Genomic DNA, 235,296 nt, shown 5'->3' with positions numbered 1-235,296 from the left:
GACAAGAAGAAAAGCATATGTCAGGGAAGATAAAGTCTCAACAACAATGAACAAATTATGAAAATAATAAACACAAAGGGACATGATGGAAAACCCCCAACAAGCTCACTTCACAGAATGAGTCATCCCCAAAAGAATCTGGAGTAAGATTAGAAAATGGATAGGCTTTACGTGAGGATAAAGTGTGTCTGAGGGGGAAAAAAAATGGATAGGTGTTGGAATCCTTGCTCATCTGAACTCTTTACTGGAAGGCAGAGCCCTGCCAGAGGCTTTGTATTTAGCATCCAGCTGCCTGGGGGAGGTAGGAGGGTTCTTTTTTTTTCTTCAAATTTTACATTTGTTGATTTTTTAAAAATTTGTTGTTTGTTTGAGACAGAGTCTCACTCTGATGCCCAGGCTGGAGTGCAGTGTTGGGATCACAGCTTACTGCAGCCTCAACCTCCTGGACTCAAGCCATCCTCCCGCCTCAGCCTTCTGAGTAGCTAGGACTATAGGCACGTGCCATTATGCCTGGCTAATTTTTTTTAAAAATTATTTTATAGGTTGGACGTGGTGGCTCATGCCTATAATCCCAGCACTTTGAGAGGCCAAGATGGGTGGATCGCTTGAGGCCAGAAGTTTGAGACCAGCCTGGTCAACATAGTGAGATGCCATCTCTTTTTTTAAAAAAAATTTTATAAAAAATAATTTTTCTTTTGGTAGAGATAGAGTCTCACTATGTTGCTCAGGCTGATCTCAAACTCCTGGGCTCAAGCAATCAGGAGGGTTCTCCTGGGACTTTTAGTTAAAGCCAACCAAATGATGCCCTTAGCTCCAGGGTGAGGAAGAGGAACCCTCTAGTTCCCTGCATCTCAGCCTGGGTACCTCTACCACGGGATTATTGGCAGGCCAGAGGGCATAAGAAGCCACAGAAAAAAGAAGATAGGTTTTTAAGGCATATCCATTTTACTTAAAAATTTGGGCAAAGCCAATGACATTATTTCATTAACATTAATGCATTATGAAAGAGACAGCAGCTATACATGACATTTTAAAATAAACACAAGTCTTCCATTTTGATGAAGACTGTTACCAGACTCCCAAAGACCTGGGGTAACTATTGAGACACTCCATACAGCTAATTTCATACTTGTGTCAAATGAACTACTCACTTCCACACCCCAATCAAGGGCTAGTTTTGTTTTTGTTTTTGTTTTTGAGAGTCTTGCTCTGTTGTCTAGACTGGAGTGCAGTGGTGTGATCTCAGCTCACTGCAACCTCTGCCTTCCAGGCTCAAGTGATCCTCCCACCTCAGCCTCCTGAGTAGGTGGGACCACAGACACGTGCCACCACACCCGGATAATTTTTGGATTTTTGGTAGAGATGGGGTTTCACCATGTTGCCCAGGCTGGTCTCAAACTCCTGAGCTCAAGTGATTTGCCCGCCTTGGCCTCCCAGTACTGGGATTACAGGCGTGAGCCACCGTGCCCCGCCAAGTCTTGGGCTAGGTATTCTGCCCTATCCTATTTAAGATGAATAAAATATTGCTCATGTCGTAGGCCCTAATATATGTTCACAATAACTATACTAGAATGTGTACACTAGAGTAGAGGCGTGTGGGAAGAGTTATGGGAGCTCAGAGGAGGAGTGATTAATTCTGTCTGGGATAGGGGCTCTCGGGGAACTTTGAAAACCATTTCAGCTGAAGGAAGGACTTTGCCATGGAGGCCTCACTCACTGCAGGCAGAGGGGGCAGAGAGCCGCTGAAATGCAAAGTGCATGGTACATGCAGGGAAGCAGGACTTTTGCTGTGACTGGAATGTAGGGAACATGGGAGGCACTGCTCAGAGGTTAGTAAGTGCATGGTAAACTCACCTGATGGCAATAACGTCAGCAAACCCTGAGAATGACTCTGTATAGCAGATGCACCTGAATGCAGTTTGGAGTTCTGAGCCAAGGAATCCAGGGGTGGCCAACCCGAAGATTCATTCCTTATCTCTAAGGAACATCTGAGCCCTGGCCCATCCCATGGATCTGGGATGTACAGGGGTCAAAGCCCTTTGTTTTGGGAATATGTGAAGGTTGCCAGGTGGAGGTTGTTGAGGGAGGGTGCCGAGTGAAAATGATACATAAGCCATGTGCTTTCCATAAGTGATTGATGGTTCTCCTGTCCAGCCCACCACCACTGGGCTCTCTTCCCTGTATGTAAGGCCCCAGTAAAGACCCATGTCTCATTTGCTGGCTCGAGGTCTCTTCTTTGGTCTCTTGAGCCTGGGGCTATCCCCATTGGAGTGGATAGGAGTTCGGCACAACAGTAAGGTAAATTATTGGGTTCAAGTCACATGGGCCTTGAATGTCATCTTGGACACCCTACACTTCCTATCAGGGACAATGGCTGGCAGGCATAGACAGACTTAGAATTGGTGAGAAACACAAAGTTGTTTTAGAAAGTTAATGAAGGTGAGGCTGGGCGCAGTGGCTCATGCCTGTAATCCCAGCACTTTGGGAGGCTGAGGTGGGCGGATCACTTGAGGTCAGGAATTCGAGGTCAGCCTGGCCAACATGGCAAAACCCTGTCTCTACTAAAAATGCAAAAATTAGCCATGTGTTTTGGCAGGTGCCTGTTATCCCAGCTACTTGGGAGGCTGAGGCAAGAGAATCACTTGAACCCGGGAGGCGGAGGTTGCAGTGAGCCCAGATGGCGCCACTGCACTCCAGCCTGGGCAACAGAGCAAGTGTTGGGGTGATCAGACCCAACACCAGTTCGTGGGGGTGACAAAGTCCGGTGGAGTCAAAGGATTGAGAAACGACAGTTTGAGAGAGATAAGTGGGACCAGGGGACCATCGCGATTGTGGAGGCTGCAAAGGCCCCATGCTCTGGGAGCCCACACTATTTATTGGTAATCCAACAAAGAAACAGGTGGTGAGAATGTGGAGGTCAAAAGGGTGCGTTGCATTAAGCACATGATTTACAGCTGTGATGGTTTAGCATTTGCTCTGCTACTTGAGATAATGGAGAGCAGGTTCTTTTAACTCAAGATACAATCGATCCTGGGAGAGCAACGAGCAAGGAGCCAGCAAGTCTAGACACATTCCAGAGCCACGAGCCCTGGAGTCTATCCAAGCCATGAGGGATTTTATGCCCTGGGCTTAGATTATGTTGTGCCAGGGTAGCCTTCCACCCTTTAGCACAGAGCTTGGTGTTCCAAAGGCCACAAGGGGTTTTAGACCATGGACCCTGGACATGTTCCAAGACTCTTTTACATTATGTCAGACATGCAAGCTCTGCCTCAGCTTCTCCCAACACTCAGCTTTTCCCAACAGCAAGACTCCATCTCAAAAGAAAAAAAAAGAAACAGAAAGTTAATGAAGGTGGAGGTTGCCTCTGATGTCTATCTTGAAAGCATCCAGCCATTTGGTCAACTCAGCCTATTCCTGTCAGTGTCTAATGACGGAGAATTGACACTTTTATGGAGCCCATTCTCACGTGTAATCACTCCCATAGAATGGATGCATATACAGTTGGATATTTGGATAACAGCTCTGAATTGCACAGGTCTACTTAACCGTGGAGTTTTTACAACCCATTGTGGATGGAAAATACAGCGTTCATGAGATGCAAACCTCTGTAAATGGAGGCCTGTTTGTATATGCAGGTTCTGCAGATCTGACTGCAGAGCTTGAGTATGCCCAGATTTAGGTATTTTGGTGTACTCAGGGGTCCTGGAACCAGTTCCCTGTGTATACCAAAGGAGCACTGTATTGCTGTGTCACAGTTTGGGGGAACATTTTGATAAGTGCATTTCAATATAATTGGTTTCCTTTGTAATCCTATGTGTTTTCTTTTATGCACTTAAAAATACTATTCTGGCTGGGCATGGTGGTTCATGCCTGTAATCCCAACACTTTAAGGGGCCAAAGCAGGAGGACTGCCTGAGCCCAGGAGTTTGAGACTAGCCTGGGCAACACAGTAAGACCTTGTCTCTACTAAAAATAATAATAATGAAAAAATTAGCTAGTTGTGGTGGTGCGTGCCTGTGATCCCAGCTACTCAGGAGTCTGCGGTGGGAGGACTGTTTGAGCTTGGGAGGTCGAGGCTGCACTGAGCTGTGTTTATACCACTGCACTCCAGCCTGGGTGACAGAGCCAAGAAGTTGTCTCAAAAAAAAAAAAAAAGTACTATTCTGGGAAAGAATCCACTCATTATAGAATTCTTCACCCAACCACCAAGGAGGTTCATTGCTCAAAGCCTTCAAGCATTTGAAGATATTACATAGACCATCTTCTTTCCTTTCTCTACACATGGTAACCCCCAAATCAAGCAGGCAGCTCTCAGATACCCTCACATGCTCAGGGCTGTGTCCTTGAATCTGGAACCAGGCTGCCTGGGCTGGAATCCTGATTCCAGCGTTCTAGCCCTTGGATTAGAAAGGGCTAGAAAGCATTGGGATGTTCTTAAACACCACCTTTCTAGCCCTATGCCCTTGGTCAAATTAGTTTAAATGCTCGGTTTCTCCTCTGTAAAATGAGGACAGTAACAGCACTCATCTCACGTGGTTGTTGTGAGAATGAAATCAGTTACCGCATGTAAACCTTCAGCAGTGCCCTGCTCTCTGCCATGGCGTGTTTATGGAATGTTAATAGCATGAGGCGGGAGGTGGACAACCTCAGGCGAACCTGCTAGAGGGCACCCCCTTGTGTATGACTCTGATCACTGTGGTTTCTTTTCTCTGGGTCTGAGTCAGACGCAGAGATTTCTGTTAAAAAGTAGCAATAGGAGGCTGGGCACAGTGGCTCACACCTGTAATCCCAGCACTTTGGGAGGCCAAGGCGGGCGGATCACCTGAGGTCAGGAGTTCAAGACCAACCTGGCCAACATGGAGAAACCCTGTCTCTACTAAAAATACAAAAATTAGTCGGGTGTGATGTCAGGCGCGTGGAATCTCAGCTACTCGGGAGGCTGAGGCAGGAGAATTGCTTGAACCTGGGAGGCGGAGGTTACAGTGAGCTAAGATCATGCCACTGCATTCCAGCCTGGGTGACAGAGTGAGATGCTGTTTCAAAAAAAAAAAAGTCAAAGGATCCCTTTAAAGTCTATTCCTATCTAAAATTTTGTAGATGTCTTAGTTCGGTTAGCCCAAAAGTGGACCCTGAGGCAAAGGATTTCGGGCAAATCATCTATTTAAGAAATGATTCCAGGAGGCAGAGTAAGGAAGTGAGATAGGGAAGAGAGAAAAGCCACATAGGGCACATTGCCGAGCAGGATACCTCAGAGGACAACTGGGCCGCAGTCCTGTGAAGGCCCCTCTGAGAGACTGTGCAGCGGTGAGGAGGCTGGCGGGTGGACTCACCAGCTCCTAGCCCTCATCTGTTGAGGCTGTCCTGGGGTGTTACCTCCCAGCAATTCTGGCCAGTCCTGTGTGTGGGAAGAAGCCAGCAGGGACAGCAATTGTCTTCCAAAGCTGCATCTGACAGTGCACTGACACAGTTCGCTTCAGTGGGGGATGGCTGAGCTAAACACGGCTGTCAATAATAAGCAAAAGAGACATGAAACGTTAGTTTTGACTTAATTTGATTAAAAATGTAACTGAAAGAGGTTTGACCCCAGGCTGGGTCTTTCAACTTCTCCTTCCTCCCCATACCTACTAATCACAGTCTGACTTTCACCGGGTGATTCCTTTAGCAATTTATATGTGGTTTAATCTTTAAGGGTGTGCTTATGAGAAACTCCAGCCACCCACTCTTCAAAGTTCACATATTATTAATGGGTAAACTTTTCAGTGGTTTGAGGAAGGTAGTCAGAAGATACTCATTATTTTAGTATCTGCTCATTAGCAAGGAAAATTGGCTTCCTAAAGTGTTTCTGTCTTTTTTTTTTCCTGTTATTTAAACAAATAGCATGACTTGTAATGCAAAATCTTAGGACCGTGGGATGTTAGATTCATCTGGTTAGAGTTCAGTATAAAGTAGAGCTGTAAGAGCTTGCACTTTGTTAAATAAATGAATGACTGTCTTGTTGTTAAATTCCATAAAAAGCAGTTACCTCTGTTCAGTTTTCCAGGTGAGAGTGTGCATGCTGGTCAGCAAGTTTATGATCATTATTTTTAAAAACATTTTATGGTAAAGAAAATGAAATACAGAATGCCACATTTGTATCTACACTATGAGTACATAATGTATAAATTATGTAAGTTTATAGACAAGAACAGGAAGGTAAAATGAGGAAATGAGTACTTTTGCCAACACAGTCAATTTTCTTTTAAAAACAAGGAGGAAAGAGAGATGAGCAGTATCCTTAAAATCAATCCCAGTGTGACATGGAACTTTCAGGGTGTTTTTTATTAACCTTGGCAACTTTTCTAGGCTCAGATCAAGTTACTGAGGAATTTCCCCAAATTTTCTACCACTCATTTTTGTTTTCTCTAAAAGTAGGCTGAAAAATTGAGACTGCCAAGAGAAGCACAGTGCATAAGAATGAACCTCAAAAACAATATGCTAAAGTGAAAGAAGCCACAAAAGACCACATATTGTATGATCTAATTTATATGAAATTTCTAGAAAAGACAAAACTATAGATATAGAAAGCAGATCGGGAGTTACCTAGTGGTTGCTGAGAGCAGGGATAGAATACAAATGGCACAAGGAAAGTTTTTAGGGCAATGAAATTGTCTTAAACAGAAATGTGGTGATGGTTGCATGACAATGAATTTAGTAAAACTCACCAAACTGGATTTTATGATATATACATTATACAATAAATCTGTTTAAAAGAGAGACTGAGGCTGCGTGTGGTGGCTGACACCTGTAATCCCAGCACTTTGGGAGGCTGAGGCGGGCGGATCACTTGAGATTAGGAGTTTGAGACCAGCCTGGCCAACATGGTGAAACCCTATCTCTACTAAAATACAAAAATTAGCTGGGCATGGTGTTGCGTACCTGTAACCCCAGCTACTCAGGAGGCTGAGGCACGAGAATTGCTTGAACCAAGGAGGCGGAGGTTGCAGTGAGCTGAGATCACGCCATCGCACTCCAGCCTGGTGACAGAGTGAGACTCCATCTAAAAAAAAAAAAAAAAAAGGGCCGGGCACGGTGACTCATGCCTGTAATCCCAGCACTTCGGGATTACAAAAAAAAAAAAAATGGCCTCCTGATGTCTCTTCCAACAAATTGTCTTCCTGAGTACTTACTATATAGACAAATAGCAGCACTGTCCAACAGAAATACAATGGGAGCCACAGATACACTTTTTTCTTTCCAGAGATGAGGTCTTGCTCTATTGCCCAGGCTGGAGTGCAGTGGTGTGATCATAGCTTACCATAACCTCAAACTCCTGGGCTTAAGGGGTCTTCCCATTTAGCCTCCTAAGTAACTGGGACTCAGGTGCATGCCATCATGCCCCTAAATTTTTTATTTATTTTTATTTTGTAGAGACAGGGTCTTGCTGTGTTGCCCAGGCTGAAGTGCAGCTTGCACCATCACGGCTCATTGCAGTGTTGACCTCCCAGGATCAAGTGATCCTTCTGGCTCAGCCTCCCGAAGTGCTCATATTACAGGTGGCCACTGTGCCCAGCCAAAACAAATTTTTTTTAATTAAAAAAATTGTAGACCGGGTGTGTGGCTCACACCTGTAATCTCAGCACTTTGGGAGGCTGAGGCAGGTGGATCACTTGAGGTCAGGTGTTTGAGACCAGCCTGGCCATTGTGGTGAAACCCCATCTCTACTAAAAATACAGATATTAGGTAGGTGTGGTGGCATGCGCCTGTAATCCCAGCACTTTGGGAGGCTGAGGCTTGAGGATCACTTGAGGCCAGGAATTCTGAGACCCACCTGGCCAATGTGGTGAAACCCTGTCTCTACCAAAAAATACAAAAAGTAGCTGAGCGTGGTGGCACGCGCCTGTAGTCCCAGCTGCTCGAGAGGCTGAGGCAGGAGAATCACTTGAACTTGGAGGTTGCAGTGAGCTGAGATCGCGCCACTGCACTCCAGCCTGGGTGAGAGAGTGAGACTCTCTCAAAAAAAAGAAAGAAAGAAAAAGAAAAAAAGAAACAAAAGTATCTGTTGAATTCTGTTCTGTAAATGCACACTCAACGCTGATCCTTACCTTTTTTAAGAATTAATTTTTCACGGCTGGGCGTGGTGGCTCATGCTTGTAATTGCAGCACTTTGGGAGGCAGACGGATCACTTGAGCCCAGGAGTTTGAGACCAGCCTGGGCAACATGGCGAAACTTCGTCTCTGTAAATTTTTTTTTAAAAAAATTAGCTTGGTGTGGTGGGACATTCCTGTAGTCTCAGCTACTTGGGAGGCTGAGGCGGGAGGATACCTGAGCCTGGGAGGCCGAGGCTGCAGTGAGCCATGATTGTGTCACTGCACTCCAGTCTGGATGATAGAGTGATAGCGTGAGACTGTGTCTCAAAAAAAAAAAAAATTAGTTTTTCATGTGATCCTGATAATTTTTTTTTAATGTACTCGGTGAGTTTCATTTTCAGGTCTTGGGAGTTAAATTGCTATGGTCAGCTCATAAAGCAGGTGTTGGAAATTAACATTGCAGAAAAGCATTTTGAGACTCAGAATTATGAAGAAAGGATTTTAACTAAGATGAAAGGTTATATCCTTTATCAGGAAACTGCATCCCATCCTTGCAAAAAGACAGCTGTGATAGTCTACAGCAATTGACCTGATTATTATTTTTTGAGACGGAGTCTTACTCTGTTGGTCAGGCTGGAGTGCAGTAGCATGATCTCAGCTCACTACAACCTCTGCCTCCCGGGTTCAAGCAATCCTCCCACCTCAGCCTCCCCAGCAGCTGAGATTGCAGTCACCCACCATCATGCCCAGCTGATTTTTGTATTTTTGTAGATATGGGGTTTCACCACGTTGGCCAGGCTTGAACTCCTGACCTCAGTTGATTTGCCCTCCTTGGCTCCCAAAGTGCTGGGATTACAGGTGTGAGCCAGCATGCCCAGCCTGATCTGATTATTATAATTATTGAACTAAAGCTACTAGTATTAGATGGTAGAAATTACAATGTCACAGATAAAGACCTACAGTTTGGGAGAATCTTGGGGTCTTTGATGGGCTTTTTTGATTTGGTTTGCTTGGGAGTGGGATAGAGGTTGTCTACTTTTGGATAATGTGACCATTTGAAGTACAGTCAGGATTCTTTTTTTAAAATTATTTTTATGTTGAGACAGGGTCTTACTCTGACACCCAGGCTGAAGTATAGGTGTGTGTGTCATCATAGCTTTCTGAAACCTCCAACTCCTGGGCTCACATGATCCTCTTTCCTCGGCCTCCCAAGTAGCTGGGACTGCAGACACGCACCACCACACGTGGCTAATTTTTGTATTTTTTGTAAAGATGGGGTCTCTGTATGTTGCCCAAGCTAGTCTTGAACTCCTGGGCTCAAGTGATCGTCCCACCTCAGCCTCCCAAAATGTTGGAATTGCAGACGTGAGCCACCACACCCAGTCCCAGTCAGGATTCTTATTCTGCAGCTATATTGGTGGGTTCCAATCTGCTATCAATTCCAGGAGAGTCTGATATATGCTATAAATTATTTACCATCCAATTTTGACAATTGTACTTGTAGCTGACCGCCCAGCTTTCTTGTGGAATTAAAATTACTCTGCAGGAGAACAGAGGATTTTTAAAGTGGCAAAACTATTCTGTATGACACTATAATGGTGGATATGTAACAGTCATTTGTCAAAACCCATAGAACATACAGCACCGGGAGTGACCTCTAAGGTACTATGGACTTCAGGTGATAGTGATGTGTCAGTGTAGGTGCATGGATTGTAACAAAGGCACCACTGTGCTGCAGGATGTTGATGGAGTGGAGGCTGTCCATGTTTGGGGACAGGGGTACATCTCTATACCCTAAGCCTCTATACTTGGAATGCTCTATGCTTTCCACTCAAGTTTGCTGTGAACCTAAAACTGCTCCATAAAATAAAGTTTATTATAAAAATTGGTCTGTGGCTGTAGCATCTGGAAAAATATTACTTCCCCAGAAACACTATAACTACACCTCCTCTGTAGACCCACATATCTAAGTAAAATGGTAAAAAACAGCCTTATAAAATCAGCAGGAGGCTGGGCGCGGTGGCTCACGCTTGTAATCCCAGCACTTTGGGAAGCCAAGGTGGGCAGATCACCTGAGGTTGGGAGTTCGAGACCAGCCTGACTGACATGGAGAAACCTTGTCTCTACTGAAAATACAAAATTAGCTGGGCATGGTGGTGCATGCCTGTAATCCCAGCTACTTGGGAGGCTGAGGCAGGAGAATCACTTGAACCTGAGAGGCAGAGTTTGCAGTGAGCTGAGATCGCGCCATTGCACTCCAGCCTGGGCAACAAGAGCAAAACTCTGTCTCAAAAAAAAAAAAAAAAAGTCAGCAGGAAGGAAGGCAAGTGATTGATTTCTCAGTTATTGTTGGTTGTTTTTGTTCTTGGAAATCCCCTTTGGTAACGGTGAGTCTTTGTTTTATTGTTCCTTTCCCTGGGTTACAATTATGCCCTTGGAAAGCAGGTGTTCTTACTGGGCGCAAATGCTTGTTTTCCCTATCTCCCTATCTCCTCCTCTTCATCCCCTTGTTTTCCCTCTCTCATACAAATAGATCCACAGTTGGGGGAAGTGTTGTTATTAGGTCTACTGGGATTATTAGGGGCATTGTTCCATGGCAGGACCCTCGCACAAATGTCAGGAAGGGGGAGAAGGCCTTCCCTTGGCCTTCACCCTTGGTCCCTGAAATGAATCCAGACCACCTCCCACTTCATAAGCCTGTCTTGCCTGTTTTTTTCTCTTACTCTGTAACCTCAGTTCAGGTTTCCCAGGTCTCTATGATCTGTTTTCAACATCTGTCTCAGTCTCAACCCACAGCCTTTTCCCATTACACATTCCACCTCCAGCCTCCAGCGCTAGGACCGGGAAGAAGAAATACCTCCACACCACAATCAGCCAGGCTGCTCCTCTCCAGCCCAGGCCCTGGCCTAGATTAACAGTCAGCCTGAAGGCTTAACTTTGTTACCAATAGTCAGAACTGAATTCCCACTTCTTCCACATGAAGGACAGCTCTTCTTAATAGTGACAGGTTCCCTTTTCCAGGAGCAACTTTATTTCTGAATGTTAAAAAAAAACCTCAAACACTTCCTTTTTAATTCAGAAACAAAGACTCCAGTGAGTCTCCCATGGTTGAAAAAGAAAAAAAAAAAGAGGAAAAAAGTAAAAAAAAGAAAAAAAATTTTTTTTAAACTCACCTCCTAACATGTGCATTGATGCATATCTTAGCTTAGGTTATCCCAAAGACGAAATCTCAGAAAGACCTGGGTCTTGGGTATAGATAGCTTTTTGAAAGGGGACCCTAGGAAGTAGGAGTTAAGGAGTAGGGAGAGTAAGAGGAGAAATAGGCCAGGCAAGGATGTAGGATTCCACTGGTTCCTGTTGCGGGCAGCCAGGGCTCACTGTTGCTGGAGACCTGTGGAGAATACACCTCAGAATTGTGCCTCTGAAGGGCCAGAGGCTGGGGCCTTCCCCCACTGGTTTCTTATTCCTCCAATGATTGGGAGTGTTGACATGCCCGGGCACTTAGGGCTGCTCTGTGTATGGACTAAGTGAACTACTGAAGCTTCCAATAAAACCTGAGTTGGAAAAGTTGAGGGACTCCACAGCTGCCTGAGGTGGGCGCTGCCAGCGTGCATGGAGAATGTCCACTCTGGCTGCAGCTGAAACCCTAGTCAGGCTGAGGGGAAGTGGTCTACACTCCAAACAGCATCTGCTGCTATTCATGAATAGGAATTTAAAGCTATCTTCTTTACCCAACTCAAAAAAACCTCAAACATTTAAAAATGGAAACAGCCCCTTGACCTGATAGAGCTTCTGCTGTTGTTTCTTCACATCAAGAAGATGGGATGCTCAAAGCCAGCTTGTGCATCAGGGCCAATGGAAAGACCCTTTCCACTGGAGTTCCTCCTCTTCCAGCTCTTGCATTTCTATGTACAGTGAATTTCACCAGCTAAAGTCAGACCAAAAAGATGGTCATTCCTAGCCCTGTTGTCACTCTTCGTCAGAGTCTTTAAGGAAGTTGAGGTGGGCAAGGCTTGGAGACAGAATTTTTTCCTCTTGTCTAAGCTGAGGTTTTGAAAACATTCAAAGCCAAGCTGCAAATTGGTCCAAATTGGGACTGTAGTTATTTCTACAGTAGAGCAGTTCCCAATGTCTTCAAAGATAGAGAAGATGAGAGTAGAAGTTCTTCCTAATCAGAAATAACTCACTGGGAAGGACTTATAGGGCAACCAAAGCAAGTCTGGATGACTGCTGCGAGGTTTGGGACTGGGTAGAGGAGAGGTTGGGGTTGCTTAGCAGGAAGGCCTTGTGATGCCATTTATGGGAGACACTTTACTATGCCGACAGATGACCTTCTGAAGCCTGTGACTCTCAGCTGGGCGTGGTGATTCACACCTGGTCATCCTAGTACTTTGAAAGGCCAAGGCAGAAGGATTGCTTGAAGCCAGGGGTTTGAGATCAGCCTGGGTAACATAGTGAAACTCTGTCTCTACAAAAAATTTTTTAAATGGCTGGACACGGTGGTATGCGCCTGTAATGCCAACTACTTAAGAGGCTGAGGTGGAAGGATTGCTTGATCCATAAGTTCAAAGCTGCAGTGAGCTATGATCACACCACTGCGGTCCAGCCTGGGCGACAGAGCAAGATCCTTTCTTAACAATAAATAAATAACAAAATAACTAAAGTCTGTGACCTCCAAGGGTACTTGCTTAAAATTATACTGCCTACTATAGGATTCCCCAGACAGCAAGATCATTTTTTCTTTGTTTTGAAATAGGATTTTGTTCTGTAACCCAGGCTAGAGTGCAGCGGCATGATCATAGCTCACTTCAGCCTCGATCTCCTAGGCTCAAGTGATCCTCCCACCTCAGCCTCCCAAGTAGCTGGGACTGCAGGTATGTGCCACCATGCCTGGCTTTTTTTTTTTTTTTTTTTTTTTTGAGACGGAGTCTTGCTCTGTCACTCAGGCTGGAGTGCAGTGGCATGATCTCTGCTCACTGCAAGCTCCGCCTCCTGGGTTCATGCCATTCTCCTGCCTCAGCCTCCCACGTAGCTAGGACTACAGTCACCCGCCACCACACCCGGCTAATTTTTTGTATTTTTAGTAGAGACGGGGTTTCACCGTGTTAGTCAGGATGGTCTCGATCTCCTGACCTCGTGATCTGCCACCTCAGCCTCCCGAAGTGCTGGGATTACAGGCGTGAGCCACTACTCCCGGCGCTATTTTTTTATTAAAGTTTTTAGCAAGAAATGAGGTCTTGCTATATTGCCCAGGCTGGTCTTGAACTCCTGAACTCAAGTGATTCTCCCATCTTAGCCTCCCAAACTGCTGGGATTACAGACATAAACGGCTACACCCAGCCAAGATTATTCTTTTGTTTTGTTTTTTTGAGAGGGAGTCTCACTCTGTCACCCAGGCTGGAGTGCAGTGGTGCAATCTTGGCTCACTGCAACCGCCGCCTCCCAGGTTCAAGCAATTCTCCTGCCTCAGCCTCCCGAGTAGCTGGGACTACAGGCACCTGCCACCACACTTGGCTAATTTTTGTATTTTTAGTAGAGATGGGGTTTCACCATATTGGCCAGGCTGATCTCAAACTCCTGACCTTGTTATCTACCCGCCTTGGCCTCCCAAAGTTCTGGGATTACAGGTGTGAGCCACTGCACCCAGCCAAGATTATTCTTAAAATGGATAGACCGGCAATCCTGACTATGAGGTAGGATAACTCAGGAGATCTGGGACCCTTCTTGTTTTTCTTTCTTTTTTTTTTTTTTTGAGACCCTTCTTAACAGTAGATAACATAGCTTTATCTTTTTGAGAAAGGCTGGGTGTACTCATAGATATTGTTATTTATGATAACTATCATGTATTGTACTCAGAGCATGAACACAGACCTTTATCTACATTTGCTAATTTAATACACAAATGTAAAGTAGATCTATTATCACTGGTTGACAAATGAGGCAACTGTGGCTCACTCAGATTAAGTGATTTAGAGTCATAGCTTCATAAAGAGCAGAGCTGGTGTATTAGGCCATTCTTGCATTCCTATAAAGAAATACCTGGCCAGGTGACATGGCTCACGCCTGTAATCTCAGCACTTTGGAAGGCTGAGGTGGGTGGATCATGAGGTCAGGAGTTCGAGACCAGCCTGGCCAACATGATGAAACTCCGTCTCTACTAAAAATACAAAAATTAGCTAGGCGTGGTGGTGCACACCTGTAATCCCAGCTACTCAGAAGGCTGAGGCAGGACAATCGCTTGAACCCAGGAGGCAGAGGTTGCAGTGCCCTGAGATCACGCCATTGCACTCTAGCTTGGGTGACAGAGCGAGACTCCATCTCAAAAAAAAAAAAAAAAAAAATACCGGAGACTGGGTAATTTATATTTTTTTTAAAAAGAGGTTTAATTGGCTCATGGTTCTGTAGGCTGTACAGTGAGCATAGAGGCATCTGCTTTGGGGGTGGCCTCAGGGAGCTTTCAATCATGGTAGAAGGCAAAGGGGTAGCAGGTGTCACATGGTGAAAGCAGGAGCAAGAGAGAGAGAGAATTGGGGAGGCGGGGGTGCCATACACTTTTAAATGACCAGATTTCACAAGCACTCACTATCACAAAGACAGCACCAAGCCATTAGGGATCTGTCTCCATGATCCAAACACTTCCCACCAGGTCTTACCTTCAGCATTGGAGATTACAATTCAACATGAGATTTGGGTGGGGACAAATATCCAAACTATATCATTCTGCCCTTGGTTCCTCCCAAATCTCATATCCTTCTCACATTGCAAAATATAATCATGCCTTCCCAGCAGTCCCCCAAAGTCTTAACTCGTTCTAGCATTAACTCAAAAGTCCAAAGTCTCATCGAGACAAGGCAAATCCCTCCCACCTATATGCCTGTAAAATAAAAAACAAGTTAGTTACTTGCAAGATATAGTGGGGGTATTGGGTAAGCCTTCCTGTTCCAAAAGGGAGAAATTGGCCAAAAGAAAGGGGCTACAGTTTTCACACAAGTTGGAAACCCAGCAGGGCAGTCATTAAATCTTAAAGCTCCAAAATAATCTCCTTTGACTCCATGTTCACCATCCAGGGCATACTGGTATGAGGAGTGGGCTGCCAAGGCTTTGGGCAGCTCTGCCCCCATGGCTTTGCAGGGTGCAACCTCTGAGACTGCTCTCGTGGGCTGGAGTTGAGTACCTGTGGCTTTTCCAGGTACAGGGTGCAAGCTGCCAGTGCATCCACCATTCTGGGGTCTGGAGGATGGTGGCCTCTTCTCACAGCTCCACTAGGCAGTGTCCTGGTTGGAACTCTGTTTGGGGCCTGCAACCCCACATTTTCTCTCCAAATTGCCCTAGCAGAAGTTCTCTGTGAGGGCTCTGCCCCTGCAGAAGTTCTCTGTGAGGGCTCTGCCCCTGAAGCAGGCTTTAGCCTGGACATCCAACATTTTCCCATACATTCTCTGAAATCTAGGCAGAGGCTGCCAAGAAACCACCATTCTTGCACTCTGTGCACCTGCAGGCTTAACAACACATGAAAGCCACTAAGGCTTACAGTTTGCATTCTCTGGAGCAGTGGCCTGAGCTGTATGTGGGCCACTTTGAACCACAGCTGGAGCTGGAGCACCTGGATGTGGAAAGAGTGTCCCAAAGCTGTGCAGGGCTGTGGGGCCCAGACCCATGACACTATTCTTCTCAGGCCTCTGGACTCTGGGCCTGTGATAGGAGGGGCTGCCAAGAAGGTCTCTGAAATACCTTTGAGGCCTTTTCCCCACTGTCTTGGATATTAGCACTTGGCTCCCTTTTAGTTATGCAGATTTCTCTAGCAAGCAGTTGCTCCAAAGGCTGCTTGAATTCCTTTTCTGAAAAAGCTTTTTCTTTCTCTGCCACATGGCCAGGCTGCAAATTTTCCAAACTTTTACACTCCATTTCCTGTTTAAATATAAATTCCAACTTTAGGTCATTTATTTGCTCCCTCATCTGAGCCTAGGTTGTTAGAAGCAGCCAAGCCACTTCTTGAATACTTTGCTGCTTAGAAATTTCTTCTGCCAGATGCCCTAGGTCATTACTCTTTTTTTTTTTTTTTTTTTTTTTGAGACAGAGTCTCGCTCTGTTGCCCAGGCTGGAGTGCAGTGGAGTGATCTTGGCTTACTGCAACCTCTGCATCCCAGGTTCAAGCTATTCTCCTGCCTCAGCCTCCCCAGTAGCTGAGATTACAGGCACCCACTACTACACCCAGCTAATTTTTTGTATTTTTAGCAGATACAGGGTTTCACCATGTTGGCCAGGCTGGTCTCGAACTCCTGACCTTGTGATTCGCCTGCCTCAGCCTCCCAAAGTGCTGGGATTACAGGCGTGAGCCACCGCACCCAGCTTCCGTCATCACTCTTTAGTTCAAACTTCCACAGATCCCTAGGACATGAACAGACTGCAGCCATGCACATTGCTAAGGCATAACACATGTGACCTTTGCTCCAGTTCCCAATAAGTTCCTCATTTCCATCTGAGACCTTGTCAGCCTGGTCTCCACGTCCATATCCCTATCGGTATTTTGGTTACAACTATTTAACCAGTCTCTAAGAAATTCCAAAATTTCTCTATTTTTCTGTTTTCTTCTGAGCACTCCAAACTCTTCCAACCTCTGCCTGTTAGCCAGTTCCAAAGTCTCTTCCACATTTTCAGGTACCTATATAGCAATCACTTACTCTTCAGTACCAATTTCCTGTATTAGGCCATTCTTTCATTGCTATGAAGAAATACCTGAGACTCGGTAATTTATTTTAAAAATAGAAGAGGTTGAATTGGCTCATGGTTCTGCAGGTTCTACAGGAAGCATAGTGGCATCTGCTTCTGGGGAGGCCTCGTGGAGCTTCGAATCATGGTGGAAAGCAAAGAGGGAGCAGGCATGTCACATGGTGAAAGCAGGAGCAAGAGAGAGAAAGCATGTGTGGGGGAGGTGCCATGCACTTTTAAATGACTAGATCTTGTGAGAAGTCACTGTCATGAAGACAACACCAAGCCATGAAACATCTGCCCCTATGATCCAAACACCTCCCATCAGGCCCCATCTCCAGCATTGGGTGTTATCATTCAACATATGATTTGTGCAGGGACAAATATCTAAACTATATTAGCTGGGATTCTAAATAAATTCATGGGCAAAGACAGAAATATGGCTCCTGTTATGATTCCATATATGCCTTTTTAAAAAAAAAAGTTGGCTGCTCTATGGAGTAGTCATTCTTCTGTTTCTTTACTACTCTGAAAAACTTAAAAAAAAAACTTTTATTTTACATTCAGGGGTACGTGTGCGGGTTTGTTACATATGTAAATTTCCTGTCACAGGGGTTTGGTGTACAGATTATTTCATCAGGTAGTAAACACAGTACCTGATAGGTACTTTTTCGAGTCTCACCTTCCTCCCAACTTCCACCCTCAAGTAGGCCCCTGTGTCTGTTGTTGCGTTTTTTGTGTTCATGTGTACTCAATGTTTAGCTCCTACATATAAGTGAGAATATGTGATATTTGGTTTTCTGTCCCTGTGTTAGTTCACTTAGGATAATGGCCTCCAGCTCCAACCATGTTGCTGCAAAGGACATGATCTCATTCTTTTTCATGGCTGCATAGAATTCCATGGTGTATATGTACAACATTTTCTTTTCTTTCTCTTTTTTTTTTTTTTGGAGACAGAGTCTGACTCTGTCACCCAGGCTGGAGTGCAATGGTGTGATCTCGGCTCACTGCAACCTCTGCCTCCTGGGTTCAAGTGATTCTTGTGCCTCAGCCTCCTGAGTAGCTGGGATTACAGGCGTCCACCACCATGCCTGGCTAATTTTTGTATTTTTAGTAGACACAGGATTTCACTACATTGGCCAGGCTGCTCTCGAACTCCTGACCTCAGGTGATCCACCCGCCTCATCCTCCCAAACTGTTGGGATTACAGGCATGAGCCACCGAACCTGGACATTTTCTTTATCCACTCTACTGTTGATGGGCATTTAGGCTGATTCCATGTCTTTGCTGATTACATATTTTATAGACCCAGGAAGACAGGCAACCTAATGAGTCAGCTTGCACCTCTATAAAATAGTATAGCAAATGGTTCAGAGCTCAGACTTTGGGGTCAGGTGATCTCTTTTTTTTTTTTTAATTTTAATTTTTTGAGACAGGGTCTCACTCTGTTGCCCAGGCTGGAGTGCAGTGGCATGATCTCAGCTCCCTGCAGCCTTGACCTCCCGGGATTAGATGATCCTCTCACCACAGCCTCCCAAGTAGCTGGGACCACAGGCATGCACCACCATACCCGCCTAATTTTTGTATTCTTTATAGAGGCACGGTTTCGCCATGTTGCCCAGGCTGGTCTCAAACTCCTGGGCTCAATCGATCTGCCTGCCTAGGCCTCCCAAGGTGTGATAATCTCCACCCGAAGATTATACGTAGAGATTCAGATTCAGATCACCTGAATCTTCCTGAAGATTACCAGGAAGTGAAATTAGATACAAAATTGTCTCCATGTCTTTCTTACAGTCTGTACTTATTCTGTGTGTATGAGTGTGCGCTTTTGTCCTGGAAGTTTATCAGGAGAAACTAAATGTTTTCCAGAAACAAATAACAAAATGTTAAAGCAAAAATAATACTTTGTATCCTTCTACAAGATGCATTTTGTTCTGATTACAAAAATCTGCTTATTCATTGGGTTGCACATTTATATTTGGTAGCAAATTTCAGAAGTTTGCTTGAACAAGCTTCCTTGAGAAAGTGTGGAAGGAAGAGCTTGAGTGCATACCCAGCAGAAACGAAACTGCTGGTTTTATGGGTTTGCAGGTCTCCCTACAATGTGGAGAAACCTGTTTGAAAATCTTCACTTGCCTCTCAAGGGCTGAAATTTTCTTCTCTTTTTTTTTTTTTTGGAAGCTATAGGTATGTATTTCTGTTGTGTTTCATCCAATTTCCCAATAAGCCATTAGAAAGAAATTCCTCTTTGGGATCCTTGACAAGCAATGAGCTGGTACATAGTAGGTGCTCCATGGAGTCAATGCTCTTTAGTAGTGAAAGAGACTTTAAAGCTCATGAGCCTGCAGTGAACATCTGTGATTCTGACCTGTTCATTTTATAGCAAAACTTCTCAGAATAGGTCTCTCTATATTTGCTGTCTCCATTTGTCCACATTTCATGGTTTTCTTAAACTCTGTCAATCAGGGTGTGGTCCTGTCCTCTGAAATCGCTCTGGTCAAGGTTTCAGAAAGGCCTGTGTCACAGAGTTCTGTGGTCACTTCTCTGTCCACCCGTTCTTCCACTACCCAGTAGCATTAGACACAGTGGACCACTCCCTCCAGCTTGAAATGTTTTTTCCAGGACTTTCATGAAACCACAGTCTCCTGGTTCTCTCCTCTCCACTCCTACTGCTTCTCTTTTGCTGACTTTCTGCTGCTGTTGGCTTCTAATTTTCCCAGGTCTTAGGCTATCTCCATTTTTTTCTCTGGAAATATTCCTTCCAGGCGTCTGGCTTTCAATACTGTATACTAATGATTCTCAAACTTATGCCTTGATCTCCAGTCTCAAGTGTTCAGCTGCTTTTGAACATATTAACTTTGAGGTTTTTGTCAGGTCTCTTGGATATCTGACAAAAACCTCAAAGTTAGTATGTTCGAAAAAGAACTCTTGGCTGGGTGTGGTAGCTCACACCTGTAACCACAGCACTTTGGCAGGCAGAGGTAGGGGGATCACTTGAGGCCAGGAGTTTGAGACCAGTCTGGCCAACATGGTGAAACCTGGTCTCTACTAAAAATACAAAAATTAACTGAGTGTGGTGGCACATACCTGTAATCCCAGCTACTCGGGAGGCTGTGGCATGAGAATTGCTTGAACCCGGGAGACAGAGGCTTCAATGAGCCAAGATCGCACCACTGCACGCCAGCCTGGATGACAAAGTGAGACTCGGTCTTCAAAAAAAAAAGGAACTCTTGGTGCTTTTTCTCCCAATAAGCTCCTCCCCTGATCGTCATCTTCTTAGTTAATAATACCACCCTTTACCCAGTTGCTCAAGCCAAAAATGTAAGTCATCCTTGCTTCCTCTCTTTTTCTCATCCCCATATCCAATGGCTCAGTAAGTCCTGCAGGCTGCTTCTCCTGAATACATGTGCAAAATTCACACACTTGTGTTTTTGACTCTATCATCTCTCATCTGGATTATTGTCATAGTCTGCTAACTGGTTTCCCGGCTTTCATGTTTATCCTCCAGTAATCCATTCCCAGAGAGGATCTTTTAAATATGTAGGTGGGATATTGTGGCTCACTGGTTTAAAACCCTCTGGTGGCTTCCCATCACACTTAGAATAAAATTCAAACTCCTCAACAATTCTTATAAGGCACTCCATGACTTAGCCCAGGCATCAGTAGATTTTTCTGTAAAGGACCAGATAGAACATATTTCAGGCTTTGTGAGCCATATGGTCTCTGTTGCAACTGCTCGATTCTGCTATTAGATTCTACCATAGACAATATAGTAAACAAATGAATGTGGCTACGTTCCAATAAAACTTTATTTACAAAAACAGGCAGTGGGCTGGGTTTGGCCTCTGGATTATAGTTTCCATACCCCTGATCCAGCCCCTTCCTACCTTTCCAATTCCATTGCATACCACTCTGCCCTTCACTATGGCCCAGCCTCCTACTCCCCAAGGCTGGAGCCAAGATGGTGGCCACCAGTTTCTTTCCTTCCTATATGCTAATGTAATGGCCTTTGAATATGCTGGCTCCATGATTGTGTGTGATTAAATTAATGTTTCAGGACTTCTGAGCTGAAGCTTTAAGATTAGCAGCTTCTGCCAGGCGCGGTAGCTCACGCCTGTAATCCCAGCACTTTGGGAGGCTGAGGCGGGCAGATCACGAGGTCAGGAGATCGAGACCATCCTGGCTAACACGGTGAAACCCTGTCTCTACTAAAAATACAAAAAATTAGCTGGGCTTGGTGGTGGGCGCCCATAGTCCAGCTACTCAGGAGACTGAGGCAGGAGAATGGCGTGAACCCGGGAGGCAGAGCTTGCAGTGAGCCGACAGCATGCCACTGCAATCCAGCCTGGGCGACAGAGCAAGACATTGTCTCAAAACAAACAAACAAACAAAAAAGATTAGCAGCTTTTGCTATCTTTCTTGGAATCTAGCTACCATGCTGTAAGAAACGAAAAGCTTCACAGAGAAGACACATGGAGGAGAACTGAGGAGCCCTGGGCCATACATAACCCCAGATGAGCCCCCAGCCAGCAGCATTGACTGCTGGCCATGTGACTAAGCCATCTTGGATGTTCCAGCCTAGTCAACCTTCCACGTGACGGCAGCCAGCTAACATCACACGGAGCAGAACTTTCTAGCTGAGTCTAGTCATTTTACAGAATTGAAGAGAGAAAACAGTTATTACTTTTAGCCATTAAGTTTTGATGTTTTGTTTTGCAGCAACAGATAATGGAACACTGACCTTGTTTCTGTTCCTCAAACCTACCTAGCTCATTCCCCCATGAGCACCAGCTGCTCTCTCTGCTTAGAACATATTTTCACCCGGTGATTCACTTGGTTGGTTCACTTCATCTTTCTATTACTTATTTATTTTTCAAATAGATTCAGAACCAACACACCATTTCATTTTCAGGTCAACCTGTAGCACCTCAGTTTTCCATTGGAAAGCCACGCTTTCTTTACTTTCAGCCCATGTGGCTGAACATCCTCTTTTCTCACCCCACTCTCCTCTGGACTCCAGGGCAACTTGTAATTGAGGCGAAGCCAATTAGTAATTTTACTCCCTGCCCCTGAGTCAATAACTGAGGGCTTAGTTATTGATTCAGAGAGGAGTGTATGAGCCAATTCAGTTCAATAAGAGTTAGTCCCAGGAATTATTGGTGAGGAGAGACTCTTAGCTGGGGTTGTTAAGCTGCTTTAACATAAGCCTGGAGCCGCTAGTGCCCAGCTGCTTAGCACAAGGGGCAGGTGTGTCTGGGAAGGGAGCCAACACAGAGGAGGACAGGGCAGAGACAGAGAGAGACTGCTGGATGTAACCATACCCGAAGCTAAATTTACTTGAGCTTTTCAGTTACACGAGCCAATATGCTTTCCACTCCACTAATAAATACCTCTCCTTCCCTTTGGTGAAGTCAGTTTGAGATGTGCGTCTGTCACTTGCTCTTAAAATATCAATTGCTTGACTCATCCTCTACCTTTTCCACCAAATATTAGGTTGAACCATATGAAATTGCCATTCTTGTAGATTAAAATGACTGAATAACAGTAATTTTATATGCAAATTTATTCAAACACTTCCAGAGATGGGGCATTCACTGCTTATTGAGGCAGCCCAATTAACAATTGAACAGATTTACCCAATAGAATGTTTTAAAAAATTTGTCCAGGTGCAGTGGCTCACGTCTGTAAGCCCAATGCTTTGGGAGGCTGAAACAGGTGGATCATTTGAAGCCAAGAGTTCAAGACCAGTCTAGGCAACATAGGAAGACCCTTGTCACTACAAAAAAAATTGGTGGCGCATTCCCATAGTCCTACCTACTCAGGAGGCCGAGGCAGGAGGATCGCTTGAGTCCAAGAATTAGAGTTTACAGTGAATTGTGATCACATCACTGGACTCCAGCCTGAGTAACAGAGTAAGACCCTGTCTCTATTAAAACACACAGACATACACACACACACACACACACACACCCCAAATCCATCTTCCTGAGGCTTCTCAGTTCTGAGCACTCTCCTCTGAGCACATTTCATGTATTGTGTAGCATTTGACAACAAAATATCAAGAGGGAAGTCCCCCCCCCACAAGCAGAAAAACACGAGATTATCACCTTTTTATTATAGGCACAATGCTTGTAGAAATGCGTTCTAAAATGTCTAACTTTTAAAAAATGTGCTGCTTTAAGCCATGTCTTCTCTATCTTGTTCTAATTTATTTCAAACTAAGCTCAGGACCTTACAGTTTACTCCAGTGATTTTTACCATCTTCAGTTTAGTGCACCACCTTTCCCTTTTTTTTGAGACGGAGTCTTGCTCTGTCGCCCAGGCTGGAGTGCAGTGGCGCAATCACCTTTCCCTTTTAAAGCCAAGCTTCTGCCCCCTGCCCATTGGGTCAAAGTTTTTATTCATTATTCTCTCCATAGTTGTTAGGATACAACAACACAATGCAAATAAAACGCCAAGATATTTGTGAATCATGATTGTCCAATCCAGGGTGGATTTTGCAAGCTTGGGAAGTGAGCATTCTTTATTTTCATCCAAGTCACTACTACAAATGTTGAAAAGGACAGAACTGATAATAAAGCCCAAAGGAATATATATGGTTGGACAGTGATTCATTAACCTTTGGTTTGGTTTTTCAGTCAGTACTACTTCTCTGACCTAGGTCAGCAAACATCCTTGTTTCTCAGCCTTGTCTACACAAAGTAATAGTGTAGTCTACATGAAGTAATAAATATCTTGCTGAAATATATAAGGGGATCCTCATTATTGAGTATTCATTATCCCGTTCCTGAAGTTAAGTAGAGCAGTGTGTCCTTTAGGATAGACCGAGCCACCGTAACAAATAGACTCAAATGTTTAATGACTCTACATGATGGAATGTTATTTCTAGCACAGGTAACAAGAAATCAGGGTACTCAAGTTGGTGGGGGTGCTATCCTCCATGCAGTCACTCAGGGATCTAGGTTGTCTCCATCTTGTAAATCTGTCATTCTCCAGGGCCCTCACTGTCATCTGCATCCAGTCAAAGAAGAGGAAAACACACAAAGGAGCACATGTGGGCAATTTTTGTCAGACAGGCATGAAAGTGGCATGTCACTGCTGTTCACTTTGTCACAAAGCCACACCTAGCCAAATGGTAGGTAGGGAAATGCTGTTGATTTTATTGCTTAAGGAAGGGGAGAATGGATTTGGTGGACAGCTAGTTATCTCCACTATAGACAGCTAACATCATTATGACACAAAATTAATCACTCATAAACTGACTACATATCCATTCCTTTCAAAACCAAGCTTCCACCGCTGCCCATTGTGTCACAGTCTTTGTCCATTATTTTCTCTATAGTTGTCAGGTTACAACAGCACAATGCCAACATAAATTACATAAAAATTGATGGCAAAGTGAAACTGTCAGTCTTGCAAAATAAGGTTTTAAAAAGATTAGGAAAGCAATTTTGGGGAACTGCCCTAATCATTTGCTAAGCCATTGACATATGAGGAAACAGCAGCATTAGATGAGAGAAAAATCTATGAGGATAAGGACCAAAAAGATACTTCAAATGAGAATGATTTGAATATCAAAGAGGTAAGAGAGACACCTGGGAAAATTAACAAAGACCTCAGCTATTTTTGCCAAAATTACACTGTTTATGATTGTGCTGTGAAAGTCAAATCTGAATCGACCAACTTTTTATTATATGATCATATAATTTTACCAGAAAAACATATGCAAAAAATTCCTCAACAGTTGATTGATTCATTTTTGTGATTATTGTTATTTTAAGAATCAGCTGGCTGGTGTCCTCTTGCCTGGCTTCCCCTCCAAGTCTCAATCTCTAAATGTTGGGACGCCCCAGAGCTGTGTCCTGGTCCTCTTTTCCTCCACATCTCCCCTATTCTAAGTGATTTCAGTCCCTTGATCTCATTCAGTCCCTTGGCTTTAAATATCATCTACATGCAGTCGACTCTTAAATTTATATCTGCAGTCTTGGCCTGTCCCCTGAGCTTCAGACGTCTATCCTACTGTCTACTTCACATCTCCACTTGAGTGTTTAATAGCCTGTCAGACTTGGGTGCCTGAAAACAGGCTTCTTGATTGCAAAACTGTTTCTTAAGTCTCCCCTACCTCACTCTGTAAATGGCAGCTTCAGTCAGCTGCTTGCTCAAGTCAAAATTTTGAGTTATTCTTGATGTCTCTGCCTCTGCCCCCCCTGCCCCCACATCGGATGGAATTGCAAGTTTTGTTGGAGCTAATTTCCAAATATAACCTAAATCAACTCCAGTCCATCTCCCCACTACCATCGGACCCCAAGCCCAGGCAGCCACGTCTCTCACTAGGGCCCCTGGGACAGCCTCCTGACCTGTATCCCTGCTCCTGCTCTTGCCTTCATGGCCATTTCATGTCCACACAGCAGCCCCAGTGATCACTGAAGCAAATATACTGACTGTGTCATTCTTTGAATTCAGTCCCTTCAGTGCTTCCCATCACTTTTATAATAACTGTAAAAACTTATTATAAAACCTATTATAAAGGCTGGACATGGTGGCTCATGCCTATAATCCCAGCACGTTGGGAGGCCAAGGTGGGTGGATCACTTGAGCCCAGGAGTTCAAGACCAGTCTGGGCAAGGTAGTAAGACCCCATCTCTATTTTTTAAAAATAAAAAATAAAAATTAAAAAGCAAAATAGACTAGCTAGTGATAAAGATAATTGCTATGAAGAAAACAAAACAGGGTAATGAGATAGAGAGGAATATTAATCCATTCTCACACTGTTATGAAGAAATACCTGAACCTGGGTAATTAAAGGAAAGAAGTTGAATTGACTGACAGTTCTGCATTGCTGGGGAGGCCTCAGGAGACTTACAATCATGCTGGAAGGCAAAGGAGAAGCAGGCACCTTCTTCACAGGGTGGCAGGACAGAGTGAGTGCAAGCAGGGGAAATGCCAGACACTTATGAACTATCAGATCTTGTGAGAACTCATTCATTATCACGAGAACAGGATGGAGGAAACTACCCCCATGATCCAATCACTTCCCACCAGGTCCCTCCCATGACACAATTCAAGATGAGATTTGGGTGGGGATACAGCCAAACTATATACAGAGGGCTGGAGGACAAACTGTTCCAGATGGGAGTTGGAGAAGGCCTTGCTATGGATGTGACATTTGGGCTGAGATGTGGATGATGAGAAGGAGTCAGGCAGCCGTGCCCTGGAGGAGATAGCGATGCAGACAGCAGAAGCCCTGAGGACAGAGCCAGCTGACAGCCCATGTGGTGCCAGAGGGCGAGCGAGGAGGAGGGGCGGTGAGAGGAGGTGTGAGATGTGGGCACAAGTCAGATGAGGTGGGGCCTGGGAGGCCACAGGGAAGAGTTTAGGTTTATAAAAGTGCTTTTATAGCAGCCTTTTTATAATAGGTTTTATTTTATTGTTTATTTATTTATTTATTATTTTTTGAGGCGGACTTTCGCTCTTGTTGCCCAGGCTGGAGCACAGTGGTGTGCTCTCGGCTCATCGCAACCTCCGCCTCCTGGGTTCCAGTGATTCTCCTGCCTCAGCCTGCCGAATAGCTGGGATTACAGACATGCGCCACCATGCCCAGCTGATTTTGTATTTTTAGTAAAGATGAGGTTTCTCCATGTTGGCCAGGCTGGTTTTGAACTCCCAACCTCAGGTGATCCGCCCGCCTCAGCTTCCCAAAGTGCTAGGATTACAGGTGTGAGCCACTGCACCTGGCCTATTTTTTTTTTATTTTTTGAGACAGGGTTTCTCTCCTGTCACCCAGGCTGCAGTACAGTGGCGCGATCTTGGCTTACTGCAACCTCCGCCTATGGAGTTCAAGTGATTCTCCCAATTCGGCCTCCTGAGTAGCTGGGATTACAGGTGCCTGCCACCACGCCTGGCTAATTTTTGTATTTTTAGTAGAGACGGGGTTTTGCCATGTTGGCCAGGTTGGTCTCAAACTCCTGATCTCAGGTGATCCCAAAGTGTTGGGATTACAGGTGTGAGCCACCATGCCGGCCTATGTTGCTTTTTTATGTATTTAACCATTTGTCTGTCTTCCCTTGGACTATAAGCTCCACTAGAGCAGATGCTTTGTCTCCTTTGTTCACTGTCATATTTTCACTTGCCAGAGGCTGTCACATAATAGATGGCCAATAAATACTTGTCAGATAAATAAATATTTCTTGTATTTTTAAAATACAAGAAAAATTTCTTAACATTATTTTAAGTTTTATCTTCCAGAGTAAAGTCCTAATAAATACCTTTCTTCACCATTTTAATATGGAATTTTGGCTTCCTTTATAAGTGGATTTATTTAAGTGGCCTTTTCCTGTACCATTTATCTTTGTCTATCTTGCCTATTTCCTTCCTTAGATTTCCTAGACTAATAAGCCATGGATAAGGAAGTGAGGGCTGTGCTGAGATGATTTGTTCTTGGTTAACCCAAGCTGGGTCATGGTGATGAGTCATTTTTCTTCTCGGGACACAGAAGTACTCTCTCCTCCTTAAAATCCCATTCTAGAATAGTGTCTGCAAAATGTTATGCTCATTGATTTGCAGGGTATAGAACTTTCTTTCTTCTTTTTCCCCCCTTTTCTTAGCAAAGGCCGTCACTTCAATAGGATCTTTCTTCTTCTTTTTTTTTTTTTAATTTTTAATGGAACACTTCACAAATTTGCATGTCATGGTTGTGCAGGGGCCATGCTAGTCTTCTCTGTATCATTCCAATTTTAGTATATGTGCTGCTGAAGCAAGCACTCTTTCTTCTTTTTATTATTTATTTATTTATTTATTTATTTTTGAGATAGAGTCTTGCTCTGTCACCCAGGCTGGAGTGCAGTGGCGCCGTCTTGGCTCACTGCAACCTCCGCCTCCTGGGTTCAAGCAATTCTCCTGTCTCAGCCTCCCTAGTAGCTGGGACTACAGTCGCACGCCACAGTGCCAGGCTAATTTTTGTATTTTTAGTAGAGATGGTTTTACCATATTGGTCAGGCTGGTCTCAAACTCCTGACCTCAGGTGATCCACCTGCCTCAGCCTCCCAAAGTGCTGGGATTACAGGTGTGAGCCACCGCACCTGGGCTCTTCTTTTTAGTGGAACACTTTCCATCTCCAGGATTCCAGCACCATCCTAAATATCTGTAGGTCCTGTAAGACTACAGATATACACTGAAAATCTCTTTCCTGGATTCTCTAGGTGCTGTGGCCTGTAATTCATCTGGGTCAAGAGACAAGTTTGATTCAATTTAGACACAAATAAAGGTTCTCATTAGAGGGGAGTGGCCACATTGGAAGACAATTTGGCAACACACTGATGTCACTGAATCGCTAAATTAAACAGACGCCTCTTTAATGTGGAGGCTCTGATCCCTTTCAAAGAACTGACTTCTATAGACTCTTGAATTCTTAGAACCAGTCATTTGGGGTTAAAAAATATTGTTGAAGGGTTTATGGTCTACCTTAAAATTCTCTTCCTTAGGGGTTGCTGGGAAGAGAAGAGAGATTTGGCAGGAAGACCTACGAGCCAGCTTTCCTGCAACACCTTACCATGAGGGCTCTGGGGAGAGGTCAGACATTTACCTGTGTGTGGCCTGCCAGGTGTAAGTGGTCTGCCAATAGGGTTCTGAGGTTAATTTGAGACTACATGCCATCCTAAAGGGGCCAGCCAACCACTCCTCACATCTTCTCCACACTCTTGCCAATCAGAGATGTCTGCATTTTCATATTAGGTCACTGTTTTCATGTTTAGGTTTTTTTTTTTTTTTCGGGGGACCTTGCTAGTGCAAGGGATGGGGGTGGGGTGTGGTGGCTGCGCACCCATGCACGAGTCCCTCCCCACCCCACACTGCTGCAAGCCTCCTTCATGTTAGTTTTAACTGTTGGCTCAAATTTATAAAGGCTGTGTCAGCCAGGCAGCACATACCCCAGGCCTGATCCCACCAGTCGCTTCCAGTTTGCAACCTCTGACCTAAAGTGCCACGTAAATATCACTGGTGGAGAAAGAGGGGATGCTAGTTGTCAGTTTCTTCTGATATTGACACCAGAGTGTGATGTGAATGCAGATTCATTCTTAGTCCAGACAGCAGTTTCTGTTCTAGGAGTTAACAGGTAGTTACGAAGCATTTAATTTAATTTAATGTATTTATTTAGAAACAGGGTCCCTATCTGTTGTCCAGGCTGGAATGCAGTAGTGTAGTCTTGGTTCCCTTCAGCCTCAACCTCCTGGGTGCAAGCAATCCTCCCATCTCAGCCTCTGGAGTAGTTAGGACTACAGGTGCAAACCACCACACCTAGCTAGTTTTTGTATTTTTTGGTAGAGATGGGGTCTTGCTATGTTGCCCAGGCTGGTGTTGAACTCCTGGCTTCAAGCAGTCCTCCCACATTGGCCTCCCAAAGTGCTGGGATTACAGATGTGGGCCAGCACGCCTAGCTCACAAAGCATTAAAAAAAAAAATTGGCATTGCAAGGAATCTTAATTTAAATGGTATTGAAATTTGACAGAAAGAGTCTTAACTTCACAATGAGGGATTGACTTGGCTGCTGCTTTGGGGCACTTTTTTTTTTTTTTTTTTTTTTGAGTCAGGGTCTCACTCTGTCACCCAGGCTATAGTGCCATGGCACTTCCTTAGTTCACTGCAGCCTCGAGCTCCTGGGCTCAGGGGATCCTCCTGCCTCACCCTCCTGGGTAGTTAGGACTATAGGTACACACCACCACACTCCGCTAATTAAACATTTTTTTTTGGTAGAGATGTGGGGAGGCTCTTACTATGTTGCCCAGGCTGGTCTTGAACTCCTGGCCTCAAGCAATCCTCCTCCCTTGGCCTCTCAAAGTGCTGGGATTATAGGTGTGAGACCTGGCCTGGGGCCCAGGTTTCATGAGGGCCTGTCTCCCCAAGTAAAGGACTAGGAATTTGTCATCTACATGTTTGGGACCCTCAAACTGGCCCCAGAAATAGTGTATGCATATAGTAGGGGCTGAAAAGTGTACTGAATTAATGTTGCTTTCTGCAGATCTAGATCTAAAAACAAAAAACAAAACAAAAATACAAATGAATTAATGTTGTTGATCACTTTCACTTGCAAACTTCACTTTAAAAACATTAAATAAAAACTCTTGGCCGGGCACAGTGGCTCTTGCCTATAATCCCAGCACTTTGGGAGGCTGAGGTGGGTGGATCAGGAGTTCAAGACCAGCCTGGCCAACATGGTGAAACTTCATCTCTACTAAAAATATAAATATTAGCTGGGTGTGGTGGCAGGCGCCTATAATCCCAGCTACACAGGAGGCTGAGGCAGGAGAATAGCTTGAACCCAGGAGGCGGAGGTTGCAGTGAGCTAACACCACCGCACTCCAGCCTGGGTGACATAGCGCGACTCTGTCCCCCCCCAAAAAAAAAAAAAAAAAACTAAACTAAAAAAAAACCCCAACTCTTTGGCTGAGTGTGGTGGCTCACGCCTATACTTCCAGCACTTTAGCTTAGCTACTAAGTACAGGTAAAAAGTAGTAAGACTGTGGGATTGAACCAGGGTTGGGATTATGCCAAGGGCTTACAGTGGTCAGGGAGAAGCGTGAGGGAGTTGTGGTTGACTGTAGTGTGGTGATTTTAATGATGGACAATGGAATCTAAGCTAGATCAAATGGGAAGTGTGGACATAAGAGGGTGAGGGACTGTAAAAGAGTCTAGGGAGCCATGATGAAGCCCTGAATCAAGGGTTAGAAAGATGGGAATGATTTGGAGACTATACTATAGGAAAATCCACTCGTCCTTGCTGACTGGGTTCACTGGGACTCTCAAACCATAGGTGGGTCCTTAGCGCAACCTGGCGATTATAATATATGCCCATGGTCAACTCAGTCACCAACTCTCCCTGCAAGCTCTTTCACAAAGACTCTCTCCTCCAACCTCCAATGCCCTCTGCCCCACATCCCCTCATTCTCAGCTGATGATGTGGCTCATTACTTTGCTGAAAAAACAGAAGCAATCAGAAGAGGCTGATCATCAGGCTAATGGATCTCCTTTGTCTCCTCTGACCCTAGCTCCTCAATGTCCACCGAGTCAATTTCTCACACACTAGCCAGAGTTATTACAGGAGCACTCACTCAGAACAAAATCCAAATTCCTTACCATGACCTAAAGCATCTCCGTGGTCTACCCACATGCTTGCCTCTGATTTCATCTCCCTCCCTCTCTCCCTGGCTGTCTCTGTCCTACCCACATGGATCTCCTTGCTTTTTTCCCAACACCCAAGGCATATTCCCACCTCAGGACCTTTGCACATGCTGCTGCAGTCTCTGGAGTGCTTTTCCCCCAAAAGTATATGTGGTATGCTTTCTCATTTCTTTCTTTCTTTTTTTTGAGACGGAGTTTCACTTTTATCGCCCACGCTGGAGTGCAATGGTGCCATCTCGGCTCACTACAACCTCTGCCTCCTGGGTTCAGGTGTTTCTCCTGCCTCAGCCTCCAGAGTAGCGGGGATTACAGGCATAAGCCACCACACCTGACCAGTATGCATTATTTTAAATTTATCTTTAAATTCCACAAAACAATCATAAACATATCCTCCTTGTGAAAAATAAAACATTACTGAGAAACTAACTTTCCTTTGATCCCCTGCCCCCATCCCAGACAATCCTAGGCCACGCCCTGCTCCCTTTTTCCCAGAGGTAGCCACTCTTTACTGGGTACAAATCCTTCCAGGCCTTTTGCTATGCATTTATGTGCACTACATATGTGCCAATAGGGAATATATACAGTTGTCCCTTGATATCCCTGGGGGATTGGTTTCTGGACCCCTGCAATGCTAAAATCTGAGATGCTTATGTCCCCTGTAGAAAATGGCAGTGTTTACATATAACCTACATACAACCTCCTGTATACATTATTTAATTTATTTTTTCATTAAAAACATTTTTTTTTTTTTGAGATAGGGTCTCCCTCTGTCACCCGGGCTGGAGTACAGTGGCATGATCAGGGGTCACTGCAGCTTTGACTTCCTGGGCTCAAGTGATCTACCTCAGCCTCCAGAGTAGCTGGAACTACAGGCATGTGCTACCATGCCTTGCTAATTTAAAACAATTTTTATTAGAGATGAGGTGTTTCTTTTTTCTTTTTTTTGAGAGAAAGTCTTACTCTGTCGTCCAGGCTGGAGTGCAGTGGCATCATCTCGGTTCACTGCAACCTCTGCCTCCTGGGTTCAAGCGATTCTTCTGCCTCAGCCTCTCCAGTAGCTGGGATTACAGGCATGTGCCACCATGCCCAGCTAATTTTTGTATTTTTACCATGTTGTCCTGGCTGGTCTCAAACTCCTGACCTCAGGTGATCCACCTGCCTCGGCCTCCCAAAGTGCTAGGATTACAGATATGAGCCACCATGCCTGGCCTAGAGACCAGGTCTTGCTTTGTTGTCCAGGCTGGTCTCAAACACCTGGCCTCAAGTGATCGTCTCTCCTGCCTCGGCCTCCCAAAGGACTGAGATTACAGGCATGGGCCACCACGTCTGGCCCCTCCTGTATACTTTATTATTTATATATATATATTTATTTTGAGACAGGGTCTTGCTGTCACCTAAGCTGGGGGACAGTGGTGCAATCTCAGCTCACTGCAACCTCTGCCTCCTGGGCTTAAGCAATCTTCCCATCTCAGCCTCCCAAATAGCTGTGACTACAGGCATGAGCCACCACACTTGGCGAATTTTTTGTATTTTTTGTAGAGATGGTGTTTCACCATGTTGTCCAGGCTGGTCTTGAACTCCTGAGCTCAAGCAACCCACCCACCTTGGCTTTCCAAAGTATTGAGATTACAGGCATGAACCACCATGAGCAGCCCCTCCTGTATACTTTAAGTCAGCTCTAGATTTCTTAACTGCAATACCTAATACAATGCAAATATGTACATAGTTGTCATATACTGTATTTTTTTTTTTTTCTAGAGAGCGAGGCAGTCTCGCTTTGTTGCCCAGGCTGGTCTGGAACTCCCGGCCTCCAGTGATCCTCCTTGCCTCAGCCTCCCAAAATGCTAGGATTACAGGTGTTAGCCACCACTCCTGGCCATGTATTTTTAAATATGCATTTTTTTAATTGTTGTTTTTTTTTCCCCCAAATATTTTCTATCTGTGGTTAGTTGAATTTACACATGTGGAACCTGAGAGGCTATGGAGGGTTGACTGTATGTAGTACTGCCTGTGGTTTATTTATTTTTCTCATTTTATCTTTAGAAAGACTATTAGGATGGCCGGGCGCGGTGGCTCACGCCTGTAATCCCAGCACTTTGGGAGGCCGAGGCGGGCGGATCACGAGGTCAGGAGATCGAGACCATCCTGGCTAACACGGTGAAACCCCGTCTCTACTAAAAATACAAAAAATTAGCCGGGCGTGGTAGCGGGCGCCTGTAGTCCCAGCTACTCGGGAGGCTGAGGCAGGAGAATGGCGTGAACCCGGGAGGCGGAGCTTGCAGTGAGCCGAGATCGCGCCACTGCACTCCAGCCTGGGCGACAGAGCGAGACTCCGTCTCAAAAAAAAAAAAAAAAAAAAAAAAAAAAGAAGGACTATTAGGATTAACACTATAGCTGGCCCAGATCTCCAAAAAATAAGACAACAAAAGTCTGGACTGATGTTCTTGAGCAGTTGGCCTATGTCTCATAGATGTATTTTGCTCTTGACCTAAGCTTAAGCAGGAATGTAGTTTGGAGTTTGCCATTTAGAATGGAGAGGATGGGGTTCTGCTAGCTGAGAAGCATTTATCATAGTCAGGGCTGACCCCAGAGTTCTGTTTATTTCAAACTCTGTCTCTCAGTTTATTCAGAGCTAGGATGTACCTGCAAAGTTGGAGGCTCAATTCCAAGCCACCAGAGAACGTTGGTGGCTCCTGTGTTCCAAAGTGACCCCTATGGCTATCTTGTTCCTGGCTTCATCTGTCATTGGAAAACCAAAAGCAACTATGTCTTTAGCAAGGAGCTTTGAAACACCTCTCACAGAATTGCTGACTCATCCTTGATTTAAAGAGCAATGAACAGGTCTGACCTTTTTAGAAATAAACCATGGCACTACCTCCAGGAGACAGGACAAATTTCCTTTGACAGTGGACTACAGTGCCAGTGTGTATGGGGTGGTGCCTTGTCCAAGGAGTAACCCTCTAGCCTAGTTTCTGATAAAACCACCAGGAGCAGGACTATTTATTCATTTGAGAAGGGGTCTGGCTGTATTGTCCAGGCTGGTGTTGAACTCCTGGCCTCAAGTGATCCTTGTGTCCTGGCATCTCAAAGAGCTGGGATTACAGATACGAGCCACCACGTTGTGCCAGACCCAGGTTTTGTAAGGTGGCTTTGATGATAGGTTCTCAGAAAGAAGCTCCTTTCTCAAGCAAATTTGTCCTCCAAACTCAGAGCCGATGGGCTACAGGCCTCCGTGTAGAACATGTGCACGTTCTGCATTTCTCAAGGGAAGGAGACGTGAGCAGCCATGTGCTCATCTGCTTTGCCAAGGTCATCCTTTGCGTTCCCCTGACATCACAGTGGCCCTGACATTTCATAAAAGCACACACACATGCCTCTTCAGTTTGGCCTTTTCGGATGCTGTGTCTGCCAGGCCAACTCTGTCTCCCTACTTGTTGATGGTGGGCAGGAAGTCTCACTAATTCATAAATTCTTGGCCAGAGTGTGCCCATCAACAGGGGTTACACTTGCCACCTCCTTAAATCCCAGCTCAATGCATTCTCCATGCTCCTGGCTATTCAGGTAGGACCGCCGCACCTCTGTGTTTCGGTATGGGGCTCGCCCAGAGAGGCCGCAGCCTTCGGCAATGCATCAGTGCACGGAACCTCCGCCATTCCCAAGGTTCGCTCAAGGGGAGGAGTGTGCTTTGGGTACAGGGTTTCGGCAAGTCTTGGTCCTGAGGGCCAGGGTCACTGAGCGTAGGCTTCAGAAGGCGACTTCAGCGTGAAAACACCCACGCCTCCCTACCACACACACGAGCCTCGGAGGAGGGCTGGAGAAGGGGACTCCCGAAAGCGGGAGGCTTGCGTTACGTAGTTGAGATATATCCGAGCTGCTACGTTACAAGGGGGTGGCGGCTGTCCTATTTTGCCACCTTGGAGATGTGGAGGGAGCTGGGGTTTTGCGACGGAGACCTCGATAGCTGGGACTGGCCGCGGAACGCGAGGCCGGGGCGGGACGGGGGCGGAGCGGGCGCTGCGCTGACTGCCGCGGCAGAAAGGGGGCGGCCGCGCCCATTTCCTCTGCTCAGCCGCGGCCGGAGGTATCCGCATCGGCGAGCTGCGTCTCCCGGGTGTCGGCCCCGGCGGCTCCCCGACCGTGCCCGGCTGTGGCGAGGCGGCTCCAGCCCAGCTTGTGGCAGCCGCGACCCCCGGGGCGCTCCGGAGCCCACTGCGCGGCGCGCGTGCCGGCTGCATGGACGCGGCACTGAAGCGGAGCCGCTCGGAGGAGCCAGCCGAAATCCTGCCGCCTGCCCGGGACGAGGAGGAGGAGGAGGAAGAGGGGATGGAGCAGGGGCTGGAGGAGGAAGAAGAGGTGGATCCCCGGATCCAGGTAGGGCGCGCGGGGTCGCCCCGCATCCGGGCTTCGCCAGGGCTGCTACGGAGGTCGGTGTCTACGCGTACAGCCACTTCGCAGCCCCCAGTAACTGTGGTCCGGGGACTGGCGGCCACATAGGGTGGCAGGAGACGGTCTGCATGCTCCGTTTCATCGTCTCCACAATGAGGAGGCTACAGTGCCCGCGTGGATGCGGCCTGACTCTATTGCGGGGAGCCCCCCGCCGACCCGTAGCAGGATCGGGGTCGGTGCAGCGTGCCTGGTGGTTCGGGCGGATGTGCAACAAAGGGAAAAAGGGGGCGGGGGCGCCATGGTATCCTCGGGGGTACCCCTGCCCGGCCGCGGCACCGCGGGCATGGCACGGCGTCCAGGCTCTGCGAGGAGGTGTCGCCCGCGTGGGCGCCGGGCACCGTGGGCGGGTGGGCGTTGCCCGCCCCTGCAGCGCGGGCTGGCACCGGTGCCCCGGGTGCAGAGTCCTCACTTGCCAAGGTGCCCGGCTTGAGCCGTTTTCCTTCTCTGATTGATTGTTAGCGAACTGAGCGGCTTATTGTCATCACTGGCTCAACGTTCTGCCTGGCTTGAAATTGCTTAAAACCCTGCTTTTCCTTGTTGTGAGGTTGGGCATGAAAAGAAATCGGGGACAACTGATGCGCAAAGCTGACGCGTGGAGGCGGCGAGGGGATATTGGGCTGGCTGGCTGTGCCTCCATTTCCAAGAGAGATGATTAAAAAACAATTTCCAAGCCGAGATCTAGGAGTGACAGTTTCACCTCTTCACCCCTAAGCAAAAAGCAGAGCAAATCCCTTTCTAAGGCCCGTTTTTTTCTACCTTTTCAATAAATCATTTTTTAAAAAAAATTGCTTTTAAGCATGCTCTGTAATTTCTGGATACCTAATTGGTTTTTTGGTGCACAGATCAATTTAAAAGCTCACTTAACTCAGTGGTTGGGGTTTAAATGAATTGTTTTGTCAGGTTAGCAAGATAAAGATCAGGTGGGAAAAAAATCCTTGCATTAGGAATGCTATTAATTAAAGTAATTGGTTTGGAATAAATCGTGTGTTACTGGTATGGGATTATGTTAGCAAGATCCTTTGTTTGCATAGTAATGATGAGTTAAGTTCATGTTGGATACTTTTTTACAAAATGTCAGTTTGTAAATGTTTATTGAAAGGGATGGGATTAAAGCTAGTTTAAAACGTCCAGCTAAGTAGGTTGAATAATTGGCAGTGTGAAAAGATTTTCACCCTTTACAGAAAAATAATTCTGGTGAGTTAATACCAGAATTCTGCCCTTGATGATTTCACTGGGTTTATATTTTTGGCTTGGCCTTGCTTATTGTCTTTTATTGTTTTCTAAGCAAAGTTCTTGCTCAAGGCAGATGGTACTGTTTTGATTAGGCCATTAAACCATTTGTAACAGGTGGGGTTTACCTGAAGGCATGTACCTGGAATAGTTGACCTCTGACAAATTCCAAATGTCTCTGAAGACATTGTCAAAAGGGACACCCTCAAGAAAATGGTTTCAGAAATGCCGACATTCATTTGCTTTTCTAGTCAAGCCTCAACTGTTTGCCGTAAGAATTAATTCTGATTCTTCCTTTTCCTGCAAATTGGGCTGGGGTCATTTTTCAGGTTATGGACTGAGTTATATTGGAAACAAAAGACGGATCCCTTAAGTCTTTTTTTCTCCCTCTTTTCTTCACCAGGGAGAACTGGAGAAGTTAAATCAGTCCACGGATGATATCAACAGACGGGAGACTGAACTTGAGGTACAGAGAGCTGAGTTCCTGTTCTTGGTGAAGTGATGTCACTCACACCGGCACAAGGCTGGTTAATTTTGTCTTCATAGCTGGAGTGTTATTGCTGGACCCCCCTCCTTGGGAGTTGAGCAACAGCTCCCTGACAGAATAAAATACACCACTGAGCTCAACCTGTGGGCGGAACGCATGTGGATCCAATTTCACATGTTGTTTTTCATTATGGAAGCTCCATGGGGCCTAAACCAAGTCTGTGCAGAGCGTTACACAACGCTTAAGCCCCAAGTTTTAATGTGACTGAAAGGACAGAGGGGAAAATTAGCCGAACTCTTTAATGGAGAATAATGAATGAGCTCACAAAATCTCTTACATATTCAGGGCAGTTCCTACCATTTGTCCTGGAAAGTGTTGTGTTGTTTCCTCTGACTTCGACCATTTCTTGACTTTCCTGTCCTAATAACTCACCCCCCGCCCCCCTTCTGCTTCCCTGCTCATTTCTTTATTGTCTGCTTGTGCATAGAATATAATTATAATGGTAACAAAAAGCTGTTTAGACTGGGAAGGCCTTTCCTGCTGGGAAAAATCTTGGGAGACTAAAACTTGATTTGGGTTTCATGTGCATTTTCCAACGGGAGTGTAAACAAGTTAGCATTCATCACAGCCTCCGATTAGTTCCCACCCCTTTCCAGTAGTGGTTGCTTTTACCACCCATCAGCAAATTTGAACAACCACTATATGTATTCAGGAGACTGTGAATTGACTGTCAGAGCCCCAAAGGGACTCTCAGCGCAGTTTCCCAATGCAGGGAGCTGTTGGCAAAGTCTGTTTCTGTAGCAGGAGAAATAGCAAAAGTCAGTGGAAGGGACAAGAAGCACATGGTCCCTAAGAGTGAGGGTGTGGGAGATAGGAATATAATCTACCAGGATTCACTGGCAGCCTTGATTTCTGCTGCATGCGTAGGCCCTGGAGTTACCAAATCTGGATGTAGCAATGTGGATTAAAAAGCCTGTTGCTCTGAGTTGTGTGAAGGGTTATCGCTAACCACCTCCATTTCCATCGTAGGTATACAAGAGCATGGGCTGTCCTTCTCCCCAAGTAAAGTAAAATCTGTGTTTATTTACATTTCTTGCACTTATGAATTGAGTCTGTCTGTGATGTGGGGTAACTGAAACCTCTCAGGATCTCAGATTTCTAATGCATTAAACAACAAAACTCTTACCATTCCTATAGGGCTTTAGCATTTACAGAGTGTTTTTTACACGTTTTATCTCATTCCATCCTGTCACACCAGCCTAGAGCTATGCTGTCCCATATGGTAGCCATGTGCAACGTATGGCTATTTGAATTTAATTAAAATTTTGTTTTTTTTTTGAGACAGAGTCTTACTCTGTCGCCCAGGCTGGGGTGCAGTGGTGCAATGTCTGCTCACTGCAACCTCCACCTCCTGGGCTCAAGTGATTCTCATTCCTCAGCTTCCTGAGTAGCTGGGATTACAGGTGTGCACCACCATGCCTGGCTAATGAGTTTAATTAAAATTAAGTAAGACTAAAAATTCCATGTCTCAGTCACAATAGCCACGTTTCAAGAGCCCAGTTGCCACTATATTAAACAGTCCAGTTGCCACTGTATTAAACTGCTGTCATCATAGAATGTTCTGACCTGGAGAGCTAGGAGGGTAGGGACTATTTACTTTCCAGATCAGGACTCAGAGGCTCAGCATCTTCTGGTACTATGACGCCTCAGAGGCAGGGCTCCCATCTTATAGTCCCAGGCATTTTCCAGATCTCCTCCAGTTCCTGCATCCTATTATCCCAGTGCAGTGGTGCAATCACAGCTCACTGCAACCTCGAACTCCTGGGTTCAGGCAACCCTCCTGCATCATCCTCCCCAGTAGCTGAGACTACAGGTGCATGCCACCATACCCGGCTAATTTTTCATATCTTTAAGCTTTTTTGTAAAGATGGGATCTAGCTCTGTTGACCAGGCTGGTCTTGAACTCCAGGCTTCAAAGTGATCCTCCCACCTTGGCCTCCCAAAGTGCTGGGATCACAGGCATGAGTTACCATACCCATCCTGGAAATAGTCTTTTTTTTTTTTAAAGCATTGATTGATTCTAATTGCTCGCCTACTACGTGCCGGCCACTGTTCTGGGTAATGAACAACATGGCCCACATCTCAGCCCCAAGCGTGCTTACTTTCTTGGGGTGAAATTGGTTAATCTGTTAAACTCTTTTTAGCCCTTACTTCTGAATCCCATTTCTGAATACACTTAGGTATTTGTGTGTCACAGGAAGCCACCGGACAGGTGTTTCCTGCCTGGCTCTGGAGAGCATTTGGAACCGTGTGAGAGGCGAACTGGAGGGTGTGAGGGGGGTGGCCAGGGCTGGGCTGGGGTGCTGGCTGGCCTTTTCACGGTATTATAACCAAGACTGACTCATAGAAATATAATACAGGCTACATAAGCAATTAAAAACTCCCTAGTAGACGCATTAAAAACGAAAAAGAAACAGCTGAAATGAATTTAAATATTTTGTTTAACCCGGAATATCCAAGACAGTACAATTTCAACGTGGACTTGCTATTAAAAAATTACTGACATTTTACATATATTTTTGTACTAAGTCTTTAAGATCTTTGGCATATTTTACACTTAGGGCACATTTCAGTTGAGACTAGACACGTTTCAAGTGTTAGCTACATTTGGCACTGGGAGGCATAGGTTTAATAGGTGTTTTCTGTCACAAAGGAGCCAGGTGGGATTTCACCCTTCATGCTGGCCACCAACTGCTTGTCAGACACTGTTGGCCACTGCATTTATGTGGGTGAACAAGACAAAGACCTTGCCCTCCAGGAGTTTACGTTTTTGGTTGGGGTGAGTAGCAGAGCGGGGGTAATAATTACTGGTGGTAATAGCTACAGTAAGAAGTGTGACAGAGACACTGGAGGGGCGCTGCTGGAGGACGCCTGAGCAGATGCCTGCAGGGGAGCCTCTGTTTGCAGAAGAACAGGGGGAGTGAGCCACTGGGGTGGTCAAGGGGAGTATGCCCAAGGATGGGGGGCAGGAAAATGAGCCATTTTAATATACAGTCAAGTCTTTTTTTTTTTTTTTTTTTTCCTGAGACGGAGTCTCACTCTGTCGCCCAGGCTGGAGTGCAATGGCGTGATCTCGGCTCACTGCAACCTCTGCCTCCTGGGTTCAAGCCAGTCTCCTGCCTCAGCCTCCCGAGTAGCTGGGATTACAGGCGTGCGCCACCATGCCCAGCTAATTTTTGTATTTTTAGTAGAGATGGGGTTTCACCATGTTGGCCAGGCTGGTCTCGAACTAGCTGGTCTTGAACTCCGGATCTCGTGTTGTCGCTACCCACCCCCGCCCCCCACCGCTATCTCAGCCTCCCAAAGTGCTGGGATTACAGGTGTGAGCCACCGTGCACAGTCTTGTTTTTGTGGTACTTGTATTCCATAAAGTTGTGAACACTGAATTAGTGAATACGGAACCATTGTTGTAGGGAAAATGCAGGGCTTGGAGCAAGCCTGTGGTCACATTTTCATCAACTGATCAATATTAATCTTTTCAGTTTCCATTAAAAGACACTATATTTACTATATACTATTGATTCATTAGCATTGAACTCAGGGCCACTTACCTAACATGTATTTTCTCTGTAAGCCACATCACAGCCTGCTCGTGCTCAGGAAAGCTCACTAGACAGCACTTCTGCACTTCCCTTATGGGCCATTTTTAACAGCAAAATCACCAAAGAAAGCACAAAAGTGTGAAAGACATGGCACTAAGTAGACCATGAAAAGGACACTTGTTTACAGGATGGGCACTGAAAGCAGGAGGCAGAACGTCGCTCCTGTGTATGTCGGTGAATGAACCTGAAAGGGCTGCGTGTATTGATTTTGGGGTTACATATAAATTTTAGCGAGTAGACGAATTCACAAGTATGGAATTGGCAAATAATGAGATAGTCTACTTTCAGGGCCCCCAGGGGAAGGTATTCTGCTGTCCCCATTTCCTTTCCCATTGCCTTTTGATTGCGATCTGGGGCGTTCAGCACCTCTCGTGATTTTTGTCTGATGAACCTGCATTGGTGACCAGGCTTGTGGTAGCTGCTAATGCGCTCTCACGCTGTGGTGCAGTTGTCTGTGGGTAGCTGGAGACTGAGATGTTGCTCCTGAGGCCCACATTTAACATCCCATTTCTTGTCTTGGCCATTTAAATTCCAGATTGCAAAAGGGCCTCTGGATGCCAGCCATCTGCTGTGTCACTTGGATGTCTGTCTCTTCCTGCAACCTGGGTTTGCCTCTGACCTTATGTGAACAGTGCTGGGTCCCCTTTGCACGCTGATTTATATCAGCGAAAGCCAACCTTTTCAAGCTGTTAAAAGAGGAACCTTTTAACCAGAGAGCCCTTGGATATAAGCCTGATGTTTTAAGTTAGGAAAATAAACATTTTCCCACAGATCCATTGATCAGTCAGCTTTATTTATTTATTGAGACAGGGTCTTGCTCTGTCACTCAGGCTGGAGTGCAGTGTCACAATCTCGGCTCACTGCAGCCTCAGCCTCCCGGGTTCAAGCGATTCTCCAGCTTCAGCCCCCCAAGTAGCCAGGACCAAAGGCTCACACCACCACGCTGGCTAATTTTTGTATTTTTAGTAAAGATGGGTTTTGCAATGTTGGCCAGGCTGGTTTCAAACTCCAGAGCTGAAAGCGATCTGCCTCCCTTGGCCTCACAAAATGCTGGGATTACAGGTGTGAGCCACTGCGCCTGACCAGCTTTTTAATTCACTAAGTATTTATTGAGCACCTACTACGTGATGGGGGCAATTTTCGGTGATGGGGACAGAGCAGTGAAGAGAATGGACAGAAGTCCCTGCTTTTCTGAGGCTTACATTGCAGAGGGGGTGGAAAACGCAATAAAAAGTTAAAATACACATGGTAGGTTATCTGATGTATACAAAGGAGGCAAAGAGCTGGAAGGGGACTCAGCTGGTGGGTGTTTGGAGGCAAGGGGAGGGAGAGGAATGCAGTATTGTCTGGAGAGAGTGAGCAAGCCTCAGACCATGTGGGGGAAGAACATTCCAGCTGGAGGGCGCATCAGGGCTAAGCCTGGCTTAGCTGAGGACCAGCAAGGGGGCCTTGTGCCAGGCATGGGTGAGTAATGGATGGAAGAGGAGGCAGTGAGTCAGAGATAAATGGGTCATTCAGGTGTGCGACAGCCCTGCTAGGTGAGGTAGTAAAACTCAATATGCTGATGTAATTTTTAAATGCCTATTTTATAGGTCTGTCTCTTTTCAAATGTTTGTTAAAACAGAAGCCACACTGAGAATTTCTAAGTCTAATCAGAATAAAGATTTGTAATATTTTATGCCCATGTATATGTGGTTTTAAGCACAATTTGTAATGTTTTCATCATTTCCCGTGCTTGCTCTGAAAGTGGGCTGTTCCAGGGCTGTGAAGGGGTCCTTTCTTTTCCTCATTGCTCAGGTCAGGTGGGAATAGTTTCTGCTTATACTTGCAGGGTGGTTTGAAAAATCTTTGTTTCTGAGTATCTGTGTTCCTCAAACATGCTTAAGCCAGCACTCATTATCTCTGCCTTTCCTCCCTCTGAAAACCAGCAAATGTTTTCTCTTAAAATTTTTTTTTTTTTTTGGACCCAAAGAGCAATGGTACAACCAAAAACTCTGTTTTGAGCTTAGAAACTTGGAGGTGAGAGTAAACTGGAAGCTGCCTGGCCCCTCCCTCATGAATTATTAGCACAAATCAGGAGAAAAATTCCTCTATCAAAGGACAGTGATACGTCCCAGCACTTTCTCCATTAAAATGTGTGGGTGGAATGCTCTAGGGACTAGGTCCTGTAAGACTCAGTTGTGCTTTGAAGAAACTGCTAGGGAATGTTTGAAGCAATAGATAGACCGGGGGAGGGAGGAGTAACTGTTTCTTGAAGCTGCACCAGATTCCAGGCCTGGTGGCAGGCTGCCCGGTCTAAGCTGGCAGAGCCCCTACACGCCTGACCTTCTTGTACGCAGGTGAGATCTGGTTGAAGTAAACATTGGCCTGGAGGCCTTCCTGCAGCAAATACTGTGTGGGGCACTGGGGACCAGGGTGGTCAACAAGTAATCAGGCACGTCCGTGCCTCATGGAGCTTGCCGTCTCCTGGATCCAAGCAAGCAATTGTAGTGGGGTGAGGGGGATTCTAGGAGAGTCACTCAGGGCCCTTTGAGAGGCCAAAGCTTTGTTGAAATAGGGGGCATCAGAGTTGAGGCCTGCAGACCGCAAATAGTCTGAAGAGATAACATCAGCCTTAAAGTGGAGGAGGAAGAGAGCTGACGTACAGACATCGTCTGCAGGTTGAGGAAGGTTGGGGTGGGGGAGGTGGATTGTTAACAGGACCTTTGGTGATTGGCTGATTATAAAGAAAAAACATGTGTGGTCTTTGCGTCTCTTCAGGGTAGCCTGAGCCAGGGCTGCTGCACTGCCCCCATAGCTCTGACTTGAAGTTTGGCCATCAGAATGGTGGTACTGAAGGCCTTGGGCTTCAGTGGTCCCCCCATACTGCTTATTTCCCTTTGGGGAAGTAGGTGAGTGGAGAAACATTTGAAACTTGTAGAGTGACTTAGCTATAGGACAGCCGGCAAAGCTTGGCCTCTGGAGCCAGACCGCCTGGCATTGAATCCCAGCTCCCTCTTCATAGCTGTGGGACCTCTGGCAGATTATGTAATTTCTGTGCCTCAATTTCTTCTTTAAAATGGGATTGTGTCTCAGTTTTTGCTGTGAAATAAGCAAAACCCAAAGCCGTGGGGAAGGGCAGGTGGAGGGAAGACAGCTGTCTTGACATCAGGTGATACAGGCTGAAATCAGAGGTCTGCTGACTTCTAGGGATACTTGGCACATGGAAGCCTCAGTCTCTTTGTCTTTGAATCTGGGGGCTGCAATTCTTGCCTACATCCCTGGGTAGCCTGGAGGATGGTAAGGGATGCTGTGTGAGAGAGTGCTTTGAGAGCTGCCCAGCCTGAGTGGACAAGAGGGCCCCCTGTGTGCTTGGCTGGCAGGGAGGGCTGAGACCCGCTGGGCGCTGCAAACAGAGAAGGTTCCAATGAGATGTCCACTGGGGCCAAACTGGCCATGGGGCCTGGCAGTGGCTCTGTTGTTCTCTTCCCCCAGGTCCTGCCATGACCTTTCTTTGTCAGGTTGGCACTGGGAAAGGGGTCAGAGGGAGGGCTCGTACAGGCCAGGATTACAGCAGGATGGACGTTGTAGTCACTGGATCAGCAGGGCGTTGCGCTGTGGCCTGCCTGCTGTAATGTGAAAATTAGTTTCCCTGAGTGAGCCCTGCTTTATTTGTTTATTTATTTATTTATTTATTTATTTGAGACAGGGTCTCAAAAACTGGAGTGCAATGATGTGATCTCTGCCACTGCAACCACTGCTTCCCGGGTTCAAGCGATTTTCGTGCCTTAGCCTCCCGAGTAGCTGGGATTACAGGCATGTGCCACCACACCTGGCTAATTTTTGTGTTTTTGGTAGAGATGGGGTTTTGCCATGTTGGCCAGGCTGGTCAACTCCTGACCTCAAATGATTCGCCTACTGCAGCCTCCCAAAGTGCTGGTATTACAGGCGTGAGCTACTGCGCCCGGCCTCCCACTTTGTTTTTGTTTTTTCCTGAGACAGTGTTGGTCTCTGTTGCCCAGGGTAGGGTGCAGTGGCACAATCATAGCTCGCTGGAGCCTCGAACTCCTGGGCTCAAGTGATCCTCCCACCTCAGTCTCCCAAGTAGCTGGGACTACAGGAGTGCGCCACCACGCCTGGCTAATTTTTGTTTTTGTAGAGATGGGGTCTCTCCTTGTTGCCCAGGCTGGTCTCAAACTCCTGGGCTCAAGCAGTCCTCCTGCCTCGGCTTCCCAAAGTGTTGGGATTACAGGCATGAGCTGCCACACCCGGCCTCCCAGTCTGTTCTTGGACAGACTGACCGTGAGGACAGTTGTGACACTGGTAAAACACAACCTTGTGTTCTCCTTTCCCTCCCCAGAACCTGTCCACTTAGGCACATGTTGGCTCATGAACATGTAAGATTCTGCCTTGCTTGGGGGCGTTAGCATTTTAAGAGTGGCCTTTCACTTTAAAAAAAGATGATGTGTGGATATGGACAAATGGCCATGGTCTACTTAGTGGGGGGAAAAAAAACTATACATAAAATATATATAAAACTATATAGAGCATATATAAAACCATATATATAGTAAAAGAATATATGCATATGAGAAGACAGGCCTAACATAGTTATTACTTTTTTTTGAGATGGAGTCTCACTGTGTTGCCCAGGCTGGACTGCAGTGGCATGATCTTGGCTCATTGCAACCTCCGCCTCCCAGGTTCAAGCGATTCTCCTGCCTCAGCCTCCCAAGTAGCTGGATTACAGGAGCCCACCACCATGCCTGGCTAATTTTTGTATTTTAGTAGAGACGGGGTTTCACTATGTAGGTCAAGCTGATCTCGAACTCCCGACCTCAAATGATCCGCCTGCCTTGGCCTCCCAAAGTGCTGGGATTATAGGCATGAGCCACCGTGCCTGGCCCTAACATAGTTATTCTTGTGTGGGCCAAAGAATGTGAACTGCTTGTTACCAATTATGGTGAAGTAAATACAGAAATTGAGAGTAAGACTTTTTTTTTTTTTTGGCAATTTGATGTTGTGACATCCAGGTGGCATTTTACTTTCCTAGTTTGTTTTTATTCTACAGAAGTATTGATTTACGGTGGATTGGATGGGAGAAGATCCATCACCACATTGTTTGAGAAGCCTGGCTCTAGAAAAATGTACCCTCAGATGTTACCAGTTGTTGTTGCTAGCTGCTGAGGATGCTGGTGATTTTTAGTTTTCATTTCTTGGTGTTTTCTGAAATATTTACAATGACCATCTGTTATAATTTTCATGGGATGGGGGTGGGGAATGAAGTCTGTTGTAAAAAAAAAAAAAAAAAGTCTTTATAAGCCAAATAAATGAATTTCTCTGGAAGGAATTTTAGGAACTATGAAGGCTGATGGGAAGAACCTTGGATTGGTTGTTCCTGCCTTAATTGTAGATAAAACCTGATGTTGTGGGTTTGCTTGATGAATTAGTGTATTGTTAAGCTACTCTAGTTGTAATTCATGGAAGGATGAAAAGTGCTATAAAGGCACTCTAGGATCTTCTACAGCCAAGAAACCGTCATATATATGCTTATTTAGAAAATACAATAAATCAAGATATAATGGAAAACATTCCAAATATTAAGAATATTTAGATATTCGAACTTAGTTACTCTGTGTATTTGACTGTTAGCATCATTTCTAAATCAATAAATGTGGGCACGTATAGGTTCTTGCACAACTTCATTCATGGTAACCACATTAGCAAAATGCTGTTAGTGGCCAAAACATGTTCTGGCCATTGGCTAGAACATAGAAATAGCTGTCTAATATTGACATGGACTGTATTGCCTTAAAAAATCCTAGGCGTTTCTTCCTTTTAAGCTACAAATATCAACAAGATAATACACAAACTCTCCTGGCCCCTCAGCTGAAACCCATGGCAGGATCATAAGCGCTTGCTATTGCAGTACACGCCGACTTTCCTACAAATCATGTGACTGTATCCCCAGCTGTATTCAAGGTGCCTACCCTGTGACTCTGAGGTGTCATCTCAAAAGAAGACAGGCTATGGGGGTTGATGGATTCATTGCTATCCCTGTGGTTAATGAGAATCTTCAAATCCCCAAGTTGACAAGAGATGTGGTCCCTGTGGACTGTAGCCTTTTAATTTTGAGCTGTGATTTTTCTTTGTCAGCATTTGTTGTAGGGACTTTAACGTAGTGGGGTGTGTGTGTGTGTGTGTGTGTGTGTGTGTGTGTGTCTGTGTGTTTTGGCTGGATGAATTAAACATCTATTGAACCTCATCCTTTGGCAGGCAGCCCAGGTAACTTTGCCCAGCCCTTCTCTTTGAGAGTTACTTAGTCTGCCGATTGCCACATAGATGTTTCCAACATTAAAGACTATACTGCTTTTTTGTAGTGCATTTTAACCAAGAGTATCACAGAATTTGCAAAGCAGCTCTTGGAGAGCTCAGCAAGTCAGCCTCTTTCATTTCCTTAAAGGAAGATGGAAAAAATTTTGTTCTATTCTTGCCTGATTTTTTTTTCCTTTGCTGTGTTTTGCTGGATTATCTAAGAGATGTTAATGTTTGCTCTAACAGAAAGAAACTGCTATCAGGGAGACAATGAGAGGAATATCCGCTGTTTATTATAACTGCAGCCCAGCCCTCTTAATATAAATCTTTTATTGTTTGGCATTAAACCCAACCAAAGCATGATGAATGGGATTTGGTTGTCTTCATTCACCACACCCTTTTGTTTCCAGCATGCAAAGGGATTCAGCTTCATTTTGCTAGATTTGAAGTGCACAGATTTAATGTTCTCTTACTTGATTTTTGGCTTTATTGGAAGAAGAAAGGGGGTGTTTTTCTTCTTCATTGTTCTGGTTACTGTTTCTCCCTAACAAATTATCCCAAGCCGTAATAGCTTAAAACAACTGTTCTATTTTGCCTATGATTTGTGGGTCAGGAATTTGGAGAGGGTTTTGAGAGGGCTCAGCTGGGCGGTCCTTGCTTGAGGAGTTTTATGCAGTCAGATGTCAGCCTGGTTGTAGTCCTTGAGGGCTTGGTTGGACGTCAGAGATGGCCTACTCTTGTGTCTGACAGAGGATGCTGGCTCTGAAAGCTTATGCTGGGAGCTCAGCTGGAGTTGCAACCAGAGTGCCTACGTGTGACCTTTCTAGTGTGGTACTTTTGCTTCCTTTTGGTTTCTGGCTCCTTCCATAGTGAGTGTCCTAAGATGACCAGGTGGAAGCTTCCTGGCTTTTTCTGACTAAGCCTTGAAACCTTCAGAGCAGCTCTTCTATTATAATCTGTTGGTCCAAGCAGTCATGAGCCCACCTGCATTCTAATTCTTCTTGATCCTGGGGCAGTGCCAAAGAATTGTAGGCCATATTTGAAAACTGCAACCCTCATGGTGATGTAGAGACAGTGGCTTATTTTGAGGCCCGTAGGACATATACTTTCTTCCTTTCCTCCCTTCCTTTCTGTGGGGAGACTTCATAAACAACCACATTTCAGTGTCTTCTTGAGGTGCTTTAATGGTTAACCAGCCAGCAAAGCAAGGACTTTGGTTAGTATTCCCAGTGACCTTAAATAAACCAGCAACGATAAAGGCAAGATGGACAGTTTTTAGCAATGCTGTGGGCCTTGCCATAGGGAATTCTTCGCCACTTTGCCCATTTCTTAAAAATTTTGTCTGAGAAAAAAATTATGGCATGGCTTCAATGCCTATTAGAAAAAATTAGTGGAGCCTAGAGCCAGAGGTACTACAATAATTAGACTGTTGCTTTGTAATTCAGGGTGGTAGGGTTCTAAAGCTCCTTGGGCTACTCCAGATAGATGTGCTGTTTTCTTTCCCTGCTACTGGTTTTGCTGGGTCTTCTCTGGGGAAAGAGAGTCCTGGTATTGCATTTATTTGATAGAAATTAAATCTGCTTCCCCACTTGGAACTTGTTAAAACCACAGTTCAATGTTATGAAACTTCGGGTCAAAAAAGCATAGGAGGCTGGGCGCAGTGGCTCACGCCCATAATCCCAGTAGTTTGGGAGGCCGAGGCCAGCAGATGGCTTGAGGCTAGGAATTTGGGACCAGCTTGGCTAACGTGGCGAAACCCTATCTCTACTAAAATACAAAAAAGAAAAAGTAGTAGCCAGGTATTGCAGTGCATGCCTGTAATCCCAGCTACTTGGGAGGCTGAGGCACAAGAATCGTTTGAACCTGGGAGGTGGAGGTTGTAGTGAGCCAAGGTCATGCCACTGCGCTCCAGCCTGGGTGACAAAGCGAGACTCTTGTCTTAAAAAAAACAAAAACAAAAACATAGGAAAGCTTTTTTTTTTTTTTGGAGCTGACAGAAACTAAACTACATAGCTGCATAGCATATGATGGTGGAAAGTGTGGGCTTTGGAGCTCAGAGCTGGATTTGAATTCTCTCTCTGCCTCTTAATGTGCCGTACAGTCTTGGTAAGTTATATCAGCTTATCTGGGTTTAATTTCCTTCTAAAATGTGAAGGGCAATACCTGTCTTACCAGGGCTGTTAAGGGTTAAATATGGTGATGTTCGTTAAGTGTCTGGCATGGTACCTGGCATATATGTCCAACAAATGTTGATCCTTTCCTCCTCCAGCCCCTTAGCCAGTTATTAAATAATGGCACCTAAGTAAAAATAACCACTATTTTGTGAAAGGTTATTATATGCTAAGTTTTGTGCTCAGTGGCTACTATAGTTTATCCTATTCATTCTCACAACAGTCCTTCAGAATGTTGATGAGAAAGGGAGGCACTGAGTGAATCAGTCAGTTCTCTCAGGTCACACAGCCAGGGAGTGGTAGAGCCAGGATGTATAATGAATCCAGAAATCTGAGGCTGGAGCCCATACCCTTAAATAGTTTGTGTTCGGAGGCATAGCAGATGCATATTCTGAGACCCCCACTGAGGCTGCTTAGATGAAAGAATGCTGTCTAGGACTTAGGGGACCAGGTTTTCAATCTTTGCCCTGATATTAATCAGGTATAGATCCTTGGGAGAGGATCTTTATCTCCCGAGATTTCAGTCACTTCATCAGTGAAATGGGAGCATCTAAACTAAAAGATGGGCACACTTTTTTCCAGCCCTGATATTGTTTGACTGGGATCTGCATTCTGATCTAGCCACATGTTGAATAAATTTTGAACCACCTTTGTTCTTGACAGCTGGAGAAATACAAAAGCTCTGTAGTCAATCTATGCTGTAATAGACTTAAAATTTTATTTTTGTTGAAACAATACTTGAATATAGTTTTTTTAAAAGAGCCCCTGATAAGTTATAATGAAAAATGAAAGTCCTCTACCTCACTCCCCCGCACCCCTAGTTCTATTCCGATGAAATGATGTTTTTAGTTGTTCCTTCTGGTCACATCTCCTGTGTCTCTAAAGTTACAGCCATTGACTTTGACTTTGGCTCTTTTGCATCCTGTGCTCTCCTTTCTTAACATTTTGATTAGCTGAAGGCAGGAGGGAGGTTATCCAAAAGCCAGCAGAAGTCAGCCAGCCAGCCTGCCTGGAATGCTGTGGTGGGTGGATGTGTGATTCCTGTGCAGGCTACACTAACTGATCTCTAGAGCTTTCTGAGGCTAGGCCATGAACTCGCCATATCGCCCTGATTCTAAGACTTGTGCTAATTATAAAGTGGACCTTATATTTCATAACAGCTTGGGTGGTGGTTGAAACATCAGCCCAAATAAACATGCACATCAGTGGTGTAATCTGTCTGAAATCTAATGATTGTGAATTTTTGAAGAAAATCGTAGGTCTTGCAGTTGAGGAAATATGTGAAGCCTCCTGGCATAAACATGGAAATAGTGCTTTTGTGGTTGAATTCAGTAAAACACAGCTGTTTCAGCATTTCTATATCCTCTTACACAAAGAATCCTGTGGATTTAAGAACATGTGTTTGGCCATAAATGAAAAAGCACTGGGTCCCCCAGTCTTTCTAGCTGTGTGCATGAGCACGTTCTTGCTTATGTGCATGCAGGGTTGTTATGTAACTTCAGTCCATCCTCTCGGGCCTTGTAGGACTGACCCCTGTGCTTGCTGTCACGTTTAAAGGGCTCATGAGGTTTTTCTTTTGTTCATGGTGCTTTGTATCTTGGGCTTTTTTTTTTTCCATTTCATAGCAGATGAGTAATGTGTCCACATCATATCATAAAAAAATTCGAGGATGGCATATCTCACACATGCACTTGAATACCCAGTCATCACACTTACGAACTACAAAAGAATCTACCTTGGGCTATTTTAAACATTTTTTTGTAATTGGTTCAATTCCATTCTGTTGCCTATGTAACATCAACAAAAAAGATGAACTGAAAGCAAGTCTTGGCTGGGCATGTGGTTCACACCTGTAATCCCAGCACTTTGGGAGGCCGAGGCCAGCGGATCACGAGGTCAAGAGTTCGAGACCAGCCTGACCAACATGGTGAAACCCCGTCTCTGCTAAAAATACAAAAATTAGCTGAGTGTGGTCATGGGCGCCTGTAATCCCAGCTACTCAGGAGGCTGAGGCAGGAGAATCACTTGAACCCAGGAGGCGGAGGTTGCAGTGAGCCAAGATCGTGCCACTGTACTCCAGCCTGGGTGACAAAGCGAGACTCCGTCTCAAAAAAAAAAAAAAAAAAGCGAGTCTTTTCCAAATAACATTCTACAAAATAACTGGCTCATATTGTTTAAAAATTGAGGCTATGAAAGACAAAGACAAAGTTCCAGATGAAAGAGTGTTAGATAACAAAATGCCAAGTATGACTGTTAGATTGGATCTTGGACCAGGAAAACCATTTTTGCCCTTTATTATAAAAGAAATTAGTGGGACAATTGATGCAATTTGGAGAAAGTTGTAGACCAGATTAATGGCATTGTACCAATGTTAATTTTCTGACTTTGATTATTATACTCTGGTTATATAAGTGGATGGCCTCATCTTTAGGAAATATGCACCTGAAATATTTCAGGGTAAAGGGGCATGGTGTCTGCATCTTTCCCTCATTTTTTCCAAGTTTGAAATTATTTTAAACTAAAAAGTTAAAGAGCCTTTTGCCCTAACTCAGCCTCCAAATAGCAGCACTTCCCTTTGGTTATGGAATCTTGACACAGGCCAAGGATTGAAAGGAGGGCTGCAATGTTCTAGGAGGTGGAACTGGGTGCTCACCTGCTTGTTTGGAAACACTTCATAGTTAGATCAGAGTTCTAAACCAGACCCTTTCTGTCTAGGAGGGAATTCGTTCTACTTAGGCCTTAAAAGGGTCCAAGACCCTTGTTAACCTCAGAGGAGGGAAACTTGAAGGAGAAAACCATGATGACCCTTATATTTTCTTACTTTGTCTCTGTCCTCTTAGTGAAAGGAACCTCTTGGTGGTTCAGATAAGGACAGGCAGTGTGATGCCTTGGAAAGGGTTGGAGTGAAGAAATAGGATCTGGCCTAAAAGCTGTTGAATGCACAGGGCTTGCCCAGAGGGTCTGGAGCTGCGCGATGCCCAAGCTGGGATTAGACTATTCTGCATTTTGTCCCACAACCCACTCAAATAGCTTAAATTAAAGGGAGGATTTTCTGAAAGGTTGTAGGAGTCTCATGGAACTCAAGGGAGGGGAAGTGTCACTGGCTCTGATGTGTATGGAAACCACATGTTTCAGTTGGCCCTGGCAGTCTTGGTGGATGCCTGTGGTCCCAGCACAGTTATTAATAGTGCCTCTCCTTATTCTCAAAAGTGTCCTGTTTGATTGATACATCATATGACTGTGTTGTGACAGGATTAGAATCAGGAACCCGGGCCATCTCTCACTGCCCCTCCCATGCCACCTCATGGTTCTCTCCACATTTGCTTCTTTCTGTCTCTCACCTCTGTTTTTGTCTGTCTCTCCCTCCTCTGGTTTCCTCTGTTCTGATTCCTAAGAGAGGGAGTCTTGTATTGGAAACACGGTGGCAAGTCCTCACAGAAGGAAGTAGCAGGTCTGGCTGACACTCTGAGGGGCCCCTACTCCTGAAGTTGGTCAGGGCCTGAGATGGGAAAAGAAAAGGACTCAGGGGAAGGGGAATTAGGTCCCTGGTTTCCAGCAGTGATCTTGAAGTTCTCCCCAACTTGAAGATCCTAGTATATTCTTCCTATTCCATTCCTTTCCATTTGTATTTGTCACCTTGGGGCTGTTTCACCTGGGTCTTCTAGTTGGATGACACCAACTGCTGTGGAATTGGGCCTATGCCATGAGCAGGAGTGTTGTGGCTGGCTCCAGCTCCCTGGTGGTCTTCATCCATACCCCTGCTGTCTACCTCTGCTTCTTCCTGGCTCCTACACCCTCCTGCCTCGGCCTTTCTGGTTTGGCTCCCTTGGTCCCTGACTCTGCCCTGGTGTACTCTTTGTGCTTCTATCTCTGCTGCAGAATTCTTAAGGTAGAATCAGCTTGCTCTGGCCCTCAGGGCTATGAAAGCCCCTCCCAGCAGGAGCTGGGACTGAGAAGAAAAACCAGACAGAGGCAGGAGGGAAGGCATCCCGAGGCCCCCAAAAAGCATGGCAGGATCTCTCAAAGCAGAGAAGGATCTAGGGCTAGGCCTGTGCTGTGCAATAGGGCAGCCACTAGCCACACGCAGCTATTTAAATTATCATTAAGTCTTTTGAACCTGGGAGGCAGAGGTTGCAGTGAGCCGAGATCGCGCCACTGCACTCCAGCCCTGGCGACAGAGTGAGACTCCATCCCAAAAAACAATTTAAAAAAATCACTAAGTTAATTAAGTTTTAATTTTTTGAGACAGAGTCTCGCTCTGTCACCCAGGCTGGAGTGCAGTGGGACGATCCTGGCTCACTGCAGCCTTGACCGCCTAGGCTCAAGCAATCCCCCTGCCTCAGCCTCCCATGTAGTTGGGACTATAGGCATGCACTGCCACACCAGGTTAATTTTTGTGTTTTTAGCAGAGATGGGGTTTCATTATGTTGCCCAGCCTGGTCTCAAACTCTTGAACTCAGGAGATCCTCCCACCGTGGCCTCCCAAAGTGCTGGGATTACAGGTGTAAGCCACCGTGCCTGGCCCCTTGAAGTTAAGTAAAATACAAAACTCAGTTGCACCAGCCACATTTCCAGTGTTTGCTTGGCCACAAGTGGCTGTGGCTTCTGTGTTGGATAGCACAGATGTAGCACATGTCATCGTCACAGAAGTTCCGTCAGCCAGCACTGGAGAGCACTTGCTCCCTTTTCACCCAAGCGCTATTTAAAGTGGTTTCTTTGTGTGTTCTAGTAGCTGCCACAAGTGCTCTTAGAGAATAGATTGGATGGGTGAAAAGAAAGCATGATTTGTATTAGGTTGGTGCAAAAGTAATTGTGGTTTTTGCCATTAAAAGTGTTAGTGAATGGAACATTTCAGGTGCCTTTACCACTGGCCAGTAAGTCGGGATGTTTTTATAGTGCCTTTTATCATAGAATTCTAGTATGTTCCTGCTAATGGAGACTTTCCTATCATTCTAGGGCTGGATTTCCCTAACTCCAGTTATTCTGCTGCTGCCGCCATCATTTTTGCCACATCCTAGGACTGCATGTGCTATTTATTCCACGTTGTCTTTTAAATTGGTTCATGTTTTTACTTCAGGTTTTTTTTGAGACATTTCGCTCTTGTTGCCCAGGCTGGAGTGCAATGGCATGATCTCGGCTTATGCAACCTCTGCCTCCCAGGTTCAAATGATTCTCCTGCTTCAGCCTCACAAGTAGCTGGGATTACAGGTGCCTGCTACCATGCCCGGCTATTTTTTTATTTTTTTATTTTTATTATTTTTTAGTAGAGACTGGGTTTCACTATGTTGGCCAGCCTGGTCTTAAACTCCTGACCTCAGGTGATCCACCCGCCTTGGCCTCCCAAAGTGCTGGGATTACAGGCGTGAGCCACTGTGCCCAGCCTTACTTCAGTTTGAAAAGGAAATAGCCTTATTATAAATGGAAAACCATCAAAGGAAAATACATTTTTTAAGCAGGTGTTTTTTAAAGAATAATATATATATATAGGAAGTGCCCACCTTGTCAGGGTACAGCTTATGACTTTCAGAGTAATGTTATGTTGTTTCTGGTGGATTGTTTTCCTTATCAAATTCTAGCAGATTCCCCTCTTTATGGAAGGCTCTGAGCCTGGATTAGCTTCCCTTTTCTTTAAGAAAGAGATTAACAAACGTATACAGGTGCTGAAGACATTGTGGTACCAAATGGAGTCTTTCTCCCTGACAAAATCAGAAGCATTTAAAAAAGATCTGAGAAGCAACAACTGCTTCATTCTTATTGAAAGTACACTCTTGTCTTTGGTTCAAGAGGGGTCTATGTAGAGCAGGCCTGAGGGCAGGTGGCATGCAGCACACTGGAGATTTTTTGGCTGCAGATCCCCCTTCACATTCTTGGTAATCACTGAGTACCCCAGAGAGCTTTGTTTTTGTGGATAATATTAATATTTGCCATATAAAAATCAAAAGACATTTATTTCTAAGGTCTATATTCATTAAAATGACAATCAGCCTATTACATGTTAACAAAAATAATATATTTTATGGAAAAGGACTATTTTTCCAAACAGAAAATTCAATGAAAGAGTAATTGTCATACATGCTTTCGCAAGTCTTTTTAATGTCTGACTTAATAGAAGAGCTGGATTCTCTCACCTACTTCTGCATTTCATGTCATTTCTTGCCGTGTCACCTGTCAGGTAGCTTCTGGAAAACTCTACTGAACACTCAGAATGAGAGTGAAAATGGCAAGTCTTTATTAATGAAAATGGCTTCCATCTTGCAGACTCCTTGAAAAGGTTTCCAGGTGCCCCACCCCCACCCCCACCAGTGGTTTCGCCAGACCACACTCTGAGAACCACTGGTGAAGTGACTGGCACACTGGACTAGAAGACTGAAGATGGCTGGTTGCAGTGGCTCACGCCTGTAATCACAACAGTTTGGGAGGCCGAGGCAGGAGAATCGCTTGAGCCCAGGAGTTTGAGACCAGCCTGGGCAACACAGACCTCATCTCTACAAAAAATTTAAAAATTAGCTGGGTGTGGTCATACGTGCCTCTAGTCCCGGCTACTTGGGAGGCTGAGGTAGGGGCATTGCTTGAGCCCAGGAGGTGGAGGCTGCAGTGAGCCATGATTGCGACACTGCATCCAGCTTGGGTAACAGAGAGAGATCCTGTCTCAAAAAACAAAAAACAAAAAATACTGAAGATGTCTGCTTTCATCTAACACTTGACACTTGATAGTCCTGTGACTTTATGCAAAGACATTAGGTCACCTGGAACTCCAAGGCTCCAGTTTTCTTTTGTTTTTCTTTTTTTGAGACAGAGTATCTGTCACCCAGGCTGGAGTGCAGTGGCGTGATCTCAGCTCACTGCAACCTCCACTTCCTGGGTTCAGGCAATTCTCCTGCCTCAGCCTCCCGAGTAGCTGGGATTACAGGCACCTACCATGCCCGACTAATTTTTGTGTTTTTAGTAGAGATGGGGTTTTGCCATGTTGGCCAGGCTGGTCTCGAACTCCTGACCTCAGGTGATCTGCCTGTAGCCTCCCAAAGTGCTGGGATTACAGGAGTGAGCCACCGCACCTGGCCTCCAGTTTTCTTATCTGTAAACTCGGGATGGAAATTCTGGCTGAGCCTGTTTTACAGGGTTGTTGTGTGTCTCAGATAATGCCTGCGAAACCTCTTTCTGCCAACTGAAAGTGGTATACTTGTAAATGGCATTAGTAAGGATCTTTTGAAGTTTGGTGTCGTCTCTAACATGTAGGACAGTTATTTTTAAAACATCACCATCCCATCTTTATCTCACTTAATTCTGGGGACACCTGTGAAGAGGAAAAGCCAGGATTCTCAGTTTCCAGGCAAGGTAATTGAGGTGAGCAGGTGAGCGATTGGCCAGAAAACAGGGACTCATCCTGTGTGCTGCATGTTCAACCTGCATGCTGCTTCCACTGTATACTGGTGCTGGCTGGTGTGGTTTAGCTTGAGCTCTTATCTGACACAAGGCTGTTTGACACACTGACACAGTCAAACAGGGAGACTCTACCACCCCCAGCAATTCTTTGCTTGAATAAATTACCTTCAGTCTGAGTCACCTAATGGATGAAACACAATTTTCACATTTGAAGAGCTGAGGCCTCCTCCAAGCAGAGGGAACTGTTTAAGAACTCTTTCAAGTGCTGATCTAAAAACTCCCTTGGTAAACAGCCCTGGGATGGTAAACGGATTCTTTTTCTTGACTGGTGGAAGATCTGCTTGCTCTCTCAGATAAGTTTGTACTTTTGAGCCACTCCCCTCCATGGCTCATTTTCTGCAGGGAAAGCAGTCAGCTTACTCTCCTCCCTGGACATTCCTGAAGCCACCCCCACTCTGATCTTGGAAAACACATTTGCTTGTAATTGCAGGAGACAAAGAATCACAGTCAAGTCTTTTCTTTAAGAAACAAGACAGAAAGTCTAAGTTCAATTGTGGCAAGGTGGTTTTAAGATGTATTTAAAGAAATGCTTTATAAAAGCTAGGTTGAACTAAATTCCACAGACTCTGCTCCTTATACACATGGCTTTATTGTCAGGCTCTCCCCTCATGATGCCAGGATGGCTGCTGTCTGCTGCAGGCTTTCATTCCATCCTCTTAAACATCTCAAGTGGAAGAAATTTCCTCTAACAGTTGCAGAAAGTTCCCAAAATGAAGTCTCATTGGTTATGATGGGTCATGTCTATCGCCCCTGCTCATAGAACAATCACTGTGGCTAGGAGTATGACTGTGGCCAGAGCCTGTCACATCACTAGGGACTGAGAGGTGGGGGTGAGGACCAAGGAATATTAGGGCTGTAACGCTGGGGAGACAGGAAAGATTTTGATTTGTGGCCTCTCATACCTCAATACTTTTGGGAACTGTTACCCAAGTAGCTGTGATCCTCAGTGGAATGGAAACAACTGGGTGGGCTTTTTCTTATGGGGGGGGTGGAGCAGGGAAGACTGGCTTTGTGTTCAGTTTCAATGCATCTTTGATGAATAGGCTTGTTGGTGGTTGGAAGTCAGCCAGTCATGCATCATTCCTGGCAGCACAGCCTCATTTATAGAAGGAAACGCTGATGTCAAATCAAGTCTTCTGGGTTTAATACCCTTTGATGGTCACACACTTAGTACAGATAGTCACAAAAAGGGCATCAAGTCAGACTGGCAGGCCCTGAACCTGCCCATCAGAATCACCTGAGGAGTCTTTTAACATACTCTGCACCCAGGTAACAATTTTGTAAAACCTAAATTTGATCAGGTCATGCCCCTGCTTAGAAAAATCTATGATATTTTACAGTTGAAAACAAAAAAGCAGGCATGGTGTTGTACACCTGTAGTCCCAGCTACTTGGAAAGGGCAGGAGGATCCCTTGAGCCCAGGAGTTTGAGGCCACAGTGTGATATGATCATGCCTGTGAATAGCCACCATACTCCAGCCTGGGCATCATAGCAAGACTCTGTCTCTTAAGAAAACAAAAACCCCATCGATTCTCGGCCTTTTGGCTAAGATCAAGTGAAAACAAAAACCCAAAAAACCCCCAAAAACAAAAACACAAAATCAAACAAAAAGCCCTATACTATCCCATTCTCCCACCCTACCCCTGTTTTTTTCTCCCCTAGACAGTTAACTATATTAGTTTAATGTATTTTAGCTGATGGAGGTATTTATTTCTATGACCAAGTAGTATGTATTGTGTGACTACTTCTTGATTTTTTTCATTTGAGTGACTATCTGTGGACATCCTGCTATGGAAGATGAGGTTTTGTCTCTTTTCACCCTCTGTCCTGTACTTTTCCCATCTGCTGTCTTCTCAGCAGAATCCATTGTGGTCAGTATTTGATTACTTTATTGCAGCTAGGTAAGTGCTATTCACAGTTGAGCCATCTAGTAAACTATGATTATGTTTCCTTTTTGTGGTAGAATGCATTCTTTAATTATTTCTGACAAAGGGTGCATTGGAAATAAATTACTTGAGACTTAAGGAACCCTATGGGAAGAAAACCCACCACATAGAACTAGGTTAAAAGGTTTGATTTTGAGATGTGATTTATGGCCAAAGGAAGAGAAATGGCAAGTAGAGAATAGCAGAGGGAGACAGAATTTCAGTGATAAACTAGCACCAGAAAATCTTCTGCAAAGAAAGAAACAAGAAATAATCTCCCCTTCTCCCCACCGTGCCATGCCCTCCCATTGTTCATGGGATTGAGTTCAGATGCCTTTATAATGGCCCAGGAGGCGTCCTTGCTCCAGCCCCTACCAGGCCAGCCCGTCCGTCCATTCTCTATCTGGTGGAATCCTCTTTCTTCATGTCTGACTTGGGTTGGGTGGCCTTCTCAGCCGTGTGTCTGTTGCTCAATGTGTGTAAGTAGTCTTAGCACTGCTTGAGTTTAATTGTTGGCTCTGCCATTTCCCAGCTCTGTGACCATGGGCAAGTTACCTTTCTTTTCCTTGCCTCTATTTCCTCCTTTATAAAATGTGAATAACAACAATAGCACCTACCTGTTAGGATTGTTAGCGATTGCACAAATTGGTGGGGTTAAAGCACTGACAGTAGTGCCTGCCACATAGCAGTCAGTCAGTCTGTGCCCTGTATCCATCCTTCTTTCTCCACAAAGGCAGCGTTGGTGGGTTGTATTCACCAGTGCCCCAGAGAGCTCTCAGCAAATCAGATATCTTTAGCAGCTGGGCAGGGAACCTGAATGAGTGATTCAGACACCAGAGTGATAGGGACTGGAGAGGAGGGTAACCCCTGCCTAAGGGTGCACCTTCTGCTCTGCTTCTAGCTATTTTTTTTCTTTAAATGAAAAGTTTGAGAATTCATTTTTTTTTTAATGTGAATTTTCCCTGACGTTTACTACATAGCATACCAGCCAAATGTACTAAGCTTATTGGCCCGTAGGCCACTGCTTTGGGGCTCAATTCTCATTTAACAGAGTAGGCCTGGGGGATGATGTGACCGGCTGTAGGCCACACGCTAACCGATCTGGCCCTCCGTTTTCTCACTGGTGTGAATGTGGACAGCACTGGCACTGGCCACCACCAGGGAGGTGACCGTGAGGATGTGGTCATGCATGCGAGTGCATCTTGCAGAGCGGCTGCCTGCACAGTGTGTTATTATGTCCACCGTGTCAGCTGCCCTCGCCTCTGGGAAACTCCCTGGGTGGTTTTTAATAGGGTCTCAGGGTCTCTTTTTATACCAGGAGGAAAAAAATTGTATGCATTTATTGAGCACTGACTGTGTGCCCAGAAATTGTTAAATGTTTTACATTTGTATTCTCCTTGATTCCTTCTAAGAGCCCTCCCTATGGGATGGAAAGTAACAATTTTATAGGTAATACAAATGGTTCATAGAGAGGGCCCTGATTAGGGCCTTGCAGAAAGAGCTTTAGTCAGCAGTGAATCTGTGTTTCTGATTAAAATCCTGGGCTTTGACAGCATGCTGCTTCCCTCTTATTGGAAGCCAAGTCCTGTAGAAGCTCTGTGGGGCTTCTCTATTCCCTGGGCCCTTCCCCTGGAGAACAAGTCTAGTCTTGTCTTCTGCCTGTAGAAGCTGCAGCAGATGACCCTAAGCCTGGTCTGATAAGGGAGAAGGCAGAGGAAATCAGGATGGTGATGATGGCACAGAACCAGGGGAAAGGGGGCAAAGCCTGTGTTGGACATGGGATCCAGGCTCGGGAGCTGAGGTGCTCCCATGGGAGGTAAAGCTTTTATCCTCATATTTTGGAATGCTGGCGGCGTTTTCAAACCCACTAGCAAGCCCACAGCTTGGGATGATGGAATGAATTAGAACTGATCAGAGCCTCCTTTGCCCCCATGAAACCCCTGCAATTGCATGTTTAGAAATAAAATTTCGGCTGGGTGCCGTGGCTCACACCTGTAATCCCAGCGCTTTGGGAGGCCTAGGCGGGTAGATTACTTAAGGCCAGGAGTTTGAGACCAGGCTGGACAACATGTGAAACCCCATCTCTACTGAAAATACGAAAAAAAATTAGCTTGGCGTGGTGGTGCACACCTGTAATTCCTGCTACTTGGGAGGCTGAGGGACGAGAATTGCTTGAACCCGGGAGGCAGAGGTTACAGTGAGCTGAGATCATGCCACTGCACTCCAGCCTGGATGACAGAGTGAGACTCTGTCTCAAAATAACATAAAATTTTTCTGATAGTTACTTGTGAGGCAGGCCCCTCTAGCCAATGAAACACGTGTTTTACCAGCAGGTGGGTGTTGAGTCTCCAGGCCCATAGCTCATGATCATGTGTTGTTCTTTTGGAGTATCCACTTCCCCTTTCTTTTCTTTTCTTTTGTTTGTGTTTTGAGACAGGGCAGGGTCTATCGTCCAGGCTGGAGTGCAGTGGTGTGATCTTGGCTCACTGCGGCCTCAACCTTCTGGGCTTAAGCGATCTTTCCGCCCTGGCCATAGGCACACGGCACCATGCCCAGCTAGTTTTTTGTTTGTTTGTTTGAGATGGAGTCTCGCTCTGTCTCCCAGGCTGGAGTGCAGTGGCGCGATCTCAGCTCACTGCAAGCTCCGCCTCCCGGGTTCACGCCATTCTCCTGCCTCAGCCTCCCAAGTAGCTGGGACTACAGGTGCCCACCACCACACCTGGCTAATTTTTTTTTGTATTTTTAGTAGAGACGGGGTTTCACCTTGTTAGCCAAGATGGTCTCGATCTCCTGACCTCGTGATCCACCCGTCTCGGCCTCCCAAAGTGCTGGGATTACAGGCATGAGCCACCGTGCCCGGCTGCCATTTCTCTTTTTTTTTTTTTTTTTTTTTTTAAAAAAACTCATGCATGTGTCCTTCCTTCCCCTAGGTGTGGCTTTGTCAGGCAGATGCCTGAGGGAGAGGTAGAGGGGATGTGGGGTTTGAATCACTGACCTGATCCCTTCCAATAGGTCCTCCTAGACCTGGGACTAACTTATTTAATTTTTTTTTTCTCTCCTTATACCTCTTGGATCTGGTTTCTTGACTTTTACAACATGATTAAGCCTTGCACAGTCCTTCTTTGCCTTCCTAACTCCTATCAAGGTCCAAGTTGCTAGTTGCTGTCGCCGGGATGGATGGCCACCCTTATCTCTTGCCATTCTCCACATTCCAGACCTCCGGCCTCTTTCAGTTTCTTGCAAACACCATGCTGTTCCCATTCCTCTCTTATCTGGACACAGGCTCTGCTGCCTGCTTGGGACTCAGTATTTTCCTCCCCTCCCCCAATTTCCTATTCATGCTTTGGACTTCTGTTTAGATAGTACTCCTCTGGAAGTTTCCTGTGACTCTCCCTCTAATACATGGTCTGGCGCCATTCTTCCCTGCTGAGTTCCATGGCGACTGGACCATTCCCACCCTGGCACTGACTTTTCTGGAACGGGCTGTAATACCTACCTCACCCACCAGGCTGTAAGTGCCCTGGAGACAGGGCCATGCCCAAGGCCCAGCACCAGGTCTGGCATGTGGTAAATAAATAAATAAATTTGCACTCAGTGTTTAACATTGACAGCATCATTTGGACTGAAGCTGTCAGAGATGGCTGGACATTCTTCCCCAGAGAGAGGTTTGGTCAGTGTTGAATCCATGTCTCTGATTAAAATCCTGAGCTTTGACAACATGCTGTCCAGAGGTCCTGGACAAAGCTTTTTAATCTATACCATGCTATGCAATATAGTAGTTGCTAGCCATGTTAATTAAAAAATTTTAAATATAATGAATTAATTTTTTTTTTTTTTTGAGACAGTGTCTCACTCTGTCACCCAGGCTGCAGTGCAGTGGCACGATCTCGGCTCACTGCAACCTCTGCCTCCTGATTCAAATGATTGTCCTGCCTCAGCCTCCTGAGTAGCTGGGATTACAGGTGCCCCCCACTATGCCCGGCTAATTTTTGTATTTTCAGTAGAGACGGGCTTAATTTCCAAAGGGTCCATCCTACCGATATCTCCCCCACAGTGCACAACATGTTCTGCACATACACAGTAGGTGCTCAGAAACTTTGCGTTGTTGTTGCTTACTAAGCATTTTTTTTTTTTTTTTTTTTGAGACAGAGTCGTGCTCTGTCACCCAGGCTGGAGTGCAGTGGCATGATCTTGGCTCACCACAAGCTCTGTCTCCTGGGTTCAAGAGATTCTTGTGCCCCAGCCTCCTGAGTGGCTGGGACTGCAGGTACCTGCTACCACGCCTGGCTAATTTTTGTATTTTTAGTAGAGATGGGGTTTTGCCATGTTGGCCAGGCTGGTCTCCAACTCCTGACCTCAAGTGATCGGCCTGCCTCGGCCTCCCAAAGTGCTGGGATTACAGGCGTGAGCTACCACACCCGATCTGATTAAAATTAAATAAACTAAAAACTCCTTTCCTCAGTCACACCGGCCAGTTTTAAGTGCTCAGTAGCCACACGTGGCTGGTGGCCGCCACACTGCACTGTGCAGAGCACAGGACGTTTCCGCCGTGGCAGGAAGCTGTTTTGGGCGGTGCTGCTCTAGACACTGTCTTGTAAAGGTGCTACTTTAGGGGTCTGTATGTTGGGTAAAGTCCTTTGTTGATGTTTCTGTCTAGGTCCAGTAGGTGTTTGCAGATCCCTTCTTAAGCCTCAACTGTGTTTCCTCGGTTTCCCCTGGCTGCAGGATGCTCGTCAGAAGTTCCGCTCTGTTCTGGTTGAAGCAACGGTGAAACTGGATGAACTGGTGAAGAAAATTGGCAAAGCTGTGGAAGACTCCAAGCCGTACTGGGAGGCACGGAGGGTGGCGAGGCAGGTAAGATAGCCCCAGAGATGTCTAGCCTACCTCGAGCCTCACTACCCCTCAGTTTTAAGGGTGCCTTTGACTGTATCACCTGCTGAAGGTTAGAAGCTCGAGTCCAATATGTCTTATCTGCAGTGACCCACCTCCCCGCAATCTGCTTCATTCCAGTGCTCGACACTATTAATAGGGTGTGAGTGCTGGCATTTGGATGACCCTGCAAGTGGGTGCTCCCTGAGTTGGTGCTGAGTGCACTTACGGGGACGTGTCCAGAGGGTGTTCCTCCTCCGCTCCTAATGACAACCTGTCAGACAGCAGTAGGAAGATTCGCTTACTCCCTTGCGTTCGCCTCACTCTTGGGAGTGTTTAGCCTTCTGCTTCTCTTGAAACATCGGTTCTTCTTCTTTTTCTCTCTTTTTTTTTTTTTTCCTTTTTAAGATTTGGCAGGTGAGTTGTTATACACTCCTTAGCGGATTCTGACTTCCGTGGCCATCGTCCTGCTGAAACTTTGGTTCTTTGTCCTGAGAGCCCAAATAAGAAGCAGTGAAACGGAGACCAGAAGGGGAGTGGCGGAGGGGACTGTGATCAGGCGATTGCTGGGGGCTGCGTGGAAATGGGTTCTGGTTTAGGAGTTGGTCTTCCTTTGGCTGCTGTGTGATGTGATGTGCCACCTGTGTCACCTGCAGCCTCTGATAGCCAGGCCCTGTGAATGGGGAAGGTAAAGAGCCCCCAACAGTTACTAGTACCTGCTGTGTGGCAGGCTCTGGGCTGGGGGCTTTATTCACCTTCCTCAGCCTGCTTCGGCTTCCCGATTAGAGAGCTAATGTGAATCACCAACCCTGTGATGCCTCTTGAGATGAGAGTTCAGATTTCCCAAGAAGATCTAAGCAGTTGGTCCAAATTGTAGTTCACTAGCAAATGACCCAGTGCTGTCCCTGTGGTGTGTTTATGACATGATGGAAGATGCTGCCTTCAAAAGTGTCCACTTGTAAGAAGATGTTTAGTGAGGCTGGGCATGGTGGCTCACACCTGTAATCCCAGCACTCTGGGAGGCCGATCACTTGGTGGGCAGATCACTTGAGGTCAGGAGTTCGAGACCAGCCTGGCCAACATGTTGAAACCCCTCTCTTCTAAACATACAAAAATTAGCCGGGTATGGTGGTGGGCGCCTGTAATCCCAGTCACTAGGGAGGCAGAGGCATGAGAATCGCTTGAACCTGGGAGGTGGAGGTTGCAGTGAGCCGAGATCATGCCACTGCACTCCAGCCTGGGCGACAGAGCACAGCTGTGTCTCAGAAAAAAAAAAAAAGAAAAGAAAAGAAAAAATGAGTGAGCAACAACAATGCAAAGTTTCTGAGCACCTACTGTGTATGTGCACAGCGTGTTGTGCACTGTGGGGGAGATATCAGTAGGATGGACCCTTTGGAAATTAAGTCCCAGAAATCTAGGAATATATTAAGATAGACCCATAGAGAATGAGGGCCAGGACTTAACCATTCCTCTTCTTTTTCCTATTTCCATGCACCTCTCATTTCTCTTCAAGGGAGCCCCTTGCTGCTTTGGGAGTTCTACCAAGATCCTACCTGTGTGTTTGGGTTTTATGCTCTGAACCCTGAGCTGAAGTTCCTGGTTGGACCTTGCCAGATATGTTGCCTTTATTCCTAGACAGAGTGGCTGCCTGAAACCCTTCTTTCTTCCCTGGCCTGGTGCATTGGGCTGTATACTTCAAAGTTCTGATTGCTCGTTGGTCTGCACAAGCCCTGAGCAGCAGCCACTCCCTTTCTCCACCTCCAGCTGGGCCCTGCCCAGGCCTCTAGAATTCCCGGGAGAAGAAACCCTTCTCCAAAAAGCACTTTCCAATTCCCACAGATTCCAGCACCCTGAGGCATTCCCCCTCCAAAGTGTCCACGTTGCATTAATCTTTGAGATGCCCCCCAAGTTGAGGATGTGTCCTACCCACTGTAGGCCAAGGTTGTATCATTCTTGACCTGAAACGGAAGTATGGAGGGTTCAGGTTAGGTTTGAGGAGAAGCTTCTGAGGATTTAATTTAAACATTGGATAAATATCGAGGAATTCAGAAAACCTCCTTTCCTGAAAGTCTTTAACACGGGGATTTATGGTTCTGTGATGCCATTTAGCCCACACGTATCTATTAAAAGCAGCCCATGTGCCCATGCTGCAGAGTGATTGAAGGATGGTCTGTTGAAGCATCCCACTGGAGTCGCGGCAGTGGCTTCTCTACCTGAAGTTTTCCTTGTCTGGTCCCTGAGCTCAGGTTTGGGGGCAGAGATGGCTCTAGGGGGCTTTGTGTTGGGGTTTCTCAAGGCTGGTCCTCTGATTCAGGTCACTCCCTTGGCTGTGCTGATGTGAAACGTGCTCCTGCCTCAGGTCTTTGGACTTGCCTTTCCCTCTGTTTGGTGGTGTCCTAACCCTGGTATTTTCATAGCCCGATTTCCTCATCTTCAGGTTTCTGCTCAAATGTCTGTCCCTTTATCCATGAGGCCTTCTCAGGCTAACATTTAAAATGGTTAACTCCCAGCCCACCATCCCTGCCAGCCCCAGCCCCCATGCCTTGCTTTCCTTTCTCCCTGTGGGACTTCTCCCCATATGACCTGTTATAATTTACTTGTTTACAGTAAGTGAAGCTCCGCAAGGGCAGAGAGTTTCATTCGTTTGGCTCCTTGCTGGGTCTGCAATGCCAGCATACAGAAGGTGCTCAAATATTGTATAAATCAATAAATGAACAAACTAGCGAATGATGTTGGGGAGCCGCCAACAGACCAGAGGTTCCTCCCCTGCCCTCCCTTGAAGTCATGAGCATTTCCTCTCCGTTGCTCCTTTACTCACAGCTTCTTTCCCACCTGGTAGCTAGGTAAGCAGATGGAGAGTGGCATGACTGGCAAATCCAGCCTCGTCTGGGTTGAGTTCATTCAAATCCCATTTAGCAGGTGGGTCCCCAGCTGGCTGTGACACATCCTGGAGCAGATTTCACACCACTCCCTGCTCTTCTGCACCCCAAATCATCTTTTTTGGGAAAAGAGGTAGGAGGGAGCTGGCTGGGAGGCTCCTAGTCTGTTGGGAAGCAGTGGATGGTGGCTCGTCTCCATCTCTTCATCCCTTCTCTTGGCCAGTGAGGACAATAGGGCAATTACTGAGTCCCGTGGGCAAGGCACTGAGTCATCGGTCGAATCAGATGATGCCCAGGTCCTGGGGATGAGTGAGTCACTCTTAATGGGCAGCTCCCAAGATGAATGTTGAGAGCATCCTGCCTGGCTTTATGCCTGCAAGCCCTCCCCATAATCTCCTTCCTTCTTGCAGGTGGGCAGGAAGAAGCAGGGTAGAAAAGGTTAGATTCCTAATCTAACTCCTACCCCTCAACCCCAAGGGACCTTGTTGGTCAATAGCGAAGGAACTGGAAGGATGTTCAAAGGCTGAGGCAGGGCACAGATGTCACATTTCATCTCTGTGGAGGGCGGGCTGCTCAGGCCAGATGGATGAGCTTGTTTGTGTGTGAATGTTCCTCTCACCTTCCTGATGGTGAGGGGGGCAATGTCCACTTCCAGATGCTGCCAAGTAGGACTTCCTGTTTTCTTCCTCTTGTCCCCCCCCCTTCCTTTTTATATTTACAAAGTTCTCTGGTTATGTACAGCAGGGAAATGGTGCCTGAGAGACTCCTTCAGATAGCAGTTCCTTCTAGTTTGAGTCAGGAGGCACTGCGTCCTCAGAGTCCCTGCATCCTCATTCATGAAATGCTGGCAGTCAAGCGAACAACCCTGGCTATCTCATGAGGTTGGCCTTAGGATTTAAGTGAGATAATGTGTTTGACAATGGAATCCCAGCATGAGCTTGGGTTTCGGCTTCATTAAAAAATTAGAATTTATTGTAGAAAATTTAGAAAATAGACAGAAGAAAATAATCCTAGTACCTTCTCTTACTATTTGATGTATATCCCATATTTTTTCAAAAAAAGAAATCATGATAATTACATGATAGTCATGTATCAATGCATTTTCTACTTTTGATGGTTACATTATTATTATGTGAGAGAAGGTCCTTATTTGTAGGAAATAACAACTACAAAAAGTATTTGGGGGGGTGATGGAGCATCAGGTACTCACTCAAATGGTTGAGAGCAAAAAGTTATTTGTACTGTACTTTTTCTTAACTTTGTGAATATTTTGAAATAAAAGTACGTATGCCATTTGGAGAAAAAGAAGATAGCATAGTGGTGGTTTTTTATGTCTGGAATATCCATGTCTGTCTATTCCAGTGTCTGGAATATCCATGTCTGTCTATTCCAGTGTCTGGAATATCCATGTCTGTCTATTCCAGTGTCTGGAATATCCATGTCTGTCTATTCCAGTGTCTGGAATATCCATGTCTATCTATCCACTGGAATATCCAGTGTCTCAGTTGAGGGTACTTAAAAGGGAAAAACCTCCCACACTTGATTTTCTGTGAAGAGTTTACAAAGATTTGTAATTTCAGCCTGGGCAACATGGTGAGATCTTGTTTCTATATGAAATAAAAAAATTTAAAATTAGCTGGATGTAGTGATATGTGCCTGTGGTCCTAGCCCTTAGGAGGCTGAAGCAGGAGGATTGCTTGAGCACAGAAGTTCAAGGCTGCAGTGAGCCATGATGTCTCTCTTGTATTCCAGCCTGGGTGACAGAGCAAGACCCTGACTCAAAAAAAAAAAAAAAAAAATCTAATTGTTGAGCTGGTGGAAATTGTATTGGTTCATTAAAAATTTGCATCGATTTTATTTTTCCTGATATGAGCTCATTTTTCAGCCAGTGAGTCAGATCCAGTTCTGTGATCTTGAAAACCAAGTCCAAATTCTGCCAAGCAGAGGTAGAACATGATGTGTGTTTTCTGTGCCAGGTTGGGGGCAGGGCACTGGCTTTGATTTGAGAGTTTTTGTCCTTGAGCCCAAGCTTGTTTTTAAGGCTGCTTTGACATATCTGCCAGTCCATCTGGCCTTCAGCATATGGTGGGGGAGCAGTCTGATGAGGGCGGAGCCCATGTGAATCAGTGACGCTGAAAAGCAGGGTGTGTCTTGCTTACCTGGCTCCCTGGGTGCTGACTGGTCTAACAGTGGCTTTGGACCTGTCATTTTATCACTATCAGTCCCAACCCTTATTTTTCTCCTCTTTAAGAAAATTGTGGTAAGGTACATACAACACAAAATGTACCATTTTTACCATCTTTTTTTTCTTTTTTGCCTCTCCCCCATTTTAACCGTTCTTTAAGGATGGCATTAAGGCATTCACATTGTGAATGCACATTCACTTGCTGTGCAACTCTTACCACCATCCACCTCTAGAACCCTTGCATCTTCCCAGACTGAAACTGTACCCATTCAACACTAACTCCCCAATCCTCCCCTCTCCCAAGCTCAGGCAACCATCACTTCTGTTTTCTATTTCTATGAATTTGACTACCCTAGGTACCTCATGTAAGTACTGAGGAATCATACAATATTTGTCATTTCGTTACTGGCTTATTTCACTTAGCATAATGTCCTCAACATTCATCCATGTTATAGCATGTGTCAGAATTTCCTTTCACTGAATGTATATACCACGTTTTATTTATCCATTCATCCATGGACATTGGGCAACCCTTGTTATTTTTGAATGGTTGGAATGCGTCAGAAGAGAGCAGAGCACTTTGCAAACTTGATGGGCAGCACAAATGCAAAATAGTGCGGATTATTTAGTGCTGAAAGTTGCCTGTTTCGTGTCTGTGGGGCTATATAAGGCCATGTCTTACATATAACCTCCTTTAGGAAAGGAGATGAGTGGGAAAACATTTGAAACTTGAAGAGTGACTTGTAGGCTCACCTCTTAAAAGCTGTGGGACCTTTGGCAGGTTACCTAATCTCTGTGCCTCATTTTTTTTCATCCATAAAATGGAGTTGGCTAATTGAGGGATCTCAGGCCTGTAATCCCAGCACTTTGGGAGGCCAAGGCGGGAGGACTGCTTGAAGCCAAGAGTTCGAGGCCAGCCTAGGCAATGTAGTGAGACCCAGTCTCTACAAAAAGTAGCCAGGCATGATGGTGCATGCCTGTGGTCCCAGCTACTCAGGAGGCAGAGGCAGGAGGATTGCCTGAGCCCAGGAGTTCCAGAGTGCAGTGAGTTATGATTGTGCTACTGCATTCCATCCTGGAGGACAGGGTGAGACCTTGGCTCTTTAAAAAAAAAAGAAAGAAAAGTTGTATATCAGTTAGCTTTTGCTATGAAGCAAACCACCCTAAAACTTAATGGCTTGAAACATTTATTTAGCTCATGGTTTTGTTGGCCAGTTTTTCTGATCTCAGGCTTAGAGCTGATCTCTCACATATACAATCAGTTGATGGATTAGCTGGGGGCTGGCTGACCTTGGCCTTATCTGTCAAGCAGTTGGTTGGTGGTCAGCTAGGGTAGCAGGGGTGACTAGGCCATGTGTATCTTTCATTCACCAGGCTAGCCTGGTCATTTTCATACAGTGTTGAGATTCCAGCAACAAAAAGGGTGAGCCCTTTTCAAGCCTCTGCTTGTTTCATGTTTATTAACATCTTATGGGCTAAAGTCAGTCATGGGGCCAGTCCAAATTCAAGAATTGGGAACGATAAAGTCTACCTGCAAATTATTCTAGCTACTTTTGCAATTTACTACAGCGATTGAATTAGTACATGTAAAGCATTTGGATCCAATAAATGTAAGATTATCCTAGATGTATTTTTCTATCAAATGTTGAGTATCTGGTGAATCTGCTGCCTTGTAATAAAAAAAAGATCACCACCACAAAGAACCTGTGGGTAGAAGAGGAAACAGGCCTCTCCTGGCTGGGAGGGGGCTATGGAAGATAGAGAGATTGTGCCAGGTGGAAGAGTGAGCCCAGGTAGGTTGAGTACATAGTGAGTTATTTGTGAGGGCAGAATGTGCTGGAGGATCGAAAATGATGAGGGAGGGAGTAGCTGACTTACCGTTTGACTGATCAAAAGCACTCTGTGCCCAAAGGGATAGTGTGGCATGGGCCTTGAATGGATGGAGAATCGTGTTTTGAATGAAATGAAATGTGTCGAGCATATCAATTAATCTCCTGAACTATTATGCTAATCCTAGAGGAACAGAGTATTATAGTGATCCTTTGTTGGGAAATTCTAGGCATTGATTTTGTTTGTAGAAAGGCTGCCATGGCCAGGAGTGGTGGCTCATGCCTGTAATCCTGGCATTTTGGGAGATTGAGGTGGGAGGATTGCTTGAGCCCAGGAGTTCAATACCACCCTGGGCAACATGGTAAGACACCATTTCTTTTTTTTTTTTTTTTTTTTTTTAAAAAAGCCAGACATGGTGGTGCTTGCTTATGGTCCTAGCTACTTAGGAGGCTGAGGTAGAAGGATTGCGTGAGCCTGAGAAGTCAAGGCTGCGTGGAGCTGTGATCGCACCACTGCGCTCTAGTCTGGGTGAAAGAGTGAGACCCTGTCTCAAAAAAAAAAAAAAAAAAAAGGAAAAACACTTCGTAAGTGGAGAATGAGAGGATGAGAGGCTGATGTTCTGCAAAGGTAGGATATAAACTCAAGGATATGTCAAATGTAGGTTATTACTTTACGTGTCTGTGTGGGGATTTAAAACAATTTATTATTTTCTTTTCTTCGGTAGCTATTGACTGAGCACCTACTATATGCCAGGTATTGTTCTAGCCACTTGTTGACCTATCAAACATAGAACAGAGATCCTGTCCTTGTGGAGCTGACATTCCCCTCATGGCAGTCTTATAAAAGGGTGTGGGATGGGCTGTTTTGAGCAAAAGTAGAATCTTTGTTACTGACCTGGATAGGGGTGTGTGTGTGTGTGTGTGTATATATATATATATATATATATATATATATATATATATATATATATGATTTCCCCATTTGAGGTATGGAGTGAGACTGTGGGAGGATTATAGCAGGTCAGGGGATTGGCAAAGAAAAGCATCTCCCCTTTGTCTGCAGTGGCCACTGTGGAGTATACAGTTGGTCTGTATCCTCCAGGAGCCCCATCTTCATGAAGGTGGTGCTATGGCAGAGGTAAACACAATCAGTTCTCATTATCTGTGGTAGTCATATTCTATAAAGTTGCCACAGACACTGAATTAGCAAGTACCAAGGCTTTACTCCTAGGGGAAATAGAGGTTAGGTTCCTGAGAGCCTCTGGTCACAACATTTTTGTCAGCTGATCAATACATAACCTTGTTATATGTGTGTTTCTGTTTAAAGACCCCTTATTTAGTATGTTTCTTACAATCAATTATATGCAATATTTCTTGATAATAAAACACTAGCTGCAAAGGGTTGAATGTTCTCCTGACTCTGGGTGATGTGACTGTAAACTTCTTTGGCTCTTAGCCTCATGATGATGCTGTCCACTCTGCTTTTTTAATCTGTCATGACCTCTCAGGCTTAGTGCCAGATGGAATCCACAAATCCAGCCGTGTTTTCATCTTTTCCATAGCTTCGTCATGCACAGCGGATGTTACTTTAGCACTTACTTGAGTGAACTCATGTTCAGATTGGCAAATTTCCTCTTCCTTTTTCTGCATGTGTCGTTTTGTTGACTCATTAACACTGAACTCACAGCCAACAGTGGTATAACTTCTGCCTGAACGAAGCTCATCTAACGCAAGTATTTTCTCCATAAGGCATATCACAGCCTTCTTATACTTAGGAGCACTAGAAAGCACTTAATTGCTATACTTGGAGGCCAATTTATAGAGAAAAATCATCAACAAAAAGCACAAAAATGTCAAAAACACAGCACTAAAAGGACCGAGGAAAGGACACTTGTGTACAGTATGAGAGCCAAAACAAGAAGGCAGGGTGGCTTCTTGTTGGACATCAGCTAGAAACGTATGTATCAGGTAGCTCATTTTTTCACCACTCTGTGCATGTCGATGGATGGCCCCAAGAACACTGCAAGTGTTGATTTTGGGGTTACAAATAAAGCTTAGTAAGTAGGCAAATTCACAAATATGGAAGCTGTGAATAATGAGGACTGACTGTATTTGCCAAGAGCCACATGGAGAGGCTTATTTGTTAGTGCGCTGAACCATGTGGCTCTGATGTAGATGGCAAAGGGAAGAAGCTAGGGAGTGTGTCACTGTGTGTGTGTGTTGGCGGGAGATGCTGCCCATCAGGAAGGCTTGAGGGGAAAGGCTTGAGGGGAAAGACACACTGTGCACACTCCGAAGCACAAGAGGGAGGCTGGCTGGTAAAGACAGAAGAGCAGAGATCTGAGGGGAGGGGTCAGTGCAGATATGAACTTGGGTAAGGAAGCCAGAGCCTTGGAAAGAGAGGCTTAGGGGAGCTAAAGGACCAGTCAGGAAAGGAACAGCATGGACAGCTGAGTTTGCCGTACGCCTCAGCCTACCCTTCAGACTTGGTTGAGAAGCTGCAAAGTAGCCATGGTAGGCTCTTGAGTTAGGGGGCTTAGGTTGTGTTTGAGAAATTGATGTCCTTACATTAATAGCAGCTCCATTTTTTGCCATTTTTTTAGCGCTAATGATGTATTAGGTGCCACACACACTGCTCTGTGCGGGGGCTGTCATTGTTTCCCTTTTGGCCTTATAGTACGAATGAGGAAACTAGTCTTGGAGCCCAAAGACTGGGCCTTTACATAAACCTTTCCGGTGTTGTGGGCTAATCTAAGAGAATGTGAAGGGAGACTGTAACAGACTTGGTTAATTATCTATCCAGAATGCAGGGAAAATGGGAGTCAGTGGTATGGCGGTGACAGTTTACTGGATGGAAGGGAGGAAGGGAGGAGGAAGAAGAGTAATTTCAACACTCTTTGTATACCAGGCACTTTCTAAGTGTTTTACATGCATGAGGGGGAGTTATGTACACATGCACACGCACACACACACACACACACACACACTTTTGCAGAAGAAGAAACTGGGGCTTAGAGTCTGTGTTCTCTTAAGGGGCTATCTACAGCCCTGATTTGTTGAGGCTCTGCTAGGGGCCTGGGTTTGTGGTCATAGGTCTTTTATGTACATTATCTCATTTAATCCTTACAGCAAGTACTTTTTGCAAAGTGGTACTCTTTTCTTTTTCTTGTTTCTTTTCTTTTTTTTTTTTTTTTGAGATGGAGACTTGCTCTATCGCCCAGGCTGGAGTGCAGTGGCGTAATCTCGGCTCACTGTAACCTCTGCCTCCCAGGTTGAAGCGATTCTTCTGTCTCAGCCTCCCGAGTAGCTGAGACTACAGGTGCACACCACCACACCAGGCTAATTTTTGTATTTTTAGTAGAGACAGGATTTCGTCATGTTGGCCAGGCTGGTCTCTAACTCCTGACCTCAGATGATCCGCCTGCCTCGGCCTCCCAAAGTGCTGGGATTACAGGTGTGAGCCACTGCGTCCGGCCTGCAAGACGATATTATTTTCATCATACTGAGGGGGAGTAATCACTGAGGCTTGGGGACTTTAACATCACAGACCTTGCGAGGACAGGAGTGAAGGTTTAAGCCAAGTCTACCTGGTTCTGGCTGGTGCCTGGCACATAGGAGGCATTTATGAGTATTTGCAAATCTGAAAGACACTCTGGCACATCTGAGGAGAATGGGCTTTTAGGACTAAAGGCAGTTTTTGAGCTCATTGGTGCAGTTATTTCCCTGCACGCCCCTGCCTCTTCTTGGCTAGGGTAACTGAGAAGCTCTTGTTCCAAGAATCTGGAGTCCTTGGGAACTTTCCCCTCACGGTGCCCTGTTCCTGCTAGGACTTCAGTGTGGCTTTGTCATGCCTTCCTTCTTCCCCGTCACTTTATCTCTGCAGAGCCACTTGCCTGCCTGGGGGCAGTTCTTGCCACAGGACTTTGGGTGAGGAGGTCTGGCTCAGTGACGTTCTTCCCTGTGGCCCTGGTCACATTCCCCCTGGGTGGCCACAGGCCAGTTCCTGGGAACTGCGTCATTCCTGCTGCCCAAAGTAAGGGCACGTAGTGGAATGACAGGGCATCTGTCTCAAAGCAGAGTTCCTGGAGATTTATGGCAAGAACTGAGCATGGACTCTTAACTCTCCTTCGCCTGAAAGATCACATCCTGCCTGACAGTCTTGGTTGAAGATTCTGGGAAAGAAGCAGCTGCGCTTTGGAAACTTGGAATCTTGAATTAGGATGGGGTCAGGAAGGAGATGTGTGGCAGCTTTTGACCCAGGTCAAAGGCTCCTGACACACAGAAGTAGATTTTTGGGCTTCTGCCAGAAGGGTTGCACCTCCTGCTTGGCTGGCTCTGCCTCGGGCGTCTGGGGCTGGAGCAGGGAGAGTGTTGCTGATCTTGAGGTTTTCTTTTCTTTTTTCTTTTTAGACGGAATTTCGCTTTTGTTGCCCAGGCTGGGGTGCAATGGTGTGATCTCGGCTCACCACAACCTCCGCCTCCCGGATTCAAGCAATTCTCCTGCTTCAGCCTCCCGAGTAGCTGGGATTACAGGCATGCGCCACCACGCCCAGCTAATTTTGTATTTTTGGTAGAGATGGGGTTTCTCCATGTTGGTCAGGCTGGTCTCAAACTCTTGACCTCAGGTTATCCACCCACCTCGGCCTCCCAAAGTACTGGGATTACAGGCATGAGCCACCGCGCCTGGCTTAGGTTTTCTTTTCTGGTGATGCCATGAACCATTTGCATTCAACCCCATTCTGTCTGGCAGGTGGCAGGAAGTCCGCATGGGGGACTGGTTGCAGGCAGGTCTTAACCAGGAAGCACTGGGCTGGAGGAGCTGCCCTCCATCACCTTGTTAGTTGGGAGGTTTGTCATGGGCAACTCCCTTTTTCTTGTCTGCTTTGCTATTCACAGAGGCATGGCTGAGCCCCCCTTGGCGCTGCTGGGCAGGCAGTGTGCTCTGTGAAGCTAACAGGTGTGGTTTGTCACCGCAGCTTAGTGGTTAGAGGGGAAACAGGGTGTGGAGTTTGGTTCCCTGAAACCATGATGCTCTTCAGATGTTTCCTTCCTTCTCAACTGTACTCTGCTTTCAGTAAAGTGATTGCATGGACATGGATAGCCCCTTCCCCTCTGTAAACCACAGGCATTCCCTGGCAAGAGTGGCAGAGTGATTAATTTTTCAGTGAAAGGAAATCAGAGCATAGGCTGTGTTTCTGCTACGAGTTTCGCCGACACAGGCTGGCCTTTTTATGTTGCCTGGTGACGAGGTTTGGGCCTCGGCTGTGCACTCTTGGTGCACCTTCTGTTCCTTTCCTGACTCAGAGGATGCCCCTGCTTTCCTTCCTTTCTTTTCTACTTCTTCCCCAGCCCTTCCAGTTGTGACTTCTATGAAAATCTACCCTGAAGAATCTGATGAAATTATTCATGCTGAGAAGTAAATGACTGATAAGACTTAGAGATTTATGGTCTCTGGGGCTTCAAGTGGTTCTGACTTACAAACATTCCCATAGCTTGGAATACCCTGCTTCCAACCTGGTGGGACTGCATATTCCCAACTCAGGGTTCATCATGCTGCAGGAACCTCTGCACATGTGAGAGACAGAACCACACCCTTTACACTAAGTGGGAAATGCTTAGAAGTGCAGGCTGTAGGTAGACTTTTCATTTCTACACAGTGGGATGTCCTTGTGGAGTTTAAGCCAGAAGTAAGATTGGCAGATAGAACATGGGAATACAGAACACCCAGTTAAATTTCAGATTTTTTTTTTTTAGGTATAAATTTGTTCTATGCCATATTTGGTACATAAGCTAAAAAAATTGTTTACCTGAAATTCAGATTTAACTGGAAGGCCTATATTTTTATTTGCTAAATCTGGCAGCCCTACCAAAAGGGAATTTGTAGTGTTGATCAGCCAGAGGGAGAAAGTAGTTTTGGGGTCAGCTGCCCTGTCCTGGGGTTCCTGAATCCACAGCATGTGGAGCTGTGGAGGAACCCTGGCTCCCACTTTGTCATTCCTTAGCCTGTAGCCTTGAGTGGGCACAAGTGAACACAGACAGGAGAGTTGAGTGATACTAAAAAGCATGCGAATGCTCATGCTGCTGTTCTAGCTACTCCCAAGCCTGGTGTTTCTGGGACGAAATTGAGTTTCTAAGATAAGGAGCTGGGTCTAGTATTTTTTTCTGTCCACCCCAACCCTCACTAGCTTGGTTTTGCTGAGAGCTGGTCAGCTCCCGGTAGAATTCCGAAGGGCTTCATGGGAGGCCACATCAACTGGGTCTCTTCTGAAGAATCTTCTGGAATGTGGGTTCCTCAGCTGTGTCTTCCCCTGTCTTCTCCAGCCACTTCCTGTTTCTACCTCCCACCAGTTCTTTCCCCTTCTCCATTCTCGATGGCCTTTATTAGTTTGATATTTATTAGTTTCTTCCATTTAAAACTTTCATGGGCATGGGGGGAGTTTACCTTCTCATAGAGGATGGAGCACCTGTTTGCTTCAGTTAAGGCAATGATGGGCTCTGGTTAGGAAGCCTCACTTTGTAGGTTTCATTTTGGGTAAGTGGTTTATTTTTATTTTTGAGACGGAGTCTTGCTCTGTCACCCAGGCTGGAGCGCAGTGGCATGATCTCAGTTCACTGCAAGCTCCACCTCCTAGGTTCAAGAGATTCTCCTGCCTCAGCCTCCCAAGTAGCTGGGATTATGAGTGTGTGCCACCATACCCGGCTAATTTTTTTTTTTTTTTTTTTTTTGGGACGGAGTCTCACTCTGTTGCCCAGGCTGGAGTGCAGTGGTGCAATCTCGGCTCACTGCAACCTCCACCTCCCAGGTTTAAGCAATTCTCCTGCCTCAGCCTCCCAAGTAGCTGGGATTACAGACGTGAGCCACCATGCCCAGCTAATTTTTTGTATTTTTAGTAGAGATGGGATTTCACTGTGTTAGCCAGGGTGGTCTCCATCTCCTGACCTTGTGATCTGCCCGCCTTGGCCTCTCAAAGTGCTGGGATTACAGACGTGAGCCACCGCGCCCAGCCTAATTTTTGTATTTTTAGAAGAGACGGGGTTTTGTCATGTTGGCCAGGCTGGTCTCAAACTCCTGACCTCAACTGCCTTGGCCTCCCAAAGTGCTGGGATTACAGGTGTGAGCCACCGTGCCCGGCCTGAGGAAGTGGTTTAAATGGAAGTAAAAAAAGATGCCCTGTGCTCATCAATTCACTGTCAGCCCCAAGTGTATGCCCCAGCCCTTTGTCAAAGCACCACACCCCAGAGAAAGTGCTTGGTGTTATTTCTAAAAGCAGTGGCATATCAAAATCTGAGGTTTTTGCATTCTTTGAGTTTAAGTCTCTTGATCTCAGGGTAAGGCCAGTTTAGTGAAGGTTCTCCTTATGTAGAGAAGGGGGGGTGTCTGTTTTCACACTGACCTGGGCACTCATCCAAGGTGGTAGAAGGTATCTACAGTGGGCCCTTTATTGAGAGCAGCTGTTGGAAGGAAATCATGAGGTGTAAGATGCCGTATTAGTTTATGTAGGCTCCTCTTCTGCCTAGCCCCATATCAACACCCAAGGCCATAGGAAAATATATGGGTGAAGGTATGTGGCCTGAAATTTTGAAATCTACATTGTTTGTGCACAAAATAATAGCTGTATCATCCATCAGTTAGGAATTATGTTTGATCGTAAGCAACAGAACTCAAAAATATGGCCTAAACACACAAGGATTCCGTCTCTCAACTAACAGAGGACCTAAATTAGGCAGTCCGGAATTAGTGCTGTGATTTCATGGTCATCTGAAACCGAGTGTTCTGTTTGCTGCTCACATCCTAGTATTTGAGTCCAATCTTCCACGTCACCTTGTGGTTGAAGATGGCTCCAGGAACTCCAGCCATCACATCTGCATTTCAGGACAGAAGGAGGAAATGAGGAAGGGATATATGTCCCTTCTATTTTAAAGAGTCTACTTGGGAGTCCCAGACAACACATTTTCCATTCATTGCTAGAACTTGGTCAGGTAGTCAAAGGTAGCTGCAAGGGAGGCCTGACTTGGAGTCTTTTAGCTAGCCAGGCAAGGTTGTTTTAAGGATGAAGGGGGGAATGGATATTGGGAGCAGCTAACAGACTGCCACGTTGGTACTATAGTTTATCTTCTAGAAAGGCTGTGAGTTAAAAGGAGTTAAAGGTGGGCATATGTTACCCACAGAGCAGGCATAAGACTCTTTTGAGCATGGAAATATAGTAACTGCCTGTATCTCTGTATCTACCTGTATCTCCGTATGTATGGTAACTACCTGTATCTCTCTGCTACATCACTTCCCTCCCTTTATGTTGTATGGAAAACCTCCTTTCCCATTCTACATTGTGTTGGAGATTTGTGAGGAAATGCTAGCTTCTCATAAAGTGAGTGTTTTGTAAAGTCACAGAATCCATTCATTCATACTTTAACAAATACGAAATGAGTCATTTCTCATTGTCACTTTTTTGGTGCAATCCCTCATGTCTTACCCAGAGCATTGAAATAGCCTTTTTTTGTTTGTTTGTTTTTTTGAGAGAGGGTCTCTCATTCTGTCACCCAGGCTGGAGTGCAGTGGTGCAATCCCGGCTCACTGCAACCTCTGCCTCCCAGACTCAAACAGTCCTCCCACCTCACCTTACAGGTGCATACCACCATGTCTGGCTAATTTTGTATTTTTAGTAGAGACGGGTTTTCACCATGTTCCACAGGCTGGTCTTGAACTCCTGAGCTGGAGCGATCCACTCACTTCAGCCTCCCAAAGTGTTGGGATTACAGGCGTTAGCCACTGCCCCCGGCCTGAAATAGCCTTCAACCGGTCTTCCTGCCTCCTGAAACCTCCATTCCTCCCTACTGCCTCCCAGCTGAATTATCTTACCAAAGTGAGTTCTACTGATCGTCTTGCTCAAAAACTGTAGTACGTGTGATGGTTAATTTTATGTGTCAGCTTGACTGGGCTGCAGTGTCCAGATATGTGGTCAAATATAATTCTGGTTGTTAACTGCGAGGGTGTTTTTGCATGACGTTAACATTTAAATCAGTGGACTTAGAGTAAAGCCGATTGCCCTCCCCAGTGTGGGTGGTCCTCATCCAGTTAAAGGTCTGAATAGAGCAAAAGAGGGACCTCCCATGAGCAAGAGGGAATTCTGCAGCAGACGGCCTTTGGTCTTGAACTGCAATGTAAGTTCTTTCCTGGGTCTCCAGCCTACTTGGAGATTTTGAGCTCTGCAGATTTTGAACTTGCCAGCCTCCATAATTGCACGAGCCAGTTCCTTATAATAAATGTTTATATAAACATCCTATCAGTTCTGTTTCTTTGGAGAACCCTGGCTAGTACAGAACATTTCTTCTGTCTCCAGTGTCAAGCCCAAATCTGACCACAGCGCACAAAGCTTTTCACGGCCTGGCCTGGCCCCTCTTGTCTTTCGGCATCTGGACTTCTCTGTGCTGTGGTTCAGTGTACACGCACGTCACTACTCACAATTGCAGGGTACGTTGTGGTGTTCTACTCATGATTTCTGATTGCATCAGGGAATGTTTTGCATCATTGCATAATCTTGTCTTTGCCTGTGACTTCTTTCTTCCCAGACTGACTAGCTCTGTGATGTTCAAAATAGTAGCCATTAGCCACACATAGCTGCTTAAATGTAAATTAATTAAAATTAAACCAAAAATTCATTGGTTCACCCTGGCTGGCCATATTTCAAGTGCTCAATAGCCACACGTGGAGGCTGGCTACTATTTTGGGACGGTGCAGATAGAGAACATTTCCATTATTGCAGAAAGTTCTGTTGGACAGCACTGCTTAGCTTTTACCCTTTGCTGGATTAAAATGAAGTCACAAGTCAATGTAACTTTTATGAACTCTTCCTGTAGCCCCGCTCCCTCAGCTTTTTGTCTGCTCTGCTTCTTTGAGAACTTGAGCGTTATGGTTGTCATCCTTTGAAAACGCACATGTGCATGGGTGCATAAATTATAACTTCATGGTATATGTTGCGTCCCTTTAAATATCATGCATGTCATGTGGGTTAATACCCACAAGCTAATGCTACATAATGCTTGCTTATGTGACAGCTGACACTCTGTACTGCTTACTGCATGCCTTTTCTCAGCACTTTATATGTATTAACTCACTTATTCCTTGCAGCAACTCTATGAACTACGTTCTGTTATTATCTGTGTTTTGCAGGTGAGGTAACTGAGGCACAGAGAAGTAAGAAAGTACTCAGGGTCACACAGCTAATGAGTCTAGAAGCCTGAGTCTTGATCTGTGTTCCCAACCTCTAAACCATGGGTTAAGAAGCCTGCCCTGGAACCGTGAGCTCCTTGAGAGCAGAAATTGCATCTTATCCTTTCCGCATCTTCATGTTGCGTGGTGCAAAGTAAAGATGAAAAATGAGTACTTGCTTTAAAGAGGAATGCTTGCAGCCCGGCATGGTGGCTCATGCCTGTGATCTCAGCACTTTGGGAAGCTGAGGCGGGTGGATCGCTTGAGCCTAGGAGTTCAAGACCAGCCTGGGCAACGTGGCAAAACCCCATCTATACAAAAAATTAACTGGGCATGTTGGTGTGCTCCTGTAGTCCCAGCTACCTAGGAGGCTAAGGTGGTGGGATCTCTGGAGCCCAGGAGGTTGAGGCTGCACTGAGCCGTGATTGTGCCACTGCCACTGCACTGTAGCCTGGGCGACAGAGTGAGACCTTGTCTCAAAAACAAAAGAAATAAAAAAGGAGTGTTTGGAATTGACAGAATTACAAAGGCTTAAGGTGTAGTCATTTCAACCCTGAGACATTTGGATTTCTCTGTGTGGATATCTTGTCCTTTTTCATTCTCAGTTCCATTGGCTGCAGTTTGTTCCCAGCCATTTAGAGCTGGGAGAAGGCCCCTGAGTTCCTCAGACCTGCTTTGCTTGGCAATACCAGGTGGAAAGGAGATCTGCCAGGAACCTGGGCTCACATGGAGAGCCCCTGCCACACCAGTTTGTGCCGATTCTGCCTCCCCAGGCAGGGGCGGAGCTGCTGCCCTGGCCCTGTCACTAGGCCACTCCCATCCTTCCACAGATCCCCGGGTGGCCTGAAGTGGTATGGCCTCCGGCAGCCAGAGGGGCCCCTAGCTGTGTATGCCCTTGTGCTCTGTTGCTGTTTCTGACAGCCTGCTCTGGCCAGGGCCCGCCGGCTGCAGCCATGCCGAGCGTCTTCCCACTTACATGATAATAGATCCCTCAGATTTTTCATATGCTGTGCTTACCAGAAAGATATGTTTTGCTAATTCATGTTTATATTAGGCCCTCATTTTCATCTGTGTCCCTCTGACCTTGAATTCCTTTGCAGATCTTCTTGCAGGTGATAGTTAAAATTAAGCCAAGTTATGCTGATCCAGAAGCAAAGTTAGATTGGAGGTAGGGGTTTGACGTTTCAGTGAACCAGTTGCTCCTTTGGCTGTGTTTAAGTGTACCAGGCAACAAACAGTGCTGAGTGACCCAGGGAAGTCTGAAACGTGGAGGAGGTGGGAAGAGAAGAGCCAATGTTCCTGGCTACTGGAGGGCTTGGCGGAGCACCTGTTTCTAAGTGCAGCTTCTCTACCATGTTAGTGGTGAGGACTCACGGTGCCTTCAAAGAGTTTGCAGTCTTGTTCAGAAGACCAAGTGAATGGTGAAATAATTCGTGAGATGTATTCCTGATATGTTCATAGCGTTGGGCAGTTTTCAAAGTATTTTTTCACATATACTATTTTATAACGTGGCAAACTGACAAAAGAAGTACAGAAACTTGGTCCTATGAAGTCAGAGAGGGTAAATTCTTTTCCCAGGCTTAATTTCCTGAAGCCCCATTGGGATCTGGGTTATGTATCGCCCAGCTTGGAAGGGGTGAGGTTGAGCGGAGGGGGGAATGAGTTAGATCTTGAGAGAATGGCGTTCATATGACATGACTTTCTGTATACAGTTTGATTATTCAGGTGAGCTTTTACATCACCCTAAGTGGCCATTTTCAAGGATAAACCTGTCCAGATAGACATTTATCTAATTGCAGGAGTCACAGGAGAAAAAAATAGCAAATGCATGAATAACGATTGATCATAAGGGAGTTGTTTGTGGATTATCATTTCCACCATAGCTAGGTACCTTAATTATACAAATATTTCTTAAACATTTGCAGTGTACCAGCCACTATGCTAGAATATGGGGATTAAATTCAGTAACACAGTTTTGGCTCTCATAAGACTTTCCAGGACACAAGGGGCAATACTGCTGTGACGAGATCCTAGAAATCCTATGTACTATGCATAAAGGAGAGGGCTGTGGGTTGCCAGACTTTTTGGCTGTAGCATCTTAACTCCAAAGGTCCTGGGTCTGGGGCACTCACCAGGCATTCGGTCGTCCAGTGTGTGCTGGTGTCCCTGGGTTTGAGTTGTCCTTCTCTCCTCTCCCTTCACATACCTTTTATGGGTCTCTCCCAGGCTCATAGGCCAAGAGTAGAAAGCTCTGGGCTTCCGAGTTGCAGAGTGAGTTGGTGTTAACTGAAGTCACTTTGTCTAGAGTGGGTGTGTCCTCTGCCTCTGTTAAATGGCATCCCCTGGGACTGAGGCCAAGCTGTTGTGTGAGGTACTGGCTGGCAAAAGACCAATCCTGGCCAATATGGAGAAGCTCTCCAATTGAGAGGCTCCTTTTGTTGATCCCAGCTGGCAGGGAAGGGGCCATTGACAGATAACTCCCCTCCATCATTTATTTTGAGTATTTTCATCTGAGGCACGAGGAATGTTAATGACTTTGAACCCATTTATTTCAAGTGTGTTGGAAAGCAGTCTCCAAATAGAGACTAGTAGCACCCAGATTAGCTTATGAAAGTTTGACATTGGCGCTTCCAGCCAAGTGGGCAAGTGGTGAGAAAGCTTTACAAATAATCCAGGAAAGAACCCATGCTGGATACATGTGCAGAGGCTTCCAGAACTAGGCGGTAAGGAGGGGTTGAACAGGGATTGTGAGGCCTTTGGATGCCCTGTAGAGAGAGGGCTTGGCAAAATGGGTGTGCAGATGGTGGCATGGAGAGAGTTTATCAAACTGTGGGTTCCCATCAGGATCTACAATCTAGAGAGTCAGTCTTGTAAGCTTCAGTGAAGCTTACTTAAGTACGGCCAGAGGAGCAGCTGGTTCACTGAAACGTCAAACTTAATAGATAATATACCACTGGAGAGGGGGGATAATATGGGGCCCTGCATTGGTGCTTCTTCTCTCCAGGTGGTCAGAGTTGGAGACCTGGGTATGAGTCCCAGTCTCCTTCCTTTCTAGCCCTGTGACCTTGGACCAGTGCCTTCACCAGTTTCTTTGGGTGTAAAATGGGTCTGACAATATTCTAGCAGGGCTATGGGCTGGACTCTGTGGCTTCACACCTGGCATATAGTAGAGGTTTCATAAACACCCCTGTCCTGGCTCCTTTATCCTCCCTCCATCAGGGCAGTAGAGGTGGAGTTGTGGGGAGGGACAGGGCTTATCCAGGTGCCTGCAGTTTGGTTTTGGCTCTCCTTGGAAGTGCTCTATCCTGATTTAGTGCTTTGTAATTATAAGTGGGTATGTTTTGTTGTTTTTCTGTCTCTGCTAGGGACAGAGAAAGAGCTGAGAGCTTTAAATCATCGCAGAAGAGACTGAAGTTAGAGATGAGAACTTTTGGACAACTGGAGTGATGTGGCCACTAACAGGCTATTGGGGCCATTGCTGGGCCCCTTCATTTCCCGTACATCTTAAAAGATTGCATGTGGGTAGTATGGGCTTTGAGGGACCATGAGCAGCTCAGCCTTGTAAACCTGTCTCTTGTTTGGGTAACATTTTGACTGTTTACCTCCCCTCATTGGCAATCTTAGATATTTCTTTTTCTTTTTTTGAGACAGGGTCTCGCTCTGTTGCTCAGGCTGGAGTGCAGTGGTGCAACCTCGACTTACTGCAGCCTCCCTTTCCTGGGTTCAAGGGATCGTCGTGCCTCAGTCACCTGAGTAGCTCGGACTACAGGCGCCTGCCACCACACTCAGCTAATTTTTGTACTTTTAGTAGAGACGGGGTTTTGCCATGTTGGCCGGGCTGGTCTTGAACTTCTGGCCTCATGTGATCCACCCGCCTTGGCCTCCCAAAGTGCTGAGATTACAGGCGTGAGCCACTGCACCTGGTGGTGTTTTACTTTTGTTTGCTTATTTATTTGAAATGTTGCCTTTAATGAGGACAACCATTGACAAATATTTTTGGTTTTCCCTATTCTTTTAGTAAGCGTTTTCTTGAGTTTTGTGATTATGTGGAAGGTAAAGAACAAAAGCGATAACTGATGAACCAACGCCTTCAAAAAATATTTCTTTACAACTTTTTATTATGGAATTTCTGCAAAAGTAGAATAATCAGTGGACCACACGTGCCCATCACCAGCGTCAACAATTGTTAACCTCTTGCCAATCAGGTTTCGTCCACCCTCCCCCTCTAGCTTTTTCCTTGATTATTTTAAAGCTGTTCATAGATTTATCACTGCACACCTAAATATTTAGATATTTATCTCTAACAGATAAGAACCTTTAAAAGGTCACATTTTTACACCTAACAAAATTAGTTTTTAAATATCATCTAGTATCCAGGCCTTTTTCAAATTTCCCCAGCTGTTTAAAAAAAGTTTTGTTGTGATTGGTTTAAAACATTTGACTAGAAACCGTGGTTATTTTTTGTCTTGATAAATAGTATGGACCTCCCTTTTCCCCTCAAATTATGCTATTGCTTAACCCAGTGACATAATTTCGAGTTTAAAGAAAGAACTGTGTGGTAGATAAATAGCAAAGCAACAGCTGATTAAGAAATGTATTGAGAAGCAATTTTGTAAACTTTTTTATTATGGAAAATTTGCAAACTTGCACAGCAATAAATAAGATAGCAAAAGCAACATAGCTTGTGGTTAACTAGTCTGCTGCTCACAATTTGCATATGTTGTTTAAGCCAGATACTGCATTACAGAACTTTCCTCATGGGTCCCTGCTGTAATTATGTATTTTCAGTACTATAACTGAGGCTTCCTTGGAGTTAGCAGAGGCCTTGGCATTCCAATCTGAAAAGTTTAGTGACTTGTTCAAGGTTGTAGACCCAAGACAATGGTTATTGTTGGTGCTAGGGATATACTCTGTTCTTCCTGGTTCTCTTGACACAGAATACGGCCTCATAGTGGCTCAATTGTCCTGGTCAAATCAATGCCAGTTTTGTGCAAGGCATCAAAATGTGCTTTTTTGGGGGGAGGGGACTGTGTTTCGCTCTTGTCACCTCATGGAGTGCAATGGTGCAATCTCGGCTCACCACTGCAACCTCCGCCTCCCAGGTTCAAGCAATTCTCCTGCCTCAGCCTCCTGAGTAGCTGGGATTATAGGCATGCACCACCACGCCCGGCTAATTTTTTGTATTTTTAGTAGAAAAAGGGTTTCACCATGTTGGCCAGGCTGATCTCGACCTCCTGATCTCGTGTAATCCACCTGCCTCAGCCTCCCAAGGTGCTGGGATTACAGGCTTGAGCCACTGCACCCGGCCCAAAATGTTTCTTTTGTTGCCATTATGGTGTGTTAAGATTGGAGAGCTACAGGGGGCTTGTTTGTCCACATGGTGCAGGTGGAACCATGCACTTGGGGAGCAGTTACTGGAGGAGTGGGTGTTATGCTCGCAACCCCCAGGCAGAGAAGTGTGTACCTGTAGAGAGGCAGGACTGGGGGAGGGAGCAACTGGCCACCTGGTTCTTCCGCTGGAGAGGAAGGAGAGAGGTAGGAGTCGGGGGATCAGAGCTCTGCCAAGGGAATCTGATGCCTTCAGGTCCTTGTTCAAGGTTGTAGACCCAAGACAATGGTTATTGTTGGTGCCAGGGATATACTCTGCTCTTCCTGGTTCTCTTGACACAGACCATGGCCTCACAGTGGCCCAGTTGTCACTGGTCCAATTGTCCTGGTCAAATCAATGCCAGTTTTGTGCACGGCATCAAAATGTGTTTTTTGTTGTTGGGGGACTGTGTTTCACTCTTGACCAGCCTGGCCAACATGGTGAAACCCTGTTTCTACTAAAAATAGAAAAATTAGCTATAGCTATAGCTTAGGGGAGGGAGATGCTCTTTCCTCTTCTGGCATCCCAGTTCTTTATACATCCACCTCTCCACTCCTATGCTCCACCCTTGTGACTGGAAATCGGCAGCTACTCATTAACTGCAAAGGAATGTCATGAGGCATAATTACAGAATACATGGACTTTCCCGGCGTGCAATATTCCAGTTCTCCGCCACCGTGCGGCATAAAGCAGGGCTCTCCACTCCCTCACAATGTCAGGCAATGACCAGGTTCGTGGCCTGGGTCTGCATCGTGCATCCCAGTGGAGGATGAAATAGCTTCCCTGATTGGCGTGTGTGTGTGTCTTAAGAGATGCTGGTGTTTTGTGGGTCCTGGGAATGACAGTATAGGTGGGGGACAAAGGCAGAGATGGAAGAGAATTGTGAGTGGACGTGCAGGGAGGAAGATACAGCCCTGCTGAGCTCAGGGAAACCCACCGCAGTGGAGGAGCTCTGTGAGTTTGCACACATTTGAAGAATTAAGAGGTGGGGCATGTTGCGTGTGTGTTTTGGGGACAGAGAGAGTGCGAGAGTGTGATGTCGGGGATGGCTGTGTGGCTGGCTGGCAGGGAAGGCAGCTTGGATTGGGGCTGATAGAATACCCAGGCTTGATGCTTTGAGCAGGCCAATTTATTTGTTAGGCTCTGAAGTTTTCTCCTAGAAAATAAAACAATTGGTCTACATTGTCTCCGTCTCCCTGAGTGCAAAGACCCTGTTATTTGGTTCTGTGGGTGAGGAGTCTAGGTTTGGTGGTGGTACCCTGGGGTGCTGTTGTGGGGTTTTTTTCCTTTTGGGTACTGCTGTCTACCCCCAGCTCAGGCCCCTGCCTCGCACCTGGCCAGTCGATTCTCTAGCCGGTGGCACACTGCTAGAGCATGAAGGTGAGAGCGGGAGGAGGATGAGGAGGAATGTGGGCGCACCCTTCTGGCTAGGGTGGGCAGGAAGAGCCTGGCATCTATGGGGTTGCTGCAGCAACAGGAAGGATTTGATTTGGGATGCGTCATTCCCGGAGGCCTGCTGTGTGTAGCTGGCAGGCCCTGTAAGCTGCTTGTAATTGTGAAAGGATGGAATTGTGGGGACAGGTCATAGACATCAGTCGGCTGACTAGCCTAGGCACACTGACTCACGCTAAGTAGTGCCCTGTGAAAACATAAGGCCCAAGACCATCCTCCTGCCAGCTTTTACATGAATTAGGGAGATTCTATAGGGTGACAAATAGTGCCAGCTTAAGGCAGAGGAACCGGTCCTTCCTGAGTGCAATGGGAAGCCCTCTGGGCGGTGTGTCTGAACATGCTGTGTCCAGAGGTGAACTGCAGGCTGGTGTCTAGTACTGAAGATAAGCAGAGGTGGGCTCAGTGCTTGATGAACCTTCCCTGATGCCCCCAACCGAAACCCTTGAGTCAGACTCACCCCTGGTTAGTCTGGATGACTGTTGGCAGTAGGGATTGTCTTGCCAGAAACTGGGGTCAAAACTTTCAAATATATGCAAAATAGACAACAGTGTAATGGAACCTTGGATGTTTGTCATCCAGCTTCTATTACCAACCTTGGGGCAATCCTGTTTCATCTTTACCCTCACCCCCAGCTCTCCCTTCTTACTCCTAGCTGTATTTTGAAGCAAGTAGTAGCTTTTACATTTTTATTTTTAAAAAGTTCACCTTTAAGCTCAGGCTGGAACAAAACCGTTTGACCTTGATGTTTCTAACCCTGCAAAGCTCTCTTGCTGCTCTGACATATTAAAGGGCTCTGTAGTCTGTCTATGGTACAGCTGCAGGCGCTGTCTCTCTTAAGACTGCCCATGGTTTTCTCATTTCTCTAAGGGTAGATACATACCATAGATTTCTTATTTACTTTGTAATATACATTGTTGGGAGAAATAACACTATTAAACTGATAATGGCTCAGACTGTACATGGTAACCTTTGGGACCGAGAAAAAATGATGTCCCCTATGTTTGACAAATTTTTAGATCTTTTTTTTTTGTTTCTTTTCCCAAGACAGAGTTTCGCTCTTGTTGCCTAGGCTGGAATGCAGTGGTGCGATCTCGGCTCACTGCAACCTCCACCTCCCAGGTTCAAATGATTCTACTGCCTCAGCCCCCTGAGTAGCTGGGATTGTAGGTGCCTGCCACCAGGCCCAGCTAATTTTTGTATTTTTATTAGAGATGGGGTTTCGCCATGTTGGCCAAGCTGGTCTTGAACTCCTGACCTCAGGTGATCTGCCCGCCTCAGCCTCCCAAAGTGCTAGGATTACAGGCATGAGTTACCACGCCTCACCAAATTTTTAGATCTTTAAGAAACTGATTCAGGAAAATTTTGATAGAAATAATGAAAAACTCCATGCCACAAGCTACGTTTAGTAAAATTTGATATGGATGAAACTGTTCATTCAATCAAATCTATTTGAAATAGAAAGGAATCAATCCTCAGGAGAATAATTTTGACTAAATAAAAATGAAAAATTAGAAGCACCTCGGTGTGAAAAATAATCAAGGAATTAAATGGGCTTAATGGAATTCTCTCCAGAAGATGTTTTCAAATGAAACTTTGTTCTGAGATAATTTGGATTAAAATATATGCCAGACATCCTCAGGGGTAAAACGGTGCTATCAGAATGGCCAGTTTCTATCTCTGGTCCTCTTCAATGAAGCATCATTCAGGAGTTGAAGGGGGAGTGCAGGATGGGCAGCTTGCAGGTTGGAAGGACTCAGGCAGTCCATGAACTGCCGGTCCCTGGGATTCCTCAGAATATAGGCAGAAAACCACGGCTTTAATAAATCTGAGAACAGACATCCTTGTCTCTTGTCCATTTTGATGTTGGTCCTGCCCATCCCTCCCTCACTGAGACCCCCCCAGGGGTTATTGACCATGTTTTCAAAGGTTTTTGATCTTCCTCGGTTGGGTTGGAAAGGCCTCTGATGCTTTTCTTCATGAGCTTCTAGCCGGGGGAGGGGTTCTTTCCAGCAGTGCCTGTGACATTCACTGTAAAGAGGCAAGGACAAAACAGTATCAAGTTAAAAAGGACAGAGGCTTCCTACCAAGTGGTTGCCCCCATCCAGCAGGGGCCTTGCCCCGGGCCCTGTGGGGGTGAGATTCCTCCAGCGAAGCACGAGGGGTAGAAGCTGGCCCACCTGTCATTTGGTTGGGGCTTCTCTCTCCTCTGGGTCCTGCCACCCCATGCCTGCAGGGTCACTGCTCACCTCACGCAGAGCCTGCTTCGCCCTGGGCTGGTATCTTTCCAACTTTCTCTAGAAGAAAGTGGGGCATTCCTTCCTCCCAATCCATGTCCAGGCATCCAGGGGGTTCCGGAAGCTTCTTTTGCTCCATCATTGCTTTGGCCAAGTGCTGGGGGGTGTATGCATACTGAGCCCAACCATTCCCAAGTAAACCCCAGAGTCCTTTTGGATTTTAAGTACTAAAGACATTTAGAAAGGGGAGTGGGGAAGGCAGTAGGAGGCCTGTGCCTCTAGGTGGGGAAATTTTGCCTGCCCCGTGCCTCTCTGCATCTCATTCATGCTCCTGGCTGCCCTGTGAGTGGGGTCCAAGTTGTTCCTCAGAGCAGGTGAGACTGTGTGGTCGGGGGTAGGAGGCTAAGCTCAGGCAGGCATGAGGGCTTTCAGGATCAGCCTCTCTAGACCCCATTTTCGGGACTCTGGTAGGGGATGAGCTCAGCTCCTACGGCAGCAGGCCTTCTCCCCACTTCTCCTCTGCTCCTCGTTGGCGGTCTCTGCAAATCTTATACCCTCCAAACCTCCCTGTCCATCCCGACCTGTGTGACGGTGGCCACTGTGCCCTTGATTTGTGTGGAGAGCTAAGGCTGTGCTGCCTTGACTAGTACTTTTTTGTCAGGATTTTGCAGCACCGGCAAGTGGTGTTTAATAGAAGTTTAGAATGAGGCTGGGTGTGGTGGCTTACCCCTGTAATCCCAGCACTTTGGGAGGCTGAGGCGGGCGGATCACCTAAGGTCAGGAGTTCAGCCTGGCCAACATGGTGAAACCCCGTTGTATCTACTAAAAAACCCTGTTTTGTATCTACTAAAAATACAAAAATTAGCTGGGCATGGTGGCGGGCACCTGTAATCCCAGCTACTTGGGAGGCTGAGGCAGGAGAATCATTTGAACCCAGGAGGTGGAGATTGCAGTGAGCCGATATCGCACCATTGCACTCCAGCCTGGGTGGCAAGAGCAAAACTCCTTCTCAAGAAAAAAAAAAAAAAATTTAGAATGAAAGCTCTGGGTTAGGCCTGTAGGGTTATTTTGAGACTTAAATGATGTACTATATCTATATACTATATAGTATAAGTGTACTATATTCAGAACACTTTATACACATTATCTGAAACAGAATAAATGCTAAAGCAGTAACTGCTATGATTATTTTCTCCTTTGTAATCATCTGTATCCAGACCTGTAGGTTTGTGAGTAGTCAGATACTAGGTTGGTCTGGTCTTGAGAGCTCTCTTCCTGACTTGGAGCTACCACCTGCTAGAGTATGACTTTGGGCAGCCACCTCCTTTGCAGTTGCTGGAGCTAACCACGGGCCTGTCAGCTGGACCCGCGTAAGGCTTCAGGACGGGAGCCGCAGGCAGGAGGTAGCAATCCTGTGCATAGTGGGGTTTCCATCTTGTCTTTGGTGCCCTAGCAGCTGTTCTTGCCATGTATTGCTGGCAGGGAGACTGTCCAATTGTCCGGTGACTGTGTTAATGAGTTACTCCGGGGGGTACACACTGCATGGTTGAGCTGAAATAGCTCCAGACTAGGGGTCAGGGGCTGTGGCTTCCTGGCTCTGGGGGGCCACTAAACAGCTATGTGACATCACCTATTCTGGGCTCTCCTTTGAAAAATGAGGGGCTTGAACTGGGAGGTCTGTAAACTCCCTCCTGTCTTGGACCTTTGTTGTAGCCAATGCAAATGTGCAGATGCTCTTGTTCCTCCCCAAGAGCCATTGTGGGCAACAGTGGAAGTTGAGTCGGAGGGGCATGACTGCAGCCTCAACAATGCCAGGCTTCTCTACCCGCCTCCTCCTTTGCCGATGACCCTTCGTGGAATGCTCTACATTTCCACATTTCCAAGGGCTTCACAGTCACAGTGTCTAATGAAGGTCACTTATCACATTCATTTATGAGCAGGCTTTTTTTTTTTTTTTTTTTTTGAGACAGAGTCTCACTTTGTTGCCCAGGCTGGAGTGCAGTGGCACGATCTTGGCTTGCTGCAACCTCCACCTCCTGGATTCAAGTGATTCTCCTGCCTCAGCCTCCCGAGTAGCTGGGAGTACAGGCTCCCACAACCATGCCCAGCTAATTTTTGTATTTAGGTAGAGGTGGGGTTTCACCATGTTGGCCAAGCTGGTCTTGAACTCCTGGCCTCAAGTGATCCACCCGCCTTGGCCTTCCAAAGTGCTGGGATTACAGGTGTGTTACTGCGCCCAGCCCATAAGCTGCCTTTTAAAATTTTCTCCATGGAGCTCTTCCCATGAAAGCTGTTGGTGTCTGTAAGTCATGAAGGTATTTAACATTTTTTCTGTGTTGCATCTTATACCTCAAACCAAGCTCTGCTAACATTTTCCTCTTTAGTACTATTATAAGCAGGGCCTCACTTCTTCCGCTGGCTCATTGGGTTTGTCTGCTATGAGTGAATCACTGCATGACTTGTGCACACCACAGGACCTGAGAGCATAGAGCCCTATTCAAATAATGTATTAAATACCAGGACCTGGGGCCTTTATTATGATGTGAAGGTAAAATGTTATCGGTTGTACCAAAGATTTCTAGGTGTCATCTTTCATATGATGGTGAGAACCAGATAGCCAGCTCTCTCCGGGATTGTGAAATTGATTGGTTTCTGACTTTGGAAGTCCTGTGTTTTGTGATGACACTGAGAAGCAATGTTGCAGTTAAACTTTCCTCAGTTAGATAAGTGTGTAAACTCTTTGGTGCTTCCTGTCTTGGCCTGGCCTGCTGCCTGATACCCTCCTGCTTTGCAGAATCTTCCCTAGGAGACCTTTTGACAGCATGGTGCTTCCTCAGTGCACCAGAGGGAGAGATCTCTCTCTCTTCCCCTTCTTACAAGGGCACTGATCTCCTCATGAGGGTCCCACCCTCAGGACCTCATCTAACCCTAATTACCTCCTGATAAGGTTTGGGTCTGTGCTCCCTCCCAAATCTCATGTCGAATTGTAATCAACGATGTTGGAGGTGGGGCTTGGTGGGAGATGATTTAATCATGGAGGCTGTTTCTCATGAATGGTTTAGCACCACCCCCCAAGTACTGTTGTTTCGACAATGAGTTCTCATGAGATCTGGTTTAAAAGTGTGTAGCGACTGGGTGTGGTGGCTCACACCTGCAATCCTGTAATCCCAGCACTTTGGGAGGCCGAGGCAGGTAGATCATCTGAGGTCAGGAGTTTGAGACCAGCTTGGCCAACATGGCGAAACCCTGTCTCTACTAAAAATACAAAAATTATTATTGGTGTCTTAGCAGCTACTCTTGCCATGCATTGCTGGCAGGGAGACTGTCCAATGGTGGTGGCATGGACCTGTAGTCCCAGCTACTCAGGAGGCTGAGGCAGGAGAATTACTTGAACCCTGGGAGGCAAAGGTTGCATTGAGCCAAGATTGCACCACTATACTCCAGCCTGGGCGATAGAGTGAGATTCAGTCTCAGACAACCAACCAACCAACAAAAAAAAAGTGTGTAGCACTTTCCCCGCACCCAGGATCCAAGTCCAGGCACTTTGTGAGATGCCTTGCTCCCCCTTTGCCTTCTGCCATGATTGTAAGTATCCTGAGGCCTCCCCAGAAGCCGAGCAGATACCAGAATCAGGCTTCTTGTACAGCCTGCTGAACTGTGAGCCAATTAAGCCTCTTTTCTTTATAAATTACGCAGTCTCAGGTATTTCTTTCTTTCTTTGTTTCTTTTGTTGTTGTTGTTGAGATAGAGTCTTGCTCTGTCACTCAGGCTAGAGTGCAATGGTGCGATCTTAGCTCACTGCAACCTCCGCCTCCTGGGTTCAGGTGATTCTCCTGCCTCAGCCTCCCGAATAGCTGGTACTATAGACTTCTGCCACCACACCCGGCTAATTTTTTTGTATTTTTAGTAGAGACGGTGTTTCACCATGTTGGGCAGGCTAGTCTTGAATTCCTGGCCTCAAGTGATCCACCTGCCTTGGCCTCCCCAAAGTGCTGGGATTCCAGGCGTGAGCCACCATGCCCGGCCCATAGGTATTTCTTTATAGCAGTACAAGAATGGACTAATATGGCTCCCAAAGGCCCCACTTCCTAATATAATCACATTAGGGATTAGGGCTTCAATATGTAAATTTGGGTGGGCACAAACATTCAGTCCGTAACAGGAGCCTTCCTGGAAATCTCACTCAGTGTTCATTTACCTCTCATTAGCTGTCACTTACCAGAGGGACCAGTTGTAGTGAGGGCTGGGAAGTGAGGGTCTTTAGCTGAGATATTGCCTCCCTTTGAGACCACAACGAATAGAGAGAATAGACAGTGGGGCATGACAGGTGCCCAGTGCTTACTGAGTGAATGAACCGGTAAGTGCATGAATTATGGAGAGATGGCATCTGGTTTCTGTGGGTTAAATGTGGAATGAGGCCTCACATTAGTTGTACCTGTGATATGGCAAGGCAAACATGTATCTGATGTCACTGTACAGGAGAAGGAATCTCACAGAAACTTCAGACGCTTGTCCGGAATTTGACAGCACATATTCTTCTGAAAGGCAGCTTCACATGGGCTTCCTCTTTTCCTTTGTAGAGATCTGGTTCTCTTATTTGGAACTCATCAGATACATGGCAGAGGGTGTGAAGAGGTGCTGGGCCCATGGTACAGCAGCCACCTTTCAGAAGGCCGTCAAGAGAGCATCTTTTCTTGCTTGAAGAAATAAGGGATTCATAACTGAAGCAGAGAGAACTGGGAGAAGAGAGTTTACCCTTAAATGTTGCTGAATTGAAATACTAAAAAATTCCTAAAAAAGCAAATACAAATCCCATTTTAGGATCCCGTGGGATTCATCCTGTCTCCTGGAGTTGGTGTGAAGCATATAGGTAGGAGAGGCCACCTATGGGTAGGGGGTGGAGTGGCTTTTAAGGTGACAGGTTCCCTCTGCTTCCTCTCGTTCCCAGCAGCTTGGCCTGCGGAGGCCCTGCAGGGCTGTCCTCACATGAAAGAACTAAGAACCACTAATGGGCCTGGAGGCACGAGGTAGGGCAGGGGTTGGGGGGTGAGTTGGTCAGCTCTAGGGAGCGTGGGCATCCTTGTTCTCCTTGTGTAGCTGAGGCACACCTGAGTGGAAGTGGGCGACTGGTCCCAGGGCCACAGGGTGAGTCCACAGCAGGGGCAGGTCCCTGGGCCACTTTGGTTGAAGGTTTAGCCTGGCATTCATTCAAGGTCTTCACTCGAGTCCTTTTTAAAAATTTGATCTGAGGTATCATCACATCTCCTACAGGCACTCTGTTTTGTAATATGTCTTTAGAGTCTCAAATCCTTCCTTCTGCCCCCCACCTCATCAGCCCATGTTTTCAAATCATTTGTGTCCTTCGTCCTGAGTTCAGGATCCTCCTCCTTTAAGAGGCCTTCCTTGATTCTTTGTACTGGAAATAATTTCTCCTTCACATTCCCTGCCATACTTCCCTTCCTGCTGTGGCACTGTCACATACAGCGTTGTATTACAGACTTCTGAGTGTCCACTCCATGCTTGGTTCAGGTCTCCATCTGATTGTCATCGTCGCCTGGAGGGCTGGGTCTGGATCTGGTATGCAGTACACAATTACAGAGTGCTTGGGAAAGCTGTTCTTTGCCTTGGGGGCTGGCGTGCTCTGAGTCTCTGATTTTTTTGTTCCCCCTTCTTTAACCTTCTTCACAAAGCGTCCTCAGCCTGTGGTTTCTGAAGACTTCCTCGAAGTCATGTAAGAATTGCTTGGAGAAGGGTGGGGTCCCTGTAGTTCCCCTCTTCCCGAGTCCCAGGGGCTGCCCTAGGGACGTCCCACCAGGGCTTATGTAACTGACTTGGGGATGTGGTTAACCGAGGGAGGGTGGTGGGACGAGGGAGGGTGGTAGGACGCTGCAGAGGCGGGTTTGTGGCTTCTACCCTGCTGGGGAATTCAAGGTGAGCCTGTAGAGTGGTGACTGTGATGTTTCAGTGCTGATTTCTCATGCAGTCACACAGCTGCCGTCACATGGCCCATCTTGGGGTAAAGGTATCTACTGTCCACAAGAAATAGAATTGGAATCACCTGTATAATTGTAAGTTTCCCTGTGGTCACAGTAAAAAAGGAAAGATGGGGAGAGATGAAATGGTGAAATTAATTTTTTTTTTTTTGAGACAGAATTTCACTCTTGTCACCCAGGCTGGAGTGCAATGGCGTGATCTCGGCTCACTGCAACCTCCACCTCCCAGGTTCAAACGATTCTTCTGCCTCAGCCTTCCGAGTAGCTGGGACTACAGGCGTATGCCACCACACCCGGCTAATTTTTGTATTTTTAGTAGAGATAGGGTTTCGCCATGTTGGCCAGACTGGTCTCAAACTCCTGACCTTGTGATCCACCTGCCTCAGCCTCCCAAAGTGCTGGGATTACAGGTTTGAGCCACCGTGCCCAGCCTCTGTGAATTTAATCTTTAAATTTTATTTATTTAAGAAGCAGGGTCTCATTGTGTTACCCAGGTTGGAGTGCAGCGGCATAATTGTATTTCACTGTAACCTCAAGCGGTCTCCTGCCTCAGGCTCCCAAGGAGTGGGGAATACAGCCATGTGCCACCATGCTCGGATAATTTTTTAATTTTTTCCAGAAGTGGGGTCTTGCTATGTTTCCCAGGCTGGTCTTGAATACCTGGCCTCAAGTGGTCCTCCTGCCTTGGCCCCCCAAAGTGCTGGAATAGAGGTGGGATCCATTGCACCCAACTGAAATTAATTTTAATAATATATTTAATTTAATTTAATATATCCAAAATATTTCATCATATAATAAAAATTATTGAGATATTTAACATTCTTTTTTTTTTTGTACTAAGTCTTTAAGATTAGGGATGCCTTACATTCAATTGGGATTAATCACCTTTTTTTTTTTTGAGATGGAGTCTTACTCTGTCACCCAGGCTGGAGTGCAGTGGTGCAATCTCGGCTCACTGCAGCCTCTGCCTCTTGAGTTCAAGTGATTCTTCTGCCTCAGCCTCCCAAGTAGCTGGGATTATAGGTGCCCACCACCATGCCTGGCTAATTTTTGTATTTTTAGTAGAGATGGGGTTTCACCATGTTGACCAGGCTGGTCTTTAATTCCTGACCTCAAGTGATCCGCCTGCCTCCCATAGTGCTGGGATTACAGGTGTGAGCCACTGCACCTGGCTGGGATTAATCACATTTTGAACAATCAGTAGACGCATGTAGTGGGGGCAGCTCTAGACGTGGTGGTCATCTGCAGTTGGTATTGGTTCTCCCACCTGATGCTCCTTGAAAGCAGGGACTGTGTTGTGTTAATTAGGTCCTTCTCTTTGCCTGCCTGGTGCCATACTTGGCCTGTCGCTGGTGTCAGTGGGTGTGAGTTGAGTGGGAGACTGTCTGGCAGAGTGACAGTGCTGGGCTGGAACTCATACTGGCTGGAGTCTGGCACAGCTCTGCTTCTAGTCAGCTGTGTGATCTCAGGAAAGGCTGTGTCCTCTCAGCTAAGGTCCCCCTTCTATAGAGTGAAGTCTTTGGACCATGATCTCTGGGGGCCTTCCTGGTTCTGACTTGCCATGAATTGAGCCACAGATCTGGGCAGGGAAGGTGACAGGCCTCGAGTGAGGCAGAGCTTCTGAGAAAGGCTGTGGGGTTGGCTGTACCTGTCCCACGATGGGCTGGTTTGCCATATCAGATTCTGGCCAAGGGCTGATGTGTTTATCTCATCCATTGGGCCCAGAACTGTGGAAATTGTTCGCTCATTGATTTGGTGCTCACTCCCCCATCAGGGGTCCATTGCCCTGTCTGGCATCTATGAGGACCTGTGGGTGCCGGGAGTGAAGAGGCAGAGATGAGCTTGTCCTGGTCCTTGGGATGCTTATTTTTTGAAAGGTAAAATGGACCATGGGGAGCCCCTGCCATTTTCTGAGGCCTCATGAGGATTCTTTCTCACACAGGCTCAGCTAGAAGCTCAGAAAGCCACGCAGGACTTCCAGAGGGCCACGGAGGTGCTCCGCGCCGCCAAGGAGACCATCTCCCTGGCCGAGCAGCGGCTGCTGGAGGATGACAAGCGGCAGTTCGACTCCGCCTGGCAGGAGATGCTGAATCACGCCACTCAGAGGGTATGAGTCATGGCCGGGTGTGCTGTGGGGGTGTGCACGTGCATGCGCACTGGCTTCCCCTGAGCGGAGGTAACAGACTCGACTCCCAGGCATGTTGCCTGAAAACACCCTGAAAATCACAGGTTGTCATCTCCGTGTGGTCTCTTGGCTGCGCTTGGTACGAAGCCAGTGCTCCAGAATGAGTCACAGTGTCTCTCCGTGACAGCGAGAGCTGCTCCTTCCCTTATGTTGTTTGAGGTTTGTCTGGTTTGGGTCATCCCCAGGGGGTCTTGACTGGACTCAGGCTTCCAGAGGGACGAGGTTTTCCAGGGTTTGCTCCCATGGAACCCCAGCAATACTGGCTGGGTTTCGAATCTGTGATGGGGAGACCTTGATGAACAGCCCTAAATGGGGGCTGCACTTCGGGTATGTGCTGTCGGAGGAAGGCAGGGGTCGTGGCAGATTAGACCAGAATCAGGTGTGTACTTACGACAGGCCTTCTGGGCTGGGATTCAGGGAGTTGACAGGCACAGAGGAAGCGGACTGTGTGTGATCCTTACTCACAGCTTGGCTTGCTGGGTTTTATGTCATTATATTGGGTTCTTTACTGGCTCTCATGACCACCTCTCTGACTGCGTTACTCAGAGCCAGAAATGGTGTGCCTTAGTCTGTACAGGCCAAGACAAAATACTAAACAAAATACCATAAACAGGGTAGTTTGTAAACAACAGAAATTTATTTTTCACAGCTCTGGAGGATGAGAAGTGCATTGGTAGGTAGGACATTGGTAGATTCAGTGTCTCATGAGGGCCTGTTTCTTGGTTCACAGATGACCATCTTTTCCATGTCCTAACACGGTGGAAGGGGTACATTAGCTTATAAGGTCACTAATCTCATTCATGATGGTTCCACCCTCATTACCTCATCACTTCCCAAAGGCCCTATCTCCAGATACCCTCACACTGGGGATCAGTTTCAACATAAGAATTTTGGGAGGACACAAATGTTCAGACCATAGCAGCTAGGGACAGTTCTTGGCTCAGCAGTACTTGGTTACCCCTGCCTAACTCTATCGGGTTTCTTAGAAGTCACACAGAATGTTCCTGGATACCTCTTCCCCCTTCCAGGCTTGGCTCCTGGGCTGCCCAGGCTCATGTTCCTGGTATCCCCCCACACCAGCCTGGGTCCATTGTGCCCCTCTGCATTCTCTGTCTAGATTCGCAGTGCCTGGAAAACCAGTGTAGGGCTGGTTTGCTGCAGGGTGGGTGGGTGAGCTGACCTGTGGCTTCAGCAGCTCCAATAAGACCCTGGACGGAGCGGGTACGGGGTTGCAAGAGGTCTTGGTGACTCCTTGAGAAAGCCGTCTGGGGGACTGGATTAGAAAAGTCAGCAGGTTAATGCCAATAGGATTTCCCTTTTAAATGTCACCTGCCACAGTGGCTCAAGTCCTGGGGGATCTGATAATTAAAGATGGCCTTGTGCTTCCTTAAATAGAAAGCTTGGCACACAAATGACTTCAAGAGTCAAATCCGCGTTGACTTTATGCACCTATCCCTGCAGCCTGAGACTCTCGGCTGAGCTTGGCTTTCTGTGGCCTTGCGCCTCCTGCCCCCTAGTGGGTGTGATGCTCACAGAGCTAGACATGGGCTAGAAACAACTTTTCTGGGTCATCTCAAGAAAAATGGAAGGGGTGGCTGGAAATCTTGGAAGTTCACAAGCCAAAGCCCGACAGATATGAAAAGGACAAAACGTAAGGTAGCTTCTTCCAAGAAATTAGCTGAAGGGCCACTTTTCCTTTTTGCCCTTCTTCCACCCCAGCTGGAGACCCATGTCAGCCTATAAGCAAGCATTTCAGAAGTCATTTAATCTGTTGTTTAAAGATAAACAAACCATGCTTCTGCTTTGTGTATCTCTCATTTTTAAGTCCTAGGGCCCCAGTGGATAGTGGGTGGCCTCCCAAGGAGTGGCATCCCCAGACCTCCACACTGTATAACTCAGGGCACCGTTCATACCACAGACTTTGGGAATAGTGCTTTTTGGAGTTGTGCAGTGCAAGACCTGTGGGGCTATACAAGATGGCCCTGTACTCCTGAGGTCATGAGGGCTTCATAGGGCCCTGGGAGGGCCAGCTGATATGTGCCTTCTCTGTGGCCACTGAAGGGAAGGGCCCATTTGGTTTTCTTGGGCTTGGGGGCAACCTCTGCAGATTGGCAGGTGTTCCGGGTCACATGCCAGGATTTCCACCTTTGAGCTGATATTCCTCTTCCCAGATCCCTTCACAGTTGCATAGGCTGGAAATGCCCCTCATTGAACAGATGAGTTAAAAACAGACACCAGCAAGAGACAAAAGCCTGTGGCAAAGCTTTCCCCCATCACGTCCCTGTGCCACTCAGAATTTCAGCGTGCAGAGCAGGCTCTCCAAATGTAATGGATGATGCAGAACATAATTCTTTCTCCAGGACACACACTTGCATGGTTGGCTTTGAAACAGTGTCTAGTAACTGGGAACTCTCTGGACTTAGCGTTTCCCCCAGTGGTGCTCATGTTGACCCCTCCTAGAGCCTCACGGGCCTGGCATGCTCAGCCAGCTGAAAGCTGTGTGATCAAAGGGCTAGAGAATGTCTCCTCCCTTGTCTGCCTTCTGGGTACTCTAGGATGCTTGTTTCTTTAGAACAAGGGAGCTTCATCTCACCCTCTTCTTCCAAAGTATTACTTAAGGGTCTAATAAAAGAAAATTCCATGCTCAGAAAGGCCCAGGGCTGTCTTGAAGAAATGGCAGTGGTTTGGACTACACGGTCCCTCCAGGCACAGTGGGACACTGGGGTTCCCACATAACGTGCCCAAGATTATCTATGCGGCCCCTCACACTTCCTGTGGTGACATCAGGCAGCCACACTTGGAGCCATGGCTGAAGCCGATATACTAGGAGGTGGCAGGAGCCCTGGTGTGCTCTGTTAGGCCACATGCAGTGGCACAGACAGGGACAAAGGATCAGTTTTCTGCTCAGTGCTGGGGTTGATGAGGACTCTGGAAAATACAAGTAGCTTGTGGCAGAGCTGCCAACCTTGTAGTTGAGCAGCCTTCCTTGGGGCACAGGGCCTGGGGTCCCTGCTGCTCTCCAGCTGGGGAGCTTGGGCAGCATAGGGCCCCTTCAGCCTCAGCTGTTTTGGCACTGACGTAGCCTTTATGGGAGGGTGATAGCTTTTCATCCTCTGAGAGAGGGGGCCTGGCATCCTGGGAGGGAGAAATTGGCTTTTCTGATGTCTGCTGAAAGAGCTCAGACAGAGGAAGAGGGAAATGTGACTTGGAAATGAGAGGCACGAACTGTTTCTGAACTAGCCCCAGGTGGCTGCTGGAGAGGACACGACGCAGGGCCAGCCCTTCTCCTGGTTTACAGTGGATATGAGCCTGGGATGGCAGGTGAGGAGCTGCTCACGACAGCCTCCCTGACGTTGGTGGGTGTGAACCGCCTCCCTTCCACACAGTGGGAAGAAGCGCCTTCTTAGGTCTCATTGCCCAAGGATGCAGTAAGAATCAGGAAACAGTCTGAAACAGTCAGAATGGAGGTTCTCAGCAGACAGTGAGATTGCCTCCCTGGGCAAAGAGGCCCCTGACTGCCCCTCTGTGATGTTGGAAGAGATGTTGGGAGTGTAACTGAGGGTGCAAAGGCCCTGGAGATTGGAGAGTCGAGAAAGCTGTAACAGGAGGCTGAGGAGCTGTGCCTGGTGGATGTCTACTAAGCCGGTTGGGCCTTTCTGCTGGTGTGGGACCCCGCGAAGAGGCTGGCCAAGCCAGACTGAAACACCCATTCAGTGCCCAGTGGTGCCCATGCGGGAAGGTGCCGGGTGTTTGCTATTTTCTGTGGGCTGATATGAGCAGGGTCCAGGGCTGAGCAGTATCTCTGTGGTCCCTGGATCTTCAGCATCTCCGGAGTATGCTGCTCCGGAGTATGCTGCTCCGGAGTATGCTGCTCCGGAGTATGCTGCTCCGGAGTATGGGGTGCAGTTTGCCACACCTACCCCTGAGCCGCTCTCCTCCGTACTTATCCCACCACACCTGACCCACATCACTGCACACAGCTCATGCCTGATGCTAGGCTGTAGCTAGAGGAGCTCCTTGATTACCTAGGAGACATAACCAAGGCGACATGCTTAGTGACCTTCTTCCTCAAGGCAGGAAGCTGAGTTGTGTGGAGGTCTCTTCCAGGAGCTGGAGGGTTGTGTGTGTGTGTGTGTGTGTGTGTGTGTGTGTGTGTGTGAGAGAGAGAGAGAGAGAGAGAGAGAGAGAGAGAGAGAGAGAGAGAGGGAGAGACGGAGTCTCGCCCTGTTGCTCAGGCTGGAGTGCAGTGGCGCGATCTTGGCTCATTGCAACCTCCACCTCCCAGGTTCAAGCTTTTCTCCTGCCTCAGCCTCCTGAGGAGCTGGGACTACAGGCACCAACCACCACACCCAGCTAATTTTTGTATTTTTAGTAGAGACATGGTTTCACCACGTTGGCCAGGTTGGTCTTGAACTGCTGACCTCAAGTGATCTTGCCCGCCTTGGCCTCCCAAAGTGCTGGGATTACAGGCAAGAGCCCCATCGCACCTGGCTGTCCTGGAGGTTTTGTATATATATGAGAAGTGGGGAGATAGGGACAGGATGTGGTAGACATGGCCTGGTGGGGCGAAGCAGGGGACAGTGATGTGCTGGCCACTTCTTCAGTTTTCACTGCCAGTATTGCCATGAGCTCGGAGCTTTCCAAGTGTTTTATTGTAGAAAGCCTGTGCTTCTGCTTGCAGCCTAGAGGCCAAGATAGAATGAGGGCCTGTATGCAGATGGTGAGAATCCTGCTTCTTACAGGGGACTCTTTCTGTACAGGACCCTCAAATTACAGGTTCTACAAGTCTGTTGAAAATGCATTCTGACAGCTCCTTAAAGGTAAACCTTTAATTGGATCCTTCTGTAATAAAACAATCACCCCCGACATGTTGTCTTTGATGAACCTGAAGGTTTGAGTTTTCATAAAGGTTATACCAGTAAATCCTTAAAGCTTAAGATTTACTGCTGTTTCCCCAACTATCAAGCATGAGATATTTTTAGTGCATTTTGTTTCCTTGTGAAATATCTGGTTTTGGAAGCAAAGGGAAAGGATTCTCTTAGCCCTTTGGTCTTGGTTGAGAAGTCATGTGAGCAAGCATGTCTCCTTGTGCCAGCTTAGCTCAGTTCTCTCCTATTTTTCTTCTCTGATTTTGTTGTTTTTCTGTTTTTAAAAATTATCTGAAGCACTGAAGCCTTTGTTAAAAGATATTTTTAAGAAGGTAAAAGCATAATTGGGATACAAATGTAAAATTTTCTCGTGTCAAATATTTTATCTCTCATTAAATAAGGAGGGATCTAGCAGTGGTGTTACAATTCTTGAATTCAAAAAATACAAACTCATAGAAAACCAAGAATGCCTCAATGAATTACCAACAGATACAAAATGGACTATTACAAGGGCAGTCAGTAATCCACTGCATCTGTGACACAGTTCATCTTCATTTCTCTGGGAAAAAAAGCCATTTGTATTACTGTCAGTTTTCTACAACTTACAGGGTTGTAAAACAGCTTCAAGACAAAGTCAGAGATAGCCTGGAAGGGTGCCCTAGACAGGACACCCTGTAATTTTTAATGCCCATATAAAAGTCTTTCATAATTTTTCATGGTACCTTTAAAAATCCTTATCGTAAGTAATAAGTAAACTATCCTAGGGCTGATTGTGGCTGTTGACTGGAGGAGGTGGTAGAACATTGGCAACCTTCCTCTGTGGCCTTCTCTTTTAACTGTGAACTAAAGACATGGTGGTACCTCCCTAAAATTGTTCTACGGGGTCTGAGAGAGCTGACTAGTGACCATGAGCCCTCTGGGCTCCTCTCGGATGCTCCCCAGAGAATACAGAATTAGAGAATAACCCTTTAGCCTAACCTCTACTGTCTCTCCGGTTTATTTTATAACACTGAGTGGTAGGCAGAAGACAGGGAAAGAAATCGCAAGCTGCTTATGTGGCCTGAACTGCGGTTTGTTTCCCTCCTCTTTCTTCAAGGCAGGCCTTGTTCTGATGCTTTTCTGTAGGTAAGCAAGGAGAGAATTAACATTGCCCATGTCTCTGGGACTGGGCCTGTGAGCTACTTTTGTTTTTTGGCCATTGAGGGCCCTTGAGTATTGGTTTTGTAACTCATTTTTTTCAACAGACTTAACAAAGTGTTCCCACCAGAATTTCCCACCAGAACTTTGACTTGTCTTCTGCTCACAAATGTTTGTGTACCTCAAAATCTGATGTGAATGACTGGGTTTTAATTTAATTGCTTAAATGTAAAGTTTGCCCTTTCTGGATCCTGAGTTCTTCTGTGCACAGCCAACTAGTTCAGAATATTTGGGAAAGGACCAAACAATGGAAGTCATGGCTGCTTTGCTGGCTTGACTGCCATCGTGCCTGGCACGATGCCTAGTTCTTGGTTTTGGTGGTCTCCCCATTAGGTTCCCCATCTCTTAGGTTCCCACTGCTGCTATTTGGCCATTTGCCTGCCCATCAGGCCCCTGCCCCAAGGTGTGAATGGGAGGAGCTCTAGGTGGCTACTTAGATCGAGGAACCTGAGAAGAAAGTGGACAGCTGTTGAATCAGAAAATAGTTCAAAATTTTCTGGTTTTTGTTTTTCCATTTTCTTTCTCAGTCATTGCCACAGCCAATTGAGCTATTTAATCTTTCCTCACAAGGCTTTTTCAAAATAGATCAATAGGAAAAGAAAACCACTGTTGGGAAGTTGGTTTATTCTTAGTCTGACCACTAATTTGCTCAAATATATATCTAGATATAGATATCTATATATACATATATATTTTGAGATGGAGTCTTGCTGTGCTGCCCAGGATGGAGTGCAGTGGCGTGATCTCGGCTTACTGCAACCTTCATCTCCTGGGTTCAGGTGATTCTCCTGCCTCAGCCTTTCAAGTAGCTGGGAGTACAGGCATGCGCCACCATGCCTGGAAAATTTTTGTATTTTTAGTAGAGACGGGGTTTTGCCATGTTGGCCAGGCTGGTCTCAAACTCCTGACCTTAGGCGATCCACCCACCTCAGCCTCCCAAAGGACTGTGATTACAGGTGTGAGCCACTGCGCCTGGCCCAAAGAGTATTTTTATTTTTGAGACAGAGTCTCACTCTGTCACCCAGGCTGGAGTGCAGTGGCACCATCTTGGCTCACTGCAACCTCTGCCTCCGGGTTCAAGTGATTCTCCTGCCTTAGCCTCCTGAGTAGCTGGGACTACAGGAGCACACCACCAGGCCCGGCTGATTTTTGTATTTTTAGTAGTGATGGGTTTCACCATGTTGGCTAGGATGGTCCCGATCTCCTGACCTCGTGATCCACCCACCTTGGCCTCCCAAAGTGCTGGGATTACAAACGTGTCACCACGCCCTGGCAAAGAATATTTTTTGAAAAATAATGTAAGTAATATTCCAAGCATGGGCTGTTCTGGGCTGGACTGGGCTGAACTCTGCTGTCATTTTAAGGTCATGGAGGCGGAGCAGACCAAGACCAGGAGCGAGCTGGTGCATAAGGAGACGGCAGCCAGGTACAACGCCGCCATGGGCCGCATGCGACAGCTGGAGAAGAAACTCAAGAGAGCCATCAACAAGTCCAAGTAAGTCTGGACAGGGCCTTCCCTGGGGCCGTGCGGCTGTCCTAGTCTGCATCTTCTCAGCCTTTTGTATGTCACACACTCAAGGACCACCCTGAGTAGTCCTTTGATGTAGACCCTGGGGCCTCACCAGAGCCCCCCTGCTCAGGCTCTCTTTCCCCCTAATATTCTATGACCCCCAGAGGCAGAGGATGCTAAGGGGTGGGCTGCTCTAGATATGACTAAGTTAGGAAACACAGAAAAAGGAATTTCAAAGGCACATTATTAAATGGCCCATTGGCTGGGATTTGGTAAATTCACGCTGTATTCTGGATCTGTGGTTGACAGTGTTGTCAAGGCCCTATCCCTCAATTTATGTGTCAGTGTAATAGGGATGAGTTGTGTTCACAATACATGTTTCCTGTGATCAAGAGCTGATAAAATGCTGTAAGACTGGCTTTGGTAGAGTTTTTTTTTTTTTCTCCAATCTCTTCTCACTACAGCCCTGTATATTTTTATACAATATTGATAATGGTGGGCAGGCACAACTGTGTACCCTCTCTTGGGGAGAAACCCCCTGCTTCATTCCCAATTGCTAGGCCTCCTAGCAAAAGGAGGAGGACTTATGATGACCTAGACTTAACAGCCAAAGATAGACCCAGAGCAGGCTGTGCAGGGCTACTGAATGCCTGTTCTCCAGGTGTGGTCATAGCCCCAGCCAGGAGGGGCTGGGCAGTTGGAAGCTTGGCAGATGCCCAGTCCTCATGCAAGTGAGGGAAAGGTGACAATTCAGTGAGGAAGAGGATCTGCAAGGAAGAGTTTGGTCCTCCTAGGCTCTGTACTACCCCCCAGTACCTTCACCCAGGCTTGACTTTTCTTTAGTTTCTGCTCACACTCTTCCAACATACATATGTACACATACGTGCAGAGGAACAGCATTTAACCATTTACTATTGCACTTAATTGACTAGTGTATTTTTGTTTTGGTTTGGTTTTTGGTGTGTCAGGGGCTGATCTCCTGAGAGCTAAGTAGTAGACGTGTATATGGCATTTTTCTGCAGGGGAGGCAGGAGGTGGCGAGGGTTGTTGTAGGACCTGTGCCTGCTCTGGGCAAGCCCAGGCATCATCCACATGCCAACACCCAAGGAGGCCGAGGAGCAGCCTTTGATGCTGCTTCCTTTGGTGTGAATATGGTGGGTCTTTTCTCAAAAGACCCCGAACTCCCACTGCACACACATCACATACTCATCCATTAACCTGTTTAAGAAAATAAATCTTGTGATTGTACTTTGCCAACCTTTTCAGACTCCGAGAAGAGTACAGGGATAGATCGTAGTCTTGGGTGGCTCCTGTCTGCCCAAAGGTTAAAATGTACATCTGTGCATTCCAAAGAGTGGATTCCAGGCCACCTCCATGCCCACCCTGCCTCTCCAGCCACACTCCCTTGCATGGATGCTCATGTTCCTTTTGCTGGGACATCTTCCCTGTGCCCTCCGATGCCCATTCACACACATACTCTTCACCTTGTGCTCCTTTTGGTCACGCGAGAGAGCTTATACACCTCTCTCCCCAAATTTCAGGATTTTCATACCCACCAATGGCAGTCCTGTGTCCTTGTCATCCATCTGGATCCTCAGGATGCAGGACTTGAGAGCTTCATGGAGGGTGAACAGCTCAAGAATAAAGCAGTGATCTACTCTTAATGTTCAGGCACCAAAGTTCCTAAAAAAGAGCCAAGCTCTTTCAGCTGACCCAGAACCAAGGGAACTGCTAGGATGCTGGCATTTCTTGGGCCCATTATGTGGCTGAGTCAGCCAACTAATAACTCCAGTCTTTGGACAAGGTTCGGGAGGACCAACCTGAGACCCCCTCCTAGTGGTGGCCTTGCTGTGCTGTGAGGGAGGAGTGGTGCTTCTCTCTCTTCCCCAGTTGACTTCAGTAGAGGAGGAGGTTTAAGCAGCCCCTTCTCCAGCCTCAGCTGCTCTTCATCCCTGGGGAGCCAACTTCATTAGGAGAGCAGATCCAGGCCACCCTTACTGCTGGGTATAACCTGTGAGGCTCTGAACAGCCTTCCCACAGAGGAGGAACATGAGCTAAGTTGCAGAGTCCCCAAGATATGTGTGTGTGGGTTCCCCGTGTCTTGAGATGGGCCTCCTGTTAATATAGCCCTGGGTGAGCCCAGTCGTTCCATCTGGTGTCTGTCAGTCTCCAGAGCTAGGAGCATCACTGACATGTCACGGCCTTGTTAAGAGTTTACTAAATATTGGAAGGACGACCTGGCCAGTGGTAGCTGATGCCTCTTGTTCATCTTGTGGAGTTGATTGTGGTCACTGTATTATATTACTCTGATGGCTTTCCTTCCTGTCTTCTGCAGGCCTTATTTTGAACTCAAGGCAAAGTACTATGTGCAGCTCGAGGTATGTGTAGCTTTGGGCTTCGTCACTGATGAGATTTTTCTGCACTCAAAGCTTCACTTTTCTGGGGTAGCAGAATATCACATGGGCCACTTGCTATAAGGGGAAAGTGGAGAGACAGGCTTTACTGAGTTTTCAGACCTCAAAATTGTCTCGGTTGGGTCTTCAGTGGTCTCTGAACCTCTGTAACTGCCATTCAGTCACTTTCTCTGTTGTACTAGGCCAGTGGTTCTCACAGCATGCTCTTAGGACCAGCAGCATCAGCATCACCTGGAGACCTGATAGACCAGGTCCCACTCTAGACCGACTGAATTAGAAACTCTGAGGTTGGAGTCTAGTGAGCTGAGGTTGGAGTCTAGTGAGCTGAGTCTTAACACCCAAGGGGATTTTGATGCAAGCTCAACTTTGAGAACCACTGTACTGGGAACCAGATGTCTAGACTGTGGGACTTTGGTGTGTCTGATGCCCATTTTTGCTTCCCTGATGGGGTTTATTCCACCAGTGAGAGTTTTTGGATATTAGAGGTTGTCACCTGGATGGGATCTGGGGATGGTGGTGGCTGATTTTGTCTGGTGAATGAATAGCAGTTATAATGGTAATTAGGTCTTCAGTCATGTCTTGGAAAATTCCTTGAAGTAGAATGATGGGCAGAAAATGTACTTGAACCTGTCATTCAGAAAGCATCTTAAGGCTAGCAGGGTAGTCTTCACTTAGTCTCCTGTTCTCTTGATCAGCAACTGAAAAAGACTGTGGATGACCTGCAGGCCAAACTGACCCTGGCAAAAGGCGAGTACAAGATGGCCCTGAAGAACCTGGAGATGATCTCAGATGAGATCCACGAGCGGCGGCGCTCCAGTGCCATGGGGCCTCGGGGATGCGGTGTTGGTGCTGAGGGCAGCAGCACATCTGTGGAGGATCTGCCAGGGAGCAAACCTGAGCCTGATGCCATTTCTGGTAAGTCAGGGGCTCCACTGGGTATGTGGGGAGATATTGGACTGTGTGATTTGTTTCCCAAGGTCCTCACTTTCTCTGGCCATCAGTGAAAGGTCTCAGAGTTGGGCAGGCCTGAGGGCTATTTCTGGTGGGTTCCCATGTTTTATGGAACACTGTGTTCATTAAGAAGGTACTAAGTGTTCCTCAAAGTCAGGATTCTGTGGTCAAATAAATTGGGAAAATGTTACACCTTCACTCCTCTTTGAGAGTCAAAGTATACATTTGAACATTCAAGGCTGAGAAGTCCTGCAGGAAAGAAGAGCTGTAATCAGATTTGATTCAAAGCTACCTTTACATCATTACTAAGGCATGATGTGGGCAAGGGCCTAACTTTGTATTTCAGTTTCTTCACCTGTAAAATGGGGAGTATGACGCTATCTACTGTATACTATCCGTTGTGTAGGGTGGTGGTTCAGATTACATGAATCAACCCCTGACACCCAAGAAGCACTCAGCAAATGGTGGCTCTTACTGACATCTGACCATAGAGACCTCTTTTCCCAGGGCCTCCCCCTGGAAAACTGATAGAAGTTTGACTTGGTTTCTGTCATGCTCATCAAGAAAACCCACCCAACGCTGTCTTTGCATACTTCCTTTCTTTTCCTTACCTGTGCAATAATCCCTGTCGGCTCTTTCCCAAGCTCCTTCCTCAGGAGTTAATTCCTTCAACAAATATTTAAGTACTAGGTTCAAGGTAAAGGAAAAGGAAACTATCATTTGAACAACTACTATGTATGAGGTACTTTAATATATACATCATCTCAAACCCTGCATGGAGAGGATCATGAAGCTTACAGAGGTAAAGTAACTTGACCAAGGTCACACAGCAAGTAGTGGAGTTAGGGATTCAATTCAGGTCTGAGCCCATTTTCTGTCCCCAACATTACAGTATTTGTCATTTATAAGAAACCTTTATGGAATGCTACAAGGCTGTTTTTAAAGAGAAGAGGGGGAAAAATGGAGTAGGAAAGTTCTAATAAGGAGTGGGATTGTGGGCAGGCTGAGGGAAAACCGCTAAAGGCCAAAGAGGCTTTGAAACCATGGGAATAACATGTGTCTGGGCCTTGTTATTTTGGTCTACCAAATAATGTGGCTACAGAGCATTGTAAAGGATTTCTGTTCTTTTGCAGCAAATGGTGATGTGTGGGTAGCCTTTGAGTGTGTTCTTTATGAGATCAGAAGTTACCTGGAGATAACAAAGGTCCCAACAGATATTCCACGCTGGCCTGTTTCTTCTAGCAGCTCTTCTATTGCCCTAAGAAAGAAGCCTGAGTCCAGCTGGCTTTGTTTGGGATATGTTACAGAGGACTAGAACCTCTTCCTGTGCACATGAGGCTCTATTTGGGGGACTGAGGTGGAGTAAAGGTCCTAATTTGTGGCTGAATTAATCTTCCATTTTTAGGTGGTGTCTGGTGACACTGATTTCTTGGCAGGGTTATAAGGTTATTGGAAGGGCGCTTAATATCCATGGGATCCTGCTGCCAGCTGCTTCCCTTCCAGCTGCTTTAGAGGCTGGTCATTCAGGCTTGGGAAGTCACATTCCTTCATTAGGCACTCACAGAGGTAGAGATTCTTTAGTCCCCATGCTGTGTCTAGCTGCCTGCCAGCAGCAAGCACTTGTGGTGTTTGAGGAGGTGACAGAACCCATGTGACTGGTGTTCTCTCTCAACTTAGTGGCCTCGGAGGCCTTTGAAGATGACAGCTGTAGCAACTTTGTGTCTGAAGATGACTCGGAAACCCAGTCTGTGTCCAGCTTTAGTTCAGGACCAACAAGCCCGTCTGAGATGCCTGACCAGTTCCCTGCGGTTGTGAGGCCTGGCAGCCTGGATCTGCCCAGCCCTGTGTCCCTGTCAGAGTTTGGGATGATGTTCCCAGTGTTGGGCCCTCGAAGTGAATGCAGCGGGGCCTCCTCCCCTGAATGTGAAGTAGAACGAGGTGAGTAGCAGCCTTCTCACCCCGTCCCAGATGCCACACTGCCTCTGTAGCCTGACTGTTGTGCCATTCCATACCTCTGCCAGGTCTCAGGGCCCCCATGCTGCATTACCAGGTCTCTGTGGTTGTGCTGTCAGTATTGATCACTGAGGTTGTTTCCAAGTGCTGTTCTGGGGGGGGGCTCCTGGCTCCACTCAGCTTCTATAAAGTAGAGCTTAGGTCCTATGTCTCACATCAGAACAGTCTCCTTGGCAAGCACATAGTAGAGAGGTTTGTTTCTCAGCTATAAAGTGAATATGGCAAATTTCATCTCTATAGCTAGGGAATATATAAAACATCACAAGGAATAAAAGCAGTAAATGATTATGTACTGAGAACCTCTCTGATAGGCACGGTAGGTAACAGTGGGAGTTCTACAGGGGTGAGTTAGCTGACTGGTTTGAGCTCAAGTGACTTAGAATTGTCAATACTCACTTTTGATAATCTTTGTATTTCTATAGGAGACAGGGCAGAATTGTCAATACTCACTTTTGATAATCCTTGTATTTCTATAGGAGACAGGGCAGAAGGGGCAGAGAATAAAACAAGTGACAAAGCCAACAACAACCGGGGCCTCAGCAGTAGCAGTGGCAGTGGTGGCAGCAGTAAGAGCCAAAGCAGCACCTCCCCTGAGGGCCAGGCCTTGGAGAACCGGATGAAGCAGCTCTCCCTACAGTGCTCAAAGGGAAGAGATGGAATTATTGCTGACATAAAAATGGTGCAGATTGGCTGATTCATCCTGGGCCCTGGCCGATGTGCATATCAACATTTATACATGGAACTGGAGAACATTGTGCCAATAATCATTTAATATATGCCAAATCTTACACGTCTACTCTAAACTGCTCTAATGAAGTTTCAGTGACCTTGAGGGCTAAAGATTGTTCTTCTGGGTAAGAACTCTTGGGCTGGTTTTTCAGAGCAGAGTTGTTGTTGTGGGTAGACTGTGACCAGGTTCACAGCCTTTGTGGAACATTCCGTATAACGGCATTGTGGAAGCAATAACTAGTTCCTATGAAAGAACCAGAGCTGGGAAGATGGCTGGGAAGCCAGGCCAAAGTGGGGGCAACAGCTTGCTTCTCTTTCTCTTCTCACCCTCAGTTTGTATGGGAAAATGGAGATGTCCTCTCCACTTTATCCCACGATATCTAAATGAAAAAGAAAACCCACACACAAAGCAAAATCTCAAGTATTAAGAGCACATATTTTTGACCCAGTGGAGGCTTAAAAAAAAAAAATCCAAGAACACAATTCATTTTCACCACCTCTGGTGTTCAGAGGGGGCTTTTAAAAAAGCGTGTATGCTGGGATACCCATTAAAACCATTTTCTAGAAGGCTACCATGAGCTGCACTTTTTGGGGTGGGAAAGGTGAATGCCAGTGGGGATGCGGGGGGATGAGGGTAGGAGGGACTTATAGAAGGGGAGTTGTGGCTGTGGGGGAGAAGGTTCTACAGCATAAGCCTTATCCTGCCAGCCAAGGGGATTTATTCTAAGAGAAGTGCATGTGAAGAATGGTTGCCACTGTTATTAGATTGACAAGATGTTAATTTCTCTGTAGGTTGTAACTTTAAAAATAAATGAAATTATTTAAGGGTTATGCTGCACTAGTATTCCTTAGAGGAAACGGTTCTTTAAAGTTAGGAAAGGGAGTAGGCAGGCATGTGTTGGCAAAGGCTGTTAATAGTAGTTAAGTGTTAAGACTGCTTTTCTTTAATGTTTTCATGGTAATGCATATTTAGAGCACTGTATTTTTGTCTTGTTAAGAAAATTTAGCATTTCTAAAAGAAAAAAGCAACCCTCTTTCAAACTGTTAATTCTGTCACAGCCTGTATATTTTAGTCATTTGTAAATCTCTTCATACAATAGTGACTTCTTTTTTGACTGATATAGTATCTTAATTACAAGGTTATTTTGTACTTGTCTTAATACACTTAAGTGTAATAAAAACGGCTTGAGAAAAGTTTCTCCTTTCTGTGACTTCAAGTAAGAACTCCCAGTATTGCCTAAATCTTCTAGGCAACCCTTTTTCCATAAGGAAGAGCATGGAGTGCTGTGGTCACCAGTAATCATTTTCAATTAAGGTCATGAACAGTAATAATTTAAGCCTTGTTTACCACGGTTTGAATTCTACTTTTGCTGTTGCTAAAGCTGTGGGCAATGAGGAGACACAGTGGCAGATAAAGACGAGGTGGTGACGCTGGAGGAGTGGGCCTCGGCTGCACACTGCAGTCTCCCAGGAAGCTTAAGTGTTGCTGTCAGTTCTCATCCCCAGAGAATTATTTAATTAACTGGGGGGTACACTGGGGCATTAGACTTTTAAAAGCTCCCCGAGGGAATTCAAATGTGCATTCAGAGTTGAGAATCAGATGGATTCTTTCTTTTGTGGAAATGTTTTATAATGTTGGACTCTTAATCTGCATTTCATTATTAAAGCATGCTGTGGAGAAAAAGTTCTTGGTTGGCCAATCATGAGGTTTAAGTTTCAGAAATAACCCTTTGCAGTATCAAACAGGTGTTTTACCTAGTAGTTAGTTAATATTTCATCTAGGAAAGTTCACAGAAGTCCCTTGTGCTATTTAAGAACATTAAACAGCTGGCTGGGCCCAAGGGCTCATGCCTGTAATCCCAGCACTTTGGGAGGCCAAGGCTGGTGGATCACTTGAGCCCAGGAGTTCGAGACCAGCCTGGGCAACATAGTGAAACCCAGTCTTTACCAAAAATACAAAAATTGGCCAGTCTTGTAATTTGGGTCTCAAGCAAGAACACTTAACAGCATACCTGAATTTGACTAGTGACCTTCAGGGTTCATTCAGTTCTCATAAAATCTCCTTACACCCTTTTACCTGTAGTAAAGACACTGAGACTTGCTTGACTTACCATTAGCAAAAACTTCCCTGCAATCGAGGCAATTCTTTTTCCTCCTAGAAGAAACACCATCTGGAAAATAGCCCAAGCTAGGATAAAGTTTTTACAGCAGAGTCAAGTTATACAGTCTAATAACTAGAAATTTCTAGGTACTTCTCGCAGAGAATGAAAGTGGGAAGGAGTTTTCTAACACTGGGGCTTTCTTTCCCTTGTCTTTACAAAAGACAAAGCCTAGGCAGTCAGTCAGTAGCACCAGAGTATTCCTTATGGGCATTAGGAATTTCTCTTGTTTCCTGCCTCAATCCCCCTTTCCCATCAGCCCACCACTTGCTTGTCTCCTACACCAGAAAGGGATGCAGACCACCTTTTGACCAGGGCTCCCTTCTCACACTATCACCTAGTCAAATTTCTAGTTTTACGTAGTCTGCCCCTACTGCTGTCACTGTGGCCTCTTTATCTCCACCACATCTGACATTTAATTATACTCTTCTGGGAATTCTGTTCACTGGGCTTCTTAATCCTCCCCCAACCCTCGTTTTCTTGTATCTCCTGTTAGTCTGTGTATTTTTTTCTAAATTAGAAATACTTTCTAAAAAACTTCCCCCAAATCAGTTCTTAACCATCTTTAGTTCACGTGACTCTTGACTTTTTGGGTGATCTCGCTTACTATACCACGTTGATTCCAGATCTGGATTTTCTGGGCAATTTAATGTGTCAAAACTTACCTTCACTGAAGCTATGAGCATCTGTCCATGTGCTGAATTAGAAACTTGAGTCATCCTCTCTAACAATTCGACTGGTCTGTCTGTTATTTAGAACCTCCAAAAGGCCTGGATTGTTTTTCCTCCCTCTACAATGGGTCTAGATCTTGTCCCTCCCTCGACTAGACGGCCATGACTGTGGGTGTCATTAGACACACACAGCAGCTCAATCAGGGCTCAGGGAAGAAGGCTTGTGAACCCTGGGCAAAATCTTTTAATCTCTTAGGCTTATTTCCTCAATTGTAAGAAGTACAAATAATAGTATCTATACTTTATTCAGCTATTGGGAAGATTAAAAAGAAAAATATACACATTGGGTACATAGTAAACACTCAATAATGGTCAGTAACCTGTCTTTTGAAGCTTTACCTTCAAGGTCCAAGTTAAAGTATCAGTTCTTCAAATACAATTTTTTATATTGGTCCAGCCAAAATTAATCTTTCCCTTATTCATACACTGGTGGCATGTTTTTAGAGCTCTATTATAGAAATCAGTGCCTTTAAGTTGTTCATATATAGGTCTCTTCTAATAAATTTGATGGCAGGGATTAGGTTTTTAGTTTGCATCCTGTACAAGATCTTTACCACAACAGGTTCAAATCATGTGTTTATAATATAGTTCTTATGTTCTGGATTTTTTCTTTTTAAAAAGTAACAGAAAACTTGTTAAATTTGTCCACCTAAAATTAATAGGCTAAAACTGAAAGCATGAAGTATTTACCAAAGTGAAATCTCATTAGTGTAATAATCTACCACTACTCTGTAAAAGAACAGATTTTTGTTGAAGTATATATTTTCATGCAAATAATGTTCTCATTTACATGAAACACGACAGATGAAATCTTTCAATAAATCTAAGTTAAACTATGCAATATCCGTAAGTATAAACATTTTATTTCAATTTAAGGTAGTAGCAATACAAAATAAGTTTTGATAATTATAAAGTAGAGACAATGAAAAATCCCACCCTATTTTTAGAATTTTAAAATATTGAACATCATTCTGTCCTGATGGGTTTTTATGTAAAGTGGGAATTTACATGACACCAGTATCTTGGCAATTCACTTTTTCTGAATGCTACATATCCCAATCACCATATATTAAATTCTCTATTTTCTTCAAAGTGCTATTGCCACAAGAGACTGAACGATACAGCAATTTAAAAAAAGACCACACAAACTAAATTGTAATGTCTTCAATATCTCAATTACTGTTTTTTAAAAATAAAAACTGCAGTAGTGAATTTCTTTAAGTTCTTGCTACATGATTGAATGGGAGATAACCTCAACAATTTTCATTCTTAGGCATGAGCATCTTCATGCTAAGGTAGTCTATACTTAAAAGCTTTATTCTTTCATAACACCTGGGCAACAAATATTTTAAAATCATAAATAATGCAAAATTAAAATCAGTTATGGTGGCACAATTCATTTGGTAACTAGTTGCCCAAGATGTATAGTAGAATCAAGCAGGTTTAACTTCCACATGCTCTGCAAAAAAGGGAAACAATGGAAATATTTCAGTAATCTAGCCCACTATTCCACTCAAGGAATCTATATCCTTTCTTTTTCTCATCTGGTCTCAGTTCCTTTATCCTCTTAGCAAAGGCATCTCACAGTGATGACTGAGTCTAATTTTAATCATATGCACTTTTTATACAAAATGGCCCCTAAAATGCAAGCCAACTCTATATACACAAAACCATGTAAACGGTACCTCTAGGTGATTTAGGTAATTCTGACTATATACAGTTCTTACCAAACACCCTGACAAGCACCAGATTCCACTGTAACACGTTTTTAGAGATTTAATTCCATTCTGATTGTTCTGCTTACTGTCCTGAAGATTTGTGTCCTTATTTGAAGAACTGATGTTTGGTAAGTATAAAAGCCAGTAACTTGAGATTTCTCCATCACTGAAGTTGTGTGATCTTGATGGGGATAATACTATTAAAGTCCAAGAAAAAAGGTCCTTCTTGTTTAGGCAAAAAGGTACTAGGAATGATATTGAAGATCCCAGAAGGTATATTTTCTAATTCCAGGTAGCAAAACCCACACCTATATTTAGAGAAAATGAGAATAAGGTTTATAGAAGATGATGCCACAAAAAGTAAAGTATAAAATAGATACAATAAAAATGCCAACATTACCTATAGTCACCACTAGATTTCCTCAGAAAGCCATGGGGACCAGGATCTCCTAGAGTAGAAACTGTTACAACCTCAAATCCAACGCTATATTGCCTAGCATTTAAAATGAACAGAATTACTGTATTAATATATATTCTCAAACATGATTTAAAATAACTATATCTGAAGTGCAGATGTCATACTAAGTTTATGTTTCTGAAGTTTCAGTAGAGAGAAACATACACACTCTATTTTTGATCATAACACACCATTTATATATTTCAGTTGAAGCCTTAAAGATTAACACCAGATTAAACTTACTTTAAGAGAGACTGTATTTTTACCATGGGCTCCCCGGGAAATATTTTATTTTTTTTGAGACAGAGTCTCACTCTGCTGCCCAGGTTAGAGTGCAGAGGCACAATCCTGGCTCACTGCAACCTCCGCCTCCCGGGTTCAAGTGATTATCCTGCCTCAGCCTTCTGAATAGCTGGGACTACAGGGGTATGCCACTGTGCCTGGCTAAATTTTTTTGTATTTTTAGTAGTGACGGGGTTTCATCATGTTGGCCAGGCTGGTCTCGAACTCTTGACCTCAGGTGATCTGCCAGCCTCGGCCTTCCAAAGTGCTGGGATTACAGGTGTGAGCCACTGCGCCCGACCTCTTTTTTATTTTTGAGACAGGGTCTCACTGTCACCCAGGCTGGAGTACAGTGGAGCAATCATGGCTCACTGCAGCCTTGCCCTCCTGGACTCGGGATTCTCCCACCTTAGCCTCCTCAGGACCTGGGACTATGGGTATGTATCACCATATCTGTCTAATTTCTTAAATTTTTTTTTATGGACAGGGGGTCTCACTATGCTCCCCAGGCTGGTCTGGAACTTCTGGGCTCAAGCTATCCTCCTACCTTGGCCTCCCAAAGTGCTGGGATTACAGCCTTGAGCCACCACACCTGGCCACAGGGAATAATTAAAAATATTGTCATTGGCCAGGTGCGGTGGCTCACGCCTGTAATCCCAGCACTTTGGGAGGCAGAGGTGGGTGGATCACAAGGTCAAGAGATCAAGAGCATCCTGGCCAACCTGTTGAAATCCCGTCTCTACCAAAAATACAAAAATTAGCTGGGCATGGTGGTGTGCACCTGTAGCCTCAGCTACTTGGGAGGCTGAGGCAGGAGAATCGCTCGAACCCAGGAGGCAGAGGTTGCAGTGAGCCGAGATCACACACTGCACTCCAGCCTGGTGACAGAGCGAGACTCTGTCTCAAAAAAAAAGAAAAAAAAAATTGTTATTGTAACAAATGGAAAGGCCTATGGGACAGGAAAGAAAACCCTGAAACAAAATCTGAATTTACAGAAGTACTTAGCATATTATAAACGTGGCATTCCAAATCAGTAAGGAAAGATTCATTTAGATGGTGATGAGGTAACAAAAAATTTAGAAAAAAACTCTTAAATTGTATTTCATACCAAATATAAAAATATATTCATATGAATTTTTTAAATGCAAAAAATTGAACCATAAAATAATCAGAATATGGTGAAAATTAATTTGGTAATGTGGTGAGAGTTCCTGTCCACAGCAAAATGAAACCAGAAGACAGATTTCATTATTTTAAAATGAATGTTTTTCTATGTGGGAGAAAAATGACAATCTGAGAAAAATATCCACAAATATGTGAAGGAGTTAATACCCTTACCTTATTCATGCTTATAATTTAAAAAAATGACAACTCTATGGGCAAGAAACATGAATAGGGAATAAACAATATTGTAATGAACATTATTACATGTTCCATCTATCTAGAAATTAAGTACAAAAGAGCAAATAGGTTTATTTACCCATTTCACCTATCAAACTGGTAGAGGTTTTAAAAATGACTTTCTTGTGGAAAAATAGTTTAATCAAATCTTCGTATCTAATGGGTTATTAACTGCTGCTGCTGGATTAGTTTGTAAGAAAAGCAAAATTAAGCCCAATCTTATTTAGAAGGTAGTTCTGTTTTTATTTGTATTTTTTTTTTTTTGGTTGTTGTATGAGACAGGGTCTCGCTCTGTCAACCAGGCTGGAGTGCAGTGGCATCATCTGGGATCACTGCAACCTCTGCCTCCCGGGCTCAAGTCATCCTCCCACCTCAGCCTCCCAAGTGGCTGGGACTATACAAAGCACATGCCACCATGCCTGGCTAAATTTTAAAAACAATTTTTGCAGAGATGAGGTTTTGCCATGTTGCTCAAGACCTGAACTCGATCCTCCTGTCTTGGCCTTCCAAAGTGCTGGGATTACAGGTGTTAGCCACCATGCCCAGGCTGTATTCTCTATATTTTTTAAACCTTTTAAAACTATGAAATATAACACTTAAGTAAAACATATATACAACTTAATCATTTGCAAAGTGAATAAACACCTGGGTAACCACCACCCAGATCAACAAATCCTCTCAGCACCACAGAATTCCCTGTATATTCCTAATTGCAACTCCTGTCCCTCGACAGAGCTTTTATAGTAATAACTCTCTTGCTCTGCTTTATAGTTTTACTACCTTAGTGTGCATCCTTACATGAGTATTTCAGTTTTGTCTGTTCTTGACTTCACAGAAGTAGAATCACATGGTATGTATTCTGTACATGTGGCTTTTTAAGACTTATCCATTATGTTGTGTGTAGCTGTAATTTATTTCCATTGTTATATCAGGACTATTATATGACTATATTATAATCTTAAATGTTGTCAATGTATATATGTTTCCAATTTCTGGCTATTACAATGGTTTACTGGCCATCTGGATTGCCCCCTTTATAATGTGTTTTTATTTTTTTATTTTTATTTTTTTTTATTATACTTTAAGTTTTAGGGTACATGTGCACATTGTGCAGGTTAGTTACATATGTATACATGTGCCATGCTGGTGCGCTGCACCCACTAACTCGTCATCTAGCATTAGGTATATCTCCCAGTGCTATCCCTCCCCCCTCCCCCCACCCCACAACAGTCCCCAGAGTGTGATATTCCCCTTCCTGTGTCCATGTGATCTCATTGTTCAATTCCCACCTATGAGTGAGAATATGCGGTGTTTGGTTTTTTGTTCTTACGATAGTTTACTGAGAATGATGATTTCCAATTTCATTCATATCCCTACAAAGGACATGAATGTGTTTTTATTTTTTAAAAACTGCAGATTTTTTTCTTATCAATGTAGCATATTTACAAACATTTTAATATGCTCTTTGTCTTAAGAAATCTTTCCTCTCTTGAGGTTAAAACATTTCCTGCATTATCATCTAGAAGCTGTATTGTTTTGCCTTTCACATTTAGGTTTGTAATCCACCTGGAATTTGATGTGAAACAGGGTTCTAATTACCCTTTTTACACATGGATACTCAATTATTCCATACCATTTATTGAAAAGATTGTCCTTTCCTCACTCCACTATAATGCCATTGTTATAAATCCAATGTCCATATATGCTTAGGTCTGTTTCTAAACTTTTTTGTTATACTATGTACATTTGTAATAGAACATCATTAATTTAAGAAAGTTACTCATCACAAACCTTGGTCCTCGTAGCTCAATCAGTAACGGCCCAGTCTTTTCTATATGGAATTGGTAGATGGGGTTATTTTTGTGAGTCTCTTGGAAATTTCCACATCCTCCAGCACTCTGACCACTCCACTTTCCATTAATCTAATAAAAACAAAAGTTTTAGTATTAACAAAATTTCATTCTCCAATTCCACTTAAAGACAAAACTCCTTTCCATCTCAAAAAAAAAAAAAAAAAAAAAAAAAAGGCAATTTTCCACTCTGTGGCTCCAACCCCTCTCTCCCATCTTTATTTGCTGCTGACAGCCAGGCTGCTTTGCTCCACTAACCCCTATTTCCATCTCTTAGCCTCTAATCAAGTTGTTCTTTCTACCAGGAATTTTCCATAGAATCTTCCTCTATACATGTAGCCCACCCTGCAGTTAGTCTCAAATGCTACTTTTAAGGTTCATCCACATTGCCTTCTCTAACAACCAAAGTTTGCATTCATCTTCTTTCTCTGAATTTTCTTTTCACAGATGTTGCTCACTGAAGATCTTGTATTCCAACCCAAATTGAAGGCCACTTACGTTTCCCTTATATTCCTGTGAAGCCTTTGCTAAATATAAACAATAAAATGAGAGAAATGGGAAAGGGAATTTAAAAATTCTAAAAGAATGCTGAGATTACAACCAAATGAATTTTCTCACCCGTTTTGATAAGGTGTATGGTGAAGGAATCTTTGAAAAAGTAAAGCTGCATGCTGAATATACCTAGATTTAAAAAAAGACTGTATTGATAAATTTTACACTTACAAGAACATCAAAGTGATATATGAATATATTGGAAGACTAAAAAAATCAGTTGGCATACACAAGTCATTATAGGCAGCCTAGTATCAGGTCAGGTTTAATGAGCTGGGAACTGAGAAGCTAGGGGTCTGGTCTTGGCTTTCTCTGCTAGTAACTGTATGCCTCAGGACAAATCACAATTTTTCCAGGCTGTGGCTTCTGCATCCGAAAAAGGAATGGGTGGCAGCAGCTCCCAATGTCCCTTTCATCACTAAAAATCTATTCAAATTGAGCCGCTTATCTAGAGCAAACAAATCTATATAGAAGAAAATTACAATGACCTTCCCAGCTAGATAAGAGCAGTACATTTCTAGGTGACTGATTCTCTTTCACTAAGTTAAAAGTCTTTTTAAAGTCAATAAAAATATTAAACAGCGAAATAAGTTTTTATTGCTTGCTTTAAAATGAAATATATTGGCTGGGTGCAGTGGCTGACACCAGTAATCCCAGCACTTTGGGAGGCTGAGGTGGGTGAATCACTTGAGGTTAGGAGTTTGAGACCAGCCTGGCCAACATGGTGATACCCCATCTCTACAAAAAATACAAAAATTAGCTGGGCATGGTGGCAGCACCTGTAGTCCCAGCTACCCAGGAGGCTGAGGCAGGAGAATTACTTGAGCCCGGGAAGTGGAGGCTGCAGTGAGCCGAGATTGCACTAATATACTCACTCCAGCCTGGGTGACAGAGCAAGACTCTGTCTCAAAAAAAAAAAAAAAAAAGAAAAAAAGAAATGTATTATTAGTCCAACATACTATATTACCACGGGGCTAAACTATTACTATGAAAATAAAAATGCTCTTTCAAAATAAAAACATTTCTTTTCAAATGTATTATTTTCTACAGAAAGTATAATTTACTATTAAAATGATAAGCACAAAAATAGAGAGCAATACATTTTCAGAAATAAACTTTTTCTCCAGATAATACCACTTACAAAGCAGAGCATATTACATACTTTATATTACTGTGTTTTGTCATTGTGTGTTGGTTTTACTTACCCGAACCGTGTAATGGATTGTGTTCTGTTTTTCATATTGAGAAACCACTAATGTAAAGGTATGGGTGCCAGGTGTGGTCAGCTTTATCTTAGTCAAATAATGAGGGCTGTTAATTCGAATTCCATCAATGTATGGAGGTGGGTCAGCTGCAAACAAACAAGTAGGCTTAGAGAAAAGGAGACTTTTCTTTCTTTAATTTTATGGTTGATGTAGGAAAAATAATTACTTGGATGGACATCTCCTTAACTGATTCTCTCCTTAAAATATAATGATATTAGTGAATTATAATTTCAGTTGAAAACTTTAAAATTAAACAGTTCCTAATAAACAAAAATAATCTTTTTGAATACTTTCAATGAAGTATAATAGTACTTGCTATTTGCTCTGTGTTGCATTTCAGTAATTCCTACTATTTGTTCTGTGTTGCATTTTTCTCCCGTAGAGGATTTTAAAGTCAGGATTAGTTTTTTTTTTTTTTAGATGAAATTTAAAAAAATAAAAAGAAGTATATAAAAATATACATTCCCCACCACTCAGGTTTAAATTAACTTTTTTTTTTTTTTTGGTCATTCTAGCCTTTTCATAAAACAATGTCTCTTTTAACCACTACACTTATCTTATTCCCTTCTATTGATGGATTTAGTCAGCATCTTTTTAGACTTGAATACAAACGTACCCACTCCTAAAAATGAATGAAAAAAATAACTGTTTCTGGTATAAGTGTATATATTAAAAAAATAGTGTATGTCTTAGATCTTTCATTTTTCACTCAACATTTTAAAAAGAGCTATGTTGTTCTATACAGATAGTTTATTTCTTATAACTGCCTGTATAATATTCCATCATACAAATATGACATTTTATCTATACCCCCAATTGCTTATTTAGAAAATCTGGATATTCAGATTATTTTCAATATTTTGTTATTACAAAGAATGCTGCCTAATATATTATTTGATAGTCCCATCAGTCAAGCCTGATACAATAAAATTTTATGCATGCCAATTACTATATGTTAAGATCGATGGTCTCACTTAGCTTATTTAGGAACGCTGAATATTTATAATAGGACCTATCAGAAAAACTAAGTATTTTGGTATCTCAAACAAATCATAAGTCTCTAATGATTAGGGGTGGTGTGGTCTAGTGAGAAGAGTAAAGAATTGGCATATCTGTGGATCTTGAATAAGGTTTTTAACCTTTCCATGTTTCAGTTTACTCTTCTGTCAAACAGGGAACAAGGCCTGTCCTATTTACTGCAGAGTGTTGTAATTAAAATAAAATTATAAACATGAAAGTATTCTGAAAAGACAAAATCACTATACATAAGATGGAGCATTGTTTTAAAAAAAGGAAAGCTTGGCTAGTTTAACTCGATATTTGTCACTGGACCTACTATGCGCCATGCCCATTCCAGAACACAGGGATATTGACTACCAAGACTCAGTGCCTGCCATCAACACATTGTAATAGGGAAGAATGCCATACTTCCCTATGATTAAACAAAGTAAGACTTAAACCACTTCTGATCACATCTTCCCATCACTGCCCATTTCTTTGCACAGCTTTCTTGCAAGAACTGTCAACAGTTGCTTCCTTACATCATAGTCTCTTTTAAAACCAATCCAACTGGGCTTCTAGCCCCACCTCTCCACTACGCCTGTTCTTATCAAGGTCAACAATGACTGACTGCCACGATGCAAGTCCAATAGTTTCTTCCCTTTAATTTTTATTTTAGGTTTGGGGGTACATGTGAATGTTTGTTACAAAAGTAAATACGTGTCATGGGGGTTTGTTGTGCATATTATTTCATCACCCAGGTATTAAGCCAGGACCCAATAGTTATCTTTTCTATTCCTCTCCCTCCTCCCACCCTCCCCCCACTTCAAGTAGACCTCAGTGTCTGTTGTTTCCTTCTTTGTGTTCGTAAGTTCTTATCATTTAGTTCCCACAATAGTTTCTTCTCTCACCTAATCTCATTTGATTTCTCAAACATCAATAGATGGAACTGTCCTTTCTTTTTCTCTTGAAAAATGTTCTTTGCTTGGGTTATGTGAAACCTCACTGTTTCATCAGGCCCTCTGTTCAAATTCTTTTGTGGTACCTTTTTCCTCTGCTGAACCTCAAGGTGTCTGAGAGTCCAAGGGTCAGATCCTGGGTGTTAATCTCTGTACCCACAACTCTCTTCACAGGTGATTTATGCAGTCCTATCTTCAAACTCCATCTATATGCTCCTGACTCCCCTATCTGTATCTCTACCCTTACCCCAGAACTCTATTCAAAAATCCAACAGCCTAGCTGCATCTTCATTTGGAGCCAGGACATGTCATTTTCCTGATTATGACAAGCCAAAGACTCTCCGAACCCTTCCTGTGGTGTACAGAACCTCATGTGATCTGACCTCTGCAAATCTTTCTGACCTCTTTTGATACCACACCTACCCAGGCAATTGGCCTGTCCTCTGTCCCAAAAATACACCATCTTTTCTCACTGTAAGGTCCTTGTACTTGCTGTTCCCTCTGCCTGTAATGCTTTTCCCTTGATTTCTTTGCATGACTGGTTCCTTTTTGTTATTCATAGCTCTTCTCATCCCTGCTCAAAGAGGTCTTCTATGACCACCCACCAAAAGCAACCAACCAGTCACTCACACATAACCCTTTTTTTTTACACGTGTATCAGTACTTGATATTTTGCTTATTAACTGTCTCCCCAACTAGAACATAAACACTATGAAAGCAGAATCCTGTTTTGTTCATCACTATTCTCCAGAGCCTTAAGATAGTTTCTCTCACTAAGTGATACACATTTTTTAAAAATGTGAAAGCAAAGTGGTTTCAACACAATGTGTTAAATATCTCAGGTGCCCAGTGGAAGGAATGGTATTTAGGCTGGACCTTAACTATGTGCATTAAGCAGAATAGGGAGAAAGGAACAAGGCAGGAGGAGAGATTCTTGAGAGAAGAAACCATGTGAAAAAAGGCAACAAGGGCATGGTGTATTCTGGAGTAGCAACTATCTCAACTGTGAGAAGCTGGGGCATGAAATAAAGGGGGGCAGGTAGATTAAGGTGGGAATAAAAAGCCTTATATATCATGCTAAAGAGCTTAGATTTTATCCAGAAGTTCAAGGAAAACCACAGAATACATTTGATTAGAGTAAAAGACATCATTTAAGTTTCAGAAATAAAATTCTGACAGCCATGTGCGAGAATATGGAAATCCCCCCTTGGAGTCTCCAAATTAAATCAAAACAAAACACAGAACAGCATTAATACCCATCTGCTTGAGTGGTTTCTATTAGTCTATCAACATAATTATTTCTCTATATTATCTACATAAAATGTGTCATTTTTCAACTTAATCATATAAATAAAATCTTATGTATGTTTATTTTAATGTTTGCTGGGCTACTAAACATACCTGGGTAATAAACTTTTTTCCCATCAGTCTTGTATACAACCATTGTGATAAATTCTCGATTATTCGCAAAATCATCCTAAAATCACAAAGAATCCAATGTGGTTAGAAAATGGGTTCAAAGTGCTATTTATTTTCTTTTTAAATCTCTCCACAAAAAATGCTCTAAATCTCTCCACAAAAAATCTCTAATTTTAAGAGCATTGTTTTCAAGCTATTTAGTGCTATAAGAAACATTGTTTTTCTGAATTGTCATTTTAATAGATGACCACAATGTATGAATGTATATTAAATAAGATTCGGAGGCTATTAAGATTATGGTTAACCTTTACAGAATCAAGACTAATGATTCAACATTTCCAAATTCCTTTCAGCATATTTCAATGTTAATATTAAGATCTAAACTATATACGATCAACCCCCAAACCCTCACTGAAAAGCACAAACTCCCTCATACTTTTCTTCAGAGATGACTTTTGAACAAGATTTTAAGTGTATAATTATAAAATACAAATTTCCTTAGAGGAAAATATTCATTTATCTGAGAAAACACTATTCTCAGGGCACCTATGTAAATTAAACAGGCTGGTGTTTACGTATGTCTTTCACAATGTTCTAACTATATTAAAAAAATTTCTGTATGGGATATCATTAGAAGGGTATCAGTACCTTGTCTGTTATGTGTCTACTAAGCAAAACCCAAACTGCAGCGCCCCCCTGTGGACACTGCACCTCCAGTTTGTACTGGGGGTTGTTGGCCAGGCTATAGGCATCTTTCACAGGTCCTTGCTTAGCATCCCAAGTACTAAAAGATAAAGTCAACAAAGAAGGTTGTAATTAAATTTCTCATAGAGCTAAAATATAACACTATTTCAAAAAGTGAATTAAGCTATCCAAGTTTTTGGTTTTGTTTTACTGTTTTTAAATTTTTTTGGCACAACTAGGAAGCATGGAAAGAAAACAACTATTAACAAGATAGTCACTGTGGGCGTGACAAAAAGATGGAATGCTAGTCTTCCTAAATTAACCATTCCGTTATTTATTTATTTTTTTGAGACAGAGTCTTGCTCTGTTGTCCGGGCTGGAGTGCAGTGGCGTGATCTTGGCTCACTGCAACCTCCACCTCCCAGGCTTGAGCAATCTGCTGACCTCAGCCTCCCGAGTAGCTGGGACTACAAGTGTGCGCCACAATGCCTGGCTAACTTTTGTATTTTTTGTAGAGACGAGGTTTTGCCATGTTGCCCAACCTGGTCTAGAACTCCTGAGGTCAACTGATCCACCCACCTTGGCCTCCCAAAGTGCTGGGATTACAGGCATGAGCCACCGCGCCTTGCACAATTATGTTTTTAAGTGAAGAAAGTGGATGCTATTATAAAGCATACTCTGCAATATGCAAAAAGTTACCTGTGAATACATGTTGATTCTTTAAAAAGACCTGGATTCCAACTCAAATAAATCACATCATAATACTGGCAGAGATCATCCCAGGAAATCCAAAATATTCCTGAAAATTAATATCTTTGTTAATCTAAAAAAATCTTAATGCTAAATGATTTAAGTCAGTTACACATGTTTTGTCTTGTTAAAACATGTTTTTTTTGAAGAATAAATGGTATTAAAATTAAAAAGATATATTTACCGTTGTCTATTTTCTGAGCTGTTCGGGGATCAAAGTTTAAATACTTTTGCAACTCTGGAGTCCAGTTTTTTACATCATTTTCACTGTATCTTCCTTTCCAACGTAAATGACTCCAAGGATTTTTCAACTGGATAAATCGCAACCCCTATATAAAAAAGAAACAGGAGATAACATTAAGTTGTAAAACAGTTTTTACCATATTAGTTCTCTTATTACAGGATGAACTGAGTACTTATCAATTCTTTTCCCCTCAAATCAACTTGAAATTAATATTTTTAACACTTTCACCAGGTCATACATCGATCAAAAACTGTAAATGGCTGCCTACTCCCTAGAGCTAATAGTGCAGTCTTTCACCGCATGTAGTTAAAATTATATAAAATTCAAAAATCAGTTCCTTAGTCACAGCAGCCACATTTCAAATGTTAAATGACCACAGGTAGCTAGTAGCTATAATGGCTAATGCATTGGGCAGCCCAGATAAAGAACATTTCCATCATTGCAGGAGTTCTATTAGACAGTACTGCCTTAGAGCATGAAGTATTTTCTGCCTTTTCAAAGCTCACTCTACTCTGGCTCCACTTTATTTTCCAGTATTTATACTCCATGTAACCTTTGGCTCTAATCTAGTTTTTCCTTTCAGAATGCAATAAAATCCTTATTCAATTTTGCCTCTAAAGGCAATTGATCATGCTGTTCCCTTTTTCTGAAAGGCCCTCTTTGATCCCTTTAGCTACCCTTTCTTCTCAGTGCAGACAGACATAGTGAAGAAAAGAGAAAGGAACATGGACTTTGGGGTCAGAATAAAATGGGACCAAATTCCATTTCTTTGGGTGGGTCATTTACCCTCTCTGAACATTCATTTACTCATATGTAAAATGAAGATTATGATGTGTCCCTAGAAGATGGCTGTGAAGATCAAATGGAATTAACATAAAGTATCTAGCATTTAGTAATTTCTTTCTTTTAATTACTTTGAATTCTCCAAACTTCATAGTGCTAGCAATCTGTATTACATTAGTTTAAAACAAATAGTATCCTATCTTATACTGTTTCCTACAAATGTAGTCATCTTGTCTCCCCAATGTAATCATTAACTCCTTGAAATGGTAACACTATCATCCCTTTTCAGATTTTCCACTCATTTATGGAACAGAATGTAAAGGTAAATGCTTAGTAAATACCAGGCATGTCTACAGAATTGATTACATTGATTCGGGAAAATAAAAGAGGTGGTAAATCCAAAATAATATGTCTTACTGCAAGCAGTCACCTTAGGAAATTGTGTACTTTTTCTAATGATATCATAAATCAAACTGTTTGGAAGGCATCTAAACAACCACAACAACACATTCCTTTGCTATTTTAAATGGTGACAAATTGTGGCTGGGGGTAGATGTATGTGATTTCTGGACATAAGACTCATTCCTCTTAGGCTATATTCCCTAGAAGCTTCATTAATACAGTTTCTTTCATCAATATCTTCTACACTGTATGTGTCTCACCACACATAAGTCAACCGACATTTAACTCTAATTCCTTTCTTTTCAAAAAATTTAATTCTCCATAAGCAGGTAATCTGCCTCATTTCAGGACTCTTAACACTTCCTAAAAGAGGAGCACAAAGGAGAGCAAATTGCTGCTAAGCTTTTCAGAGACAGACCCCCAGCATCAGTGATATTCAAGGACACCAAGATATGGATGTAGATTTTGTTTGGATGGGTAGAGAACCAGCCCTAAAAAGAAGGAAAGCTAGAGAACAAAAAAAAAAAAATTTGATTTTGCTGAAACATCCAATTTCTAAAGTTATTTCCAAGTAGCAGCAAAGGAAAAGCCTTGGACAGCTTCAGAAATTCTATGATAACACCTGTCTGAACTGAAGTCAGCACCCTGATCTGGAGATGTAACTCCATAGTAGACTATGAAACATCACCTCAAAGACACAAAAATGACCCAAAGAGAGAATCGCTGAGACTAAAATGAAGACCTTGGAATATGCAAGCAGATTAGAGGTAGTCAAACAAAAATGATAGCACTTTTATGCAAATATTAATAAATATTGAAAATCTCTTTAAGTGAAGAAAGTCACCAATGATGTAATACTGAGCAGAGCTGTCAGAGTCTAAGATTAGGTCTTTCTGCAAAAAAGAGGTCCTAGAGATAAATGCTTGAATCAAATATGGAAATATTTTAAAACAGAAGTCAGAATTGGCCGGGCGTGGGGGCTCACGCCTGTAATCCCAGCACTTTGGGAGGCCAAGGTGGGTGGATCATGAGGTCAGGAGATCGAGACCATCCTGGCTAACATGGAGAAACCCTGTCTCTACTAAAAATATAAAAAATTGGCCGGGCATGGTGGCGGGGCGCCTGTAGTCTCAGCTACTTGGGGGGCTGAGGCAGGAGAATGGCATGAACCTGGGAGGCGGAGCTTGCAATGAGCTGAGACCGCGCCACTGCACTCCAGCCTGGGCGACACAGTGAGACTGTCTCAAAAAAAAAAAAAAAAAAAAAAAAAAGAAGTCAGAATTAAATAAACACTTCAAAATATAAGTAGCAAAAAATAAAAATAATGCACCTAGGAAACTCCTTGAATATATACCCAATAAAAGAGTACTGGAGAAAACCTTTATATATAAATATACATTTTTTGAGGCAGGGTGTCACTGTGTCAACCAAGCTGGAGTGCAGTGGTGTGATCTCAGCTCACTGCAACATTAGGCTCAAGTGATCCTCCTACCTCAGCCTCCCAATTAGCTGGGACTACAGGCACGTGCCACCATGCCCAGCTAATTTTTAAAAAAATTATTTATTGTAGAGATGGGGTCTTGCTATGTTGCTCAGGCTGGTCTTGAACTCGTGGCCTCAAGCATTCCTCCTGCCTCAGCCTCCCAAAGTGCTAGGATTATAGGGGTGACCCACGGTGCCCAGCCACTTAAAATGTTTTGACTGGCATTTGTGGCAAATTATAATTTTAAAAAACCCCAAACTTATTGGCATACTTAATTTCACATAATTTTTATATTTTTTGCTTTAAGTGGGCAATTTTTATGCCACTTTTAAAGAAACAATTCTATAGAGCATGGCTGGGGGGTTCAACACTGACCAGCTAATTTAGAAAGTTCCAAGACTATAAATTTTAAAATGGTGCAATAGGTCCCTACTGTCCTCATTAATTCATATACAGTCGTGCACCATATAATGAAATGTTAAGACAGCGATGAACTACATATATCATAATGGTTCCATAAGATTATAATGGAGCTGGAAAAGTTCTATTGCCAATTGACATCCTGATGATCCTGCCCCCATGTGGGCCTAGGCTAATGTGTGTGTTTATGTTTCGGATTTTAAGAAAACAGCCTAAAAAAAAATTAACAGAAAAAAGCTCACGTAAAGTACTTGTGTACAGCTCTACAATGTGTTTGTGTTTTCAGCTAGTTGTTATTACAGAGCCAGAAAGTTTAAAAAAATTTAAAGTTTATAAAGTAAAAAATTACAGTAAGCCAAGGTTAATTTATTATTGGGCTGCTCCGATGGTAGTGGGTTAATCAGAACTTATTAATAACATTCGTATCACTAAAGTTGGTATACAACCACCACTGATGATTTGACTGGCTTAGAACAATTCATTATTGAAGAAAAAATATTTTTATAAAGTCTACATGTCTAGCATTCATAAAGTCTACAGTAGTGTACAGCAATGTCCTAGGCTTTCCCATTCACTCACCACTCACTCACTCACCCAAAGCAACTGCCAGTCCTGCAAGCTCCAACCATGTAAGTGCCCTATACAGGTGTACCATTTAACAAAATCTTTTATACTGTATTTTTACTGTGTTTTTCTATGTTCAGATATACAAATACCAAGTTGTTATAACTGCCTACAGTATTCAATACAATAACATGCTGTACAGGTTTGTAGTCTAGGAGCACTAGGCTATACCACAGAGCTTGGGTGTATAGTAGGCTGTACCATCTAGGTTTGTGTAAGTACATTTTATGATGTTCATGCCACAACAAAATCACCTAACAATGCATTTCTTAGAATGTACACTCATCATTAAGCAACACGTGACTGTAAATCCATGTGCCACACATAAGAAAACCAGTCTAATTAACACACAGTAGTGCTCTGTTATTGCTGACTGATCACTACTTCTATTCGTTCTGTTATCAAGGGTCCTTCATTAAGAAATAGTACTTGTTTAATAATCTTTGTATTTTCGAATCCATAGAACCAATCCATTTTTCAGTTAAAAATAACAACAACCTCAGAAGTAATGAAGTCAAATATTCTAACCAGATATTGCAGAAACAGGGTCTGTCTGAAAGGCCTGACAGCACGCAAGGGCTTCTAGGAAGAAAAATACTTGCTTACACAAAACACACTGGCATGCATCTTATGCCCAGCTATCTTCCTATTTTCTTCCCCTTTCACAATTTTTTATTTTTTCAGACAGGGTCTCTATCACTCAGGCTGAAGCACAGTGGTGTGATCATGGCTCAATGCAGCCTTGATCTTCTGTGCTCAAGCAATCTTCCCACCTCAGCCTCTTGAGTAGCTGGAATTATAGACATATGGCACCATGCCCAGCTAATTTTTTTTTATTTTTTGTAGAGGTGGGGTCTTACTATGTTGCCCAGGCTGGTCTTGAACTCCTGGCCTCGAACTCCTGGCCTCAAGAGATCCTTCTGCATCAGCTTCCCAAAGTATCGGGATTACAAATGTGAGCCACCATGCCTGGCCCACTTTCATAAGTATTTATTCAGTGTCTACTATGCTTTAGAGCAGGGGTCCCCAACCCCCGGGCCACAGACAGGTACTGGTCCATGGCCTGTTAGGAACTGGGCCACATAGCAGGAGGTGAGCAGTGGGCAAGTGAGCATTACAGCCTGAGCTCTGCCTCCTGTCAGATCAGTGGTGGCATTAGATTCTCATAGGAGTGTGAACCCTATTGTGAACTGTGCATGCAAAAGATCTAAGCTGTGTTCCCCTTATGAGAATCTAATGCCTGATGATCTGAGGTAAAACAGTTTTATCCTGAAACCATGCTCCCACCCACCCCCCAGTCTGTGGAAAAACTGTCTTCCACAAAACGGATCCCTGATGCCAAAAAGGTTGGTGACCACTGCTTTAGAGCTTAACACTGTGATTGATCCAAACACCAAGAAGCAGCTTGGAATCTTGGGAGCTATGTATTCCGCCTCAAAACTGCTGGTTTTATGGAAAAGACAAAGAGGTGTAACAGCATTTCTGTTCTGTCATCAGTATCTGTGCCATCCCTATGATTTCCTTTCCCACCTTTTAATTTCATAATTTTCAACAGTAGAGATCAAGTTAATGTAGGTGAAATGGTTTATAAACTCCACTTAAACCTTGATTTGTCAGTATTCAGAAGTCTGATAAATTATCTGGGATCCCTGCAATGTCTTACCCAACAAGAAAAATAAAAGAAAAAGATTTAAGGCAAAACCTTGAACTCTCTAATATCCAAAACAGCATATGCGTGTGTGGGAACCAGACCCCACTTCTCTCCTTCAGCTTCTGTCATCATTCCAGTTGACGCAGTGATGAGGACATCTCCTTTGTGAAATCTGGAATGAACCCCAAAGACAATTAATTAAAGTAAAACACATTTGTAATCTAAGATCACACCATTTTATCTTTTAGTCTAATGGCTTACATGAAAATGGGCTGTTCCTACCCCTGAAGAATTTTCAAAAAGAAGTACATTTCTAATGCACAGTATATAAAATAAATTATCACATTTCTCTCTTTTTTTAAAGTTTCTGGCAACTTAATTCTAAACCAGAAACCTACCAAAGAAGGAAAACAAACGCTAAATTTCAAGTGGTTTACAAATAAAAATAAAGACGTGAAATACCACAGGCATTTCCCAAACAGGCATATCATTTTATTTATCAAATCACTGAGCTTTCTAGTTTTGCAACCGAATGTGTATCACTGTTTAGACAAACTTCCAGTCCCTTAAATGGATATGGATTGTCCATTTAAGGCTTAACTTCTCAGACTTCTCTTTTCCCACTTTCCCTCAACTTGGTAACTAATTAGTAAATCTAAAATAATTTTTCTATATTACATATCCTAATATTTTGAATTATCTACAATTTGGATTAACTGTAACTATTAAGGGAAGATAACTGAGGACTGGCTATAGGAAGTACATAATGTGAAGTCTATTTTAAAAACAATTTCCTTAATAACTAAAAACAACAGCTTCTGCAATCTCTATTCTAAATAAGGCATGATGTTTTTATTTTTTAAATTTTTATTTATTTATTTTTGAGATGGAGTTTTGCTCTTGTTGCCCAGGCTGGAGCGCAATGGTGCAATCTTGGCTCACCACAACCTCTGCCTCCTGCATTCAAGCGATTCTCCTGCCTCAGCCTCCTGAGTAGCTGGGATTACAGGTGCCTGCCACCACATCCGGCTAATTTTGTATTTTTAGTAGAGATGGGGTTTCTCCATGTTGGTCAGGCTGGTCCCCCAACTCCCAAACTCAGGTCATCTGCCTGCCTTGGCCTCCCAAAGTGCTGGGATTACAGGCATGACCCACCACGCCCAGCCAGCATGATGTTTTTAAACGGCCACATTTACCACACACATAAAACAAAGAAAAATGTTTACCTTTGATAAAGCATTCTGAAAGAATTATCCTTACTGAAAGTTTGGCTATCTGAATGCATAGCAATTCTTTCTGGTATCCAGCCAGTCAGTGCATGAAGATCAATATTCTGCAACAGAAACACATTTCAGGACTGCCAGTGTCATTTTCAAGTTTTTAAATCCCCAGAGCAGCTATTACATCTCACTGATTTGGCATAATGATTTTGGTAGAAATAAATCAGAAGGTAGTTGTTTTCAACTAGTAATATATTTCTTATTTAACTCAAATTCCTACCTGAATTTGAACATGCATATTTTTCCCTACAATCTTTGTTGCTTTTCCTGAATAAAAAACTATTTTACAGGTGAATATGATAAAAAGACATGTAACAGAAAAAACTGCTTCAACGATGCAGTCACAAATCCTTTAGTGAGTTCTTGCAATGATGTTCCTCATGTTTTACATACATTCCCATTCTTTCTCTCTCTAAACTCCACTGAGTAAATTAACAAGCAACAATTAGAAAGCTAAACTAAAAGTATGTGAAGGAAGAGCAATTGAAAGTATAGGCGGGGAAAAGAAAAACTGTAACATCCTATTGCATTTAATTATGACCTATATATTCTTTGCCTAGCATTAGAACTGGGCATAAAACTGGAAAAGTCAAGGACACCTGGTTTGGCAGGGAAACGAATCACTTATGAATGATGGGTGATTTGCATACGTTACTTCATTTTATTATTGGAATAAAGATGCAATTTTCATCTTTACGACTTTAAGACAAGAGGTGGATATTATCCTTATATTATGGATACATGAAGAGGCTAAGAAAGGTTAAACACATTTTCTAAGGCCACAGGCTGGTTATTGTAAGAATTTAAAGTCATGCCAATCTGACTAATTTCTTTCTGGCTCAAGTCTAGTTTACCTCATGCAACAAAAGGTCACTGGAACACACCTCAATCTTATAGGTTAAGTTCTGTTAAGACTGGATAAAACAAGTAACTCCTTGAACCTGAATTACAAATAAAAAAATACATGACAATATGACACATCCATTTGATCTAAACAGACTGCTCTGGAAATGTACACTGTATTTATAATTGGCCTTGTATCCCAACAAAAGCAGACACAGTTTAGGCTTTCCCGGATACACAAGAAAATATATATATCCCCATAATACGGGGACTGGTCATCCTTTTTCAGGGGTTGATAATCTGCTCTCTTTCCCTATAAACAAAAAGACTATCTAGAATTTTTCAAATTTAAAACAGTTATATTAGATAGCTTAAATCTGTGTCTGGATCGTCTTATCTATTACTTACGGAGTTGGATCCTGGAAAATCATATCCTCCCATGACTTTCATGTATGCTTTTTCTATGAGAGAAACCCATAATTCACTTTTGTTGTTGGAATAAGAACAGAGCAATTCTCCCTTGTGATCAACAGGTAACTGGTCATCAATTATCACCTGGAGAAAGAGAACATTAACCTTCTTAGGTGCACAAAATATCTTAAAATCCTTTCTATCAAGAAATAAACATACCTTTCATACTGATAAAATATAAGGCACAATATGCTGACGGCTATTAAGGTAATGTTTCTAGAATCATACCAATTACAAAATGTTGTTCTTTTTAATATGATGTCTTTATTCAATTTTACAAGCTAATCTGTCAGATGATAACCTTCAATCAATTGATTAAATGTCATGTAACTATCACTGAAATTAAAAGGCTGAGCATCTGAAATAAAAAATCTAAAATTTGAAATGCTCCAAAATCCAAAACTTCTTGATCACTGACATGATGCTCAAAGGAAATACTTACTGGAGTGTTTTGGATTTTCAGATTAGAGATGTTCAACTTGTAGGTATTCTGCAAATATTAAAAAATCTGTTAAAATCCAAAATCCAAAACACTTCTGGTCCCAAGTATTTCGGATAAGGGATACTCAACCTATATTATTCTAGAAACGTACATTTAAAATAATTACAAAAGGGCCTCACTTTTAAATACAGTATTATTGTCATTTTATTCTAAACCTATAAAAAGACTCATGTATAGTTGTAAGAGTAGAACATTATGGCTAGAAAATACATATAAATAACAGAGGAAGTCATCAGATACAGTATCTAATTCATATTAAAAAGTGATCTGAAGCTGGGTGCGGTGGCTCACGCCTGTAATCCCAGCACTTTAGGAGGCCGAGGCGGGAGGATCATGAGGTCAGGAGATCGAGACCATCCTGGCTAACACGGTGAAACTCTGTCTCTACTAAAAATACAAAAATTAGCCGGGCGTGGTGGTGGGTGCCTGTAATCCCAGCTACTCGGGAGGCTGAGGCAGGAGACCCACTTGCACCCAGGAGGTGGAGGTTGCAGTGAGCCGAGATTGTGCCATTGCACTCCAGCCTGGGTGACAGAGTGAGACTCCATCTCAAAAAAAAAAAAAAAAAAGTGTTCTGAGAGATATGAGGATAAGAAATTTGATTTAACACCAATAGGAAGATTATGCAATACATCTTTAAGGATTCTTTAAACAAGAGGTCAAGAATTATAGTTCAGTAAAATTATTCTCAATAATTTTCTTTACTTTTTAAGTAAATCAGGTAAAATGGCTCTCAGAGAGTATTCTAGACAACAACATCAGCATCACCTGGAATCTTGTTAGAAATGCAAATTTTGATCTCATCTCAGACCTCCAGAATCAGAAACTCTGGGCGTGAGGTCCAGAAACCTGTGTTTTAATAACAGATAATCACCTGCCAGGTGATTCTGTGCATACTAAAATTTGAGTATTACTGAACTACAGAGCAATGATTTTCAGGCTGGATCACAGGGGATCTAGGTGAAACGCAGTTTCTGATTCAGCAGGTCTAGGGTGAAGCCTGAAATTCTGCAAAACTAACAAACTTCCAGGTGATGCTGATGTTGCTGCATGGATCTCAACACGGACAGGTGGTGGAGAACCTTAACAATACAAGGCCCTTATAACAGAGTTCAGAGTCTTTCCTTAAAGAAATTAGTGTGAATTAAAATTATGCATATATATTTAAAAGGAAATAATTTCAAAGGCTTCTTACACTTAAGTTATGACTACATATACACTCTTCTGACCTAACAGATTTAGTTTGTCTGATTTCCTTTTAATCAAAACAATCAGATGAACTATCGGATGAAAATTTATTTTAAGCATTAGCAATCCTTAGTTGAACGTTACTTTTTGAAACTGTATACATTTTCTCAAAACCATTTAAAAAACAAGTTTATACTTGCCATGGTTTTAATTAATTTTTAATGATTAACACATGATGCTACTGGTAGTAATATATAATATCACAGACTCAAACTAACTTTTAAAATGTTTAAACAGATGACATTTCTTAATGATTTCACTCAAGATTCAAAGGTAGGGAACGGAGAGAGACAAGGGATGGGAGTGGGGAGAGACATTATTCACCTTTCTTGGGACACCATTGAGGTGAAGTTTTACCATATACTTCCCACATGGATTGTACTCTGGTTCACCATCCTTGTTTTGAGGGTAAATTATGCTTTTGTAAGAAAAATAAATATTAAAATACCAACATTAGTATTCAATATCAACTACTATACAGCACATTTCATTCAGGTATATACTACCGTCTTGGCAATTTCATAAAAACAAACAGGAGAATATTTTCCTACAATAGGCCTAGAAAATGAACTACACCCTAATCGAAGTGCTTATTTACTATTAGTAAGTAATTTTCTGAGATCACAAAGTGGACATAAATTTCAAAATACTCTGAAAAGTGCTCAATGTTAACTTACATACCCTAATAAATCATCTATTAAGTGCATATATTTTAAGCCAGTTAAAATAATCTTTTACCACTGGCCCTAAGAAGTAAAGACCACTTCAATTAACCACAACTAAGGCAAGTAGATCCAACTTTGACATATAGTTGCATAAAATTATACAATAACATACTTCAACAACTATCAGTATCAATTTTCTTTTAAAATACATTTGGACCACTTATATGGCAAATAGTTGAAACTAAGGACTGCGTCTAATTCATCTTTATACTCTTAGGACTTAACACACAAAAACCGCTCAGGAAAAGTTGAAAAAATTATAATGCTTAGTTTTTGCAATGAATGATTTTAAGCTAATGTATCTTTTAAAAACTGAAAAAGTATTTCAGAAACATTTTAATACATTCTAAAGCAGTTCAAGCCAACAGAAATATGTTATATTTCCCAGTAACCACATTAAAAGTTAAAAAGGTAAAACTGCCTGTAATCCCAGCTACTTCAGAGGCTGAGGCAGGAGAATCGCTTGAACCCAGGAGGCAGAGGTTGTGGTGAGCCGAGATCACGCCATTGCACTCCAGCCTGGGCAACAAGAGCAAAACTCTTTGTCTCCAAAAAAAAAAAAAAAAAAAAGTAAAACCAATTTTGATGTTTTAATCACAAATCGAAATATGATTTTAACATATAATCAACACAAAAATGAGATATTTTGCAATTTTGCATTTTTTATGTTCTAAGTTTTCAAAATCTCATGCATTTTACACTTGCAGTGCATCTCCTCTTAATTCAGACTAATCCATTTCAAGTGTCTATAGCCACATGTGGCTAGTGACTACCTCACTTAACAGTCCAATCATAAAGTATTATCAATATGACATGATTTTACTTTGATCAATTTCATTTATTTCAAAACACATTAATTTCATATATATTAACTACGTGTATAGGTTCTTAAGACTGTTTTAGCGTATCTTTCCACATTCATAAATCATCTGCTTAATTTCTACAGAAGGGCCATATTCTGAATGATATGCCCTCTCCACTTTCTATACAGATAAGGCTTAAGTTTTAAATTTCTAGTTAAGGGACAATTACACAAAAAGAGGTAAAGAGAGACACATTTTTACCCGGTAATTAACTTCTTATTAAAACGTCTTTCATAAGCTGCACTGATGGCCAGTGATGCCACAAAGGAGCAATCCGATACTATTGTCTGTTAATAAGAATAATTAACATATTCATATTCATTCACGTAATTTCAACATTACCGCAATATATGTACATTGCCCCAAGTACCTACTTTTTATACTAAATATCTTTTCTTAAAACTTTTATTTTAGGTTCGGGGGTACATGTGGAAGGTAACATAGGTGAACTCGTGTCACAGGTGTTTGTTGTACATATTATTTCAACACCCAGCTATTAGCCCAGTACCCAATAGTTATTTTTTCCACTCCTCTCCCTCCTCCTATCCTCCACGCTCAAGTAGAACCCAGCGTCTGCTGTTCCTTTCTTTTATCATTTAGCTCCCACTTATCAGTGAGAACATGCAGTATTTGGTTTTCTGTTCTGCGTCAGTTTGCTAAGGATAATGGCCTCCAGCTCCATCCATGTTCCTACAAAAGACATCTCGTTCTCTTATGGCTGCATAGTATTCCAAGGTGTTTATGTACCACATTTTCTTCATCCAATCTGTCACTGATGGGCATTTAGGTTGATTCCATGTCTTTGTTATTTTGAATAGTGCTACAATGTATACTAAATATTTTCCTGGTTATTATTTGAATAGGAAAGTAACAAATAGAAACACCATACTGCCGACTCACACATTTTATTCTAATAAATCCTAGAAAAATTAAATAATGTATTTCAAAAAAATTGATTTTGAATACTCAAATAATTAAATATCCTTCTATTGCTGATATCTATTCCTTTATCAAAGGTGAAATTCAGATTCTCAAGTTTTACATTTACAGGTACATAATGATAAACAGGGCCCACATAAAAATCTGTAATCACTCAAAACAGTGATTTATACTTATATTATCTCAGTATGTTTCAGTCAAAATGTGTAGAATGAACAATTTTTCCAATTACACTTCTGTACCTGAATATATAATAAAAAATCTAAGAAAAAACTCAAATCTATACACAAATTACTTTAAAATGCTGACTTTTCTATAAAATCATACAAAATAAATGCTCACCTGCTTTATGCTAAAACTGGACACAGTATATATCATTGTAGGATTGTTGGTGAGGTCTTCTGGTCGTACCCATTTGGAAAATGTAGTTTTTTGTTTAGGTGATAATGGTAGCTTGCCCCATCTATCACTGAGGTAATAATAAAAATTAAAATAAAAAAATTAATCTTAAAAGATGACTCAAAGCCAAAATTAAATTTCCTAGAGATTTTTTTTTTTGGTCTAGTGATTATAGCAGTACTGTATTATCTTAAAATAACCTTCTGGTCAAATCTGGCTCTTTATAGAGTCCAGTCAACCTGATCATCCCCTCCAATTAAAAAATATACCTAAATAATTGAAAACAGAAGAACAACTTAAATTCATTTAAGAATATAATTTTTTAAATTTAGCATAACTGTATTCAAGAAATTCAGCAATAAAATGAAACCATTAACAATAGTACAAGCTGATTCATTCAAAAGGACCTAGGAAGCTAAAGATTCAAAGCTGGTTCTTTACAAACTCCACTTGGCAAGGCTAATAATGAGTGTAGCTAATTTAGTGAATACTAACCATGTGCCAGGCATCATGCTAAAGTGCTTTACATACATAATCCACTTAATTCTTAAAACAACTCTATTAAAGGAATTATTTTTGGAAATAGCTTAAAGTGATTAATGACTTACCAAGGTCAGACACCTAAGAAACAGCAGAACTGGCATCTGAATCCAGGTCTCTGGTGCCAAATCCACCATTCTTATCCATTACCCTCTACTCACTGTGTGTAACAATGTTTCTCTAAAATTGATGTGTACACCAAGGGGAAACATCTACCTTTCCCCATTCCCTAAACTTTTTTTTTTTTTTTTTAACAGTTGAGGTCTCCATATGTTGCCCAGGCTGCTCTAGAACCTCTGTGCTTAAACAATCCTCCAGCCAAGGCTGATACCAGCCTTCCTGAAGTAAATACCAGAGTGCTGGTATTACAGACACAAGCCACCAGGCCCAACCATCCCCAAACCCTTTCTAGAGCAGGAGCAACAAATCCTTGGTTTTCAAAAGATTTCCTAGTAATAGAAAGTATATAATATGCAAACTGGCACAAACATAACTTTTTTTTTTTTTTCAAAGAATGCTGACAGATACTGGGAGAAGAGAGGATTTTGTGGTCAAGTATGATCTACAAACTCCTGGTTAAAGTATTCGTTTTTTCATTGAAGGACACCTCTAGACTTTAAATAAGCCAATGTTTATTGCAATCTCTTAAAATAGAATATGGCATATAACATATCTCAAACATTTTTTATTATCATCTCACAGAACCACTAGTATTCCAGGTAGCATTTTGGTACCTGTATAATACCAGGAGCTAACTGTAAACAGAAAGTGAGCTAATTGAATTCAGAAGAGTTTAAAGACAGCTCTCAAAAATTTTGAGGAGAAAAAATTAACACAAATTCAAATTTGTAATCTATTATTAACCTGTCATATGAACCATATTTCAGCATAAATCCAAGATTCCATAATATTTGTTCTCTCAAGTCACTAGAGGATTATTAAATTCAAGGTTTTTTCCCTCAGAACTTAAATATATTAAAAATATTTTACAGCCAGGCGCGGTGGCTCATGCCTGTAATCCCAGCACTTTGGGAGGCTGAGGCAGGCGGATCACTTGAGGTCAGGAGTTTGAGACCAGCCTAGACAACATGGTGAAACCCAGTCTCTACCCAAAATACAAAATTAGTCGGGCGTGTGGTGGGCGCCTGTAATCCCAGTTCCTTGGGAGGCTGAGGCAGAAGAATCTCTTGAATCTGGGAGACGGAGGTTGCAGTGAGCTGAGATCGCACCACTGCACTCTAGCCTGAGTGACAGAGTGAGACTCCATCTCAAAAAATAAAAAATAAAAAAACTTACAATTATAATATTCAATAATGCTTATTTTATTATTTTAAAAGTAATACACGACCGAATAGAAACAATTTTAAAAAATAATTCAATCTCTCTAGCGAAAGATAAATTCTGGAGCCTTTTCCTGATGATCTGTTAACCCAACTTAAGAACATTTACTGCTGCTTTTTCTTCTGATTGTTCCTAAAGTAAAATAATTTAAAAAATAAGAAAATACCTTGCCACTTAGAATAGTAACTTTAGTATTTATTCTTGTTTTTCTCCCAATTTAACTACTTCAAGAAATATTTATTGAATACCTACTATACACCAGATACTGTGGTAGGCACTGGGGTGCAACTTAATTAAAACAGACATGGTCTCTGTCCTTATGAAGTTTATATGCTAGAGTAGCAGACAAGCATTAAGCAAGTAATCACCTTAAAGAGAAAAAAAAGAAAAATTCCAACTGTGACAAGTGCTATGCCTAAATTAAGGGAGTCTGCATGGTTACATATTTTACTTTTCCAATTATATTATGAGCATTTTCCCATGTTATTACATTCCTTGAAAACTTGATTGTTTATGGCTATATAACATTTTTCTTATGGACACTGTGTCGTATAAGCATAACAAATATGATTTACATTAATTTGTTGCAAAAAGATAGAAATGATAAGTTTACATCTCTATTTGAATATTGTCAAGAAGATATCAGAATAACTGATTCATTTTCACAATTATAACAACAATGATAAATCGCTTTCGTACGAATTTTTGAGTATATCTCTAAATAGTTCCTTACAACTGGATTCCTGAAGTAAAATCATTGGTCAAAGAGGTATAAAAAATGTTAAAGTATTTGGAATATACAGCCAAATTGTTATATAACTTAGTAACTAACAAAATGATGATTTTTCTAGCAGGTAACCTTTATGATATAGTGCTTGCTATATAACAGCACCATTCTCAGGGTTTTACATTTTATTAACTCACAGTAACATTATGAGGTAGTTTCTATTATTATCCCCATTTTACAGACAAGAAACTGAGACAGATTTAACAACTTGCCCGGTGTTACACAAGGTTTGAGACCAGAAAGTCTGGCTCTAGAATCTTTCCCTGAACATTAATGCTATAAAGTTTCTCAGATATAAAAATTCCTTTGGTCCCAATCAGTTACTAGCATCACACAGCTAACTGAGTGAAAAAAATATGTTAACTGGCTTTGTGATACCTAACCCTTGGCAAAAGAACAGCAAAACACTAGAAAATAAAAAGCAGCCCTTTTGTTCTTTACAGAGCCTTCATATTCTATATAGTAAGCATCCAGCTTTTTTTTTCTAATAATAAATATAACACGCTCATTGGAGAAATTTTGAAAAATAAAAAAGTACTGGAAGAGGTTAAATCACAAAATTTTGTTACCTAGACATAACCACTGTAAATATTCGGGTATATTTCTCCACATCATTTTTTTTTTCTATGCATCTATAAATACATGAAAAGAAAAAGAAGGGTCAGGCACAGTGGCTCACACCTGTAATCCCAGCACTTCGGGAGGCTGAGGCAGATGGATCACTTGAAGTCAGGAGTTCAAGACCAGCCTGGCCAAAATGGTAAAATCTCGTCTCTACCAAAAATACAAAAATTAGCTGGGCGTGATGGTGCATGCCTGCGGTCCCAGCTATACAAGAGGCTGAGGTGGGAGAATCACCTGAGCCTGAGAAGTCAAGGCTGCAGTGAGTCATGATCACATCATTGCACTCCAGCCTAGGCAATGGGAGTGAGACCCTATCTCAAAAAAAAAGAAGAAAAAAAAAATTTGGGACATCATAATTTTCTTTTTGATTTCTGTAATGGGAACATTTTTTTTCCTACAGTTTTAAATACTTATTTTGAGTAGCATAATATTTGACTGTATAGATGTACTATTATTTAATCATTCCCATATTGCCAGTTTGTTTCAATAATTTTTTGCTGCAACAGATGCTTTGATGAGTGTCCTTATTATGTACATCTTTGACTGTTGATTTCCTTACGATGACTACAAGCTCGGACTCCTGAACCAAACAATATTTTTAAGGCTCTTGACATAAGCTGCCATTGTCCTGGAAGGCTGTGCTAACTAATTCTCTCATAAATAACCCTTGCTTGAATTGGTCTTCTTAGTAAACAATGACATCATTCCATTCCCCTTTTCCATTCAGTTTCTTTACTGAGTGTTAGAATTTCTGTTGTGATTCAATCACTGCTTGGACAAATATTTACTGAGTACTTACTTTACACCAGGTACTGTGCTAGACACTACAGAAATAATATTAGGCAAAAGGAGATCCTCATGTCCTCATGACTGGGCAAATAACAAAAGTGCTCTTGCTATGTTGCCCTATCCCTTTCCCACAGCCACCCCTCTATTCCAACAAATTTTTTTATTACAAATTTTAATTTCAAGGCTATTAAATTGAACTTCAGAGTACTGAAAAGTTAAAATATTGGAATTAAAAATTGCAACAGTGCTTACTTACCAGAAAGGCATTGGATAGGCAAAACGTTCTCTCAGGTCAACATTCATGAAAGGAACATATTCTATACCATTTATTTTTGATGTTGTCCTATCAAACACGAGAAAAAAACCTAAATGTTCAAGTTTACCTTAATTGCCAATCTTATTTCAACTCTTTAAAATTTAAATGACAAGGTATGATACTGTATTAAAATTAAACTGACAACCTCATGTTGTTGATATATCTTTGGACAATATTTTCATAAAACAATTGAAAATCAGAAAATAACTGAATCAATTCAAACCAATAAGAATATTCTTTAAAGGCTAACACCCACAAGAAGACAAGACTATTCAAGAGGTAATGAAAGTGTCCTTGACACCAAGACACAAAACCAATTCTATCCTAAGCCTAAAGGGAGAAATCAATTGCTTAAGTTATTTTGGAATTAAAAAAACACATTTACAATTCTGAAATATATGCTCTTCACGTTTTCTGGTTATGAGGACATGAAATGGGTAGTGGAGGAAGGAAGTGTCATAGATATCAGCTATGGTCTACTGACAAATTAAAGAAATAAGGTTTGTAGTAGCTTTGCATTCTCCTTGTTTTGTGTATATGCTTATTTATCTATATTAACTATTTCCTTCTTGTATCTGTTTCTCTCCCTTATTCTATTTATGAGATGTTGCAGAGTAACTTCAGAATTTAGTCTTTAGGTAACAATAGCCTGGAAATCTGAGGACTACTTAATATAGTCAGGAATAGATGAAATGATTGTTGGGACTATGTACAGCCTTATTTTGGAAAGATAATGAAAACTTTTCACTCGCATGAAGGATAGCTGCATTTTGTTAGGTGGAATATAGAGTTGTTTTGGTGTAGTACAGAATTTCAAACATGTGAAGGTAGCATATGGAAAAGTGTTGGACTGTTATTAGTCTTTTAGCTTCAAAACTACCCTTCTTTGTCCTGCACTGTGTTGTGTTGGTGCACATGCAATTTTTCCTAGACAAAGGGAGCCAGATTAGCAGGAGTACAATTACAATCTTCAGCAGGAAAGGAAAGAAAAATGCTCTCAGATGGCTGCTACCTAGGCAGAAGCCCTTTCAGCTCAATTTTAGAAAATAAAAAGATGAACACCTACATGACTTACACAGCTCTAAGCAGACTGAACTTTCTGCAGTGCTCAACTTTTAAAAAGCCACCCTGTCTGGCTCAGGGACTTATCCTAGCTACACTGGTTCAGAGGGCAATCAAGAATTTCCACATTATTGTGTTTCACATTTCATTTTTTTTTGGTACAGCTCCTTGTGGAACAGGGCTACTCCATAGACAGTGTGCCCAGAGTAGCCGTGTTTTACATTTTTAATATCCTCTGAGACTGCTTTCAGACACGCTATGACCCCCGCTAGACAGGGGGTCGGCAAATGTTTTCTGTAAAGAGCCATATGGTATATAGCTTAGGCTTTGCAATGAGGTTTCCGTCATATATTCTTTTTTTTTTTTTTGATGCATGTACAACCTTTCAAAGAAAAACTTTACATATATATATACGTATACGTATACGTATGCTATATACGTATACGTATGCTATATACGTATACGTATGCTATATACGTATACGTATGCTATATACGTATACGTATGCTATATACGTATACGTATGCTATATACGTATACGTATGCTATATACGTATACGTATGCTATATACGTATACGTATGCTATATACGTATACGTATGCTATATACGTATACGTATGCTATATACGTATACGTATGCTATATACGTATACGTATGCTATATACGTATACGTATGCTATATACGTATACGTATGCTATATACGTATACGTATGCTATATACGTATACGTATGCTATATACGTATACGTATGTATATACGTATACGTATGCTATATACGTATACGTATGTATATACACGTGTATATACATATATATATATGTATACATATATATATATACACACACACACACACATATATTTTTTTTTTTGAGACGGGATCTCCCTCTGTTGCCCAGGCTGGAGAGCAGTGGCATGATCTCGGCTTTGCAACCTCCACCTCCTGGGCTCAAGTGATCCTCCCAAGTAGCTGGGATTATAGTGCACATCGTCATACCCAGCTATTTTTTGTATTTTTAGTAGAGATGGGGTTTTGGCATGTTGCCCAGGCTGGTCTCAAACTCCTGAGCTCAAGTGATCTGCCCCCCTCTGCCTCCCAAAATGCTGGGATTACAGGAGTGAGCTGCCAGCACACCACCTACACTCCTATTTCAAAGTAACATTTTTTCCCCCATTAGGGCTCTGGTTACAAAGTTGCATAGATTAAGAGTGGTCTGCTACAGCTCATTTTGCTCCTTAACCTTTAGTGGCTCAGTTTCACAGAATGCTAGGATTTTCAGCAAAGTGTATTATGTCTAGCAAAAACGCTAATATTAAAATATACTGGAACTAAAGCGGGGCACAGTGGCTCATGCCTGTAATCCCAATACTTTGGGAGGCCGAGGTGGGCGAATCACCTGAGGTCAGGAGCTCGAGACCAGCCTGGCCAACATTATGAAACCCTGTCTCTACTAACAACAACAACAACAAAAAAATTAGTCAGATGTGGTGGCGCACACCTGTAGTCCCAGCTACTTGGGAGGCTGAGGCAGGAAAATCGCTTGAGCCCAGGAGGCAGAGGTTGCAGTGAGCCAAGATCGCACCACTGCACTCCAGCCTGAACAACAGAGTGAGACTCTTTCTCAAAAAATACAAATGAAAATAATAAAATAAAATAAAATATATCAGAACTAAAATTTTAACTATTTCAAGTTGTGACTACATGATGATACAATTACATAATAACGGCACAATACACTATAGGAGAAATCTGAATACAATTCAGCAAACCTAATGAAAATAAAATTCTGCATTCATGTTAACAAAATTCTTCATTACAATTAATTGTAAACTTATTTACCTGAGTACTTCTATTTCTTCTGCTGTGTATCTCTGTCCTTGTGCATCACATGACTGAGGACTTATAAATGACTGAGGTCTTTCAAGGAAGGGATTAGTGCCCAGTGGAAAATGTGCTCTCACTGGAGGTGGCTTTGGCTTAACATTTGTTGAACTGATTTTGCCAACTGGCTTGGTCAAAGGCTCACTCAGCGCTTCTGCTCTATAACAGAGAGGAACAAACAACTGTTCTAGTTTTTCTACTCACATTTAAGCTTTTCAGGAAACAAAATTTACTTGAAGAACCAGTCAAGCATCCCTAATGTAAAATTAGTATACAAAATTCTTACATACTAATCAACATTTCACTACTTCAGCTACTTCCAAAGATAAGCATCTTTTACAAACAATATTCTATTGACAACATTAATTGAGCACTTACATAATCAGACACCATACAAGGTAAGGTAAGTGGTATAAAAGAACGTATAAAACAATCCCTACCCTTAAGGTACTCATAGTTTTGCAGGGAAAGACAGACAACTGCATCAAAAATAACAGATACTAGGATGAAAGTATTACATGCAAATGAATGTACAACAGAAGTTATTCACTTAATGAATTGCCAAGTGGGGATGAGTTGGAGAAGGGTGCTCTGAACTGATGCTTGAGCTGCAGAGTTGTTCATCTGGGCAGTGAGGAAGCATTCTAAGTAGACAGTCAAGAACATGTACAAACGTGCAGAAGTATGAAACAGCACAATGAATTAAGGTAATTTCTTTTTTAAATTTTTTATTTTTTTTTGAGACGGAGTTTCACTCTGTTGCCCAAGCTAGAGCGTAGTGGCGCAATCTCGGCTCACTGCAACCTCTGCCTTCCGAGTCAAGCGATTCTCCTGCCTCAGCCTTCTGAGTAGCTGGGATTATAGGTGCCTACCACCACGCCTGGCTAATTTTTGTATTTTTAGTAGAGACAGGGTTTCGCCATGTTGGCCAGGCTGGTCTCGAACTCCTGACCTCAGGTGATTCGCCCACCTCAGTCTCCCAAAGTGTTGGGATTACAGGCGTGAGCCACCATGCCTGGCCAGGTAATTGCAAAAGAATGAATGTTGCCCCTGTGAGAAGTGCAAACAAGAGGCAGCAGGAGATGAGACTAGAGAGGAAAGCAGGGGCTGGATCACAGACAGCCTCACATGATATGCAACAGAATTTTAACTTTGTTCTGTCAAAGAACTAACGAGCTAAAAAATAGAAGTTCTTAACCTGAGGTGCATATATGAGCTTCAGGATTCTTGTGAAAACTCTGAAATTATATGCAAAAAAATTTCATGTACATTTTCCTAGAGAATGGATCCATAAGTTTCAAAAGATCCTCATAGGAGCCCATGGCTATCTCACCCACCCTTTGCTTAGGGTGCACTTGAGAATATTGGATGGGTTAGCCACAGAGGTAATAAAGTCACTTATAATTCTGACAGGTGAAAGAAGTCAAGATAGAGAAGACAACTGTATGTCAAGTGCTCGTATCTTCGTGAATCTGAGGAAACAAACTAAAGTTAGTAGATGACAATGAAAAGGAGGGATGACTATTTTACTTCAGTTAAAAAAAGAAGGGCTTGGGGTGGTACAGTTATCTATCAGGTCAGAGCCTCAAAAGGAGATAATTCATGATATAGGTATAAAAGCAATTTCCACCCTTTCATTTTTTGTGTGTCTACAACACTCTTTCAAGATATATAATTCGCTTATGCAAACTCATTCATTCTTTTAGCAAATATCTACTGAGCACATATTGCATGTCAGGCACTCTGCTGGGTACTTGGTTACAGCACTAAATAAAATAGACAAACATCTCTGCCCTCAGAGCTTACATTTGGGGGATGAAGGTTGGAGGGGACACAGACATTAACAACAAATATAATAAGCTAGTAAATCTCACAGACCTCAGAAAATAAGAGCTGTGGGAAAAATACCAGAATAATCAGGTTGCAACTGCTGGGGGAGATTCAATTTTAAACTATGGTTAGGGCAGGCTTCATTGAAAAGTTGACATTTCAGCTAAGAGGTGAAAGAGCTACACACTGTATAATCTGAGGTATGTACATGGCTGAAAGCAAGTTCATGCTCATGTTTTCTATTTTTAGCAGATCTGGAAGGCTCTGTGGAAGTTCTCTTTGAAAGTCTGACATTACATAACAGAAAGGAGGTCCTCCATTGCAAATATCACAGTCCTTTCTGTTCTAAACTAAAATTAAAAACATTTATTGATTTGCTATTTCTTGAGTTTAAAGCAGGGAACTAGAGAGAGGAGGTAAATTCACTAAGAAGTAGAAAGTAGATTTGTTTCAGATGACAGTTAAAAGATGGAGGTTTGTTACTGCAGCCTTTACAACACATTTAGATAAATTTGTTTAAATAACACTAAGTGCCATCCATGGATTAGAACTTGAGAGATCAAACTCACCTGTCTAGTGCCTGTCGAGCCAACTGTTTCAGTTTATTTTGCAGGACTTTATCAGCAGTTTCATAAGACTTAAGAGAAAGAAAGAGACAGACATTTTAAAGCATAATTATTTTTCAATTTGCTTGATCCATATTTCTAAGCAAAAAATTTACAATGCATATTACACTTGTTGAAATTGAGAATAAACAAAGATGACATTAATTTTCATCCTTAAAGGTATCATTTAGAATAGTGTTGAAAATTTGTCACTGAGGTGCACTTTAAAACCACTTATGTGGACAACTGATAACTGGACCAGAACTGTTTGACCATAGTGCTGTGGAACGCTGAGTGGCAGGAACCTCAGAACACTAGCACTCATTTAGTCTCAAGGCACCTACAGAAATCAGGCCAGATGGTCTCTCTGAGCAAAAGTCTCTGCCAAAAAGCCAGTCAGAAAGACATGGGGATACCAGTCTCAACTACTTTACCTCATCCTCCTGTCAAATACACTGCTCTCTTATGCACTAGATGTCCCTTGAAGCTAAGGGTCCCAACCAAGGCTCAGCAGGGAGCAGTAAAAGCCACTCAGCATACAGATTTTACACTGCAAATAAGTAAGGCTCATCCAAACCACTAGCTTATTTTTTAGTGCACGAAACTGAAAAAAGGGGAAGTTTATTCTAAATTAATAGATTTGTGATAATGAATTCTGTAAGTTTATTTTAGTCGTAAGAATAGAAACGTTAAAAATAGTTCTTGTAATTTAAGACTCAATACTTTCAAAATTTTAATAAGATGCAAAAACCCATTATTAGCTTTCTACTCATCATCTTATATTGAGGAGTAGTTGTTACATTTAAAATAATTTTTTTATTCTGTTAAAATTCTTTTATTCAAGGTGTTATGTAAAATTCACTAGCAAGAGAAGAAATGGTTTGGCATAACTCATCAAACGTAATTTGTAGCTATACACACTGTTTTCAGACAGAGATCCACAGCTTCTGTGTACAATTCTATAGCATCTTCAACATTCTCTTTTTCATCTTCATCAAAAGCTTGTGTAACAAGGAAATGAGCACGCTCTAAGTCCAACTGATGTTTTGACTTCAAAGGATCAGCACTCTTTGACTGAACTAGAATAGAAAAAAAAATACGCAGAAGGAGTATTATCTAAATACAGCCAGAAAACACACTATTTTCACTATTTAAGACATTTTTTACCAAAACTCTGTATTCTTCATTTAAAAAACTTAGCAAGGTTAAAAAAAATCCTTAAAAAAGGACAATTTTCCTCCCTTCTTTTTTTTTTTAGACAGGCTCTTGCTCTGTTGCTCAGGCTAGAGTGCAGTGGCACAATCACAGCTCACTGCAGCCTCTACTTCCTCGGGCTCAAGAGATTCTCCGACCTCAGCCTCCTGAGTAGCTGGGACTACAGGAGTGTACCACCATGCCTGGCTAATTTTTCTCTTTTTTTTTTTTTTGTAGAGATGGGGTTTTGCCATGTTGCCCAGGCTGGTCTTGAACTCCCAGGCTCAAGCAATCTGCCAGTTTCAGCCTCCCAAAGTGATGGGATTACAGGTGTGAGCCACTGTGCCCAGCCTTCCTCCCTTCTCTTTTTAATCTTAAGGTCTAAGAAAAAAAAAATCTGCAATTATTTACCACACGATAGACATCAGAGATAAAGAACAGTAAAAAATACACTACTTATTTAAAAAATTATTTCCCTGAATTTCTCTCTCCCACTGGCACTTTCTTCACTTAAAAATTAAAACACAGGCGTTCTCCTCATATGCTCCTCTACCTCAAAAGACAAAACAAAAACTTGGAAATTGCTAAATATTAAAAAATCTATTTTAAGGCAATTAAAACTTTTTTTTCTGCACAGACAAAATTGTGTAATATACTAGGCTCTGATGATAAAGTTCCTGCTTTTTCTATTTACCCTGAGCCTAGAATATGTTATTTTCATTGCTCTTTGAAATAATATTTTCATTTGATTTTAATTAAAAAAATGTATCTATAAGAAACATGTATCCAGAATATATAAAGATCTCTTACAATTCAACAATAAAGACAACCCAGTTAAAAAATGGGCAAAGGATCTGAACAGACATTTCTCCAAAGATGGCATTCAAAAGGTCAAATGGCACATAAGAAATTGCTGAACATTAGCCATCAAAAAATGCAAAACACAACCACAATGAGATGACACCTTATGCCCACTAGGATGGCTAAAATCAAAAAGACAATAACAAGTGTTAGGATGTGAAGGACTTGGAACCCAGATACATTGCTGGTGGAACTGTGAAATGATGTAGCCACTCTGGAAAACAATTTGGCAGTTCCTCAAAAAGTTCAACATGGAGCTACATCCTATGACACAGCAGTTCCACTTCTGGGTGGAATTCCAAGAGAATTGAGAAAACATGTCTATGCAAAAATCTGTACATGAATTTTTTTTTTTTTTTGAGACAGAATCTCACTCTGTCACCCAAGTTGGAGTGCAGTGGTGCGATCTCAGCTCACTGCAACCTCCACTTCCTGGGTTTTCAAGCAATTCTTGTGCCTCAGCCTCCCAAGTAGCTGGGACTACATGTGTGCACCATCATGCCTGGCCAATTTTTGTATTTTTAGTAGAGACAGGGTTTCACCCTGTTGGCCAGGCTAGTCTCAAACTGCTGGCCTCAAGTGATCTGTCTGCCTTGGCCTCCCAAAGTGCTGGGATTACAGGCATGAGCCACTGCGTGTACATGAATGTTCTTAACTGCATTACTTATAACAGCCAAAAGGTGTAAACAACCCAAATGTCTCCAAAAACTAATGAATGGATAAACAAAATGCAGCACATCAAAACAATGAAATATTACTCAGCCATAAAAAGCAATGAAGTATTGATACAATCTACAACATGGAAAAATCTTGCAAACATTAAACTCAGTGAAAGAAGCCACATGGCAAAAGGGCCATGTTTTGGATGATTCCATTTGTATGAAATATCCACAATAGGCAAATCCATAGAAACAACAAGATTAATGGTGGCTAGGGGGAGGGAGGAATGGGGATTGACTGCTAATGGGTAAGAGGTTTCTCTTGGGGTGATGAAAACATTCTAAAATTAGATAGTGGGGATGACTGCACAACTCTGGGAATAGGCTAAAAACACCTGAATTATATACTTTAAGAGGGTGAATTTTATGATATGGAAATTGTATCTCGCTAAACTTGCTATTTAAGAAAAGTCTGAGATTTTGTTAGTTCTTTAAAGTTACGTGTTTTGTTTTGTTTTTTTTTTTTATTTAAATACACGGTCTCACTAGGTTGCCCAGGCTGGCCTTAAACTCTTAAACTACTGGGCTCAAGTGACCCTTCTGCCTTAGCCTCCCAAGTGGCTGGAACTACAGGCACTCACCACTGTGCCCAGTTTGTGCTGATGTTTTCAAAACTTTAGCCTTCTTAAATGCCTCTCTGAAGTATATACTAATTCCATTGATGAAAAAGATATCAAAGCTCAAAAATGTTGAAATATCTAGCCCAGTGTTTCTCAGCCTGGCATTACTGACATTTTGGGCTGGATAATTCTTTGTTGTGGGAGACTTTTTAGCAACAGCCTTGGCCTCTACCCAGCTAAATCCCAGAAGCATATTCCTTGCCACCCAGCAGCGTGAAAACCAAAAACTTCTCCAGAAATTGCCAAATGTCCCCTGGGGGGCAAATTGCTTTCTACTGAGACCCATTGATCTAGTCTAAGATTTCACAGCTACAAGTGAAAGGGTAGAGACTCAACAGGGATCTTTTAATTCCAAGTCTTGAACTCTGTACTACGACGGTTAATTTTACTTTTTATTTTTCGAGACAGGGTCTTACTCTGTCATCCAGGCTGAGGGCAGTGGTGTAATCACGGGTCAGGGCAACCTCAACCTCCTGGGCTCAAGCAATCTTCCTGCCTCAACCTCTGAGGAGCTGGGACTACAGGCACACACCACCATGCCCAGCAAATTTTTTCAATTTTTGTAGGGGTGAGGTCTATGTTGCCTAGGCTGATCTTGAACTCCTAGATTCAAGGGATTCTCCTGCCTCAGCTTCCCAAAGTGCTAGGATTACAGGCATGAGCCACTGTGCCGGCCTACACTGGTTAATTTTAAATTATGTTACCTTTCCCCACCCCAAAATCAACTCTCTCTCAGGATTCTCTTAACTGTCAGCAGACTATCTTGTTTTAAAACTTAGGGTTCCTAACAGGATTTTTATTTGAAAAAGGACTTTTCTGATTAAAATAATGAATAAGAAAATCCTTTAAATTGTCTAGAGATTATACTCCATTTCTTCAACAAAAGCAGAAAGAAGTTGGTACCAAGCTATGTTATGCTTTAAAAATCCTTTTTAAGGCCAGGCATGGTGGCTCACGCCTGTAATCCCAGCACTTTGGGAGGCCGAGGCGGGTGGATCACGAGGTCAGGAGATCGAGACCATCCTGGCTAACACGGTGAAATCCCGTCTCTACTAAAAATACAAAAAATCAGCTGGGTGTGGTGGCAGGCGCCTGTTGTCCCAGCTACTGGGGAGGCTGCGGCAGGAGAATGGCGTGAACCCCGGAGGCGGAACTTGGCAGTGAGCTGAGATCGCGCCACTGCACTCCAGCCTGGAAGACAGAGCGAGACTCCATCTCAAAAAAAAAAAAAAAAAATCCTTTTTGAACTTTATTTCACTGGCAAGTCTTTATTCTTCAAGAGATTGGGGTGTCTCATTTGATGCTTGAATATCACATACATATCAATGTTTAGAATTTATTTCCCAAAAATCACATGTAAGTTTTTAGGCTTAGCTGTATTTAATATAAAGTAAGAATAATTTTTAAAATTCCTTAGAAAAAAATGATTCATATTTAGTTTTTCCAATTGTCACAAGGATTTCAAGGGTTTAAAGAGCAATCTTACTGGAATCAAGACCCTATGGCATAAATGTGCTTGACTGTGTGTACATATGGAAAAGAAAGATGGAAATATACCTTAGGCTGCCAGAGATTCTACTCCTGGAATAATATCACCATATAATCTCTCCTTTCTAGAGCATTCTGCTTTAACATTTAGTCTACCATGCTTCAGAAAGGGGTTTCCATGATAGTGCAATGTTGACACTGTTCTCTCTCCACACCTGATGAAGTCCTCCTGAGGACATGTACTGTCACTTATCTATTACCCTGTACTTACCATAGAGCCCAAACATGTATTCAACACATAGTTATTGAAATGAAGAAAACTATCTATGAAAAAACAGGGAGATCATGGAAGTAAACATGAAAGACTACCTTCCCTACTTCAAAGATAATTTTATTTGAAAACACTGGTTATGAAACAAAGTTCCTAATATTGGGCAGTTAAATTTAAGAACTTCATTTACTTGGCTGGGAAAAGAAAGTTCCTTTGAATTTTATATGATATTTTGAATACATGAATCAATACTTTGTATCACGTGAGGTTCCAATAACACAGGCAGTACACTTTTCAATACATGAAATTTCTGGGCACTGTATTAAAAGTAAACCGCCTCGTTTTTAAGGGAACTGTCATAACAAGGAATCCAATGATTAAATCTACTTTATCCCAATGATGTTCTTGTAATTGCTCGTATCTACTCAAAATGAGTGGTAGAAAGTTACACAAAGTCCATGAGAATAAATATTCTTCTGCTTGGGGCTTTATCATGCAGCAACAGAAAAAGAGGGTTAAAAAGAATCCCTACAGAAATCAATGTATCTGTAAATACAATGTCAACATCAGTTACCTCTAACAAAACTGTGACCATTAAGACTATATATTTCTATTATTGTACCTGTTGTGCTGTTTACAAAAATAAATACAAGTAGTTCCAAGTCTCTGTTTACATGTCACTTTCCCAAGATATGGTTTAAAAGAGTTTAGCAAAGGTCTGAAAGTAGAAGACACCGAAAGAGAAGACACTGTGAACCTACTGCTGAAGTCTGTAAACACTGAAGAGGAACAGTCACTTAATTTTATAAGGAAGAGACGTGACAGATATTTTAAAAGCAGACTTTAACTGAATCCTAATCCTAACTTTGCCAATGATAAATTGTTTGAACATAGGTAATTCACCATCTCTGCACTCTGAGAAATTAGGAAACTGGACTATATTATCTATAAGGTTCCTCTTCAAAGATCTATGACTTATTTCTAAATGACGTTTAAAGAGGTGATTACCAAAAGTGGAATGAGCAGCAACAGAGTGAGCATCAAGATTCAAAGATAAAAATGAAGAAGAGAAACAAACATAGGGGGAAAGACGTGATGGGAGAAAAGAAAAAATAGAGTGACAAGTTTAGTAGTCCTTTACTAACCTGCTGAATGTAGAGCTTGAACTCTTTCCAGATACTCAGTTATTTTTTCTTGAATATTTTCTAGGCTTGATCCTGCCATCTCAGCATAAATTAAGGCTTGTGCAGCTTCCTAAAAATGAAAGAATTCAAAGGAATCCAATAGATGTATTACAACTTGAATTTTCTTTATCGCATTCTCATTCAATATTGGTTTCCATGAATGACAAAACAAGAATGTCTTTAAATTATTATTAATAGTAATTTTTTTCATAAAGTAGTTATACAATCTTCCAATGTTTTCTTCAGTATTCAATGTTCTCAATTTTCTTTTACTTTTCTTTTTTGAGACAGAGTTTTGCTCTGTCACCCAGGCTGGAGTGCAGTGGTGCGATCTCAGCTCAGCTCAACCTCCCCAGGTTCAAGTGATTCTTGTGCCTCAGCCTCCCGAGTAGCTGGGACTATAGGTGTACAACACCATACCTGGTTAATTTTTGCATTTTTAGTAGAGATTGGGTTCTGCCATGTTGGCCAGGCTGGTCTTGAACTCCTGGCCTCAAGTGATCTGCCCACCTCGGCCTCCCAAAGTGCTGGGATTACAGGCATGAGCCACCACACCTGGCCCAAATGATACTTTTTTTTTTTTTTTTTTGCTTTTTCAAAGATAGAGTCAGAATTAGGTGCTAAAAGCCACAGGACACACCCAAACAGGAACTTGAACCCTGGACCCTCACATTAAAAGTCTGATGATGCTCTACCGAAGGAGCTATCCAGGCTCTCTCTCAATTTTAACATATCATTGAAAATTTATGAATTCACGCATGAGGAACTGATTATAAACACTTCTTTAGAATAGCTGCAGTTTACATGTTTTGTTTTCCTTTTTCCTTATGCAATAGATCAGATTTAAAATTATATACCTTGAAAATGTGAACTGATTGCAAGTAATTCACACTCAAAAATAAATGAATTGAGCCTTCAAAGCACTAAAACGAGTAATAACTGCTAAAATAAAATTACCAAGAAAAGATTACAGGAGATTACACAGGTTAAATATCTCACAGTAAAAGGAAAACAGTTTTCTCCACAGAAAATACTGACAAAGGATGACACATTTTAAAGCAGATTTTAGTTGTATAAATTACACTTATTTTAATTTTAAGAAAATCTGGATTCTTCTTCCAGTTATTCCATAACTTCCACGACCAGTTATGCTATGGCTAGAAGGTGGTGTTTCCATTCTCCTCATCACCATTCCAGGAAGGTTACCAATGTTACAACCTAGAAAAGCAAAGACAAATTTCTACAAGTAACAGCACCTTCTCTGCAGTAACCCAAGCGTGTACACTTCATGGGTCATCATGCCTGTTTCCAAAGATGCCATCTACTGAACATCACTTTTTGAATCCAGTTGTTTGAGCAGGAGTTGTTTCACTGAACCTAACAAAATTAAGAAAAGTGCAGTTTTCAGCCTGGGCAACATGGTGAAACCCTGTCTCTACAAAGTAGTCCCAGCTACTCAGGAGGCTGAGGCAGGAGGATCACCTGAGCCCTGGGAGGTGGAGGCTGCAGTGAGCTGTGATCGGGCCACTGCACTCCAGCCTGGGTGACAGAGTAAGATACTGTCCAAAAAAGAAAAAAAAAAAAAAAAAAGGAAGGAAGCAAGGAAGGAAGGAAAAAGTACAGTTTTGACTACAATGAAAATTCAGCCTAAAGGCAGTGGGATAGAAAAGATATGACTTCCTTAGATTCTATAACTCAGATATTTCAGAGGAGGAAAGTATAACTTTACATGTAAACATTAAATATATCTTACATACCATCATTATCTAAATAAATACATTATAACTACACTTAAATCCAATAAACGGAATGTTTTTGATACATGTAAATTATATAAGTATATAATACAAATATATTGCCCCTTCAGTTATCTTGTATGTGATTATTAATTTCCAAATAATTATTGTACTTTTTTAAAAAAGCTATTTTTTTTACTTAGGAGTCTGAGGCAGGAGGACTGCTTAAGGCCAGGAGTTCAAGACTAACTGGGCAACATAGTGAAATCCCCATCTCCAGAAAAAAAAAATTAGCCAGGTATTGTGGTGCACACCTGTAGTCCCAGCTACTCAGGAGGCTGAGGCTGGAAGATTGCTTTAGCCCAGGAGTTTGAGGCTGCAGTGAGTTATGATCTCACCACTGCCCGCCAGCCTGGGTGACAGAATGAGACCCTGTCTCTAAAAAATAAAATAAAGCCAATTTAAAAAATTGCTGGTATCAATTTTATTTTACTCATTTCATTTATATTCAAAACTGACAAGAAAGAAATAGCTTATAGAAAGGACTGGGCAGAAAACACTAAATACTAAACTGATGAAGCTTATATAAATAATTTCTAGACGTACAACCACTTTTTTTGGCTTTCTCAAAGATGAAAAATTCTTCCTGACATGTATGTAAGTCTATAGGAAAACAAGGGGCAGTGCATAGCAGTTTCTTTTGCTTTAATAAAATCTATTTTTATATAGCACTATTTTAACCTGTTATTTGTCAAAGCTATTTCACAAAACACACACAATTTTTCTCTTAAACAATGCCTTGTGAAATTGTCAAAAAAGTCTAAAAGGATTCTGAAATGCACCAAAACTCTCTAAATATAAAGCAGATTATAATAGAACGAGACCTACTGTTAGATAGATCAGAGGATGACCAGAGTTTATAATATTTCATTGTACATTTCAAAACAGCTAGATTAATTCAAATGTTCCTAGCATAAATATTAAGGGAATAATATTCAGTAATAATAGCTGCACAGTTCAGCTGTGAAGTAGTTAAGGTGATGGCTATCCCAAGTATGCTGATTTATCTTTACAAATTATATTAATGTATTAAATTATCACATGTACCCTGAAACTATGTACATTACCTATCAATAAAAAAAGAAAAAAATAGGCCGGGGGCGGTGGCTCACGCCTATAATCCCAGCACTTTGGGAAGCCGAGGCAGGTGGATCACCTGAGGTCGGGAGTTTGAGACCAGCCTGACCAACATGGAGAAACCCGATCTCTACTAAAAATACAAAATTAGCTGGGGGTGGTGGTGCATGCCTGTAATCCCAGCTACTCAGGAGGCTGAGGCAGGAGAATCACTTGAACCCAGGAGGTGGAGGTTGCAGCGAGTCGAGATTGTGCTATTGCACTCCAGCCTGAGCAACAAGAACAAAACTCCGTCTCAAAAAAAAAGGAAAAAAGATTATAAAATGAAAGCAACAAAATATTAATCTGAAACAAACCACCTTTATTGATAGTACATACATTTGTGAAAAAAAGTACTACTATTGTACAGTATTATCAAAGTCTGATAATCTTTCTAAAAGAAAAGGTGACACTATCATGAGGACACGGCTCCCTCCAAATCTAGCTAGAGCTAGAGGGGTATATTTGCAAATCCTCAGAATTGGAGAGAAGAGAGTGGACCATGGAAGCTCATACCCTTTGATTTAGCAATTCTGTCCCCGGTAATTTATCCCAAAGAAAATTCAGGCAAAAATTTGCACTAGTCATAAGAATTAGTTATAAAGATATGAACTACATCGTTACTTATGATGTTGAAAAAAGAAAATCAACTGAATGCCCAAGAGTCTGTAAATTAATTATAGTACACTGGACAGGCACAGAGGCTCACGCCTGTAATTCCAGCATTTTGGGAGACTGAGGCAGGAAGATCGCTTGACCCAGGAGTTCAAAACCAGCCTGGGAAACACAGCAAGACTCCATTTCTACAAAAAAAAAAAAAAAAAAGAAAAATTAGCCAAGTGTGGTTGTGTCTACCTGTAGTCCCACCAACTGGGAGACTGAGGCAGGAGGATTACTTGAGCTTTGCAGTTTGAGGCTGCAATGAGCTATTATTAGTGGGTCACGGCACTCCAGGCTGGGTGACAGGGCAAGACGCTGTCTCTTAAAAAAAAAAAAATATGGTACACCCACATAATGAACTACTGTGCAGCTATTACTAAAAACAGTATAAACCAGTTTGTTAAAAAAAAAAAAAAGCATATACACATACGCATAAAAAAACACAAAAATATAGTCACACACCACATAACATTTCAGTCAACAACAGACTGAATATATGATAGTGGTCCCCTAAGATTATAATGGAGTTGAAAAATTCCTATTGCCAGGTCATGTCATAGCCATCATAATGTCATAGCACAACACTTTACTCGCATGTCTGTGGTGATGCTGATGTAAACAAACCTACTGGGGTGCCAGTGGTGTAAAAGTCTACCACACACAATAATGTAGAGTACATAATACTTGATAATCAACAACTATGTTACTGGTTTATGTATTTACTATGCTATACTACGTACTGTTAGTATACTCCTTTTATAAAAAAAGTTAACTATAAAACAGTCTCTGACATGTCCTTCAGGAGATATTTCAAGAGACATTGTTATCATAGGAGACGACAGTTTCATTCCTGTTATTGCCCCTGAAGACCTCCCAGTGGGACAAGATTGGAGGTGGAAGACAGTAATATTGATGATCCTGACGAGGTGCAGGCCTAGGCTAACGTGTGCCTTAGTTTTTAACTAAAGAATTAAAAAAAAAATGAAACAAAAAACTTACCAAATAAAGATATAAAGAAAATGTTTGTGTAACTGCACAATAAGTTCGTTTTAAGCTATTACAAAAGAGTTAAAAAGTTAAGAAAATTTAGAAGTTTATAAAGTAAAAGGGTTACGGTAAGCTAAGGTTAATTTATTACTGAAGAAAGAAGATTTAAAACATTTAGCGTAGCCTAAGGGTACACTGCTTATAAAGTCTACAAGAGTAGAGCAGTGAATGTCCCAGGCCTTCACATTCACTCACCACTACTCACCAACTCAGAGCAACTTCCAGTCCTGCAAGCTCCTTTCGTGGGTAAGTGCCCCACACCGGTGTAGTATTTTTTTTTTATCTTTTATGCTGCATGTTTACTGTACCTTTTCTATGTTTAGATGCACAAATACTTCCCATTGCATGTAACTGCACACACCACTGAGTACAGCAACACGCTGCGCAGGCCTGTAACCTAGGAGCAACAGGCCACGCCATACAGCTTAGGTGTGGAACAGGCTGTACCATTCAGGCTTGTGTAAGCGCTTTCTACGGTGTTCGCACAACAACAAAATGGCCTAAGAACACATTTCTCAGAAAATATCACATCGCTAAGGACGCATGACTGTATGTCAAATGCTATGACAGGAGATGGTTTTTATTCTTTTTAAGTTTATTTAACGAGCATGCATTATTTTGATATATATCACAGGCCATTTCCCGCTAGCTGTAAATCAGAGTCAAGTGACAGCAAGAATTGGCTACTAACTACCCATATCTAACACCTGCCCCCCAAAGCGGCTCAACGGTGGGCATTTGCCAGTCAGGACTACAGGTGGAGGTGCGGCGGCTGCAAGCCGCGACCCAGCCTCCCCGCAGCCTCAGCGTCGGCCTCTGCACTCGGGCTTGCCGCTCCCAACAAGAGGAGGGCCGGGAGGCGGACGAGGGAAAAGCAAAGCCGGGGCCGCTAGCCTCCGCACCCGGATCCCGCCCCTCGGCCGCAGGCCCGGGCCGCATTCCGACTGAGCAACTCCGACCGAAGCGCCGGGCCCGGCCCTACCTTGTAGTAAAACACCGCCTCGGAGTAGCGGCCTTCGTGGTCGCGCTGAACCGCCAGACGGGCGAACTGCACAGCGTCCCGCTCCAGTGCTGTGGCGTCCATGGCGCAGTGGCCCCGCGCCGGGGCAGGGAAGGAGGCCCTGACGCAGGACGGTTCTTCGCGGACTGCGGCGGCCCGGCGGCGGCGAGGACTCGGGAGCGCCGCGGAAGGAGCGGCAAAGTTTACTTTGGACGGTGGAGGGAGGAGAGCTCGCCTTCCCGTTGCCGGGCTGGGGCCCACCGCGAAGCCGCGCCCCTCAGCCCAGACCCGGCTCGCAGCCCACCCGGCCGCCCCACTTCGCGGCCCTCGCCCCGCCCACCAGCCGCCCCACGCAGGCGCAGCCTGGCCCTCACGAGCTCCTTAGAAGCTGGGGCGGCCGAGGCCAGGCTCGCGGGACTGCGCGGGCTGTGGGCGGGGCCGGGCCCACGCAGGAGCCGGGCCGCGGGGGCGGGGCAAAAAGGCCTGGCGCTGTGCACTTGACCGTCGCGGCGCCCGGGATTGGGCAGCTGAGGGCAGGTGCCACGTCCGAGCTGCCCACACACCGCCTTATGCGTGGCGGTGGCGGTGCAGGGCGAGGCTGTTTTCGTCGACAGTGGGCAGTAGAGGGGTACGCGCCTTACAGATCCTTTCGTCTGTTAAGTGTAAGGGATGGGAGTAAAGAGCTAAGGAAGAATGCCTCCCACCAGCATCTGACACATTAAAAAAATTACCGTGAGGACAGAGGTTCTTTAGAGTCACTCTTCGCTAACATTTATTTTCATTTGTTTTCCACAAGCTGAATCATGACCCTATAGCCCCCCACTGTACACCAAGGTCGTATTGATTGAATTGTTAACAAACAAGGTAATGTATTTCCACTTGTACTTACCCTTAGGTTAACTTGATGCTGTTGTAATTAAATACTTAATTAGGTGATTATTTGATTTATGTCTTCTCTCCCCTAAAGGTCTGAAGTCAGCAGTAATAAAAATGAATTAGTGATGGGCGCCACCAAATTCATGCTGAGTCAAAGAAGTAAGAATTGAGTACATAATGTATAATTCCATCTATAAGAAACACTAGAAAACACTACGATGTTAGAAAGCAGATCAGTGGTTGGGAAGGGGATACAAAGGAATCTTTTCGGATGATGAGAATGTTTTATATCTCAATGGTGGTGTAAAAATATATACGTTTGTCAAAACTCATCAAACTACATTTTAAGTGTGTCCTTTTAATTTTTTAATTATACTCTAAATTTTTTTTCAGTCATTTGGCCTGCATTTAAAATGGGACTCTGATTTCTTAGTTTAAGTCTGTTTCTTCACATTTAGTGAAGTTCTTAATAACAACGGTCTCATCAGGCTGTTATAAAGACACACAGAATTTGATTTTGTGCCTGGCCCAAAGATGGCTCTCAAAGGTAGCAACTACAGTTTTATAGCTGAAGCAGGGATGGTTCCTGTCTTTACCACTTTGATCCCAGCGTTGAGCACAAGCCTTGTTCCAGAGCAGGTGTTCAACAAATATTTTTAAATGTTGAATGAGTCAACTCCACTACTTAAATATATCTAATGTGAGAAAGTCCTTCAGTACATGAGTTCAGGCCACATGTGTTTCAGTCACTGTTTTGCACAAACTGACCCCCAAGCTACAGCAGATAAATATAATTTTACTCCTCACAGGACTTCGGTTCCTGCTCCCATCACAGCTTATAGAATTCCTAGTGCATCTTGAAGGAAGCCTTTTATTGCACTCCCAGGTAGTTGAGATCTCTTCCTATATTTATTCATATATTCTGTGTAAGGAATTGAATCCTTATTCCTTGTTCATGTATTCAGCGAACACCAAACTATTTTGTGCCTGGAACAGAGCCAGACATTGACGATACAAAGCCAAATAGGAGACAGTGAGACAAGGCAGGGGTAAAGCAAATTGAAGCTTCAAAGTATTAATATTTGCAGTCTCAACAAAATTGAGTCTTCCAATCCATGAGCATCGTCAATTTCTCCATTTCTTCAGGACTTCTTCAATTTCTCTCAGCAGTTTTGTAGTTTTCACATGCATGGGCCTTGCATATCTTTTGACAGATTTATTTCTAAGCAGTTGATATTTTTGATGCTATTGTAAATGGTATTGCTTATTTAACTTTAATTTCCAACTGTTGCTAGTATATGCAAATAGCATTAACATTTATATATTGACCTTGTATTCTGTGATTATCAATTATCCAAAAAACTCTGAGAACTTGGTGGTGGAGACTCACGACATGTGCCTTTGTGGAATGCCTGCCAGAATGTCCAGTACCACCTCCACCTTAGGCCAGCTCTGTGACAGTGGAATTTGTCCAATGTTAAGCACTCAGAGCTGCATAGTCAACATGTCGTCATCCTGCAGCTTGGGAGCCCTCCCCCACCGAGAGCTGAGACAGACATAGAGAGGGATGAGACCTGGAGACAGACATTGAGAGGGCACTGGTCTGCACGCACCCCTGCTCAGGAAGCTCCTTGTTGGTTTTTTTTTCCCCTTTGGTTAAATGGCCGTTGCTATTGATTGTTGAATTCCTTGGCCTGTCCTACAAATGTCAGAAACAGCAGAGCATAGTTTTGAAATTTAGACTTGCAGGGAGCTTATAATCTGCATATAATTACATATGGAATCTATTAATATTATATTTAATTATATATATTTTAAATATGTATATAAAATTAAGTTAGGATATGTGTGTATATAAAATTCTACTGTAGGTGAAAAAGATGTTATTACCCTTTTTAAAGCTGCCAACCAAATGATGGTAGTTTATTATTTCATTAAATACATATGCAAAATTCTGTTGGCCAGGCACTGGAGGTAAAGACAGCTCACACTGTGGTGAGCAAGACATTCAGTAGCCAACAGTTAAAAGCATCATTTAATAATTGCTAAAAGAGAGAAGGCAGAGGCTGGGAGGAGCACTACCTAAATCAGCTTGGGGAGTCTAACACAGTGTTCCAGAAGAAAGGTGGCTTGAGTTGAGTCCCAAAGGCAGAATAAGAGCAAAGCAGGAGAGGAAGAGATGGATGTTTCAGTCTCAACTAGAGGCAGGAGTGTTGAGGTCCGTGTATTTTGAGGATTGGGATTCACTGGGTGTGGCTGTGGGAAGAGATGGAAAATGAGACTTTAGAGCTGTGCTTCTCACATTTAGCTGCTTTGGAACCACCCAGGGATCTGATTATATATAGGTTTCTGGGCTCCATCCTAGAATGCTTGGGTCAGTAGGGTTGGGCAGGGCCTGGGAATCTGCATTTCTGCAGATTCTGACAAGTGATGCTGATGCTGCTGGTGCAGAGACCACACTTTGAGAACCACTGCTCTAGATTTAGAAGGGAGTCACTGAAAGCTTAAGGCCCGTTCCCAGTCAAGTCTCTTGACCATGGCTTCATGGCCTTGAAATTCAGCACTCAGGGGAAAAGTGGATCATGCTAAGGACAGCAAAGACAGGGGTGAGTTAAATTCCCTCCCTGCAGTCCCATCTCTGCTGTGCTGGATCCCTGGCCTTGAAGCTTCCTTCCTTCTTAGTTTTTTCCCCTGTGACCCTCTAGGACACATGCTATGTTGCTGTTGGTCTTTGGTAGTTGCCCTCTCTGACAGTTGGGTGGGACAAGTCATCCTATTTACTATAGATCCTCACCAACTGTTCTGGGTTTATGCAGATTCCTGAGAGCACACTGTCACCTTGTGTTCATGTGTGGCACTGCAGCTAGGTGTTACCTCATAGGGGCTTGTGGTGACAACTTTATCCTTTCAACAAACATTTCATTAAAATATCTACCATGGCCGGGTGTAGTGGCTCACACCTGTAATCTCAGCACTTTGGGAGGCCAAGGTGGGTGGATCACCCGAGGTCAGGAGTTCGAGACCAGCCTGGCCAACATGGCAAAACTTCATCTCTACTAAAAATACAAAAAATTAGCCAGGTATGGTGGCAGGTGCCTGTAATCCCAGCTACTTGGGAGGCTGTGGCAGGAGAATTGCTTGAACCAGGGAGGCATAGGTTATAATCCCAGCACTTTGGGAGGCTGAGGCAGGTGGATCCTGAAGTCAGGAGTTCGAGACCAGCCTGGCCAACATAGTGAAACCTTGTCTCTACTAAAAACACAAAAAATTAGCCAAGCATTTTGGTGGGCGCCTGTAATCCCAGCTACTCAGGAGTCTGACACAGGAGAATCGCTTGAACCCAGGAGGCGGAGGTTGCAGTGAGCCGAGATCATGCCATTGCACTCCAGCCTGGGCAACAAGAGCGAAACTCCATCTAAAATAAATAAATAAATATCTACCATAATCCCTGAAGAGCACAATAATTTTCAGGTCCAGGGCTCTCTGGGGCTCTTTAGAGATAACAGCACCATCCCTGAGGCAAGGTATGGAGCAAATTTGAGAAGCAAATTTTAGGAAGAAGTGAGTTGGGGCAGTTACTGCTAGCTCTAGACAGTTCAAGGGAACGTAGGTCCAGTATATTTTTTTAAATCAAGAGAAGCCAGAAATTTAAATCTTGGTGTAAAAATTACTGACTTTTAAGTAAAAATAAAGTGAAATGTTCCCCCCCCCCTTTTTTTTTTTGACAGAGTTTTCACTCTTGTTGCCCAGGCTGGAGTGCAATGGCACAATCTCAGCTCACTGAAACCTCCGCCTCCTGGGTTCAAGCAATTCTCCTGCCTCAGCCTCCCAAGTAGCTTGAATTACAGGCATGTGGCACCACGCCCGGCTAATTTTTTGTATTTAGTAGAGATGGGGTTTCACCATGTTGCTCAGGCTCATCTCAAACTGCTGACCTCAGGTGATCCACCCGCCTCGGCCTCCCAAAGTGCTGGGATTACAATTGTGAGCCACCACTCCTGGCCAGTGAAATGTTTTTCTAAGTACTAACAGACAACATTGCACATCTACAGGCTACACTGGGCTCATATCCTGTTATTTTGATCCTTTCTTGGTACTTTAATTCCTTTACATAATTTTAGAGCAGTCTCAAGAAGGAGAGAAAGTAAATGCTGACATTTGTGGATACAGTGGTGTGAAAACAGGCCGCCCTCTCATGGGGCTTTTGGCCTACTGGGAGGACACAGGCATTAATCAATCAATAAAGGACATTAGTGAATGAATCATTACAAATGTAGACGAGTACTCCAAAGGTAATCAACAGTTTTGTAAGAGCTTATGAAAAGGAAACTGACCTGAACTAGGGGGTCAGCAAAGACTTCCCCTGAGATAGAAGGAACTGCTTGTGCAGTGGCCAGTGGCAAAACTGAACATGGAACAGAGGCCAGTGTAGCTGGAGCAGACACAGTGAAATGCAGGCAGAGGCTCAGAAGGTGGGGGTGTCAGGCATGAGACCATGTAGGGCCTTGTAGGCCCTGTTAAGAGTTTGGGTTTCTATCTTAATTCTCAGTACACCATTGTGGACCGCTACACTCAATTTTAATTTGAGTTTCTTTATAGAGGGGTTCTAAATATTTGTAAGGATTGATATTTCAATGACTTTTGTTCTTTATTAGAGATCTTCCAAAGAACCAAGATAAAATTTTAATTTATAAATTATATATATTTATAAATGTATTTATGTATTAAATGTATAAATAAATTTATAAATATACATTTATAAATATATATTATATATTTATAAATTTTCCTATGTATATAATAAAGCTCATTCTATCTTACGATTACCATATGAGCCCATTGGATCCCTTTATAATCTAAGCTACCTTTTGGAATCTAAGCTACCTTTTGGGATCCTTCTGTACATGTTAAAATATTTTGATATTTTATCATTCTGTGAATTATTTCATCATTACTCAATAATTACAAGCTATCATTTAAAAATGCTAAAATAATAGGACAACAGAAGAAAGATGAAATGCCTAAATGGATAAAGTAATTGTGAAATAATAATTATTAAATTAGCCTTCAGTTTTCTTGTTGCATTGTCCAAAGTATTGCATTGTCCCTCAAAAAGGTATAAAAGAAGTCTGGAGATACTATCTTTGGAGCACAGTTTTAGTTTTCTTTCTAATTAAGCTTTCTATTTTGAGATAATTGTAACTTAACATGCTATTGTAAGAAATAACACAGAAATCTCATATACACTTTATCTAGTTTATCTCAGTAGTAATAGCTTGCATAACTCTAGTACAACATAATGACCAGGAAATTGACATTGATACAGTTCACCAATTTTGCACTTTCAGTTTTCATTGGACAAAGTAGATCAGGGGTCACCAACCCCTGAGCTGTAGACTGATATCATCTCTGTCCTGTTAGGAACAATGTTGCACAGCAGGAGGTGAGTGGTGGGCAAGTGAGCGAAGCTTCATTTCTATTTACAGCTGCTCCCCATCATTCATATTACTGCCTCCGGTCAGATCAGCCACAGCATTAGATTCTCATAGTAGTTCAAAACCTGCTGTGAACTCTGCAGGCAAAGGATCTAGGTTGCATGCTCCTTATGAGAATCTAATGCCTGATGATCTGAGGTGGAGCTGAGGCAGTGATGCTAACGCTGGGGAGTGGCTGCAAATACAGATTAACACTAGCAGAGGTTTGACTGCACAGAGACCTTAATAAATTGCTTGTGGTCTCATATCAAAACCCTATCAGTGAGCGGCAAGTGACAATGAAGCTGCATCTGGTGGTAGGCTTTATAGTGGTAACTGAGTTGATGTACTTCAATTGTACAGCTGCATCTGGTGGCAGGCTTGAAGTTAGAATCCAACACTTATTTTAGTCCTCACGTGGAGTGCGTGGCCTGCAGTCCTCTTTCCCACGCTACACACTTGTCTCAGTCACAGTTTTGGTAAGCCCACAAGCTAACCCAAACCCAAATGAGTAAAAATCAGTTGTCACTGGAAAACTTATTTGAAAAGGGGAAAGACCCAATGATGACACAGCAGAAGACTCTACGACTGCCAACAGAAAGAAAGCTGCATTAAAAAAACACCAAGAGTCCTACTTAAATTATGGGTTCATTGCAACAGGTGATTCACGTTCTCCAAGCCCACGTTGTATAATGTGTGGCAACCGGCTATCCAGTGAAGACATAAAACCTTCAAAACTGCTTTGCCATGTGGAGACCAAGCACCCTGCATTAAAACACAAGTCTTTGGAGTTTTCCCAAAGAAAAAAAGTGAACATGAAGAACAGAAGCAATTACTGAAGGCCACCACTTCATCAAATGTGTCTGCACTGAGAGCATCATTCTTAGTGGCTAACCACATTGCTAAAGCTAAGAAGCCCTTTACTGTTGAAAAAGAGCTGATCCTGCCTGCTGCTAAGGACATTTGTCATGAACTTTTAGGAGGGGCTGCAGTTCAAAAGCTGGCACGTGTTCCTCTCTTGGTTGGTACCGTAACTAGAGGCATCGATGAAATAGCAGAGGATACTGAGGCACAATTGTTAGAGAGGATTAATGAGTCACTGGAGTACAAAATCCAGGTTGACAAGTCTACTGATGCTGACAAGGCAACAATGTTTGTTTTTGTGTGACATATTTTTCAAGAGGATGTGCATAAGGGTATGTTTTGGGTACTTTTGTTGCCAACCAATACCACAGCTGCAGAACTATTTAAGTCTTTGAGTGATTACATGTCTGGAAACTGAATTGATCATTTTGTGTCAGTTTATGCAAGGACATAGTGGCTGCCATGACTAGATGGCTTTCTGGTTTCACTGCTTGGGTCAAAGAGGTCGCTTGTGAATGTGAGTCTATGCAGTGTGTCATCCATAGAAAAATGCTGGTTAGCTGAAAAATGTCACCTGAACTTAACGTTTTGCAGGATGTGATTAAAATTACCAACCACATTAAAGTACATACCTTTAACTAACATCTGTTCACGCAGCTCTGTGAGAAGATGGACGCAGAGCACACGTGTCTTCTCTTATACACAGAAGTGAGGTGGCTTTCTAAAGGTAGATCACTGGCCAGAGTTTCTGAGTTATGAGCCTCCAGAGATTTCTTTTAGAAAAACAGTCACCATTGGCAGCACATTTCAGTGACACAGAATGGGTCTCAAAACTTGCTTCCTTGTGTGACATATTCAACCTGCTCAACGAACTCAATCTGTCACTTCAGAGGAGAACAACAACTGTGTTCAAGTCAGCAGATAAAGTGGCTGCATTCAAAGCCAAGCTGGAGTTATGGGGGTGACAAGGGAACACTGGGATTTTTGACATGTTTCAAACATTGGCAGAGATTTTGAAAGAGACTGAGCCAGGGCCTTCTTTCTCCCAGCCGGTGCATGATCACCCATCTCAGTTTTCAAAAGAGCTTGAGCATTACTTCCCAACCACAAAAGACCCCCAAACTAGGAAGGAATGGATCTGCAACCCATTTGTGAATAAACCAGGTAAATCAACTTTGTGCTAGAAGAGGATCAACTGCTTGAGATTGCAAGTGATGGTGGCCTTAAAAGTATGTTTGAGACAACTTCAAATCTTCGTATGTTCTGGATTAAAGTCAAAGTGGTAGCCTGAGATTGCCACAAAAGCACTGAAAAGCCTGCTTCCATTTCTAACGTCCTATCTTTATGAAGCAGGGTTTTTTGTAGTGACAGAAACCATAATGAGATTATGGAGTAGACTGGACATAAGCAACACATTTCAGGTGTCACTGTCTTCCATCACCCCCAGATGGGACCATCTAGTTGCAGGAAAACAAACTCAGGGCTCCCACATATTCTGCATTATGTGAATTGTGTAATTATTTCATCATATATTACAATGTAATAATAGTAGTAACAAAGTGCACAATAAATGTAGTGTGCTCGAATCATCCCCTCCCCATCCCCGCAGTCTGTGGAAAAATGGTCTTTCATGGAACTGGTCCCTGATACCAAAAAGGTTGGGGACTGCTGATGTAGAGATTAAATTTTTTTCATGTCCACTCTAATGACGAAAACAAGCAAATTGATGGAGAAAGTCATTTCACAATTTTGTTACCATTTTCTAACTTTGCAAACCTTCAGCACACTGATTAATATCTCTAAGCCTGAATTTTTCTCATCTGTAAAATAGGTAGATTAGTAACTACCTCATAAAGTTTTAGAAGGATTGAATGAGATAATAATACCAGTAAAGCCTTTAGCACAACACCTGGCACATATGAAGTATTTGACAAAGTTATGTCCTGCAACACTTGACTGTGCACTTTACTCTTCATGACTGTGTTCTTTTGGGATAATCTGTCAGTGCAGGGGCAGAAAAAATGGTTACAGAACCATTTAACCCTTATCTCATTTACCTCTGAGCTGCTTGGAATTCCACTTCCTGAACTCTGATCATCTTGGGAAACAGAAGCAACAACAGCATCCTCTGAAGAGCTCAGTCATTGATAGGCAATGGGAGTGTTTATCACATCTTTTTCTTATAGTCTCTGAGTGCAGCTTCACAATCCTTTACTGCGCCCTTAAGCCAGATGTGTTTTGGAATTTGAAATTCACAGAGAACAACTCCCAGACAGTAGGACTGAATCTTGATAAGGAACTGGAAGCATATACCAAACTGCATTTCAGAATTTTTCTAGATTATTGCAGTGTGCTTGCCTCTTCCTCCCTTTCGAGTAGGATTTTCCTATAGGGATCATCTTATGCCTCTTATCACTGTGCGTTGGGTGTGTGTGTGTGTGGGGGGGGGTGCAGATTGTCTCTTTAACAGAGCTCTAATCAAAAGGAGTGATATTTAAGGAGCTGCACCCAAATGAACCACACCAAGGCATCTCATCGTCACCTGAACCTGATTTAGATGACAAGCTCCTGGACTTCAAGCTGATGTTTTAATAGTTTGAGACTTGAGAATTCTAGGGGTGTGATTTGAATGTATTTTGCATGTGGGAGGCATGAGAAATATGGCCAGAAAGCAAACTGTGGCAGACTGTATTTTACAAATAGGCCAAAAGCTTTATCTTACATCCCACGTGATCTCCTTACGAGGATATCTTCATGTCCCTTCTTTTAAGCGGTAGGATCTTTGTCCCCTACCATGCATCCTGGACATAACTTTGTGACTGCCTTGACTAATAGTGTATAGTGGAAGTGCTACCATCTAACTTATGAGGCTAAATCATAAAATGCCATTCACTTGTACCTTGCTCTTATCATCTAGACACCTTGGACTGGATGACATAATTTGCATTGTTTTAGTAGTTACAGCTTCTACGTGGCTGATGGCTAAAATAGTATTCACAGTCCTCTTCCAGAGCAGGAACTTGAAAGTGCTTCCACTTCACAAATTCCCAAAGGTTAAATGTATAATGGCATCAAATTAAGGAAGTTTATTCTTTTCAGATGATTGCAAGCTGGTTTATTCAGTAGAAATAGAAAATAAGATTGTTTTCTCCCTTTTCAAAAGAAATTTTGCTGTAGCAGATATTCCTATTACACAACAAGTGGAAATTGTGTTGGTTTATACACAATTTTTCCCAGGCACAGGGAACCATATTAGTATGAGTAGAATTTAAAACATCAACAGGATGGCTACTACTCAAGCAGGAACCTTTTCAGCTCAAAATAAAACTACGCCTGTCTTGAGAGCAGTTCCACCAGCTCAGACTTCCATTCCATCTACACAGTCTCTGAATGCAATCCAGAATTTCCACGTTATGGTTTTTTTTTCATTGTTGTTGTTCTTAAGCTTTTTAAAATTTTTGTATGTGTACTTTTAAAAAAGTTTTCAGCTTTTATTTCAGATACAAGGGATGCATGTATAGGATTGTTACATGGGTATATTGGACCTAGGTAGTGAGCAGAGTAACCATCCATTATGATTTTTTGTGTTTTTATTATTTATTTATTTATTTTATTATACTTTAAGTTCTGGGACATACATGTGCAGAATGTGCAGGTTTGCTACCTAGGTATACATGTGCCATGGTGGTTGGGTGCACCCATCAACCCGTTGTCTACATTAGGTATTTCTCCTAATGCTCTCCCTCCCCTAGCCCCCCACCCCGCAACAGGCCCTGGTGTATGATGTTCCCCACCCTGTGTCCATGTATTCACATTTTTCAACTCCACCTTATGAATGAGAACATGCAGTGTTTGGTTTTCTGTTCCTGTGTTAGTTTGCTGAGAATGATGGTTTCCAGCTTCATCCATGTCCTTGCAAAGGACATGAACTCATTCTTTTTATGGCTGCATAATATTCCATAGGGTATATGTGCCACAGTTTCTTCATCCAATCTATCATTGATGGTCATTTCGGTTGGTTCCAAGTCTTTGCTATTATGAATTGTGCTGCAATAAACATACATGTGCATGTGTCTTCATAGTAGAATGATTTATAATCCTTTGGGTATATACCCAGTAATGGGATTGCTGGGTCAAATGGTATTTCTGGTTCTAGATACTTGAGGAATTGCCACACAGTCTTCCACAGTGGTTGAAGTAATTTACACTCCCACCAACAGTGTAAAAGCATCCTTATTTTTCCATATCCTCTCCAGCATCTGTTGTTTCCTGACTTTTTAAGGATCGCCATTCTAACTGGCATGAGGTGGTATCTCATTGTGGTTTTGATTTGCATTCTCTAATGACCAGTGATGATAAGCTTTTTTTCATATGTTTCTTGGCCACATAAATGTCTTCTTTTGAGAAGTATCTTTTCATATCCTTTGCCTACTTTTTAATGGGTTTTTTTTTCATGTAAATGTGTTTAAGTTCCTTGTAGATTCTGGATAGTAGCTCTTTGTCAGATGGATAGATTGCAAAAATTTTCTTCCATTCTGTAGGTTGCCTATTCATTTTGATGATAGTTTCTTTTGCTGTGCAGGAGCTCTTTAGTTTAATTAGGTCCTACTTGTCAATTTTGGGTTTTGTTGCCCTTGCTTTTGGTGTTTTAATTATGAAGTCTTTGCCCATGCCTATGTCCTTAATGGCATTGCCTAGGTTTTCTTCTAGGGTTTTCGTGGTTTTAGGTCTTATGTTTAAGTCTTTAATCCATCTTGAGTTAATTTTTGTGTAAGGTGAAAGGAAGGGATCCAGTTTCAGCTTTCTACATATGGCTAGCCAGTTTTCCCAGCACCATTTATTAAATAGGGAATCCTTTCCCCATTGGCTGTTTTTGTTAGGTTTGTCAAAGATCAGGTGGTTGTGGATGTGTGGCGTTATTTCTGAGGACTCTGTTCTGTTCCATTGGTCTATATATCTGTTTTGGTACCAGTACCATGCTGTTTGGGTTACTGTAGCCTTGTAGTATAGTTTGAAGTCAGGTAGCATGATGCCTCCAACTTTCTTCGTTTTGCTTAGGATTGTCTTGGCTATGTGGGCTCTTTTTTGGTTCCATATGAAATTTAAAGTAGTTTTTTCTAATTCTGTGAAGAAAGTCAACGGTAGCTTGATGGGAATAGCATTGAATCTATATATTACTTTGGGCAGTATGGCCATTTTCACGATATTGAGTCTTCCTATCCATGAGCATGGACTGTTTTTCCGTTTGTGTCCTCTCTTATTTCCTTGAGCAGTGGTTTGTAGTTCTCCTTGAAGAGGTCCTTCATATCCCCTGTAAGTTGTATTCCTAGGTATATTATTCTCTTTGTAGTAATTGTGAGTGAGAGTTCACTCATGATTTGCCTCTGTTTGTCTATTATTGGTGTATAGGAATGCTTGTGAGTTTTGCACATTTATTTTGTATCCTGAGAATTTGCTGAAGTTGCTTATCTGCTTAAGGAGTCTTTGGGCTGAGACGATGGGGTTTTCTAAATATACAATCATGTCATCTGCAAACAGAGACAATTTGACTTTCTCTCTTCCTATTTGAATACCCTTTAGTTCTTTCTTTTGCCTGATTGCCCTGGCCAGAACTTCCAATACTATGTTGAATGGGAGTGGTGAGAGAGGGCATCCTTGTCTTGTGCTGGTTTTCAAAGGGAATGCTTCTAGCTTTTGCTCATTCAGTATGATATTGGTTGTGGGTTTGTCAAAAATAGCTCTTATTATTTTGAGATATGTTCCACTGATATGTAGTTTGAGTGTTTTTAGCATGAAGGGGTGTTGAATTTTATTGAAGGCCTTTCCTGCATCTATTGAGATAATTATGTGGTTTTTGTCATTGGTTCTGTTTATATGATGGATTACGTTTATTGATTTACATATGTTGAACCAGCCTTGTATCCTAGGGATGAAGCTGACTCGATCGTGGTGGAGAAGCTTTTTGATGTGCTGCTGGATTCTGTTTGCCACTAGTTTACTGAGGATTTTCGCATCGACATTCATTGGGGATATTGGCCTGAAATTTTCTTTTTTTGTTGTGTCTCTGCCAGATTTTGTAGCAGGATGATGCTGGCCTCATAAAATGAGTTAGGGAGGAGTCCCTCTTTTTCTGCTGTTTGGAATAGTTTCAGAAGGAATGGTACCAGCTCCTCTTTGTATCTCTGGTAGAATTCAGCTGTAAATCCATCTGGACCTGGGCTTTTTTTGGTTGGTAGGCTATTAATTACTGCCTCAATTTCAGAACTTGTGATTGGTCTATCCACGGATTCGACTTCTTCCTGATTTAGTCTTGGGAGGGTGTATGTGTCCAGGAATTTATCAATTTCTTCTAGATTTTCTAGTTTATTTGTGTAGAGATGTGTATAGAATTCTTGATGGTAGTTTGTATTTCTGTGGGATCAGTGGTGATATCCCCTTATTTTTTATTGTGTCTATTTGATTCTTCTCTCTTTTCTTCTTTATTAGTCTGGCTAATGGTCTATTTTTTGTGTGTGTGTGTGTTGAAGACAGTTTATTATAGTGCAGCTTTTCCAGTTTAGCTGATGTTCATATTGCTGTAAGAATAGGAACATTGTGTATCTCAGCTGTGTATTTCTCTAAGATAGCAGCAACTTTTTATTTTATTTTATTATTATTATACTTTAAGTTTTAGGGTACATGTGCACAATGTGCAGGTTAGTTACATATGTATACATGTGCCATGCTGGTGTGCTGCACCCATTAACTCGTCATTTAGCATTAGGTATATCTCCTAAAGCTATCCCTCCCCACTCCCCCCACCCCACAACAGTCCCTAGAGTGTGATGTTCCTCTTCCTGTGTCCATGTGTTCTCATTGTTCAATTCCCACCTATGAGTGAGAACATGCGGTGTTTGGTTTTTTGTTCTTGCGATAGTTTACTGAGAATGATGATTTCCAATTTCATCCATGTCCCTACAAAGGACATGAACTCATTTTTTATGGCTGCATAGTATTCCATGGTGTATATGTGCCACATTTTCTTAATCCAGTCTATCGTTGTTGGACATTTGGGTTGGTTCCAAGTCTTTGCTATTGTGAATAGTGCCGCAATAAACATACGTGTGCATGTGTCTTTATAGCAGCATGATTTATAGTCCTTTGGGTATATACCCAGTAATGGGATGGCTGGGTCAAATGGTATTTCTAGTTCTAGATCCCTGAGGAATCACCACACTGAATTCCACAAGGGTTGAACTAGTTTACAGTCCCACCAACAGTGTAAAAGTGTTCCTATTTCTCCACATCCTCTCCAGCACCTGTTGTTTCCTGACTTTTTAATGATTGCCATTCTAACTGGTGTGAGATGGTATCTCATTGTGGTTTTGATTTGCATTTCTCTGATGGCCAGTGATGGTGAGCATTTTTTCATGTGTTTTTTGGCTGTATAAATGTCTTCTTTTGAGAAGTGTCTGTTCATGTCCTTTGCCCACTTTTTGATGGGGTTGTTTGTTTTTTTCTTGTAAATTTGTTTGAGTTCATTGTAGATTCTGGATATTAGCCCTTTGTCAGATGAGTAGGTTGGGAAAATTTTCTCCCATTTTGTAGGTTGCCTGTTCACTCTGATGGTAGTTTCTTTTGCTGTGCAGAAGCTGTTTGGTTTAATTAGATCCCATTTGTCAATTTTGGCTTTTGTTGCCATTGCTTTTGGTGTTTTAGACATGAAGTCCTTGCCCATGCCTATGTCCTGAATGGTAATGCCTAGGTTTTCTTCTAGGGTTTTTATGGTTTGAGGTCTAACGTTTAAGTCTTTAATCCATCTTGAATTAATTTTTATATAAGGTGTAAGGAAGGGATCCAGTTTCAGCTTTCTACATACGGCTAGCCAGTTTTCCCAGCACCTTTTATTAAATAGGGAATCCTTTCTCCATTTCTTGTTTTTGTTAGGTTTGTCAAAGATCAGATAGTTGTAGATATGTGGCGTTATTTCTGAGGGCTCTGTTCTGTTCCATTGATCTATATCTCTGTTTTGGTACCAGTACCATGCTGTTTTGGTTACTGTAGCCTTGTAGTATAGTTTGAAGTCAGGTAGTGTGATGCCTCCAGCTTTGTTCTTTTGGCTTAGGATTGACTTGGCGATGCGGGTTCTTTTTTGGTTCCATATGAACTTTAAAGTCTTTTTTTTCCAATTCTGTGAAGAAAGTCACTGGTAGCTTGATGGGGATGGCATTGAATCTGTAAACTACCTTGGGCAGTATGGCCATTTTCACGATATTGATTCTTCCTACCCATGAGCATGGAATGTTCTTCCATTTGTTTGTATCCTCTTTTGTTTCCTTGAGCAGTGGTTTGTAGTTCTCCTTGAAGAGGTCCTTCACATCCCTTGTAAGTTGGATTCCTAGGTATTTTATTCTCTTTGAAGCAATTGTGAATGGGAGTTCACTCATGATTTGGCTCTCTGTTTGTCTGTTGTTGGTGTATAAGAATGCTTGTGGTTTTTGTACATTGATTTTGTATCCTGAGACTTTGCTGAAGTTGCTTATCAGCTTAAGGAGATTTTGGGCTGAGACAATGGGGTTTTCTAGATATACAATCATGTCGTCTGCAAACAGGGACAATTTGACTTCCTCTTTTCCTAATTGAATACCCTTTATTTCCTTCTCCTCCCTAATTGCCCTGGCCAGAACTTCCAACACTATGTTGAATAGGAGTGGTGAGAGAGGGCATCCCTGTCTTGTGCCAGTTTTCAAAGGGAATGCTTCCAGTTTTTGCCCATTCAGTATGATATTGGCTGTGGGTTTGTCATAGATAGCTCTTATTATTTTCAGATACATCCCATCAATACCCAATTTATTGAGAGTTTTTAGCATGAAGGGTTGTTGAATTTTGTCAAAGGCTTTTTCTGCATCTATTGAGATAATCATGTGGTTTTTGTCTTTGGCTCTGTTTATATGCTGGATTACATTTATTGATTTGCGTATATTGAACCAGCTTTGCATCCCAGGGATGAAGCCCACTTGATCATGGTGGATAAGCTTTTTGATGTGCTGCTGGATTCGTTTTGCCAGTATTTTATTGAGGATTTTTGCGTCAATGTTCATCAAGGATATTGATTTAAAATTCTCTTTTTTTGTTGTGTCTCTGCCTGGCTTTGGTATCAGAATGATGCTGGCCTCATAAAATGAGTTAGGGAGGATTCCCTCTTTCTCTATTGATTGGAATAGTTTCAGAAGGAATGGTACCAGTTCCTCCTTGTACCTCTGGTAGAATTTGGCTGTGAATCCATCTGGTCCTGGACTCTTTTTGATTGGTAAGCTATTGATTATTGCCACAATTTCAGCTCCTGTTATTGGTCTATTCAGAGATTCAACTTCTTCCTGGTTTAGTCTTGGGAGAGTGTATGTGTCCAGGAATTTATCCATTTCTTCTAGATTTTCTAGTTTATTTGCGTAGAGGTGTTTGTAGTATTCCCTGATGGTAGTTTGTATTTCTGTGGGATCGGTGGTGATATCCCCTTTATCATTTTTTATTGCGTCTATTTGATTCTTCTCTCTTTTTTTCTTTATTAGTCTTGTTACCGGTCTATCAATTTTGTTGATCCTTTCAAAAAACCAGCTCCTGGATTCATTAATTTTTTGAAGGGTTTTTTATGTCTCTATTTCCTTCAGTTCTGCTCTGATTTTAGTTATTTCTTGCCTTCTGCTAGCTTTTGAATGTGTTTGCTCCTGCTTTTCTAGTTCTTTTAATTGTGATGTTAGGGTGTCAATTTTGGATCTTTCCTGCTTTCTCTTGTGGGCATTTAGTGCTATAAATTTCCCTCTACACACTGCTTTGAATGCATCCCAGAGATTCTGGTATGTTGTGTCTTTGTTCTCGTTGGTTTCAAAGAACATCTTTATTTCTGCCTTCATTTCGTTATGTACCCAGTAGTCATTCAGGAGCAGGTTGTTCAGTTTCCATGTAGTTGAGCGGTTTTGAGTGAGATTCTTAATCCTGAGTTCTAGTTTGACTGCACTGTGGTCTGAGAGATAGTTTGTTATAATTTCTGTTCTTTTACATTTGCTGAGGAGAGCTTTACTTCCCAGTATGTGGTCGATTTTGGAATAGGTGTGGTGTGGTGCTGAAAAAAATGTATATTCTGTTGATTTGGGGTGGAGAGTTCTGTAGATGTCTATTAGGTCCGCTTGGTGCAGAGCTGAGTTCAATTCCTGGGTATCCTTGTTGACTTTCTGTCTCGTTGATCTGCCTAATGTTGACAGTGGGGTGTTAAAGTCTCCCATTATTAATGTGTGGGAGTCTAAGTCTCTTTGTAGGTCACTCAGGACTTGCTTTATGAATCTTGGTGCTCCTGTATTGGGTGCATATATATTTAGGATAGTTAGCTCTTCTTGTTGAATTGATCCCTTTACCATTATGTAATGGCCTTCTTTGTCTCTTTTGATCTTTGTTGGTTTAAAGTCTGTTTTATCAGAGACTAGGATTGCAACCCCTGCCTTTTTTTTGTTTTCCATTGGCTTGGTAGATCTTCCTCCATCCTTTTATTTTGAGCCTATGTGTGTCTCTGCACATGAGATGGGTTTCCTGAATACAGCACACTGATGGGTCTTGACTCTTTATCCAATTTGCCAGTCTGTGTCTTTTAATAGGAGCATTTAGTCCATTTACATTTAAAGTTAATATTGTTATGTGTCAATTTGATCCTGTCATTATGATGTTAGCTGGTTATTTTGCTCGTTAGTTGATGCAGTTTCTTCCTAGTCTCGATGGTCTTTACATTTTGGCATGATTTTGCAGCAGCTGGTACCGGTTGTTCCTTTCCATGTTTAGTGCTTCCTTCAGGAGCTCTTGTAAGGCAGGCCTGGTGGTGACAAAATCTCTCAGCATTTGCTTGTCTGTAAAGGATTTTATTTCTCCTTCACTTATGAAGCTTAGTTTGGCTGGATATGAAATTCTGGGTTGAAAATTCTTTTCTTTAAGAATGTTAAATATTGGCCCCCACTCTCTTCTGGCTTGTAGGGTTTCTGCCGAGAGATCCACTGTTAGTCTGACGGGCTTCCCTTTGAGGGTAATCCGACCTTTCTCTCTGGCTGCCCTTAACATTTTTCCTTCATTTCAACTTTGGTGAATCTGACAATTATGTGTCTTGGAGTTGCTCTTCTCGAGGAGTATCTTTGTGGCATTCTCTGTATTTCCTGAATCTGAACGTTGGCCTGCCTTGCTAGATTGGGGAAGTTCTCCTGGATAATATCCTGCAGAGTGTTTTCCAACTTGGTTCCATTCTCCCCATCACTTTCAGGTACACCAATCAGACGTAGATTTGGTCTTTTCACATAGTCCCATATTTCTTGGAGGCTTTGCTCATTTCTTTCTATTCTTTTTTCTCTAAACTTCCCTTCTCGCTTCATTTCATTCATTTCATCTTCCATCGCTGATACCCTTTCTTCCAGTTGATTGCATCAGCTCCTGAGGCTTCTGCATTCTTCACGTAGTTCTCGAGCCTTGGTTTTCAGCTCCATCAGCTCCTTTAAGCACTTCTCTGTATTGGTTATTCTGGTTATACATTCTTCTAAATTTTTTGCAAAGTTTTCAACTTCTTTGCCTTTGGTTTGAATGTCCTCCTGTAGCTCAGAGTAATTTGATCGTCTGAAGCCTTCTTCTCTCAGCTCGTCAAAGTCATTCTCCATCCAGCTTTGTTCCGTTGCTGGTGAGGAACTGCGTTCCTTTGGAGGAGGAGAGGCGCTCTGTGTTTTAGAGTTTCCAGTTTTTCTGTTCTGTTTTTTCCCCATCTTTGTGGTTTTATCTACTTTTGGTCTTTGATGATGGTGATGTACAGATGGGTTTTTGGTGTGGATGTCCTTTCTGTTTGTTAGTTTTCCTTCTAACAGACAGGACCCTCAGCTGCAGGTCTGTTGGAGTACCCGACTGTGTGAGGTGTCAGTCTGCCCCTGCTGGGGAGTGCCTCCCAGTTAGGCTGCTCGGGGGTCAGGGGTCAGGGACCCACTTGAGGAGGCAGTCTGCCCGTTCTCAGATCTCCAGCTGCGTGCTGGGAGAACCACTGCTCTCTTCAAAGCTGTCAGACAGGGACATTTAAGTCTGCAGAGGTTACTGCTGTCTTTTTGTTTGTCTGTGCCCTGCCCCCAGAGGTGGAGCCTACAGAGGCAGGCAGGCCTCCTTGAGCTGTGGTGGGCTCCGCCCAGTTTACCTAATCAAGCCTGGGCAATGGCGGGCGCCCCTCCCCCAGCCTCGCTGCCGCCTTGCAGTTTGATCTCAGACTGCTGTGCTAGCAATCAGCGAGACTCCGACTCCGTGGGCGTAGGACCCTCCGAGCCAGGTGCCGGATATAATCTCGTGGTGCGCCGTTTTTTAAGCCCGTCGGAAAAGCGCAGTATTCGGGTGGGAGTGACCCGATTTTCCAGGTGCCGTCCATCACGCCTTTCTTTGACTCAGAAAGGGAACTCCCTGACCCCTTGCGCTTCCCGAGTGAGGCAATGCCTTGCCCTGCTTCGGCTGGTGCACGGTGCACGCACCCACTGACCTGCGCCCACTGTCTGGCACTCCCTAGTGAGATGAACCCGGTACCTCAGATGGAAATGCAGAAATTACCCGTCTTCTGCGTCGCTCATGCTGGGAGCTGTAGACCGGACCTGTTCCTATTTGGCCATCTTGGCTCCTCCCTCCGTAAGTTGCATTTTTCTAGGCATTTATCCATTTCCTCTAGGTTATCCAATTCGTTGCCATATAATTATTCATAATAGTTCTTTTTCATTTTTTTCATTTCAGAAGCATCTCTTGTAATGTCACCACTTTCATTTCTCATTTTATTTATTTGGTCTTTTATTTTCTTAGTGTAGTGTTCCAAAATTTTAAGTACCTCACAAATTAATTATGTGCCAATCTACTAATTTCCACAGCTGATGGGAGTATCGTAGCCATCAACAGCCATTTATTGCTTTGCACAGAGCTCCGCTGAACTCTGGCATTGTAATCCTTACCCTTCTCTGGAGGAAAGCTCCAAGATTCTGCATCTTGTTATTTTTTTCTGAGCCTACTGACACATTAATTGTCATTGAAATGTTTGACATAGCCTCCCTTAAATATTTTACAACAAAGTTATAGATTTATCTGAGCCATTGTAAGATTTGTGAATGAGCACAGAAAACAAATGTTAATGTTTATGCAATAAATTAAGGCTAAACTTTAGTTTTTTATTTTTATTTTTTTTACTGTCAAACATGTTATGTAGAGTTTAACGTGAAGTGTACAGAAGAATCTATTCACGTTTCTCAATTGTTTGCCTTCTGGAGCTTCCTGCCCAGATGTGGCACACTGTAAGACTATCTCATTAGAAAGCCAAAAATCCAGTTATTGTAATAACCCTGTTAAAGTGAACAGAAAGAAAAGAGAGAGAACAGCTCTGGATTTCAGAGAATAAATAGAAAGAAAATGGAAAAAATGTGTTAAATTAATTTTGCATATTTGCATTGAGTATTTCATCCAAATGTTTTGAAGCTTCTTCTTACCTCAGTAATTTAAAAAACATTTTAAAATCAATAATCTCTTCTCTTTTCTCACTTACTTGAAAATAGACACTTAATTTTCTCCATAGGGAATTAAAGAGGCTATTGAAAGCAAGTGGGGCAGACACTTGCTTGAGCAGGAACCACTGCATGCTAAATGCATGGGAGACTAGTTTCTTTTCTTTTCCTTTTCTTTCTTTCTCTCTCTCTTTCTCTCTTTCTCCCTTCCCCTTCCCCTTCCCTTCCCTCTGTGTCACCCAGGCTGGAGTGCAGTGGCATGATCATGGCTTGTTGCAGCCTCGACTTCTGGACTCAGTCAATTCTCCCACCTTTGCCTCCTGAGAAGCTGAGACAACAGGCACACACCACCACACCAGGCTAATTTTTATTTTTATTTTTGTAGAGACAGGGTCTCTTTATTTTTCCCAGGCTGGTTTCCAGCTCCTGGGCTCAGGCACTCCTCCTGCCTTGGTCTCCCAAAGTGCTAGGATTATAGTCATGAGCCACCATGCCCGGCCTAAAGAATGGTTTTTGAAATATGGTTCCTCGGACCAGCTCAGCAGGCAGATTCTAAGGGTTCACACTACACTTACAAAATCAGAAACTCTGGAGGTAGGGGCCAACAAACTGGGCTTTAACAGGTCCTCTGGGTAACTCTGATGCAATGCTGAAGTTTAAGAGTCACTGGCATAGGACATTAGAGATGGAATCTTCGTATTTTATAGTTGAGCATTCCACAGAGGAAGAACAAAAACCTTGAAGGAGACTGGTATATAAAGCATTGCTACTTTAATTAAATGAAGTTAAGGAGGTTTGTTTTTGAAGACTGAGGAATTCTGCTCGGGTCCCCTCTTCTATCCCACCTTTTAAGTTCAGTCATCTCAGAAAACCAAAGATCTCTATGAGACTTATCAAGCCTTAAGAGCTTGGACAGCACAGGTGCATGAGCTCTAATGAAGGCCTAACCACATCCCCAGCACTCCTAAACCTGAGCTCCTGAATCTGTGGGCAGGCTGTGTTTGGAGTGTCTAGTACCTCTCCAGTGTCCTTGCATGTACATGCTGTTCTTCTTCCTGGAACTCCCTTTCTTCACATTCTCACTTGCAAATTTCTACTCATCCTTCAAGTCTTCACTCTGGAATCATCTGCTCTGTAAACTCTTCACCCAGGTGAAGACAGGTGCTCACACACTGTGTTCCTCAGCACTTTGTATAGCTTTCTATTTTATTTTGCTTATCCCACAATATTACAATTTATCCATCTCTCTCTCCACTAGTTCTCTGAGAAAAAGAATGGTTTCTTTTAGTCTGTTATTTCTAGGGCCTGAAGTTTAGTCTGGCAAACAATAAACACTCAGTAAAAAGTTGCAAATGTATTGCAATGCTTTATTCCTCTCTCTATGAATCATTATAATTTTGCCGAGCATTTGAGAGTAAGTTGCTGATAGTAAGGCCCTTTGCTCCCCAATGCATCAGTGTGTATTTTTAAATAAGAAGGCCATTCTCTTACATGACTACAACACAATAATCGAAGTTATTAAATTTAACATTGATACCGTATTTTCTTTTTTTGAGACAGGGTCTCACTCTGTTGCTCAGGCTGGAGTGCAGTGGCATGATTACTGCAGCCTCAACCTCCTGGGCTCAAGCGATTCTCTCACCTCAGCCTCCCGAGTAGCTGGGACTACAGGCGTGCACCATCATGCCCAGCTAATATTTTTTGTATTTTTTTGTAGAAATCGGGTTTCACCATGACCTTGATACAGTATTATTTTATAATATTCTGTCCATATTAACATTTTGTCTACTGTCTCATTCAATGGCTTTTATAGCATTTTTCCCCCCAAACCAGGATCATGAATTGCCTTTATATGTCATGTCTCTTTGGACTCCTATAATCTGAATCAATTCATTTGCTTTGTCTTTCATGATATTAATATTTTTGAGACGCACAGCCCAGTTATTTTTTAGACTGTCCTCAAGTTTTGGTTTATGTGATTGTTTTCTCGTTATCAGATTTAGGTCATGGATTTTAAGGAGAAATACTATATAAGTGATGTTAAGTTTTCTCATTCTTAATATCAGGAGGTGATGATGTTGGTTTATCCTGTTATTATTGATGTAATTGAACACTTGGTTAAGTCATGTCCGTCAGGCTTCTCCATCGTAATGGTACTTTTTTGCCCTTTGTAATTTCTAAGTAATTTTTCAGAAGATACTTTGAAAATATATTCATATTCTGTTGTGTAACAAACTTTTACCCAGTGGTTTTAGCAATCTCTGATGATTCTTCCTGAGTCAATTGTTACTATGGTAGTTGCAAAGTAATTTTTAAACTGAATAAATGAATCTAAAAAATAGATGGTTTTAGTTGGTTAACTATTTGAGCAATATATTTTTGAGAGAAATCTTTTCTATTGCAAAACTATTAAAGTTATTTCCAGAAAGAATCAGTATTCTATGCTATCCCTATCTAATTCCATTTCATTTAATGACTTTATTTCTTGCCTCCATGAGGAGCCCCATGTGTTCAGATGCAAAATCTCTTCAGCAGCTTAAGATATAAACATCTTAATGAAATAGTACATATCACGTAGATATTAAATCTCTAATACATAGATACTTAACTCTTCATTGATATAACACAGACTTGCACAGCTGTAAAATATTTACAACCGTTTATAAATGTTTATCATTTTGACTTTCCCACTAGAGTTTCATAAACAGCTCTAGTGCTTTATTTACAATTAGCTAAAAATACTCATTTTTTATGACTAATCGCATAAATAGTAATAATTGGGACATAATGGAAAATGAAAATGTAGACATAATATCTATATTTAGGTTTTATACAATAAAACCTTTACTTAAAGGTTTTGTTTTTTCCAATAACTTTATTAACCCAAGTGTTTCAAAATTGGAAGTGTAATATTTTATTGCAATGATGATGATGATGATCATGTTGATGATCCATTAATTTATTTTGGATCATTTTTCACACCTTCAGACCCTGAAGCTCTTTACCCTCATACAGTTCTTAATTCACTAGGGCAATCTATTCTTTAAGATTCATGCATTTTTTTTTACCCTTAGGTAAAAGTTTATTGAAGGATAGGATAACTAAAGTCTTAAAGTACCTTTCCTTTAGTTACTTATACACCTCCGGGAGGAGGCACTAGTGGGAAGTTATGTAGAAACTGAGGAACAGAGAAATCTAATTATAGCACATCTATTTCTTGGAAAAACACTGGACCAATTCCCTAGGGCATGTTTGTAATACAGTGGTCAATACAGTAGTTGGCTCAAATCAGAGTTAAGCCCTCTAGACTCATCACATAAAACCTGAAAGTTGAAACAGCTTGCTCAAGTCTGCAGAGCAAATAGCCAAGCTCAAACCAGAATCAAGGCCTATGGGCTTCCTTTAAAGTCAAGACTTCTCCCAGTATTTTCTGTTGGTGTAAATAATAAATAAAATAAAATAAATATGGTTATCTCAAATTTTTGAATCCCTCTTAAGGAGTAAGTTGAGCATGAACAGTCAAGATGTGTTTTTAGGAGTGGGGGGGGGAGGGTTGCACTTAACACTTTCTGGAAAGAGAAACGCAGCTGTTGGGTGTCTGCTATTCCTGGGTGTTGTGATGATCACTTCCACACAATATTCTATTTAAAGAACCCAAGACTAGGAAGTGATTTAGACATGCTAGAGATTCTTGCTTAAACTCTTTGGTTTGTTTAAGAATGTGCTTTAACTATTCACAATGGCAAAGACATGGAAGAATTCTTTTGAACTTTTACATATTGGGGCTCCAAGAAGGTTTATTTTATTTAACAAACACCTAAAGAGTGCTTTCTGTGTGCCAGGAATGGGTAAAGTGTTTTATAATAATGAACTCAATCCTGATAACACTATAAGGTAGGTGCTATTATTGCCCCTATTTTACAAATGGGGAAACCAAGGCAGAAAAAGTGAAGCAATTTGCCTAAGATCCACTATTAGATAGTGGATCGAAGACTCAAGCCCAGGCAGTCTATCTCCAAGAGTCCTTGCTTTTTAACCACATACATTCTGCTGAAGGCAGCTGTGAGATTGGCTGGCCAAGAATATAACGATGAGGTATTCCCTGTTCCACTTGGAACTTCTCATTCAATGGGATTATTATGTTCTTATTTTTAAACAAATGGACTTTCTTAGAGTAAAAAAAATAGAAATGGAATTGAGAGTAGACAATTTCCATGGACCCCTTTGGAAATGGATCTAAGCTTTGGGGAGGGAGGTCTGATGTTCTGCTTTTTTTTTTTTTTTTTTTTGAGAATGTATGAGGTATTTTCAGACTAGGCTTATTTGACCAGGCAGTTGTGCTCCTGAGATACTTGAATATTTTAGCATACCACAACTGTTTATCAGGTTATTCCACTCTTGCATAAATATACAAAGAAAATCATTCAGAAATGTTTATGACCCACCAAATGAATGCAGTGTGTGAAATGGAAGTTCTATGCCATGTCCTGTATGCTTTCTCCTTTTATAGCCAACTGGACAACTTTAAATAGTGAAGTCTGAGGTGTACACTCTGGGTGTTTACAAAATTCTTCCCGAGTTGGATCAGCAAGACCATTTTCCTTGCACAATTGAAACAATGTGGGAACATTTCCCTCTTTATTTTGATAAAGCCTATGTTGATGTGGGGAAAGACATCCTTATGCTTTAAAAAAATCAACTTCATGAGGCATAATTTATAGTCAATGTGTTGGACACATTTTAAGTGCATGAAGGCACATTTTTTAATTACAAGGTTTCTTCTTTTCTCTAGGTCCACATCTAGAATGGAGACTTGGAAGATATTTTGGGGGATCATCCTCCTTGAAGCTGGTTTTGGCTTCAAGTCACAGAGGATTGGTAATACCTGGGTTTCTTTAAGCTGAAAACCATCTAGTGGTAGTGACCATCTTAAAAGGAAATATTACTGAAGCTTCAGAATTAATAAGAGGCAATCGATTCATTGAAGGAGAATTTAGTCAGAATCTGGAAGCTTATAGTGAATGGTGGGCACTTGTTTTTTCAGTACTTAACCCCAAATGACAAAAAAATAGATATTAAAAACTTCCATACTCTGAAATGTATTACCAGGTTCTCAGACGCTTTTGTAAACAGGAGTCTGTTCTGCATTCTGCCTTTTCTCTTCGGCAGAGCTGTTCTGAGGAGTAATTATCATCACAAGACGGATCGCTTCACTGAGTGCTAGTGACACATCTGCAATTTTCTGCAGTTATTTTAATAGATTGTTGGGACTTTCCAAGATGAAAGTCTCATCAGAAGAAGATTATTTGAGTAGCCTAAAGTGCCAGTGAGACAATATTGAGGTTTAAATATTCAAATATAATTACACAGGCTGTTATTTGTTGGGGGGAAAAAAAACCATGAAGCTCTCTCAGTTTCCCTTTTGGCTCTGACTCCCTTCACTTGTGAACAGAAGCTGTGACAGTCTTTTCATGTTTCAAACACCTTCTAAAACATTCAAAGACCTAGTGGAGGGGTTAAGAAAGTGACAGTCTATGAAAATGTAATACATCTCTCAAGTTGCATATGATAGAACTGAAACTTACTTGCCTCGAAAATATTCTACAGCTGTGTGGTTTCCTCTGATTTGAAAGATCAGGGAAACACTTCGTGGTTTGCATTTGATCACCCCTGAAAGAGATGTTAAGGCGACAAGCCAGTCAGCCATCCCTGGAACAGTCATTGAATTCTCCCGGTAAGACTGCACTTTGGAGGGTTGAAGGGAAATAAAGCTTAAAGGACCTGGAGTTCATTTATTGTCTGCCTTTTCCATGATCAGATTCCACTTGGCTTTATGACCAATGTTATGCAAACTTCTGAGAGGTGGGACCCAGGACTCCAGAAGTGACAAGTGGATTAAGTGTCCCTGGATTATACCAACCTCCCCAAGCCCTCTCTGTCTAGACTCTCACTTGGTCTTTGCCTTTCTGTAATATGGATTTCTAATTTAATCTTCATGGCAGTTCAGGGTATGGACTAGATATCAGGAGACCTGGGTCCTAATTCTGGCTCTTTGAATGGATTTACATGAGTTACTTTGCCTTTCCAGGTCTTATTTTCCTTCTCTTTGAGATAGCTGAATTGGACTCCTTATTTTATACTTGTACTGTCCAATACAGAGGCCACCAGCTGCATGTGACTCTCTGAATTATAATAAATCAAAATTCAGTAAAATATGAAGTTCAGTTTCTGTTATACTAGCTACATTTCATGTGCTCAGTTGCCACATGTCTAGCAGCTACAGTCTCATATAATTATTTCTAGCACTAAAATTTTAATTCCATTATTTGTTTTCATTAATGTTCAAGATTTCCATCCTTATAAGTGCTGTCTCTTTCCTTTCTCTCTTTTCCTCTATTCTTTCCTTCCTCAATATTTTTGGGTATCTGCTCTATGCTAGATGCTCATGTGGTGAACAAACAAACAAAATACATGGTTATCTGTTCTCATGGAGCTCACAGTCTAGTTGGGGAAATTGCCATTAATTAAATAAGCACAATCATGAATGTTACATTACAAACAAAGATAAAAGAACATGATCCTATGAGAATTTACCAAAATTTGCTCCAGTCCTGCAGCCACTTGGTGTCTGATCTCTTCCATGCTGGAGGCCAAGATGGGCCCAGATGGGGTACCAATGGGCCTGGCCACTATTGAGATGGTGGTTTCCAGGCTTGTAGCTGGGGCTGGGGAGAAGTAGCTGCATAGTGCAGCTTGAGCTCAGGGAGCCAAAAGACAAATGTGAACCACACATATAGGAATGGCAACGATCAAACTAAAAGGGGCTGGTGGTGGCCAGGGAGTACAGAAGTCAAAGCTGGAAAGCTGATGTCTTAGGTCAGGTTCCCTGGAAGCAGAGTTTGGGACAGGGATTTGAGTGCATTATTTTCAGAAAGTACTCTTTAGGAAAAAAATCTGTAAGGGAGTAACAGAAGTGGGTTAGAGTAGGGGATGAAGACAATAGGTAAAGTCAAGCCTTGGCCTGAGTCATGAGAGGTGGTGATGGAGTCTAAATAACACTGCAGGGTTGTTTCACTGAAGGCAAGTGGGCCAGGCATTTGTATCTCCATGTTGATTAGACATTGGCCACCCAGGGTGGTGGTAGTGGTGTAACTTCCCAGGCGTCTCCAATTGAGGCCACTCCCTTCAGCCAAGGTTAGGACTCTGGAGAAAGTCACAGGTAACACTTAAAGCAGCTGGGGGATAGGTGTGCCAACCAGTAAAGGCGATCTAGATGGGTACCAACAGAATCCACTACTGGTAGAAAACTGGGTTCTTTTATTTAGGTCAAGGGATGAATGGAAAGCAGGGTGGGTGATCTAACTGAAGGGCCAAATGTCTATTAGAATGGAACAGAGAGTGGTAGGTGAGCAGGGGAAGATGGTAGCCATGGGAATACAAGGGAAGATGATGGTGTGTCTAGGCTGCATGCTGTGCAGGCAGATCTGTGGGGAGTAAAGGCTCTGAGTCTGGAGAGATGGGATTCCAGCCAGTAACTGTCATTTGTTATGTTTTATCTGAAAGTGACTCTCTTTCCTAGTCTGCAGGGAAGCCTCTCTGGGAGATGTTGTGTTTCTGGTGGACACCAACATCAACCCCCAACATGCACGCAGTGTGCGGAACTTCTTGTACATTCTGGTAAACAGCTTCAACATCAGCAGTGAGACCATCCATGTGGGTCTGGCCAAGTATAGCGATGTGCCCCATTCGTAGTTCTTGCTTTCCACCTACCACCACAAAGGTGATGTGTTGAGACACATTCGGCAGTTTCAATTTAAGCCTGGGGGCAAGAAGATGGGCCTGGCCCTGAAGTTCATTCTAGACCACCACTTCCAGGAAGCATCAGGGAGCCGGGCAAGCCAAGGGGTACCTCAGATCGCCGTGGTGATCAGCAGTGGGCCAGTTGAGGACCATGTCCATGGACCTGTGGAGGCATTGAGGAGGGCAGGCATCCTGCTTTATGCTATTGGCGTCAGAGATGCAGTTTGGGCAGAGCTCAGGGAAATTGCCAGTAGTCCTCAGGAGAATTTTACCTCCTTTGTTCCTAACTTCTCTGGTCTGAGCAATCTCGCCCAGAAGCTGCGGCAGGAACTCTGTGATATGTTGGCAAAGGCAGCTCCACATGTTGACCACGTCTCTCCGGGTACAGAGGCTTTTTCTTCTTAATTTCTGATGTGGAAGTCATGAAACTCAAAGCTTGATCTCTTATTCATCCCTCTGCCCATCCTTCTTATTTTTCATATGTGTGCATGTTTTAATTTTAAAATTAAAATTTCATGAAGCCAACCCTATGCTCCTCTTCAATCACTGACCAAAGCCTCATCAGCTCTTTTTATAAATCCTGTGGGCCTTATGCTGGTTCTATATACTGATATAGTATAAGTCCATTTTTGAATGAAGATTTATTTGTTTCTAGAATGACATTATTATTCCTAGGTTAACTTACCCATGTTGCCTGGATGAAGGATGGGAAGGGAGAGGGGCAGTAGTTCCCCTAGGATGTTTGCTAATTTAACTGCAAGCCTGTTGGTTTAATATACTGGTTAAGATTATTAATTTAGGGAAAATAAAGATCTGTGTTCAAATCTTACAAAGTAGAGAAAGGGTAATCTTAGACAAGTTACTTTACCTCTCTGAATCTAAATTTACTTCCTAGGATGATAGTACCTGCCTCAGAGAGTTGTTAAAAACATTAAACAAAATTGTGCAAGTAAAGTGCTTGGCACTATACCTGGCCAACCAGAGGTACTCATAAACATTACCTGTTATTACTTGTCATAACCTGTGATGATGATATGCCTGTCATCAACTTTGTGCTTCTATTGGTGATAGGGCATAAAATGGTGAAAATTCTTTATAAATTAATTACTAACCTCCATAATAAAGCATACAACTTTGAGTAGAGAAAGAGAAGAATGCTTGTGGGCTCCATCAAAACCCACAAGAGGACAGACTCTTCATGATTTATTCATTATTTTGGTATTTCTGTATAGGGTATTTTAATTGGAAGAAGTGCTAAAACTTTTGACCCATTGATGCAGCAGGTGTGTGGTGGTAGTATTGCATTTGTATGGGCAAATAAATATTATATATCTTCCTTTTGTACAGCACTTCAAGGTTTACAAAGAAATTTTATATTCATAGTAATAATAGCTACTATTTGCCTGGCGTTGTATAGTTTTCAAAACTTATTTATATTGCTCATCTGACTGATCATCTCAACTTTGTTAGATACATAGGGTAATTAGTATTATTGTTTGCATTTTTCAGATAAGAAAACTGAAGCCAAAGTTACCACAAGTGGATTGCAGAACTAGGGACTTGATCCCAGATCTTTTAGAGCAGAGCCATTCCACTAGAGCAGGGCTGTTAGGTTGTATTCCTGGGGAGCAGGGCCTGAAACAAGAATTTGGATACACATGATTTGCTAAGGAAGAGCTCCCGGGGGAATGGTCAGTAAGGATGTGGGGTATTCAGGACAGAGAAGTAGAGAAAAGTAAGGAAGGGTGTGATTTCAGGCAAAAATTCTATAAAGGGTTTTAGCCTGATCCTGCAGGGGAGTTTGGTGTGCATTATGCCTCAAAGTTGTCTTGACCCTGAATCTGGGTCAAGCAAGGATCTGGGCTTTTAAATATTGTGAGAAAAGTAGCTTTACTAGCTGGAGGGTAGTTTTCCAAAGAGCAGTGCATAGAATGGTAAAAAAGAAATCCAAAAGGACTGAGCAGAGCATGACATTGTCTGCTGCAGTAGATTATCTTATTTTATCCTCAAAACAACCTTGGGAGAGTATGAGGGTTGGTGTAAAGATTTCAGTGCTGCAGAGAGGAAAATTAAATCTCAAAGAGGTGAGTGTTAAATAGGTCACAGAGCTATTAAATGATAGAGCTGCAATAAGATGTGTCAAGGAACATAGGATATATTCCAGCTTTCTGACCAGCTGGTGCCAGCACACTCCTAGATATGAGGTTTCTTTGTCAAAAGATAGGAGGCTGATGGCTTTTTCTGACTGGAAAGAATACATTCCCTTTCTCAGCATGTTGCTTAATTTACAGAGTGCTTTTCTTCTTAATAAAATTTAAGGGATTATCTAAGTGGATTTCAAGGTTGGAAGTATTGGTAGAGCAGGTCTGAAATCTCAGAAGGTGATGGAGCAGAGAGAAGGAAAGGTACAGGGGGATGTTAATGTTATTGCTCTGAGCACATTGTCATTTGGGGTGAGGGTAGCGTCTGAGGACCACTAAGTATAGGCTGCCTGCCATTATTCTTCTTTTCTGCGTTGGTTCCAAGCAGCTTGAACCATTTGTTCAATGGTTCAAAGCATTTTAAGTGAAGATCCAGTAATCCAATCCCTTTTGCCGTCTCTCTTATAGCTTGCAGAGAAGCAGCCCTGGCAGACATTGTGTTTCTAGTAGACAATTCAACTAGCATTGGACCCCAAAACTTCCAGAAAGTCAAGAACTTCCTTTACTCCGTCATCTTGGGGCTTGACATCAGCAGTGACCGTGTCCGAGTGGGACTTGCCCAGTATAATGACAACATCTACCCAGCCTTCCAGCTGAACCAGCACCCTCTGAAGAGCATGATCTTGGAGCAGATCCAGAATCTGCCATACCGCACAGGAGGCACAAACACAGGGAGCGCCCTGGAGTTTATCAGGACCAACTATTTGACTGAGGAGTCTGGCAGTCGGGCCAAGGACAGAGTTCCTCAGATAGTTATCCTGGTGACTGACAGGGAGTCAAATGATGAGGTCCAGGAGGTGGCTGACCGGTTGAAAGAAGATGGAGTTGTTGTGTATGTGGTAGGGGTCAATGTCCAGGATGTCCAAGAGTTGCAAAAAATAGCCAGTGAGCCATTTGAGAAGTTTCTCTTCAACACCGAAAACTTCAATATCCTGCAGGATTTTTCAGGAAGTATTCTTCAGACTCTGTGCTCAGCAGTGGAGGGTAAGATAAAAGGTAAGAAGCTGTGTTAGAACCCAAGATTCCAACCATGGCAGCTGACTAAAATATAACCCAGAATATGCTGGGTGTATGGGAGGGAAAGGAGTGCCCAGCATCACTGGAGAACCTGGGGAGGCTTCCTAGGGGAAGGGATTGAAGGCTGGATGGAGTTCTTGTGGGTAGAAAGGAACATCTTGCCATGTTGTTCAAAGGAAACAGCATGGGTTTTGAAAGCCAGAAGACCTGTTTTTTGATCCTGTCTTTGCCACTTTCTAGTTGTGTGAGCAAGGACAAGTGGCTTCACTTTTTCACTTCAATTTTCTCATCTGCACAAAGAAAATAATACTTGTCTAGAAGAAAGGTTTATGAGGATTAAATCAGATAAAATGTATAAAAAGCTCTAGCATAAAATGTATCCTCAGTTAACTTCCCTTGCCTCCTCTATTTTTTGAACAAGAGTAATTGAAAGGTAGGTTAGTATAATAAAACAGACAGCAAGGCAGCAGGCTATAAGAGAGGAAAAGCCTTGTGATAGAGTCCCACATAGAGGAAGGGAAGTACAATATACAGAGGGTTGTATAAAGATAGTACTTCTACCTCTCACATTGGGCACACAAAACCATCCTTATATTCAATTTTCATGAGAGTTTGATTTGATTTACTTTCTCCTTTTGTCTTTTTCTGGCCCCCTGGTCTCCCTTTCCCTTTACTTCCAGAATTCATCAAAGCCTATGCAGACGTGGTCTTTCTTGCTGACACATCACAGGACACATCACGGGCCAGTTTCCAGAGGATGCAGAATATCCTCTCCAGAGTGGTTGGCATGCTGGAGGTTGGCAGGGACAAGTACCAAATTGGGCTGGCTCAGTATGGTGACCAAGGTCACACTGAGTTTTTGCTCAATACCTACAAGACCCAGAATGAGATGATAGCTCACATTCATGAGCGTTTTGTGCCCCTGGGTCGTTCCAGGAGGACAGGCAAGGCACTGCGATACCTTCTTCAGACATTCTTCCAGGAGGAAGCAGGAAGCCGGTTTCTCCAGGGCATTCCCCAGTATGCAGTGGTCATTAATTCAGGCAAATCAGAGGATGAAGTCCAGGATGCTGCACAGAGACTAAGAGAGAAAGGTCTGAAAGTTATGTCTGTGGGTGTGCAGGACTTTGACAGGAGAGAACTGGAAGGGATGGGATCCCCAGACCTTGTCTATGATATGCAGAGAGAAGATGAAGTCAGACACATAGTAGAAGATATGAATGTGGTGATCCAAGGGACTGGACAGCAGGAACACAGGATTACAGCCAACGAGGAGGCTGTAGGAGGTGAAGTTTGGTCCTAGAATATGTGAGCCACTGGGAGATCTCAGTGTAAGAGGAAAGTCTGGGGAAAGAGCAGAGAAGGTGGGTATTCTGGATTCCTCAGTACTGGGGCACTAGCACTAGCAGACAGGGAAGAGTAGGAAGCATGGGATGCCTCAGGCACAACCTTGTTTTAGTTAACTATGGTCACAATGATGCTGAATAACAAACTGGGTGAAAAGTCAGTGGCTGAAAAGAATCACTTATTCTCACAGATCTGTTGAGGAACAGCTGATCTTGGCTGGGCCCAAACAAACAGCTTTGCTGATATTGTCTGGGCCTCTTCACAGATTTGGGATTTGTCTGGGTGTTGGTTGATCTAGGTTTGGCTCTGCTCCACATATCTCTCATCTTATTCCTGGGATCATCAGGCTAGTCTGGGCATATTCTTCTCCCGGTAATTGCAGAGGTACCAGAGAGAAAACCAATTGCATAAGCGTTTCTCAAACCTCTGCTGCATCACCTGCTAACATTTCATTGGCTCAAGCAAGTCATATGGCTATGCTGAGATCAGTAGAGTAGAAAAGTATATCTTCCCATGGAAATAAGGAGTAAGGAGATAATATTTCTGAGTAAGAATCTAAATTACCATATACCTTTTCCAGGCGAAGGAGCACTCAGGCTTCTCCCCATAGATTAGATAAAGTACTTCCTTATGTTGGCATCCAAGACACTCAAGGGAGACACTAATGGCATTTTGGTTAGGACAATTCGTAGTGTAGAATTGTCCTGTGCATTGTCAGAGGTTTAATATCCCTAGTTTCTGCCAGTATCATCCCTGAATCATTATGGTAATCCAAAACATCCCCATACATTTCCAAAATGTCCTTTGTAGATAGGTACCACTCTTGGCTGAGAACCACTGAGCCTTATCTCCTGCTAAGTCTTTGTACACATTCTATTCACCGACCAAGCTGAACTACTCATAATTTGCTGTATGTGTATCATCCTTTCCAACCTCTGTCTCTGCTCTTGAATACACTATAATATCAGCTTGTGATGCCCACAGTCAAAATTTACCCTTCAGTTCTTAAGTTACCCTCTTGATGAAGCATCCTTTGAGCCCCACAACTAGAAGTGGCCAATTTTTCCTTTCTCAGAATTGTCACACCTCTGCCCAGACCTATCAACAATTAGAGCTTGGGGTCCTTGGAAATTTATGGGCAGAAAAAAGACAAACACATCTGTGACAAGAAGAGGAAAATCCAAACAGAGGTAATAAGGAACTAAGAAGCACCTTATGGAGATACTATATTAAGCAGAGATAGATAGTACAAAAGGAGGACATACTAGAGGGTGTGGGCTGGAAGGAATTGTGCTGGTCCCTCTATAACAGGTATTATTTTAATATATAGGAGAAAGGAGGAGGGTACTCTGGGCAAGGGGAAGAACCATATAAGGGGTCTACACTCCTGGTAAGGGTATGGAAATGGGGATGGTCTGGATGAATGTGGAAGACAGTTTAAAAATGGAGCCAATTTGGATCAGTGGAAGAGTATAGAAGTAGTGAGAGATGAGATTGGATTAGGTATGATAGACCCTGACTACAGGATCCCAAAGACACTAGAAGTAATTGGTGAGCAGCTTTTAAGCAAGAAGTATGACATGACCAAAGCAGTCTTTCAGGAAACCTTCAGAGGGCAGGTTGGGTTCCAAATGGCACCTCAGACTCAGAAAGACTTTAAGGCTGAGCTGTCATCTGGCCACATGGAGAGGATGTCTGGGCCCAGCCCAAGGGTGGCTTTGATAACGAGGAAAGGGAAGGAATCCTGAAGACAATTTGAAAGGAGAATAACAGCATTTGGTACAAGAAGGTGAAGGAAGGGAGCTGTCAAAGATGTCTGGAGTTTCTAGCGTTGGTGTTTTAGACTTGCTAAAATTGTGGACAACACCCTTTTTTAAAATCTAGGATTGAATTTTGATTCTTTATGAAAAAGGACCACAGGGGAAATTTCAGGACACCAGGAGACAAAAGAGAAAGTTAAAAGGTTGTTCTATTGCCCGTAAACCTTGTTTCACAATATTCAGTTGTTTGCACAGTGGTTTCAAGCTTCTGCATGTATGGTTTTGGCTCTCTGCTAGGGAGATTTCCTTTTTCACGGATCAAAGCAGATATGGACCTTGAAACTATGTGGACACAGTGGGTTTCCCTGCAGTAGGCACTGTCTCAAATAGAGAGAGTGGTGTTTGCATTCTTCTTGGCAGTGAGTTTATGTTTTATTCCTTCTGAGGTAAGTCGAAGGGAAAGTTCTTCTGTAGCAAAATGAAACAGCCAGCTGGCCTAATATTTGGATAAAGATTTTTCATAGAAACATGCAACATTTCAGGCTGCCTCTGTTAAAATGACATGATATTCATCAGAGAAGGGTTTAGAAATTAACAGCCACAGTTAATTTTCATCTTTTGGGAGGTTTCAGGCCTATAAATGAGAATTTGACCTAGAGTCTCTTGAAACTAGAAGAATGAAGAAAAATTAGTCAAGACTCAGATTCTTCTGATGGACTTAGATAAATTGAAAAGCAATCTTGAAGCACTTTACTGTCAATATTCATATATTTAAATATTTTGCAAGTGATGTGAATACTCTTCCACATGAGAATTTCTGAAATAGGTATGAACCCTGTGATGTTCTTTGACCATCATGCCAAATAAAGGCTTCTTTTAAATTATAAAATGTAGAAATATAAGTTCATATGATATATATTATTATAATTGTAATAATAAATATATTATGTAACATATAAAATACATCATAATACAGCTTTTATATATTAATGTTGTCTTTATGTTATATTAATGCTGTTATGCTAAAGCCGTTCTTTCTGATTTTGTCTGTTTGCAGCGTGCGCAACTGCTGTCCCGGCTGACTTAATATTCCTCATTGAGGAATTTAGCAGGGTTAGGCAACCCAATTTCCAACAAGTTGTCAATTTCCTAAAGACCATTGTCAGTTCTCTAAGCATTCGTCCTGATACTGTGAGATTTGGCTTGGTCTTCTACAGTGAGGAACCACGACTTGAATTTTCACTGGATGCATTTCAGAATCCAGCCAAAATCTTGGAGCATTTGGACAAATTAACCTACCGGGAAAGAAAAGGAAGGACGAAGACTGGTGCTGCGTTAGATTTCCTGAGGAACGAGGTTTTCATTCAGGAGAAGGGTAGCTGGTCCAACCACGGTGTGCAGCAGATAGCTGTAGTCATCACGGAAGGCTTCTCCCAAGACAGAGTATCTAGACCCGCTTCTCGCCTCCGAAGGGCAGGCGTCACCATCTATGCAGTGGGCACCCACAATGTCTCAGAGAGTAAGGACCTGGAGAAGATAGCATCATATCCTCCTTGGAAGTATTCAGTCCCCCTGGAATCCTTTTTGCAGCTCTCCGTAGTAGGAAGCAAGCTTACACACCAGCTCTGCTCTGAGATGGTGGACAGTAAAGTTTCCATTAGTGGGACGAGCTATCCCCTACAAGAAGGTAGGAGGGTCTTTTCCAAATTTGATGTTTTTAAACAAAAAACTTTTCTTAGTTTTTTTAGTTGCTCACCCATCTCGTCTATCCTCCAACAAAGAAAAGATTTTGAAGTCAATTCATTAAAAAACCAGAAACGGAAACTTTATCTTGATGCCAAACAATGCAGGAGAATATGAAGTAAAAAGGCAACATTTCTAGCACCTCCCATCTTATCCTTCATCCCTTTTAAAAATTATGTAAAGTTTGATCTTGCACTGTCACTCAGACTGGAGTGCAGTGGCACAATCATAGCTCACTGTAACCTTGAACTCCTGGGGTTAAGTGATCCTCCAGCCTCACCCTCCTAAGTAGCTGAGACTACAGGCATGCACTCCCATGCCCAGCTAATTTTATAATCTTTTTTGCAGAGACAGGGTCTCATTATGTTGCCCAGGCAGGTCTCGAATTTCTGGCCTGAAGTGATCCTTGATCTTGGCCTCCCAAAGCTCTGGGATTACAGGTGTGAGCCACCATGCCTGGCCCCCTTCTGTTTTAACAGTTTGATGAAGAGTTGTGTATATTTACAGTAGAAGCCCTAAGGAACCGAGTGTGGACTGATCAAATCTTAAGTCACTGAAGCAGGCAACTACTTTAAAAAGGATACAAACACACTTGAATTTTTAAAATGTTATTTTCTTTTTTATTTTCTTCTCAGAAACTATTGTTTCTCACATACATGAAATTTAAAAAATTAACTTAATACATATAAATGAATGTTAATTTGCCAATCTTTTGGTATAGGGCCAAGGCTTCTTTGAGTATGAGCCCTGCTGATTGGATTTCATGTATTTTCTTTATAAACCATCCAATATTATGTTATCAATAATTTCCAGTTTCAGTTTCTTTAAAGGAGACTTTTGAAACAATTCAAAACAGAAACAGAAATAGCTATTGATTTTTATAATCTTAAAAATGCAATCTTTTGTAATGCTATCTAATACACTGGCAATTTTTTAAAAAATAACTCTTGAGTCTTTTTAAAGCAGTTAAGCTGGTTTTCATAGATGCAATAAATCTCTTTTACTCACACTCAAATCCTGCTGATTTGCACAATATTTGATTAATTATGTAATTATAACAACAAAACTGCCATAAACAAGCTGGGGACAAACCCGCCTTCATCTTGGTAAGCTTGTTCTGTCACTGGTTGAAGCGGAACTTCAGGCACTCATTGTTTTATGGGAGCATCACTCATGCTTTACAGAGGAAAGGGAGAACATTGATTTATCTGGGAGTCACTAAAGTGGAGGTTGGTCAGGAGAGTTCCTACTACATACGCAGTTAAACAAAAAAACACACACACCAGAAAAAACATAGTGGTTAAGTGTATGCACTTTGGCATATGAATGCCCAAATTTTAAATCCTAGATTTGGCACTTACTGGCTGTTATGAAAATCTTTGTGTCTGTCTGTCTTCTAATCTATTTTTGTCTACCCATGCTAGTATTTCTTAGATTCAAATTAGAATCATAGATTTAAATTAGAATCATTGAAATGTACATAATTGAGGTAAAAATTCAAGGCTGTAATTACGTTTTCAAGGAAAAATCACTGAGCTTTTTTTCTTGTTAAACACTGTGATCTGGTAATTTCTTGATTACTTGTGCTGAGGTCTAGAAATCTGAAATATCTAAATAAATTTCTATCTTTCTCTTTGACCTATATTTTTAGTTCCTTTCTCAGTTCTAGGAATGAGAAACAAAATTGTTATAATGTGAATTTCATTTCCGTGTGCCTATCTGCCTATATTCTGTGGATGAGAAGGACAGAAGACGAGCACTACTAGTTCACAATATGAAGAGCTGAGAGTTGTTGTTGTTGTTGTTGTTTTTTGATACTGCAGAGAAGCTAAAAAGAAACTTGCAATCAGAAAAAGTAGCCCAAAGTCTAGATGGGTTGGGGAATTGGGTAGCCTAGAGGTAAATAGAAGCTATGATGATTTTACCAGAATTTTGTCTTGGATGATCACAATGATCATAATATCTACTATTTACTGGCCATTTGCCATGTGTCAGATACTCTGCTAAGCACTTTATGTGTATGATTGATGTGAATGCTCGGCAACCTCCAGACTGTAAGAAATATTCTCTTTCTCTTTTCCCCCAATCTGCTAAGACTGACAAGAATGTACAGTGCAGGCAATATTTAGGGTCCTCGGCTCCTCTTGACAATCCAAGGGCCCTGGATTATAGTGAAGCCTCCTTGGGCTGCTCCTATAGGGGCTAGCTGCAGAGATGCCCTTTCCTGCACAGTGGTCCTTTTCTCTGACGCTGGCAGCCATGTATGTGTCACCAGTGGATGCTGGAGTCCAGCAAAGTTTGGGTTTTTGCCTTATTTTTCCATAATTTCGCCCCTACTCTCCAGAATTCAGCAAACACTTACCATGGGGTAAATGACTCCTTTCTCTACCCGCTTTAAGCTACATTCCTTTCCAATGCATGCCCCTTTAGGATAGCATTGCCAGATGAAATATAGGACACCCAATTACATTTGAATTTCATTCATATAAACAACGAGGGTTTTTTAAGTATGCCGCACATATTGCATGGACCTAGGTCCTCCCACATGAAGACCTGAGCAGGGAGCCCAATTCCCACCTTAGACCACTTCCCTTTCAGCCGAGAAATGAAAAGGCTCTTCCTGGGGCCAAGGGAATCCAGAGATTAACAACTCAAGGCTGGGCTGCCCTTATTGAGAGGGAGTGGAGAAAATATATATGTATATTTTTTAGAGGAATCTGCTAGATGACAAAAATAATAAAACACCAGCTACTTTTAACTCTACATCTTTAATACTGAGCTCTGCTCTGTTTACATGATATTACTGTCTTCTCACAATAAGCTTACTGAGTAGGTGTCAACATCCTCATTTTATAGATCAGGAAACTGAGATGCAAGGGGGCCAAGCTTGCTAGTAACCGAGGAGACAGGATTAAATTTAGAGCCACTTGCCCTGGAGGCTGGGCTTTAACACAAGGTGACTGATTTAATTCAGACTTTTTTAAAAACAATTTCTTCTAAAAAAAAAAATGGGATACATGTGCAGAACGTGCAGGTTTGTTACATAGGTATACGTGTGCCATGGTGGTTTGCTGCACCTATTGACCTGTCCTCTTAAGTTCCCTCCCCTCAACCCACCACCCCCCAACAGGCCCTGGTGTGTGCTGTTTCCCTCTCAGTGTCCATCTATTCTCAATGTTCAACTCCCACTTATGAATGAGAACATGCGGTGTTTGGTTTTCTGCTACTGTGTTAGTTTGCTGAGAATGACGGCTTCCAGCTTCATCCATGTCCCTGCAAAGGACATTATCTCATTCCTTTTTATGGCTGCATAGTATTCCACGGTATATATTACCACATTTTCTTTATCCAGTCTATCATTGATGGGCATTTTGGTTGGTTCCATGTCATTGCTATTGTAAATAATACGGCAATAAACAGATATGTGCATGTGTCTTTATAGTAGAATAATTTACATTCCTTTGGGTATATACTCAGTAATGGGATTGCTGGGTCAAATGGCATTTCTGGTTCTAGATCCTTGAGGAATTGCCATACCGTCTTCCACAGTTATTGAACTTATTTACATTCCCACCAACAGTATAAAAGCGTTCCTATTTCTCCACAGCCTCACTAGCATCTGTTGTTTCCTAATTCAGGCTCATTTAATAGAGAATGTTTTAAATTAACTTGTCAAATTATTAAATTAAATTAAATTTTAGGATGTACACACTTTTGCCCATGTACTTAAAAAGCACAACTTGGATGGGAGGCAGGGATAATGGAATATGAAACAATTCATAGCTTCAAATGTGCTCTGATTTTACTTTCATTTCCTTAACTTCCCCATTTGAGAAATGTCAAGTTACATTTCCTTTGTGTCTTAAGTGGGGTTGATCAGAAACAGACTCTGAGACAATGATTTGGATGCAAATTATTTATCTGGGTGGTGATGCCAGGGGATGCTTATAGGAGAGTGGAGATTTAAGAACCAATTCGGGATGAGGAGTAATCTACAGGTTACTGCTACAGGCAACTGGGGACTCCGGGAAACCATGCAGGACTTACCTTAGAGTGGTTCTATGCAATGAACAAGGGAGCTGGGGTCTTTATCCACCAACCTCTGCCAGTTATTGGGTGGTGGCTGCTTCTAGACTCACTCCCAGGCATTCTGGTCTTCCTAGTGTGCCAGCTGATCATGCTCTTGGCCAAAGAGTACCTGTAGGCAGAGTCACAGGTGCTGTCAAGGGAACAAAGAGTACTGAGGGAATATGGTTGGAGATTGGGATCAATCGCTCTGGTTCTTCACCATCTCAGACTCTGTTATGATGGGTTCTTGCTTCTTTTTATTGCCTAGGTTGTGTGCACATCGAAAAGGCAGATATTTACTTCCTTATTGATGGGTCTGGCAGCATCTATCCAGAAGATTTTCTTGAGATGAAGGTGTTCATGAATGAAGTGATAAAGATGTTCTAGATCGGGCCCAACAGAGTTCAGTTTGGAGTCATTCAGTACTCAGACAAAATTAAAAGTAAATTTATCCTCAGCCAGTATCCCAGTGTGGCAGAGCTGAAGGTAGCCATTGATAACATCCAGCAGGGGGAAGGTGGCACCAAAACTGGTGAGGCCTTGAACAACATGACTCAGGTTTTTGCAGACACCAGCCGAATCAATGTTGCTCGATATCTTATAGTCATCACTGATGGTAAATCTTCAGACTCGGTGGCTGAGGCTGCAGAGGGATTGAGGGCAAATGGAGTTAACATTTATGCCATTGGAATAAGAGAAGCTAACATTGATGAGCTTAAGGAAATAGCTAAAGACAAGATATTTTTTGTGTATGAGTTTGATTTACTGAAGGACATCCAAAAAGAAGTGGTACAGGACATCTGCTCCTCAGAGGGTAAGACTTTTTCTTTTTCAATCTCCTTTCCCACCTCTCCAAGAATATGTACCTGATTTATTTAAGTAAGCTTCATTCTTTTATGCATTTTTTCCCCAAGACTGGATCTTGCTGTGTTGTCCAGGCTGGTCTTGAACTCCTGGGCTCAAGCAATCCTCCTGCCTCAGCCTCCCAAAGTGCTAGGATTATAGGTGTGAGCCACCACACCTAGCCAGCTTCATTCTTTAATCATGGATTCACTGGTTGGCAGCTTAGTATTGGACACTCAAAGTGACCACAACCTAGAATGAAGCAAGATGCTCAAGTTTTATATATTTATCATACAGCTGTATCTTATTTTGAGACTACTCTGAATTGCAGAGCAACTCTGCTGGGTTGCAGAATATTTGGTTCATTGAATTCCTCTTCCACTCCCTTCTAAAATATTTTCATGTTGTACATATGCCATTCCAGACTGTCCCTGGGGACTTGTAATTAATTGGCTTCAGATTCTTTTTTTGTTTTTTGGTTTTTTTTGGTTTCAGATTTCTAATGAATGTTCTGTTCTGTTTCCTTTTTCCCCAGCCTGTAAGAATAGTAAAGCTGACATTATCTTCCTGATAGATGGTTCAGAATCTATCTCCCCAAAAGACTTTGAAAAGATGAAAAGATTTGTGGAGAGCATGGTGAACCAATCTAATATTGGTACTGATGGAATTCAAATTGGCCTTTTGCAGTTCAGCTCAATCCCCCTGGAAGAATTCAGGCTCAACCAATACTCCTCAAAGGTGGACATTTACAGGGCCACCTTTGATGTTCAGCAGATGAGGGATGGCACCCGCACTGGGAAAGCTCTGAATTTCACTCTGCCTTTTTTTGACAGTTCAAAAGGAGGGAGACCCAGTGTTCAACAATATTTGATTGTGATCACCGATGGGGTGGCCCAAGATAATGTAATCATACCAGCCAAAGCCCTCAGGGACAAAAACATAATTATTTTTGCCATTGGGGTGGGAGAAGCCAAAAAATCGCAGCTTTTGGAGATCACTAATGATGAGGACAAAGTGTACCATGATGTAAATTTTGAGGCCCTGCAGAACCTGGAGAAGGAAATTCTTTCTAAGGTCTGTGATCCACAAGGTGAGTGACAGATAATTGTTACTTGATCCACAAGCTCATCATAGGTGTTAGAGATCCTATTGGTTCTCTTAATAAAGTAAAACTCTGATCCTTCTAACTAGGCAAGAAGGGGAGCAGGAGATCACCCTGTAGGGCCTGAACTCCTGACACTGTTGTTCACCCTCCCCTGGGGATTCTTTTAATCATTCCCATGGTTGTCATCACTTTGGCTTCTGAAGGCCTGAAGCTTCTTAGAACTCTGTCTCTAGGAAGTCCTCACAACTCCTCCTTTAATTCCTTATAGCATAGGCAAAACCAGATTGGAATGTGTAAACACAACGTGCTGAAGGTTTGGCCATGTCAAGAGGGAAATAGAAGCAGAGAATAATGTCAGTTAGACAGTCTCTCTCATGAAATAGAATACAGTGTCTTCTCTATGAGGCTCTGTACAGGGGTCTGCCTACTTTGTTGCCAATCTTCTTCCATATGGCCAAGGTCATCCTTAATCCCATTCCGTCTCCTCAAGTTTTTATCCAAAGCTGCAAGGCGCAAAGACAGGGGTTGTTCCTTTTGACAGTTGGGGTCCGCTTTTCTTCCCCAAGACTTGCCTTTCAGTGGGTGATTGAAGGGCTCCCAAACTTAAGCATACGTTTGAATCATCTAGGGATCTTGTTAAAATGCAGATTCTGAATTCAGCAGATCAGCATTCTGGATTTCTAACAAGCTCCCAGGTGACGCAGATTTTGCAGGCCTCATGATACATTGAGTAGTAGGATAGGATAGGAAAGGATAGGATAGGATAGGATAGGATCGGATTGTATAGTATAGTGTAGTGTGGTATAGTATAGTACAGTACAATGAAGCACAATAAAGCATAGTATAGTGAAATACAATATGTATGGTATGGTATAGTACAGGATAGCACAGAATGTGATAGAATGGTATAACTTCGAGCATAGCAAGGAATTATGTCAAAGGATATATAATGGAACCCATAAAACTCAAAATTCCTTCAAGTGATCATGTGGATACAGGAAATCATTTTGTTATTATGTCCCTAAATAGATGTGCATTTAATTGGATCTAGAAGGTTTTTTTTTTTTTTGGTAGTTTTAGGCTGAAAAGAAAAGGCTACTCACCTCTATGTTCTTACTTAACTGTGTGCCTCTTGATGAGGTCCTGCCACCTTCAGCCTTCTGCTGGGAGGCAGAATATGGGCTCTTGACATTTATAGAGCACTCTCTCATCCTTTATTTTACTTGATTTCTCACAAGTCTGAAATAACAAGCAGTATTTTAAGAAAAATCCTCTTATCAGGTAGGATGTTTTTGCCTACAAGTAATAGAAAACTCAAGTAAGAAGGACATATTTTATTCCATCTAACTGGCATTCTAAAGGCAGGGCAGGCTCCAGGTGGGGCACAATCAAGACTCTTACTTGTTTTTTTCCATTATGTATGTAGCACTATTTTTTTTTCCTTTTTTTAAAACTCAAGGTTGAATGCAAAGCACTATTTCTAATGTGTTAGATGGTATACATTCATCTAACATTCACATCAAACCCATGTGAAGCACGTGCTATCATTATGATACTCAATTTCCAGATTAAAAAAAAAAAACAAGAAGGGAGAGGTTAAGAAACATAGACAGGAAGTCATAGAGGCTGGGTTTGAATTCCCCAGCAGTTTGGTGTCAAAAGTTCAACCACTAAGCATTTTGTATGCCTATGAAGCCTCTGTATAAGAAACTAGGGCCATACCTGGGTCAAGATTTTTGTTTGTTTGTTTTGTTTTGTTTTTAAATTTTTAGACAGGATTTCACTCTGTCACCCAGGCTGGAGTGCAGTGGTATGATCACAGCTCACTGCAGCCTCAAACTCCCAGGCTCAAGCGATCCTTTCACCTCTAGCTGGGACCACAGGTGAGTGGACATCGGCTCGTTTTTTTTTTTTTTTTAATTTTATGTAGACACAGAGTCTCCCAGTGTTATCCAGGCTGGTCTTGAACTCCTAGACTCAAACAATCCTTCCTCTTTGTCCTCTCAAAGTGTTGGGATAACAGGTTTGAGCCACTGTGACTGGCCTGGGCTAGGTCTTATTTTGGAAACAGAGACTTAAGTTTGGAGGACTAGGATGAGAACCCTGCATTCCACCAAAACTTTGAAGTCCAATTTTCTAGGACATTAAATTAATATCTTTGCTTATATTGACAAAAAATATAACTACTTTGCAGTAGTCTAGCCAAATTTGAAAATCATCTGAAAAGAATGCACATGTACAATTATTTTTAAAAGAAGCATGAATTATGGCATGTCCTACATTAAGTAGTTCAGAGTTTTTTAGTCACCAAAGTCCTATTTTTTGTTTATATGCAGGTAGGTATTACACTGGGGAGAAGAGGAGATATAGGATTCAGCTTCTTTTTTCAGTTTATTTTGCCCCTTATAGTAAGTTAGGATTTATGTTTATCTTCAACTTTGTCTTTAAATTTTTTGATGAAATTAGCTAGACACTTTAATAAGGGCTAGACTCTAATTAATTATAGAATTCTAGAATCATCAACCTGAAAAAGACCTTAGAGATTACCTGGCAAGATTTAATCCTCTCCATTAAAAGGGAAAGAAATTGCTTCTTGCATTTGTCAATTATAGAACAGAGCCAGCTGGAAATGTTCCTGGTGAAAATGTGAATTAGAAATGTTGGAATAATATGCCATACTACAAAAAGGAAATTCCTTTTTTTCTGAAATTAGGTCCAATATAGAAATGGGATTTACATCTGTGAAGGCTCATTTTTATAAATTTGAATTACATATTTAAAAAACCAAACCAAACTAAGATATTTTATGTGAAAGGAGGAGAGGAAGGCATTTTCTGTCTTGGCAGTTCCAGAAATATATCTTACCAGCTAGCATGGAGTATGACATTTAAGGGACTGAATGCTCATGGCTCAGCTCTGATCTCAGGTTTTTGGGAAACTTTAAGCTACTGTCCATGGTGAATGGTCTACTACATATTTATTTTCCCTCAAATTGTTCCTCCCCATTTGCAGTTCTGTTCTTGCAGATTCCGATACAGGTATATAGATTCTGTTATAGACACAGATCCTTACATCATCATATACTCTAGTGTGTGATGATCTAAGGAGAAAATGTTGGCATGTCCTGGATTGCCTTGGACAGTCCTAAGTTATGCTTGTTGTGCAGAAGTAATTAATAGGTGCCCTTTTAAGGTTGTTACATTTTAATTCATCCAACCAGATTCTAACTCAGATGTGTCTCTGACCATCAACTTTTGATCCTTAGTGGAATTTTGTGCAAAATTTTATTATATACTGGTAAGTGTATAGGTATAGCCTGAAATATTAATTGGCCTTCAAATTCCAGAGAAAAGCTTCCCAAGAGGGCTTAACTATTTTTAGACATAAGAAACAGATAATTGGGAGTGATTTTTTCCTGACATTTTCTAATATGCTCCCATGCTGCTGAAACAAGGTATAGGCATGGGTGGTGAATGAGGAAAAACACTTTCAGGGAAGAAGGAAATAATTCCAGTTATTGTTGAAAGAGACTTAAGGCTCATTTATATCCTTTTCTTCATTGATTTGTCAAACATTTAATGAACATCTGTATTAGGCAATTGGAAAATTAGATGGCATAGTCATTACCATCAAGGAATCCTTGTTTAGTCGGGAAGGTCAAATAAAGTAACAATGAGCATGCACGGGCATTTAATAACTTAACATGAGGAGGTGAGGACAAGAACCAGAGAGTGCTTGGTGAGTGGGGTGGGGCGGACACTTGAACTACGACTTGAAGGACCAGACTGGGGTGGGAAGATGGGAAAAGACACTTTAGGCAAAGGGAATAGGATCTGCAGAGGCATAAAGCTATGAAACAGGATGTATTGTATCAATTAGCTTTTGCTGTGTAACAAACAATCCCAAAACTTAAACTACCACTATTTAGCTTATACTTCTGTGGGTTGGCTGGGGGTTTGTCTTTTAGGGCTGGATTGGCTGATATCTTCTGGGCTTAGTTATGCACCTGCAGATGACTAATTTTATTTTCTTCACCTTCAAAGGATGCAACCTGGATTTGTCTGTAGGAATTGATATCTCAACTCCTTCAAAGAAAGTTCAGCAGAAGCTTCAAGGGTTACTGCCAGAGCTGATGCAACAGTTGGCTTTACTTTATAACATCAGCTGTGGCATTTCTGATCAGATCGACCCAAGATTCCGCTACTTGGTTCCTGGCTCAAATGGCCAGCTTACCTTTGACTCAGACTTTGAAAAATACAGTTATGAGATCATCCAGAAGTTCTTGGTTCATCAGGCTGCCAGGAATAACAATATGGATGTGAACTTTTTGCAGTCCTTGGGAGATAATGCTATTCATCTCTCTTCTGCTAAAGTAAAGGTAATAAATGCTGAGAACCCTTGCTATGGAGCCATCAGGTAGGGTAGAATGGATAAGGCTTTGTGACCGAGGCCAACTAAATTGTTCTTAACTGGTGATCTTACACAGAGGAAAACCATCCTGTTACACAATAAAACCAACAAGAGATGCGTTTTCATTCAACAACAAATATTTTTTAAGCCCTAGATGTTCTATGCTCAATAATGCTAGTAGGAATATAAGAATAAAGTCCCTGCTCTCAAATTGCCCACGGTTTAGTGATTCATATTCTGCCATAACATAAATTCATTTCCAAGACAACTTGGAAGGTGTTTTAAGACTCCTTAGCTTTTTATGGTCACTCATTACCATTTAGAGTAGGCTTGCTATTTTTCCAGTCAGCATCTTGAACTGTCTTTAGTGAGAGCTATTTAGTACAGCTCACCCCTCAAGCCTCTCCCTCCCTTCTGCTGTCTCTGAACTATATACTCACAAAAGCCCACAGAGATGGAAAGCTTTTAAGTGATGTTTATCACATCACATAATAGGAAATGACATCCCCAAACTTCATAACTTAGATTTACGTTGTTATGCATCCAATGGATGTATTTTTTGACTAATATCATCCATGTTTTATTTTTTATTCCTGTTTTAAATTAAAAATTTCTTATGAGCAAATAAACACATTTCAATTGTAGAAAATACATTACAAAGTATAACAGAAATTAGCAACAACCACCCCCACATCTCCTCCCCTCCATCCCCGCCCACACTGCATACACCACACATGCACACACACCTCTCTGTTAATATTTTGCTATTTTTTGTTGATAAGGATAAATATTATAAGCATTTTTGGAAGGTATTTTTAAATAAGTTCAGCCGATTCAAATCCTCTTTTTTTTCCAGGGGGATGGGGAAGTTGAAATAAAGATGAATGCGTAATAAAAGAATAAGTAAAAAGGAACAGGGTGAAAGGCTAGGCATAACCAGAAAAACTCACTCTTGAATTTTAAAGAAATGTACAATTTATAATATCCACTTTATGCATTCCTTCTCCCCTTCCCCTCTGTTCCCTCCCTTCTTCCTCCCTCCTTCCCTTTCTTCCTTCCCTTCCCTCCTCTTCCCTCCTTTCCCTTTTCCTCCCCACTCTCACTGTCTTATTACCTTCCTTTTCTCTTCCTTCCCCACTCTCCCTCCTTCCTACTTCTCTTTTCTCCCTCCCTCCCTGTCTGGCTCTGCCAACCCCCTTTCTCATAAACAACAGGTCCTTTTAGTGTTTACAGATGGACTGGATGATGATTTAAAAAGACTGAAAAAAACATCGGAGTTTCTCCACAGCAGAGGTAAGTGCATAGGGTTGCCCAGTGTGGGCCTCCCTCCCTCCTCCCACTGGAACTGAGGCACTCAGCTCTCCAGATGGCACTGGACTCTATGAAGCTTCCTGTGTGTTCACCCAGTGCGTGGGGCTCAGTGCTCATGAGGCTGATGCCCAGTCTCATTCTTTGTATGAGCCAGAGGATGTTTTGGGGCTGAAACTCCCTGCCTTCTTCAACAATGTCCCTGACACTGACCGGGGTCTTCTGACTCAGACAGGACTAGCTTTTGAGGGTTGGAGGTTGAAGGTACAACTCCTACTTAAACGGTGAGAGGGGCTGTTTGTTCTTTTAGCCCAATCTGGGGTCCATATGTCGTTTTCTCCTAAACTCTGGAGTCAGTCTAAAGCTGGGCTCTGCTCTTTGCATTGTAATTCTGCCCTCTTTGCTCTTAATTCTTCCTCCTTCTCCATCTTCAAGAGCTCCTGCTGCTAGTCTATATGGCATCTTTGTGCAATTAGAGAAGGACATCAAATACACTGCATGGATGCAAGTGTATTGGGCTCCTGGGTGGTGAGGGGTATGCTGGCTGGATTTGGCCATGCATTAGCTCTCTCAGATGGGTGTTCTTGTGCAGCACAACTTGTTCAACTGTACACTATGACTCTCACCATTCCCACTTTGTGCCATGTAAAGGCTCAAAAGCAACCTGAGGATGCACAACCAGCAACTTGACTTGCTCAAGTTCCTTTCACCTCTTTTCCTCTTCAGTCGAGTATATTCAACATATTTTGCTGGGGACGATGTTTTCCATTGGTTAATCATGTGCTAGAATATCTTTTTATGACACCTTACTCCCATCTTAATTCACTACATAGATCGCCACTGGAAGTTTAAATTGTTGCATGTTTTCTGGAGGGGATTTGGGAGTATGTAACAAGAGACTAAACTTGGCTTACATGCTATGCTAGATCAGAAATTCCATTTCAAAGAATTTAGTTTTAAGGAATAATTAAGAATATGTACACAACTTTTAACCACACAGTTGTCAAGAAGCTTGTTTACCATAGCAAAAAGCTGATCTGTATGTATGTGCCAAGAATTTACTGTTCAAACTATTAACAGTAATATTTGTTTTGAAATTCGACAAACAAGGTGATTTCTAGTTGAATTGCCAAAATACCCTTGTTCATTTGTATTTTTGTTCTGTGGACAAATCCAGATGATCTCTTAATGCCTGCGTTGGTAGGATAGGCTAGATTATGCAGCAATAACAACCTCCAAACCTCAGTGACTTAAAGTAGCAAGAAGTGATTCATCTTTGCCTCCTGCTCACCATTCAAGAACCCAGGCTGAAGGAGGGTCTATCCCAACAGCTGTTTTTGTAATTGCTGTGGCAAGGGAAAGGAAATGGGGCAAATTGTGTACTATTCTTAAAATTTCTCCTGGGGATTAACACATGTCACTTCTGTTCACATTTAATTAGCTAGAGTGAGCCATATGGTCACTTCTAACTTTTATGAGATAGATAATATTTTACAGGTAAGGAATTGAGCCTCAATGAGTGTTTATAACCTGACTGAAGACGTGCGATCCTATCATGTGCCCTTAAGAAGAGGAGCCAGAACATCTGTGAACAGCCACAGTGACTGCCACAATTCCTAAGTGTAAACCAAAAGTCAACTTCAGGGATAGGCTTAGAAGGATCTAATTTAATACAACGAGGGCTGAAAACCGTCTGTGAAATGATAAAATGGGGGCTATAAGAGAGCTATGAGAGTCCTTTGTGGTTCTGCTCAACTTTCAGCTGGTGGGATTGAAAGGTATCAGACAAATTCTTCAAGAAGGCATGCCACAAACTAGTTTTAATTGTAGCAAAATGCAGTTTGAGACAAGACAAGTGAAGGCTATGGTAATGGTGGAATGATGGATGAATATGTGGGGCTGAGACAAAGATGGACCATTCAAAAGACATGAAAGTAATCTCCCACCTGTTGAAATTGTGAAGGATTCTCTGGACTCCTAATCATTGGCCTGGAAGGTGTCCATAAATTAGAAGAGCTCCAGGAGCTGGAATTTGGCAGAGGGTTTGCATATAAGCAACCTCTGAGCATCAAACTGCAATCCCTCCCAAGCGTCTTACTGAAGCGACTTGTAAGTACTTTTTAAAAACACAAACCCATAGCCAATATCATACTGAATGGGCAAAAACTGGAAGCATTCCCTTTGAAAACTGGCACAAGACAGGGATGCCCTCTCTCACCACTCCTATTCAACATAGTGTTGGAAGTTCTGGCCAGGGCAATTAGGCAGGAGAAGGAAATCAAGGGTATTCAATTAGGAAAAGAGGAAGTCAAATTGTCCCTGTTTGCAGACGACATGATTGTATATCTAGAAAACCCCATTATCTCAGCCCAAAATCTCCTTAAGCTGATAAGCAACTTCAGCAAAGTCTCAGGATACAAAATCAATGTGCAAAAATCACAAGCATTCTTATACACCAACAACAGACAAACAGAGAGCCAAATCATGAGTGAACTCCCATTCACAATTGCTTCAAAGAGAATAAAATACCTAGGAATCCAACTTACAAGGGATGTGAAGGACCTCTTCAAGGAGAACTACAAACCACTGCTCAAAGAAATAAAAGAGGATACAAACAAATGGAAGAACATTCCATGCTCATGGGTAGGAAGAATCAATATCGTGAAAATGGCCATACTGCCCAAGGTAATTTACAGATTCAATGCCATCCCCATCAAGCTACCAATGACTTTCTTCACAGAATTGGAAAAAACTACTTTAAAGTTCATATGGAATCAAAAAAGAGCCCGCATCGCCAAGTCAATCCTAAGCCAAAAGAACAAAGCTGGAGGCATCACACTACCTGACTTCAAACTATACTACAAGGCTACAGTAACCAAAACAGCATGGTACTGGTACCAAAACAGAGATATAGATCAATGGAACAGAACAGAGCCCTCAGAAATAATGCCGCATATCTACAACTATCTGATCTTTGACAAACCTGAGAAAAACAAGCAATGGGGAAAGGATTCCCTATTTAATAAATGGTGCTGGGAAAACTGGCTAGCCATATGTAGAAAGCTGAAACTGGATCCCTTCTTTACACCTTATACAAAAATCAATTCAAGATGGATTAAAGATTTAAACGTTAGACCTAAAACCATAAAAACTCTAGAAGAAAACCTAGGCATTACCATTCAGGACATAGGCATGGGCAAGGACTTCATGTCTAAAACACCAAAAGCAACGGCAACAAAAGCCAAAATTGACAAATGGGATCTAATTAAAATAAAGAGCTTCTGCACAGCAAAAGAAACTACCATCAGAGTGAACAGGCAACCTACAAAATGGGAGAAAATTTTCCCAACCTACTCATCTGACAAAGGGCTAATATCCAGAATCTACAATGAACTCAAACAAATTTACAAGAAAAAAACAAACAACCCCATCAAAAAGTGGGCGAAGGACATGAACAGACACTTCTCAAAAGAAGACATTTATGCAGCCAAAAAACACATGAAAAAATGCTCATCATCACTGGCCATCAGAGAAATGCAAATCAAAACCACTATGAGATACCATCTCACACCAGTTAGAATGGCAATCATTAAAAAGTCAGGAAACAACAGGTGCTGGAGAGGATGTGGAGAAACAGGAACACTTTTACACTGTTGGTGGGACTGTAAACTAGTTCAACCCTTGTGGAAGTCAGTGTGGCGATTCCTCAGGGATCTAGAACTAGAAATACCCTTTGACCCAGCCATCCCATTACTGGGTATATACCCAAATGACTATAAATCATGCTGCTATAAAGACACATGCACACGTATGTTTATTGCGGCATTATTCACAATAGCAAAGACTTGGAACCAACCCAAATGTCCAACAATGATAGACTGGATTAAGAAAATGTGGCACATATACACCATGGAATACTATGCAGCCATAAAAAATGATGAGTTCACGTCCTTTGTAGGGACATGGATGAAATTGGAAATCATCATTCTCAGTAAACTATTGCAAGAACAAAAAACCAAACACCGCATATTCTCACTCATAGGTGGGAATTGAACAATGAGATCACATGGACACAGGAAGGGGAATATCACACTCTGGGGACTGTGGTGGGGTGGGGGGAGGGGGGAGGGATAGCATTGGGAGATATACCTAATGCTAGATGACGAGTTAGTGGGTGCAGCGCACCAGCACAGCACATGTATACATATGTAACTAACCTGCACGATGTGCACATGTACCCCAAAACTTAAAGTATAATAAAAAAATAAATTAAAATAAATAAATAAATAAATAAATAAATAATAAATTACCTTAGGGAAAACTGAAAAAAAAAATTTTTTTTAAAGTGTCTTTCCATTCCTAGGAAATACATATCAAAGTACTTAAAATGAAATATGTCTGCAGTTTACTTTCAAATATTCATCCAAAAAATTGTATAGATGTATACACATGTATGTATGTGTGTAAACATGTATGCCTAAGCGGCATCAGAGATACTTGGTCTTTGTCCCTGGTTCCTGGCACAGAGCTCCTAAAACCTAATTTCTTGAGTTAAAAGTGATAGGAGGATCTTTTGTTCAAATGAGGGACTCTTGGCAGGGCCCCTAGATAGCTTCAGGATGGGGACTGGTTGCTAGAAAGATGAAACTTTGATTAGAAGCTTAGAATTTTCAGCTCCACCTCCCAACCTCTGGGGATGGGTGAGGAAGTGAGGACTGTTAATCACCAATGGCTAAAAATTTAATCAATCACGTGTAATGGAATCTCTATAAAAACACCCTAAATCATGGGGCTCAGAGACTTAAGTTGGTGACATAGTAAGGTGCTGGGAGAGTGGTGCTCCCAGAGAAGGCACAGAGCTCCACCTCCCTTCCCCATACCTTGCCCTGGGCATCTCTCCCATTTGGCTGTTCCTGAGTTTTATCCTTTATAATAAACCTGTAATTATGAATAAAAAAATAAAAAAATAAAAACGCCATCCTTTGCTGAGTTCTATTAATTATAATAATTTTAAAAACATTGAGAGAATTTTGTCTTCTTAGTGTGTAATGTGATATAGACTAACAGATGAGAAAATCGTATGTGATATGGATCTGTTTTTCAGGATACAATTGTGGAAAGAACATGCTGCAATATATATGCAAAGTGTTTTGGAGAAGATGGGTACAGAGGTGATTATGGGAGTTCTGGGAGGAAGGTAAGAATTTGTCAGGTGTGAATAGGGGGAAGGAGAGAGACGATATTTCAGTACCCGCTACATACCAGAGTGTGTTATGTATTTAACAGCATTTTCTAATTTTACCCCCCTAACAAACACTTTTGGTAGATGTTATTTTACATGTGTGAAATTGAGGCTCAGAGAGGTGACATCACTTTCCCAAAATTGCATCATTATGAAGATGCATTTGGGAGTTAAGCCCCTATGTCTCCCTAAGTCCCACATGATTTCCACCATATTATGCTACCTTCTTGTGCTCATTTGACAAATAATGTCACAAATTCTGCCACTGCACAGAAGTTTTCACTTATCTACCATATTTGCACTTGTCCAACATCTGCTTTCTTTATAGTAGTAAATGCCTCTCTCCCATCTAACATTCTTTTCTACAGCATCAAACTCTGAGAAAAGAGTTGCATCTCTGTTAATTCTAGGTTAACCAATAGGAAAATTACTACTTAACACTTCTAAGGGAGAGTATCTCATTAGAAATGGTCCTCAGATATTCAGGGCTGGCAAGTTTCCATTATCACAGGGATTGAAGCTTTATAATGAGGGTATAATCACAGACACACAGGTAAGGTTAAATTACACCCGCTGGCTTTGTGTCATCTTTTTACATGTTCTCTTTGGAAGATTTTCCATGAAGTTGTTGGAATGAGCTCTTCAGGGCTTCGCAGATCAATCTTTTAAATTTAGAATAGTATAAAGTTTACAATTACTGTTTGAAAAATAAATTGTAATCATGCCTTAGCATTAGACTTTTCCCTGTCATGTTGTTATTCATTAACAGATTGGAGAATCAGAAAATCAGGTTTAGGAGCTTCTTGATATGTTTCTTTGCAGCTTGTGCCTGTGCCTCTAAGGCCAAAGATGGGAGTATTTTGAATTTTTGACTTCTCTGCTGTTTCTGTTTGCAAGAATTCAGTAGATGGTCATAATGACTTTTATATCTTTGTTGATCACAAATAAAATATGCCTTCCAGGTCTTATTGACCAGCTTTTAGACTAAATAAACACATCTGACTATAACATGGCAAGCCAAACTTCCTTGAGAGGAAATGGTTTGTGTGTTTTGGTGTGTAAGAAGTAGTAAAAGAACAAAACAAAACTGGACAGTTGAGTCATACAAACAACCATTTCTCATGAATAAGATAGGCAGGAAGAGCTTTGCTTACTGATGTTTTGTAAAACAAGGTTGAAAGCTTCTTTAAGAGTAACAGTTTTCCTTAAGCTTTTAACTAGAAACTAGTCTTGATTTGGATTTTTACAAGCGAATGACTTAAGAAGGTATTTTGGAAAATAAGAATAGTTTGATATACTGACTATTAAGACAAACAGGTATGCATGTTTTCACTGTAACACTGGACAAGAATATTTGTTTCTGTACATCTCTGCACATTGTGCCTGATATTCAGTAGATTCTCCATAAAATGACAACTCCGTGAGACAAGTATATCTCTATATAATAGAGATATACTAATATATCTCTATATAATAGAGATATACTAATATATCTCTATTAGTAATAATTTTTATTTCATATAGATTTGAGAAATAAATAATTTAGAGGCCAAGTTATTTATTTTGACTTCTTGTCTTCTCAGGGAGAGAAGGGTTTTGATGGGTTACCCAGTCATCCTGGTGAGGAAGGCAGATATGTAAGTACTGAATGTTATTTCTTTACTTTAAAAGAACATGGCAAAATGGATCAAATATTAGCAATATTTAATTGCACCTAAGTCATGAAAGTTTTTCTCATCTATGCCACTTAAAGTAGGTCAAAAGTGTATATATAAAATAGACATTTATTATAATAAATGCCAGGCAGATCTGCTTTTTAAAGATACAGTTTCTGGAATGCATTAATGATTCATTATGGCTGTTTTATTTTTTAATCAATGAATTTGAACTAACTGAAAATGTGGTCTGTGTCTAGTGTGCAGGGATGTCAAAGTAGTTGTTAATCATGAGCTAAATTGCAGATAATCTGTTACTATTACTAAGCTATCTATATTTGTAAATGGTTAACAAAATAACTGAAGAGAATCTAAGACCATTCTTACTACGGGTCATTCAGATGCTTCCCTATGTGGCTGAGAATGTGGGAGTTATAGTTAGCCACCAATGGCTTGCACGTAACTCTGGACACACCCCTGGGGATATGCTGGGCAAACAGAAGTTATCTATTAGTCACGTCATTGTCTGTGGAGAAAATGTATATTAAAGAGAGAATTGTGAGCTAGGGGACTGGGATGTGATAGGGACCATCTTTGTTACATAATATAAATGCCAGAAGGATTTTTAAATCCCATGGTTTTCAGTTAATTTTAAATTATGGAAAACCACTTTGCCACTGGTGCCTATTTTAAGGTTGATTCATGTATATACCACTGGTTCTCAAACATTTTGGCCTAAGGATAACATTATATTCTTCCCCCCACCCCAACTTTATTGGGGTATAATTGACAAATAGAATTGTATAATTTGAGATGTACAATATAATGAGTTGATATATATGTATACATTGTGAAATGATACTAGAATCAAGTCAGTTAATATGTCCATCACCTCATATAGTTACCATTTTTTTGTATGTGGCGAGAACATTTAACATCTACTCTTTTAGCAAATTTCTAGTATATTATATAGTGCTATTAACTATAATTACCATCTTGTACATTAGAACTCCTGAACTTACTCACTTATAACTGAAAGATTGTACCTTTTAACCAAAATCTCTCAATTTCCTGCACCTCTCAACCTTTACACTCTTAAAGATTATTGGGAACCTTGAAGAGTTTTTGTTTATGTGGTTTCCATGTATTATTATTTACCAATTTAGAAATTAGAACTAAGAATATTAAAAATTGTTTATCTTATTTCAAAATAACAACAATAAACTCACTAAAGTTAACATTCATGACATATTTCTTTATAAAAAATAACTGTATTTTCCCAAACAAAAAATATTAGTGAGAAAGTGGCATTGTTTAGCATATTTAGCTTACTGGAAGGCAGCTGGATTTCCAATCTGTCTCTGTATTCAGTCTGTGGTGATGTCACTTGCCATGTGGCTTCTTGATAACTTTACCACAACTTGGGAGAGAATAAGAATGAAAAAAAAAAAAAAAGACATTTTGGTGTAATTGGAAAAATAACTTTAACTTTGTGACCCTCCCAAAAGGATCTTGGAAACACGAGGGGCCCTTTGACCATGCTTTCTGAACCATTGGTATCTATGTTATCATTGCTCCACTTAGAGTGGCACATTGTTTTATTATTCTGAACATTCAGGGTGTTGGAAAATAAGCAGAAATCAGAGGAAAATGTAGCTGCTGAGACCCATGTAAGCTCATCTATTTCTTGTTTTTTTTTTTTTGTTTTTTGTTTTGAGATGGAGTCACATTTCTTTATGTTTACAAGATAATTGCTCAACTTTTCTATTTATTTTTCCTCAGTAAGCACAGTCTTAGCTGTTAGAAATTCATTCAGGAACATGATTGATGGATTTTTGCTATTTTATTTAGAAATAATGAAAATATTCCTTCCCATTTTTATTATGTTTTAAAATGTCCTTTAAGTATTATTTTATTTTTTCTGCCTGATCTGTGGTTCAATGAGCCCAGTCAATGTTAGGAGAATGACATAAGGTCCATCCCACCCATTAGGACCATTGACTCCAATTTCAGACAAACAGGATAAACCAAATTCTTGTCTGTCTAGAGTGAAAGATGGTTTTGTCCCCCTTCTTTACTGTGCCAACATTATAAAACCAGGATATTTTGTAAAGACCCTTTAGTACAGGGCTAGAAATATAGTGCAAGTGACATTTATAATTTTAAATTTTATAGCAGCTATCTTAAAGAAAGTAAAAAGAAACAGGTGAAGTTAATTTTAATAATATATTTTATTTATCTCAATATATCTAAAATATTATCATTTCATTAGTAATTAATATAAAAATTAATAAGACATCTTACTCTTTCTATACACTATCTTCTAAATGTTACTTTACACTGAAGGCACATCTCAGTTTGGACCAGACACATTTCAAGTGCTCAATAGCCCCTGTATTTGACAGAACAACTCTAGTAGGTCTTAGTTTCTTTTTAATGCATTTCTCACAAGAGAAGGCGACTTCACAATGTGTTGTCCTCTGAATGGCTTTTAATGTTGTTGGCTTGAAAAGCTGGTCAGATTGGTCTACTCAACAGCAGAGACATCTCTGTGCAGATGTAGACCAGTTTCAGAATGGGGCCCATAAATTTGTAAGTTCAAGTTGAAAGTGTACAAGAACAAATAACTAAATCATTGTTCCAGTTACCCATAACTTACAGTCCCACTGCCCCCTACAGCTCTCACAACTTAGTTGTGTAAAATAATCATTTTATTATGTTCACAAACTCCGTGGGTGGGGACACTGAAAAAGAAGCAAAAGAGGGGCCTCTTTCTTCCATGCCTGGGGTCTCAGCTGGGTTGACTAGTCTCAGACTAGACCGTCTGGGCTCTAGAAGCAGGAGTTGGAGGACCCACTGCCCCTTCTCACATGTCTGCTGCTCTGGCGTCTTAGCTGGAACTGCACAAGGACAGGTGGAGCTGGAACCGACAGGAAGTACTCCAGCAGGGAGGGTCTGTCCTGAGAGTGAGTGCTCCAAGAGACCAAGGCTGAAGCTGCAAGGCTTATGACCCAGCCTCAGAAGTCAGGCTGTAACATGGCTTTCTCATGCTGTTGGTTGCAAGCCAGTCACTAAGTCCAGACCAGATTCAAGAGGAGGAGACTTAGACTCCTCCCCAGCATGGAGGAGGGGCATGGTCACAGGGCATGTGGAATGGGAGATATTGTTTTCTGGCTTTGGAAAATGCAATCTGTCAGACTCCCAAATTCTAGATATTTTTTAAAAATATGTTATGAATGTGTGGTTAAATAATAACTTACGCATTGGTTACACAGCAAAACCTTACTTATGGAACAAAGTCAGATTTTCTAAGGTCACAAAAAATATTTACATAACTTTATAGTAACAAAAACATCTAACATTTGTTGACAGTTTTATATATGCCAGACACAGGGCTAAACATTCTTAGTTTCCTCTCTCTCTCTCTATATATATATGTAATAACATATATAAATATAATAATAACATATATACATATTATTATTATGTGTATATATATGTATATATGTTATTATTATTATTCCCATTTGTCATAAAATAGCCAAGCATTTGAAAACCTTTTAGTGGTGTTAATCTTTCCATTAAATCATAGCTATTATTTATAGCTTTAAGCAAATACTGTGAGTAGATGAGAGACCAATTTTTAAACATTATAGAGCTTAATATTTGAATTAGAAGTACTGTTTTCCACAGCAGCTACACCATTTTACATTCCCACCAACAGTGGACAAAGGTTCCAATTTCTCCACATCCTTGCCAACACTTGCTATTTTCCTTTTTTTTTTTTTTTAATAGTAGTCATGCTGAGTGGGTTTATTTTTAGTTTTGTTAAAAAATAAATTTTTCCTTGATGTCTCTGCTTTTATCAAGAACATTTGTTTTGTATATATCAACTATTTTCTAATAAACACAACAATCAATTATTCACAACTGATAGCACATATATTGCAATATAGTACAGTAGATATTTTAGGATCGCATTTTCCAGATGAAGCTTAAACACCACACATTGAAGCTAAAAATACAAATAGACTAGGAAGAACGGAGGAAAACAGACATTTATTTAGCATCTACTGTGTGTGAAGCCCTGCATTAGGCATTTTGTATGTATTATCACATTTAATCTTCATCACAACCCTGCTAGTACATGTTAATACTTTCGTTCTATAGATGCAAAAGTAGAAACTCAGAGAGAGTAAGTGACTTGTTAAGGTTGGAGAGGGTTGGAGATGTGTCCAAAACTGTCTGTCTGATGCCAGAACCTATGCTTTTCTTGTTATCTATTGCTATCTAAGTATAAAACACCTCATTTGTTCAATCCATATACTTTGTGAAGTATTTCCAATACAGCATCTTATACATTCAATACAACAATCCTATGAGATGACTAGAGTCAGTATTATCTAGATTCACATTTATAAATGGTGAAAATTGTGATTCATGGCATCTTGTGATCTTGTGCTTTTGTCTTAGCTCACACAACAGGCTGGAAGCAGAACTAGGACTCAAATACACGCCCTTTCATTCTAGATCCATAGTTCTTCTCATTTTCTCGTGTCTTTTTACTGTCCTGAATAGCATATGTAGTTATCAACCTAATTAAGTCAAAGTTAGATGTTACAAATGTAGATTGTCTTTTGATTAAAGCTCATGTGATGTGCAGTACTTTCCAATTGATATTTAATCAACTTGGCAAAAGGCATGATATCTACCATTCCCTTCCTAATCTAATACCTAGACGAAAAGGTTATATTTATTAATATAATTCAGTAAGTCATTCTTCAAATCCTGGTTGGATGTCTATTGTATGATATCAGATGCTGTGTTTGGGGCTAGAAATGCAGTGATAAAGAAATGAGACATTGTCTTTGTCTCCATGAACCTCACAATATAGCAGGAGATTCTGATGTGTAAAACCACATTTCACTATGATATGTGCTGATTTGTATCCTCCAAATACTACAAGGAAACTGAAGGGACAGTTGGGTGGGGCCAACAGAAAAAGCTTCTCAGGAGAGGAGGTGACACAGGACTTATACCTTAGGAATGGGTAAGAATTCACCTGGAAGAGAAAGGGTCAAATAATGGTTTATTCCTTGAGGGACCACAACAAAACCTCCATCCAATTTCAGCTGACTGAAGAAAATGTTCAGACAGACCTTCTGTTTTACTTGAATTCTGAAGTTTTGCCCATAAGGCTTAACTGAATTGATTAAAAAATGCAGATAGTTTGGGTTTGTGTGGTTTGGAGTCATCTCTATGAGCAGTTGATGGATTAACAATCTGAGTGCCTTGCAGGTGACCTGAGCAGGTCTTTGAGGTTGTAAAAGCAACGGTAAGGACCAAGTCATATTTTGGTCATTTTGAAGGTCCTTATTGCTGGCTTGAATTGGCTGTAGCTTTGCCCCAGCCACTTTGCCCCAACCACTTTGACCCAATCTGGAGCTCAAAAAACATGTGTTGTATGAAATCAAGGTTTAAGGGATGTAGGGCTGTGCAGGACGTGCCTTGTTAACAAAATGTTTGCAAGCAATATACTTGGTAAAAGTCATCGCCATTCTCTAGTCTCAATAAACCAGGGGCACAATGCACTGTGGAAAGCCGCAGGGAGTCCTGTCCTTGAAAGCTGGGTATTGTCCAAGGTTTCTCCCCATGTGATAGTCTGAAAAGTGGCCTCGTGGGATGAGAAAGACCTGACGGTCCCCCAGCCCGACACCCATAAAGGGTCTGTGCTGAGGTGGACTAGTCAAAGCGGAAAGCCTCTTGCAGTTGAGTTAGAGGAAGGCCACTGTCTCCTGCCTGCCCCTGGGAACTGAATGTCTTGGTATAAAACCCGATTGTACATTTGTTCAATTCTGAGATGGGAGAAAAACCGCCCTATGGTGGGAGGTGAGACATGTTGGCAGCAATGCTGCCTTGTTATTCTTTACTCCACTGAGATGTTTGGGTGGAGAGAAACATAAATCTGGCTTACATGCATGTCCAGTCATAGTACCTTCCCTTGAACTTCATTATGACATAGATTCTATTAGTCACATGTTTGTTGCTGACCTTCTCCTTATTATCACCCTGCCCTCTTACTACATTCCTTTTTGCTGAAGTAATGAAGATAATAATCAATAAAAACTGAGGGAACTCAGAGACCAGTGCCAGTGCAGGTCCTTGGTATGCTGAGCGCCGGTCCCCTGGGCTCACTGTTGTTTCTCTATACTTTGTGCCTTATTTCTTTTTTGTCTCTCATCCCACCTGACTAGAAATACCCACAGGTGTGGAGGGGCAGGCCACCTCTTCATTATGAGATTACAGGCATGAATAACCCCACCTGGCCACCTAACTCACTCTTGAGAGGCCAGAAGTGATGCTGGAATTTTCTTCCTCTGTGGTTTAAAAAGGGAAAATTAGGGAGAACACAAGGCATGAGAGATGCAGCGATGGATATGTCTACATGGAGCTTCTGTCTGCATCCAGTAGAAAATGCATTTCTAGGCACCAGGTTTAAGAGCGAAAACCTGGAGTCTTGTCTGTTAGCATTCTCCTTCCCCGCAAACCAGAGAGGGAATACATTTTGCTCCAGCACACCCGGATGTAGGAAATGTCACATTCCTATTTCTGTAACTTCAGTTAAATCTGCTCTGAGTCCCTGGATGCCTGGCAGGTGGAGAATTCAATCTTGTCGTTACCAGCATTCCTTTCCCTTCTCCATGGGCTTATGTAAGAATTCTGGGCTTACACACTGTTGGAAATCCAGGTAGGAACTACTTCCCCGAACTCTCCGTTCTTCCAGCTGCTCATGATCCATCAGCCTTTTTTGGGCCATCTGCTATAACAAGACACTCCTCACAGCATCATTCCACTGACCCACAGGCTCAGCCCCAGGGACCCTCACTGTAACAGGTCTCCACTATGCATAGGAGCTCACAAAAACCTTCTCTTCATCTTGGCTTCCTCTGATATCCAGCCACTCCCCCCTTCTCACCTTAAACACAGATGGCAGCTCCTTCCCATCATTCCAAACCTTGGGGATTGTCCAGCCAAATTCTCTTCAGACACCAAAGCTTCACCCACCTTCTTCATGGAGATGATGCAAGGGCATCTGAGATCTTTGGAAGCCCAGTTCTCACCTCTTTGGGATGGGCTGAGAGTGGGAACTAGACTCTCTTTTCCAAGTGCCATGTTTATTTGTTCATCATTATATTATCTCCAATGCCTGGCACATAGGAGGCACTACAGACTGACACATAGTAGGTACTATTAGTGTCTGTATAATGGGACTCTTGAGGTCGAAGCTATTAGCAGAAACCTACCAAGCAAAAGGATGGAAAACCGACCACCAAAAAAAAAAAAAGAAAAGAAAAGAAAACAATCATGGCTTTGAGCTCTAAACACACAAGGCACCAGCCCAAGTTTGGGCAATTTTAATACAACAGCCATTTTGCCTCCAAACAAACTGGCACTGGAAACCTCCCTCTGCCTCTTAAAGAGAACCAGTTTCTCTTTCTCTAAGTGGGCAGCATTTCTCCCCGGTGACAGTACCCAGCCCACTGCCACCAGCAAAGGACTGCATCCAGGAGCCAAGAGCTTGATAGTTTAAAGAATATATTTTATAGGGAAAAACAAAGTAACATCCACATAAATCTGGAACTACCACCACTTTCCAGAGGCCGAATCCCATTTGTGGAGTTTCTGGCGTCTCAAGCACCTTGCAGTCAGCTCAACTACATACTTTTGGGATTCGTTGCAGAGAAGAGTGAAGGTTATCTGCAAAATAAAGGAACTGGGGCTCAGAATTCCCAGAGCAATCCATGACAGAGGAGGTGAGTAGAAAAGGGAAGGGTGAAGTCAAAGAGAGAATTCAATGAGTTGGCCAACACCAAGCAAGGATCATGGGACCCTCTCCATGGCCCCACATCTCAAATGAAGTCAATAAAACCCATCAATGCTTGGTGTAAGTGTTGTATGCTCCCGGAAATGAAAGCAGGGGCCACATTTCAGGTCAGCAGGGTCGGAGGTAGAGGCAAAGGTCATGGACTTGTGGGCCCTGGAGGATGGGATGATTCTGAGACATTGAATCCCTACACTGATCTCAGTAGAAATCTCAGGTAGGGCTTCAACATTCGTGGCCCAAGGACTCTGTGAGCCTGAGAGCAAAAGCCTTGGTGCATGTCCTGGCTCCATCAATCCCAACTGGGGCTTTGAACAAGTTACTTATTTTTTTAACTAACGTTATTTTAATTGACAAATCATAATTGTACACATTTATGTGATGTTTTGATATGTGTATACAATGTGGGATGGTTAGATCAAACTAATTAACATGTCCATCCCCTAATTTACTGACAATTTTTATGATGAGACATTTGAAATGTAGCCTCTTAGTTATTTTGAAAGATACAGTATTATTGACTATAGTCACGCTGCTGTGCTATAGATTTCAAAGCACATAATCCAGCAACCCAACTTCTGGGTATAGACAAAAAAAAAAAATCGAAATCAATATGTCGAAGGGATCCCTACATTCCTATGTTCACTGCAGCTCTATTCACAATACCCAAGATATAGAATCAACCTAAGTGTCCATTAGTGGATGAAAGGATAAAGCAAATGTACTATATACACACAACGGAATACTATTAACTCTTAAAAAAGAAAGAAATCCTGTCATTTTCAACAACATAGATGAACTTGAAAGACATTGTGTTAAGTGAAATAAGCCAGGCACAGAAAGACAGATACTGCATGATTTTACTTATATGTGGAATCTAAAGAAGTTGAACTCACAGAAATAGAGAGTAGGACAGTGGTTATCAGGGGCTGGGGTGGAGGAAAGGTAGGGGATAGGAGACACTGCTCAAAGGGTACAAAGTTTCCAATAGGAAGAATAAGTTTTGAACAAGCTAAACTCCTCTGAAAGCTCAGTTCCTCATCTGTAGAGCGGGGACACATCATTAACCTTCTAAGGATGTTGCTGTGAGAGTAAGAGATGATGTTCAGCACAATACCTAACGTACAGTCAGGTCTCCTTAAGCTTCAACCTGCGTCACCATGACCTCTACATCACAGGACAGAAAGGCTCACAGCCAGTGTCTCAGTTCCCAGTGAAAAGTGGATCCCAGACCAGGCTGAACAGCAGGATCCCTAGGGGATACCCCGCCCTACTGAGTCAGAATCACCAGAGGTAGAGCCTGGGTATGTATGCATCTGCGTGTGTGTGTGTGTGTGTGTGTGTGTGTGTGTGTATGCATGTATGTATGTATGTATGTATAAGAGACAGGGTCTTGCTCTGCAGTCCAGGCTGGAGTGCAGTGTCACAATCATAGTTCACTGCAGCCTCAAATTACTCCTGGCCTCAAGCTATCCTCCCACCTCAGCCTTCAGAGTAGCTGAGACTACAGGCGCATGCCACAAAGCCCGGATACTTTTTTTTTCCTCTTTCTTTTTGGAGAGAGTCTCACTCTGTTGCCCAGGCTGGAGTGCAATGGTGCAATCTTGGCTCACTGCAACCTCTGTCTCCTGGGTTCAAGTGATTCTCGTGCCTCAGCCTCCTGAGTAGCTAGGATTACAGGCATGCACCACCACACCAGGCTAATTTTGCTTTTTTCATTGTTGTTTCTTGTTTGTTTTTCACAAATAGGACTTGTTATTTGCCAATGTTTTAAGTCTGAACTTTAAACAGATTCTTGGACTGGTGGTTCATATCCATCAGCTCATTCAACTTGAGCATGTGTCTCGTCCCTAGTGGGTTTTCCAGAACTACTACCGTCACCACGAAGCTCCATGCCTTTCAAACCCAGGGTTCTCCAGCATTTTTACTTTTCTAATGAAGACATCATGGAGAGGATAAATTGGCAAGCCTTTTCTACATCTTTTCCAATGTTGTCTGGAATCAATTTATTAACCATTTCTTTCAAGTCATTTGTCTGCACCTCTCAGGTCATGATTTCCATCATCTTCTTCTGGATTTGGCAGACTGTTGGTGCTAAGCATAAGAGGTCTTCGGTATCAGATTGTTGTGTTTTTTAGTAAAACCAACACAAAACAGAAGAAAGAAGTAACCATCGGTAGTCTTGACATCAACATGAGCTTCAATCATTGTTGAACATTTTTCAACCTTGGAACATATTTTGTCACAGGTAAGACCCATGCCATAGAAGTTAGTCAGGCAGTTTTTGCCCTGAACATCTTCAGTAATCAGCTTGAATTTTCTAAATGCAACTTCATCATTCTGCAAATCAGCAAGACTCATTTCAAACACAAGACCCTTGAGACCATCAGATGCAATTTGGGTTCCTTGGGTCCTGGTGACGAAGTCTTTCCAATATTTCTTATATTGAACATAGCAGGTGCTTTCACATCATACTGATCTTTCTTAGAGAATGGACCAACTACTTTCTTCTTAACTCCCTTTTTGCCACCTTTCATAAGGCACTTGTTCTTAACAACCGCCATGGTGCTGCTCAAAGTACCAAAAGCCTAAATTTTATATTTTTGGTAGAGAAGAGGTTTCACCATGTTGGCCAAGCTGGTCTTGAACTGATGTCAGGTGATCTGCCAGCCTCAGCCTCCCAAAGTGCTGGGATTACAGGTGTGAGCCACTGCACCCAGCTGATATTTATTTTTTCTTTTTTTGTACAGACAGGGTCTTGCCATGTTGCCAAGGCTGGCCTGGAACTCCTGGCCTCAAGCAATCCTCCCACCACAGCCTCCCAAAGCACTGGGATTTCAGGTGTGAGCCACCATGCCCAGCCTGGAATCTATTTTTAAAGCCAATCAAGTGTTGAATAAAATTGCAACTTGGGCTGTTTTTTCTTTGCATTTTTTACATTTCAATGGTTTTTAATATATTTGGAGATATACGCAAACATTACCAGTCAATTTTAGAACATTTCATGACCTCAAAAAGAAACCTCATACCCTTTAGCTAACACCCCCTATCCTCCCATGCCCCTACCAGCCCTAAGCAACCACTAATCGACGTCCTATTTCTGTAGATTTCCATCTGAATGAAATCATATAGAATGTGATCTTTCATCTGTTTCGAAGGTTCATCCACGCTGTAGCGTATGTACTTTCCTCCTTTTTGTGATCAAATAATATTCCACCATGTGGGTAGACAACAATTGGTGTATCTCTTCATCTGGTGATGGGCATTTGGATTAATTTCCTCTATGGGTTATTAGCAGTGATGCTATGGTAATTATTCATGTACAAATTTTTGTGTGGACCTGTGCTTTCATTTTTGAATATGAAAATATGGCACATCTCCAAGGAAGACATACAAGTGGCCAATAAGCACATGAAAAGATGTTCAATGAAACTCATCATCAGGGAAACAGAAATCAAAACCACAATGTGATACCACTTCATACCCATAAGGATGGCTAGAATCGAAGATAGAGAAAATTGGCCTGGTGCGGTGGCTAATGCCTGTAATCCCAGCACTTTGGGAGACCAAGGCAGGTGGATCACCTGAGGCCAGGAGTTTGAGACCAGCCTGGCCAACATGGTGAAACCCTGTCTCTACTAAAAAAATACAAAAATTAGCCAAGCATGGTGGCAGGTGACTATAATACCAGCTACTCGGGAGGCTGAGGCAGGAGAGTAACTTGAATCTGGGAGGTAGAGGTTGCAGTGAGCTGAGATTGTGCCACTGCACTCCAGCCTGGGCGACAGAGCAAGACTTTGTCTCAAAAAAAAAAAAAAAAAAAAATACAGAAAATAACAAGTGTTGGTGAGGATGCAGAGAAACTAGAATTGTCATACACTGCTGGTAGGAATTAAAATGGTGTAGCCACTGTGAGAAACAGTTTAACAACTTCCCAAACAATTCTACATAGAGTTACCAAAAGACCCAGTAATTGTACTCCTAGGTATAGGCCCAGCTTGGGCTCTTCTAATCTATGGAAAATGAACTATGGGTACTTGGCAAGAACAAAGAGGGAGAGAGACAGAAATGGTGCCATGAGGGCACATTGATTGGTCTCTAGTACACAGGGCTCCTACTGCAAATGGTCTCTAAATGACTTCATCGGTTGCTCATAAAAAAAATCACCCTCTGCTCCAATCGTGGAGGAAGAAGTATGGATTGGACCTGGTGAGCCACGGTAAGACTGACGGCTAAACTTTATGAATGATGAGGGGATTTGCACGTATAATCTTGACTGTACTAGATTTTTTATTTTATCCACTGTCTTTGAAAACCTAACTCTTAACTAAGAACTGACTTTCCTGTACTTGTTGTTGACTCTAAGTAAATTTCCAATTCCACATAGTCCAAAGACGATGTGCTGAGAAATCTCTCAAAGGAAAAATGCTAAGAATACAGGCAGAGTAATGCGGCAAATTTTGCAGAATTAACTCAAATTGTACTTGTAGGTACGAAGCACAAAACATTTTCATGAATAAAGAAAAAAGTGCTCTTCATTCTAGTAGACGCTGCAGGATGAGGCCGATCAAGGTGCTTGCCCAGCTAGACCTTGGGCTCTTACCAAATTTGTGTTAGAGTCAACTCTGATGGAGTCTGTATCTCAGTCATCTTTTTTTTTTTTTTTGACATGGAATCTCGCTCTGTCTCCCAGGCTGGAATGCAGCGGGGTGATCTCAGCTCACTGCAACATCTGCCTCCTGGGTTCAAGCGATTCTTCTGCCTCAGCTTCCCAAGTAGCTGGGGCTACATGTGCGTGCCACCATGCCTGGCTAATTTTTGTATTTTTAGTAGAGATGTTTCATCATGTTGGCCAGGCTGTGCTCAAACTCCTGACCTCAAGTGATCCGCCTGCCTTGGCCTCCCAAAGTGCTGGGAGTACAGGCATGAGCCACCATGCCCGACCTCAGTCATCTTTTATCCTCCACGCCTGGCAAGTTCTAGACACACTGTGGTTCCATACAAGTTTGTTGAATAAATAGGAGACAGATAGAAAGTGGGAACTCTGGAAGTAGAGAAGATTCCAGAAATTGTGCATATTTCCCAGAGACTGTGGCCAAATTCCTCAGTCCTGCCAGAGTTTCTCTATCTCAACTCAAACCTTACATGTGGGCCCAGACACAGTGGCTCACACCTGTAATCCCAACACTTTAGGAGGCTGAGGTGGGCAGATCACTTGAGGCCAGGAGTTTGAGACCAGCCTGGCCAACATGGTGAAACCCCGTCTCTACTAAAATTACAAAAATTAGCCAGGCATGGTGGTGTGCACCTGTAGTCCCAGCTACTCACTCGGGGGGCTGAGGCACAAGCAGTGCTTGAACCCAGGAAGTGGAGGTTGCAGTGAGTCACGATTATGCCACTGTACTCTAGCCTGGGCAATAAAGCAAGACTGTCTCAAAAGAAAAAAGTACCCCTATGTGTGGGCCTTGTTACAGAATTAATGTTTATATGGACACTATGTACATGGGTGTATGTTAAGAGCATGAGTCATCCACAAGATTTTAGCAAAGTCCATTTAGAAAGCTCAATGCTTTGAGCTTCCACTTGCTTTGCTGCCTGTGTCCTCAGAAGGAGGCTTCATCCTTCCATGTAACCAGCAAATCCTTTATGCAGAGATGTACACAACACACTCCTCTCCTTGGCTATGACACCTTGAAAGGTTCCTCTTGGTGGCCCCAGGTGCTCATTTCAGAGTAGTTCAAATTAAGGTGATCAGCTTTCATGCCAATCACTCTACAAATCACTCCTATTATGACCAATTTTTCTAAATCCTTTATTGAATTATTACTTAAAGAAATGTGCACATAGAAGAGGTCAACACAGTACTTTTCTTACAAACTGAACATACTGGCCAGGCGCAGTGGCTCATGCCTGTCATCCCAGCACTTTGGGAGGCCGAGGTGAGCAGATTGCTTGAGCCCAGGAGCTCGAGACCAGCCTGGGCAACATAGTGAGACCCCCGCTCTACAAAAAATAAATACAAAAATTAGGCAACAGTGATGGCACATGCCTGTAGTTCCAGCTACTCAGGAGGGCTGAGGTGGGAGGGCTGCTTGAGCCCAGGAGGCAGAGGATGCAGTGAGCCATGACGGTGCCACTGTGATCCAGCCTGGGTGACAGAGCAAGATCCTGCCAAAAAAAAAAAAAAGAAACTGAACATCTCCATATTACCAACGCCCAATTCAAGAAACAGAACATTACAGCCCCTTCCAGGATATTCCTGGGGTCTCTTCCATCTCTACTAACCCCTGACTACAAACAGCCTCCACCTATTTCACCTGACATTGTACTTTATGAAAGCAGCAGTTCTCAGATGGGGCTATTTTGCCCCCTGGGGACATTAGGCAATATCTGGAGACGCTGGGGGTTTTCTGTACTTGGGGGGAGTTGTGTTACTGCATCCAGTGAGTCCAGGGATCCAGGGATGCCGCTCAACATCCTAAAATGCACAGGGAACCCCCACACGTACAACAGAGAAATTGCTGAGCTGAAATGTCAGCAGCGTCACAGCTGACACCCTGACATACACAGAATCACACAGTATCTGCTCTTTCGTGCTCAGGATCTCTGTCATTCTAATCATTTCATAGGAAACAGAAATGTCATTTGGAGGTAGGTAGAGTCCAAAACAAAGAAGATCCAGAGTTTTGTTTTTAATCAGTCTGGTGCCTTTAGAGCTAGGATTTAGTTTCCATTCTTTCTGTCTCATTTTCAAGTGATTTTTCTTCAAATGGCATCTGCTGGGCTCAAGACCCGGAGATCCCCACAAAGCTGAGATTCACATGGGAATTTTGTACACACCCACACAGGTATACACTGCCATTTACCTGCCCCCCACAGATACACACATCCAGAGACCAAGACAGAAAGCAAACTCCACCATAAAAGCACGGTTCCCCGAACAGGAGAAACACACCATTCACTCAAGGGAGGTACCTATTTGTTTAATTCAGCCTCTGATAGGCTGTTGCCAAGCCCAACTCTGAAAGTCTTCCCCTCTAGGAAAGAGAGAGGGATTTTTTCTTTACTCAAGAATATAGATCTAAAAAAAACAAACACTTCTGCATCTCAAAGCAGGCTCTACCTCCTGAGCCACACATATTGATCAGCATTTTATTGTCAATTTTCTTTTATTTGAACTGGAGAAAAATATAACCTAATTGTGTTCTTACTGACAGTTTGGAATCAGTCACACTAAATCCAATTCTCTGGGTTCTCATGATTAGGGTGTTTAATTTGGGGGACAACAAAGCAAAAGCATTGGTCGTGTTTTAATATAATTAGTACAGGATATATCTAAGGGGTTCAAGTATCACTGTAGCAAGCAGCTCATTCTGCAGTAAAAGGGGGATTCTGCCACTAGGATTGAGTGAGGGTGGTTCATGGCTGCACCGTTTCATCAATGTCTCTTCAAGAGTCCATGGAATGTGGAATGGGAAAGACTGAAATAGTCCAAGTCTTGGCTAAGCTTCTATTAAGGGGTGTTAGGAGCTGATAAAATAACCTGGTCTTTATAGACATCCCACACTGTAGTTCTCTAAGCTACAGATTCTCAGATTTTTCTATTTTATAAACCAGTAAAAATATTTTATTAATTTGAGAACCAACATAAGGTTGCTACTTTTTTTTCTTTTTGGTTAGAAGGAACTTTTTTAAACTACCAGTTTCACACACACACACACACACACACACAGAAATTCCACCATGATTGGTCAGAATAGGTGAGGTTTTGCTGCAATAACAAACAACTCCTAAATCTTGGTAACTTCAAACATCAGTAGTTGTTTTTCTCACTCATGCTACATCTGCAGGGAGGTGTGGGGTGCTCTGTTTTCCATCAAACTTGCCCTAAGACTAAGGCTAATGGGGGCTGCATTACCTCGAGTATCACCAAGCAGGGAACAGAAGGAGAAGAATGCTAGAGAGTCTTGTACTAAGAATTAAATGCTCCAGGCTAGAAGTCTAACACTGCACCTCTGCCCCCATCCTCTTGGCCAGTACTAGCCACATCCCCTCCCCCACCACAGGGCAATGCATGAAGACAGGAGAATTGGATACATTACAAATTTCTACCCCATGGCATTTCATAAAAGAGAAAAAAATGCAAATACAAAAATATTTTAATAGAATAGAATATATACATTTTTAGAATAAAGAACAATCCTCCAAAAAGGACAGCTGGTGGTCTTTCACCAGTGGGCACATTTCTGTGACATTTTCTCTGTTTTTCCATTTTATCCTTGACCTATGAACATTTTATACAGATGGTCCAAAGAACACCATGTGGGGACCACTGCTCTAATCAGGTGATGAAAACGGCCCCAAGAACAGAGCACAGTCTCTTTAGCAAAGACCCAGCAGGGCCAGGGTGACCATGTTCTCACCATCAATGTGCAGACATCCACCTGCAGCATCCTCACATCCCAACATCACACAGTGGCTCTTTATAGCTTGATTCTAATGCCCTTTGATCTTCATACTCATTGTAAAGCTCTCTGGCCCCAAGATCTAACATCGCCACTCTAGCTACATCCTGCAACTCTTCATCTCTCCTGCCTCCTCATCCCTCTAAACTTCTCTTCACAACCTCATGTTTCCTTCTTGCTTTACCTTCCTGCTCAGCCTGGACCTTACAGTCACCTTCTTCTTGTAATGTGCTCCTAAACTTGTTCTTCCCTGCCTTCAACCACACCCACCTGGAAAATCTCCATACCCCATTGATGACTTGCCTCGCAATTGCCCAAGGGCTGCTGAATGATACTGGAAAGAATCACAGCATGGATCTGGTAGTTCCACTAAATAATCTCACCATCCAACTCTAGGGTAGACTTCACTTCTGTTCAGCAATATTTTTAAGCATCACAAATAAATTCCAAACCATATTTGCTATAACAATTAACTTTAAACCTCTTCCATATCTCAAAGCCCCCCAAACCCATTCCTAGGGGTTTCAGAGCCCAGAGTTGAGTTCTCTCAACTCACTTCCATCTCACCCCTAGATCACTGTACCTTGACTCTCTTCCTCTGCCTTTCCCATGTTGTAAGGAGAAGCAACCTTCTCCTTTCCCAAGCTACCTTCTCCAGTTGTGCCTCATTTGAGACCTCCCTTTATCACCCATTCCCTTGGAACTCCCATGACTCACCACCTTCACTTGTCATTTCACTCATAAATATTTTGCACCATGTATGTGCCAGGCGTTTAACGTATAATCATGCTTAAGTCTCCACATGCTAACAAGAAAAACCTTGATTATCCCTGCTATGCCCTCAAGTCATTACCCTCCCCGCTCCTTTCCTGTGTTCCCAAACTTTGCTGATCTTCATCAATCCCTCTGATGCAGATGGCTCCGAAGTTTGCATCCTATTAGGTTGGTGCAAAAGTAATTGCGGATTTTGCCATTAAAAGTAACGGCAAAAACAGCAATTATTTTTGTACCAGCCTAGTATCTTTTCTCCTTCTACCAAACTTTGTCCCTGAGCCATCTCATCACCTATAACTACCTCCTCCGTGCAGTTGATTCCCAGGTCTGTATTATTCTACTGAAAGTCCATTCCCCAACTTTCTCGGCTAGAATAACAGAAGCCCAATTAGAATTCATGCTACCAGTTTCCCACCACCAGCACCACCACCACCACCGTCGCCCTGCCATTGTTAGCAAAACCATCTCTTGAGTGGAGCTCAAAGATTTGTAATCTCCCACTCCCCAGAAAGATAACTTCAGACTCAGCCTAGAAGTAAAGATCCTCCAGATATGGCCTCAACTACCCTCCAACCCATGTCCCCAGTGCATCCCTTTGATGCCCCCTTCAGTGGAGTTAAAATGGAGTGAGTGTTTTTCTTTTCACATATTCCTGGTGTTCTTCCACAAATACAATTTTCACCTCTTGAATATTTTCAAGGATTCTCCATGCTACACACAGTGAAATCCAAACTCCCCGTCAGGACCCCAGTCTTCCCAAACCCTCTGTGCATTTTTCTGCCTCCATGCTTTTCCTTGGGTCATCCTCTTCTCTAATATAACCTTGTGTATTGTTCTAGGTTCTCCAGAGAAAGAGCAGAGAGATAGAGGTAGAGCTATACACATAGAGAGAGACAGATTGATTAGTTGTAAGGGATGGCTCACATGGTTATGGAGGCTAAGGAGTCCTGAAGTCTGCAGCCAGCAAGCTGGGGACCCAGGACAGCCAATGATATAGTTCCAACTCGAGTCCACATCTAAAGTCAGGACAAGATTGATGTCCCAGCTCAAATATAATCAGGTAAAAAGAGCAAATTCTCTGTGACTCTACCTTTTTGTTTTGTTCAGGCCTTCAGTGGATTGGATGAGGCTCACCCACATTGGGGAGGACAATCTGCTTTATTCAGTCTAGCAATTAAATGTTATCCTCATCCAGAATATCTCAGAGACACACCCAGAATAATGTGTAGCCAAATATCTGGGCACCCCACAACCCAGTCCAATTGATACATAACACTAACCATCATGTCTTGCTTCTACTCTCTCCCCATTACTGCATGGCCAAATCCTTCCCTTATTTCAAGGCTTAGTTCAAATGTTACCTCTTAACTAAGCCTTCCCTGCTAACCCCAAATATTAATAGAATTGGTTTCTCTCTTCTCTGATGTCTCAAAATACGTTGTGTGTTTCTCTTTTACTGTATTTATTACAAACTCCCTTATAAATCAAGACAGTGATTCCCAGACAAATTATCAAAAGAGTATAAAAGAAGTCTTCTTTGAGTGTGAAATATCTCATGGAATATAGCACATGGCCTCTTCATGAAGAAACTACTGGGAGAGAAGAAGACAAGCTGGAAGAGACCAGG

The 235,296-nt window shown here is 42.5% G+C and overlaps 3 protein-coding genes, 3 non-coding genes and 1 pseudogene across 14 annotated transcripts; 3 read left to right on the top strand and 4 right to left on the bottom strand.

Annotated features, from left to right (window-relative positions):
* Positions 1-27,427: 27,427 nt before the first annotated feature.
* Positions 27,428-27,534, bottom strand: LOC112208734 (U6 spliceosomal RNA). The gene has a single exon (XR_002943311.1). It is a non-coding gene; the product is annotated as a U6 spliceosomal RNA (small nuclear RNA).
* A 6,791-nt stretch (positions 27,535-34,325) lies between these two features.
* On the top strand, positions 34,326-112,680 carry SH3BP5 (SH3 domain binding protein 5). 5 transcript variants are annotated; one of them, XM_016940553.3, is made up of 9 exons: positions 34,326-34,506; positions 37,025-37,087; positions 63,329-63,457; positions 97,562-97,726; positions 105,234-105,364; positions 107,715-107,757; positions 108,489-108,708; positions 110,422-110,682; positions 111,234-112,680. In XM_016940553.3, the coding sequence occupies exons 1-9, from the start codon at positions 34,489-34,491 to the stop codon at positions 111,449-111,451; spliced, it is 1,248 nt and encodes a 415-aa protein (XP_016796042.1). In that variant the 5' UTR covers positions 34,326-34,488; the 3' UTR covers positions 111,452-112,680. The 5 variants fall into 5 exon arrangements, with proteins under 5 accessions (XP_016796042.1, XP_054537517.1, XP_526142.3 ...); XM_054681542.2 differs by having other exon boundaries at positions 34,326-34,605; XM_526142.8 differs by lacking the exon at positions 34,326-34,506 and adding an exon at positions 34,854-35,316.
* LOC112208867 (small nucleolar RNA U13) lies at positions 50,858-50,966 on the bottom strand. The gene has a single exon (XR_002943418.1). It is a non-coding gene; the product is annotated as a small nucleolar RNA U13 (small nucleolar RNA).
* A 2,539-nt stretch (positions 112,681-115,219) lies between the features above and the next one.
* On the bottom strand, positions 115,220-161,772 carry CAPN7 (calpain 7). 5 transcript variants are annotated; one of them, XM_009444949.5, is made up of 22 exons: positions 161,304-161,742; positions 156,959-157,079; positions 155,664-155,772; positions 150,287-150,444; positions 149,330-149,397; positions 146,889-147,089; positions 143,927-144,013; positions 139,533-139,659; positions 138,453-138,538; positions 136,988-137,081; positions 134,851-134,997; positions 133,546-133,652; positions 132,371-132,491; positions 126,897-127,041; positions 126,662-126,761; positions 125,927-126,062; positions 125,261-125,336; positions 121,842-121,987; positions 120,703-120,765; positions 120,026-120,156; positions 116,495-116,587; positions 115,220-116,402 (listed from the first exon to the last, which is right to left on the bottom strand). In XM_009444949.5, the coding sequence occupies exons 3-22, from the start codon at positions 155,740-155,742 to the stop codon at positions 116,258-116,260; spliced, it is 2,310 nt and encodes a 769-aa protein (XP_009443224.1). In that variant the 5' UTR covers positions 155,743-155,772; positions 156,959-157,079; positions 161,304-161,742; the 3' UTR covers positions 115,220-116,257. The 5 variants fall into 5 exon arrangements, with proteins under 5 accessions (XP_009443224.1, XP_009443223.1, XP_063661541.1 ...); XM_009444948.4 differs by lacking the exon at positions 156,959-157,079 and having other exon boundaries at positions 161,304-161,772; XM_063805471.1 differs by lacking the exons at positions 121,842-121,987; positions 125,927-126,062.
* LOC749971 (collagen alpha-4(VI) chain-like) lies at positions 161,404-218,751 on the top strand. The gene is given in 14 exon segments (XM_063805292.1): positions 161,404-161,517; positions 161,603-161,949; positions 162,289-162,356; positions 189,629-190,231; positions 192,459-193,046; positions 193,748-194,353; positions 197,232-197,861; positions 202,254-202,799; positions 203,364-203,918; positions 205,706-205,816; positions 207,977-208,311; positions 209,558-209,636; positions 214,756-214,848; positions 216,477-218,751. Coding segments are annotated over 10 exon segments (4,101 nt in total). The 3' UTR covers positions 205,750-205,816; positions 207,977-208,311; positions 209,558-209,636; positions 214,756-214,848; positions 216,477-218,751.
* A 7,210-nt stretch (positions 218,752-225,961) lies between these two features.
* Positions 225,962-227,022, bottom strand: LOC112207976 (small ribosomal subunit protein eS1-like; annotated as a pseudogene).
* Positions 227,023-233,807: 6,785 nt separating this feature from the next.
* On the top strand, positions 233,808-233,955 carry MIR548I-2 (microRNA mir-548i-2). Its single transcript, NR_035886.1, has one exon. It is a non-coding gene; the product is annotated as a microRNA mir-548i-2 (primary transcript).
* The last annotated feature ends 1,341 nt before the right edge of the window (positions 233,956-235,296 follow it).

Source organism: Pan troglodytes, chromosome 2 (genome assembly GCF_028858775.2).
Source record: "Pan troglodytes isolate AG18354 chromosome 2, NHGRI_mPanTro3-v2.0_pri, whole genome shotgun sequence".
NCBI lineage: Eukaryota > Metazoa > Chordata > Mammalia > Primates > Hominidae > Pan > Pan troglodytes.
This window is presented reverse-complemented; position numbering and strand designations above follow the sequence as displayed.

Excerpts from the sequence above, each read along its gene's own strand:
- CAPN7 (XM_009444948.4), bottom strand. The coding sequence starts at position 161,405 with ATGGACGCCACAGCACTGGAGCGGGACGCTGTGCAGTTCGCCCGTCTG. Across the intron at positions 132,492-133,545 it reads TTCAGAATGCTTTATCAAAG|ATTTCACAAAGGAGATGTCC; the intron begins GTAAACATTTTT and ends GGTTCATTCCAG. Across the intron at positions 126,762-126,896 it reads AGCTCAGAAAATAGACAACG|GAATATTTTGGATTTCCTGG; the intron begins GTAAATATATCT and ends ATTAATTTTCAG.
- SH3BP5 (XM_526142.8), top strand. The coding sequence starts at position 35,179 with ATGGACGCGGCACTGAAGCGGAGCCGCTCGGAGGAGCCAGCCGAAATC. Across the intron at positions 105,365-107,714 it reads AGAGCCATCAACAAGTCCAA|GCCTTATTTTGAACTCAAGG; the intron begins GTAAGTCTGGAC and ends TGTCTTCTGCAG. Across the intron at positions 107,758-108,488 it reads AGTACTATGTGCAGCTCGAG|CAACTGAAAAAGACTGTGGA; the intron begins GTATGTGTAGCT and ends TCTCTTGATCAG.